Below are 280,221 nucleotides of genomic sequence, written 5' to 3' on the forward strand. Positions count from 1 at the left end.
ATAGTATTCATTACCCTAAATTAACTATGTATTTATGTGAGCCATTCATCTTCAAGTACCTAGCACTATAAATAGGGCTCTCATACCCACACTTCATGTATGCAAAACACATCAAACACAACCCTTAAGCCAAACACATAGCCTATTGTTGTTATCTCTATCTCAATTGTAATTCTTCATATTGAAGTGTTGTTTGTATTCATTTGATATAATATAAACATAAACTACACACCACGGAGGACGTAGCCATCATTGGGTGAACCTCCTTAAATCTTTGTGTCCTTGTTTGTTACTTTGTCAAACTTAATTTTGCTCATTGTTGTTTGTTCTTAACATCGTAAGTATTTGGCGATCGTTTTCAATTGGTATCAGAGCCAAGGTTATTTTGCGGTGTTTTAAGAAATTATTACTTGAAAATCATGACTACAATGAAGCTCGATATTGAGAAGTTTGATAGGAATGTAAACTTTGGCTTATGGCAAGTCAAAATGAGAGCCATTTTGATTCAAAATGATGTGCACAAGGCGATTGATGGTGTAGAGAAGATGCCGGAAGGAATGTCCGCATCGAGATGGGAAGAGATAGACACAAAGGCGTTATCTGCAATCCAATTATGCTTATCCAATGAAGTTCTAAGAGAGGTTGTTAAAGAAACAACAACCAAGAGTATATGGGAGAAATTGGAATCACTCTACATGGCCAAGAGTGTTACCAATAGGCTACTTTTGAAGAGTAGACTCTACGACTTACGCTTGGAGGAAGGTAAACCTTTAAAACCTCACTTGGATGAGTTTTGTTCCATTGTTATGGATTTACAAAACATTGATGTTAAGCTTGATGATGAAGACTTGGCAATTTATCTTTTATGTTCTTTACCCCCTTCTTATAAAAATTTTAGAGAAACTCTACTTTATGGTAGAGATAATTTGAGTAGTGATGATGTGAAGAATGCCTTGACTCAAAGGGATCTCATTGATACACAATTGTCACAAAAGTCACCAAGCAATGCTAGTGACGGTTTGTTTGTAAGAGGGAGGTCACAAGAGAAAGGTTCCACTAGTGGGAGTGGAAACAAGGGTAAAGGAAGGTCCAAGTCCGTAAGGCCAAACAAAAATAAGACTTGTAACTATTGCAAGCTTAAGGGCCACATCAAGAAGGATTGTTGGAAGCTTAAGAGAAAGCTAGAAGAAGAGGCAAGGGAAGGAACTAGCAATGCCAATGCTAGTTATGTGAATGATAGTGATGATGGCGATGTTCTTGTTGCCACTCATGAGTACAAAGGTAATAATGAATGGATTCTTGATTCGGGGTGCACATTCCACATGACTCCCAACAAAACTTTCTTCCATACATTTGAAAGTGTTGATGGGGGAAATGTTACCATGGGAAACAACACCACATGTAAGGTTGTTGGGATTGGGAGCATTAAAATTAAAATGTTTGATGGGATTGTGAGGACCTTAACCGATGTAAGGTATGTCCCGGGCTTGAAAAAGAATCTTTTATCTTTGGGTACTCTTGATAAGATCGGGTGTAGAATCACTTGTGAAGGTGGAGTTATGAAGGTAGCCAAGGGTTCACTAGTGGTGATGAAGGGGAGGTTGAATGGGAGTTTGTATGCTCTTCAAGGTTCAACCATTCTTGGCTCGGCGAATGTATCCACAAGCACAATGTCCGATCGTGACACCAAACTTTGGCACTTGAGGCTTGGTCACATGAGCGAAAGAGGTATGTTTGAACTCTCTAAACAAGGTTTATTTGATGGAAAAAATTTTGGGAACCTTGGTTTTTGTGAACATTGTGTTTATGGGAAACACAAGAGAGTTAGTTTTAAACCCGCCATCCACAACACTAAGGGGATATTAGATTATGTCCATTCCGACTTGTGGGGGCCTTCACGAACGCCCTCCCTTAGTGGTTGTAGCTACATGTTGACCTTTATTGATGATTACTCTAGAAAAGTTTGGTGTTACTTTATAAAACATAAATATGAAGTTTTTGATGTCTTCTTGGAATGGAAGAAGATGATTGAAAAGAAAGCCGGTAGGAGCATCAAGACCTTGAGAACCGACAATGGTCTTGAATTTGTTGATAGCAAGTTTCTCAATTATTGTTCTAATGAAGGTATTGTTAGACATAGAACTTGTGCAGGTCGTCCTCAACAAAATGGTGTTGCGGAGAGGATGAATAAAACGTTATTGGAAAGGGCAAGATGCATGCTAAATCAAGCAAATTTGGGGAAACAATTTTGGGCCGAAGCGGTGGCTACGGCATGTTATTTGATCAACCGTTCACCTCATACCGCCTTGAAGTTCAAGTCGCCACAAGAGGTATGGTACAACACTCCGGTAAACTATTCTAGTCTTAGAATCTTTGGTTGTCCAGCTTATATTCATGTAAATGATGGTAAGTTAGAACCTAGGGCTAGAAAAGGTATCTTTGTGGGGTATGGAGTGGGTGTAAAGGGGTATAGGGTATGGTGTAATGAATCAAAGAAAATTATTGTTTCTAGAGATGTTGTTTTTGATGAAGATAACATGCTTGTATCTAATGTTGAAAAACCTTTTAATAATGATGATAATGAAGCACAAGTGGAGGTTGAATCCTCCAATGTTGATAATGAGAAAAATGATGATGTTCAACAAAGGTCTCCTCCTTTGTCCACAACTAGACAAAGAAGGAAGATCGTGGCTCCAAGGAGGTACATTGAAGAGTGTGATTATGTTGTTTATGCTCTCAACATTGCTAGCGAAGTTGAAGGGTTAAATGAACCAAGTACGTATAAGGAGGCTATGGCCTCAAATGAATCAAGCAAGTGGTTGATTGCTATGAAACAAGAGATGGAATCTCTTGCGAAGAATGGAACTTGGGATATCGTTGTTGCACCAAAGAAAAAGAAGATTGTAGGGTGCAAGTGGATATTCAAGAGGAAGGAGGGTCCTTCTAGTGATATTCCTCCCATATACAAAGCAAGGGTTGTTGCAAAGGGATACTCTCAAATTGAGGGTATTGATTTTCACGAAGTTTTCTCTCCGGTCGTGAAACACTCTTCTATTAGGGCATTGCTTGCTTTGGTGGCGATGGAGGATTTGGAGTTACATCAATTGGATGTAAAGACGGCTTTTCTTCACGGTGAGCTTGAAGAAGAAATCTTTATGAAGCAACTGGAAGGTTTTGAGGTAGCCGGTAAGGAGAATCATGTGTGTAGATTGAAGAGGTCATTGTATGGGTTGAAGCAATCTCCAAGGCAATGGTACAAAAGGTTTGATTCCTTTATGATTTCACATGATTTTGTTAGAAGTTCTTATGATAGCTGTGTTTATCTTAAGAAATTTGAAGATGGTTCTTTACTATATTTGCTCTTATATGTTGATGATATGCTAGTAGCATGTAGCTCTTTGCTTAAGGTGGAGGACTTGAAAGAGTTGCTTTCAAGTGAATTTGATATGAAAGATCTTGGTGAAGCCAAGAAGATTCTTGGGATGGAGATTTTGAGAGATCGGGCTAAGGGTGTCTTATACCTTAGTCAAAGGAAGTACATTGAGAAAGTTGTTCAACGTTTCTCCATGGATGATGCTAAAGGTGTGTCTACTCCTCTTGCTTCTCATTTCAAATTGTCCAAGAATTTGTGTCCACAAACAAAAGAGGAAGAAGAGCAAATGGTAAGAATTCCATACACTAGTGCCGTTGGTAGCGTTATGTATGCTATGGTATGCTCTAGGCCCGACATTGCTTATGCGGTGAGTTTGGTGAGTAGATATATGTCTAATCCGGGTAAGGGACATTGGGAGGCACTAAAATGGCTATTGAGGTATTTGAAAGATACTTCAAATGTTTGTCTCATGTATGGGAAAAATTCAAGTGAGCTAACCGGGTTTTGTGACTCGGATTATGGTGGTGATCTAGATAATAGAAAGTCCACAAGTGGGTTTGTGTTTACTTTGGGTGGTTCGGCGATTAGTTGGCAATCATCTTTGCAAGATGTGGTTGCTCTTTCTACAACCGAAGCGGAGTACATAGCCGTGGCCGAGTCATTCAAGGAAGCAAAATGGCTTAAAGGTCTTGTTGGTGAAATGTGCAACAAAGTGTGTGAGGTAAGTGTGCATTGTGATAGTCAAAGTGCAATTCATTTGGCTAGGAATCAAAACACATTTCATAGAAGGTCCAAGCACATTGATATTAAGTATAACATTATCTGGGATGAAGTTGAGCACAAAAGGGTGTTATTGAAGAAAATTGACACTACGGAAAATCCGGCCGACATGATGACAAAGTCATTACCTACTACCAAGTTTGAGTTATGTGTTGACTTGGTAGGTTTAGCTCCTTGCTTGAGATAATGCCCTCTTGGGCATTTTGAGGTGTGTATGTTTTTGAATATGAAGTGGATTGATGAATGTTGTGACTTGGGTGAACTCAAGTCAAGGTGGAGATTGTTATGAATGGTAGTATACTAATGTGATTATAAATGATAGTATACTAATGTGTGACTTGAGTGCACATTAAAGGGTTGAATTCATGTGTGTGACTCTTGAGTTGTGGAATCCAAAAGGGTGTAATAAGGTGAAGAGTATTCATGGGAATTATTGGTGTTAATGAAGATTAAGGTGAAGAGTCTCATGTGTGTGACTCTTGAGATAATGCCTTTTCAAGTTCTTAGAGTTATTTCATAGTATTCATTACCCTAAATTAACTATGTATTTATGTGAGCCATTCATCTTCAAGTACCTAGCACTATAAATAGGGCTCTCATACCCACACTTCATGTATGCAAAACACATCAAACACAACCCTTAAGCCAAACACATAGCCTATTGTTGTTATCTCTATCTCAATTGTAATTCTTCATATTGAAGTGTTGTTTGTATTCATTTGATATAATATAAACATAAACTACACACCACGGAGGACGTAGCCATCATTGGGTGAACCTCCTTAAATCTTTGTGTCCTTGTTTGTTACTTTGTCAAACTTAATTTTGCTCATTGTTGTTTGTTCTTAACATCGTAAGTATTTGGCGATCGTTTTCAATTGGTATCAGAGCCAAGGTTATTTTGCGGTGTTTTAAGAAATTATTACTTGAAAATCATGACTACAATGAAGCTCGATATTGAGAAGTTTGATAGGAATGTAAACTTTGGCTTATGGCAAGTCAAAATGAGAGCCATTTTGATTCAAAATGATGTGCACAAGGCGATTGATGGTGTAGAGAAGATGCCGGAAGGAATGTCCGCATCGAGATGGGAAGAGATAGACACAAAGGCGTTATCTGCAATCCAATTATGCTTATCCAATGAAGTTCTAAGAGAGGTTGTTAAAGAAACAACAACCAAGAGTATATGGGAGAAATTGGAATCACTCTACATGGCCAAGAGTGTTACCAATAGGCTACTTTTGAAGAGTAGACTCTACGACTTACGCTTGGAGGAAGGTAAACCTTTAAAACCTCACTTGGATGAGTTTTGTTCCATTGTTATGGATTTACAAAACATTGATGTTAAGCTTGATGATGAAGACTTGGCAATTTATCTTTTATGTTCTTTACCCCCTTCTTATAAAAATTTTAGAGAAACTCTACTTTATGGTAGAGATAATTTGAGTAGTGATGATGTGAAGAATGCCTTGACTCAAAGGGATCTCATTGATACACAATTGTCACAAAAGTCACCAAGCAATGCTAGTGACGGTTTGTTTGTAAGAGGGAGGTCACAAGAGAAAGGTTCCACTAGTGGGAGTGGAAACAAGGGTAAAGGAAGGTCCAAGTCCGTAAGGCCAAACAAAAATAAGACTTGTAACTATTGCAAGCTTAAGGGCCACATCAAGAAGGATTGTTGGAAGCTTAAGAGAAAGCTAGAAGAAGAGGCAAGGGAAGGAACTAGCAATGCCAATGCTAGTTATGTGAATGATAGTGATGATGGCGATGTTCTTGTTGCCACTCATGAGTACAAAGGTAATAATGAATGGATTCTTGATTCGGGGTGCACATTCCACATGACTCCCAACAAAACTTTCTTCCATACATTTGAAAGTGTTGATGGGGGAAATGTTACCATGGGAAACAACACCACATGTAAGGTTGTTGGGATTGGGAGCATTAAAATTAAAATGTTTGATGGGATTGTGAGGACCTTAACCGATGTAAGGTATGTCCCGGGCTTGAAAAAGAATCTTTTATCTTTGGGTACTCTTGATAAGATCGGGTGTAGAATCACTTGTGAAGGTGGAGTTATGAAGGTAGCCAAGGGTTCACTAGTGGTGATGAAGGGGAGGTTGAATGGGAGTTTGTATGCTCTTCAAGGTTCAACCATTCTTGGCTCGGCGAATGTATCCACAAGCACAATGTCCGATCGTGACACCAAACTTTGGCACTTGAGGCTTGGTCACATGAGCGAAAGAGGTATGTTTGAACTCTCTAAACAAGGTTTATTTGATGGAAAAAATTTTGGGAACCTTGGTTTTTGTGAACATTGTGTTTATGGGAAACACAAGAGAGTTAGTTTTAAACCCGCCATCCACAACACTAAGGGGATATTAGATTATGTCCATTCCGACTTGTGGGGGCCTTCACGAACGCCCTCCCTTAGTGGTTGTAGCTACATGTTGACCTTTATTGATGATTACTCTAGAAAAGTTTGGTGTTACTTTATAAAACATAAATATGAAGTTTTTGATGTCTTCTTGGAATGGAAGAAGATGATTGAAAAGAAAGCCGGTAGGAGCATCAAGACCTTGAGAACCGACAATGGTCTTGAATTTGTTGATAGCAAGTTTCTCAATTATTGTTCTAATGAAGGTATTGTTAGACATAGAACTTGTGCAGGTCGTCCTCAACAAAATGGTGTTGCGGAGAGGATGAATAAAACGTTATTGGAAAGGGCAAGATGCATGCTAAATCAAGCAAATTTGGGGAAACAATTTTGGGCCGAAGCGGTGGCTACGGCATGTTATTTGATCAACCGTTCACCTCATACCGCCTTGAAGTTCAAGTCGCCACAAGAGGTATGGTACAACACTCCGGTAAACTATTCTAGTCTTAGAATCTTTGGTTGTCCAGCTTATATTCATGTAAATGATGGTAAGTTAGAACCTAGGGCTAGAAAAGGTATCTTTGTGGGGTATGGAGTGGGTGTAAAGGGGTATAGGGTATGGTGTAATGAATCAAAGAAAATTATTGTTTCTAGAGATGTTGTTTTTGATGAAGATAACATGCTTGTATCTAATGTTGAAAAACCTTTTAATAATGATGATAATGAAGCACAAGTGGAGGTTGAATCCTCCAATGTTGATAATGAGAAAAATGATGATGTTCAACAAAGGTCTCCTCCTTTGTCCACAACTAGACAAAGAAGGAAGATCGTGGCTCCAAGGAGGTACATTGAAGAGTGTGATTATGTTGTTTATGCTCTCAACATTGCTAGCGAAGTTGAAGGGTTAAATGAACCAAGTACGTATAAGGAGGCTATGGCCTCAAATGAATCAAGCAAGTGGTTGATTGCTATGAAACAAGAGATGGAATCTCTTGCGAAGAATGGAACTTGGGATATCGTTGTTGCACCAAAGAAAAAGAAGATTGTAGGGTGCAAGTGGATATTCAAGAGGAAGGAGGGTCCTTCTAGTGATATTCCTCCCATATACAAAGCAAGGGTTGTTGCAAAGGGATACTCTCAAATTGAGGGTATTGATTTTCACGAAGTTTTCTCTCCGGTCGTGAAACACTCTTCTATTAGGGCATTGCTTGCTTTGGTGGCGATGGAGGATTTGGAGTTACATCAATTGGATGTAAAGACGGCTTTTCTTCACGGTGAGCTTGAAGAAGAAATCTTTATGAAGCAACTGGAAGGTTTTGAGGTAGCCGGTAAGGAGAATCATGTGTGTAGATTGAAGAGGTCATTGTATGGGTTGAAGCAATCTCCAAGGCAATGGTACAAAAGGTTTGATTCCTTTATGATTTCACATGATTTTGTTAGAAGTTCTTATGATAGCTGTGTTTATCTTAAGAAATTTGAAGATGGTTCTTTACTATATTTGCTCTTATATGTTGATGATATGCTAGTAGCATGTAGCTCTTTGCTTAAGGTGGAGGACTTGAAAGAGTTGCTTTCAAGTGAATTTGATATGAAAGATCTTGGTGAAGCCAAGAAGATTCTTGGGATGGAGATTTTGAGAGATCGGGCTAAGGGTGTCTTATACCTTAGTCAAAGGAAGTACATTGAGAAAGTTGTTCAACGTTTCTCCATGGATGATGCTAAAGGTGTGTCTACTCCTCTTGCTTCTCATTTCAAATTGTCCAAGAATTTGTGTCCACAAACAAAAGAGGAAGAAGAGCAAATGGTAAGAATTCCATACACTAGTGCCGTTGGTAGCGTTATGTATGCTATGGTATGCTCTAGGCCCGACATTGCTTATGCGGTGAGTTTGGTGAGTAGATATATGTCTAATCCGGGTAAGGGACATTGGGAGGCACTAAAATGGCTATTGAGGTATTTGAAAGATACTTCAAATGTTTGTCTCATGTATGGGAAAAATTCAAGTGAGCTAACCGGGTTTTGTGACTCGGATTATGGTGGTGATCTAGATAATAGAAAGTCCACAAGTGGGTTTGTGTTTACTTTGGGTGGTTCGGCGATTAGTTGGCAATCATCTTTGCAAGATGTGGTTGCTCTTTCTACAACCGAAGCGGAGTACATAGCCGTGGCCGAGTCATTCAAGGAAGCAAAATGGCTTAAAGGTCTTGTTGGTGAAATGTGCAACAAAGTGTGTGAGGTAAGTGTGCATTGTGATAGTCAAAGTGCAATTCATTTGGCTAGGAATCAAAACACATTTCATAGAAGGTCCAAGAACATTGATATTAAGTATAACATTATCTGGGATGAAGTTGAGCACAAAAGGGTGTTATTGAAGAAAATTGACACTACGGAAAATCCGGCCGACATGATGACAAAGTCATTACCTACTACCAAGTTTGAGTTATGTGTTGACTTGGTAGGTTTAGCTCCTTGCTTGAGATAATGCCCTCTTGGGCATTTTGAGGTGTGTATGTTTTTGAATATGAAGTGGATTGATGAATGTTGTGACTTGGGTGAACTCAAGTCAAGGTGGAGATTGTTATGAATGGTAGTATACTAATGTGATTATAAATGATAGTATACTAATGTGTGACTTGAGTGCACATTAAAGGGTTGAATTCATGTGTGTGACTCTTGAGTTGTGGAATCCAAAAGGGTGTAATAAGGTGAAGAGTATTCATGGGAATTATTGGTGTTAATGAAGATTAAGGTGAAGAGTCTCATGTGTGTGACTCTTGAGATAATGCCTTTTCAAGTTCTTAGAGTTATTTCATAGTATTCATTACCCTAAATTAACTATGTATTTATGTGAGCCATTCATCTTCAAGTACCTAGCACTATAAATAGGGCTCTCATACCCACACTTCATGTATGCAAAACACATCAAACACAACCCTTAAGCCAAACACATAGCCTATTGTTGTTATCTCTATCTCAATTGTAATTCTTCATATTGAAGTGTTGTTTGTATTCATTTGATATAATATAAACATAAACTACACACCACGGAGGACGTAGCCATCATTGGGTGAACCTCCTTAAATCTTTGTGTCCTTGTTTGTTACTTTGTCAAACTTAATTTTGCTCATTGTTGTTTGTTCTTAACATCGTAAGTATTTGGCGATCGTTTTCAATTGGTATCAGAGCCAAGGTTATTTTGCGGTGTTTTAAGAAATTATTACTTGAAAATCATGACTACAATGAAGCTCGATATTGAGAAGTTTGATAGGAATGTAAACTTTGGCTTATGGCAAGTCAAAATGAGAGCCATTTTGATTCAAAATGATGTGCACAAGGCGATTGATGGTGTAGAGAAGATGCCGGAAGGAATGTCCGCATCGAGATGGGAAGAGATAGACACAAAGGCGTTATCTGCAATCCAATTATGCTTATCCAATGAAGTTCTAAGAGAGGTTGTTAAAGAAACAACAACCAAGAGTATATGGGAGAAATTGGAATCACTCTACATGGCCAAGAGTGTTACCAATAGGCTACTTTTGAAGAGTAGACTCTACGACTTACGCTTGGAGGAAGGTAAACCTTTAAAACCTCACTTGGATGAGTTTTGTTCCATTGTTATGGATTTACAAAACATTGATGTTAAGCTTGATGATGAAGACTTGGCAATTTATCTTTTATGTTCTTTACCCCCTTCTTATAAAAATTTTAGAGAAACTCTACTTTATGGTAGAGATAATTTGAGTAGTGATGATGTGAAGAATGCCTTGACTCAAAGGGATCTCATTGATACACAATTGTCACAAAAGTCACCAAGCAATGCTAGTGACGGTTTGTTTGTAAGAGGGAGGTCACAAGAGAAAGGTTCCACTAGTGGGAGTGGAAACAAGGGTAAAGGAAGGTCCAAGTCCGTAAGGCCAAACAAAAATAAGACTTGTAACTATTGCAAGCTTAAGGGCCACATCAAGAAGGATTGTTGGAAGCTTAAGAGAAAGCTAGAAGAAGAGGCAAGGGAAGGAACTAGCAATGCCAATGCTAGTTATGTGAATGATAGTGATGATGGCGATGTTCTTGTTGCCACTCATGAGTACAAAGGTAATAATGAATGGATTCTTGATTCGGGGTGCACATTCCACATGACTCCCAACAAAACTTTCTTCCATACATTTGAAAGTGTTGATGGGGGAAATGTTACCATGGGAAACAACACCACATGTAAGGTTGTTGGGATTGGGAGCATTAAAATTAAAATGTTTGATGGGATTGTGAGGACCTTAACCGATGTAAGGTATGTCCCGGGCTTGAAAAAGAATCTTTTATCTTTGGGTACTCTTGATAAGATCGGGTGTAGAATCACTTGTGAAGGTGGAGTTATGAAGGTAGCCAAGGGTTCACTAGTGGTGATGAAGGGGAGGTTGAATGGGAGTTTGTATGCTCTTCAAGGTTCAACCATTCTTGGCTCGGCGAATGTATCCACAAGCACAATGTCCGATCGTGACACCAAACTTTGGCACTTGAGGCTTGGTCACATGAGCGAAAGAGGTATGTTTGAACTCTCTAAACAAGGTTTATTTGATGGAAAAAATTTTGGGAACCTTGGTTTTTGTGAACATTGTGTTTATGGGAAACACAAGAGAGTTAGTTTTAAACCCGCCATCCACAACACTAAGGGGATATTAGATTATGTCCATTCCGACTTGTGGGGGCCTTCACGAACGCCCTCCCTTAGTGGTTGTAGCTACATGTTGACCTTTATTGATGATTACTCTAGAAAAGTTTGGTGTTACTTTATAAAACATAAATATGAAGTTTTTGATGTCTTCTTGGAATGGAAGAAGATGATTGAAAAGAAAGCCGGTAGGAGCATCAAGACCTTGAGAACCGACAATGGTCTTGAATTTGTTGATAGCAAGTTTCTCAATTATTGTTCTAATGAAGGTATTGTTAGACATAGAACTTGTGCAGGTCGTCCTCAACAAAATGGTGTTGCGGAGAGGATGAATAAAACGTTATTGGAAAGGGCAAGATGCATGCTAAATCAAGCAAATTTGGGGAAACAATTTTGGGCCGAAGCGGTGGCTACGGCATGTTATTTGATCAACCGTTCACCTCATACCGCCTTGAAGTTCAAGTCGCCACAAGAGGTATGGTACAACACTCCGGTAAACTATTCTAGTCTTAGAATCTTTGGTTGTCCAGCTTATATTCATGTAAATGATGGTAAGTTAGAACCTAGGGCTAGAAAAGGTATCTTTGTGGGGTATGGAGTGGGTGTAAAGGGGTATAGGGTATGGTGTAATGAATCAAAGAAAATTATTGTTTCTAGAGATGTTGTTTTTGATGAAGATAACATGCTTGTATCTAATGTTGAAAAACCTTTTAATAATGATGATAATGAAGCACAAGTGGAGGTTGAATCCTCCAATGTTGATAATGAGAAAAATGATGATGTTCAACAAAGGTCTCCTCCTTTGTCCACAACTAGACAAAGAAGGAAGATCGTGGCTCCAAGGAGGTACATTGAAGAGTGTGATTATGTTGTTTATGCTCTCAACATTGCTAGCGAAGTTGAAGGGTTAAATGAACCAAGTACGTATAAGGAGGCTATGGCCTCAAATGAATCAAGCAAGTGGTTGATTGCTATGAAACAAGAGATGGAATCTCTTGCGAAGAATGGAACTTGGGATATCGTTGTTGCACCAAAGAAAAAGAAGATTGTAGGGTGCAAGTGGATATTCAAGAGGAAGGAGGGTCCTTCTAGTGATATTCCTCCCATATACAAAGCAAGGGTTGTTGCAAAGGGATACTCTCAAATTGAGGGTATTGATTTTCACGAAGTTTTCTCTCCGGTCGTGAAACACTCTTCTATTAGGGCATTGCTTGCTTTGGTGGCGATGGAGGATTTGGAGTTACATCAATTGGATGTAAAGACGGCTTTTCTTCACGGTGAGCTTGAAGAAGAAATCTTTATGAAGCAACTGGAAGGTTTTGAGGTAGCCGGTAAGGAGAATCATGTGTGTAGATTGAAGAGGTCATTGTATGGGTTGAAGCAATCTCCAAGGCAATGGTACAAAAGGTTTGATTCCTTTATGATTTCACATGATTTTGTTAGAAGTTCTTATGATAGCTGTGTTTATCTTAAGAAATTTGAAGATGGTTCTTTACTATATTTGCTCTTATATGTTGATGATATGCTAGTAGCATGTAGCTCTTTGCTTAAGGTGGAGGACTTGAAAGAGTTGCTTTCAAGTGAATTTGATATGAAAGATCTTGGTGAAGCCAAGAAGATTCTTGGGATGGAGATTTTGAGAGATCGGGCTAAGGGTGTCTTATACCTTAGTCAAAGGAAGTACATTGAGAAAGTTGTTCAACGTTTCTCCATGGATGATGCTAAAGGTGTGTCTACTCCTCTTGCTTCTCATTTCAAATTGTCCAAGAATTTGTGTCCACAAACAAAAGAGGAAGAAGAGCAAATGGTAAGAATTCCATACACTAGTGCCGTTGGTAGCGTTATGTATGCTATGGTATGCTCTAGGCCCGACATTGCTTATGCGGTGAGTTTGGTGAGTAGATATATGTCTAATCCGGGTAAGGGACATTGGGAGGCACTAAAATGGCTATTGAGGTATTTGAAAGATACTTCAAATGTTTGTCTCATGTATGGGAAAAATTCAAGTGAGCTAACCGGGTTTTGTGACTCGGATTATGGTGGTGATCTAGATAATAGAAAGTCCACAAGTGGGTTTGTGTTTACTTTGGGTGGTTCGGCGATTAGTTGGCAATCATCTTTGCAAGATGTGGTTGCTCTTTCTACAACCGAAGCGGAGTACATAGCCGTGGCCGAGTCATTCAAGGAAGCAAAATGGCTTAAAGGTCTTGTTGGTGAAATGTGCAACAAAGTGTGTGAGGTAAGTGTGCATTGTGATAGTCAAAGTGCAATTCATTTGGCTAGGAATCAAAACACATTTCATAGAAGGTCCAAGCACATTGATATTAAGTATAACATTATCTGGGATGAAGTTGAGCACAAAAGGGTGTTATTGAAGAAAATTGACACTACGGAAAATCCGGCCGACATGATGACAAAGTCATTACCTACTACCAAGTTTGAGTTATGTGTTGACTTGGTAGGTTTAGCTCCTTGCTTGAGATAATGCCCTCTTGGGCATTTTGAGGTGTGTATGTTTTTGAATATGAAGTGGATTGATGAATGTTGTGACTTGGGTGAACTCAAGTCAAGGTGGAGATTGTTATGAATGGTAGTATACTAATGTGATTATAAATGATAGTATACTAATGTGTGACTTGAGTGCACATTAAAGGGTTGAATTCATGTGTGTGACTCTTGAGTTGTGGAATCCAAAAGGGTGTAATAAGGTGAAGAGTATTCATGGGAATTATTGGTGTTAATGAAGATTAAGGTGAAGAGTCTCATGTGTGTGACTCTTGAGATAATGCCTTTTCAAGTTCTTAGAGTTATTTCATAGTATTCATTACCCTAAATTAACTATGTATTTATGTGAGCCATTCATCTTCAAGTACCTAGCACTATAAATAGGGCTCTCATACCCACACTTCATGTATGCAAAACACATCAAACACAACCCTTAAGCCAAACACATAGCCTATTGTTGTTATCTCTATCTCAATTGTAATTCTTCATATTGAAGTGTTGTTTGTATTCATTTGATATAATATAAACATAAACTACACACCACGGAGGACGTAGCCATCATTGGGTGAACCTCCTTAAATCTTTGTGTCCTTGTTTGTTACTTTGTCAAACTTAATTTTGCTCATTGTTGTTTGTTCTTAACATCGTAAGTATTTGGCGATCGTTTTCAAAGTTAATTAATAGCATTAGGATAACGAAATTACAAGCCTTTATTTTGATAGTACGTAAGTCTTGAAGCTCTTTGCATAACTTTTATAGAAGATAAAAGAATTCTCTAATATACTCTCACTTACCTTTAGATTTTTAAATAAATATTTATGTAGGAAATTGCAGACTAAATATTTTTGAAGGAGTTTTATGAAGATAAGAGTTGAAACTTGTTTATTAAATTATTTATTGGTTGGTGCATATCTCCACATATTTACTAGTGATTACACGCTAGATATAGAAGAGGAGGAAGAGGAATTGGGTGTGATTTAACGGATATTTTTGTTGTTAAAGTATCAATTTTTTTAAAGTTGAAAAAGATTTCGAGAGATTTTTTTTTTCTCTTCTAAACAAATAAGATTTTCTTTTCTTTTACTTCTTTCCCCTTCGCCCCTTTTCCTTGCTTTCATTTTTTTCTTTCTTAAACTACTATCCAAACATAGTATTAATGAAATTCATATAAATGTTCATTGTCCAACAACAATCAACGAGAGATCATAGAGCACAGACGATTTATATTTTACAAAAAGTGTTGGTAACATTAAAAAATAGATTTGTAAACAACAAAACCCGTACAAAAGAAGATTTGACTGCACACAAACCAATGGGATTCTATGCTAAAACCAATTGATAATACTAAGTATATCCTATCAAGCATATATGTCAATCAATCACACTCTAATTCTTCATTGTGAGATCATATATGAGTTATTTTCCCAATACTCTCCTTTACATGTGAGCCCATTTTTATTTGCACGGAAAATGTCATTCTTTTCAAACTCATGCATTGTTATTTTAATGAAAGACCAATATTTTTTTGTTTCATTGGAAATCGTCGGCTCTGATATCATGATAAAATTGTTATCAAAATAGTACACAAGAAGATATGCACAATAGAAGAGTTTAACTACATACAAGCCCAATAAAATTTAATTCTAAAACTAATTGGTAATAGGCAAAATAGCCCATATCAATTTTATATGTTAGTTAACATCAATCTTTAATTCTTTAACGTGAAAGATATATAGGTGATTTTTCTAACACAATAACCAATTTTCAGTTATCACCTAATCCTCTTTTGTTTTTCTCATTATCCTAATAAAAAAACAAAAAACAAAAAGGGAGAGAAAAAGATTTGGGATAGGATATAATCTTTTCCCAAAATATTGTAATTTAGAAAAATAATTTCCACTTTACGTCAAAGGGAAAAATAATTCCCTATCTATCGTCCACTATAGATTTTTTTAAAAAAATATTCAGAGCAAACTGCCATCCTAGATGGTAATTGTACCAAACTGCAATCTGAGATAGCGATTTGCTTAATTCTATAATTTAATAAAAGTAATAAAAATGCTAAAAATGTGAGGCACAGGTTTCAATCCCACAACCTCAAAACTTAACAACTTAAGTGCTAACCACTAAAGCAAAGAAACTTCAATGAAGGAATAATACCTTAGCATTAATTTAAGTTTGTATTTTTAGATGCAGTAAATTTCAAAATTATTACACCAAGCAAAAAGAATTATACTAAAGTAAATCGCCATCTCAGATGGCGGTTTGGTGTTTTCATAACCAACTAAAACCGTCACCTTAAATAGCGATTTAGTAATATTGTAATTTTTTTAAGTACTGTTTTAAATAAAACGCCATGTGAGGTAGCGTTTTATATTAGATGTTACACCAAAATCGTTGTTTTAAGTAGCGGTTTTAGCAAAAAAGAGGCAAAAAAAAATTTTCTTCCAACCAGTCCTAAGTGGACGGTAGATAAAAAATTATTTTTCGGTAAAAAGTGAAAATTATTTTCCTAAAATTACAGTATTTTTGGAAAAGATTCGATAGGATAATTAGAAATGGTGCTAGCAAAGCTTTAAGTTTAGAACCCTCATCTGCGGATCACTCATCACTCGAATGGCTGTTCAATTTTCTGGGGCGTGCTTACCAAATTCCTTGTCAAATCTTTGCTCTCTGCAACAACGCCCTCCTAATGGTCGAAATTTATTAGCAGCTTTTGCCTCTACTCATCTGCAATCCTCAACAACCATTCAAGTCAGTCTTTTCAATTCGAAGCTTTAATTTTTATCTTTAGTTTTTGTTTTATGATGTAAGAACTCAATTTTTGTTGAGACTCAATTTCTTTGTTGCAAAACCTTTAATGGATATTAGCGAAAATTTCTACTGGATTTTTGATTTTTCTGCAATACCCATATGATATGATAGGGAATTTGGGTCTGGTTATGGTGGATTTGGACTTGGAAGTTATTTTCATGGAATTGATGGAAGGAAGTGTATTTTGGATGTGTGATTGTATATCGGCTGATTAACACTAATTAGATTGTAATCGAATTGTCTGCTACCATCTTGCTTTCCATATGCTCCTGGGATGGAGCTAGACATATGCAAGGTGCTCGACCATATAAATCCTCTAAATTAATGGGCTTTAAATATTAGTTTGTATTAGTTTTCATTATTTTATGGTACAGGGTGGGCTGAGGTGAGTGGAGGGGAGGGTTAATGAGAATCGAACGCTGGTTACTCTTCGGAAAAGCGGTACATACTCCAATTAAAATAAGAACCGATCCTCTAGTTTACATTAATTTTACTTAAGTTTAATTGCTTGTTTATAGCCAAAGGATATCAAAAAATTGTACCAATTAATGGTGTCTAAAAAATTATAGTGTCTTTATGCTTCGCCCATGATATGCTCTGTCTTGCTATGGAACATATGGGTGATCAACTTGTGCTGGTATTGGAAATGCTAGTTTTGGGTAAAAATTTATCATGCAGTCTTACATTAGTGTTAATCAGCAAGAGTCTACAAGTGAAAATTTGATTGACTGTTGAACTAATTAAAGAGGTTACAATATGGATTATGGAACAAAGATTGTTTTGGCTTACAGTTAGGGCTTTTCATATGTAGATGTCAGCTACTTGGATAAGGTCCTGTGGTAGTGGTACCCAAGGCGAAGGACTAGATTCCATCTACACCTCGTCCTAGTGTTCTTTGTGGCTCATCATAAAAAAAGAATTGTCTGTTTGGTTGCTTGGGTTAGGTTTTGTGTGTGATGTTTCGATTTGGGCTGTCTCAGTTTTTGTATGTGCCTTATTAGTGTGTCATTTTGGCTTAATTTATTGTCGGGTCAAGGTGGGTTGATTTTGACACAATTGATAGTTCTTCTGACAAGCTTTTATGGTATGGTGTATCTTAGTGGCCTGATTGGCTTAACTTTAGTTTCAAAGGTTACATTGTTATATGGTTCATAATGTTGTCCTTTCATGAGAGATTATTGCCAATAGCGGAGATGTATATGTTAAGATGGACGAGAGAACATATTCTAAAGAATAAAATTATTTCTTCTGATTTTTTTTATTTCAACATGTAGATTGTTGGTGGAAGTGCAACTCGATACAGACATGCAAATGATACAAGCGTACTTGACTCTACAAAGGTCGAGGATAATTGGTTTGATTTGGAAACCGATCTTTATCACTGGACGAAGTCGGTGCGTCCTGTTCAGGTATGTTATAGTTGTCTTACATCTTAATATATTTCATGTCATAGATTGCAGCTTTGGTTGCTTTTATACGATGTTTGTAATTCTTTGGTCCCAATTAAACAGTGGTATCCTGGTCACATAGCCAAAACCGAAAAAGAGCTGAAAGAGCAACTCAAACTGATGGATGTTGTGGTCGAGGTACGAGATGCTAGGATTCCGATGTCAACAAGTCACCCCCAGGTGGATCATCTCTTATGTTATTCCTTGTTTAGCTAGACACGACATCTAAAATTTGAGCTTTCATTTATATGCTCTTTTTGTTTGTGACCAGTGTAACATAATTCGCTAAATAATTCACTTTTTGAATTCGCGTTTCGCTCAAATTACTCTAAAATAGCCTAAAACAGACTATAATTCGCTTTTATTGATTCACGATTCGCAAGGAGATTAGTGAATCGATTAGTGAATCATGTGACAGTGTTTGTGACTAACTTCAGATGGACCTATGGATTGGTAATCGCAAAAGAATTCTAGTTCTGAACAGAGAAGATATGATATCCACTGCAGACCGAAATGCTTGGGCAGCCTATTATGCAAAGCAGGGAATAAGGGTTGTTTTTGCGAATGGCCAACTCGGAATGGTATCGACACGAGCAATTCTTATTCAACTTCGTATATTCTGAAATCTGCTAATGACTAACATGTCACCGGCACGTGCAGGGCAGCATGAAATTGAGTCGTTTGGCAAAATCACTTGCTGTTGATGTGAATATTAAACGGAGGGCCAGGGGGCTCCTTCCTCGTCCTGTAAGTTCTTGAAACTTTCCCGAGTGCTTTGTTTCTCATACAATATTACTGTCAGCCATTTGCCAAGGTTTTCTTAGTCCGAGTCAGTATCACATGATTCGTTAATCACCTCGTGAATCGCGTATCGAAAAATGATTGGTTTTAGGCTAATTCTGAACCATTTTAAGCGAATCGCGAATTCAAAATGCGAACTAACTAGCGAATTATGTTTCATTGGTCCAAGTACAAGGTTTGCTAAGGTTTCCTGAATGCTAAGGGTCTGTTACTTTTTAGGAGGAATTTTTTGGTTGATACTTGATACTTCCAAAAGGATTCTCGAAAATAGCTTAGATAATAGGGACTAAAGAAAGGCTACCACTTATGTTACTCGGACTCTTCATTTTGCTTCACGTACCCGTATCCAATCCTTGATCCTCGGACATTGCTTTGGCACTTAGACACTCCAGTTTAGGCGTAAAATTGAATATTTAGACGTATCTGACACTTGAACACGTACGAGTATCTAACATAAGTACCCGAGTCCAAGTAACATAGGCTACCACCAAGACTGAGTGAAATTAGCACCCACTAACTAGTAAGCTTTTATATAGTTACATGGTGGACTTAGAGAAATTTGCTTTTGCTTGGTGACAGCCTTCGGCTTTGTTTTGTCTGACAAATAATTGTCGGAATATCATTTTTCTCTAATCTTGCAATTTAAAAGTAGTTTGTTATGCTTCTGAGAGTGTTTACATGTATGTTGGATTTGTTCTCATTGTGTATCGTGATTACTAAACATCAAACAGGTTCGGGCTGGAGTTGTGGGGTACCCCAACGTTGGTAAATCATCGTTGATTAATCGCTTATTGAAACGTCGAATGTGTCCGGCAGCTCCTCGACCAGGTGTTACACGGCAACTGAAGTAAGTATTATATAGCATTCCATTTTCTTTATTTTTGGTTTAGACCGGAAAAGAAATTAAAGAGCGTTAAGTGTTTATTATTTATTTCGTTTTTATTTTTATACAATCACCATTTAGAATGTTTCCATTATTTCCCAGAATTGACGATTTTCACCCATGACATCCCACAAAGTCTCTTGAACAATTAGAGCAGCCTTTTAAATTTTGTTTGTATCCTTCTCATTTTCACTCATTTATCTCTGGTAAGGTGGGTTCGGTTCGGAAAGGACCTAGAACTCTTGGACTCTCCTGGTATAATCCCGATGAGAATCAGTGATCAGTCGGCTGCTATAAAGCTTGCGATTTGTGATGATATTGGTGAGAGATCATACGATGTTGCTGATGTAGCGGCAATTCTTGTGCAAATGCTGGCAAGGATACCATCAATAGGTTCGGCAATTTCGTTTGATAATTTTACATTTCAAGAATATTCATCCTTCCTTCCACTTTGTCAGTCTTTCATACTTCATTAGGTATTGTATGTCTGGTTCCCTAATCACTTTGTTACTCAGCCAATTACCGTAATGGTTAGCATCATTTCTAAATTCATCTGTAAGTACAGCATCGGTTACATTTCTAGCATGGGCGGAAATTCTAAGCGGACAGTCAAGGAAGGGAAAAATACTAAACTCGGCTAGTATATAACCTGCCTTTATGAAGGTGTGTTTGGCAAATGACTTTGTTGACTTTCTGGTTGGTCAAACTATCAAAAACGTGTTTGGTAAATATGGCTTTTAAGCCATAATCAAAAAGCTACTATGAGTAGCTTTTTCATTGACTTTTGGCTTTTTGACCAACTTTTCTCTAAATCAACAAAAGATTTTTACCAAACATCTCCAACTTAAGCAGTTGGATTAAGATCTAGCAAATTAGTCGATACTTCCAGTTAGTCAAACCAGCCAACCGCTCTAGCCAACAACCATTTGTCAAACAGAAACTATATTTAGCTCATTTGACACAACAATTTTTGAATTTTCTCATAATTCAAGAATTTGCCGCTTGTTATAGGTACAAAAGCTCTTTACAATCGGTACAGGATTGAGACAGAAGGCCAATCTGGTCAAATGTACGTCCATCACTTATATGATCCAAATCCCTTGTGTATTTTAATTATATAATTCAATATTCGAAATCAATAAATAACAATGTGCACCCGTAAACTGATTTCTCCGTTCTTTTCTGCTTTTTGGCCCTGTTCCTCTGTTTTCAACAATTGCAGATTTGTTCATAAGCTCGCCCTCAAACTATTCGGTGGGGATGTCCACCAGGCGGCATTTCGCATCCTTACGGACTTCAGGAAGGGTAAATTTGGCTGGTTCTCTCTTGAAAGGCCTCCAAGGTAGAACAGCAACAGTGAAACTGATCAGAAAGCAGAAGCGAGCGTCACACGCGTAAAACTTATTGATCCAACTTATAGCACGCAATGCGCATTCAACAGCAGATGGAAGATCGACATACCGATCTGCTGGGCGCCATTCGGCTAAGAAAATCGTGTCATAGGACAGGCTATCGGATGCTTTACCATGATTCAGTTTGTTCGGCATCAGCCTTGCCATGGCTTAGGATTTACGAATGATTTGCTCAACTGTATTAAACATATTGTATGTTACGGTATAGTGGCTGCGTCCTGTATGGTGTGAGAGAATTATTGGAAGAATGTTCTAGAAGTAGATTACTAGTACAAGTCGTCGTCTCTTGAGAGGCCGTCTCTCGGGTCCAGCCCACTAAACTTAATGTCACTTACATCATTTTTAATGTCTACTTATCGTATCCTTAATACCTATTTATAATATTTCAAAAAATATATAATGGGCTGGCTCAATTAGAGATGATTTCTCACAAGAATTTATGTTACTAGTATGTTAAAAGTAGTTATGAGAAAGCTCTGCCCTCTTCTAGTTTCATGTAGTATTGTAGTACTAGTTTAAATTATATGTTCGAGGGTTTTCTCTTTCCTTGTGACAGCGATTTGATTCTCACGAGTCACGACTTGTATGGTAGATTAATTTTATTTTTTCTTATTTGTAGAGATTCTTCAAACGTATCTATGAATATAAAAAATAATGTGAAAATAAAGATAAAAATCACACGAGATTCCGTGGTTCAACTAATGTGACTTACATCACGAGTTAAAGGATATATGTTGTTGTTAGCCTTTTTGGTTGAAGAAGAAATGAGACAAAAGGAAGAAAATAATCCGAAAACATTAGAATGTTAATATACAGTGGATTAAAACTCACCTCTACATATAAGACAATTACGTTCCACAAATCAAGTATAAATCAACAACAAACTGAAAATAAATACAAAAATTGAATTTAAAATACTAATATATTTAAACACTCACCTCTACATATGTATTGAATCAACTTAATGAGATAACTAATTTTATAACAAGCTATGAGCGCGAATTTTCATCTTAAACATTCAAATTAACACAATATATATATATATATATATATATATATATATATATATATATATATATATATATATATATATATATATATATATATATATATATATATATATATATATCCCGTCTCGTATGAGACCGTCTCACTATGAGACGAGCCCATATAATTAGCTCATTTCTTTAATTGATTACTTTAAGATCGTAAGCAATTGTTTTAAGGTTATAAGTTATCAATATAAAACAATAAAAATTTATTATTTTAAAATTATAAGTAATCACTCTAAGACATAAAGTACATTCTGAGCCAACCCAATAGAGATGGTCTCACCATGATACCGTCTCATTTAAGAATTAGGGATTCATTGAGAAGGGGTACACCCTTGATTTCACTAAAATAAAAAAAATCTATGGTCACGATTGAGCAAAACTCATAATTATAAAAGTAACTATGTTACACAGAAAGGTAACTATGAAATAATTTTTAAAATGTTTTTAATTTATAACATAGTATCCTTTTTTGTATATATAGTAATCAAACAAAATCAAATAAAAATTCTTCTCACCCTTCTCATTTTAAAATCCTTCTTATTTGATCATATATATATATATATATATATATATATATATATATATATATATATATATATATATATATATAATACTAAGTTAGCTACGAATTTTTGATCAAATAAAAAAAAAAAAAAAAGCAAGCTACAAATTTAATGCATCCATTGTTTTTCTAGAGCTTTTTAAGAGGAAAAAGGAAAGTCCTTCACATGACAATCACAACGAAAAAAGGGTAGGAAAATAATTGTACAGTCCCCTGTCTTATGGAGAAAGATCTTTACATTTTGGCTTTACATTTGGGTGGAGATGGCGAAAATTAATATAAAGGACTAAGCTAATCACTAACCACCCATCACTACATGTTTTCATTCTAATTATCAAATTGATTATGAGCTAAATATTTCTAATCCTGTTAAAATTGAATTTTAAATTTACATTTTTACGTCATGATAAATTTATTTGTAAAATTAAATTATAGTTAATTTAATTATAAAATTGGATAAATTTCAGATCAAATTTACATTAAACGCTGGCAAATGCTATTACTAAATAGATTTTATTTTTTTGCATCGTGTAAAGCTTAAAATATGTATGCCCTTTTTACTTTCTAAGCATATTCCCTTTTACCCATCTGATTTGGCTTCCCTCATGATGCCTTATCTTTGCTACTAAATCCATAATATTTCTTGACTTGTCTTCTTTTTATTAATCTTAATCTTTGAATACACTAGTCAAAATATTTGTTAGTGAATATTATTAGGCTAAGGTTGACCTGATAAATTTTTAAATAATTTAAATATAATACTTTTAATAAAATTAAATTAACATTTAAAAGATATATGAAAAACTAAAAAAAATGGTCACATTATCTTTGATATTATGTTTTAGGGGCAAAAGTTATCATCCAAATAAAAAAATTAGCATGTATTTGAGCATATAAATTTAACTCTCAGCAGTATATTTTTCAAAATAATCTTTTTGACTATTAATTACATCTTTTTATTGTGAATATGGATGATGTTTAATTTTATATACTGCATTACTGACCCAAAAAATTTTAGTGGACATGAGATCCAAACCAAACACAAATGTCAAATTCTTAATTTTAATTATAAATCCAGTTACATAAATCAAAATACATTATTATTACAAAACGTTGTTAATAAAGTTTATTTTGACAAAAATAAAAGTTTCTAATTACACTTTGGAAAAAACATAATTATTAAAGACTAAGAAAAAAATATTAATGAAAAAATGTAAAAAAAAAAGTTATATAAAAAGTCACTTTAGATATAAAGTGGTTGATATCAAATGATGTAAGCTTAGTTCATGTTGATAAGAATTAAGTTTAGAAAGCTTAAATACTCAAACGTTGAAATGTGTCAGCACTCAGCAGCATAATTCAATTACGATAACTGCTAATGTGGCCACTGTAAAAAGGCTACTATTATTCACATTTAACAACTTTATACATCATTAAAATAAAATCCAAAAAAATTGATTTAATTCTTACTTAACCACTTTTTTTTTCATTAGTCAACTTTGTCATGATCATGATTATCGGTCTAAAATCTCACATAAAAACAAAGTTTAAGAAAAAAGTACCCTTCAAGCAAAAAGCGCGCAAACAATTAAACTCCGTAATCACACTCATACTCTACTCATTTGGTTGTTTTATATTATTTTCTTATTTAGATGTTAGGGTTGTCTAGTTAACAATTGATAGCAGATTAGAGGAGTTAATTTGGACACGCCGACAGAAATATCTTGATGTAAATTAGTTGGTTCATAATAACAAGTTATTCCAATAAATAATTTACCAAACAACTGCATTAGATGATTTATTCACTTAATTATTTATTTGTACCTAGTTAAGCTAAAATTATTCACCAGGCAATTTTGCCAATAGGCGATTTTAAAAACATATAAGATGCTTAATTGTGTAGAGCTTCCAATAATGGAGATTTTTAATTAGCTGCGAAACATTGTTTAGCGGGAAGGGCGCTGCCTCCAAACTTTTTTATCTCTATAATTAATATTTATATAAAAATCATATAATTTTAATTGACAGAGGTAAATTTTTGTGTTGAAATTCCCTACCTTAATTGGAAAATTCATTCAAGATTAAATAACTAAATCTTTTTTTTTCAGAACAATGTAGGTTGAGAAATGAAGAGAATCAGGAGAGTGAACAAATAGACGAGAACATAAACCTTACTTGCGAAAAATAATAATACCAACTTAAATAAAATCTAATACTCACAAAAGAAATTACATATTTAACGAAAATTTTTATATTTACTATAATCTAAATAAATTATTTTTATTTACCGGCCACATATTATCTAGCCAAATCCAATTTTCTATTAATGCTTCAACGTTAATCTAAATATGACATGTAAAGACCAAAGATTTCTAAGGTCAAGCAGGAAAGAACATACGAAAGAGGATGTATGTAGTAGTTGAAGAAGATGAAGATGATGATGAATGATGATATTCTGCAGTAGTTCCCTGGTTCTTGGTGAATTGAAGTCAGGATTGTATGCAGTAGATGAAGCCACAAATCATAATTCTGAAGCTGATTTAGTTGCTGCCACTGGTGTTGCTGCACAAAATTCAGAAGAAAGCAAGCTCTGGCACTTGAGGCTTGGTCACTTGCCATTCAAGAAATTACATCGTATATGTAATATAAATAAGAGTAATAAGAGCACAGATTTCATATGTCAAATATGCCCACAAGCAAGGCAAACAAGGTTACCATTTCCTAAAAGTTTTTCTAAAAGCAAGAAGTCCTTTGAACTTTTACATATAGATGTATGGGGCCCCTACAAGGTCAAGACCCATGACAATTGTAAGATGTTTTTGACTATAGTGGATGATTTTTCTAGACATACATGGATTTTCCTACTCAAGCACAAAAGTGATGTGGTAAGTTTGTTATATCAATTTGTTAATTTCATCAAAACACAGTTTCAAGCTAACATTATGACCATAAGGTCAGACAATGCAAAAGAATTTTGTGAAGGAGATATTCTACAACTTTACACAAAGTATGGTATTGCACATCAGAAAAGTTGTGTTAACACACCACAGCAAAATGGCACTGTGGAAAGAAAACACAGACATTTGTTGGAAACAGCAAGGGAATTATACTTTCAATCCAAAGTTCCTATTCAGTATTGGGGTGAATGTTTGTTGTGTGCCACTCATCTTATCAACAGGATGCCAATGAAGACAATCTCCTTTCAAACTCCTTATGAAAAGCTACATGGAAATAAGCCCTCTATGGAGCATCTCAGAATCTTTGGATGCTTATGTTATTGCTCTACCAACAAATCTCATAGAACCAAATTTGACCAAAGAGCCATCCCATGTGTATTCTTAGGATATCCTGCTCATCAAAAAGCCTATAAGGTACTGACACTTGATACAAACAAGATTCTTATCACTAGAGATATTGTTTTTCATGAAAAACATTTTCCTTTTCATTTTGCTGCCTCACCTCTAAATTCTTCACCTATTTTCCTCCCTGCTCAAACAACAATTGATCCTTCTTCTTTTCCTCCCTTACCTGAACCACTTTCCTACCATACCACAAATTCATCTCCAAACACAGAAATTGACCATTCTACTGTTAAAGAGTCTGACTCTCCACAACCTTCTCAAATCATCTCACCTCAACCTGATCCCTCACAAAACAACCTTCCACCACCAAGACAATCTTCCAGAACACATAACAAGCCCTCCTGGATGCAAGACTATGTATGTGCTACCATGCTTAACAAGCATTGGTGTAATCTTGTTCAATTCTCCTCCATTCCAGCTGATAACAGACGCATTATTGAACAAAATTGCAAAATCATTGAACCAACAAGCTACTCAGAAGCATCTCAAAACCAAAAATGGGTTGCAGCCATGAATCAAGAACTTGAAGCTCTCCAAACCAACCATACCTGGGATGTGGTGTCTTTACCAAAAGGGAATAAAGCAATTGGGTGTAAATGGGTTTATAAAGTGAAGTTGAAAGCAGATGGTTCAGTGGAAAGATTTAAAGCTCGCTTAGTTGCAAAGGGATTCACTCAAAAATATGGCATTGACTACCAAGAAACATTCTCTCCGGTTGTCAAAATGACCACTATACGATGCCTAATTGCCATTGCTGCTAGGAACAAATGGCCCCTGCACCAACTTGACATAAACAATGCCTTTTTACATGGCACTTTGACTGAAGAAGTATATATGAAGATGCCAGAAGGTATTTCCAATCCAGAACATAAGGTATGTAAATTGAACAAATCTCTATATGGTTTAAAGCAAGCAAGCAGAGAATGGTTCATCAGGCTTAAACAAGAGTTACAGCAACAAGGGTTCAAGCAATCAAAGAATGACTATTCCCTGTTTTTAATGAATTCGACTTCAGGCTTAACCATCGTGGCTGTTTATGTAGATGATATTATCATCACAGGTGCTGATCTTCTATCATTTCAAACCTCAAACAGCATCTCCATTCTACATTTAGCATAAAGGATCTTGGTCTTCTTAACTACTTTCTTGGTATTGAGGTTACACATGTGCAGCAAGGTGTAATATTAACACAGAAGAAGTTCACCAAAGAACTCCTTCAAGACTGCAATATGGATGTTTGTAAAACAACTAAAATCCCTTTGCCAACCACAATCAAACTCTTAGCAGATGAAGGTGAACTCTATCACGATCCAATCCAATATAGGTCATTGGTTGGGAAGCTCAATTTTCTCACTCACACCAGACCTGATCTATCTTTTGCTGTCCAGACTCTTAGCCAGTTCATGCAACACCCACGAACCCCTCATGTTCAAGCTCTCCAACATGTACTTAGATACGTCAATGCAACCATTGGCCAGGGCATACTCTTGAATGCTAATACTCAACTTACTTTGCAAGCTTACTCTGACTCTGACTGGGCATCCTGCCCCAATTCCAGAAGATCAGTCACTGGCTATATTCTTCTTCTTGGCAACTCTCCTATCTCCTGGAAATCCAAGAAGCAAAGTACTATTTCCAGGTCCTCTTCTGAGGCAGAGTACAGAGCCATGGCAGCAGCCTCAGCTGAGATCACTTGGGTTGTCAACCTTCTAAGAGAGTTAGGACTTTCCAATCTTCTTCCTGTCCAGCTCAGATGTGACGATCAATCTGCCATTCATATTGGGAGAAATCCGGTTTTTCATGAAAGAACTAAACATGTAGAATTAGATTGTCATTTTACCAGGGAGAAAGTGATGGAAGGTCTCATAGAACTCTCCTATCTTCCTACAACAGAACAACTGGCGGATGTTCTCACCAAACCCCTCTCTGCTGCTCAACACTCCAAACTTGTTCACAAGCTAGGCATGCTTCCTGAACAGCCTCCCTAGCTTGAGGGGGGGTATTGGTATATATGTACTGATACCTTCTTGATGACTCAGCATTTTTTATAGCTCTTTTTATTTCCTTTGATATTTTGTAAGTAGTATATATACATTAGGTATTTTGTTATTCAAAAACAAGAAATAGAAAATAAAAGCAATAAAACTTTTTTCCTAAAAGGGAATTTCTTCAAGAAGCTTCTGTGAAGCCTTATCCATCTTCCTTCTTCTTCGTTTTTCAACTCATTCATTTCATCACAACTTGGATGAATCAATCAAGGATTTTGTTCTGCAACACATGCAAAACAATAATAAATGAGAAAACACACAAAAGAAACATTAGAATAAACAATGTAAAATAGTGGCCAACTATATCATTTTTTATTGTTATTTTCCATTGAATGATATATATTCTTCAATTTTTTTTATTAGTAAAATTTTCTATTTTAATTTGAAAGGTTTTTAAGATAAATTAATAATATATAGAAAATAAAGTTTGATATGAATATAGTAAATATTAGCATAAAAACTCGTGCATATGTGTTTAATTAATTCGTCTATCATTTTTGTTATTGAGTTTTAACTAAAAAACTCAGATTTTAATTTTCTCAAACAACTTAAAATCCACCTATGAGATAATAAAATAAAAAAAATATAAAATTCTCGCCTAATTTTTTGGTCTCATGAAAAAAATAAGTGGAAGGTGCGATCCACGCAAAATATAGACATAATGACGTGGATGATTGTAGAAAGAGATGCCCTTTAAGTTGGTGTCATTGTATATATGGTTATGTTATTCAGAGGGTCTTAATAAAGCAATGTCGGTTACTCAATCTTGCTTTTTTTAAAGCTTGACTTCTTGTAGGTCCCTTTCTGATTTGGTTGACCATTTGGGAATAATGGGATAACAGGGACTAACTGTACTGGTATAATTATAGTTGTTAGTATTTATATTTTGATTACCGATGTAAATTAAAATTATTCGATAAAATAATTGTTAGTATTTGTGAATTATCATCCCATTAAATTAATGTCACTAAAACTCATTAAATTAGAGCTAAAGCAAGAAGGATGTTTTCATATTACAAAACGAGTTAGTATTTGTGAATAAATATTTCATTTAAATCGTAGATTTAATTATACGATTTTATAAATAAATGATATGAGAATTATAAATTTCTAAAATCATTTTCAAATTCTCAATTATAACTACTTATAAAACAATGTTGAAATCGATACAAATTAAATTTATTTTTTTAATTTATCAAATATTAAATTTAAGATAATTTAAATTACCGAATGAAATTATATCATTTTCAAGCATAGCATAAATTTATTAATAAGTACGGTGATATTTATGTAAAGACTATACTTAATATATCTACTTTCTAGAACTTAAATAAAGGGGAAAAACCAATTATAGTAAAAATTAAGGAATTAAGAAAATAAAATTTAAGGAATCAAGGATAAATTTTAAAGGAAAATAATCCAACTTGGATGTAAAAATAGCAAGGCTTTTAATTAAAAGATCAAAATTGGGAGTTGAACCTCATGGTTATACTTAAATCATTTTCCCAAAAAGGAAAGAAAAAGAAAGTGCAACCATTTTACTATACAAAAAAAAAATTATTATTATGACAAAAAAATGAGGAGGAGACAAGACAGTGAGTGGAGGATTTTTTTTTCCCGATTCTTATTTGTCGCCACCCTTTTCATTTTATCGCCACCCCCTTCTAATGAAATTACGAATTTGTCCCTGATCTTTAAAAATTTACAAATTTGCCATTGAGTTAATAACTTTTCATTTTCATTTTTTTTTAATTTTTTTTAATTATTCTTATTTATATTATTATTGTTATTATTATTATTATTATTATTATTATAACGGTTATTATTATTACGGTTATTAATAATAATAATAATAATAATAAAATTAATAATAAAAATAATAATAATAAAAAAAAATTAAAAAAAAAATACCAGTCGCACAAACCAGTCGCACAAAACATGCGACTGACAGTCGCACAAAACAGTCGCACGTTTTGTGCGACTTGTATTTTTTTTTTAATTTTTTTTTTTTTATTATTATTATTAATATTATGGTTGTTATTATTATTATTATTAAATTATTATTTTTGTTTTAATTATTATTGTTATAATTGATGTAAGAAAGAAAGCGTAAAATTTTATTATTAGAGGAAACCCAAAATACAAATATTGGCTAGATTATAGAAATTAGAAGTTTATAAATTACTCCAATATAGAAAACCTTAGCCAAAACAAATTTTTTTGGGATGATGCAAAACTAATGCCCAAGACTCCTTTTATAAGGAGAAGAATAACAAGCCTTTGTTATTCTTCCGATGTGGGATAATGATAAACATTAATCTTCCAATGTGGGATAATGAAAAACATTAATCTTTCAATGTGGGATAATGACAAACATCAATCTTCTATCCCACATTGGAAGATTAATGTTTATCATTATCCCACATCCGAAGAATAACAAAGGCTTGTTATTCTTCTCCTTATAAAAGGAGTCTTGGGCATTAGTTTTGCATCATCCCAAAAAAATCTGTTTTGGCTAAAGTTTTATGTATTGGAGTAATTTATAAACTTTTATTTTCTATAATCTAGCCAATATATGTATTTTGGGTTTCTTCTAGTAATAAAATTTTTCTCTCCTCTGCATGTGGACTTAGTCGACACATTGTCGGTGAACCACGTAAATTCCGTGTGTTTTGTGTTTGTCAATTTTTATGCTTTCTTTTTTACATCAGTTATAACAATAATAATTAAAACAAAAATAATAATTTAATAATAATAATAATAACAACAACAATATTTATAATAATAATAATAATAAAATTAATAATAATAACCGTAATAATAATAATAATAATAATAATAAAATTAATAATAATAAAAAAAAAAAAAATATTAGTCGCACAAAACATGCGACTGTCAGTCGCACGTTTTGTGCGACTGATATTTTTTTTTAAAATTTTTTTTGTTATTATTATTTTTATTATTAATGTTATTATTATTATTATTATTATTATTATTATTATTATTATTATTAATAACCGTAATAATAATAACCGTTATAATAATAATAATAACCGTAATAATAATAATAATAATAATAACCGTAATAATAATAATAATAATAATAATAATAATAATAATAATAATAATAACTATGATAATAATAATAACAATAATAATATAAATAAAAATAATTAAAAAAAATTTAAAAAAATGAAAATGAAAATTTATTAACTCAATGGCAAATTTGTAAATTTTTAAAAATCAGGGGCAAATTTGTAATTTCATTAGGAGGGGGTGGCGATAAAATGAAAAGGGTGGCGACAAATAATAATGCCCTTTTTTTCTTTATCTAAATTCTGAATCTTTCTTAATTCCTTTTCCTTAATTTTATTTTGTTTCCTCTTTTTATAGAAATGGATAAATGTTGTTCAACTTTTTTTTTTAATGAGGATTAGTTTTGTTGATTTTTCATTCTATCTAAAAAGTCTTATAAGTTTTGTTTGATTGAAACTCGAATTTCTAAAATTTAAAAATTAAATTGCTTCATTGGCAAATGAATGAGAAATTAAGAAAAATGTATATTGTGGTATTTTATGGAAAAGTGAGATGAATATTTAAATGAGATAAAATATTAAATATGTGGATGACTAACATATTTTTTTCATTTCAAATTACTTGCAATATTTTATTTTATACATTATTTAAAGACTAATTTGATTCTAAATAGTAAATATCTTTATTTCGCTCGACAAAAAATTATGAAACATATATAATTAAAAACTAGACAAGTGAATAAAATAAGATCTCACGTGACTATATTATTTCTTATGCATAAGTAGAGCTAAAATACATATAAACAAAATTATTGATGAGTAAAGTAACGTAAATATTACAAAAAATTTAAAACGTAAAAAGTATAAATTTAGTGGGTTACTCCACTTATTAATTGGTTTTCGAATGTATCCCTATGACATTTAAATACACATATACAGTCAACTCTATACGTAAATCTTGTTGCGTACAAGCGCTTAAACATTATTGCTCTTGCCAAGCGTCATGTTGGGTATGTTTACTATTTATATTTAGTAAAAGTAAATCCAACATGTAATACACACAAAAGCTTCCCACATCATGCTGAATCCTCACTTAAAGTATCAACTGAACAAACTCTCAACAACCAGGGGTGGATCTAGGTATGGGCATTCCCGGGCATGTGCCCCGGGAATAATTTTTAAAAAAAACCAAATATTTTTACCTTTCGTCTTGAATATTAAGTTAAAGTTGTTTGGTAAATGAGGAAGAAGGTAAATAAAAGCTTTTTAAGAAGTTTTACCTTTTTTTTTAACTTTTAATTACGTTTTAGAAGTAATTTTTTAGCATTGTTTTTAGAAACTTGTATTATCATTGACACATACTCTTTCTACCACACTACTACTTTATGTAATTTTTTTTTACTAGTAATTTTTACTATTCTTTGACTCTTTGTTTCTTTCTTTATTAGATTAAGGTTTTGTTTAACTTTTAATGAAACATGTTTTTTTTTATCTTGATAATGAGCATTATGAAAAAAATTATTTTTTTAAAATTATTTTGCAATGTCCCATTGCTCGTATAGTCGTATCCAATAATAAGACAATATTCACGTATCTTAGAATTTTAAATTTTCGTATCGGATCCTAGAATCCACACCCGTATACGATACCCATATCTGAGTCAAAATAATATAGCATCCACCAGTCGTCAGTCACCGCCGCTGCCACCGGAGACCTGTTGTCTCCTGTTGTGCTATCGTTGCTCGTAACATACTTTATCATTTATATTTTTTTTCCTAAGTTTAATAAATTATCTATGTTTTATCATTAATCTGAAAGGATAATTATTTTATAGGGATATATAATGCAAGATGCTAGTAATAAGGAAACTGAAACATAAAAGACAACCTTATATTATCATCCCTAATGCTCCATGAGGTCTTCGAGTATAAAGGTTAAGAATTCTCAATTTGTGCATTAGCGGGTCTTCTTGCATAAGAATGTAATCTACGTTATTTTCTTTTGGAAATTTGCATAAATAAAAATGAAAAATTTAATTGTTAATTTCACAAACGAAACTCTTCTGGCACTTCATCTATTTATTGGTGCCCCTAAAACTCTAATTCCTGAATCCACCACTGCCAACAACTAGATTTCCACTTTCACTCCTCTCTCATCACTTTCCTTCACATCCATGGAGATAATTACATTTGCATAGCACCAGTCCAAGATACTTGTGTAATAAGGTGGATCAAACACTTATCTCTATATATACGTATATATTTGTATGTTAAAACAACGCGAATAAGGGTAGTTGGTTCTAAGCATGTGCAGGGTGTCTAATTGTATATAACTCCCTAAATTTTTTTTAAAAAAAATAAAACAAATAGAGCCTTAAAGTTTATGGTATAATTTGGCGCCATCCCTAAATCGAAATATCATTCTTTTACGCCATATATTAATGTACATTTCAATACTAATACTCTCTCATATCCACTTCATTTGTCTAGACTCTTAATTTTGCACTATTTAGTATTCACAAATACTCTTAATTAACAAGTTCCAAATATAATTAAATGAAATTTTGTTGAATTTGTATCAATGTGAATTTTATATATTAATATAATTTTTTATAATTTTAGTTATACACAATTACAGATATTAAAGATCAATTTAGTGCATTATCAATCGTGTAAAAACAAATGATTGTACATTTAAAGCAGATAGAAGACAGTAAAACTTTTCTGCTAAAAAACTCCGATCAAAACCTAAACAGACCTAAGTCTAGATTCTTCCGCAAAAGTGCTAAGATCTTTTATTCAATTATAAATAGAGGTACGCGTATTTCGTTTCCTTTCCCCCTCTTCCTTCTTTCTTTTCTTACTTACCACTTGACAACTTTCTCCACTTTCCTCTTCTCATTATTCTTCATATAAAATCTCTTATGAAGTTTATCTCATCATCATGGATTATTATCAACTTTTTTATATTTTCCTTTTCTTACATTTCTTGTTCTATGATAAATCTTTGGGTGATGCAACAATTACATTACTAAATAAGTGTGATTATACAGTTTGGCCCGGATTATTACCCAATGCAGGAAGCCCGGATTTGGGTTCTACTGGTTTCGAACTTTCCTCTGGTGGGGTCAAATCATTTCAAGCTTCACCAGGATGGTCAGGCCGAATATGGGCTAGAACCCGATGTGGGCTTGACCCAACCTCAGGAACTTGGGCATGTTCTACAGCTGATTGTGGGTCGGGTCAGATTGAATGCAACGGGTTAGGGGCTAACCCACCCGCTACCCTTGCTGAGTTTACCATTGGATCAGGTCCAGGTCAGTGGCCAAGGTACATGGGGGCTGGGGAGGTCTCGCCCTTCCGCTCCATATACTTGCTCTATTTAATTTCATCAGCTTGTCGAGACAGTATTACAATAAAACGAATTCATATGAATAATTTATTTCTCTAATTAATTACTTTGAAATCGATAAAATTTGTTATTTTATTTTTAATTTTTGTGGTCCATCTTTTAAAATGTTTTTATCCACTATTTTAAATTTTAATTTAATTTTGGAAAATATTTTGCATAATTTTATGCTTATGAAGTTGGCCAATAAATAAGTCACTTGTCTTCAAGATTCTATTTATTTATTATACCTATTCAATGTAATCATCAAGTTTTTTATAAGAAAAATTAATTTTTATTATATTTATCGCTTTACATATCTTAATATAATAATACTTCACTCACTCTTAAGATTCAATTTTTTATTAATTAGTATATTTATCTTATAGTGAATAAATATAAAAAAATTGAATGCGTGCATATAAATAATAAAAGCTTATTAAATATTACGAAATTTAGGAAAATTTAAATTAAAGAAAGATAAATGAAACTAGAGATTTGTAGTACGAAAATTTCTACAACTTTTGAACGCAAAAATTCTAATTTATGTACGTGGAATTTCAATTATTTAACTAAAAATTATTTTAATAATACTAATAATACGTTTATGTATATTAACCTCTTAATTTAAATTTATGACTTTTTCTAATCGATCTAGGTGATCATGACTACTATGATGTAAGCCTGGTAGACGGGTTCAACATCCCAATGGTGGTAGAAGCCGAAGGCGGGTCTGGGTCGTGTCTGACAACGGGTTGTGCATCGGACTTAAATCAGCATTGCCCGAATGAGTTACGGGTGGGTAAAAATGATGCATGTAAGAGTGCATGTGGTGCATTCGGGACTCCGGAATATTGTTGTAGTGGAGAATACGGATCTCCGAATAGATGTACGCCATCTTTGTATGCACAAATGTTTAAGACATCATGTCCACATGCATATAGCTATGCTTTTGATGATGCAACAAGCACATATACATGTATGGCTGCTGATTACACCATTACATTTTGCCCCTCTTTAACAAGGTTAGTTTATTGCTCTACCTTTAATAAAAGTAAATTTTGTTTCATATAATAAATTCAATTCGATATAAATATAAAATAATATTATTTGTTTTTTAATAGTTATACTTTTTTCATTATACTCTCACTTTAAAAGTTGAGTTATTTGTTAAAATTGCTATTAATATTAATTTGTGTACAAAATTGGGACTGTCTCATCTCAATTAGAGCTATTACAGTCTTTTTTGGACGAGAGGCTGAAATCGAATTTTCATCTAGTTTTTTTTTCTCTTCCTTATAATAAAAAAATTATAGCATATTATAACACCAAAAAACAATTGAGTTGGCTCATCAGACATATATAGTTGTGTGTTTGGCTCACTTTTACTAACGTCTTAAACTCACCACCGTGTAAAAGGGAGAACAAAGGATAACATAAATAAATAAAGATATATTCAGCTTAGTAAACATATGTTATTATATTAGTAAAAATGTAAGTTCATTTGAGCAAAATAGAGATAAAGGAAAAAAAAAAAAGAGATATCTTGTATTTTCAAAACATGTATTCTCTTCAAATAAACCTAAGTGTTTTATTTAATTCTGCATACTTATTAATGGTATAATTTAATTACCAATATCTATAATTATGTATAATTTAAATTAAAAAGTTAATATTAATAATATTTACGTTGAAATAAATTATACAATATTTTACCTAAATATGTTTTAACTTATCAAAAGGAATCGATGAGATCATGCACAATATCTATGTATATTATAACACAATAAAAGTAAATACAAATGATTGATTTATTAATCCTTTGAATCTTTTCATGTGAATTATTTGATATTAAAAAAAGCTTCACAAACAACAGCTAAATCAAAAGAATAAAATACAACGCAAAGTATACAATTGTGTAGAGCAAAATGGAACACAGCTCTAATATAATGTACAATATATTTCTTAAACTTTTATTTTCATACTTTATACAAATTATAATTTAGAATAAATAAATAAAATTGTGCAGTACCGGAACAATATCCATATTTTTATAATCATAATCATAAGAATTTAAATTTTTTATTTTCTAAATTTTATATTTTGTTATATACGGCGTAGTTTTAAGCCATCTTTCGTGCATTACATAATATTATCCTGATGAATTATCTATTCCCAACTTTTCTTTGAAAATCCCTTTAAACTTTTATTTTTGCTTCGTACGTGGGCATACTTTATTCCTTTCATATCGTATTTGAATTTGTCTAATTCTTTTGAACCTTTACAATTTTATTTGTCAAATTACACTTTCAATATAGTCTTATAAAACTTTAAAGCATGTTGGCGATATTGTGCTTTCTTTTATGACAAAGTGTTAATTATCATTATCATTATCGACCAATATTCTGTTCGAAAATATGATTTGTGTGAGAAAAAGTGATGGCCAATTTATACTCGTACTCTTTTTAAAAAGAGGACTGGAGAAATATGGTCAATCTTACCTCTAAAAATCTAGAACCTTGTATAAAGAGGAATATGAGTGACTTCGTTGCCTCAAGAGCAAAGTTACATACAGAGTTAATCTAAGCAAAAATTAAAAGGTTATTCATAGTAGTTTTTTTTTTTTTAGTTTTTAGGTTTTTGGTACGACCAACAAATAATTTTTGCCAAATATCTTTGTAACAGCTAGTTTATTAGCCAATACTATTCGACTCCAGTAAGTCAAACCAGCTACATATAACTTGTTGTGCAACATCGGAAGCAAAGATCGAAAACAATAAAGATTCAAACAAACAATAAAAAAAATCACACCAAGAAATTAACGTGGTTCACTATCAACGTGATAGATACATCCACCGGCACCAAGAAGAAACTTTTCACTATAAATCGAGAGATTACAAGAAGAACACGAGAAACCACAACAATGGCTCTCCAAGTTTTTTCACTCTTAGCTTTCCTCACTTTGTGTTTTGCATTGCATCATATTTTAATTCTAATTACATGGGGCCTTTATATAGTATACCTCATAATAAAAAGAAATTAGGGTTAAGAAAATACAAAAGAAACCGTCAAAGACTAAGAGTAACGGCCAAAAACGTGCCAAGAAACCGTCATTACGCGAGCCGCGAAATGAAGACAGAACGCACTCCGCGCCCCGCGGAGCTTCCTCTGTTCGAGTCACTATATTTCAACATAACTTAAAACAATTATTATTATTATTATTATTATTATTATTATTATTATACTCCCTTCTATGTAAGCTAGTTGTCCCATTTATTTTTGATCATTGTTAATTAACTTTTTACTCTTAATTTGTATTTTATTCATAATCTATATTTTAAAAACATAGTCATCATGTGGGATCTTATTTAATTCGTCTCAATACAAGGATTATTAATAGCTATTTTTTATAATTTTTAATTAAGAACAATTAGAGATATTAAGGGTTAAAACGTTGTCTCGCAAGTATGAAAAACTAAATTGGACTACTAGCTTGAATGGGAGGGAGTATGAAATTGAAGCAGCTAGTTTTACTTAACGCTTTAAAAAAATTATTAAAGAGAAAAAAAATTTATAATTAGAAGAAAAATTGTTACATAACTTAATACTCCCACCTTCCAAGAAAAATTGTTTCTTTTTCTTTTTTGCTTTATCAATTATACACAACCATATCTCTAATTATAATTATTACTATTAACTAAAAATTTTGATATTAATAAAATTTATGTTAAGACAAAACAAACAAATTGTCTATAAGTTTTAACTTAATATGGACTGACTAAATAAAAAAAATTGCTTTTATTTAGTTAACTCTTATGTAAGTGTAACTTTGAGTATTTTGAGTATGGATCCATCTTATGGTGAGAATTTTTTTTTTTTAATTTGATATCAAAATTTAATGATTTGGTATTGTATTTGATTTACTTATTTTATGTTTTCAATCAATAGTCTAACATGAAGATATTTTAAATTTTGCAGCCAGCAAAAATCATCACTTGATTCTCAATTACCTTCGCCAACTGATTCAAACACAGGATCAGGATCTGGATCTGAATCTGGATCTGGATCTGGATTTGGAACCTTTTTTGGAATTGATACATGTCATGAAAAATTTTGCGTAGGAGGTGGTCAATTTTTGTCCAATGCAAGCAAAAAAGTTATTGTTGCCGAGAAACTTGTGATTATCTTCATTGTTGTTTCATCAATTCTTCATTTTGTTGTTGTTTTATGATTTTTTTCCTCGACGAACAATTTTCTTCTACAATCATAGCTACACGATGATACAATAACCCGTTTAAAATCCATCCAAGCATATTCAAAATTCGTTGCAAATAGGAGCGTTATTATAAAATTAATTTCGGTTATTTTATGATCACATTTTTGTTGAGTTCAATCTCAAAAAAGAATGGAGAAAATGTACATAGTTATTTTCTAATTTAGTTATTTGTATTGTAAATAAACAATTATAAAACAGTGAAGCTACGAGCGAGTCTTACTTTTGAACGTTATAATGATATCATCTTCCCGACCACTACAAAAAAAATTGTGTATATCTATGCGTAAAAATCTATTCATTCACACTTATATATGAGATTGACGCATTTAATAACACTTTATAAAGTGTGCTTGTAATAAGATGGATATTCGTGATTGAAATTTTAAGTATATTGCAATATAGGACTCAATTCGTCTTAATATTACTTTTAATATGACTTAGACGAAGAAGTAAAAAAAATTGCTATGGCTTTATAGGTTAAAGATAAAAAGAAAGGTGATTCCTCACAAACATTTTAATGAGAGAATTTTATTGCGAGACTATTTTTTTGTGCTGATTCATATATATTTAGTGTATCAAGTAATTAATTAGAAAAATATATTAATTAATTATATGAATTCGTGTAATGGTGAGACGGTTTCATATAAGATAAGCTAATAAATTTGATGCTAAGATTCACATAGCTAATCATTAGACATTTCAATGAAAAGTACATTAGGAGATGTTAGAATTTAGAAAATGGATTTGCGTAACCCAAATAAAGAGAAAAAGAGGTAACCTATGTCATAATGTCGAAACTCGGTAGAGTTGACACAGAATGGCCTAGTTGATACAATTTTCCAAATTAACTGTTTTGATAACTCGTGATTTGTAACGTCCTTTTAAAAAACGGCACATCACTGTGCGCATATCGCCCGTTTTGGTTGTTTTGAAACGAATATTTGCGCGTTCTGAAACGGATATTTGCACTTATCTCGGTCGATATTCAAGTTTTTGGTGCAAGATTTCACCTCGAAAGTACACACCAAAGAAGGTAATACACAAAACATTCTATATTTATCCACTACTTCGCTATATTTGATGAAACGTGATCAAAGCTCTTACCATTAATACACCAAATAATTGACTTGTTGAAAAAGATGTAATGACATTTATTGGTCGGACATTTCACACACATAACATTTGTAATCGTCCACTGCCGAACGTCTATAAAGTGGTTCAATTCTTCATTCTGTATTTTCCCCATTTTCCATCCAACTGCAGAACAACCTAGAAACATCACCATTGACGTATTTCGCAAGCTTCTACCATGGCTAAAATGTAAGAAATCATATCAACTAATTATTCTTTGCCATTCTTTATGAATTTCAATCTTTCTTTGCAGTTTCTATTCATGTTTTGAGTAGCAATCTCATATTGAATGATGTTTGTGACTTTATAATCAATGACGATTTGATGTTATTAGAGAAAATCTTCCACCAATTCTGGATTCCACTTCCGAGAAACCTACTCAATTCGATGGAAAACCTAGGTATTTTAATTTTCTTTTCTTACCGTTCTCTTATCACTGCTTTACAGATTTGCGAGTTTCTTAAATTTGAAGATTTGCCGTGCAAAAGCTACTTAAATTAATCATGTGTTCAATATTGTGCAGTGTGCACGTTTTAAGCAGATTTGCAGGAATGGAGAATAAATTAATTTTTTGCATTCAATTATGAGATTAATTTATTGCCTAAGCTATTGGTTGTTTCAAATATGGTAGTAAAGAATTAAGCATGTCAAATAGAACTATTAGTTTATGCTAGAAAATACATGAGCGATATGTATACTTCTATTTGTGTTTTCAATGAAGACGTCATATCAATTTCGGATGAAAAATTTTCATGATAAAGTGATAACTAAGTATATTTATATAAGCTATGAAATTTTCATTTCGGAAAAAGGGAAAAACAAATAAGAACGGATTTAATTTATATTATAAGTCCTCCCCTTAATATTCAGATATTTTTCATCTGTTTAATTTAATATATAATTGTAGTTTTAGAGCATAGTGAAAAAAATTTCTGCCATACAAGATCATAATACGGTTTGCAACAGAGGTGGTTCTGAACATGTGCAAGGTATTCAATTGCATAGGACCCTTAAATTTAGATGTCTCAATTATTAGTTTACTTAGTTTACATTACTTTTGCTTTAGTTTAATTATTTATTTTTATACCTCAATTTTTTTTACAAAAAAGATCTTAAAAGTTTTTAGTGTATCTTTGTTCCGCCTGGTATGCAATATCCGCAAAATCATAGTCTAAAGCTATGAACCTGGTTACTCTACTAAACCAGCTAGGTTATCATATTCTCAATTGGTTTATCTATAAGGTATTATATAATTTGACAAAGAAGCAACATGTTGTCATCATTTATATACACTAAAATATTATGATTATGGAAGCTTTTATCATTTTGACGTGAGTTACATGATAGTCTTTTACTTCATTTTTACAGGCTGTACACTGCCTATACATGCCCTTATGCCCAGCGTGTCTGGATTGCTATGAATTACAAGGTTCGTTTATTATCCTCTACTGTGTAATGTTAATATGCTCTGCGTATAATTTGGATAAGCAATGTTCAGTTGCAAAAGCTACTAATTATTATGCACACAACTGACGCAGTGCATCTCTACTCCTTTGATTCCACTTTTTGTTGATTTTTTCTTTTAGGCATTATGTAGAGCACTCTTGTAATATTTGTCTTGTAATTTTTCAGGGGTTGCAGGATGAAATTCAATTAGTCCCCATTAGTTTAAATGACAAGCCTACTTGGTACAAGGATGTTTACCCACCTGCCAAGGCAAGTTGTGTCTGATGTATTGCAAACTTGCTATATACTACTTGCTTTCTATTGTTATTGCACTTCTAAGTTTTTATTTTGATAAAGCTAATGGTTTGAAGGAACTATCATTTGTCTAAAGTGGTGAAGTTTGCTCTGACACCTTTCTCAAATCAATACTTGGGTTTTTTAAGGAGCAAAACTGTTGATTTCTTATTCTAACAAGATATTCGAGCATAGTGAAAAAACAAGGTCGCATCGCATTGAACGTGTTGTAAAGGTTTTAAAAAACCAAATCAATATTTTCATTAGGCGTAAAGAAACTAGCGTTTTGGGCCGTTTCAAGGAATACGATTACATGCATGTATTTTTCTTTGGTATCAGATATTTTACATGTATCTTTATTGGTTGATATAGGTGCCTGCTTTGGAGCACAACAATAAAGTTACAGGAGAGAGCCTCGATTTGCTGAAGTATTTGGATACTCACTTTGAAGGACCAAAGCTTTTTCCTGATGTAAGTTGGCTTCTTTCGATATCTTGGATTGCTAAATTTTAATCTTTTTAAGTGTTTTTCATTCCGCCATAAAAATTCATGCAGGATCCTGCTAAAAATGAATTTGCTGAAGAGATGATGGCTTATGCTGGCACTTTTGGGGGTGCTACTGTCTCTTATCTCAAAGGGGGCTCTGAAGGTGATTTGGGTATGAGTCGAAATCCTCTCCTTTTCTAAGCTTCTTCACATTGCTTGATTTGAGTAAATGAAATGATTTGTTTTGTTTTCCTTGATAGTTGCTGCATTGGATAAAATAGAAGAGGCTCTTTCTAAATTTGATGATGGGCCTTTCTTCCTTGGCCAATTCAGTGCGGTAAGCTAATGACAGTTGACAGTTCTTTATTGGTTGATACTTGAGCATGTATGTTTGCATCTGGTGAATCAATTAAAGATACAAAGATATTACAAAGTTGTCTATCAGGGTTTTGTTGTCTCATGTCTGATTCTGCTTATTTTTGGCTATTCGATTTCACTAGCTTGATATTAATAATCCTAAATGAGCTCAATGTTCCTGATTACTGTTGGAAGTTGTAATGCTATGAAAATTTATCATCGTCTGAAGTATGATCTTTTAATCCAAACTCCTTTAGCAAGATCAGTACTTTAAAAAAAATTGAAAGGGGGGAGCGAAGGATAAGAGAATGAGTGTTCTGAAGCAATGGCGAATCCATGATACTAATATAGGGTGGGTTGAACACTCATCGTGTATGCTAAGTCATTCTTCCATGTTATATGTTACACAATTCAATATAAATAATATTTTAATTAAATAATTGGGGCCATGGCGTCGGCACGCTCGGCCCGGATTATTTCCTATTCTTAAGTATACGCTAAATGGCAGTGTTTTACAAGTTGACGTCGTATTCTACAACCCTTAAGTAAAGTGTAAGAACTAAGAACTAAGAATTACTAATGAGCGCTGGTTGTTATTTCAGGTGGACATTGCCTTTGCTCCTTTTGTAGAGAGGTTCCAGCCACTGTTGCTAGAGTTGAAGAACTATCATATTACATCTGGGAGGCCCAAGTTAGCTACTTGGATTGAGGTATGTTTTTCCTGTGTTTCACAAAAGGCAATGTATCCATTCCTAAAGATTTGTAGTTCTTCTAGTTTCGGTTTATGAGCGACTATTGTAAAATGACTCGTTAAATCATATGCACTTCTCATTCTGTGAAGTTGCAGATGATGTTTTCATAAAATTAACCTCTTTGTTTTCACAAGGTGACGGTTGTATATATCCAATCCTCTAAATTTCGCTTATGTAGAAGTTGCTTAGTAGCATTGCGTTAATGGAATGTTTTTTGTTTGTAATTGGAAAATGTGTTAGTCGAATGAGCTACGAAGTTGAATATGGGTGTACTATTTTGCAGGAACTGAACAAAGTTGATGGGTATATCCAAACCAAATGGGATATTAATGAACTCACTTCATCCTTCAAGAAGCGTGTATTGGTAAGGCCTTAACTTTTGTAAAGCTATTTTTTTATAGGCTGTTTTGTAAGATTATTTCGATGGTGTCAAAAATTTAGAGTGTATTTGGTATGAGCATTTTATGTCTAAGCAAGGGATTATTTTAACTCATTACATTATTTAGTGTAATGGATAATAGATACCTCTAAATTGTTACCACTCATTTCTCGCTTGAAACCAATACCCTTTCCTTGGTTCTCTTTCTTTCACCTCATCCCTTTCCACCTCTCTATACCAAACAATTAATTAATAATATATTAAAACTTAATATTATTCTTATTTCTTTTTACGCATTTTCTTTTCATTCCATTTATTTTGTCATATTGAACCCAGGTTATTTGATTTTTGGTTATTATGGATTATTATATTAAAATGGTTCGTTAATCATATGAACGTTTTAAAGTCATATGAAGTTGGAGATGATGTTTATCACCGAGAGTCAACCGGAAACAACCTCTTTGTTATCACTAATAAGGGTAAGGTTGCACACTTGCATGAATCGAACGCATCTTTGAAACCCCGCCTAGATGGAGTCATTCAATAGCATTGGAATAATAAAATGTTTTCTAAAAAATTTTAACACGATTTATATCATGATAGTTTTTAAGTCATCTTATGATCATTCATTATTTTATACAGGGTCTGTGAACCATGTATGACGAACTTTGAGATGCATCAATAGCTACTTTTTCCATGAAGAAAGGATAGATTAAAGAATCTGCTGTATCACAAGTTTTTATTTGTATTCAACTTATTGGTTATGAAGAAAGGATAGATTAATGACCTTGCTTGGAAAACTTGCTCAAAATGTGATACAACTCTAATTCTTTTTTATGCTCTTAGTTTTATACTTAAAAGAGAAATTCACTAAAAGAGAACTTGTTCTTACATCAATTTTAAAACAATCTAGCAATTTAATCTAAAAAATAGTAGCCCGTAAGCAAATCCTACTCGAAAAACAAAGCTTAAATTAGATTTTTAATCGAAAAACTAATTAATTATTAACTGATGACAACTTAAACCTAATTGATATTCATTTAAAACAAAAAAAAACCTAATTGATACTTGACTTAAACTTCAATTGGCACTGAACAGGCACAACCCGATAACTCGAATAACTATTCTTAAACCAACTTGTGACTAACTGATTTTACTCAAGCATGGCACATGCAACATTCCGAAAATTAATTGAATTGAAATCCAATCAAATCGAACAACACTCATCCAAACCTGATTTGATAAGTCGAATGAACACCTCTATTTTCAACAATTAACAAAAGAACAGTATCAACGTGCTGTCTTTTTTTAAATAAAAAAACAAACTAAAAATTTTCATATTTTTAGATAGTCAACGGATACCCAAAATGCCTAACATATGCCCATGACCCAACTTGATTTAGGCGGGTCAAATAACTAACCCAAAAGTTTACGCTTTCCCTTAAAAGGACCTGTCATTAAGACTTCAGGGATCAATTGAATCAGATTTTTGTAAATAACCCTAAGATGGGTTGTCATATATATTAACTTAAATTCTTTTCATATAAAGCTTCAAACACAGAATTCTCAAAAATACCCAAAAACATTTGAACTAATCCTTATAATAAATCTATGATGGTAAAACAAAATTCTGTTTAATATATGTTCACAAATCTAATGAATTCTTTCTTTTTCCTGAAATTTTAGAAGTGCAAATACCCAGCAAAAAAGCTACTCTCAAGATGGAAGTTAAAGAAACCATGATATGATCATTTAATCAGGTTATTTTTAAGCATCTATAATTCATCCTTCACACCGTCGTCAGCTTCGGTCTTGGATGAAGAATCATCCTTTGTTTCGGTTTCTACCTCTTCTGTATCATCTTCTTCCTCGACTGCAGCATCAGGACTGATGCTGAGGCTCGACTTCACAGAATCATACACACGAGAAGCAAAATCTTTGGGGTCGTCTAGCAGGAAACCACTCTCGAATAGAGCTGTCTGGTACATGAGTCGTGCTGTTTGCTTGACACTATCATCCTGGATAAAAAGATAATGCAATATTACTCACTGACAGGCACAGCCAATAGGAAAAAGGTTTTGAACAAAACTAGACGAAATCCAGTCCTTGTTTTCCTTTTCTGAGGTTTAAATCGAATACAGTCACGACAACTAATTGTACAGTAATGGGCAAGACATGTTAAATCAGATTATATTTCGTCTTTTGCAAGAGAGATTGAGTTTACTACAGCCCACAAATATTCCCCTCATTCATTCATTTCCATCAACTGCCATATTGCTCTTGCAAAATCTAAACTTTTCATATTATTTAACATTTCATCACCTAATGCCATCAAATGGCTCCTACCGTATGGGTTTTGAGGTTCGAATATACACAACCTTAAGTGATAATAAAAAATTGGTTCTGATTAACCCTTGGCAACAATCATATCTATAACTTCACATAAACAAGAAAAACGCAAAATAAAATGAATCATTTTAATATAGTCCCTTATAATAAATTCAAAACCGAAAGAACTATGAATTTTTTGCTCTATCGAAATAAGAAACATTCCTTACGTATTTTCCTATCCGGAATTAAAATGAACAAATAAAAAAAGTGAAAAATAATAGTAACCGCAAGATCATACCTCTGGATCAGTTGCCACCCGCTCACGAAGCTCTTTAATGATCGGGTGTCTAGGATTGATCTCGAGGACCCTCTTACCCTTCATGTATGCCTGCTTATTCGCATCACTGAGTGTTTGTGATTGCATGATTCTCTCCATGTTAGCACTCCACCCAAATTTTGATGTCACAACAACACAAGGGGTGTCTGCCAAACGGTTGCTTATCTTGACATCATCCACCTTGTCGACAGCAAGAGCACCTTTCCACCACTTAGTCAGCTCCTTGAAAGACTCCTTGAGCTCCTTGTCTTTTGAGTCCTTCCCGAGTTTAAGACCTTCCTTGGAAACATTTTGAAACTTCTTGTCTTCATAGTCCATTAGATATTGCATCAGATACTCATCCACGGGATCAGTGAAGAAAATAACCTGCAGCAAAAGACGACTTACAAATTAAAACTGCAAAAATAGAAGCCATAGAAGCAATGAAGCCCCAGCAGACAAAGAACCAAGAAGATGCTTTTAAGATTTATTCGAAAACAAGTTACCTCATAACCTTTCTTGGTAAGCCTTTCAAGGAATGGAGATTTTTCCAACTGTTCCTTGTTGGTTCCTGTTATGTAGAAAATATCCTTTTGCCCAGATTTCATTCTTGAGATGTACTGATCAAGGGAAGTTAATTTGCCACCAGATTTTGTACTGCATAAAGAGAGCGCATTACTGAAACTCGTTCTACAAATAGAGAAAACAACAATAGAGTGTTCTTGAAACCCATTAAAAGAGAACCTTTCTTTTGTTTACTTACGTTTCAACTCTTAGTAGCTTGGCCAGACGGTTCCTGTTGGCAGCATCCTCTATAATTCCAAGTTTAATTGACTTGCCAAACTCATTCCAGAACTTGGCGTACTGACCCTTCTTCTCATCATCCGAAGACTTCTCAACATCTACAATAATGAAGGATCGAGACATAAGATTAAGAGAAGGCTGAAGGATAAATGTTGAGGACAACAGTATCATAGTTGTTGTACAAGCCAAGGCCTATTGATGTATCATAACAAATGACTTCTTATAACTCATTTCAATGATACTAATTAATCTATACCCTTTTTTGTAAAAAACTACCTTATGTAAAATTTTTTGCAAAAAACTATCTTATATAATACATTTCTTTGCAAAAAACGATTTTTACCCTTTGACCGTTTAATTTAACCCTTGACCGTCACGTGACAGTCACGTGATTCTTTAAACCCATCTTCATTTCAGCGTTTTTCATTCACAACCCAAATTGATTGCAGGAAATTGCTTTCTTGAATTGGGTTTTAACTTTAACTAATTTGATACACAACTTTAACTAATTTGACAGAAACTGAATCTCGTTCCTCAATAGTTGGGTTGCATTAACTTGGGAATAAGCTAATTTAGTTTTTTTTTTTTTTTTTTAGAAATAGATCAAATGGAAGGAGCATATGATAATAGTCAATATCAAGAACAAACAAGCATTATTCTTCCTAACAATCCAAAAAAATGATTATTTTTTTTTTTTAATTTTGCATTAAAAACACATAAAAGACGGGAAAAAGTATAAATTACAGCATGTAACATAAAAAAATATACCAAAATTCACAAACTTTAAGAACCCAAATATTAAAATCAATATAAAAATAAAACCTATTAAAAACCAACAAAATTAAATTTTCTCTCTTCTTCTAAACCCATTCTTTCAACCCAGAAAGTAGGACCAACAAATGGGTATTTTAGAGAATCTAGTGGAGAAAGATTCATCTTCTTCCAAACGAACTCGGGCGCTTGAAGAATCGGCTTAATCACCGAAAAATCAGTGCATTGCAGTTGATCGGATGAAGAAACAGTACAATATTGGTTTTTATTGAGGATTAATAAGCCATTAATTTGAGATTTGAAAGTTGAAAGGAACAAAAATAGCAATTTAGAAGTACGTTAAAACCAGGAAAGAAGGAGAGAGAAAGAGGAAGTGAAGGAGTATGTTAAAAACGTGGGTTTAAAGAATCACGTGACTGTCATGTGACGGTAAACGGTTAAATTAAACGGTCAAAGGGTAAAAACCGTTATAAGGTAGTATTTTGCAAAAAAATGTATTATATAAGGTAGTTTTTTTGCAAAAAATTTTACATAAGGTAGTTTTTTACAAAAAAGTATAGTCAGGTAGTTTCTAGTATTTTTGCCTTAATCTAATCTTGGATATTGGGAAATGAAGAATGATGATCCAAACTCACAGATTCCCCCTTGTTGAACCCACTTCATGGTCAATTAAGTTGATAATAGCATTTGAACAAGAATTGAAAAGAAATTATCATATCGATAGTCATGGATTTAAAATAGGTCCAAGAAGACGTACCCTTTTTGTCCTTGCCTTCATTTTCATCAGGATCCTCATCAGCAATCTTGCGAATCATGTCAAGGGCCTTCCTAATTAGTTTCTTCTTGATTGTTTTCAAGCTACTGTGTTGTTGAAGCATTTCTCGAGAGACATTCAGTGGGAGCGTGTCCGAATCAACAAGACCCTGGAAAAAAAAAGACATCAGAGTCATGGCTACGAGATCGACAGAATCAAGTAATAGCTAAATCTCAAGCAAACGCTCATTACCCTCAAGAAGTTGAGATACTTGGGCAAAAGTTCATCAAATTCATCAGAGATGAACACACGCCTAACGTATAACTTGATATTGGCTTTGTTGTTGTTGTAGTAGCTCTCATACAAATCATGAGGAGCTTTCGGAGGAACAAAAAGAACAGCCTTGAACTCAACATCACCTTCAGCAGTAAAGTGGCTCCACGCCATAGGTTTTTCATCACCGAAATCCTATATGATACAAATTTACATATTGTTAAAATGACTGAAACTTACAGAACTGCAGTTTACAAACAAAAATATAACTTACTTTTGCCAATGAATGATAGAATTTTGTGTATTCTTCATCAGTGACCTCCTTTGGGTTACGTAACCATATAGCCTTCACATCATTCAAAAGTTCCCATTCATAAGTTGTTTCTTTAATTGTTTTAGTCTTTGGTTTCTTCTCGGATTCATCTTCTTTCTCTTCCGTTTCTTCCTCAGAAGTGCTTTCCGCTGTATTTGGCAGTCATATAACCACAAAATATTAATCATGCAGCTCCAGAAAAAAAAATACGAAGATTATACCAAAGGATTCGAGACAGTTCACATACTGGTTTCCTCTTCATCGCTAGACTCATCATCATCATCTGCTGGAACCTCTGTTTCGACCTCCTTGGTTGCCCACAGATATATAGGGAAATTGATGAATTCGGAATATCTCTTAACTAAATCCTGAACATCACAACAATCATACAACATAAATTAACAACATTCAATGAAAATCAATTCGAGCTCAAACCGTAATGGCATGAATGAGATAGAAATGAAAATGGAAGTGAAAGTATACATTGATGTGATTCAAGTTACAATGCAAGATAAAATTTATAGACACTACAAGCATTTGAGAGGCTTGTTATTCTATTTTAATGAGTATACAAAATATTTGGTGTCTTCCTCATTTCTCCTTAGACCTTTTTATTATTTATATTAATTTTCCCCTCTCCAAAGAATTTTGGATTAGCCCTGTTGTTGAGGTATTTCCGTTTCACCCTTGAGAGTTATGACAAGAATTCGATTCCCGCCACCTACATAAAAAATTTATTTCCTCTCCCGTCTTCCGGTATGGATTCACTAGCCTACCCAACTCACCCCAAATAAAAAAGAATTCCTCCGCATTAAGATACATTTTCTATTAAAATATATCAACTCATATTAAAATACTTGAGGTATATCTATCGAATATATGACAATATACCAAATATGATGTTCCATCAGTTCCTCCGTATATTATTACTCGTTACATTTTCTATTTTTAGATGTAACCCAAAACTTGGCTATATCGCTTAATTTGGTAAGAAAAAAGGCATCAAAAACTTCCTTTTGCCCCATTACATTTATAAAGTCCCTCTATATCCCACTCCCCTACCACTACACCCCCTCATCAAAACCAAGAGTAAAATTGGAAATTTCCCTACTTTTCTCCACTATTTTATTTTGTGCGTCTCCTCCCCCATGAGGCAAACATTAAGATACAAAATAAATATATGGTTGATAAAACTACCCCAAATGGTACGAACAGTAACCCAAATATTCCTAGGAGTAAACCTTCTATCAAACTTCTCTAGGTAAACTTAAATTTGCTATACCCGGCAGCAATACAGATGGTGATGTAGTAATCATGTGAAAGAAAATGTGTAATACCTTCAATTTGGCCTCCTCTAAGTATTCTCCAGCTTCCTCTCGGAGGTGCAACCTTATCTCAGTACCACGACCTAAAGGTTCATTCCAAGTGTCCTCGGAAATTGCAAACTGCCCATCAGCCTTTGATTCCCAAACATGTCTGGATAACGAAGATTCACATGCATTAGCAGACACTCAAGTTAAGCATTCAAAGAGGACAATACTAAGTAGTAAGCCAAGCTGAAACTCACTGTTTGTCATCGTTGTGTTTGCTGATTACTTCCACATAATCGGCAACAAGATACACAGAGTAAAACCCAACTCCGAACTGACCAATTAAGTTAAGGTCTCCACTTGTTTGCATTTTCTCCACAAAGGCTTTACCAAAGAAAAGCAGGTAAATCAATCAATCTTCAACTACAAAGCATAAATAGTATGAACAATGCAAGATCATATCTTCAATTCCCCTCCATTTTAGAAAGTAAATTATTAGTTATATACCTGAAGTGCCAGATTTTGCAATGGTTCCAAGGTTCTTAATGAGATCCTCCTTGGTCATTCCTATACCTCTATCTCGAATCGAAAGAATTTTCTTCTCTTTATCCAATTTAATCTACAACCATTGTTTAATACTGATCAAATCTAAGCTTTGAATACACAATAGAAAACACCATAAAAAGAAAATATCAATCAGAACTTACCAAAATCTCAAGTTTTGCATTGTCGCCTTCGCCAAGAACCTCCTTATCAGTGAGTGACAAGAACCGAATCTTATCTAAGGCCTATAACATTTAATCATTTAATGACTCGAAATTATGATAAATGGCAATGATCAAGTTCATAAGTAACATTCATGGCACTTACATCTGAGGCATTAGAAATAAGCTCTCTCAAGAAAATGTCTTTGTTACTATAAAGAGAGTTAATGATGATATCCATAAGCCGAGAAACCTCAGCCTGAAACTCGAATTTCTCCGCACTATTACGAAGCGTCTTCTTCGACATGGATTCCGATTCCCTAAATTTCGAACACCCTCGAATTCATCAACAACAAGGAAGAAATCCCACCAAAAAGAAAAATATTTAACACAGAATTAGAGAAAAATTAGGTGTTAATGATTTAAACCTTTTAACAACATCGGAATCAGTCGATAACCCATTAGGAACAGCTCCAAGCTTCTCCTCTACCTTAGGGGGGTTTGCTAATTCATCCGAATCACCTTCAGCATTTGCCTGAATTCTCCTACCTAGATCAACAATCCATTAATCATTTCAAAATCATCCCTTCTAAAACCCAGAAAATTTAATTAAAAACTAAATTATTCAAATTCATAATTTGCAACAATTTAATCAATATCTGTCCCATTAACCAATTTAATAATCATGAATCTATACCCAAGCCTACCTAGAATTGCCATTTGATAAAAGCAACCATTAATAGTAAATTATGTACCATTAGACTTTCATTTGACTAGAACTACTATTTAATTAGCACATATGCAGAAGCTACTGTTAAAAATTGTCCAAAATTAATTAGATTTACCGGAACTAAATATGACTTTCAAAATATTTACATAAATTGAAATCAACCCGGACGAAATATACACCCGTAAACCGGCAGAACACCCCAATGTACACCCCTGAGTAAATGTATTCTAGATTAACCACTAACCTACCCAGATCAAAATACCATGAAATCAGATTCATAAAGTTATGGGCAACATCAGAATCAGCTCAAATCAGACCAAATATCAGGGGAAGATTTTTCCGTTAACGAACCCCTTCACCCTTGAACAAGAATCAAGATCCGCCACTGAAATAATTATACACACATACTCATAAATCACCACACGAATTAACAGATCAAATCAGATATTTATATATCAAGTAACAAACAAATAATGCGCTTTAATGTACTGAATCTAATTAATCACGAAATTCGCATTACAAAAAATGATACATTCGATATGAATCATGAATGATGAATAATGAAAAATACCTTGATCCGGAAGAAGAAAGAGAAGGCACAAGAAAAAAATGGCGGACGTTAGAGTCCATTTCTTCATCGTTATTGTTCCTCTCAAAGCAATGTTCTAGTACCTTCTACACGATAGAATACAGGTTCTCACTCTCTCTTACAAATCTTGTGCGATCGTGAAGCAAATAAATAATAGTGAGAAATGATAATGGAAGAATGGAACTATGAAGAATGGAGGGGAGTAGGGAGGTCACGTGACTTGCGGAGTGTCTGTGTCTCACCGCTTGATGCGGTTTCATTGGTGACATCGTGGACGATCGAACGGTTATTGTTTGTTTTTGTTGACGTGGCGATGTTTTATTGGTTGTTGAATCTAAGTTATACGTGGAGAGATTTTGAGAGTGACTGGTAAGTCAAGTCAATACTTTTTTTATAGAGAGAAATTTAAGAATGTTCCAGAGAAACCACTTGAGAAATCAAAAGAAATAATTTTATTTTTTCTTGAATTTTAGAATTAATTAACTCTATTTATGATTTTAGTGGATTTTATTAAATTTGTCCTCTTATTGTCAAAACTTGCACATTTATTTAATTATTATTTAGAAATTTAAAAGATATATTTAGCTTATCTTTAGGTTTCTTTAAAGCTCTAATGTACTTCCTTCATTCTTTTTTGTTTGTCCATTTTACCCTTTACACACATTTTTTAGTAAATTTTAAGTTTTTGTATCTCTAATTACGTATCATAAAAAATTATATATTAAAAAACTTTACATCATGACAAATCTAACAAAATCTCACATAAATATATTTTATCTTCAATATATACATCAAAAATCTAATTTAAATTTCTTTCTTTTAAAGTGGACAAATAAAAAAGGACGAAAAGAGTATATATTTTTTACTTGTTTTTTATTAATTTTTACCTTATTTGCACTTGGGTTATTTTATGGAGACAAAGAGAGTGTATATGGATTCAAAAACAAAATTATAAGAACCATAATTTTGCTTTAGGGTTTTGATTGACAAAAGATATTGTGGTTTTAATTTGAGAGTAAAACATGAGGAAAGAGATCGATGAGATCGAAGAGAAAACGAAGATAATAAAATTGTTATTATTGAAAGTTGAAAACGATGCTATATTAGAGTTCGAACAATGTGCTTCAAACTCCAATATTGCCAAGATCGAATGTATGAGGTTTTGTGACAAACAAATTAAGCTATCAATGATATCAATGGTTGTAGGAGAAAGTAATGCAATAAAACGACACAAAAATTTAACGAGGTTCACCCAACATAGGCTACGTCCTTCGGTGTGTAGTATCTCTTATATTATCAAAGGAGTTTAAAGAACTCTCAAATATGGAGAATTACAATAGAGAAGAGATATGGGCTAGTGTTTGGCTTGGGGTGTATTTTGTGGATGATTCTTTATGTGTGAATGAGCTCTCTATTTATAGGAGAGATCTCACTAAGTAACATTAAGTACATTAAAACTATGAATAAATGATAATGAAACATCCCCAAGTACTTGAAGAGTCAAAAACAACATCCTAGGAGTATCAGAGACTTCGCTCGACCAAAACAGGGGCTTGCTCGGTCGATCGGTTTGATCGAGCGGACTACAGGAAGTTTCTGGTTGCATTCTGTATGTTCGCTCGACCCATCCTGAGCTCGCTCGGTCGAGCTGCACTTCAGAAGGCTTCTAACAGTATTGCTCGACTTGCATAGTAGAGCATCTTGAATTAAACTTTTTCACTTCTTTATTAAGTCCCATAACTCCCATGAATAACTCATACTTCATTACCTCATTAAATCCATACTCTTAATCACCATCATAAACCACAAATCATCAAGACTCGACTTAATACACCTACATTAACATACTTATTGGATTCCAAACCCAAGAGTCACACATGAATGCACACACCAAATGTGTACTCAAGTCATACCATTCATAACAAGAGCTTGAAGGTTGGAGAAAGAAGTTTAGGAGGTTATAACTCGTGGTTTTATAGTATTGGTCAAAGGTAAGAAGATTCGGTTAATTGTATTAATCAAAGGTAAACAATATGGTTTTATATTGACTATAACTCGTAAATATTATATTTTGCTGCTACAATTAATAAATGACATAAACTTTGTGCACGTAATTTATAAATGATTCTTTGATAAATGCTTGTGTAATGGTTTAATAAATGTATTTTGTGTATGAACGCATGATAAATCTGTGAAATAAGGTAGTATGTTCGCATATTTCTCTGTGTCGTTAAGAGATTGCGACAATTTAATTTTAAGTCATTTCTTTAACTTTGTTGTACTTTCATTTTGAGTAATTGTCCACCACTTATTAAATCTTATCTACGTTTTTTCTCTTACTTTTAATCTTATACACGCAGTTTATTTGTTTCCGTCATTTTTATATAAATGTAAAGGTGAAATATTGTAATCTCTTTTGTACATTATGAGCATTAAATGAGGAATATGGGAGGAGACTAGCACAATCAGAACTCTTAAGTATTTCACACTTCATGTCCCAATTGAGATGGGTATGAATATTTTTGGTGGGAAGTGGGAACTAAAAACCCTCAATTTTGTCTTGGTAACATGCTCATTCTTAAATCTTTAAAGAATAGACTTACCAAGGTGGAAACTATTACTTACCAAGGTGGAAACTATTCAAGAGAATAATGGAAAAAATTAAGAACGGATCCTCGATATCAATCATAGTCATATACGTTTTATAAATACCCATCTTGTCCCATACACATACTTTACTCACCAAATCACCCCCTTATATTCGTTCCAATAATGAAAATAGTAGGAAGTCTATGAGACAATAACAACATAGGAAGAAACGAAGCCATAAAAAATGCGTATCGAGTATGTATGGAATAAATGAACATGAATTCGACATATAAAATCATTAAAAAAGAGGTACGGTGAACATATAACATAAAGACATCTTCATTTTCACTACTCATTAACAATTAGATTAGAATTTTTGTATATACAACTATCTATTAAATTTTGCTCTGTTTGGCATTGTCTAGTCTTACTATTTATTTTATTTGTAGCCTTATAGTGGTAGTTCTCGAAGCGAGACTCTCACTCAACCTTCATTAATAAGAGCATCATATATCAGTCATGATCGTAACTTCTATAAACAAAATACACGGATTCATGATCAACAAAATTTATGGGTATATCATCCCTACCCCGTGACACAAAAGCTACATATAGATAACATAAGCAAAGTTCAAAAGTCACTCTCACGAGTGAACAAAACTCACTATTCTAATTTCAATACGTGGAATACCCTCTTTGGGCCTCTTTCTTGCAAAATCTCAACCCTTTAAAGCAAAGAAATCACCATCCCACCCACCACCCAAGAAAAAAAATTTCTCAAAATAAATAAATAAATAAAACTCATGAAGAATTATTAAACTCAAAATATCTGAATTTCCTTCCTCCACTTTCCTCTCCCCAAGAGCAAGCGAAATTACAAAAATGGCGGTATCAGATGCAGTAATTGGTAATCTAATGACGATATACTTAGCTCTAATTGCAGCGATCAAGGCGTACGGGCTTACCATGGATCAGAGTTTCACTGGATTATTTGTGCTTGCGGTGTCGACTGGGGTGGTTACCCTAATTTTAGTTTCTACTTTGACTTGGGATGTGTTGCGCAAAGCTACACAATCAGTTTGTCGTGTCGATTTACACGGCGGCGGTGAGATATGTCGCGGTGGTATATGTTGGCACGGTGTCGCGGTTAAATCTCCGGTATCTCAAATCTTGTTTCGATACCCTCAGCACCAACCATTACCTCCTCAACTGTAAAATGTATATATTATAATGCTTTTTTTGGATTTCTATACAGTACTACTCTAAATTTTATATTGAGTGATTCAAATTTGCCTGTTAGAAAAAGATTTTCTATTTGAGATTGTCAATTTGGTGTTTGGTTTGGATTTGTACATAGTTTTTGGATTGAGTTGGTCTGATATAAGTTTTTTTTTTTTTTTTTTTTTTTGTTTTTCGGGAATTTCGATTTTAAACGATGTAAATGGAAGAAGATGGATCGTATTTATGTATATTTGATTAATGATTATATTGTTTGTTTTTGTATTCGATAATATTATGTCATGTGTTTGATTAACGTTGACTTAAACTAGCAAGCATCATTAAAGAAGATGAGTATGGGTTAAAGAGGAGTTTCACGGGCCGCGCAGAAACTGCTGCCTCAGTCCGCGGGGGCGCGGTGAGCGTTCTGTCTCAATTTTGCGGCTCTCGTAGTTGTACACGGCTCGCGAAATGACGCTTTCTTTTCACGGGAGGTGTCTTTTGGGACGATTACTTTTTGTTTATTATGTAATAACTTTCTTTTTAATTAGGCATTAGTATATAAACTCCCATTTTAGGATTAATATATGATGATTCGCAAAATTGAGAGAGATCACAAGAAATCCATTAATTTGTAAGTGTAATTGAGATTCATCTTGTAATTCTTTGCGATCATAGTGAAATTATTTAATTTTGGTGCCGGTGGATGTAGCTATCACATTGATAGTAAACCACGTTAAATCTCTCGTGTCAATTTCTTATTTTGCATTGAATTTCTTATTGTTTCATTATTGTTCAACAAATTTGCTTCCGCTGTCGCACAACATCATGTCATATTGTCGGCTAATCAAAGGATGATGAATTCAGGTTGGATTGCTAGACTGAGAGGTTTTTCAATTTTTTAAAAACAAATTCTCGTTTAAGTTAGTTTTTGGTAATAGGGTTGGAAGAAGCGAAAAGGGAGGGGAAAAGAGTGTGAAATGCTTGTGGTAAGGATCTAACATAAGACTCTCCATAACAAAGGTGCAAAGGTAAATCAATGTTTATTTTTGTACGAATTACGGTCACTAAAGTATCAAAATTTACAGTTTTAGACCAAAATACTATATTTTGACAATTTTGGTGGTTAAAATTTTAGGTCAAGTGGTCGGAGTTCTGTAATTTTAGCATGAACTTGTAAACTTTGATATTTTAGTGGAAATTTCAAAACTATAATTTACAAAAATACTAAATTTTAAAACTATAGTTCGCAAATTATTCTAAGATTAAAGCTCTAATACTTAAAAGTCTGATCTAAATACAATAATGGAATAATAATCATAATAAATTGAAGAATAAGTTTTATATACACAAAAAGGCTAAATCCACTAAATTAGATATTGTCAAGAAAACGTTGATTAGGCTCGATTTCCTTTTTCAATCACTTCCATTATGACCCCACCTTGCTATGCTTTGCACTAATTTTGTCGACTTAATAGCTAAGTCTAAAAAGGACTAGGAGAACCGGAGAAATGCTTTGAAAGAGGAAAAAAAAGGCACAAACAAAGGCTGCATAATATTTGCGGTCCAATATTCCAATCCAGATAAAGATGAACTCAGATGATGATAATGATCTTATGATGATGATGATAAAAGATGTTGATGATGATGAAGATTCAAGCCATGAAGACAATAAAGGTGAATAGAGACGACGATGATAAAAATATTTTTTAAATCTGTAATTTGAATTGTGATGATATTTATTTTGTTTGTTTTCGTCTTTTTTGGAGTAAATAGTTCAATATTTATCAAATTAGTCAATATTTTCTATTGATCAATTCAACAATCAGTTTAAGCCAATAACTATTTACCAACAAACTTTATTGTAAAAATATATTATATTTTATGATTTTATACTTGATCAGCACCTTAACAAAGTTGACGAATCTCAAAATGCACCGAACAAACTCAAAATATACCATGCATAACAATAACACCATATTAATTAATATATCAACTCATACATACAACAATCTCTATGGGTATGAGCAAGATATATTGAGTATGATGATGATGATACACACAACAATAAAAAAAAAAAAACAATTACATATACTGACTCAATAACTCGAATAATTATCCAAATAAGCATCCATACTTTTTAATGTTAACTCAAAATGACTAAATACTACACATTTTTTTGTTCACTATTTATTCCTTTCATGTAAAGTTCAATAAGTTAAAAAAATGTATAAAAATATAAGACTCCACAGGACAACAAATGAACAAATGGTATATAACAACATATATATATGAGTACAATATAACATGATGATATTCATGTTCATACAATGGCACAAACTAACACTTAATTTTAAGACTTAATTTATTAATTATGAATTATCAAAATACATTTTCTATCTTAATTTATATTTTATTTCTCAAATTAACATCATTATATATTTTAATTTTACATTGAGGTATTGAAAAAATAAGTTGTTGAAAAATTTTAGTATATCCAGGTAATATTAATGGTCGAGTGATTAAATTAACTGAAACTCTTAATTTTACAATAAACTCATCCTAAAAACGTGTCCGATACCAATTGATTGATTAAATAAAGTTTAGCTAGTCTCTTGAGAGACCGTCTCTCAAATCTCAAGCCCAACTCATTAAAGATGTATGCCTACTTATCAAATTCTTAATATTTACTTATCGTATTTTTAATACCTACTTACATTATCCATAATGCTTACTTACCTCATCTTTAATGCATACTTTTAATATCTTAAATGTTTACTTACATCATTCTTAATGTCTATTTATAATATTTTAAAAATATTTAATAAATCAGCTCAATTAGAGATCATTTCTTAAAAGGACCGTCTTACAAAAATTTATAAATAAAATTATCTAATTAAATTAATCATTCTAATTAGCTATCAGCTATTAACCAGATTGCCAAACCCTCCATTACTTTATCATCTTTATACGAATCATCCACCGAAATCAAAATGAGTCCACAAATTACCAAAACCACCGCAAAACACTAGATTATACCTCAAAAATATAAATTTAAAAAAAGAAAAGAAAAAATTGTGGAGCAAAGTCCAAGACCAAGACCAAGACCAAGACCAAATCCCTTGTACCAATACTTCATTACCAATAACCAATCTCATCTCCCCTATTCTCCCACTTCTTCCCTTCTTTCTCTCTCCTCTGCCCCCAAAATTATCTATGGCCGCCGAGGCCCCTCCACCATCGTTTTCTCCACCGCCACCGCCTTCTTCACCGCCGACGGAAGAAAGTTTATGCCATTGGTGTTACCACTGCGAAAAACGAGTACCTGTTGAAACTCAACCGGGTCAACCCAACGATGTTATCTGTACCGAATGCAAATTCGGTTTTGTTGAATCAATCCCTACATATTCGTCTCCTTCCGCCGCCATTGTTTCTCCTCCTTCGGACGGTATAGGAATATCTGATGAACCTACGCTTGGAAGTCAGTTTCTTGCTGTTTTACGTTTACTTTCGCAGGTTACGCGTGAAGAAGACGCGCCGCCTCCGCCACCGCCTCCTCCGCCACGTTTTCTTAATCCGTCGGATCCTTCACCGTCTGATGAAGATGATTTTCTTCGTATTGAGATTTCTGGTTGGGATGAAGATGAAAGAAATGTTAATTCTAACAGTAACGGAAACAATCGTGAAGAAGAGGTTGATGTTGAAGAAGATGATGAAGATGAGGATGAAGAGGATGATGATGGTGATGTGAGAAGCGTTGAGATCGAAGGAGAATCGGATGATGAGGAAAGAGAAGAAGACGTTCGACGACGGAGAAGAGATGTTCTTCGTCTTCGTCTTCGTGATTTTGCTAATCGAGCTCGAAGTGAAGGACGAAACAGGATCTTAGATTGGGCGGAGATTTTAATGGGATTAGAAGACAATTCAATTGAGTTTCGCTTTGAAATGCCTGAGACTACAGATCGGTATATTGGAAATCCAGGAGATTACGTTGATGCAGCTGAGTATGAAGCGTTGTTACAGAATTTGGCGGATGCGGAAGGGAGGAGAGGAGCACCGCCTGCATCGAAATCAGCTGTTGAGGCCTTGAAATTGGTAGAGATCAAATCAGTGGATGAGAGTTATGTATGTGCAATATGCAAAGATGGAGTTGATGTTGGAGATATGGTCAAGGAGATGCCCTGTGGACATGGCTACCATGGAGATTGCATTGTGCCATGGTTGGAGGCGAGGAATTCATGTCCAGTTTGTCGATTCGAGCTGCCTACTGATGATGTTGATTATGAGGAAGAGAGGAAGAAGAAATTTCCTCCTGCTGGTGGAAGTTCATCAGGAACTTCTGCTTCTAATTCTATTTAAATTAACGAATGGGATTTGGGAAGAAGAGGAAGAGATAAGAGGTGAGCTTAATAATTATTTAGCTCTCTTTATTTAATTGTTTTGACTTTTAAAATTGTAGAATTTCTTGAAGTTGCTATTATTTTTCAGCTTTTGTTTGGGTTATATTGGTGTTTGGATCAAGGTGAAAACCTTTTATGCTTTGATATACAATGTTGTAAATAAGTTATTTTACATTAGTGTTTGTTGATCTTAGTTTCTATGTTATTTGTATGATCAACTAACTGAGTGCTATGCTTGTACTTATCTATAATCAATAAAATATAATTTGCCAAATATATTGTGCTTTGTGGTTCAATTTTGTTTCAGTCCATATAGTGAAATGTTGGTTGACGACGATACTCTAGTTGTTTTGTTCGTCCAATATTATTTAGTTCAGGACTTCAGGTTTGGTGGCTATATTGCCATGCTATTCTGGTTTTCATGCAGTTTGTTGTGCTAGTTTAATTGTTTGTTGATTGATGATGTGTGAGTGATATTTGGAGACCGAAGATAGCCTGATTTGGAGTTGCAAGTTCAATAAGTGGATAAAGGGAACAGCCCTGTCCTTAGTTTTAAAAGCACCTAGGCGCGCCAAAGTCCCGCGCCTGTGCGCCTTGGACGGGCAGCACATAAGGCCTCAGATCGCTTTTTAGTCTTAGTGACATATGGTGATCATTTGATGCAACTACTTAAGACAGTGTCACATGATTCACTAATCTCCCTCGCGAATCACGAATCGAGAAAAGCGAATTATGATCAGTTTTGGACTATTTTTGGACAAATTTAAGCGAATTGCGAATTCCAAAACCGAATTAGTTAGCAAATCATGTCACACTAACCTAAGACTTGTGTTTCCTCTTTTAATTTCTCTTCTCCTATGTTTTAAGTTCTTTTTTTCTCGATTTTTTTAAAAGGATTTTCAGTTTTTTTTTACTAGACTAGATTCTGCGACACTACACACCCAAAGTTAGCGCCTTCGTAAAACGCCCAGTGTCTTTTGGAACTAGGTCTTGTCCTTGTCAAGGTGCGAAAATACGGTTGCGTCACCTTTGTGAAAGGTTTAAGTTAATGAGTGTACAATCGGCCAAAATCACTAAATATCTTTTAAAACATAGTAGTAAACTTCTGAGTCGGTTGTGGAAACATAAAATTATTTTTGAACTGAACTAAGTAGCCCCTATCAGCTTGTATGAGAACTTATCTAAACCGTTCACTGTGTTTCTAAATTTCTATCTACATTGAAGGAAGAAACACCCTAGCTTATGTAAATAATTTTAGTTTGGCATTTCTAATGTATTCGTTGAGGTTGTGCATCTACAAATGTACCTTGTTATTGGGTGGTCCTTCCCATATTGCTCCTACACATGGGTCTTTAAGAGTGAGGGTTTGAGAGAGTGCACTCATGTGCACGGCTATGGTGTGTCAAAACAGCCCTCCTATCACGTTCTCGCAAGAAATGCGAGAACAACTTGTACTGCCAATTAGATGTGTCGCTGTGTTTGGATCTTCACTGTTATCTCTTAAAGTCATGAAATCTCCTTTGGATTTCAAATGCACGATAATAGAAGAAACTATTACCAGTAATGTTTTGGGATGCTCTTAGGTGACTAGAAATTGTTGCCAGTGATCTTTGACTGATTGATGTGCGCTCGAATCCTATATTCACCAAAGAGTATCAAGTCCTTATGGACCTTCACCTCATCCTCCTAAAATTTGATCTGATAGGTAAAGATCCCTTTTTACTTGTTGATAGTTATGTATAGATCGTTTAGCATCTATCATAAGGATTGAAATAGGATGAATTCTAAGAGGGCTTGAAGTTCACTTTTATACCGATCTAATCTTTTGCTCTAAAACTACCATAATGATTCTAAATGCAGATCTTAAAGAAGAAAATAGAAGTAGAAGAAAGAGAAGAAAGTACAAAGGTAGAGAGTTCTCAAGACGGGCTCACTTAAAAGGGGTCGAATTGGGCTGGGAACAAACTAAACTAAAACATGCTCATATGGACCAAGCCCTCTTGGTCCGTTCCAATCCAGCTCGGTCCATTTATAATTTTGTTCTTTGAATTTCCATTGAAATAAATACGTTTTATTGAGTAAAATGTCTTAATAATTTAATTACTTGGTTTTGCCAATTGTAGTCAAGCTATTCACTATTATAAATCTATAGTAATTTATTATTCTTCAACCAAAAAATTATTAATAAAGGCCATTTAAGACCCGTATAGCATCTATTTTAAACTCGTTTTATTGATGTAAATAAAGGGACAGTTTGAAGCCCGACCGTCAAAGTCTGCATATCCGGGCTCCAATGGTCCCCAAGCCCATTGCATATTGCACAACTCCAGTAGAGAGCAACCAGGAAATATTTGGAAACCTACTTAACAAGGAGCTCAATACAGACATTTCGAGCTGTGCCTTAACTCCTTGTGTAATTTTTCACTTCACACATCTAGATGCCTATATTGCTATCTCACTTTGCCTTTAGTGTTATTCTTAAGTCTTATGCATCCCCCAGACTTTTAATATTTAAATTAAACAAAAAAAACTTTAATAATTAAAAATAATATCACCTAAATTACATTACCGCAATGAAGATTGAAGAATGACATCACAAAAATTGAATTAGTCCAATCCTCTTGCTTCAACGTCTGTGTTAGGTCCGCTTAATGGATGGTCTAGCTTGATGCATCATGCTGTCTGCCTGTCTGGTAGTCCTTGTGGTGTTGTATGTGGTATCTAGTAATCAAAAACATTAGTGAGTGTCAGATGAATGAATGTCAAGTGATTCGCTAATCTCCCCGTAAATCATAAAATATAAAAAGTGATTTGTGGTCATTTGGCTATTTTTGGATTATTTTTGAGCAAATCGTGAATTCAAAAAATGAATTCAATTCTGCTACATTGGACACCGGAATTGTTAAGTGTTAAATACTAAGTTCCAGCTGAGTTTGCTATGCATTGTGAATTTGAAGGTCTTAGTAAATAACGGTAATTTGTAAAGTTAATAAATTACCCTTATGTGATAGGATTTGATAGGAGAGAGTTTTATGATTTTAACTTTTTTAGGTTTGTTTATTTTATTATTATTATTTTTGTCTTTTTTAGTAATTTGCAAATTACGGTTATTTAATTTGGAATTAATTGGTGAATTTGTGATGCTACATGCTTGTAGTATTGGCTTTCTCACTTTTTCTTGATTGTATATCTGCATGTTTATCAGTAACATGGCTATTGGTAGGGCATGTGTATCAGTTTCCTGAATACTTGTACTTACCAAGAAAAGATTGACTACCTAGCTGGCTGAAACTACGATTAGCTTTCTGCATAATGATTGGAAGTTTTATTCACTTTCACTCTTTTCAACCATTGTAGAATCATGAATCCTCCCATCCCCACTCATCCTCTTCTCCGATGAATTATAATAGATCGTTTCTAGGTGAGACAACTTCAAACAAAGATGTCATATTATCATAATATGTATTAAATGGACTATTTAACTTATATATAGGGCATATTTTACGGTAAGATTGATCTGCTATTTTTTTTTTGTTTTTCCTCTCTTTAAACAATCTCATCCTAAATCATTTTAAGGTTTTCGTAGATTTCTCGGTGAACACCATGTTTGTGAATTAAGCGAGTACTACGAAAACTACTCTTTCAGTCCCATTGAGATCGCAACAAAGTGAATCTCGTGGATTGAGTAGTGTTTGACTGTTTGGGATTAGTCTCCTCTTGATTTAGATGGTTTTTTCTCTAGTTATCGTACAATTGAATATTAGACTTGGTATCGCAGTTTATCGAAAGCGATTTTGAAGCATTGTCAACTTACGAGGTACTATTAAAGCTACATTTTCCATTTTGAGGTTCCAACGCTGGCTCCCTGGCAAGGTATGTTCTCAGACCCGATTGATATCGAATAAAGCAGCTGTAATCAAACTTGGTTATCGTCTACGCCTCGTGGAATCAATCTTACAGACTTATATGTATCAACACCTTTCTTTTCTTTATACGCTTCCTGTTCTCGGATCCAGAACTTATATAGTTATATGTATCGTCTACGCCTTGTTGATGGTGCCTTGTAGAATCAATGAATGCGTTTGTACCATTCATTTGAGCAAATATTATCGTTGTTCCATCCTTGCGCACCCCTGTTTTACTAAAATCTGTATAAAAATGGCTTGTATTAGTATGTTCTTCCTTACGAGTTACAAGAACAGGATAAGCAAACATAGCTATCTTCTGAATACTTTCAACATCTTATGGAATTAGACTATTTTGATAAAGTTTCAAGATAAGTATGAATTGAAATGCGATAGTTGAACTCTTTGCCTCCGACCAAGCCGAGTCTACGAATCAACCAAAGGACTTGTTCTTCTTAGTAAGGAGGAGTATGCTGATTGCCGCCACGGCCAGATACTTTATTTCAACAAATATTGGAATTCAACAGATATTAGTCCTGTAAGTTACAGCTTATTTGAACAAACATTTCAATCAAAAAACTAACTGAACAAATTTTACTTAATGATGAAGGGTATCGAGTCATCTACTACATATTCAGTTTATTTTTTACAGTTAGGGATATGCGATGCCTATGGTTACTTCCTCTGTCGTTTTAAATGCGACCATTGTATTTTAACCAAAGCCTCTCGAGTGGTTAGTAATTGAAGATATTTTCTTTTATTCTCTTGATTTTTTATAAGGTAGGTATTTGGATAGGTCACCATTGGAGGGATAAGTGTAGAATTTTTCTTTTCTCATGTTCTTTAGGAGTCATAAGGAGGTTGAAGTATAGGGATTTTTGGTATTTATTATTTATATTCTTATTGTGTTGTGTTAGCCAAGCGAAGGGGATAAGAGACGAGTATGTTTAAACCCTTGGCGGACACTAGGAACTAGCGAAGTTTAGAAAAGGGAGGCATAAGAAGTAGCTTAAGATTTGGAGACCGTTATCACAATAAACAAGAGTGGCTGTAATAATGGGAAAATAAAGCTCAAGGAGCAAATTTTGAATCCAGCAAGTCTCAGAAACAACATTGGCCACACCACGATATTCAGCCTCAGCACTGGACTTAGAAACCGTTGGTTGGCGCTTAACAGACTAAGAGATCAAATTATCACCAAGTAAAACACAATAGCCAGAGGTAGATAGACGGGCGTCAGGACAACCACCCCAATCAGCATCGGTGTAGAAAAAATAGAAGAGATGGATGACTTATAAAGCTGTTGTCCATGATCAAGAGTTCCCTTGACATACCGAAGAACACGATGAAGAGCAGTCATATGTGCAACCCGAGGATCATGCATAAAAAGACAGACTTGTTGAACAGCATAAGAAATATCCGGTCGAGTGAAAGTTAGATACTGCAATGCCCCAGCCAAACTACGATATAGAGTAGGATCATCATAAGGAGAACCAGCAGTAGCACAAAGTTTTCAGGAAGTTGTAACAGGAGTAGGAGCAGTTTTGCATTGAGACATACTCGCTTTCTTAAGAATCTTAGTAGCATACTTTTGCTGAGAAAGAAATAGACCTACAGAATTTCGAAAAACAACGATGCCCAAAAAATAAGTGAGAGGACCTAAGTCCTTCATAGCAAATTCAGAACTCAATTGAGTCATAATGGATTGACGAAATGTTTCAGATGAGACAGTAAGAATAATGTCGTCCACATATAATAATAAATATGCAATGTCAGACCCATGGCAGTAAATAAAAAGAGAAGAATAAAAAATGTTATTAACAAAACCAATATTAGTTACAAAATCAGCAAATCGTTGATACCATGCCCTAGGGGCCTGCTTAAGACCATAGAGAGATTTGTGAAGGAGACAAACATAATCGGGATGAGTGGGATCGTGAAAACCCAAAGGCTGATGCATGTATACAGTTTCAGTCAAGTTACCATGAAGAAAAGCATTTTTTACATCCAATTGATGAATAGACCAAGACTTAGCCAAAGCAAGACTCAAAACAATGCGAATGGTAGCAGGTTTGACGACTGGGCTAAAAGTCTCATCACAGTCAATGCCTTCCCTTTGAGACTTACCATCACCAACAAGACGCGCTTAATAGCGCTCAAAAGAACTATCAGACTTAGTTTTGACCCGGAATATCCATAAGAACGAATCACATTAGCATTAGGGGGCCGAGGAACAAGATCCCAAGTATTATTCTCAATCCAAGCATCAAATTCCTCTTGCATGGCCTGCTTCCAGTTCGATTCACGGAGGGCATGGATGGGATTTTTGGGAAGAGGGGAAAAAGAGACAAAGAGGGCATGAAAAGTGTATTTGGGATTGGATTTGAAAATGCCATTTTTACTTCTTGTTGTGATTCCATGTGGAGTGGGAGGTGGGGTGATTTGGGTTGAAGAGGAGGAAATTGGGCCAGGCCCAGAATATGCGGATGGGGAAGAATTTTTGAAAAAGTTGAGCGAAAAAAAAATTGAATTCAATAACCGAAAAACCAAACTATTTCAAAAACTGAGCGTGAAACTCCCAGACCTAAGGTTTGGGGCTGTTCGCAGTTAGTAACTGCGAACAGGTCAAAAAAGATAAAATAGCTGTTCGCAGTTACTAACTGCGAACAGAAGAAAAAAAAATTTTTTTTTTAGGTCAAATAGCTGTTCGCAGTTACTAACTGCTAACAACTATTTTGTCTTTTTGCTTCGCAGTTAGTATACTAACTGCGAACAGCTATTTTGTCTTTTTTGACCTGTTCGCAGTTACTAACTGCGAACAGCCCCAAACCTTAGGTCTGGGAGTTTCACGCTCAGTTTTTGAAATAGTTTGGTTTTTCGGTTATTAAATTTTTATTTTTTTTTTCCGCTCAACTTTTTCAAAAATTCGATGGGGAAGGGGGGTAGTTTGTAGGAGTGGTATATGGGCTGTTTGAAACAAGCCTAGAAGGAGACGGGGGGCTGTTTGTGGGGGGAGTATGTGGGCTGTTTGGAACAAGGAGGGGCTGTTTTGGTTGGGAGTGAATGGGTTAGAATGGACGGCGGGCCCAAACTCATTGGAAATTGGGCTGGACTGATTTTGAATAAGAATGTAGGTATGAGGAGAGTCTAGAAAATCGTAGTCTTGACTAGAGTATGTAGGGGAGTGAGAAAAAGGGAAATTGTTTTCATGAAAAATGACATGACGATAAACAATAATTTTCTGAGCGAGATCATAGCACTTGTAACCCCGATGCGATGAAGGATAGCCCAAAAATACGCACGGAGACGATCTAGATTGTAATTTATGAATTTTTGTGGAGGAAATAAGAGGAAAACATAAACACCAAAAAACTAGAAGATGTGTATATGAAGGTGATTTATTGTAAAGTAAATGAGTTGGGGTAAGGTTACCAAGTAACTTAGAGGGAAGAATATTAAGAAGATATGTAGCGGTATTTAAGGCGTGAGGCCAAAAATATGGGGGAAGAGAAGCATGACACAATAAAGTACGGACCATATTATTGACGGAACAAATTTTTCTTTCGGATTTGCCATTTTGGGAAGATGTATAAGGACAAGAAAAACGAAGATGAATACCCCGATTATTGCAAAAATCGTGAAATAATTTGTTGTCAAATTCACCCCATAATCACATTGAAAAGATTTGATTTTGAGTACGAATTGGGTATGAACAAAAGCATAGAAATTCACAAATATATCATACACTTGAGATTTGCAAAATAAAGGAAAAGTCCACAAAAAATTACTGAATGATCAAGAAAAAGAACATCATACACTGTGGTGGTTGCCGCGGCTTGACCGGCCACCACGGTGGTTGGGGGTATCCCGGGGTTCAAAATTTTTAGAATTTTCAATTGAGAAAGGTTTGGGAGTAGTAAGGAGAACCAAATCATGAGATGAAGAACTATCTTTGTTGTGAGAATGTTTTTCCAATTCTAACATGGATCGAAGAGTGTCAAAGAAAGGAACGGGAGACATGTGTTGAACCAAGGATCGAAAAGTATGGTAGTCGGTAGTCAAACCATGGAGAACTTGAAGAGCCAACTGATTGTCGGAAATAGAAGTGCTAAGATTATTAAGAGAAGTAGCAATATTCTCAAGTTCATTACAATAAGCCTTCACATTTGGGAAATTAGCAAGGGAAATATCATTGAATTGAGACTCGAGGTGAAGAATATGAAAAGTTCTATTGTTTTGAAAATTGTTCTCAATGCGAATCCAAGCATCAAAAGCACTATCATCGGGACGGACAATCGATTTAAGAAGAGAAGGACTAATAGTACCAATCCACGTGCGGACAATATCATCAAGACGTTGCTATACGGAGTCCTCAGAAATCAATGCTTTAGTAGAGTCATCGGAAAGAATATGACTATCCACAAGATTAGCCTGACAATGAAACTTAAAGAGAGTCACCCAAGTATTGAAATTCGTTCCTTCTTCATCAAGTTGAATGGGCACACACATTTTAATGTTAGTGACTAAAGTAGCGGGGTGAATTTTTATAGAGGCCATGAGAAAAGAAAGAATAAGAGAGAGGGTGGCTGCCGGCCAAAAGAAAGAGCAAGGCGGAAGAGAGGGAAGAAAAAACTAGGCTAATGATGCCATACTAAAAAATGATTTCTTACCTTTCATTAATGATTTGAAAGAATAAATACAAGAAGCAATATTGTTATTTAGGAAACTAAATAATCTATATAATAATTACTAATAATAAGAAGATATGCAAGATATGCAAGACATACAAAATATTTATTCTAATAGATTTCTGATATTATGTTAAGAAATCAATTCAACCAGAAATTCAAATTCAATAAATTTAATTTAAAAATATATTACATGCTCTATCACTTACATGTGGACAACATTAACATAAGTTTTACAAAATGATGTTACATTGTAAAACAATTGAAAAAAGACATTATGATTATAAAGAGCTAACCGATGGTGATGACTCGCACAGCGAGATCTCTAATTATAGTCATCCAATGGAAATGATAAAACTCTCTTTAGCTTGTTGAATTTTGGGAAATAAGTAAAATCAATTATTATGTGAAAGTCTGAATTTAGAAGTTTAGTCTGTCGAAAATAGAAATGCTTGCATTATTATTGTGGTTTTTAACTAAATAATAATAATATAATCATTTGCTGATTGTTGCCATTCGGTTAGATTCGTCTTGCTGCTGCTTCGTGGCAGAAACTTTAGCTCCACATGTCGCTATATTTACTACGCCAATTCCCAATCAGGATATGGCAATGGACGAGGCCGTCTCTAGGTATAGAAATATTCATTCGAGTTATTGGGTGATTTTAAATTATGTATCTTTGATTAGGTATTTTTAATCGGTTTAAAACTGAATCCTATTTCATATTGGTTTTTATATAATTGTAAGTCCACTTTTAAAGTCTGATTGAATTGAATTCAATTACAAAGTCAAGTTAATATCAGATCGTCGTGTCTATTTTACATACCATAGCTCGACAATGACTCGACTTTAAGTAATATTTCTTCAATTGTTGCTCCATACTTTAGTTCTCCCTTTAGATGAACATATAAAGGATAACTCGACTTTAAGTAATATAGTACTTATGACACTTGAACATTTTTATTTTATTTAGATGAAAAGGAGGAGTGATTTAAGCTAGAGCGCATGCGAAAAAAATAATGGTCAATAATTTAAATTTAAAATTACTAAAATTGTACAAATTTAAGCCAAAGTTTTTATATAAATACTACCAATTAAAAAATGTCATGCAAAGTTGAACGTTCAAATTGGGAAAATTGATTTTTTTTGTTTTTAAGTAAAAGGTAGACTTTAATATTAATTAGAGTAATCAGCAAAAACAGAGTCCGAAAAGATATACGTCAAACCAAACATTATAACAATCGCTAGCAACTGCCTATTGAGTTAAGACGATGGGCTATACGATTACATTCGCGAATACAAAAAGAAAAGGAAATCGACTCAAGACTACTATCCAAATGCCAGGCCAAGTACGATCTCTGGTTGAACTTCATCGCATGATGAGAAGAACACGATTCCAAACTTGATGGTTCAACTGAAGATTTCCCGATGAAATCGAGCTATGCAATTCGAGAAGTAATGTTCCATGCTATAGTGAAAATTGGTTGAGCCGAATATATGCCTGCTTCCAAAGCAATTTTCGGGAAGCATGAATAAATAAAATGCCTACTTCCTACGCTTATACCTGCATGCAAAGATCAGAAAAAATAAGAACACAATAAATTGCAAAAGCATCCGAATCTCGACAGGGATTAGGATAGACCAAAGGAGTTACAGAAATTGTTGTATTAGACGGTCTCACTGAGAGACGCACCTTATACATAGTTTAAATAGCTCATCTAATACATATTATGTGAATATAAACTCTTTTGAGGCCATCTCACCGAGAGACGGTCTCTTCAGTATAACTCGAGGAGTTAACTTGTTTCAAAGAAATTTATATTTTTTTCATCGAGTTCACCTTCTGCTTGCATTTAGAACTAGATGAGACACGAAGACAAAATCCTCATCGGGATCAAATGGTTCAACCACTTCAATGTGAACGAGAACTTACCCTAGCCACTCGAATTATTCACTGCAACGCCTAATCAATGCGCTTTGGCAAATCCCTATGTTCTATATATAATTTTTTAAATTAAACACAAAGAAAGTCGCAGAATTACACCTAAGCTTGTCTCATTTATTTCACCACTGCAAGTAGCCATAGCGACATCAGTTACACATTAGCGGAAAATCTCAAAAAAAATATTTACACCTGAAATTTCGATGATTCCCATTTATCCTCGTCCGAGTACCAGAAAGCTTCGTTTACATCAGTTAGTTTTCACTTATTTCATTTTTTTAATAAATAGCTTGGCGGGGTATTGTGGGGACTAGGGAGAGGCGAGACGGGCAACGATCATGAACTTGCATCGCAAATGCAATACCAACGCTGAAAATAAGCAACTATTTTTCGCGGGACATTGATAGTACAGTCGTACCTTGATTTGCTCTTAAATGAATTCTTGGACTTTCCATGTTTCTGAACATTCTTTTTCAACCGTCTCTCACTCATGTCAGTCTGGAATAGCTCTCGCATCTCTTCTGTTCTTGATGGAGGTTGTGCTGCCTTCTTTCCCATCTTTTTCGGTTTTTTACCAGCATCTTGTGCTTTTTTCCCGGCCTTGATAGCTTTCGCTCTTCGATAAGCTACATCAACAAGTGGTATTCCGCTTTCGTCTTTTTGACCCTTTCTATTGCCCTGTCATCAAACATATCTTTGATTCAAAATATTTCCAAGATCATCATAGATCATTAGCTAAAACTATCCACGCAAATTCAACAAGGGAAGGTTAAAAGTTATTTATAATTAAATTAAGAATTTTGCGACTAACTCACCTCTTCAGATTCATCGGAATCGTTTCCCTCTTCCAACATCTCCCTCTCTGCTTCGAGCTTTCTGCGTTTCTTCCGAGGTAAGTTTTTCTGTTTACAGGCAAGCAGCAACAAAATGATTCAATAAGGCACTTGTATAACTTTATAGAAAACACCAATTGACGCAATTATGAAAGAGAACAATACCTCACGCTCTCGTTTCCTCTTTTCCTTCAATTTCAGGTCTTCTGCTTGTTTAGCACTGACGACAACATTACCAGAATTTCCATCCTTTTCCAAGGATGCCTGTGGAATGTACACAATTAACGCAGGTCAAGTATCAACTAACTTTTAATCTAAATAGCTTCCAACAATAGCAGATAAAAAAGAAGAAAATACTGTTTAAAACTTAAAACTACACTCAAGCCAGATAATTGCAAAGAAAGGAAATCAGCTTATTTCGTTTATTTTCAGTCAAAAATCATTTCTACGTTAAAATTCAGTATGGCTGGATCATATACCACCAGTGAAATTTCAATGAAACCCACACGGCCACTCCTATTTCCTTGACACTTGTTTAAGTAAGATGACAAAATGCAAGTATCATTCAGAATTTCAGATGTCAAACATTGAATCATTAGTAATCGGATAAATCATCGTAATAGCTCCCATCAGCAAATAAATTAAAAAATTCTCCAAAGATAGTACCTTCATCTTCATCTCGTTTGCTATTAATTTCTTTTGCTTCTCTGTTATGAACCATGTCCTCTTAGGTCGCGAAAAAATTTCATCTTTGTGCTCGATCATATTTTCTGCCTAAAATAAGAAACACACATGCTCATGTCAATAACTTAGAATGTTTGAATCCAGAATACCAAAGAAATATAAACTCATTACAATTATGGCACAAGAATAAGGGAAATCAGAAACAACATGCTTTGAAAGCTATGTGCATAATAGAAATTGTTCTGATGTTTGAAGAATTCATAAAGATGAAAAGATCAAACTTTCACAGTGATATGGAGTATTAATTAAAGACAAACTCCCATTGATAAACTAAAAAACCCAAATTGCATACATCTTCACATCAAAGGGGTGTGACAGAGCAGGACTAGTATCACCATACAGAAAGAAAAAAGGGCATACACAACACCTTTGCTGCTTCCATCTCAGCTTTTCTCAAAAGCATCTCCTCTTTCTCTTCTTGAAGAATAGTAGCAACCTGATCTTCCATCTGCTCAATAGTATGCATCCATTTGTTAATCGTCTGTTCAGCAACAATTCTGTTTTTCAACTGCGAACCAGCTTTTTTAGCAATAGCTTTTAATAGAGAACGATCATTATCAGTGACAAATGTGACAGCCGATCCTTCCCGACCAGCTCTTGCAGTACGGCCTACTCGATGCACATAAGTATTAAGATCACGAGGACATGAAAAATTAATGACTGTTTGAATCCCAGTTATATCAAGTCCCCGAGCAGCAACATCTGTCGCAATTAAAAAATCCACTTCCTGTTTTCTGAAATGTTCAAGAGAATCAAGACGTTGTGCTTGTGTAAGCAAGGAATGAATCTCCGCTGCTTTAAGGCCCACTAATCCAAATAAGATTTTCAACCTATGAGCAGCCAACTTTGTTCCGCTAAAGATAATAACTTTGGATGTGAATGTTTTTGAACATAATGCAAGGAGCACTGCCTCCTGATTCGCCTCACGCATTCTCCGTATTCTCACAACTTCCTCTACTAAACCTTTTGGCCGTACAGCAGATGGATCAGCTTGTAAACGCACTGGTTTATTCAAAGAGAGTTTGACAAGGTCATTAACTTCTTCAGTCATTGTGGCAGAAAACAGCAATGTCTGCCTCATTTTGGAACTCATACGAACAAGTTCTTGGATCTCAGCATTAAAACCAAGCTCCAAAAGTCGATCAGCCTCATCAAGAATCAAAACAGCAAGATCATCTAAATCTACAGACATTGAATTACGTAAATGGTCTATCATACGCCCGGGGGTTGCCACAACAACATCTGGCAACGATCTTAACGCAACCTCTTGCACCTGAGTTCATTCATGATGCCATAATCAGTTTGAGAATGAAAGATATAGTCAAGAAGAAGATCAATACAAACTCTCCCAAAATCTGAAACACCTAAAGCAGTGACAAAATTTTGACGTCCTAAACAGAGGCCTATATGCACATGCAATGGAAGCAGGCTTACACAGTATGCACAGACAGGCAGATTGAGCTAAGACAAATATGATACCCCTAGGCTCTATAAGACTATGGGAAAATTGGTTGGAAGGAAACATTTTTCTAAAATATTGTTTCTTTATTTTCCGTTGTTTGGTTTGACAAGGGAATCATAATGGAAAACTTGGATGGAAAAGAGTTTACCATCACTTTGCAAACATTTTCCTCCACAATTTATAATGAAATCAATTCTCCTCCACCACTTATAAATTCTCTCCCCAACACCTCAAGAGTTTCATCAACCCAAACAAATGAAAATTAAAAACACTTTTCATTTTTCCATTGAAAAATAGATATTTTTCACCAAACCAAACACCACCTAAAACCATAATCAAATCAATCCAACCACAGAGAGTGAACTCAGCACAGAAAAAATGACATGGAAAGCAACTTTGCAATAAAGAATAACAATGAAGTAAAAAAAACCAATAAGACAATGCCATAACCTTAGTTGATAGCCCACCAACAATCAGACAGCATTTTATGTCAGTAAACTGAGCGAGTTTTTCTATCATACTGTGTACCCTGAAAAACACGAGACAGCAAGTGTACTTTTGTGAGAAATACGAAAATATGATACAGTTTTAGACTAAGTTTGGGAACATACACGTAATCATATTGCTCATGGTGATAACACCTAATCAAACCATACCCATAAAGGCGTGCAGCCAAGGTTCCTCGGCTCAAGATGCAAAGCAAGATACGACAATAAAAAACACGACAAGTCCATTATTTGGTACCTTGCAAAATAGCAATGTGGGTCTTTACTAACGAACAAGAGTTGAAACTCTTAGTCAATTATTCCAAGATCTTCCATAATTGAGTACAAATGAACTTTTTAGCCTTTGGCACATCACAAAATATTTTCGGAGGTTCCTTATTTTGGAGACAAAGTCGTTCACTCGTTCTTATAAAATTTTACAATACATTATTCCGGGCGTAATCCATCAAGAAATCAATGGGGCAACCCATAATTTAATCAATTATAAAGCACCAACGACAATAAAAGTTTGAAGCTTGGACTATAAAATACGATTACTCCAAATGGAATATATTCCAAACGGAAAATACTTTGTATTAAATTTGGCGATTTTTCCAAAAATAAAAGATCATGAATGAATGAACAATTGCAAAACCAAGTCCGCACAAATTTTTTTTCTAACTCTTAAGATCATTTACAAACCTCTGCTTCAACGACCCAAGCATAACTTAGTGAAGAGGCAATAAACTGGCTATAGGCTGCCTCTGACTATAACAAAACAATGCTAATGACTCATTTATGCTGAAAACATATGGACAAAGTATAATGCTATTAGAAATACTGACTATGATTTTCAATTCATATCTTTCATAGGAAAGATTTTCAACAAGAATGTATACCAGTAGCCACAAGATACAAATAAGTGCAAATGTCTGCAAACAAACATGAAACACAATTTAGAGAGCCAATAGTGATACTTACTGGACCGCTAACTCCCTTGTTGGAGTAAGAATAAGAACCCTAATTGCTGGTACACGTTTAGGACGGTATAACAACCTCTCCAGCGTTGGTAAGGAGAAAGCTGCAGTCTACAAAAACCAAACGGAAACATATCAAAATCTCATTATTTCCAAATACATCCTAACATTCCTAGAAATAAAACTAAAAATATGCACACAACTGCAGCTCCAACAAAGCCAATTACAAACAAATCTAATCAGCTAACTATAAAGACCATTGACATTGTACCTTTCCTGAACCGGTAATAGCACTCGCACATATATCACGTCCCGCCATTGCTAATGGTATACAGGCAGCCTACAAAACATCCCTACCAATTACAGGTTTTCAAGTTCGTAATTGAAATAAATACCCAAAAATATCCTCAAATAAAAAAAACCTGGATTGCTGTAGGCTTAGAGTACCCTAAAGCTTCACAAGCTCGAATCAACGGCCTCGAAAGATTAAGCTCAAAAAACGATTTGGCATGAAATTCAACACCTTCTACAGATGCAAAGAAAGGCTTTTTACTATCAGCAACATCATTTTCATCATCATCTCCTTCTTCGGCCTTACTATTCTCCTGAAAAACAAATCAACCCATCAACCAACATAGGGGCATGAGCGATTAAAGGGGTGTTTGGTTTGTCAGGAAACATTTTACTTAGAAAACAAAACCCATTTTCCAATAGAAAATGCAAATGATGATAAAATGTCTTCGTTTCATCAACTACTCTTGTGGGAGACCGTCTCTCAAAGAAACGACCTCAAAACAAGAAGTCCACGTTCTTATTTTCTCTTTAATTTGTATTAATTGTATTAATTGGGCTAATTAGCCCACATATCTTATGCGTCTCTCGGAGAAACAGTCTTTCACAACAATTTTTGTTGTTTGATTTGATGGGAAACTGTTGCAATTTGTTTGGTTGTTACTTGTTAGTATCAAAAAGTGATAATGAAAGTGAGTTTAGCATTAACTTTATTAAATTGTGCTATGTCAATTCCCATGGCAACGAAGGTCATATCATCAAACAAGTTTTTCCCATAATTATTCACTCCCACATAATAACATCTTCTCAGGTGGCAATAGCTCCATATTAATTTATCAAAATTAATGAATATAATTTGTTAAGAGATAAAAGTGCTCCAAAAAATGTGTACAAATTGATACATATGTATACATAAAAAACCTTTCCACCCAGATTTTCCATTGCAATTTACTCACCAAACCGAACAAGAAAAACAAGATATACAATATTCCAGGAACAAAAAATTAATCCCCCCTACATTAAAAAAAAACCCTAAATGCCAGAAAAATATAAAAATTGAACTTAATTTTAATTGAATTAAAATTAAAGACAATAAGGAAAATACAAACTTGTGTAGGTTCAGGATCAGAGACTTCAGATTCAGAATCAGAATCAATAGGGTTAGTTAGAGGAACAGCAGTTTTCTGACGAAGCTTCTGGATTTTGTAATCAACGGAAGTGGTATTGCGGCGGGAATGTTCTTCGGCGGCGGCTTCAGAATAAGCGGCGAAATCCCAAGCTGCGACAGTTTTCTGGTCGTCATGGGGTTCTGGGTCGTATTCTTCGTCGCTTGGAGCTTCGAATACGAAATTAGAAACCATTGTTGATTTGCAGCTGCAGCTTCAGAAGAGACAGTGTTGAACGAAATAGAAGAAAACCAAAGGACGGTTTTCTAGCCTCCCAAGGGTTTTACAGAAGAGGGAAAAAAATTAATTTAACCAGGAAAAAATTTCCGTGAATAATGTAATATTTTATTAACCTCCCAAGGGTTTTACAGAAGAGGGAAAAAAATTAATTTAACGTGGAAAAAATTTCCGTCAAAAATGTAATATTTTATTAATTTTTTATAATAATATAATTATTTATTAATCATGAATAATACTCTTTCCTATTAATCATAAGTGTTTCACTTTCTTATTTGGTCAAGTCATCCTAAATGTTTCATTTTTAATTGTGGGTATGTTACCTTTACTAATTTACCCCTACTAAACTTAGCTTTTTAACACCTTTACACTTACTAACCTCACTTTACTTTTATAAAAATTTAAAAACACTATATTTTTCTCTTTTTTAACGTGGTCCCATTTGATCACCTAAAAATGGTAAAAAGTCAAATGGGACACATTGGGTGAATAGGAGGGAGTACCAACTTAGGGAGTATTTTTTTAAAATGATACCAATTTTACTTTATTAATTCACCAATTTTTTTTGTCTTATAATTACCTATAATTTAATTTTTAACATATTAGGAATTTTCTAAGAAAAAAAACCTTTAAGTTGATATTATTTATGATTAATCAAAAATTTATATTATTATAGGAAAATAAATAAAAAATTATATTATTCCTGATAATTTTTTCTTTAATATTCAAGTTTCAACCTAGAAAATTAATGAATCACATATTTGATTGATAAGGATTAATTTTATAATTTTGTGAAAATGTTTATCTTTCTTTTTATAATAAGATAAAAAATTAAATTTTCGTCATGTAGGATTAATTTTCCCTCTAATTTGTAATTGAAAAATTGAGATGTGCGGATTGTGTTTAAAGAAAACAATATATATGCTAACATGTCAGATAATGTTATAACCAATTGTTTGATATATCATGTAAAGTTTTTTATATGAATTATTTATGTTGATTCTTGATGGATCTAGGGTTTTATAGTTTTGATTTTGCAATACAATGAATTATACTAAATTCATTTTTTATATGAAAATCTTAGATGGTATTTGCAATTAATGATAAATCAAAAAATACTCGTTTGTTATCATAAGGGTCAAGTTGCGTGCATTTGGCTCTTTTAAATCATGTCTAAGCTAAAGCACTTAACGAAGTGTTTGATTGTTGGTATTAAGAGGACCAAAATATTGGCGAATACCACATATAATCAAGAAAAGAACGATGGCAATCAAAATAAATTGTAATTTTAATTTTCATAACTGTATTGATTACAATAATTCTCGTAGTAATGATACCTCACCTTCAAACATGTGTTTTTTTTCATTATTTTTAATCATCACTTAATATCGCCTACCTCTACCCAACTCGTAATGAATATAAACAAATTTTATTGAGAAAAAAAGATAAAAAATAGAAAAAAAATGATTATAAACCATACTCTAAAAAACATGATCTTAGACCTTATGAAGTAGTATTCATGGCTGAATCACATTATGTTTTTATTAACACTGATTATTTCAACTAAATGAACCGCTAATAATATCAGAATAATGAAATATTATTGACGAAACCAGAGATTCGATCAAATTACAAAACAAACACTTTACCAAAAACCTTGTGAGCAAATAAAGCATCATGAAAATATGCAATTAATAACAATATAATCACCCACAAGGCCACAATACATAAATTTTATATCCAAACTTAATTATAGGCATCAGTAACCATCAGTATACAAATATTACACAAACTAAAATAAACCAGCCCTTCCTGACTGAACATTATTAACATTACAAATATGTGATCCTTTTAATCTAAATTCTTAATTAAATTAGGCTAGTTGTCGATATAATATGTTTAGGAGGATTAGTAAGCACATGAACAACTTCCCTCATGTTAGGCCTATTAGAGCTCTTATCCTCAACACACAGCATAGCAATCTTAAACATGTTGATCACACTACAAAGCGAGTAACCGTGTAACCTCGAGTCGAGAATGGCCAAGACGGTAGCTGCATCGGATGGCTCGGAGATCTCAGATTCGATCTTTCGTACCCATCTAACTATGTCTACTCCATCACCGAATTCTCCTACTGGTTTTTGACCTGTTATTAGCTCGAGTAGCACTACTCCGAAGCTGTACACATCGCTCTTCTCATCTATTTTTAGTGTATAGGCATATTCTGTTCATAAGCAGGAGAAGGTAATATTAGCTTTAAAGAGTAAAAATTGACAAATATTTTTAAGATTCCCATATTGTTCCATATCAAAATCTTATATCATTTCTCTATGAAAACTATGTATCATTTGAAGTAATGTATAAGGCTACTAATCTTTGGAGCATTGTGTAGTTGAGTATATTGCACATGCTCATAACCTTCAATGGTATCGTGTATAAACAAAAGGTAAAATATCTTATGACAATGCAACACAAGAAAATAAATACTTATTTATCCTATTGAATTTGCTAATATATATATATATATATATATATATATATATATATATATATATATAAGATTATAATCACTTACTTCGACTTGTGAGACCGTTCTTAACCCTAGGCAATGTATTGCTTAGATCCTAGAGCTAGAAAGGGCCTTAATATTTAATAATTTTAGTTAATGAAGTAGACGCTTTAAATAATTGTATTTTATGTTTAGTTCTTATCCATCAAAAAGTGTAGATGACACTCCTAAGCTACATATATACAGTGTATTTCTATTATTTTGCCAAATATCAGTTACAGTTCAAAATTAATTTTCTATAAAGAAAGCCCATAAAATATCAAGAACAACACCGTAAGGACCGGAAAATATCAGAAGATCATAAGTGCAATGAAGAAAGGAGACTTACCAGGAGCTATGTAGCCATAAGAGCCAGCAATAGAGGACATACACTCCGAACCATTAGCATCCCAAAAGAACTTAGCAAGCCCAAAATCAGCAACATGAGCTTCATAATCAGAGTCCAAAAGTATATTATTACTCTTAACATCCCTATGAATAATCTTTGGGTTACAATCATGGTGCATATAACACAACCCTTTTGCTGCCTCTATTGCAATCTTATACCTCATCTCCCATTGCAAATATGCTCCTTTTGGTCCATGAAGTTTCTCCCCTAAGCTTCCATTCGCCATAAACTCGTACACCAACAAGTTTGTATCCTTGTTTGATACGTAACCCAACAATTTTACAATGTATCGATGTCGAATCTTTCCTAAAGTGGCTATCTCGGCTGAGAATCCAAGGTCATTTTTTGATGACCCACGATTCATTAGCCGTTTTATAGCCACATCTGTACCATTAGGGATCATCCCTCGGTACACAATCCCTGCCCCGCCTTTACCAATCACATTCTCCTCTTTAAGACACTCAATTATATCCTCCGCCTTAAATTCAACACGTTGAAAACGCTCGATTTTCCACGCTTTGGAACTCTCTTGACACTTTTTCTTGTGAATGATTGAGGTCACTAATGCTAGGAGGACTAATGTGATTAGTCCAATTGTTAAGATTATCAACTTGGATGAGCTAATTTGATGCTTTGATGGTGTTTTATACACCTGGCAAGGTTGTCTATTACCCAAGCACAAGTTCGGGTTTCCAACATACCACGATGTAATGAAAGCGTCGAAATGGCCACCGGTAGGAACTTTTCCAAACAAGTTATTGTAGGAAAGATCAAGTTGAGTGAGACTACTTATGGAAGCAATATCTTCGGGAATGTAACCAGTAAGAGAATTTCTTGACAAGTTTAGAACCGCAAGATCTTCAAGTTCAGAAATCAACGTAGGAATTTCTCCGCCCAGATTATTCCGGCTGAAATCAACTTGGATTAAGGACTTGCACCGGCCAATTTCCGATGGAATTTTACCTTCAAAATTATTGGCGCTAAGATTCAAATTCTGCAATTGACTTAGCCCAAACAATTCCGCTGGAATTTCACCGGTTAATCGGTTATTGAACAATGATAACGTGCTCAAGCTTCTCAAATTCCCGATGGCCGGCGGAATTTTTCCGGTGAATAAATTGTTCGATAAAACTAGCTCGCTTATTTGTACGCCCGAAATCTCCGCAGGAATTGAGCCGGAGAATAAATTATCATTGAGTTCAACGGTTGTTAATTTCGGCAAGTTCAATATTCCAGCCGGAAATTCACCGGAAAATTGATTTTTTGAAATTCGAAGCCGAGTCAATGACTGACAATCGCCGATTTCTTCCGGAAATTCACCAATCAAAGCATTATCAAACAGAATCAGAAGGTCCAATTTTCCGCCATTACAGAGGCTCTTAGGAACATTTCCGGTGATCCGATTATCAGAAATATCGACTGTAATCAACTTTCCATTTGAACCTAAATTTTGCGGAAGTTCAAGAGTGAAATTGTTGCCCCAAAGTTGTAATTTCTCAAGATTAGGCAAATCTCCAATACCAGAAGGAATTTTTCCATAGAATTTGTTGTGGAATAGACTCAAAAGAGTGAGATTCTTGAGGAGAGAAAAACTCTCAGGTATTTCTCCCGTGAGGAAATTAGTAGACAAATCTAACGACATTAAGCTCCCCATTGATGAAAGCTCAGAAGGTAACTCGCCAGAAAGTTGATTTCTCTGCAAGAACAGAGTATGAGCTTTTTTCAAATTCCCGAATGATTTAGGAATTTCACCGGAGAGATTACAACTCGCCATATCCAAAAGCTGTAACGATGTCAGTGAACCGAATTCCGGTGGAATTCCACCGGTAAATGAGTTGTAATAACCTAAATAAAGCTTAGTTAAATTCTTCAGTTTATTCAAAGTCGCCGGAATTTCGCCAGTAAGTGAATTACCGTTCAAAGCAAGATATTTAAGAGAAGAAATCTCAGAATAACTAGCCGGAATTACTCCGGAGAAAAAATTCCCGCCTAGATGAAGATACGATAACCGCTTCAATTGAGAAATCTCCATTGGAAGAGCTCCACTGAAGTTGTTATTATAGACGTCCAAATATTCCAGCTCCGACATATTGGCGAAAATCTCGCCGGGAAATTGACCGGAGATATTGTTATTTGAGATGTTGAGGTATTTAAGAGAGGTTAGGGATGAGATTTCGACGGGTAACTTTCCGGCAAGACTATTCCAGGTGAGAGTAAGATTTTCTAGCTTGGTAAGTAAGCCAATTTCTGAGGGTATTTTTCCGAAAAGTGGGGTCATGGAAATATTGAGCGAAACGACACGAGAATCAGCGTTACATGAAACGCCAGAGAAGTTACAGTAAGGTTTATCAGAGGTCCAATCATGGAGGCCATGGCCGCCATTAATGGGGTTTAACAAGGAATTTTTTACTTTAAGAAGAATTTCATGGTCATTAGAAGCAATTTCTGCATTAATTTGATAAGAAAGTACAGAAAATAGAAGAAAAAAATTAAGATTAATTATGAAAGTGGCAACAATCTTAAATGACATTGTTGGTTTTAGTTTTTTGTTTTTATTAAAAAAAAATTATTGTAATGTTCAAATTTATGGTGATGGGTTTTTGATTTAGAATTAAGATATGGAAGGATAGATTCCGATGTATGTGAAGATAGAAGGTGAGTGATGGGGTTTAACTTGCTTTTATAAGAATGAAAGGGCTTGAGAATCAAAATTGAATGAATAAAGAAATGCTAGTGAAAGGAGGAGTGCAAAGAGAATACGAGTACTATACGAGAGTATATTAATCACAAAATAAGTTTTAGGAGTATATTACCCAAAAAAGCTATGTCTTAAAGACGGCGATTAACAATAGATTTTTAAATTTTAGTTAACTATAGCATGTGTAAGTTACATGAGCTCCTCTAGTCTATAACAAAAAAAAAAAAATACTGAGTAGTTTTTGACAAAAAATTAATAAAATAATATTTGATAAATTTTTTTAGGTAGTTTGACAATTTTTTCTAATATGTTAATGAAAAAAGAATTCGATAGGAGTCAGAAATAGCAAAGGATTTGAGTAAACTATACTCTCGCTTTTGCTATGATTTTGGAACTTTGAGCGACTTAGATCCTTTGAAGCTTTTAATTTTTCTCTTGTTTTTCTCATACTCTTTGACTACACCGAGCATTGGAATATTAGAGTATCTAATAATATGATGATAATACAAAGAATGAGATTTCTCATTGGTGGTGGATGTATCATGTTCTGACTTTTTCCTTTGCGCAAGAAAGTTTTTTGTTAGTAACTATATAGAATATCTTTTGTTTATTAAAAACTACATAGAAAAAGTAATATTTGTTAAAGACTACCAATGATTTGTTAGGTAAATTAAAGTAATTTAAACATGCTACATCAAATGAAAATTTGGGTTTCTATCGTAAATCGGTACTCTTTAACAAAAAAAAATAACTTCTTCTTGGTGTTGTTTGACAAAAAAATATTTTAGGTTGTTTTTGCCTAAAATTCTATTTTTTTGTAGATAGTTTCATTACAATTTATTATTATTATTATTATTATTATTATTATTATTATTATTTACCAAAGAGTATATAATCAACAAGTTACCATGAGATGATGAGATAAGTCCATATAATTAACTTATTTTTTAATTGATCACTTTAAATTTATAAGTGATCACTCTAAGACAAAAAAAATTATTCACTTTAAAACTATAAATGATCACTTTAAGATTACAAATAATCATTTTAAGACAGTAAGTATACATTGGATCAGCTCAATAAAACTGCCCTTACCCTAAAAGTATTTCATTTGAGAAGTTGTGTATTAATCAATAGCTAATAAAGTATTTTTAATTCTTTTTTCTTTTAAGATTTGATTCTTGCACTTGGATAATAGTGGTGGGTCTTTATTCTCTAATTCTTTACAAGTAGTAGTGTAGTACCAATGTACCATTTGACATTCGGATTTGGACCAATCATCTCATTTTGAATCAAAATAATTCATCTTCATGGCCTAATTTGTTGGATTTGAAGTATGAAGATGCTCCATTTATTAGTTTGAGTATTCCATAACAACCTTGACGAATTTATTTGAATCAAAAGAACCAAAGTCAATTATTCTTGAGTGGTAATGATTTTATTTTCCTAATATTCTCTAACTTGCAAAAGTTAAGTACAATACTAATTAAAGGGTAATTAGCTATTTTGGCTTGATGTTAGTGCTTAAATGAATTATTAGTGATTTTTTTTTATTTTGTTGGTTATGATTTGAATAATATATAATATATTTTTTGTAATTTTTTATTTAATATATGTATAGATATTGAAATTTAAAGTTTTAAAACCGTGCAAAAAGCAAATGTAATCAATAAAATGAACCGGAGTAACTAGTAATATTCATTAGTTTGTAACTTTGTATATATGTGGAGGTTAAACACTTAAGTATTTCCCATTTTATGTTACTTTTAATAAGATTTACTCTCATGCGTATTCATGCCAATCAAATTTGCAATATATTCATATAAAATGTTTGCTTATACTTCTCTGTTTAACAACTATTTTAATTTTAAGATCGTGAAAATACTTCATATAACTTTTGATATAATAAATTAAAAAAAATAGATATAGATTTATGTCATAATTCTAAAGGGACATATGGGTGATAGTGGCTAGATGCTCCTAGCATTTTGCATCAAAATCGATCCAAAAATGAGTGGAAAATCAACTCGTAACATTAAGTGTCTTGTCTCTCAAGGAACTTTCTATATAGTTATTATTTATGGAGGAGAAACATGCTTCATATTATGATTATGCCGTTGGAACCAAAAGATGAATAATTTCAACTTTCAAGCTATGAGGTCGAACTTGTTATCAAGAGGAAATCACATCCCTAAATGTCTACAAAGTAGGGAACCATATTACTACTTGCCTCATGGCCTTTCTCATACAAATATCTTGACCTAATGACGTTACTTTATTTATTTCTTCTATCTTGGTTTCATAATCTTAATTACATCTAATAATATTTTACTTAAAGCTAATTATAATTCAAGCCTTATATTTTTACAAATACACTCTATAAAAATTTTAAAAAATATATATTAAAATTCTACACATTGAGACGAATCTAATATGATATCAAATAAATACCATTTAAATATGCATTACATAAGCCCATAAAGCTCTTATATTGATGTGTGTGTAGTGTAGTGTACAAATATGAAAGAATAGAGGAGCATGATATGGCTATATTAAATAAAAATAGAGAATAATAGAGAATAAGTGTCACGTATATTATCTATCTCTAACACTATAATATGAAATTAATTAAATTTACATTAAGATGAATCAAATAAAATAAAATCTGATTATATTATAATTTATGGAATAAAATAAAATAAAAATTAAAAGTGATCAATACATAATGTTAAAAAAATACAAGACAATAATACCATAATGGTAAATTTAAAGGAGTTATAAATTTAAAATCTAAAAGCTAATAATATCACATATATATGATAGATGCATGAAAATGATAACTATGCATGATAAACTTGTTTCTAAATAGAAGTTACTACTTAATCCAATTGTTTGGATCTTAGATGGACAAAAATGGTATGAGATTTAAAATGAAACCGTCTAACAATTGAAATGAGTACATATGATTTATTTATTTTTTAAAATTTTTTTATGATTATAAGTAATCATTTTGACGTTTATAATAATAATCTGATCATTTTACTTTAAAATAAAAGTAATTATTCAAAGACTGTAAACGATACATTTAATCTCATAAAATCGTGTCATTTGAGACTCGTGCGCAAAAATGGAGATCGATGCGTATCCAACTATCCTTTGCATTAGGTAAATGTCAAAAATGGCAGAAATGGGTGGGGCTTTGGGTCCGGATGCAAAGATTGTTTCTGTTTTATCTATAACAAAACTGTTGTATTCGGCTCTGTCTAAAAGTCATCTCTTTCTTTGTTTTCTTTCTAATAGTACCAATCAAGTTGCTCTACTTCGGGTCTATACTCGCACTAATTAGGCGTTACTCATCAGTTTGTCCTGTTGAAATGTAAATATTTCGTAAATTTATACTTCGTATGAAAGTTTTTAATATAAAAAATCTAATAGGATAAAGGAAATTGTTCATTTTCCCATATAACTCAATTTTAGAGTACTAACTCTGAGAAACAAATGAAATAATCATTAGTGATTTTCTTTTTTGTCTAGCAATAGCATTAAGGACTAGAAAATTCTAATTAATTACTGTAATTTGTAAATCATCATAAAAGACAAATAAAAATACTAATAAAATAAGCAAAACACAAAAGAATAAATTACAATTTTTAAAATGTCCTCTATTAAATTCCTCTACGTGAGTGTGATTTGCCAAATTGACAAATAACGGTTATTAAACCTAAAGTTACTCATTAAGGACACCTCAATGAACAAAGAACTTTCACGCAAAACAAGAGTTTTCGGGTTATCTCTTGTGCGTGCTGAGAATAAATTTTACCCTACATTTATCATGACAGTGGATAATCTTTACTTATACTCCTACATGTGAAAATTATAAAAATACAATACTAAATTCATTTGATATTTGAAAATTATAAATTAAGAGATAAATCTAAAAAAATTTCATAGTCTCACTTTGACAATAAATTTCTTAAGAGAAAGAAATTTAAGACAAAATTAACTAATAAATAGAGTAAGTAAAAATACAAGTTTTGCATGTAATTAAAATATAAGAAAACATTATACTTCTATTACTTTATGAGAGTTGTACTTTTGGTTAATCTTGAAAAGATATAGGTATTATGCACCGTACCCTCCATAATGAAATAAAATAATGAAAATTAAATCTTGTTTCTACAATGGTTTGTTACTTTTCTTTGAAATTGTGATAAAAAAATATTTTGATATATAAAATTGGACATAATATAGACCGCTAATTTAGTATTGTCTTTTAAATTTAAGTCTTATATAGATTTAGTGTAATGTAAATAATGTCTATTACAAATTCACATATCAAATGTCATTTATTAAACTACATTCTTCACTTTAAACTGTACTCACTTAAAATCTCAGATTATCAAACTCATACTTTCTAAATCTAATTTATACTCCCTAAATCTACAATTAGTACATAATATTTTAATGGGCACTAAATTTATAACGGATTGATTTACTAGTTTTTTGATATCAAAAGCATTATATTTTTAATACTAGATTTTGTCTGCTTTTACGGTCCGTTTGGTTGATGGTAATGAAGTAATGGGAATGAAATGTTGTAATGGCAATAGTAACGAAGGAATGGATATATGAGAATTGGTAATGAAGATTCTTTTGTTTGGTGTGCATGACTAAAGAATGGTAATGGAAGATAATATGTCATTGATTGCATTTGGTTGTTAGTAATAAAAAATGGTAATGACTCTTAGTTTCATTATTGTATATTTGTATCTAAAAGCATTATTGTATCTAAATTATTCTATCTAATGATTCTTTTTAATAATAATATTTTTTTGGATAATTACATACATTACAAGTTGTTTGATGGTAATAAAAATGACCCTTTTTGGTAATTTCATTACCTTATTTTATTACCATCCATTACCATTGAAGGCATCCAAACAACTAAATTTTTTATTACTTAATTTTGTTACCATTAACGCCCTCTAATACCATGTACCAAGGGCAGTTAAAGTAATGCTACACCACTCGCCAAACATCGAATAAGACCTTTTGTTGTTCATCTTTAATTGGCATAATCAGGCAATGCTCCATTTTATTTTATATCAGTATTTAATCATTATAGCATCCCATTGTTGTAAATACACCAGGCATAATCGAACAAGGATTATAAAAACTTTATTTCCAATATTATTATATACAATAGAATTGATTCGTATAAAAAGCTTAACCTAACTGTTCGAAATTTAATTCATCATTATTTATTTTATTTCTAACTAATTATAGTAGTGGATGAAATAAAAAAATATTATAGTTCGGTGAATTTTTGGTTAGTCTATTAGTTATGGACTTTTTTTTTCTACTCTCATAACAGAGGTTTAATTTTTACCACCTATAAGAAAAACTAAATCATCTCTTTTTTTGCCTGTAAAATTTATCTAACCACCTTTAAAAAAAGTTTATCTAATCAATCCCAGTTAAAAAATTAAATATTATAGTCCGAATAATACTAATTTACTAGTAAAAGGATCGTCTAAAAACAAGTTTCAACTGTAACTTTTTGTTTTAAAATGAGGAAATTTGCAACTTGAGACTTAATTTGAAAGTTAGGAGAATGTACAAATGTGAACATGAGGTGCGTGAGTGTCTTAATTTATAAGAGTGTCGTTAGATAAATAGTTTCTTTGATTATTGAGTTTAATTACTTAACGAACGGGTAAAAGAGAAAAATAAACCGATGAATTAAAGAAGCAATTATTCCCTAGAAAAACTCTTTTATAAGATCCTTAGAGAATAAAAGAAAATGAAAAATGCAAAACAAAACCAATTATTTGAAATGTAAAATAAAATATGATTATCACAAAATTTAACAAATTTTTTTTTGCAATAGAATTAAGTTTATGGATTTTGATTTGTAGTGAAAGAATTATATCAAAAGAAATGAGTTAATGAGTAATCGAATGTCAAAACGCTAAAAAAATAACAACACGACTTTAAATAAAATATTATAAATCAAATGAAGAGAATTCTAAAAAAAATAAAAATTACGACAGTATAAAAGGGCATACTTTAAAAAGTGATGTTTAATGGTCGATGAATAGAATGACCAATGGAGGAGCATATATTCTGTTTCCCCCACTCCACTCATTGATCACTTAGAGCCGAGATGCACTACGATCGCAGGTGAACGTATCTTGTTCTCCCATAAATCTCACTGGAAGTCATATAGATTATGTAGGAGTAAATCTATATGAAAACATGAGGGCTTTTTTTTTTTTTTTCTTAATATTTATATATGGGGCAAAATCTCTATTCTCAACGACATTAGACTTTTAGAATGACGTTATTATGTTTGTTTAGGCGGAACAAAAATTTTGAAGGCCTTAATTATTGTATATTAAAGCGTTAATTTTCTAATTTTTTGGATGGGTCGGGGAACAGGTCTCTCTTGTCCCTTATAGGTTCAACCTTAGTATATTTGAAAAATTATCTAGAATAATTTAATATGTTCAAGATTTTCTTACAATAATCTCACTTATTGAATAATTTCAATTTTAGAGGGTATAGAGTAAACTTGGATAACCTGATAATCTGCTATAGTATGTAATTCACTAAAAAAGTAAACTAAAAATTAACGTAAAATTAGAGAAAATTTTTTGAAAATTTACATAAAAAATTTTGAATAATAAAAACAAATTATAATTTTTTTCAACATTTTTTTGACATTTTTATCGACATTTTATTTTTATTTATCTTTTTTTAAATAAAACTTGCTATAATAAGTCATTAGGTTACCGAATTTACTCTAAGAAAATACTCTCTAAATTTAGAATTATTTATGATTAATCAATAAATATAATTATTATAAAAAATCATAAAAAAATTAGATTATTCTAGATAATTTTTCCTAGTATACATCCCTGGTAAATTTGACTATTCCTAAACTTCCTCTATCTTACAAATTTGTTTACCTCAATTTAAATTGTAGCCATAACCTATGTTGTTCATTCCTTTTATGGTCTTCTAAACATGTAAAATACGTTTTCACACACTTGTAATTGTAACATAACAATATAACATACTCCTAGAAGTCCAATCTAGTAAGAACCCGGCCTATGATGATAAGGGCATACTATGAGTTAGCAGTTTAGCACTAGTGGTATAGGCAGCCTAGAAGTCATATGTTCTACTTGAGGAGGATTTTTACTACTCTTTAAAGTCATCACTCACAAGCAGCTTTGCAAGATAAACCTGACACAAGTAATCATATTTATATAGAGTACTCCCACAAGATGCTGCTGTACATGTCTAAATTCAAAAGCCTAACACTACGCTATCTCACTAATCAGTCCTCAAACATCAAATTTATGTAGTGGTTCAATATAAACTTTACTTGTGCTATTCATCAATCACTCATATTATATAATTTGTTCTTAACTTATAAGTTATAATATAGTTATGCGAGATCTTATTTAATTTTTTTTATTATAAGTTTTATTAAAATCAATTTTTTATAATTTTTACTCAATCACAATTAGAGATATTTAAGATTGAAAACGTGCATTGGCAAATGTGCCAAAATTAGAGAATAAGAGTGAGTATTATTTTTTTCATCACTTTTATTCTATTTATGTAATCTAGTGATTTCTATAATTTTTAATACATTTGTGTTAATTGTGAATAGTGTAATCTCTTAAAAACGAACAAAGTTACGAAAATTATTACTTTTCACTATTTTTTATGTAGTATTAGTTTTTCCCATACTCTTTTATTTTATACTTTGTACATTTCAATGACTTTGTCCTATTTTTTTATTTATCTATTTCACTCACCTTGTCCTAATTTTTTGTTTTTTAGGTCTTTTTTACAATATTATTCTTATTTTACCCTACATTATAGTAGTCCGCTCTACTTTTTTTGTCCTTTACTAATAATCTAACAAATTATGTACTACTTTATAGTGGTCAATTCCACTTTCTTAAATTTTATACTTAAAATGAAATGGGACAAAGTTATTGAAATGGAGGGATTACTATTTTCTTTTTTGGTAACGGTCTCGTTCTTTTTTTTAATCTCATCCACAAACTTGTATCTCCATCTTAACCACTCAACTCTATCATCTGCATGTTTTTTGTTTTATTTTTCAAACCAATTTGTCTTTCCACTAAATTTCACCAATTTTACAATCAGTTCGTCTCATGTTGAAACAACCTCAAAATAAAAAACTTATAAATTAAAAGTTTCTATTATTAAACTATTTAACTCAAATATAAAACATATTTCACGATAAAACTGTCTTTATTTATTTTGCTAGGTGAAAAATAAAAGGAAGAGTAGAAGTGGAGTGATATTTTTTGCAAAATTGTGTAAACCCATCTGTTTGTGGATTGAAAATATAGGAAGAGCTCAGTTGATGGGTGACTGATGTAAATTCATGAATTTTAGACATCCTGTGAGATTTGAGATCTTTCGCTCAGGCTTCAGGCGTCAGGCTGCAGCCTACTCCTACAGTCCCATTCCCATTAAATTTGTTCTAGTTCCTTCATTTCATTTAATTTGGATTATTTGTCATTTTAATTTGTCCCACTTATAGAGATTAGGTGGAAATAACAACTTTCTCTTTGTATCAAATTAAACGGGATAGAGGAAGTATTTTCTTTCCATCCCAAAAGAATAGTACTTCACTACCTACGAATTTCTAAATGAGTTTTTTTATGGGTGTACTAACTCCGTCCCACTCGAAGTGAATCGTTCTGAAATTTGTATTGTGTTGGATTATCTATATCTTGTGTCAAATCATATCGTGTTAAGTTATAGCGTGAAATAAGAATTATATTTATATTCTTTATTCAGATTAAGATTCGAGTTAAATTTACAGGGCTCATAAAAGTGAAGACCTAAGCATAGTTTGTAAATCGATATGAACAAAAACATAAGTGTATAACTACGAATACAAACTACAATAAAAACACATTAATTTTACAATGAATACGAACTGATATAATACAAAAAAAATGCTAGAAGCTTTAATCTCAAAAGATTAAAGTTGACTACATGAATAATAGAACATGTCCGGTGATCGTCCACGTGAATACAATAATTCTTCTCAATTTATTTCGATTTTCTAGTATCTCAACCATAGTGCAAAAACAAGACCGCATCACCGTATTGCAACCATATTGTAAAAGCTTTTGAGTTACCGCTACATGACCACAAAATTATCCATATTGACTGTGATATTCATTACACGGCCATTACCACTACCGTTATCGAAACCGTATTTTTACACTATGATCTCAACCTATAAACCTTAAATCTCCACATCCTTTTCCACAACCCGAGATAATACTTATTTTGAAAAGCATACTCCAATATCAATTATCAAGCAAAATGTTTTTTACACGTTATTTCACAAATAGCAAACTATTGTTCAAAAGCGTTACCAGGAAAACAAGTCTAAATCATCTGTTCCAATATCCAAAGGGAATAAATTCACATAAGCAAGTGCTTAAATTTCATAGTCCTATGATGAGGTTCTCCATTGCAGTTCAATCTGAATCCGGCCATTTTTCGAGTCAATGAGATTGTAACTTTGGTTGATTCTTTTATTATTGACAACATCTGCAAGATTTATATCAACATATCCCAGTGTTTCCTGTTTAAATTATGTGCAACATGGAAAGAAAACTAGTGTCATTTGATGAATATTTGCATGAGATCATGTATTTAATCATTATAGAGATGGCATGAGGCCTAAGAAGTAACATAGTTCCGACCTTTGGATGAAGTAAACCGATTCTTGATGAGGCACTAATCACTTCTACGTGTAGTCTATCGTCAGTTGGTGGTTCTTCCAACATAAACTCGAACTCTTCTCCCCATCTCGGGTCTCTGTTTTTCTTTATCATCTGAGACAATAGCATATTAACATGAATGATTTTATGAGATTCGAACCATGACCATTTCACGTGGCTTCTAATACCATGTCAAAGAACCAACTCAACTAAAAGCATCTGCTAATAATGGTTGAAGTTCCAAGATATATTTTATACTCTGTCATCCAACATCGACCCCTCCCCTTTCCTTTTTCTTGTTACGCACCAACAGCCAAAATTGGTCACCTAAAGAGTTTCAAGGCTGATACATCTAGATGATACATAATATTAGTATATAGAACAATGTTCTATTTGTCTTGCTACGGTCTGTACTAGGTCGTTTTCTTTTGTAAGTCATTCTCGAGCCGAGGGTCTAACTGATTTGATAAGGGTATGGACTACTGTTATCCAACCATCTCAAACCATGATCAATATGATCAGCGGGATATGTTGGGTATTGATGATGATCTATGTTACTTGGACTCTTCATTTTGCTTCAAGTACTTGTATCCGATCCTTGATGCTCGGACATTGGTATGACACTTAGACCTATATTTTAGGCGTAGAATTAAATATTAGATGTATCTGACGCTTGAACACGTACTTGTACCCAACATCAGTACTCGAGTCCAAATAACATAGATGATGATGGTATAGAACAATATTATACCTCCTCATTCAAGATTTGATTTGGTATGTGCTAAAGGAATCAAAATGCAATTCACTATCAACCCTCTTGCATATATCAATTCAGACATTTTGTTAGAGAATTGCAGATAAACAAACTTTTTGCAGAGAATTGTTTGCAAAAGCATACCTTAGTCTTTCTTTCTTCACCTTTAAAAAGCAGACGAACATAAGGATTTGTGTGGTGCTTTCCTTCCACATCTTGAGCTTCATGGACAATGATCACAAGTAAACCACCGCCTGCAGGTGTGCCTTCAGGAGCCTTCTCAACTGCACCAGACTCTTCAACATCATTGGGCATCTCATCCTCCTTAAATGGTTTGTAAGTAAGTTCTAGAACCAGCTCTCCACGAGACTTTTCGTTTCGAGCATCATCCGGATCCATGGTTTTCAAAAGCTCCAAAGTGATGACTTTCGTTTCATCTGGTGTAAGCTCTTTCAGCGGAACAACGTTTATACCCATCTTTTCATGGGAGCCAATCTAGTTCACAAAGGAAAAAAAAGCTTACGTATTTACATACAACAACAACAATGTCAGAGCCTTAATCCCAAAAGTTAGGGTCGACTACTGAGGGCACTAAGATGATAAATTTATTTTTGCGTTTGTACACAACAAGACCTGCATAAGGGGAGAGTAACTACACACAAATCTGATGAGATTTTATCCTAAAACCAATTGGTATTAGGAGTAGCCCATCAAGTATATATGTTGGTCAACCTCTCTCAAATTCTTCGATGTGAAATCATATATGGGTTATTTTCCTATAGTATTACACATATTTAACCAAAAATATAGCCGTTATAGTAAAAGGGTAAATCAATTTAGATAGCTTATAACAAATTTGCATCTTAAGATGATTCTATATCTCATATAGCCAAAATGATCAGTTCATTGTGGATGACATTTTACCATTTTCCTTTGTTTGGTTTGTGAACATTGGAAACAGTTTTCCAAAGATGGAAAACATTTTCCTTTTGTCAATATTGCCTTTCCTTTTCCATAGTCCATTCTTTCATGCAACAAACTAGATAACTTTGTCACCTGAACTCTTCACTTTATCCCAAGTTACCCATGTAGTACTCTTGACACTCAGATAGAAGTGTTCATTCGGGTCATCGGATCGATTTCGGGTCTATTTTGAACATCTCTATACTCAGACATGGGTATGTATGACACTTAGACGCTTCAATTTTGGTTCAACATGTTGAGTTTTTCTTTTAGAATAGCCAAGTCGAACACTTGGAAATATATGAGTCGAACATAGGTTTAAGGGTTCGCCGTCCAAGTAACATAACCAGGTAATGCAAATTGCAATCTGAGCTACATTTGATGGAAAATATTTTATATGGAAAGTATTTCCCATAGAGAATATTTTCCATCAAATCTAAAAAAGCCTAAATGTTTTAGTCAGTTGTATACCTTTTCCCAGTCAAAGACAAAAACCTCTAGAGTTTGAGTCTCTGGATCTCTTACAGACATAGTGAATTCCTCGTTCCACTCAGGATTCAAGTTCTTGTACTTGACAGTAGTTTTCTTCGAAGGAAGCTTGTCCTCGGTAAGTTTCAGCTTGACATACGGGTCAGATGCTCCAAGAAGATCTTTCTTTTTAAGATTCATTGCTCTCACAACCTTAACATGTAAAATTCCAACTGGTCTCTTCCTAGCTCTGCAAAGTTGGGACAATTTCATGTTCATAAAAGAATTAGTACAAGAAAATTACAATTCCTTAGTCGTTCGAATAGAGAATACTTTAAGAGAACCGATTACTTACTTGCCGGGATCCAGAATAGGTATTTCGAGGGCCTTAGGCCACAAGTACATGTTTGCTACCTGTTCTTTTATAATTTCCTGCATGAATTACATACAGAGATCAATTTAATTGGGCTCGTACATAACAAGACCCGCATAAGAGAAGAGTTGACTGCACACAAACCCGATGAGATTCCATCCTAAAACCAATTGGTATTAGCAGGAGTAGCCCATCAAGTATATATGATAGTCAAACTCTTTCTAATTCTTCGATGTGGGATCACATGTGGATTATTTTCCAACACACGAAAGATGCAAAAAAATTTAGATAGACTAAAACTAGATAATGTTGAAAACCTGAACAAATCTATACAAGCCTGGAATCGCCATAGCATCTGCACCCAATAATTTCAATCCAAAGTCGACATGAGGCTGTCGAATGCAAACATTTTCACATATTATTTGTAAGCCAGTACAAGAAACAACCTTTAAATATAACTAAGATACATAAAAACAAACACATTTGGCCAAGGGAAAACCTCAATGGTTAGACCTTGAGAATTTTTTCGAGGAAGTATCCCTCAAGACATCTCATCATCATACCCAATATAGCCTGCTCACAGAAGCTATGTTAAAGGTCTAGATATTGGAGAGATTGAATGACGGTAGACCATACCCTTATCAAAACAGATAAGAAGGTTGCGGTCAGTGAAACCCTTGGCTTAAGAATGACATTTTATGAGGATTCAAAATATGTCCCTTTCTAAAGATAAAGAGATTATTAAAATCCTAGAATAACTAATGGGTAGAAGTTTTAGAAACTGAATATGACCTACCTTCTCCATAAGGGAAACATATATGTTGGCGAAGCAAGGGAAAGCGGGCACCAGAGGCTTCAATGTAATACGTGGATGAGCAAACACTTGCAAATCGACAACCTGAAGCATATCATTTATATTCAGCATCAAATTTATGCATTATTCAATGCACTTGAACGAGTCTCTTATATAGAAGTAATACTTTTGGTTTAATACTACCTGGACACTGGCTTTTAAACCAAATGCTTTGACAGTAACATGGATGTTAGGATTCCCAGCCCACTTCAATGCTGGTTCCATAATCAACTCTTTCTCTTCAGTCATGTATACCTTCATTCCTGCAGGACAGAAGCAGGGATTTATAAATTTTAGGCAACATACACAAAGATTATCGCTCCATTCGAACACATGTACTAGTCAGTGATCTAAAGATGTTCGATATGTGCAACAAAATGTACGATGGTAAACACTATTCGTCTATTCCTATGTAACCCAACTCCTAATAAGCATGACTATACTCTAAACAATCTCCGACCATTCTTACGTAGTGTAAACGTACGATCTATGGATTGTGTCAATACTAAAACAATCATCACCGACTAAGTTGTATCAAACAGTACTCGGTGAAACCCGACTCAGTTCAAGTGATTCCACATTATGGAAGTAGAAAGCTCACATTTTTTCCCAAAAAGACAATATTTAGTGCCAAAAAACAAGGAGAGGCAAAATTACTTCTTAAGCAAGAATGGCATGCTCTACTCTTTAAATGGTACACCACCAATAATTGTAACACATATCTTCTATGATTTTCATTTCAAGTGTATAACCATCATCTACACACTAGTGACAAAAATTTATTGTTCTACTAAAAACAATTAAACCCGAATCATTTCAAGTTTTTTCCAATCATTAAACTAGAATTTCAGCTTTGTAGAAGCAAATCTTGTTTACGTGAAGTTACAGATGCTATTTGCTACAATGGGTTAATCAGAAACAACCATTTTGTTATCACTAACAAGGGTAAGGTTGCGTACATCCAACCTCCAAAACCCTGATTAGCGGAGCCAATTAATGACCTTGGGGTGATGGAATATTGTTGTTCCATGAAGCAAATCTTCAGCGGAAAACTAATGTTCCACTCGACATAATGTATACTCATGCTTGAAGAGAAGATAAGAAAACCAACCTTGGAATGTAGGAGGCAGGGTACCTAAGCTAAGTGTTTCAAATTCAACAGACTGAACTTTGTACTTCGGAATTTGTTCAGCAATAATGGGTTTCGATATTTCCTTTGCAGTCTTGCAAATTGCCTACGAAAAACGTCAATATGCTTATATCATAAGATTATAAAGCTTATTAACCTGGAAACATTTGCAAATTGTATCAAAAGCAACAGTGTGTACCTTATCTAGGTAGGGCCACATATATTGTATGAACTTATTAAGCCAATCAACCTTCACAAAAACATATAAGAATCTGTTTTAGCAAAAACTATACACTATAGGCTTTGATGAAAATATGAATCGGGATGAATAAAATAATGAAATGAAGACATACACGATCAAAGTCCGGATTTTTCACCCAAAGGGGTATCTCAGGAAGCACCCTCAGCAATGTCTTGCTGTCTAGCTCGACCAAAGGACGAACTTCAGGATCCTGGAATCAAGATAATCCAAAGCTACATAAACATCACCATTCACCAGCACTAAGCACACAAACATCATCTACATTCTACAGTATAGCAAGGTCCTGCGTTTTTGTAGTTCTACAAAATTTTCTATCAAAAGCCAATTGGAAACAATTTTTTATAAATGAAATACTACTTACATCCGACCCATTGTCAAATAATTCGCTAATCTCTTCGTGAATCAGAATTGGAAAAGGCAAATTATGGTTGGTTTTGGGCTACTTTTGGGCAATTTTGAGCGTATTGCAAATTTCAAAAACGAATTAGCCCGGCAATTGTGTTACATTGATCCAATCCAACCCGTTTTAAGTGTGAGCCTAGATTGATTCGTTTTAGTTCATGTAGCAGATCCAATATCTCATAATTAAGGCTTTATCGTTGTTGTGTGCTTGATTGCTTTATCATGTAAAGAGAATTTTTGTATGAGCAAGAAGAACAACACACATAACAATCAAACTCAACACCCATCTAAATAATTAAATGCTAATTATAATCAAAATCAAAACACCTTTTCTTAACATTCCACAGAAAAACCTTTAAGCAGAAATACATTATCTGGAATTTAAAACTTGTCAAATGTCCTAAAATTATGCCTATTTCCCATTTTTCCTATCAGATAGCACATCAGGCATCACTAACAAGAATCAATCAAATAAAAGGCTAATAAATAGATAAAAAAAATACAGGCAAGAAAATATTTGGGAAATTTAGTAGCTAACCTTCACATCAGTAGGCTGGAAGAAGATGAAAAAGTAGTATCCAATCACAATCCCAATACAAGATCCAAATCCAAACCCAAAAATACTCATTATTGTGTTTATAAAACCCATATTCAATCTTCTGCCAAAAACTCTACCCAGAAAAATATTCAATGAAAACTGACCAAATAGAACAAACAGTTATTAGAGAAAAAGAAAGAAATCAGTATAAATTATTACATTATCAACTAAAAAAGATACAAACTTTTTGAGCAAAACCCACCTATAATTTTACTAAAAGCAACGTTTAATTAATTCCCATAATTAGTGAAAATTAAAAAGGTTGAAGGAAGAGGAATGGTTATAGACCAGTATCACAAAATCATATAACTCCCAATAAAAAGGTGTTTAGCATTTACTTAAGATATTATACCATTATAAAAGGCCCACTTATTGGTATAATAATTATTAAGCATTTATACTATTTAACTCAAGAGGGAATGTGAAAATTAATTACCCTCCCTTTCCGTTTCTTCTTTACATTTCACCAAAATTGTGAGAGCCGACTATGAGTCTATGACCACAAACCAATTGAAAGGTTGATGGAAAGTTTTTAGGAGTACATAAAATTTATACTAGATGAGAGCTTTTTTTTCAAAATTCAAAATGCTTAATACGAAAAATTAAAAAGTAAATGTTTAAGTACTCTATTAAATTTTGAATCGACTGCCAAAATTTATTGAATCCGACTCAAAACAGACTCAATCAATCGATTTCACATAATTGATATGAATATAAACTTATAAGAGTAATTGATCGCCTTTTATTTTACTTTGCTCTTGACTTGAGTGTGCTTGTACATGTCAATTTTAATTTTTAAAAGAAATTGTAAAATTTCCGTAAAAGTTCTTGCCACATGTTTGTGTTACCAAAATGTTGCACCTTGAATCCGCCTTTGTTAGATCTAGTTTAAAATTTAATGGTAATTGGTAAATTACAAATTGTTGTGAAAGACGGTCTCTCCGAGAGACGTATTAGATATATGATTAAATAATCCAATTAATACAAATTAAAGAGAAAATAAAAATATAAGCTTTTTGCTTTGAAGTCGTCTCTTTGATAGATGGTGAATACTGGTAAATAAATTTGTACCAAGTACTTCATAACCATTCGTCAGGTGTTCTAATCCCTAGTAGAATTTGTGAGTTTGGAATTTTACATCAAGTTTTTGGAAAGATTGGTTGATTCAAGAAAGGTGTGGACCTTTTGATTTCTTGTTTTCTACAGAGTACAGTCACAGCAATCAAAGAATTTAAGGGGCCTATTTATTATAGTAGTATTGACCCTTCAACTGTTGGATACTTCCTTCGTTCTAATATTGTTGCTACATTTGTATGGACACGGGGATTAAGAAAAGTGATTGACCTACACTATAGCTGATTGTTTACTTCATAGAGTATAGTACTTTATTATTGTTAATTGAAAAAGAAAAAAGAAAAATAAATTGTTAGGTTACTTTATAGAGTATAGTATAGTATTTTATTATAAAATATAGAGTATAGAATATAGAGTAGGATAAAAATAGGGATAGGTAGAACTTTAAATAATTGTTTTATTACTAAAAACAAAAATGTAACAAGTAATATAAAATTACCAAAAATAAAAAATGTAGCAGGTATTATAAAAAAAAGGAAGTATATTATAATTTATAAGTGGGTTGTCCAATTTTTTTGTAGTTTTCCATGCTTGAGTTCTACATATTGTAACATGCCAAATTGGCGTTATATCAGTGGCTTGTCCCCACCTTGTTTCTTTGGGCTCCATTTAGTCATACTCAACTCAACCAGTGTGACAAAAACTTTTAAATCATAAAAAAACAAAATAAATACTACTCCCTTCGTTCTTTTTTGATCTTCCACATTATTAGTTTTAAAAGTTTTTTCACTTTAGAATACTTTTTATTTTTAGAAAGTTTTTATCCCACTTTTACCCCTTAAAACCCCCCCTTTTCTTTTAATGTACGATTTTTCTTTTATTTATAATTATTTCTTTCTCATACTTTCAATACAATCATTACTTCACAGTCACACTATTATTTAATTAAAATAATACCCACCACAACCTCATACTTCCAATACAATCATTACTTCACACTACTATTTAATTAAAATATACTCACTACAACCCAAAGATTCTATCTTCCTTAATATGTGTGAAAAACCAAAGTGGAAGATCAAAAAAGAACGGAGGGAGTAATGAAGTAAATAAAACTAAAAAAGATAAATTAAAATTTTAAAAGTCTCATCCTATTAAATTCTTTTAGATAAGGGTAATTTGTCATACCGTTATTTACTTAGACTACCTTAATTAGACTCACCTTGCATTGTCTTATTTTTTATTTTAGCGTAAAAACTCTTTATTTTTATTTTAGATATGACTATCATTTTTATTCACTATACTTTTTCTTTTATTTTTATTTATCTATTATTTAAATTTATTATATTAATTTTTTACCTCTTTCATTCTTTTTTGTTCTTCTATTTACTTTTTGCACAATTTTTAAAGCAAATTTTAAACATTAGTATCTCAAAATACACATAATAAAAAGTTATAAAAATATATAATAAAAAGTATATATTAAAACGAATTTAAAGAGATCTCACATGAATATATTTTATTTTCTAAATATATTTTAAAAATATTTATTAAATTTCTCTCTTTAGAGTAGAATATTTTAAATGTTAATAAAACAGAAAAAAGTGAAGTAATTTTTAAAACAAAAGTCAATGAAGTAAATGAGTGAAACAGAAAAATAAATAGTCAAACGGGATCAATAGACTATGATATGAATGTCGGCAATAAAACTCAGCTTGCGAAGTCTACACATAGTCCACAGATCGCGCTCATAGTAAAATTCGGCAATATTTTTAAATGATGTGGATTGTTTGAAAGTTACTTGGGTACGTGGTTTTTTTTAAAATTTTTTCATAATTTTGATCATTTTCGCATAATTTAAATCTAAATAAATTATTATATTGTTAAATAGATAGAGGAGATTAATTAACTGGTATTAAGATATCAAAATTTTAGCGTATACAGTCAACAATGATAGCAGTTTTGAATACTATTATATGCATATTGACATAATAAAGTAATCATTAAAAAGTCAAAGTTAATTTGAATAGAAATATAAATTTTGTTTAAATTCGAAAATTTTCAATATTTAAATATTATGTTTATTTCAATTTAAACTTAACATCACGATTAAATCAGATTATAAATACGTAGCAAAAGTCAAAAAATTAATTTATTTTATTTTTCTTGACAATTGCCTGCATTTAGCTTCATCCTTCAAGATAATGCAAAATATTTTTGTTCACGCTTAATCATCTTTTATGAATGTCAGAAACAATCTACTTATCTTCTTTTTTTAAGTTGTTAAATAATTGATTGAATTGTAAAATTTGATTTTACAATATAAAAAATTAAAACTTCAACCAAAAAACTATGATTCGTCATTTGTGACTAGTTGGCGATCAGACAATACACAGTCGCAAATAGCAACCATTTTATGACCAAATGACGACCATCTTTTATTTTTTTTTTATCGAATTAAGTTTTATCTTTTAGTACTATTAGTCGTTGACTGATCGCCAATTGGGCGCAAATAAACGCCACTTTGTGATCAGATGACAAAAATCCTTTATATTTTATTGAATTAAATTTTATCTTTTAGTGTTAGTCGTTAACAGGTCACTAATTGGTTGCAAAGTAGTTGCGGTTTCAAAAAAGAGGATAATTCTCTTAACTTCATTACAAAACAAGATGGACAATTTAAAACAGCTCATGGTGAATTTAGGTACATAATTTGCAACTGATGTAGTCTCACTAAGACTGAATATTTTAAAAATGACACTGATTACTGAAGTAAAACTGGCCAACTACACATCTAGTCCAATAAGTATTGGACTCCAGAAAATGAGCCCAAATTAAGTTAAGTCTAGCCTATCTCAATTCAAACAATATTCTTCTTCTCTCTATATATATATGTCAAACTCAATACAAATCAAATAATAGAAATATTAGCTTGCCATCAAAAAATGATCCCAATAATTGACTAAAATTAATAACAGAAGAAAAGAAAATTGATCCGATCCAAACAAATATGCATGTCCTTTTGAGTAATTCAATAATTGCTACTGGTGATATTTTCTCTTACTACATGTCACTATCAGTAGCAATTTTAATGGGATATAAATAGTATGGTAAATAAAAACGACTGCAATCGACCACACTTTATAACAAAAAAACTTTTTATTACCAAATCCTCCCTTCGGTTCATTTGAATGTTTGGTAGTCAAAATTTAAGAATATGTAATTTGATAAATAGAATTTAAAATTAGAAAAATCTCATAAAGCTCAGAAAATATTAATCACAAATAGTTTTTAAAAATAAAAAAATTATACTTATGATACGGTAAACTGACTAACAAACGTGATATATATAATGAGATAGAGGGAAAATAAAGGTTTCAAAAAAGTTAACAAAATTTGTCTCACTTCTATTGCAAAGGTAAAAGAGAAAGATTATAGTTTCAACCACTAAGTTAGCTTATAATTCTAAAAATATAAGATAATTTATGTTAAAATTTAAAGTCTTAAAAATAAGTAAATAATTTTAATTAAAGCAAAATAATATGGAGTACTAATATTTAACATCATTTATATTAATTTAAGAAATATATGTGTAATCGGGTAGTGTGTATAGTGTCCTGCTCCACTTAATCACTTATGAGCCAATAAAAGAGCATGACACGGAGTAAATTTAATGTGCGTGAATCAAATGGTGACGCAAGTATGTGAATGTCACATGAATGCCAAGATGTTGGGCATAAAGATATCAATATAATAGGTTATTTTCAAAAAAAATTCATAATCAACAACGGTAATTTTGTAAATCATTATAAAAAGACAAAAAAAATAATAATAAAATAAACAAAATCAAAAAAAATAAATTAATTAATCACAAATAACCACATAAGAGTGATTTGTTAATATTACAAATAACCGTTATTTACTAAGACCTTCTCTTATTTTTTTTTACTACGATGGAAAAAGATTATCATTTATACATAAAAAAAAGTCTTAATCAATCACCATGATTTGTAAATCGCTACAAAATGATAAAAAAATAATAACGAAATAAACAATATCAAATAAGATAAATTAAATAACAAAACTCTCACCATATAAAATCCTACCACGTAAAGGTGATTTGTTAAGTTAATAAATAACCGTTATTTACTAAGACCTTCTCTACGTCAAAAGTACAATGTAATTTTATTTGTTTAAATTTAATTAATAAATAGGTTTTCTTATTATATTGAGCTAAAAAAAACTTTTCATGTTATAATTATGTAATATTAAACGTAAATAATAAAAAATGACAAAATATTAATAGTTTAGAACTCAATAATATGATGTTAAACTAAAAAGTTCACCAATAAATTGAGTTGGGTGAATTGGATCCATTCACTCACACTTCAATCAGTAAATTATACGATCGAATCAAAATTTGACAGATTTAGTTAGAACAAAACTTGATTGTTAATAAATGTGCGATTTTGCAACACTTATCACAATCCCAATAATATTCCTTTGGCCATTTCAACATGAAAATTAACATATAAAAATATCAATCCAACGTGAGTTAAAGGCCATGAGTATATTTTGGTATTGCTCACATCAAGAAGTTAACAGTTTTTTTATTACATCAAGAAAAATAACTGTATGAAAATTAAATTTAAAATGTTTATTCAAAAAAATAGTATTTATTTCACTTCAATTGATACAAAATCTAATTTTCAACAGATATAAATTTAAATTCTGAATTTAAAGAGAAAAGGACACTAAATCATGACCATTAGGAAAAAATTAACTTTTTTTCCTCAAAGGAAAATTAATCATAGTTGTTGAAAGACAACTTGTATTCATTTCTTCAAGCCATCTAAAACTATTGAGAGATGAACGCATCTTCCTTTTAAAGTTTAGGATTAGTCTTGGTACAAACACAACAAACCAACACTAGAATTTGTCTACCAAAATGAAAATTTAGACCCGAATCTGTTTGGTGGAGTCCATAACCTGAATAATTTTGATTAAAAACCTTCTAAATATTAAATCATGTTACATAAAATATGAGAATGACAATCGAAATTAATTCTATATATATATATATATGTAAAAATTAGTGTTCAATTCATCCTATACTGAAGAATTTTTCATCCACACAAACTATTAGTTTAAAATTATTATAAAGTAAAGTATCCAATATGAAATCTTAATGTACAACGCAAGTGGGAGAGGGTATCTTGGAAAATTTGATGTCTTTATAATTTGAAGGGTAGTTTTCAGTTTTGCACCGTGGACATTTCCATATAGCCAAAGAATTTAATAATGTTGGAGAAAATAGGGTGCATACTCAATCAATTCAAGGGGCAACTGTCTTAAGAGTGATTAAAGCCCTTGATCACTGACTACGCAATTGAAAAGTAACTATGAAAGGTAAATTAGAATATTAATCACGTGTGTGAAAAGGAATGTGAAAGGTAATTATTCATTTTTCTTTTTCCTATGTTTATTACTTCCTCGAAATGAAGAAATTAGTTTTTTTTCATTTCCCTTGTACAAGCTTCAATTGTATCATCATTGTTTACTCCTCAAATCATCTAACAATTAAAGATTTAATGCTTGAATTCGATTGAAATTATTCGAATACAATGTTCAGATTTTTTTTTAGATTAAGCTTCACTAATAGTGGAAAACAATGATGTTGAAGAAGACAACAATGTTTACCATTTGGAGAAAGGTAATAAAAATAATTGTGGTTATAAATTCATATATTTGGAGATATAACCAAAGATAATTGGTATTATAACTATGAACATTTGACATCACATTAGGTTGACTGAACAAAACTTTTTCTAAAAGGGTTTGGAGTTTTAATTCTGAACATTTGATAGTATAATTATACGTAATTGATATTATAAATTTATAATTATGCATGTTTGCTTGTATGATCATATATAGTCATATGTATAAAAAATGTGTTAAGACCCCAATTTGAACATATAACTCCAACTAAACTATATTATAACCCTAACTAATCAATGTTATAGCCCTTACTAAACTGTGTCATAATCCCAACTAAACAATGTTATAACCCCAACTAAACAATTTTATAACCCCAATTAAACTATGTTATAACCTTAACGAAACAATGTTATACTTCCAACTACATTATGTTATAGCCCCAATTACAAAATATGATATAACCCACGCTAAACAATGTTATACTCCCAACTACATCAACTTATGTCAAATGTTCATAGTTATAAAACCAATTATATTTGGTTATATCCCCAAATATATGAATTTATAACCGCAATTGCTTTCACTACCTTCTCCCAAACAGTACACATTATTGTCTTCTTCAACATCATTGTTTCCACCATTGATGAGGCTTAAAAAAAAACAGAAGATTGTACATTTACAATTACGATCATTTTCAACAAATAAAATCTTAAATTTTCATACCTTTCAAAACAATCAAATTCCCGCATTAAATATTCCATTGTTACATGATTTGAGAAGAAACCCAAAATGGTATACTTGAAGATGAAGAAGAAGAAGAAGAAAAGCAACCCAGAATGATATACTTGAAGAGGAAGAGGAAGAAAATCAATGTCAAGGAAAAAAGAGAGAGAAATTGAAAGAATTATAAATAAAAGTTGTACAGTTATTGAGAGAAAGAAGTTTTAAAAATGGAAGAAAGAGAAAGTAATTAATTGTATTTAATTATTTTTTTTTTAATTTTAAAAATGGGCCGGCCCAAAATGAGATGTCTCTATAAGAGACAGTCTTTAGTAAGAATTGGTGATTAACATAAGGTTGCCCGAATATTTACCTCAGCACGTGTATTGAGTCGGCTCAATTGCTATTTTTATATATGTACTCAATTTAATAACAATAGAAGTTTTAATCAAATGATTGAGAATCATGGTTAAGCCTACTAGTTGAAAGCTTTACTTTAACCTTCGTGACAAAAGTTCAATTCTTACCGCCTATAAAGATAATTTCTCTACATAAAATTTCTCTAGCCTACCTCCGACAAAAAATTTAAAAAATAAAAATAAATAATATTAAGGCAGATCCAAACTAACGGGCAATTAGCCAAATGACATGTTGGCACCATAGCATAATGTGGTATGTTCTTGCCAATCAGTCATTGTTGTTGAAAAGTTAAAATGACGGACAATCATGAGCCAAACTGTATATTGATCACACACCATGTTGTATGGTTTCCAGTTGAGAAACAAAATTTCATCTTGAAAATATATTTTGTGAAACAGTTTTTCTAATACAAACTGAACTGATATTTTCCTTTTAAAAAAATTAAAATGATATATTTTTTTAATTAATGAAAAACTATTAAACTAAAAAATGAGAAAAAATATTGATCATAATTTATTTTTTTAAGCTAGTTATAAGATGTTTCGTAAAATTTAATTATTAGTGTTGGCTATTTATCAGCAAAACGGCAAAAAGAAGACAGCAAAAAAACATTTTGCAAATACCCCTTTTCCCAAATCAAATAGTCTCTATACCAAATAATTAATTTTAATTTTTGAAAAATCTTTATTAGGAATTAAAAAATGGATCTGAGCAATCCAAACCAAGAAGAAGAAAAATAATCCATGTATAAGTTTAAGTTGAATATTAAAACCAATTATTATTAACAATTAATAGGAAAAGTCTATCTTTTGGATACGAAAACAAAGTGACAATTAATTTAACAATTATTTTCCTACACACCAAAAGTCGTCCCTAAATATTACGATGACCTTACACTTTAAAGTCTACTCTCGACCGACTAAATTTGGTCAAGGGATTTAACACAACTTAAAAGTACATTTCTAATTTCAATCACTTAATTTGCTATTTTAGCTTCTAATAATTTTTATAAAAGGTGTTCAATGTCCGCCCACAAGCTGAAACAAAACAATTTTGTGTAAAAGTCTTATATGTATTTATTTGTCATTAGAATTACGTGCACATTTCTATTTTAAAAATAGAATTAATTAAGTGATTTATTTAAGTAAAATTTTGTCCACAAGCTGAAGCAATACAATTTTGCATAAAAGTCTTATACTACTTATTCCATATTAAAGTGTTGATATTTCCATTTAAAGAATATAAATAAATAATTTAAGTAAAAATTAAAAATATTAAAAAAATATATAAATAAATAATATTAAAAAACATAATTTAAGTACTTATAACTTATGTGTTTACTTGCACAAAACATTTTTTGCTCAGTCTAATACATTTGTGGGATCATCTATACGTAGTTATACATTAAAAATTTGATATTATGAAAATATTTGACAAGACGAATGAAATAAATCCCATATGAATACTTCCTCTGGTTTTTCAATAGTTATGTTACACTTTTATTTTTCACGCTATTCAATGCACGATTTTAATTTTTTTTTGATATAGACGATTTTGATCTTAAATATCTTTAATTTCATATTATGAAAATGCACATTAAGACTAATCAAATAAAATCCCACTTAACTATATTTTACATCATATATAGAGAAATATATACCAAATAAGATCAGGTGATGAATGGTAATTGCTACAGAAACTGTAGCAACTAATAAAATCTAGAGGAAATATATTTAATTTTCTAGTACAATGAGCGTAATATTGAAAATACCATAAAATGATGAACAATATAAAATTAAAGTTGATTTGTGTGGAAGTGAAAAAAGGAAGAAAGTATATTTTTTAAATGTAGACTAAGTTTATACAAAACCTATTTCAATTTTGCAATCGGACCTCATATTATCATAGTCGTCCTCTTATCATCGTCATATATCATTATTATCATCAATCTAATAAGTCTCGCCCAAAATATAGTCTGAGGAGAATAAAAAAGAAGACAGATCAATATCCTCATCACGAAAAAGTGGATACAATACTATCATAATAGTGTATGGACCTATTTATATATTTAGGCTTCGTTCTACTTATTTTCTCTTATTAAAATCAAATTCACCATTTTTTAAAAATGGAGATAGAAACAGCTACAAAAATGGACGATAAAGAAAAATGTAAAAACAGTTCAAATAATAAAAATAGCCAGAAGATTAATAAATCGTCTTTGTTTGCATTGTTTTCAGCAGCTGATAAATTAGACTATGCCTTGATGATAATTGGAGGTATAGGTGCATGCATACATGGTGTTGTTCTTCCTTTTTTCTTCGTTCTATTCGGCGGTTTGATCGACTCGCTCGGAAAATATTCTTCAGATCCTCATAAAATGTCTTCCCGTGTAGCACAGGTATATATTTTGAAGTCGTCTCTATATAACATATCCTCATACCTGGGTGATCCTGCCAGTAGTCATGTGCTTGTCTCAAAGATTAAGCCATGTGTGTGTAAGTATGAATTAATTGAGACTGTGAAACTGCGAATGGCTCATCAAATCAGTTATAGTTTGTTTGATGGTACCTGCTACTCGGATAACCGTAGTAATTCTAGAGCTAATACGTGCAATAAACTTCGACTTCTGGAAGGGATGCATTTATTAGATAAAAGGTCAACGCGGGCTCTACTCGTTGCTCTGATACCATGTCAAGGACCAACTCAACCATCAGCTTAAGCTTTTGATTGAGTTGTACCTTAACAGTCTCACCGTGAGACAGACTGATATTTGTTTCTCGATTTATCCTCTGCTTCTTTTTAAAGCTTTCTTTACATTTTTTAACAAAGATAAAATTAATTAGGATGTTCTTTAACAAAGATAAAATTAATTTTAAAAAGTAAATTACTATATATTTTAAACTATTGATTATATATATTAATTAATATCAAATCACACATTAAATATATATTATATTATTTTTATTTTTTGTTTTTTATTCTAAATACTCTTTTAAAAATATTATATATTATATTCTTGTTAATAAATTTCTTGGATTCACATTTGCTTTTATATATATAGGATATAGGAATATAATTTTCTATTCTTTTGAAAATTTTCCCAAAATAATGATATTATATAAATATATAGTTACAAAATTCTCAATATTTTCAATTTTATTGTCATCTAATTAACCTTGGTTAGTTTTTATAGGTATAGCACAATAAAAGTCATTTTTACTTCAAACTTGATCATTTAATTTCAGAAAATGAACTGCAATTTATATGTTATGATATTTTATTCCTTTAGATTATAATTTATACAAGGTAGGTCGGGAAATACAGGTCCTATCAATCTATCATTATTTTTAACCGATAGAATTTAAAAATTACTATAGATACTAAAATTAGTACCGATTAAGTTGGTAGGAGTTTTCCTATATAATAGCACTTATTCGGGTTTGAACATTAGTATGCACACTTATTTTTTTCTATTTTTCAATTTGTTAATTAACAAAAATTTGATCCGACAACAATAAAATTTGATTAGCCTATATGTGAAAATTGAAATCAGAACATTAGTTGTTGAAGTAATAGTTGCTCCAACTTACGTTACAATATGGAGTAATTAAAATTCAAGGCAAGTTCTTTATTGCGCTCTAATTTCTACTTTTACTAAGAAAAAAAAAGTCAAAAAAACCATACCTCTAATATTTTTTCTACTTTGTATCGGATCGTAAAACGATTTTATATTTATTGACAATTTTTTTATTTCTCAAGTTTTTATTGACAAAAATATCATTTGATTAACTATTAGGGGTGTTTGACAAATGAGTGTTGGCCGTTGGTTTTTTTAGTTGGCTTGTTTGACCAGTTTAATGTTGCCTGATTTTGTTGGCTTTTAAGATAGCCGAAAATATCAGCTGTTTATGGAGATATTTGGTAAATTTAAGTATTGGTTGTTTATTAAAAAAAAAGTGAGTCAATAAGCAAAAAGCTAACTGGAGTAACTTTTTTATTTTGGCTTAAAAGTGATTTAACAAACATTTTTTTTTACTATTTGACCAACAAATATACAAAATCCAAAAACTAACCAAAAACCAAGGTAAGAACGAGCATCCAAACACCCCAAGCTAAGTCTTTTCCTACATCTAGCAATTGTCTTTAATATTTGGTTAATTTCTCCTTAAAAAATGCAATTGTTTTTTGTTTGTTGTTGGCAGTATGCTTGGTACCTGGTTTATCTTGGATTGGTATTATTTGCAAGTTCTTGGATAGGTAACCTTTACTCCTTCAATTTCTTGCTGAGTTTGTTTAAATTGGTCATTTGGTTGGAGTTATTATGAAGTTGTTGCTTTCCTATAGTTACCGGTTCTAAACATGTATGACGTGTTCGACCACACTACATTCTATTAAATAAAAGCCTTATATAGTACTTTACATTAGTTTATATACTCCTATTACTTTTCTTTTATAATAGTTTATATATTACTTTTGTTTTAGTTAATAATAACTTATTTTTAGGCCTTAAAATATAAAAAATATTTGTGTTATAATTATTCTCCGTCCTTAGAGATCTTCATCCCTATATCTATACGGACAACAGAATAAGTAACTTATTACCATAGGAAAACTTTTAACTTCTTTATCAAGTCAATCTTTTTACTTGACTCAAATTAAACCTGAAATCCGGCCGTAATGTGAACCATATGACTATATATATAACCAATTTTGTGACATTTCCCTCAGATAAGCTAGATAACTACTAGTCTACTAGCAATAAACCAGTTCTTTTGCTTAGTGCAGGAGTTGCATTTTGGATGCAAACAGGCGAAAGGCAAACTGCTCGCTTACGTTTACAATATCTAGAGGCTATTTTAAAAAAGGATATTAACTTCTTTGATACTGAAGCACAGAACAAAAACTTAGTTTACCATATTTCTAGTGATGCAATACTAGTACAAGACGCCATTGGTGATAAGGTATGTGCTTTCTTTTACCATTTGGGGCGGATTTTGGCCTATGAGTTAGAGGGGTTAAAATTATTAATTTTAAGCCAAAAAAACTAGAGAATTAAGATTTGAACTCTGAAACTTTAGTTTAAAATTAGTAAGCCGCAAGACCCGCAACTAGTAATTATGATAGTTATACAATGTTTTAGGTTTGTATAATAGATTAGGCCCCTTAAGACCTGAATGAAGGTCCACCCCAAAAAAAAATTGAATCAAGGACGAGAAATCAGAGAAAAAAAAAATTGAAAGAATAAAGAAGATCAATAGAATCAACGAAAAAACAATTAACCAAGAAAGATAAAAAAAGATCCAGAAACATCAATAGTGATACCAGAAACAATTAATCAAGACATCAATGGTGATGAAACATTAAGCAAATGAAGGATACCAGATTATAATCATTCATCATAAGAGAAATTTGAGAAGATGCAAGATATACAATAGTAATTGGGTGGCGTCTGATACCATGACAAAGTCGAACTTATTGCATTCATACATTGATTTCAATGGAGGATGATACAGCCATTTTCAGAGAGTAAAATGAAAAGGAGAAGAGCTACAACAGTACATATATAAAAGGAAAGGAGAGTATATATATAAGTGTACCAGGGGTATTTATGTAACAACCTCCGTTTAAAATTATATTATGTACCTTCACTATTATTCACTGGCTGCCGTCAAACTTCCACTCAGGCCCAATAAAAAGATCGGATATACGCAATATTAAAAACATTGTTTATAATTAACTTTTTAATGTATATATTATCTGTAACTACGTGTAAATAGATAAATTTTTTGCACTCTTGCAGATAGGACATACGTTGCGCTATCTTTCTCAATTCATAGGCGGTTTTGTAGTAGGCTTCACTATGGTGTGGAAGCTTTCCCTAGTTACTTTATCTATTGTTCCTTTGATTGCTGTTGCCGCTGGATTTTACACTATAATCCTATCTACATTTTCAAAAAAAGCTGAAGCTACTTATGCTGAATCTGGCAAGGTTGCTGAAGAGGTAGCTTCGTTCTCCTGCATTCATTAAAAAAGCGAATGTTGTTGTCATTGCGACTGATAGATTATATAATCTATTATGGACTTCAATCACCAATTTAAACTTTTAATTGAGCTAGTTTTTTGGTATGATATCAGAGCAAAAATTATTAAAGGGTCACAAGACCAAATCTCAAGTACTCCTCTTTTCAAGTGGCAGAATATTTAAAACCATTTTAAGAAGGACATGTATAGCATTCACACTTCTAAGTTCTAATCCAAATGACTTATATGTGAGGAGGCGTAATATATATATATATATATATATATATATATATATATATATATATATATATATATATATATATATATATATATATATATATATATACATATATATATATATATACATATATATATATATATATACATATATATATATATATACATATATATATATATATATACATATATATACATATATACATATATATATACATATATATATATATATACATATATATATATATATACATATATATATATATATACATATATATATATATATACATATATATATATATATATATATATATATATATATATCATATCCTAGACTTCGCTACCAGCATAAAATTTTTTTGTTAAGTTGGTTCCTTGACAACGGTAACTATCATGATGTTGCAAATGCGATATCGCTCAATATTATGACTCGTTTTGTGAACATTGCGATGTGAATTGTTAGCTTGAAAAAACTACATTTTATCATAGTAATTTAGGTTTCTAGAAAATATTTTTACATTAAAGCTTATATTAGACCTTTGGAAACTTAATACTTGTTATTTTAAATCGCAAATTACTTAATAGGTTTTTCGCAGAATCAAGAATGCCCATACACAGCTCTAATGCCTACATGGCTGAATCTAAGACCCAAAAACATAAATAGTTTAGTGTTAGAATTTTTTTCAAGTTTTCTCTTTTGATTCTCTGTTGTCCAATCTTTGATCGAACAGATTATCTCACAAGTTCGGACAGTATATTCGTTTGTGGGAGAGTGTAGGGCAGTGGAAAGGTACTCAAGATCACTTGAGAAAGGAGAAAAAATAGGGAAAAAAAGTGGAGTAGCAAAAGGTCTTGGAATTGGCTTAACATATGCACTTTTGTTATGTTCTTGGGCTTTACTTCTATGGTATTCCAACATACTTATTAGGCATCATGAAACTAATGGAGGCAAAGCTTTTACTACCATTCTCAATGTTGTCTTCAGCGGATTGTAAGTCATTTTGTTACTCTAATATCATTAATTATTACTATTTAGACAAATTTAAGGGGTCAAATATACGTAAATTTACCCGTATTAGTACTTAGTAATAACAAAATGGTTTTTTTCGATTGATCCTTAGTAGCGAATATCATTTACAACCTCACATAAATATAAAGTACAACATAATAACATCTCAGTCAACATTTCATAACCTAACGTCATTAATTGGTTTCCACGTAGGAGGATCTAAGATGTCGTATATACACATACTTACACTTGTTAGTGAATAGTGATAACATAGAGACATTGTTTCCTATCAACACTTGGTAGCAAACATTATCTTTAACTTAAAAAAAAAAAGTACAACATTTCATTATCTGATGCCATTAACAGGATTCCTCCTACGGGGCTTTATGGGATTCAAAGGTTCCACTTTTAAGTGACAATGTTAAAGATGTTATTTTTAATTGCCCATTTGTTGCATCATTTGTAACTTTAAATAAATAAGAACTACACATAATTTAATAAGTCGATTTAATATAATTATTTATAGCTAAAACCAAAAAATCATAAATTTTTAATCTCATTGAGACAAAGTAGCATAATACTTATTAGGAATAGAATCTTGTAAAAATCAATAAAGTTAGTGAAAACTGAGAGTAGAATTATACATATTAAGTTATTATCACATTTATTAATGACATTTTTGTAAACACAAACAATTTTATTATTTTCAAAAAGCGAACAAACCTGTAACCCCTTAACCCTTATACGTACTCATTTAAAACCTTGTATATGTACCCATTGTCTATGTTTTCACCGACTTAATAATTTTCATTAGATCCAACCGTACCCCATACTTATTAACCATGTAAAAAAATTGATGGAATGTTGGGTTTTGTAGTGGACTAGGTCAAGCTGCTCCAAATCTTGCTGCTATAGCTAAAGGTCAAGCTGCTGTTGGCAATATAATTAGATTGATTAAGAGTGATAATGATTCTTCTAAAAGGTTGGATTCTGGAATAACTTTACGAAACATAAGTGGTGAAATTAAGTTCAATGAAGTCTGCTTTGCTTATCCTTCAAGGTCTAAAATGATCTTCGAAGGTCTAAGTTTCTCAGTTTCTTCTGGAAAGAGTTTTGCTGTTGTGGGCCCTAGTGGCTCAGGAAAAAGCACCATTATTTCCTTGGTTCAACGCTTCTATGTTCCCATTTCAGGTACTAGTCGTTAAGTCAGCTGTTATGAAAATATTTAGTAAACAATAATTGTTAACTGTTGATTGTTTATAAGAGAAAATATTAGTCAAAAACTCAAAAGCCGCTAAGAAAGATTCATAGTAGACTTGAATTTTGACTTAAAAGTTAGTTTTCAACAATCAGACATTTTTTTTTCTGTTTAGCTAATAAAAAAAAGACTAACATTTTTCTGTCAATTAAGATCTACTTGACTATATCTTTTCTTATATATTAGTCACATTATTATTTAAAATAAGCTTAAACGATAAATAATATCAATAATTGTAATGCAGCTAGTATTTCAGAACGGAAGAAGTACAATTTAGCCAACCGAAAACACATTAGTCAAAAACACTAAAGTTAACAAAATCTAGCTAATAAGAAGAGGGCCTTAATTTGACATATAAGTCTTATATAGATTTAGTCCACACTATTTTAGTATAGACCAATCTAAATATAACAAATATTTCTTAATGATTTGTACTTTACTTGTCAATTAAAAAACAAGTTCATACAAGACTTTCTCTAATCTGACTCATTATTAATAGTGATTTATGTATTTATACTTTATCAAGCTCTGAGCACCAATGTTTCAATTACTGCACAGGAAGTATATTGTTGGATGGGCATGATTTACGAAATTTCAGCCTGAAATGGTTGAGACAACAAATGGGATTGGTTAATCAAGAACCAGTCTTATTTGGTGCAACCATAGCCGAGAACATTCTATGTGGCAAAGAAGGTGCAAATATACAACAGCTTGAGGAGGCTGCTAAAGCCGCAAATGCCCATTCTTTCATTCAATCATTACCTAATGGTTATCACACTCAGGTTACAATCTTTCTTTACCTCTTTCATTATGATACCAACTACTCTTGTTTTGTTAGTGTGACGGTCTCAAATCGCAAAATTCATATTTTCATAAGTTGTAGGCTATTTAGCTCATACATGAAATGCGTTTTACAATGAGACACTGAGACTTATATTGTGAAAATAAGGCTGCATTTCTTTGTATTGGTCGCGTTATGGAGGTTTTCAAAACAAATCAATATTTTCACGTTGTAAGGGGGTAAAAAAACCGCATTTTTGGTTGTATCAAGGGATTTCTTATGATTCAACCGATATTTAGGCATTACGATAAGCGCATCACTTTCGTTACTGCATCATCATTCTGTCATTTCGACCGAAACCGTTACAGCATTTTTACACTCTGGTGAGACCTTCACTTACAACGCCTTTGCAAGCTAAGCATCTCATTCAGGCCTGGCCCCTACCATGAGCGTCATTAGCAATAATTTCATGTTTAAGGTCCCAATTTTTGAATATATAATTTAATTGTCACTTTAATAATTATGGAATATACGTTCAAATCTTAAGGGTCGGTCTTTTGTTGTCGCTCAAGAATCAAGGCCCTAACATGTCCAAGATTTGGATAACCCAAATCTCATTGAACATAGTGATTAAAGTAGAATCTCAAAACATTATTTGTAGTATAAGACAATATATATGTAGAGGAAGTCTTAGTAAATAAGAGTGATTTGTGAAATAACAAATTATTCTTATGTGGTCGGATTTGATAGGGTTAGAATTTTGTGATTTTAATTTATATTTATTAGTTTCGTTTATTTTAGTATTATTTTATTTGTCTTTTTATGATTATTTAAAAATCACGGTGATTAATTAGTAATTATTGTATATACATATATGGTAAACATTTCTTTTTGTGATATGTGGTCTTTGTACATTGTGTGACAATCAAGTTCATTAGTAGTTAAAACATTTTCAGGTCGGAGAAGGAGGAACTCAACTTTCCGGGGGCCAAAAACAGCGAATTGCCATCGCAAGGGCGGTCATACGAAATCCAAAAATACTAATCTTAGACGAAGCCACTAGTGCTCTTGATTCGGAATCGGAACACATTGTTCAGAAAGCATTAGAAGTGATCATGTCACAAAGAACAACCATCGTTGTTGCTCATCGATTGTCCACTGTTCGAGATGCTGATCAAATCATAGTCCTCAAAAATGGAACGCTTGTAGAATTGGGAAATCATGCACAATTGATTTCAAAGGGTGGAGAATATGCAGCTCTAGTTGAACTACAGGTGACCTGCCAGTTTTTCGTTATGATCCGAAATTAGCAACAAATCTTGCCGAAAATCATAGGGTGACCCGTAACCTGAAAATAACTCAACCCAAACCTGCATGACTGAGTAAACATACGCGATGTTTTTTTAGGCTTATAATGCTTTTCAGTAGGTTTTGCGAGAGAATTTCTTACCGTGAGACTAATAGCTAATCGGTCTAATTATAATTTTTTACAATAAAGGATCACTAATTGTTCAATTTAAGGTCATAATTGATAGCTTTAAGGTCAAAATTAATTTGTATTAAAAGTTATAACTTATCATTTAATTGATCACTTTAAGGTCTGAGTTGATCACTTTAACGACAAAATTGAAGACTTTAAAAGATCATAATCGATCCATATAAGGATATAAACTTGTAAGTAGAAATTGATCATTTTAATGTCAAAATTAATCAATTTCAGGTCAAAATTGAAATTTTTTATTTTCATTGATCGATTTAATATTTACTTTAAGTTGAAATTAATTACTGTTGCTAAGTAATGACTCAAACTAGCAAAACAAGAAGAAGATGAATTTGGGACAGATTGAACTCCGCGGGGCGCGGAGCTGCTTCTGGTCTCGCTCTGCGGCTTGCGTAATTTTACGCGGGTCGCGCAATTGAAGTTTATTTTCACGGGAATCGTCTTTTGGGACGGTTACCTTGATTTGTGATCGGTTATTTGTGGTTACTTAGGCCCTAAAACCGTCTTTCAAGTCGTTTTATTATAAATACATCTCCTTGTTAGCATAGGGAGGCATGATTCACAAATTGAAAGAGAGATCACAAGAGAGCCATCGTAATTTGTGAGCGTGATTGTAATTCATCTTGTATTCTTTGCGATCATAGTGAAATTGTTTGTTCTCGGTGCCGGTGGACGTAGCTATCACGTTGATAGTGAACCACGTTAATTTCTTGTGTTATTTTCTTGTTGTTTGCATTGAATTTCTTGTTGTTTCATTGCTGTACATCGCCTTTGCTTCCGCTGTCGCACAACAATTACTGCAATGTCAGATTTAATACATTTAAGATCAAAATTGAACTTTTACCAAAACAAAAAAAAATTATATTTTAAAAAATAACAATAAGAAAAAAACCCCATCCGCATACTTCCAGTACCCTGCCTTGTGGAAATTACCGATAGTGTTCTTTACCTTTTCCTTTAATGATAAGAAAATAAATATTTAGAACTTGGTAATTTTATTTGTACAGGTATTAGAAAGCAGGCCTTTTAAAGCATCAATTGGCTTGGAACAAACAACTCAAGAAATCTGGAGCAATTCTAAGCAGTCCAACAATAATGTTAGCCCCTTGAAAGATTCAAGATCATTTTCCAATAGAGAGCAGAAATTAAGTAATAATAATAAGGAAAATCATCCTAAGACTTCCTTGAAAGAATTGATGATGCTGAATGTATCAGAGTTTCCTTATGCAATTCTTGGCTCTATTGGGGCTGCTTTTGTTGGAATACAAGCTCCTTTACTTGCCTTTGGTATAACATATATGTTAACGGCGTTCTATTCGAACGATGAATCGAGGATCAAGTATGATGTTCGATTGATTGCCTTTGCTTTCTTTGGGGTTGCTCTTGTTACTCTTCCCATATGTTTGATGCAACACTACTTCTATACTTTGATGGGAGAACGAATCACCACTCGTGTTCGCTTAAAGATGTTTTCAGGTACTAAATTAAGTGATTAATTTAGTTGCTAGATGTCTAAGTAGCTGTTAGATGTGGCTGTACCTACCGTTAGATGTTTAACTAGCGGTTATAATAGTTGTTATATATAATTGTTGAGGTAAAGGTAGAGGAAGTCATAAAACGCTACTATTGATTATGAACGTTTTAACTGTTAAGAAATTAACTCAACTAAAAGTTTAAGTTAATGGTTGAAGATATGTTATATACTCTAACACGTCCCCTAACAAGAAAGCCCTTTGGGCTAGAAGTATGGATACTGCACAGACCCTCCTCATATCTGGCGCTATATATTCCACTTAAAAAGAGGGGTGGTTGAGATTCGACTCCTTGACCTCTTGTCACGCTTGTTCTGATACCATGTCAAGGAATCAACTCAAACAAAAGCTTAAGCTGATTGTTGAGGCCCTAGAATATGTTATATATTCTAACAGTAACGTTTTGAAAATAACTATATACTTCATTAATTGCTACCTAAACTACTATTTTAACAAACAATAAGCATTTTTTTCCTATGGCAGCTATGCTTTCCAACGAGATTGGATGGTTCGACCAAGAGGAGAACAGCGTAGGCTCACTGACGTCAAAGCTAGCAGCCGATGCGACGCTCGTAAGGACAACTCTTGTGGACCGTCTATCGACAATTGTGCAAAATACATCACTAATAACAGCAGCCTTTATCTTGGCCTTTACTTTAAGCTGGCGTATTGCACTTGTTACTATTGCCATGTTTCCTGTACTAATTGCTGGTTCTTTGGCAGAGGTTAGACATTTATTGTTTTTCTTGTAACACATTTTAGGTCAAGTCTCATTAGCATATAGCCTTATGTTTTGATTTTGTGCAGCAACTTTTCCTTAAGGGTTTTGGAGGGGATTATACAAGTGCTTACTCTAAGGCCAATACTCTGGCTCGAGAAGCAATCTCGAACATTCGAACAGTTGCAGCGTTTGGAGTCGAGCAGCAAATTGCAAAGAAGTTTGCCTCGCACTTAAAACTGCCAAATAAACAAGCTAGTATACAAGGCCACATATCAGGGTTCGGGTATGGCATATTGTTACTTTTAAATTTCAGTTTTTACGCGCTCACACTATGGTACGGTTCCACTCTGATCAAGCATCAGAAGGGTACATTTGGGGATATAATAAAGTCGTTCATGATCTTAATCGCATCAGCCTTTTCAATAGCCGAAGCACTTTCTATGGCTCCTGAGATTGTTAAGGGATCAGATGCACTCAAATCCATATTTTACATCCTAAAAAGGAAAACAGAAATTGACTCTAATGATCCCAAATCAAGAATAGTAACAAATGTTAAAGGAGATATTGAGTTCAGAAATGTGAGCTTTCGGTATCCATCAAGACTTGAAATAGATGTTCTTGAGGATTTAAGTCTCGAGATTCCTGCAGGAAGGAGTCTTGCGATAGTGGGTCAAAGTGGCTCGGGAAAGAGCACATTGATCGCCCTAGTCATGAGATTCTACGATCCATTTTCTGGCTCGGTTTTAATAGATGGAGTCGACATTAGAAGCATGAATTTAAAGTCTCTTAGAAAGAGTTTAGGGCTAGTACAACAAGAGCCAACACTGTTCTCGACCACAATATACGAGAACATTCAGTATGGCAATGAGGGTGCAACCGAAATTGAGATAATGGAGGCAGCCAAAGCAGCAAATGCACACGAATTTATAAGTAGAATGCCGGAAGGGTATCACACTCGAGTAGGGGAAAATGGGTCTCAATTATCAGGGGGACAAAAGCAACGCGTGGCCATTGCTAGGGCTATACTCAAAGATCCATCCATTTTACTCTTAGACGAAGCTACTAGTGCACTCGACACTTCCTCAGAAAAGATCGTTCAAGAAGCTCTCGACAAGCTCATGCATAGTCGGACAACCATTATAGTGGCTCATAGGCTCTCAACTATACGTGATGCAGATAGTATCGCGGTCATGAGCCAAGGGAAAGTTTGTGAGATGGGAACCCATGAAGAGCTTATTAGTACCCAAGGAAGTGTATATGCTCAACTACTTAATTTACAACAGGAGAAAACTCAATTGGTGTCTTAAAATTCTACAACTGTGGGCTGGTTTTGGGCTAATATACAAACACAAAAGTGAAAATTTGAAATACTTAAGCAAAAAAAAAATAAATTAATTAAATAACTAAGTTTCAAAAAAATTCCAAAAGTAAGCGTGAAAATCTCAAACCTGTGGTTTAGAGTTGTTCGCAGTTAGTAATTGTGAACTGATATTTTGTATATATTTTTTTCCTTAATTTTTGAATTGTTATTTGTTGTATTTGCACTAGAGACATTAGAATAACTAATTACAAGTCAATGTATGTTTCAGGCGGCATGATTCATCGCCAAAACTCCGATCATTCATAAGTCAAAGCTTGGAGGCTATGATAAAGTAATTAAACATATATGTACAACAAAATATATACAAATGTTTGAAATATACAACTCAATAAATATATATGACGCTTGTAATCTGGTGTAGCAGGTGCGTCATAAACATCGATCGGTGCACCTTATGCCAACAGCTCCAGTCTACTATCCCAACGAGCGATATGACGCCTGTTGATCTCCATCCAGTTTGCCCCACCCTGATTTTTGCGCGAAATTAGGTGTAGTTGGGGTTCAGTGTCACAAGGCGGTAGAATGCCCTGTACCAACCCATATTGGCGCATTACGCGCTCTAGTAGATGTACTTCGACAATGTCGAAGCATATGAGTGGCACAGAAGCCCTCCACACACCTAAATGAATCCCCGAGTGTTCCTCTCCAAAGAGGGAATTTGGGTGGACTTTGAATGCTCCCACATAGCATCTATACCCTCATCATCCTCAACAGGAAAAGCAAGCAATTCTCCACTCATGTCATATTTAAAGTTTATATTTACGGTACTTCTAGTAGGGTCCAAACCAATCTTAGAACATATAAAACGTTTAAAGTGGTTCAAATCCATGTTCGACTTGCAAGCAAACAACTTACGTCTTCCCCCAACATAATGAACTTTGCCACTACTTTCTCGAATACAACAATTCCAAAAACATACTATAGTCACGCGAAATGATGCCGTTTTCTACATTAATACAAAGAAAATCAACATCAACATCAACTCATGCCCATACAAGTACATTACATTCATTTGATTAGAATTTTTTTTGGTCTAAAAATTATTAAAATCTATAATACAACTAAGTTCATACATATATAATACACATAAAATCCAAATAATAAATCGATTCATAAGTTCATAAATAATATTTCTAATATCAACATCAACATTTCTAATAATATTATCAACATTAAATTCAACTAATTCAACAACATTACTTCAAAAAATATCATAAAGCTATAAAAACAATTAAAAATTACCTTCAATACTTATGGATGATTAACAATAGTCTTGATTTAACAACTAGTAACCTACATTTGAAAAAATAAGCAAATTTGGTTAAAACCCTAAAAAACTACATATACACCAAAAAAACACAAAAAAATTTACCTTTAAGAAAGTTAGAGTATCCCACACTAATTTTGAAGTCCCAAATTAAAAGAGAAATGCAAGAATTAATGGATTGAATTAATGATTTTAGAGGGAGAATGTCGATTGTGAGTAGGGTTTTGAGAAATGGAAAATTTGCGAAAAACAGAAATTGATCTGCATTTTTGTAGAGCAGGTCTGTTCGCAGTTACTAACTGCGAACAGTTGAATAAGACAAATTAGTTGTTCGCAGTTACTAACTGCAAACAGTTATTTTATCTTATTTGTTGTTCGCAATTATTAACTGCAAATAGCTCTAAACCACAGGTTTGAGATTTTCACGCTTATTTTTGAAAATTTTTTAAACTTAGTTTATTTTATTATTTTTTTTTTTACTTATGGATTTCAAATTTTCACACAAAGTGGGTGTAGGCGAGTAGCTAGACCCTGGCCCAAATGCAATGTGAGTATGTTTGACAAGATGAAGTATTTTGTATGAGACCCTCTTATCATGATACGAGCCCATATAATTAGTCTATTTTTTTAATTGATCATGTTAAGATCGTAAGTGATCACTTTGAGATGGTAAATATACATTGGACCGGCCAAATAAAGATAATCTCATCGTGAGACCGTCGCATTTGAAAATTTGTGTATTTTATATTCATATTCAAAAGTCAGCGGGTTAACAAATAAAATTAAATATACTATAATAATTTTTTACAAAAATAAATCTATCAAAAATATATTTTTCTTAAAAGTTTTAATAAGCGTAGATCAAAAAAAGCTACCGAGACTTACATGTGCAAAATATACTTTTTGGGGCAATTAAAATCAATAGAAAATAATTTATCTCCTTTAATTTAACAACAACCTACAAAATACTAACATTTAAGATTTATATTCATATATTTATTTCAATAAAATATTATTTTATTTCTCTTTGTCAAGAAACTAATATTTGATTTTTTATTTTTCATGTATCGATAACCCAACATCACCAATGTTTTCTTTTGTTTCTTTTTAGCCAATAGTCTAAAGTGTACAAACAAAAAGAAAAAAAATGAGAAATTTTTAAATCAAGGGTATATAAACTTAATTACATGAAATTTACATATTTTTGAATTAGGAATTACTTATTGGCATGAGGGGAGGGAAAATTAACTTTTTAAGTCTCTTTGACACAAAATAGCTATGTAGGTAGTTGTTAGTTGTCTAAGTAGTTATAATTATAGTTAGTTGTAGTTTGTACAATTATAGTTGTTGTTTAAGTAGTTTGTACAGTTATAGTTGTTGTCTAAGTAGTTAGTTCTCTAAGGAGTACTTGTTAGATATTTAACCATCTAATTAATTTATAAATTAATATTGTTATGTAAAAATAACGATTATAATGGCTGCTAAAAAATAAATTGTTGAGAAAAATATAAAAAATATCATAAACCACTACTTTTAATTTTGAAACACGATAAGATATAACATTCTAAAAACAACTAACGGAGTCACTAAACGCTAGCAGCAACTTCAACGCCTCTCTTGAGAGATCGTCTTTATAAGAGACGGCTCTCTACGCCCAGGCGCAACATTCAAAAAAAAGAAAAAAAGCCTAAAAACTGACGTGCGCGTTTGACCCTATTTGGAGTTGGTGTTATAACCTATTAAAGTTGGTATTTGGAGTTGGTGTTATAACCTATTAAAGTTGGTATTATAACCTATTTGGAGATACCAACTTTAATAGGTTATAATACCAACTCTAACAGGTTATAATACCAACTTCAATAGGTTGTAACACCAACTCCAAATAGGATTACACAACGTATGTTTTTTGGTAGTTGTTTTTCTAAGTAATAATGGGCCGGCCTATTTGAGACGCATCTCTTATAAAGACGATCTCAAGTAAGAATTTGTACAGCAACTTTACCGTACCCTTAATATTGTTTTAAAGTAGTGTTTTAACATCAAACACTTACCACTTAAACTACTATACCGTAAATATTCATAATTAAATTTAATCAAAATTTCACATTGCATAAAATATTTCAAATGTAATAATATTTTAAGTTTCAGTAACAATATAAAGAAAAAAAACTAAAAAAAGACAACGAGAATCAAACTCAAATTAAAAAAAAAAAAAAAAAAGTACTTCATGCTTTAGTTGTGACAATATTTGATATCAATAACATAACATAAGAAAATGGGAAGAAATAATAATAGTTCCAAGTTCTAGGATATATTTGTAAGAAGATAGGAAAGATATCATTAAAAAAAATCACAAAAGAAAGGAAAGTGACCCATTTATGGCCCGTGACACTGATAAGGTTGTCTTTGTCCTGTAACATACCTGGCACTCCTACTCCTACACCAGTTTTTTGCCTTAACTTGGTCAGCCAACCCCCATTCCCATTCTCTTTCATCTCTTTGTCTCCTCATTTTTTCTTTTTCTCTGTTCAAAACATTCATTTATTCATAAATGCCTTTCAACCCTTTTTAATTTGATTAATTTTTTAGAAATTAATTCACTTAATTGGGTAAATTAGTCTTCTTTTTCTTCTTGTTTTTTTTTTTTTAGGAATTTAGAATTAGTACAATGTGGTTTTGTGTTTGATCAGATACCCATTTTCAAAATTACTCAAATTTGATTTTTGAATTTGGGTTTAAATTTAAATCAAAGTGTTGTGAAAAGATCTAGAGTTGGAAATGAGTGCATCTAGGTTTATCAAATGTGTAACAGTTGGTGATGGTGCTGTGGGTAAAACTTGTATGCTCATTTCATATACCAGTAATACTTTTCCTACGGTGAACTCCAATTCCTCTCACTTTTCATTTTCTTTATATATTGGGTATTCTTACAATTTTTTTCAATTTTATTATGGTAATTGTGCTTTGTATGATCACAATTTCTGCTTTCTGGGTCTTTGTTTGATTATGGTCTTCTGTCTTCTAACCCTCCCTATCATAGCTTTTATAAGCAAGATACAATTAGAATGATGATGATGATGATTGGGTTTTAATGTGGGAAAAAATTTAAGATTTTCTCCTTTGGATAATTGGATCTTGTGTTTGGTTAGGAAATTGATAGAAGCATAAGAAGTTAAATTTTTAATGGGTTTATGAAATTTTAGTTGTTTTGTGTGATAAATTAACATCAATTTGAGTTGAAAGTAGTGGCATTTTGGGAGATTTATGTAGAAATTGAATGTTTTTTCCCATTATTTGGAATTTTTATATATTCTAGTAATTCTACTGTTGAAAACCCATTATTATTTTCAGTTTTGATTATATTTGAGTTGAGAATTTATAAATTCTGTTTGTTAACCTGTTGGGGATTTTCAATGTTATGTTTTGACATTTGGTTTCCAGCAATGTCCATATTTTCCAGGTTTCCATGTTTCAGCATTCATGAAATTTTAGTCTGTTTTTATATGTTAGTCAATTTATTATTGATAAGTGATCAACGAAGGTTCTGAGCATGTTAACATGTTTGCCTGCACACGGCCTCAAAAAATTGGAGACTTTAATATTAAATTGCGTAGTATATGTTAAATGTTTAAAGATACAAAGTTAGAAAAGTATCATAACTTTTTGAAATTGCACAGGCCTCCGAAAAATTTGTCAATTTTTGCACCCTCTCTGTAAGTGATAATGATATTTGTACAGTATATTGTTAGAAAGTCTATTAATATTTCTTGTGAATGGGTTTTCAAGTAGAAGGGATTATTATGTAGTAAATCAACTTTATGGATGCAACAATTTTTCACAATGACACATTTGATTCTTCTCGTGCTGTATCGATAAAATTGTTGTATTCTCTCTTCTTGTTTGATCATGGCTCCCTAGACAATTGTTTCCCGAGTTTCTAACTACGTGTATCAGCAAAGAGGGAGTGATATTGCCACATTTTGATCTTTTAATCACTTCATTGAAACAGGATTATGTACCAACAGTTTTCGATAACTTCAGTGCTAATGTTGTGGTCGATGGGAACACAGTCAACCTAGGGTTATGGGACACTGCAGGTAAGATCACTGTCACATGATTCACTAATCTTCTTGCGAATAGCGAATTAGTATATGTTGACGATCTTTTTGTTTGATCTTTAAGACGGGTATTTTACCATACATATTTCACAGGTCAAGAAGACTATAACAGATTAAGACCTTTGAGTTATCGCGGGGCAGATGTGTTTATTTTAGCGTTTTCATTGATTAGCAAGGCTAGTTACGAAAATGTGGCCAAAAAGGTGAGATCTTTGGTAACTTCATTGTTCCCTCAATTTACTTGTAAGATATTTGTTATTGATGTTATATTATTTGAATTGTTCCATTGATTTTAAATTAGTGGATTCCCGAGCTGAGGCACTATGCACCTGGAGTTCCAATTATTCTCGTTGGAACGAAATTAGGTACGACTTTATGCCATCGTTTTAATCTTTTGAAAGGATCTTTGGACTTCTGATACTTAAAAATTTGACCAGTGTCACATGATTCGCTAATTGCCTTGTGAATCGCGAATCGAAAAAACGATCTATGGTTGGTTTTAGGCTATTTTTGAACCATTTGAGCGAATTGCAAATCTTAAAGGCGAACTAACTAGCGAATTATGTTTCACTGAATTTGACGGACTGCTACGCTTTTCAAGCAAACAAATAACGCGGTTAAAGTAAAATTTGATCTTTAAACTTGCATCTATTCTGGGTCGTAGATGAAAGCTTAATTAGAGAACTAACCATTTGTGATCCCACATCTAAAATTTAGGGAGACTAACCAACATATAATCTAGTGGGCAGCTCTACCTACTACCAATTGGTTTTACGACAAAAATTTTCCATGCTTACACATGGTTAGATTTTCCTAGAATCTGTAAGCCCATAACAAATTTAACGGTCTTGGTGTCAGGTCTCTAAGCTCAACTGCACTTTCGTGCTTTTTCGTGTTGATTGTTTTCCTGGGTTTTCTTGGGGTAGTAACTAGTAACGGGGTAGGGAGCGAGGTGAGGCTCAGTGTTTTTGGTTCCAATACATTGTATGCTTGTGGGAAGTGAGAACTTTTTATAATATTCCGCTTCCTGTGGATATTAAGCAGTGCATACAACCGTAAAATTATATTTAAACATCTTTAAATGTGATTAATTTTACATCTGATTATCGACTTGTGTGTAGATCTTCGGGATGACAAGCAGTATTTCATGGATCGTCCTGGTGTGGTTCCTATTTCAACTCAACAAGTGAGAGCTTGCATAGTTTTCCAAATGCTCCTCTTTTATCTTTTTCCCGTTTCACGATACTAACAAAAACTATATTGAAGGGAGAGGAGCTGAAGAGAGTCATCGGCGCTCCTTACTACATCGAGTGTAGTTCAAAAACTCAACAGGTACATACATAAAGTGGCCCCCCTTCACTTTCCAGTTCTGTATTTAGCTGTTTTAGTTCGGTTCAGAATACCGAGTGCTGAAAGACCCGTAATATTTTCTTTCATGCAGAATGTGAAGGCAGTTTTTGATGCGGCAATTAAGGTTGTGCTCCAGCCGCCAAAAACGAAGAAAAAGAAAAAGAAGGCAAAAGGATGTTATATTTTGTGAATATGCTATGGTCATTAGAAGGAAAATGACCTGCCATTCTTGCCTAGTTTGTTGTGCTCTATCCAAATAGTTTTCATTATAGCATGTGTTTTAAGGTTTTTGTGCTTTAGATGAAACATTTTAGTCCCTTGGTGTATAGCCTTAACTGACACAAATACTCTGCAAAGACTTCCAAGTAATTTGTACTTCTGTCTGCTTTATAAGAAAGTTATTTTCCATAATGTATATTTTAATGTTGGTGATTATTTCCCTTGGTGGATAGCTTGAATTTTCACTTGGAGTCCGTTTTACAGCTTTTAACCAATTTGAATGAGCTCGACTTTCGAGTTTATCTCATCCGGTTTGCGAGTTTTTTGCTCTTTTTATCATACCAATTGCGTTTTGTGTGACCTTGAGTTGAGGGAAAATTTGAAAAAATAAGGTTATTTAACAACTTAATTCTCAAAATAAGCTTCGGAAAAATTTATTTCTCAAAATAAGTTTCCGTACATCCAAGCCTAACCTCGGGTAAAATCGCTGTTACTAACAGCGAAAGAGGAAAAAAAAAATTAAAAGGCCAAAGTCGCTGTTTCTAACAGCGACTTTGGCCTTAATTTTTTTTTATGAACTAAAGTAGCCGTTGTTAATTAGAAAAATAGCCGTTAGGAACTTGAAAATAGCCGTTGTAATGATGCTCTATGTTAGTTTTACTCTCAATTTATAAATGTTAATACTTTTTTTGAAAGTTCACTTACGTTACTATATTATATGTACAAATGTTCAATATATACAAACAGTATTCTAATGCTCATATGATTCGCCTGCATAGTAAGGATACTAGGGTCGAGAGGGCCTGGAGCTACTGGATCCATCTCTGTTGCAATTTAACAATAACTAAGCGTTATGTATTGTAAAAATAATTAAGAAGTACTCAAATTGTTATGTTATTTATTTGTTTGATAATCTCTACGTTTATATACTCAAATACAGTTACTGTTTACCTTGACGTGCAAGTTCTAGTGTTGTGACTGTCACTACCACACCGTCGACAAGCGTTGTGTCTCCGCGATCCTTCGTCCATTTCGTTCGTGATCCTCCTGGACTTAGGTCTTCCTAATCCATGAATGTGATCTGGATCGTGTAGCACCTCAACACCGGTGTATTGAGGCCATGACCTCTTATCAATTAACGACAAGAATATGCATTCATATGTGTTAACATAGCTCTGGGTCGTGTAGCAGTGCCTTCAAGAAGCGTGGAAGAAGAGGATAAGAATCTTCCCATGTACCATAGATGGACAGAAGGGCTTGCTGTTTAGCACACCATGCCCGCTTATAGGTCACTTCGACACCGAATTGGTCTTTCACCATTTGACGCACAACAGAGACCTTAATTGATGGGTCTTGAGCAACACAATTTCTAATAAGATTGTTAATCACAGAAGATGTCAAATGAATGTGCCCAGCTGACACGTTTTCAGTACTTAATACACAACCCCCATGCTTCCCTTTATACGTAATAATCTCCCATGATGGTGAATAGGAGCTCTTCCTAGCCCTAAGCCACCAACCACACCCTCTCTTACACTTCAAGACTACCAGGTTTTGATTTGAAGTCTCAGTTCGGTACTCAACGTTCCTACGAATATGATACAATCTAACAGCGTCCAACAACGCATCCTTGTTATCGAACATCATACCCTTTTGAAACTCTCCTTCATCGGTGTAGGTTGTATCACAATCCCAAAACCTCCAAGAGTTGTCCTCAATGTGTTCATCTAGAGGGGGAACCAGTGCATAGGGTGTAGGAGCAACGTTGTTGGAATGTTTCCTAAGGTCATGTCATTAGCTAGAGCCTGCTCGTCAACACCCACATCGTCCTCAGAAGGAGCTTCAACGAATTCATTACTTTCACTATTAACATTATCCCAAGGCTCATTTGTATCTTCTAAGTTAAAAGTATCATCATTTGATACTTGAAATTGAAGTTGATTGAGTTCATTAGAAGGACATGAGGAAGATGACATAAAAGGATTTTGGGTTTCTTGGGTAGGGAAGGGCGTATGAGAAGGAGCAAAAGAAGTTATATTCATGAATGCATTGGTCTCCACAACATTGATATCTTGATTCCCTAGGGGCACCTCTTCTACATATAACTCTAAAGAAGGACTAGGGGTAGACCTTGAATACTCCCACATTGCATCTATAGCCTCCTCATCCTCAACCGGAAAAGCTAATAAATCTCCACTCAGATTGTACTTAAAACTTATATTAACAGTACTTCTTGTAGTGTCAATGCCAATCTTAGAGCATATAAAATGTTTAAATTCATTCAAATCCATGTATGAGTTGCATGCAAACAGTTTATGTCTTCCCCCAACGTACTTAACATTGTTACTAGTTGATCGAATTGAACCATTCCAAAAGCATACAACAGTCACGTGAAACGAATCCATTTCTACAACAATACATACAAAATCATCATCACCATACATGACATACATTTTAAAATCAAGACCAAATAAAAAAAATTAAATTAAAAACGTACCTCAATAAGTTGTAAATGAACAAGAATTAGTAAATTAGAAGTTTAAAAACCTACATTCATGTGAAAGTTCATTAAAATCAAGTAAACCCTAATTTTTTGAATATAGAAAAAAACACAAAAAATTAGTATCTTACGTCAATGTAGGAAGATGAAATAACTAATTACTGGTACAAACTTGAAATTTGATGAGTTTAGTTGAAGGATTGAAGTTGATTTTAATGGTTCAAGGAGAAAGAGAGCTCGTAAGTGTCGAAATGGCAAAGAGAAGGCGTGAACTGAAATGAGGAAGAAGCAAGCTGGAAAAATAAAAAGGCCAAAGTCGCTGTTAGTAACAACGACTTTGCCCTTTTAATTTTTTTTTTCCCTCTTTCGCTGTTAGTAACAACCATTTTACCAGAGGATAGGCTTGGATGTACGGAAGCTTATTTTGGAAAATAAGTTTTCCCAAAGCTTATTTTGGAAATTAAGTTGTTAAATAACCTTATTTTTTCAAATTTTCGAGTTGAGGTAAGAGTCGAGTTTTGAGTATTTCGACCCGATCTCATTAGTGTCTCAAGTTGAGTTTGAGTTTTCCGAGCTGAATAAATAACTAAAAGAGTTGTCTTAATCAATTAACACTCTTTTATCCAATGGTGTGACCATCTTGCTTATGATGGATATTGGATAATATTTTGCATGTGAATGTCATTGCCTTCCCTCATTATTTGGCGAATCTTTTATGACGTCATTGTATTCATTATTGTTTTTTGCTTCCAACTTAAGTTATTAAGTTATTGGTCATAAACATAATCTTGGCTAAGCAATAAGTTATTGGTCACAAACATAATCTTGGCTTAAGTAATTACTTAAGCCCTGTGAAATATTCACACCTTATTGTGACATGTTGTGTAGAAAAATGTCACTATTAGAGTATCAGCAGTAAGTATTATGGAATGGAGGTACCACTAGAAGCAGTTATGTGCAGTTACAATAGATCTCAAAAAGATACCTCATGTTATAGCCATTGTAATTTAGAGGTGGTTGTTTTCTACGTGCATTGTAGATACTAGATAGTAGTTACAATTCCACCCCGTTGTATAGGGCGTGATTTTTCCATATAACTTGAAGAAAAGTGCTAAGAGTTGTAGAGTGAGTAAACGACTCAGCACATACCAAAAGGTTTTGACATCTTCACCAGTTTTCTGTGCAATCCTTATCATGTAAGAGAAATTTACCATTACGTTTTGTACAGAAGCAAATAAAGAAAAAACAATACTAGGTTTAAAATTGAACAAAAACAAAAAGATGTACATACGAATCGATGAACATAGCCAAGCAAGCAACAACATGTTTGGCAGCCACACTACCCCCCTCGGCCTTTCCCTCTGTCCATACATGTTTCATCTTCCCGAAACCAGGTATCCGGTACCCATCATCTCTATACAACGAAGCTTTTGTACATCACAAAAGAAGCCTGTTATATCTTAACTGGATCATACTTTTCACCCATAACACCGCCTTTCTGTTTTTGAAATTGGATATATCGCAATGTGCTGTTAAAAAAAGCGGAGGTGGCAAGATCTGGAGTTGACGTCTCACTCTGCATTTCAGTTCGTATCAACTCAACGAGACCTTGGATAGCTGAACTTGTAACCTGTGGACTTCCCTTCTCGAAGAAGTACAGATACCTATTCGATCAGAAGAAATCAGAACTCAAAAGTATAAATTATACTTGAAAGCAAAGTACAAAAGGATTCATAAACTACTATGTTTGAAAAAACTGCATGGGTTTATTTCACTTCTAGACACTAACTTGTTTAGAATTTCTACGAACAAGGTCACTGGCCCGCTGCTTCCACGTGTCACATTAGCCATCTGTTGAGCAGCATTTGCGATTCGTAGAGAACGCTTCAGGCATAGCAAAACCCTGTGTTCATTACAGATAAGTCATCTATAAGCATGGGTTCAAGATTTATGCTTGTTAGAACACGAAAATTCGATGGTAATTGCACCTCTCTCCATCCTTGGTACCATCTTGGTCATCTACCCAGAAGAGATGAGAGCATGCATAAACGGCTCTGCATTGGTCAGCTTTCTTCAAAAGTTTCGCAGAGTACTGAACAAACAAAACTGTTCATTAATAGTTCAAGGAAAGAAGTAAATCAGCTTTACACAAATCGGATGATGTATTGAGTCATACCCCGGTTGCCTTATGTGTCAGGGTATCTCTATTTTCCACGCCAAACACATTCATCTTCTGTAGCGTACCAATTATAAGGTGTATAGCAGTAAATTGTGCTTTGGAATCCTAAAATGCCAAAAGTAGACATGAGCGCACATTTTGTACGACATATGGAACTGTTCAAGTACAGACGATAATGAGAATTTACCGCAATTTCTTCTTCATATAGTATAAATGCTTGGGTGAAGAATTCATAGGCTATTGGCTCTAGGTCACAATCACTGGCAGCCTAGAGTATCAAAGATGAATGTCAAATTGCAAGCTGAAGTTTTCTACCGTACCAATTATCATTGCTCATAACTACATATACCTGGCTCGTAACATACCTCAGCACATAGCAAATATAGTCTCAATGCCAGATCAGGAGAAGGAACACATGAAAGAGCATCAACAGCCTGAAATGATACAGATATATATCAGAGCATGAAAATCATGGCAAAATAGATAGTTGTGCAAAATATTTGGCTATTGAAACACGTATAAAAATTATACCCGGAAATGCAGTATCATTTTTTCACACTATGCATACATTTAAAATACAAATTGTTTTTAAGAGTTTCCATGAACAAGTCGATGGCACAGATGATCTTTGGTAAGAAGCAGCGCGGACTAAAGAAGTTTATATCATTTTCCTACTTTTTTCCACAACAAAAATTTCAGATTTCTAATTAGCATTTCTTGTCGCAAATTATGCTTGTTCCAATCCTGCCCATCTGTTCCAATACGATGCCTTCGGTCAAAGAAAACTAAATACAGTAAATGACCCCAACTATTAACAGGATCACCTTTTTCCTCCCATACATAGCCATAATCACTAATGAGAAATACCTGATTCATTAACCGAAAGATCTTTTTAGGAGAAGCAGGTGCTTCTTCTCCATCAGCCTCACCATCTTGTCCTTGTAGCCTCCGGGCCAACTGATGACAATAAAAATCATTATAATTGAGCTTTTAAAGTTGATGCGTTGAGGTCTGTACTTAAGTTTGTTATAAAAACACATAATGGCACCTTGAGAGCAGAAAAAACAAGAGGGGGAACAGTGAAGGGCAACCGTCTATGTCCACCAGTCATGATATGTCTCTGTACAGTACATATAATCTGACACAAAAACAAATAGTGAAATGCCTTTATTATCAAAAAATTGCTTCAATTAATTGAATTCCAAGAAGATAGTTACGCTGAATTACCACAAATTACCCTTTTTCTTCTCTTTGGGAGTGGGAGTTAGCAAGAACTATTACCTTCAGCATCTCATCAGGGTCATCATTATACAGCATGTGTATAAGACGAGCAACAGAATTCTGTTCTTCCTTGAAATCCTCTTCGTCAACCTAGTAAGAGGTTATGCAAGAAAAAAATATATCAGCTACTTGATGCATAGGCATAGCCACACATACCATAATGTGGTCACCTGACCCCACTTGACTGTTCTGACTCCTAAGAATCATGTTCATTTGTTATGTATAATAAGGGAAAAACAAATATGACTATTGCATTGAACCCACTTGACATATAGATCCTGGAAAAACATCTAAAGCCGAAAGCAATATACTGTTCTAGTAAAATTTGTCAAACAATTTGAATGAGTATGAAGGCGGTTATGACTTTTTTGTGTCGGATAACTTGTGGGCTAATATAAATTACTACTATTCTAAAGATTTTAAAAGAAAAAATGGCCAAATTGAATTGCTTAGTCAAACAGTTAATTTAGATAATTCTAAGCTTTATATATACCCTATTATTTATGCAAATGCATGTGCTAAAAAAAGTAAAGTACTTTATCTCAATTTCATTGACAATTATTTAAGTGGTATACAACCATATATTATCAAGTGAAATTTTTTTATACAATATTGGCTTTGTTATTGCCTTGGACTTTGACTTTTTTGAACCCACTTAATAAACTATATAAGGACTGGATTTGCCACTGACTTGATGGAACCATAAGATGAGTACAAAGAAGAAAAGCAAAAACTTTGACCAATAATCCATAGTGCATTTATTGATAACCTTTATTTTGGCTGAAGAGTTTTGCAATGAAGAAAGCAAGGGTGTACACTTTAGCATGATGGTGTGGTTATTTAACATAAGAGGTTTAAAAGCCCTCAAGAACTAGCATTCAGTTGATCTGAAGATGTGTTAGACAAGTATGTAACATCAGACCTGAATAAAACTCAGAAAATATTCAGGGATACTTTACATAACATTGACTAACTCTAAAAGGGAACTAGGCCTAGAACATATATTTACAAGCTTAAAAACTTAAATACTTCACTGGAGATGATGATATCAATCAATTCAGGGCATTTTGTTACTTCATGGTTCTGTCTAGCAAAGGCAACATAATTAATACAGCTCATACAAATTGCTACATCCATTTTTTAAAGTCCATCATTTCTCCCAAGAAGCACACATCTAGAAGAAACGATGTACTAAAAAAATGGCAGAAAAAATAGACAAGATGTATAGATGCAAGGATTAAAAGATCAACAGATGAAGAGTTCATGTCACACAACACTCAAAAATGCAGACGTCATAATCTCAATAATATGGGTTCAGCTACATTGACCCCTAATATTTTTCATGTACTGATGACTGGATGATAAAAATATGTCCATCAAAAATTTCCTATTAAGAAAAAAAAGCAAATAGATAAGTAGGTTGGACAAGAGGGATGGGAGATCAGATCAGGGCCATCAGGCTTTCATTTAGCATGGGTGAATTTTCGGAAAATTTTTGGTGCTTCAGTTAGTTCTTCCATATAGCTCCCAATCATAAACAGAAGCAGAGGAAGTTAGCTCATCAGCCATATTGCAAAATCTCAGACACGGCCATGTTTGTTGTGATGCTCGCGAAACCACATTTGCGGTCAAGCAGAGGAAAGTTAGCTCATCAGCTATAGTGCAAAATCTCAGATACGGCCTACTTTGCAGCCACAGTTACCTTTTTATCATTACAATGTGGCTTGAATGTCGTGATGCGGATGATATTTTGCATTATGTCATGAACAACTTGTGTAATAGAGCAGTTTATATAGCTCAGCATCTCATACCCAATCTCTCTATCTCCAAAGATGTGTTTCATACTTTCATATGTCATGGCTTCAAGGGAAATGGTTGTACTTTGCAGGAAATTAATTTGGGTTGATGACTTGTCAAGTCCAATAACAAAAGGCAATGTAAATCAAGTGCTGGAAATGTGTCAATTTTTTAGCATAGCACTAGACAAGCTCAGAGTTGATATTTGATGTTGCAGCAAAATCGTGATCATCAAACATGCTTAGAGGTACACATTCATAGGTTTTGTACAAAACACGGTAAAGTACATTGTTGGAAATATAAACCATTTCAAAGCTATTGATAGAAAATGATTTTAAGGAAGATTGGCGTGCAGTGATGTAATCACTGCCTAAAAATCAATATTCCAAATGGGGAATGGGGTTCTAAAACTCATGTCACCTCATTAATACACCGTAATTGGGTGTGCAATCACTGGTGTAGGATAGGATAGAAACTTGCACAACTTATGCTCAAGATATCATGAAATATAAGAAAGAGAGTAAGAGACGTAGGAGTATGGGTCATCAAGAGGAGAGTTGCAACCTTGATTTCTCGCAAAATAAGACAGATAAGAAAGCCAAGCGTCATCAAGAAAAAATCTGTCGGAAGCAATATAGATAAAATTTGTCAAGATTGGGATGGTTAGAGTTGATATGATGTTTGTAGATATCAGAATCTACAGTAAATGTTAAGAGCTTATGATAGTTAGTTGATGCTCGAGAGGCCAGAATCTCTCCCAGTGAGCTGAAAGCTCTAGCGAAAAACCCTCAATAATAGCATCTCCTCTCTTTTTACCTCTGACTACTACTATCTTTTAAAAGATAAATATTTGACTGAATGATACTGCTATCCATTTATAACCCCTCTCATAATGCCAGATTGCCCGTCTAACATAGATTACAGCAGTAACTAATATATTGTACTGGACACTCATCGTAGAGTATGAGGAGTGAATGCTCCTACCTCTACCAACCAGCAGAACAGGCAAAAAACTGTGGAGGGGGTTGAAGGAGGAGACGCTCAACTGAACCTGAAAGAGCTACTATCCAGCATATACAAGTCTGATATTGTACCTAGGACCTTTCTACAGAGACGTTGAATTGAATTAATGTAAATTCCTACTTTTTCCAGGGTAAAGAAAGGGGCAGAAAGAGAACTAACCTCATCCACTGCGCCATCACCTATATCTTTGATAAGCCCTTTGATCAACTCAAATAATGCCTCTACCTACAAAAAAACCTCACATCTCTAAGATTAACACCCAAGATAACTCAAAAGATAAATAAGATCAGCACCCAAGATCTAATGTGCATCAATTGGAAGAGCAAAGGATAGTACTTGATCAGCAGTGGAAATGCAAGTGTAGTTCTTTAGAATGTTTTGTATGATAACCATTGCCATAACTTTGTTAGTATCATTGTCAAGGTAGTCCATGATGCGAGGATAATTAGAAAGAGTCAATGCTGTAACTGCATCATTGTACTTGTCCAATGGAGCACTTAGAAGTGCAATAATTTGTTTTGTTGCTCGGCTGTCTTCAAGCTTTGGCTTCCCAGAAAGTTTCCCGACACAAGCACCCTGCAGAAAATTAACCCAGTTTTTACTAAGAAATAACCCAAAAAAAGTCATGCCCTATAAGTCCAAGGTCTTTATGAAGTTTAGTAGCTTAGTTATCAATTAAAAGCTATCTAAGATCATGAAAAATGGTAAAATACTCCATTAAAATAGTCAGATCCTGTATAAACCTCAAGTTTAATCTGCAAGTAGTGAATAGATATCAAAAGGTTAATCTAAAGGCCTATCTGTACAAACGAACAAATTGACGTGGAAAGTCAAATTATCAATGCACATCTCAGTTGAGTAGAAACAATGACCTGTGACAAAAAGTAGAAATATCTATTTATTTTCAGATAAAACATACCAGAACTAGATCCACGTAGTCTAGGCGATCAGGGTGAACACGCAGAGAGAACATAAGAAGTGAAGTGTATAAAGTTATGGCTCCAGCAATTGGCATGTCAATTTGTGCCTCAATAACCTGAAAGTGAAATATATCAAATCAATTGCAAGATATTTGAAATCAAAGAATGTAACAAAAGCATTTATCTTACCCAAAAAATAAAAAAATAAAATAAAGAGGCAAGCAAAAGAAGAAAGAGTGACCCCCCCCACACACACACACACACACATATACATACAAACAAAAAAACCAAGAGGGAACCGAAAGGAAGAATGAATAAAAAAATTAAAAAAAGCTAAATCCATAAAGTACTCTGGCCCTGGAAAATGTAGAATCTGCTACATGTGCACACAAACAGATGCACCAAGAGAAGACGCAACTACTAAATGGGGCAAAAAGTAAACACAAATATCATATGTATGTACCAAAAAATGGTTGTCCTGAAAAAGAGACTAACATCGGCAGGTAAAGATTTAAAGTGTCCCTGACCTATGATACTAAGGCCTACTTAAGTCAGACACTCCAGACTTTGATACTAGTATAAAATGCATCACTTCCCATGCTCAGATCTCATGAACAACGTTCCAGATTCCATCAGGCAAAAATCTATCACACCTAGAATCACAAGTTAAAAATCTAAATAAAGATGGACTATGCCACAAAGTGGAGAGTTTATCTCAAAAATTAAGCAGCTATCATAGATATTAACTTTAAATCCATGTAGTTTGTAGCCATTTATTCCAACTACAACTATCTTTTAGAACTCAATTAATATAGTACAAAGGTACAATTTTTGCAAGTCGCTACATCCTATCTAGATATTCGCAAGTTATACAATTGTTTACGAAAATTTGGTTCACTTTTTGTATAGAGAAACTACAGAACAAGATTCAGGGCAATTAGAGAAACGTGATCATATAATAAGATAAAGATAAGAAGAAAAAAATACTTTTTCAAGAATGTTGAGTATTCTATTACAGTTGGAAAGGTGCTCTTTTTCAAGAATGTTGAGTATTTTATTACAATTGCAAGAAGAAAATATCCCATAGGTTCAATCTGGAAGAGTTTAACAGTACATATTTGGTTCCTTCATTATAAGTTGTCTCAAGCCAACAACTGACGTGAAAGAAAAAAAAAGGAAAATAAACAGATCCAAAATGCAGAGTTAACAACATTACCCCAATGCCAGCAATAGGCAGTGGAAGAATGTAAAATAAGAATAAAGCAAAGGCATATGAAAAGGAGGGTATGAATGAATATTAAGTCTACCTTTCCAATGGCATTGTTCAGTTTAGCAAAAGCTTCCACTTGTAAGAACTCAGGTAATACCTGCATAATACAAAAAGTCAACATACTGATACAGAAAAACCAGTCAGGTAATTCAGTGATCACTTACTTCTGTGCTTGATGCTGCATAGTTTGAAAGCCTCTCCATCAGCTGAGACAGCACTGTTTTGATGTCAACTGTTGGCTAAAAACAAAGCAGTTTGTAAGCATGCACTGAAATGTCATTTAGCTAGAAAGATATACAACAATGGCAATGTAAAAGCCTTAATTCCAACAATATTTGGCTACATGAAACAAAACAAACCAATGTGAGAGATTGTCGGTGACAAAGACTTTACTTTATTCGGCCCTATCTTTGATACTAATCTACAACTAAGAAAGTCAATTCCAATAATCATCCACATGTATTCTCCTCCTCCACTCATTCCTAACTATTGTCATACTCATGCAAATCCAACTCTTCATTTCATTTTTCACTCATTAACCGGCCATCTTCAAACTACCTCACCCATTTCTAATTTCTCAAAGTTCCAACCTTCCACTTATCTATCGGGTACATGTTCTCTCTTTTTTGCACATGACCAAACCATTATAAGGCGTTTTCTCTATTAATTTATTCAACATTTACGATTCTAATGCCCTTTCTTAAATTTAAATTCTACTGATAAGGTACGTCTATCTTACGTATACATCTCAGCTACCTCAATCTTCTTACAAAGATCTCTTTTAAAAGTTCAACATTCTAACCTATTTAGTAGAGTTAATCTAATGTCCGACATTTTAAGTTTTCCTTTAACCACTATGGTACATCCCAATTGCATAATACATTGGTGATAACGTTCTATTTGACCCACCAACAAATCTTATGCTCAAAAGCTCAACATCTTGAACAATATCTTCATTGTGAAATTTGAGTTAAGGTACTTGCAACACTCACTTGGAAGCAACTCTTCATATCCAACTTCACAACACCTTTGCTTCGCTTTGATCCTCCGTGCCACAAAACATTTCATATACATCAGTTTGCATAGAACTGGAGCCTTATCCAAAAGACCATAACCAATTCCCAGCCAAATGTATTGTAATTGTATATTAAAAATCTCCCAGAGATCTGGAGCCACCAACAATTGCGTAAGCATTCAAGCAAAGTTCAATATTTTCCAATTCCCATTGCTTGGTATCACATTTTTTATGTCTTGTGAAATTACCAGCTTAAAATGGAATTTTCTAAAACATCAACATATTCAGACCTTAAACATGTGGTGCAGGCTTAGGTTGCGGTTCTCTCTGGGCTTATTTCAGCATTCTTCTTAGATGATTCCTTTTCTCATTTTTTTCTGGGGTATTATCTACTTGTGTCTGGATCTCTCCATGCGAAAGGCTCTGACTACACTTCCTAGCAGATAGACTTGGATTTTTTTTTTCTTTCTGGTTGGCTAGCAGAAGAAATTTTAATTCTCTGGTGTTGGTTTGTAGTATCTCACAACAAAATTAAGCTAAAGAAACAAAGAGTAATCTATGGTACAGAACACATCACGGATGGGGATACAAAACAATAATTCATTTTAGGAAAATGATGATCCCTACCTGAAGCTGTGGACAAGCAGCCAATAATATGTCAAGCGTTTGCAAGTGATACTCATCTGGAAACACTTGGATTATGCAGTCCATCAAATAATGTTGTGATAGTTCATCTTTACAATTAACAACCTATAAAGATCAGTTACACAGAAAACTTATGAACATAGCCAATGCAACAATGTAAAGAAGGTAAGGAACTACTAAAAGCACCATGACCTAACCTGCTCTAGAATTCTGGGAAGAACGGTATCTCTGTACATATCAAGATCAACACCTTCAATTTGACTTAGTATATGCAGGTTCTTTCCAACCTAATCAATATATCAGGCCAAAAAGCATCTCTTTAAGGGCTCATGTTGAAGTAGTATAATTGAAAGGATAATCACTTCAGAAAAATGAGATTACAAGATCACGAAGCTCATTCCTCTCCTTCTCACGTTTCTCTCTCACGCGAACAGGCCCCTGCAGACCAAAAACCTTGATTGAAGTCCTCAATTCAGGATCATGAAAGAGCATGAATCATTTACAAGCACCAAAACACCTGCATGGCCAAACATCATGTCCTCATGAGACACTTTTACCTCTATGGCATGCAAGTACTGTGGTGCCATGCATGACCTTATACTACAACAGAATGTCATGGATCACAAACCTGGTGTTGCAATCGAACCCAAAGTTTATTCATCTCCGTGAAATTTTGCAGCACAAATTCGACAGCGTCCATAACAGAATCACCAAGCCTGAAACAAAATTAGGAGACAAAACAGTTTTCAGTGTTATAAAAAAAGGGAAATACGACAAATGGTCAGCAGTTTTCATTCTTATTCGTGATTTAGCCAGACGTATCACATAGGCCAAAATTCATCTGGTAACTCTGAAGCCACGGCAACAAGGAAGATGGCCAAAACATGCTTGAGAATTTGGATATGAAAAAAAATCACTATCTATTCAGGTTCTACATCAGAGTTACCATTAGGCGCATAGTTGGCTTGGCATTAAAATTTCAAGAACCAAAACATAAATTCACAAAAGTAAAAATAATACAAAATAAAGAAACAGTAATTCTTATCAAGGAACAGAGCTGATTATATCAGAGCTACAAGTACCTTCTTATATTTCTTTTGAGTTAAATATTTTATCAACAAACTAGGTACTTCCAGAAATATAATCTTATCAGAGCTACCTTCTTAGACATACTTGCACATAAAAATATTTCTGATTCAAGCAGATGAAACAAATGGAACAGACACCCACCCTTCAGACTGGGAACCAATATCAGGAAGCTTGTCTCTAGTGACTTGACAAAGATAGCTTCTTAAGAAAAGGCCACGAATAGGATGTTGAACTGCACGACACATCTCGACAAGGTCTTTCAGAATATCTTTACATGAAGCCTCCTTCGTTTTGATGTACACAGAACCGACAGTACAAAGGAGGTACCTGATCATTCACATCGAATATTTATCATGCTACAGCAGAACAGTATCAAGAAAAATAAAAGATAAAAAAGCAGGTCTTTCATATTGAGTCTGTTGAAAATGATGAGATTTAAAGATCAGGCATCCAGCTCTAAATATTCACTTGCTTCCACAATTTCAAATGCTTAGGTCAATGATCCTATATAGCACTTGTGGACTTCAACCAATGTATGACTTAGGTCAACAACTCACCATTAGTGTGAGTTCAGCGCCAGAACTACACCAAGCTCTCATAAACAACAATGCCATGTTCACCAATCACAACTGAATACAAAGATTCTGAAAAAGTTGCAGTCTTATTTTATGTTTGTGGAGACCACCCAATATCAACGCAACAAAACAAGTCATAAATGAAAACAGAGAGAATTGAACATAAAGCAAAGTTCCGCCAGCAAAGTAACAAAGACTTGTTCATATAGCTCACGGCTATCTCCTTGAAACATAGAATAAAGACAAGGCCGCATCGCATCGCATCGCATCAGCCGCGTTGTAAAGGTTTTCAAAACAAACGAACAGATATTTCCCGTGTTGTAAAGGTGTTAAAAAAGGGCGTTTTGGGCCGCATTAAGGGATATCTTATGGTTTCAACTGATATTTAGACGATATGATAACCGCATCACTCACGTTACCGCAATCGCAACCGTTACCGCTTTTTTACATTGAAATTAAAAACTAAGAACTAAGAAGTCATGATAAAGCACAAACTTACTGTCCAACACACATAATAGAAATACCAAACATCAATAAGCATCATATCATATAAAAGCTTTTCACAGAAACCACTATTCGTTATCAAATTCCAACTAGTCTTAAAATCTAAAATTGCAATAATTAGACACAAACATAAATCTCCTTCAGATAAGAGGTGACCTTCATTCAAAACTACAATTCAAGGACTTACTTTTAAGAAATAGTCATATTTCTTGTAGGAAATGTCAATGATTAGATGGATGAGCATACTTTGACGGATAGAATTCGAAACAACCATATAACAAAGGGTTTGGGAGTCGCAAATACTGAGAAGAAGATGAAAGAGAATCGTTTAAGATGAATTAGACATATGCAACAACAAAATATTGCCGAAGCGGTAAAGAAGATAGAGATTTGAAAACTAGAGATTTGAAATCAAGGTGATGAAGACCCAAGATAACCTGAAAGGAAAAATCGGAAAAGGATATAATTTAGATTTACATGTTGATATGGTAGAAAGTCGAAATGAAGGGAGGAATAGAATTCGTATGGACGACCACCGGAACTTATCTATTGGTTCATGTAGCCCAACCCAATCTTTTTGGGATTAAAATTTTGGCATTGCTCTAGTCGTAGTCATATTACTTGTCTTCACTTAGAAAATTCTCTACAATTGTAAACATTACTTAGCTCACACATCCTTAGAAAAAGAAGGTGAAAGTCAACATAAATTTTGTCCATGATCAACCTAAGCAACCCAAAAAAAAGACATAATTTTGCACATAGAAATAGAGATCTTCTAAAAAATGAGAAAAAATGATAATTTTGAAGTCCTAGACAAAACTTACAGCCTCGGTAACACATTGCCAGCATGTTGAACAAGTTCATAAAGATCCGACACTGAAACACCATGCCTACTCTCATCCTTGAAGAACAATTCAAGCTTCCTTAATTCATCAAAAGCGCGCATATCTTCCAAATCAATAACAAAGATCAATTAAAATCACTAAAATGCATTCAAACAATGGTCGAAAAACTAGAATACTTATATTGAACAGGAATAAAGTTGAAAGACGGATCATTACAGAGCTCAAAATACTTGTGAGGAGATAGATTTGAAGTTCGGAGCTCAGAAAGCATTTGTGCGGAGTATTTAAGAGCTTCTCTGAGATTATCCGAATCCTGTAATTACAAAATTTGCACCAAAAAAATTGAACAGCAAAAAATGCAATTAAATAAAACTGATCTAGGACTAAAACTAAATTGTAATTGCAAATGTGTAGAAGAAATTAAAATTACCACAGCACGGAGCATGTAGAAAGCATTCTGTTGAACGCCGGCGACTCCTTCTGCAAGCCATTTCTCTTCATCTTCAATTCCATTCAAAATCATTTTCTCTCACTACAAAATTTCTCTTGCTTACTGTTTCTCTTATTGTTTCTCTCTCAAGAACTTGCCGGCGACTGAGTATCAAAACGACGAGAGAACAGCTCAGCTCTGGAGAACGATCAAACAGAGTTTTCCCATTATTCTTTTTATTCATTTGAAATGATAATGTGATTTGGGGTTTCAGTTACATGTTGTCACAGCCAGCTAATGCCCACTTTTTTAGATGTACTCTTTTATTTACGAGTAGAATTTATTTTAGTGATATTGATATGTTAATAGACTTTTAACTTTGTTTACTTGTTAGCATTAAAATTGTAGGAGTATACTAAATTACTAATTAGCTTTATAACATAAAGGTAAAATTATATTTTTCAATTACTATCTTAAAATTACCAATTAAAAAAAAATAAGATGTTTATTTACATAGGCTCGTCTCGTGATAAAACAGTCTCATATAAAACTTATTGCATTTTTTCTGTAATTGGCATAAAAAAAATATGTTTTATTAACCTATATTCCTTCTTCACTCATCCCTTTTATTGTGAAGATATTGGATATGTGTTTGCACTAGTGCTCTTTTTACTATATTTAAGCCAAAGTTCATTCAGAGCTAATTTCATTCTTTTTCAAATCATGACAAACAAACACATTAGAATTAATACTAACAAACAATTAAAAATAAAGTTCAATTGACAATAATGTACATTTTCATATTAGTCTTTAAGAAAATTCTTCAAATGTCAAATAAAGAATTTTCATATCTCTTGATTTTCACCATTCACCAGATATAATAGTTCAAACAACTGAAAAATATTGGTTAGTTGCAATTAATGTAATTTAGATAATAGGGAATGTACTTTCAAAGTGTCGTTTCAAATGAGCATCATCTACTTCGATCAAAACTCTACAACTATCAAGTATCAACCCAGTAAAAGTACACGTCATGAAATAAAATGAATATGCTAGAAAAAGTCATAGGCCTCTCCTCATGTACATGTCGCATACAATCTAGGGTTTGTTTCTTTCAACATATAGCATAGAAATTATCCATAGCTTGCCTCTCATCATGACCTCCATTTACTTATTTCAAAGCTAAGCTCCTCCACTAGTACAATGTACACTTCTTCATGTAACATCAGATCTGATCTCCAATAGTTCATTTAAAGTCCTCTCTAAAATCTCATTATTTGCTTTTATATCATCGATTAACGCATACTAGGAGCCATTTTAACAATCGCAAGATTATTTATATGTACATAATTATCGATTTTCTTGATTGCCCAAGTAATACTATTGATAAGTTTGCTAGCACATAGCCTCCAACCACAGTTGCCTTCATCAAATACATCTTGAACATCATTAGATAAAAAAAATGCTTTTGCACCTCACTCTCTTCCTACTTTCAACCACATTTAGGGTAGACGATGGTCTACTAGACCGTTTGAAGACTAATCGCCTCCTAATGGCACTGGTTGTTGGAATTATTTTGGTGGAGTTTGTCTTATTTTTTTATCTACTTTATTATATTTGTTCAATTTCTATTTTTGATAATAATTTATACTTTTTCTAATTCTCATTTATACATTTAAATTATATTTTCATGTCATCCATACATTTCTATCATATTTTTCATAATGTAATTATTTTAAAAAAGATTGTTGATGGTTTAGTGGATCCAAATCGATGATTCAACAACTCTATGAATCACTTCAAAAATCAAGAATTGCATTTGATTAAGTGAGGTTTCAACTCATTGATTGTCTTTGTTTGTACTCTTAACTCATACACCTTTTATTTAAAAGTATCGTTTTATGGAGCTTGAATTGCCAAAAACAATCTTCCATCAAAATAAATAAAAAAATTGACGTTACAATTTAGTTTAAAATCAAGTCCGATGTTCACAATTTATATTTAATTAATTAATGATTATTGTGATAATAATTCAAAATTTGTATACTACTGAATTTAATCTTTATAGATTTTTTGATTATATTCCTAATGCATACGTCTAATAGTGCTTTATATTTCATCCCATTTAACTTTTTTAGTATTTTCTAGTTTAAGTGTTTAATCTATAGTTCTATACCCACACTACAGAGAATAAATTGCTAATCATCAAGGCTCAAATCTCAAGCATGAACCAATAATTCAAAACCCTCAAACAAAAACAAACGGCAAACGCCATAAAAAAAAAAAGCACAAGAATAATCCTGTGTACTAATTTAAATTCCTATGTCCAAAAGAGAATGTGACATTTTCTTTTTTGATTTTTTCTTTATTTTATTACAACTTTTTTAAAATATTAATTCTCATCACCTTATTTTATTGTCATTTATGTATTTTAATTATATTTTAATATAATCCACACAATATAAATAGACTCGTAATCTTAAAATGTGTATAAAATTAAATAATTTGTAAATTACAGACTTAAAGTTTAAAATTTTTGCAAATTACAGTTTTTATTTATTTTTTTTTTTTTCGAATTACAGACATCAAAATATCATTATTTATAACGTTTAGGCCAAATTACAAAATTCGAACCACTCCACTTAAAAATTCTTCCACTAAAATGATTGATATCCTCCGACTAACTATAATTTGAAAAAAAAACATTAAATTTTTAATTCAAGGTATTATTGTAATTTTTTCAGCTATTTAGATTTAGATCTTAGTCCCTAGTTTTCTTTCCCGTGATCAGCATCTCCATTCCTCTCTCTTCCCGTGACCACAACCCCCCCTAAAATCCTTGCTTTAACGAAATTCTTCCTGACAATCTTTGTCTCTTCTGAATCTTCTCCCATACCTTCATCCTACTCATTTCCCATTTCCCATTTCCCCCCACTCAATCAAATTACTCCTATAATTAATTATGATTCAACATTTCCAACCACAAATCCCTAATTTTAAAGCAATCCACCCTATTCCCATTCACATTTCCATTATCTTTCCCTCTTTCATTTAACATCCCTTCCCAATTTGTCATTTTCTTGCTCAAATCCCACCATTATGACAACCACTTTTTACTATTCTAACCAAAATTTTATAAATAACTACCCAATTTTCATATCTTATCCCCAATTTAAACCCCAAATTCACAAAAACAAACTTTTCGTCCTCATTATTTCCATGGCTTCCTCTTTCTTTTTCCTTTATTTTCTCCTCTTTTTTTCTTTATCCTCCATTTCTTCCTCCCATGGAAGAAGCTCCGTTGTTTTTAGCAAACAGCGTTCTATGGCTGCTATTCGACTTGCGTGTAAGGCAACCCGTTTTCCTGATGCGTGTCAGGCTTCGTTAACGAGTCGGGTTTTACACGATTCGAACCCGACTCCGGTTGAAGTTATTGGGTCTGCCCTTAATGTGTCGGCTCAGAATCTTAATAAGGGTCAGGCTATGGTTCAGCAAATTCTGGAATCTTCTGCTCATAATCCCAACCGGTCACGTGCCGCGCAAACGTGTTTAGAGGTTTTGGGTTTTTCCGAGGCACGGACCTCACAGGCAGACGATGCTATGTCACGTGGTAACCTGAGGGATGCACGTGCATGGGCTAGCGCCGCCCTTTGCTACCAATACGACTGTTGGTCAGGTATGATCTAACTTGCATCAATGTATTGTTGTAGTAATGAATCATTTATGGTGAAATTGAAATTTCCCTGTCAAATAACCTACTGGATTAAATTGCACGATTTGTTTTCCTAATTTGATACATTGAAAAATTTGGGATTAACTCGCATTTAGTAATGAATCATTCGATACTTATTGTTTTGCGTCAAAATTTTGAAATTACTGACATTTGTATGCATTCGAAATCGAATTTGAGCATCCTTTTGTTAATGAAGTTGCAAATTTAGTCTCGGAAATTTGAAATTACTGTATGGTACATATTTGAATTTGATCATGCTGCTTTTATTTGATTTTAATCGATGAAGTTGCAAATTTATCGTCGGAAAATTGAAATTGCTGACGTTTTGTAGGTCTAAAATACGTCAATGATTCAGCATTGGTGAATTCAACGATGTCATATTTCGACACAGTCTTAATCACCTCCACTAGTAACGCACTCAGCATGATCCGTGCACTGGACGCATTGGGTCCTGATATGAGTAAATGGGGCCCTCCCCGAACTGAGCGAGACGGATTTTGGGAGCCAATTGTGGGTGCAAATGGGTTTAGATCCGCAAAATTCAGGTCACTGGCGGGTTATTTTGCAGACCCGGATGTAACAGTGTGCAAAGGAGGAGGGTGTACGTACGAGAAGGTGCAGCTTGCGGTTGATGGTGCGCCGGAGAATTTGGGAGGAGGGAAGAAGTATGTGATTAAGATTATGGAAGGGGTTTATGATGAGATAGTTAGGGTGCCATTTAATAAGAAGAATTTGGTGTTTTTGGGTGATGGTATGGGTAAAACTGTCATTACCGGATCTCTAAACACTGGCTTAATGGGGATTACTACTTATAATACTGCTACTGTCGGTGAGTAATTTTATGTTTATTTTTTAGTTTCTCTATGATCTATTATTGTGGTTGTAGTTTTGTTAGAAAGGTGTTATACTGTTATAGAATGCTTGACATTTTGATTTGTTTGCCTATATCTTTCAGTGGTTGTTTTGATGGCGAAGTTACATTTTTACATATTGACTAGGAGCATTGTCTTCTAACATTTTATTTGTCTTAGGAAAAATAAAAGAAATGTACCCTTTCTATGAAGGGTCAATTTCGGGCTTTATGTGTGTTTGACAAAAATAAAGTTACAATTTTACAAGTGATGTTTTACGTTCTACCTGACAATATTGATAAATTAAGGATTTGGCCCCTTTCAAGCTTTGAACCCTAAGCAAATGTCTACCTCGCCGTCAGAAACGGCCCTAACTTGGAGATAGAAATGTAACAATCTAAATCCAATAGAGAGATAAGGGAGTAGTGACTAGTGTATATATCATTATCATTTTCAGTGTATTCCGCTCATAGAAAACTATGGTCAGGGTCTAGCAATCTAAATCTAACAGAGGGATAAGGGAGTAGTGACTAGTGTATACATCATCATCATATCCAGTGTATCCCGCTTATAGAAAACTATAATCAAGATCTGGGAGGGAAGATTGACGACAGCTCATACCCATAGAGGAGAGTGCGGTCAAAGAGTCCCTCGGCTCGATAAAGGTCTTCAAAGAGAGAGAAATCTGCAACTTAGTGACTAGTGTATATGTTTACTAGATATCTCAAATCTAAAATTGATTTAATGAATTGATTTACTTGCTCCATAATAATCCGAAACTATAGAAGTATGAGTTTTCGGCCCCATTAAGAATAGACACACTACCCCAGGTGAGTGAGATACAAAATTTAAAGTAGCTGGGATTACTGTTCTAGGGGTTGTGACTTGTGACTTTGTGAGTACTGAGCTGTAACTTGTACATATAGAAGATGCAAAAGAAGAAAAGAAGGGAAATACCCCTGATTTGTTCTCCTGAGTTTAACTTCACATGCCCTGTCTTCTAAAATATCAAATGTGGGTGACCTAAATAGACTAAGCAATGATCCATGATGTGGACTCATTAATGCTTAATTCTTTCAATGGATTCATATGACCAAATACCCGTTTAAGATTTAAATTGAGAAGATTATGAAGTAGGTTTTAGACTTTAGATTATGCATGGTCCCTACTCCCTAGTCCTGTCTCAGTTAAAACTAGTAGTAGTACCAAACTTACCCAGATAAGTTCTTGGGTTCGATATTCACCTAGCCCTTCCTTCCCTTGTCTACCCTTATTTCGATTGGCCTCAAATTTATAGTTTTTTGGTTTTGAATTAATTTATAATGGATTGTATTAAAATGACTCATTAAATCGTGTGTATGTTTTATTTACGTGAAGATGCGCATGTTGTTGGCCATTATCAAAAAACAACCTCTTTGCTATCTATAAAAGCTAATCAAGGTAAGGTTGCATACATCTGACCCCTGAAGTCTCCCTGGGTAGGAGCCACCTAATGTCATAAGGGTAATGAAATATTAATATTGTAGGAAAAGGTTTATAATGTTAAATTTAACAATATGCTTGGATAACAATTTTGGAGAGAAAATAAAAGAAGGAAAGGGGAAGAGGAAAAGGAAAGGAATGGAAAGAAATAAAAGGAAAGTAACTCTTGTGTGTTTAGGGGGGAATGAAAAGAAAATGAAGGGAAATAAAAGATTTCCTTCCAAATCTCCCCAACTTTGGAGGGATAGAGACCTTAAGAAATATTATTCATCTAAGCCTTCCAAAATCCAAATCCCTTCCCTGCCATTTTTTATCTAAATTAGGATCCTTCATCTCTTCTAATCCCTCTCCTTCCTTTCCCTCCATTCCTTCCATTCAAACACACCCTAAGATTCATCTTGTATTCATATTTTCTTTGCTGTTGAGAATATTTCTAAGCTTCTATTACCCGAGGCAATTTTTTCCCACATTATCAAAATTAGGGCTTTGTAATTGTTGCTTCCCATGGGCCATGGCAACTATAATGTTGTTATGCATATGCCTCATAATGGCAATATGCTTAATCAGTGCTTATATATCAAATCAATTCATTATGTCCAGTGGACTATTCATGAAGTATCAATGATACTGAATATTAGATTCATCTAGTTGCTTGCTGTTAGAAATTTTAGCTCTGACGACCCTTCATTTCATCACCCAATGCCATTAAGTGTCTCTCATCTCAGGTGAACTTTGGGAGGATTGAATGTACGCAATCTTACCCTTGTTAATGATAAAACTAACAAAGAGGTTTTCGATCGACCCTCAGTAGCAATCTTTATTAATGTCGGTCTCTCATGTCAATGGCGGATCTTGAACACTATTTATGGTGTGACTAACTTAATACCAAACAATCAAAACGAATTTGCAGGGGCCAAATTAGAACTCCAAACATAAAAATAATTTTGTGGGCGGATCTTTATTAACGTCAATCTCTCACGTCAATGGCAGATCTTGAACACTATCTCACGCTGATTTGTTTGGTTCGTGAAGCCGTCAGCCAACCTGATATTGTAGAGGTTAAGGCTATGAGCTGGCGTCATTTCTATAATAACATATACATATCAATTGTTTCTGGAACCAACTCTGATCATGATGTCCTGCTATGTTGTGTATTATACTTGATATTCACTGCTTTTGTGCTTGAGAAGCTGCAAAAATCGTTATTATTACTGGAAACTTTTCTTAGAATATGAATGTAATGATTTGATTTTGCTGCAGGGGTTCTTGGTGATGGATTCATGGCCAGTGGCCTTACAATTCAGAACACTGCAGGACCTGATGCCCATCAAGCAGTAGCCTTTCGGTCAGACAGCGACTTCTCCTATATCGAAAATTGCGAGTTCCTTGGTAACCAGGACACCATCTATGTCCACTCCCTCCGGCAGCTCTTCAAGTCATGCCACATTGAAGGAAATGTCGACTTTATTTTTGGCAATGCAGCCGCCATCTTCCAAGACTGCACCATCCTAGTTTGTCCCCGTCAACTCAAACCCGAGAGTGGTGAGACCAATGCCATTGCTGCACACGGGAGAACAGACCCGGCTCAGACCACAGGGTTTGCCTTTCTTGGCTGCCTCATCAATGGAACCGATGAGTACATGAGACTGTACTATAACAAGCCTAGCAAGCACAAGAACTACTTAGGGAGGCCCTGGAAGATGTATTCTCGGACCGTTTACATCAATTGCACAATGGAAGCTCTTATCAACCCTAACGGTTGGCTTCCATGGACCGGCGACTTCGCATTGTCTACTCTGTATTATGGGGAGTTGGGGAATTCCGGTCAAGGCGCTCTTTTGACGAACCGAGTCCCGTGGAGCAGCCGAATTCCTACAGAGCACGTCTCGACTTTTTATGCACAGAACTTTCTACAGGGTGATGAGTGGATCACAACTGCTTCATGAATTTTGTAAACTTCTAAAATGCTAATCAGTATAGTCGAACGTTTGCAGAAAGAATTTACTTGCACTTCTGATCTCACACATTGTTCGAAGGCCGAGATATCACAGTTTTTGATAAGATTAGACCCTTCTGGCTGCGGTATTACTATGCCTGTGTACAGAAATTAGAAAAATGAAATGAAAAGTTGAGCTCATAGACATATAAACCCAACTATATTGATCTTCTGGCATTTTGGGCGACGTATCTGGATTTTTCTGTGTTTAGTATTTTCACCTATCCAATTTAATAGTCTCATTTAGTTTTTTTTTACACTTATCAAGATAATATTTTAACTTTTAATATATTATTTAATTATTATGCTTAATTAAAACATTCAAAGTATATTGATAATCTTTGTATTGAGACAACTCAAACAAGATTATATTATAATTTATGAATTAAAAATATTAAGAGTAATAAATAAATACTAATTCAAAACTAAATGGAATTATTCAGAAGAATGGGAGGGAGTATATTCTTTGATAGTTTAAATTTGCAACATAATATACATTGAGACGAAAGTATTTTAGAAATTGTGTAGCAAATTCAAATTAATGGATAGTATATATTTTCCTTGTAGGAGACTTTTTTAACGGAGAAGCCAAAGCCATTTTCGTAGACCACTCTTACAATCTATTTTGTTAGTTTGGCTTTGTGGATTTTTTGATTATATATTGTTACTTTTTAATATTAATTTATATTTTTTTGGCTTTTAATTTCATTTTTTGGATTAGCTTAAGTACTAAATTTTTTGTTGATTGTATGCTATTGGATTCTTTGATAAGCTAACTGTAAAATGAATGTAATTTGTCTATAACTTGTATGGTTTTGGTTAATTTGGTTTAAAATAACTAGCTAAAGAAAAAAAATTTTACTCCCTTTATTTTCAAGAGATGCAATACTTTTATTTTAGTTATATTTGCTTGGTTACATTTCTACCACTTTTTTAAATTTTCGTCCCAACGTATTCTTTCATTTTCTCTTAATTTTAACCTTATTCATTTAATTTAATTATCCTCATTATTTTTTTAATATGTGTGCAATGTCATGTTGTAATATTTTAAGGATTAAGGAGCATTGCAAAATTGCAAAATATATATGCAGTTTTTATAATGTTTTTTAAAGTGCCAAAAATCTATTATTATGTTGATGAAGCAACATAGCTTATCAACAATTTCAATCTATTTATTTTCTAATACTCTGTTTGTAACATTTAATTTATCTAATTTTTTATTTTAATCAATCATAATATATTTATCTTTTTATTTTTAAAAATGATCTTTCCTCTGTATTTTCTCTTATTATTAAATATTTACTATTATAACCTATTAGATTACTATAATCAATATTTTAATCTTCATACCAAAACAAATAGTACTGATTTGTCATGAAAAGTTGCAAAGCAAAAGAGTGATTTCCGTCAAACATACTTCTCTATGTCATTAAATTAAACATATGGTGTGCTGTGATAGTTGTCCACAAATAAGAGCAACCAGAAAATGCCAAGAAATACAATGATCGCTAAATGATTTACTAATTATCGATATGTAGGAATATATAACATACACAACTATTTTCACACATGCCATATTCAAATCCAAAATCATGGACATTTGAGAAATTAAGTTATTTGTACTTGATTTGGCCAAAAATTCAGTCCAATTTCGTTCATTTTTAAATTGAGTCTAATTTAAAACAGATAAAGTTTGATTATAAATCAGTTGTCATTAAATAATTAAATAAATTATATTTCGTATGATAAAAATTCTCATATTTACAGGTTAAAAACAAAAACTATGTCAAAATTTTAATTGTAATATAGTAATATATGAGGTAATTACATTGAAAACACTTACAAAATAAAAGTACTTTATGCTCGCAAACTTATCTTTGTATTTAATTTAAGAACAAATTTGAACTCGGAGAAATGATTTTAAATTGTAAAAATAAATACTTTTACTCATGTCGTGTCTTTGAGTTTACATTCATTTGTTTGTCCAGCCAACTTCGGTAAATTTTTTATTTTAATAGCTATCTCACGTTACTCATAAAATTTTATTCACATAATTAATCTATTACATATACAAATTTATGTTTTAATTTTAATCACATATTTCTTTCACACCATCATAAAATACGAATTTTTATCGGAGTATTAGACTCCTTTAGAAACTTTGTTCTTACACTTGTATTGAAATGGAATGAAGAGTATTTTATTATTTTTCATTTATCCGAAAACAAAACAACGAATGAATAGGCATTTCTTGTTGCAAAACAAACTACCGAATTATAATTGCGATGAACTGGTACTACATACTTGTGGAAATGGCAACTTTCTTGCAAGGCTGTTCCTCACCCTCATCAAAATAGACATTTGTCTATGATCTATATTTACAAAGAGTTCCATGCCTTTGTCACTTAGAATAGCATTTGTAAAATTATCAATTTACTTAACCCAATACATTATCAATTAAAAAGTATATATAAAAAGTATATATATATATACTCCCTCTGTCTCTTTTAATTTGTAACTCTTTTCATATTATTTATCTCATTAATTTTGCAACCTTTTTTTTATAATGCTCTCACTCCTTTTACTCACATTTACAAATTTATAATCTCACTCTATTCTAATTACTCATTTTTATCATTCACTTTTTTTTTTGTCTTTGTTATTTTGCCAAAAAATCATCAAAAATCAATATTTTTTTTAATATGCCTGCAGCCGATTTTGTATGAGAATATCTCACGATGAGACGATCTTAAAACAAAAGGTGATAAACTAAAATTTTCTACTATAAGATAAAATTTAACTCAAGGCAAATCTCACTGTTACGCATAAAATCCATAAAATGTTGGGAGATGATCCTGCTTTCTTGTGAGCTTTAAAGTTCTGTGTACGTTAGACAAGAACATAGGTACACCGTACATCTTTATTTGAGGCTACTCAAGTTTAAGCAGCTAAGGAGTACGTACTTAATACTTATCACTCATTTGAAACAAGTACATAAAGCAGAATTTTTGTTCGACTACAAGAATCCTGGGAAAGCATACGAAAAAGTGCAGTTGTCAAACAAAGGAGATTCGTATTAATGGTTTGCCCAATAGGACTATCATCATAGTAGTAGTCACCATATGTACAGTTCAAACAAAAACTCAAAAAATGATTCCAAGCCTAAAAAACTCGGATAGTAGTGCACCCACAGTATTACCATCCCCGCCAAATATACAAAACCCTATCACTGTACTTCCATGTGTGCAATTTTGAGTTCCGATTTGAGTTCTAGATCATTCTATGGTCCCTCACAGCTTTTACTCCCCACTTCAGTAGCAGTAGTTCACGGTAGTAAGCATGGCAGGACGATTAGACGATTACAAATATTGGTCATACGAAGCATCGAGATTATCAGCTTAGAACGGCACAGTAAATGGCAAGGCATGGATTCCGACTTCGGCCAGCAATTGTGCCCTCGGCTGTATGACAGAAGCTGAGCACGGAAGATTGTCTGTACTGCTTTGAGTATTATCGACATCAACTCTTGCTCGTTTGCTTGGTCTATCTTCATCCTTCTTACTAAACAGCCAATCTTCATCGTCATAGTCGACATCGCATCCAATCAGTGTTGGAGGAGCCCAATTCACGAACAAGTTCTTACGCATGGCCTCATTTTTCAGCATTCTCTTGTCATGAGATGACAGTTTCACCGATGATTCTCGGGATTTGCCTTTGTCATGAGATGCATTAGTCTTCTCAATCAACTGAGTTGTATCAACAGAAACTGATTGTGAAGGAGCATTATTCTGGATCCCTTGAACAACGGGGATTGCATCCTTCGGTTTGATGGATGACTCCGGTTTTACAACGCTGCCACAATGCCGGGAAACTAGCTGTGAAGTAGTAGCATTTTTTGGGATCTCTTGAACAATGGTGACTACATCCTTTTGCTTAATGGATGATTCTGGTTTTACAACGCTGCCACAGGGCCGGAAAAATGGCTGTGAAGTATTAGCATTTTTTGGGATCCCTCGAACAATGGGGATCGCATCCTTCTGCTTAATGGATGATTCCGGTTTTACAACACTGCCACAAGGCCAGGAAGCTAGCTGTGAAGTAGTAGCATTTTTTGGGCTCCCTTGAACAATGGGGATTGCATTCTTAGGTTTAATGGATGACTCCGGTTTTACAACGCAACGCCGGGATACTAGCTGTGAAGTAGTAGCATTTTTCGGAATCCCTCGAACAAGGGGAATTGCATTCTTTGGTTTAATGGATGACTCCAGCCTTACAACGCTATCACAAGGCCGAACCAGGCTTTGTGATGCGGGGCGATCTTCTCTGATGTGTGAGGTAAAACCCACAGGTTGCTGCTCGTTAATTGCTGGTTTACTAGGTTCATCTTTTACTGGAGGACTCAAAATGCGAATTCGAATTTTTTTCCCTGCAACATCAATGACATTAGCACATAATTCAAGCAAACACAAACATGAAAAACGACTCTACTCATACAAGTAGGATTCTCATTTCTCACCATTGCTTTGTTTGCTACTAGGAGATGAACAATACTTCCTCTTACTACTGTTCCCAGTACTATCAGAAGAGCAAGACTTATTCTGTGAATCAATCGGCCGGCCATGTTCTTCAGTAACACCACTCCTTTCGAACTTTCCATTGGATTCAAGGGGCTTATCTACAAAATCCCGTTTTCCAATTTCATCAGTAGGAAGAGGAGCATTAATTTTACCCTTCTTTTCCTCTTTCCTTTTTTTCTTCTCCCTTTTTTCCTTCTTCCTTTCTTCTTTGTCTTTCTTCTCCTTCCTATCTGCTTTGTCTTTCTTCTTTTCTGAAGATTTAGACTTGACTTTTTTCAAGTCTGAGATGGGCTTCTCGGCTACACAGTCTGAGATCGCCCTTTCTCTTTCTTTTTGGAGCTTTAAAGCACCAAAAACAGTAAATTTAGACCATGTAATGGATAGTAGCAAGCTAATAGAGCAAGCATGACCAGAATGGATAAATTCACAGTGCATCCCAAGTCAAATTAACATCACCAGGGGGACATGCAAGGGTAACAACCACATCATGCCTTTCACATTTATCAAATTCAGTCAGGAAAAACATCATCCCATAGTACAAAATCACTGGGATAAAAATGAGCTTTAAGCGCACAAACTATGTATTAATCAAATAATAACCCACAAAAACTTGCACCAAAAGTTACCCATTTCAGTTCTAAAAACACCATTAGAAACTTTATTTAACAAAACGAATAAAAATGGTGGAAGCCAAATTAAGTCAAGTGAATAAAACAATGGTGAACTTTAAGACACAACGAATTGGCTTCTGAAGACCAAAAAATGGAAAATTTTCCATGCCAGAAGCTCAAACAACAATTGTGCTTAGAACAATGTAAAAAATTTCTGCTCAAAACCATTAACTTTGAAAAAATTAACATATACTTATGTTTGCCAAAAACCCAATATTACACCTTATTAAAAAAAACCCAGTAAAACCCTAATTTAATTTTCTAGACTACAAGAACAGCCATTAAACAAATCTCAAAATTGGGTCCGTGATAATGTGGACTAACACTTCATCCAAACATTTGAAAGATACAAAAAGGCGTCAAATTGATCAAGGGCATCAATTACAAAAGGGCATCATAAAATAAACAATACCATAGAATAAACATTCATTTATAGCTACTATGTTCTTTTGTACCTTTATATAATACATTTACAATTTGAGTTTAGCTAATTGCTTTACATAATTATACAATCTTCAAACAATTAATCACGAGATAGCATAAATCATGAATAAGTCATACGTTGAGCAAATTTACAAAATTTTTTTAATATTTGGATGGGTTTTGGGGCTCAACAAACCTTAATCGATAAGATCAAGGCCTCGTGGCTAGAGCACTTCCCAGCATACCCAGGTGGAGGAAATGGATAACAACGAGACATCTTCCTTCTTGATTTGATTCACTCACGAAAACTAACAATCAATCTAATAAATCTCCACTTTTTTTTTGTTATTTTCCTCTTTTCTCTCTAGTCCGTACTAAAAATCAAATTTTAGAAAACCCAAAAAGTAACCAGAAAATTTGATATAAGGGTTTGAAAGATCTGAAGACCAGATGATTCGATCAAAAATCAAAAGGAACAATCTAATAAAACCTTTATTTTTGTTATTTTCCTCTTTTTCTCTCTAATCCGATCTAAAAATTAAAAATCAAGAAAATCCTAATAGTACCCAGAAAAAATCGAAAGAAGGGTTTGAGATCTGAAGATCTGTTGATTTAATTGAAGATCGGCGGGCTTCGACTCGTAAAAATTTGGAAACCCTAGGTTTCGCCTCCGTAGATATGAAGAGAGAGAGAGAGAGAGAATGGGAAATCGCCTCCTCTTAAGGAATCTTGTGAGAGGAGGAAAATTTGTGAGATCTGAATTGAAAGAGGCAGAGTGAAATCGCCTATGTGTATTTATAGCGAATGTCAAACCGACCTTCCTAGAGATTAGGTTGTTAACGCTTCTTTACTGGGCTTTTTTCATCTTTGGCCTTTGCTTTGCAAATTGCAATTTTTTTTCGAAAGATGCAAATTGCAATTCTTAAGAATGGCTTTGCTTGCGTGAAAGGGTCAAGACCTATGGTTGTAATTAAAGGTGTTCAACAGGCTGGATTATGACAGCGCGAAACGGAGCGGTGCAATTAAAAGTCCATTTAAACTCGACCCACTTTGACTCCTTTATTAAAAGATTCATATAATAGTTTTTAGTATATTTTATGGCCCGTTAGGTCGACTCATATTTGTATATAATAAAATCATATACAAATATAAAAACAGGTTCTCTCTTGAAAGATCGTCTTTTCTAAAGACAGCTCTCAAGAGCCCAGTCTACTTTCCTTCTTTAATAAATATCTTAATTCAAAATAAAAACTGTTGTTTAAAAAACTGCTATTTTTTAAAAAAACTGTAGAAAACTGTAGAAAACTGCTTTCTTTTTAGAAGATGAAAAGGTTTTCTGATTAACTGCATATTCCCAAGCAAAATAAAATATCATTTAATAATAAATCAGATTTTTTTCATTTTTTTAAAAAAAATTAAGGTTCCTCAATAGTGAAAAAAAGTGATGTTGAAGATGACAATTATGGCTAATTTTTATGATTTGGGGTTAAAATAATATATTTGGGGTAACATAATATATTTGGGGTTATAACAGAATATATTTGTGGTTATAACATAATATATTTGAGGTTATAACTCAATATATTTGGAATTAAAACTTAATATATTTGAGGTTTTATAACATAATATATTTGCTTGTATTATTATAGTATCAATTTTGTAGTATTATATCACAAATATATACTATTATAATCCCAAATCTATTACGTTATAACCGCAATTATATATTTTGTTATAACCCCAACTTTATTATGTTATAACTCTAAATATATTATGGTTATAACCTCAAATATATTATGTTATAATTACAAATATATTATATTATAACTCCCAATACATTATGTTATAACAACAATTGCTTTTATTAATTTCCCCTAAACAGTAAACATTATTGTCTTCTTTAACATCACTATTTACACCATTGATGAAGCTTAATTTATAAAAAAAAATCAGAAAATTGTAAATCCAACTAATATTTAACACAATCAACCCAAAAAAAAATGAAAATAAAAACTTTATAAACCAAAATGATGAAGTATAAATACATAACTTTGATGATTTTGCAAATGTTGAAAAAGATAAACAGAGAATAAACAACAATGAAATTTGAGAGAGGAAGATACAGATTGAAAACCACAAATGGAGTTTGAGAGAGGAATATGAGTAGTTTTGTCAGAAAAGAGAAAAAGAAAAACTTAAAATAGAAGTTAAAAAGCATTGTTTAGAAAATTTTGTTATTTAAAAAAAAAAAATTAAATTTGGGCTGGCCCAAACTTGAGACTTCTTTTGTAAAGACGGTCTCAAGTAAGAATTTGTGATATAAAAAAAATGGTAAAAAGTTTTTCGCAACCAATTCCTATAATAATTCAATATGGCCCGGCCCGATCCGACCCTTTACACCAATCGTTGATGGCCGACCCGTTATTGACCAGACTCACTAATAACACGTTAAAATGTGACACAACCCTTGACCCATTGGGTCAATCCGTCCCGTTAAACACCTCTAATTGTAATTTACAAGGAGCTACTCTCTATGAAAACACATTCTTGTACAAAACCTGTACCACCCCGAGATTTTCTGACATCATTAATTAATATTTTAATAACTTTTGGGGATTTAATAATTATTTAAATTAATTTAGAAGTAGTTTTAATAAATTCCTTTCATATACGAATTTAAATATTAACATATATTTATATTAAAAATACAATTACGATTTCTAATATAAAGAGTTCGAGTCAAATATTTTTTTTTTATTAAAATGTGCGAGTACACAAAAGGTGAGTCTCTTAGTTGAGTCTCGCAAGAAAATGAATTTAGATTAAATAAATAAATGAATAAATAAATAAATAATAATAATAATAATAATAAGGCATGAAAACCCAAATGCCCCAAACTAGCCGTCACTCTCTCCTTCTTCCCTCTCCCTCTTCCTCTTCTCCCTGTGACACCATACTCCCTCAAACCTCACGTTTGGAGCCTCCCAACAGCATCACCAGCCTCACTCACGGCAGCCAGCAGCAGGAAGGCTGCTTCTCTCCTCCCTCACGGCAGCCAACAGCAAGAAGGCTGCGTCTCTCTCCCTTACGGCAGCAGCAAGCTGTAGATCTCCCCACCACCAGCAGCTCGGCTACTGTACCGCCAACAGGGGACAGTCCATGCGACTCCTTCTCCCCATTACGCACAGTGAGTCACCACCACCACTAAAACCACCTTACCTCCTTGTTCATCTCCTAGTTTCACTTTTATGAGCCATCTCTTCTCTTTTCTCTAATTAATTTTCTAGTTTTATTTGGAGTTTTATTAAGTGTATTGAGTTTGATGTTGGTTTTGTGTTAAGTTCATTGAATCTTTTTGTGGGTAAGAGTTTGATGGATGAATTGAACATATTTATGACTTAGGGTTTGAAGTGTGATTAAAAATTATGGGTTGTGTTGACTGTGTGTTAGTTTCTTTGAATTTTACTATGAGTATTAATTAAAGGTGTTATCTTTGAAATTAGTAATAGTGTAGGCTTTCATGTGTTACATTATGGTGGTGTATTAGTTTATTGATTCTTGCAATGGAAAATGGTTAAAAGTATTATCTTTGAACATGAAATGAGTAGGATTTGGATTTAGAAATGAAATTACAAATGATGTGTGTTTTACGCTATATTTTGGTGATGATTGATTAAATAACCTTAAAAGTTATTTTAATATTTAGTCGATTGGTTATTGTTGTGATAATTAGTAATGGTGATGATTTTAGTTGTCTATGAAAGTGATTTTGGTTGTTAAATTGAGAATAATAGTTATTAATTGTTGTGAATTACAAGTACTCTCATTAGGTTGTTATTGAAGTCATAATGCATAATGTTAGTAAGCCAAGAGCATAATGTCAACGTATCGTCGATGGTTGCTAAAGTTACTTGCTGTGATGTTTTGATTACAGTTCTTTCTAGCTTTGGAGAATGTAACAAATGATATCGCGATTCGATAACTCTAAGATTTGCCTTATCTTTGAATAAGTGTTATATTAAAATTGTAAGGCTTAGTTGTGATTAGTTATTTTTGGGTAACGCGAACCGATATACTCAAAATTAGTTGATGAAAAGGAAAGATTTATACATGCTTTTACTTTTAAATTGGTGAAAGGACTCATGTTGTGTTGAGTTAATGATTTTGACTTGTATTGAATGAATTGTGTGCGTGCTAGAGTAATCAAAAACTCATGTTGAATGGGTGATAGTGGTTACTTGGGCCTTTTTAGCTGGTATGACAAAGTAGTTAAGGGAACTTATTAGTTCTATTTCTAATTTATATAGGTTCTTAGTTCTATTCCTAATTTATATAGGTTCCCAGTTCATAAGAGGAAAGTAGGACCTTAGTTGGGTTATTTTTGTAACTTTTGGTCATGCAGTGACGCTTGCAGGTACATACACGCAGTAATTAACCCTTATATGCATCTTGCATTGTATATTTATCGATATTGAATTGTTTTAAAACACATGTTGTACACTATTTATGAATTATCGTCGAATGAAATATCGAAGTTATTGATTATATGATTTTCAAGTTTACTGGTAGAGAATGGTACTAGTATGCCAAATGCTGATAATGATTTAGAATGAGAACGATTCTCTTTTTATTGATATTGGTTGTTATTTGTTTGAAAGGGAGCGAGTCCTTTATTAATGATATTGATTATCTTTAGTTTGAATAGTGAATGGTTTCCTTATTGATGAGATTAATTATTGCTAGTTTGAATGGGAATGACTCCCTTATTGATGAGTTTGACTTATGTTAGTTTGAACAGGAATGAGTCCCTTTGTGATGGAGCAAGAAAGTTGTTGGTTGTAATGGGAATGAGTCCCTTATTGATGAGATTCATATCAAATTTGTTTGGTTATTGTGACTCCAATGGATAGGGTACCCCAGTGGGTTTAGTTCCCGAAGGTAGGACCATCTATATATGGTCGTTGTACGGGGGTGTGATCATGCTTTACCATTGGGTGCTGGTATGGCCCGTCACCACCCTTGGTTGAGGTGTTGCCATGTGGGTCTTGTAAACCCCAATATGGTAGCCTCTAGTCACATATATAGATAGATATTTGAAAGTGGTTAAGCTCTTGGTTGAAGTGATACCAAGAAATTATGAAGTCGAAAAGAAGTGAAGAAGATGGAAATGACAGTGAGAAGTAAGAATTGATGTTTAGTGGTTGTAATTAGCACCTAGAGTGTTGTTGAATCAGCCTCATATTATGACACACGCTATTGATACTAATTATGCCTTACTATGATATGATGTTAGTTTCTGACATGTACATGTTTGATTTGTTTTAAATGGCTCTTTCTATGATGGCCCTGTGATGACACGTTTGATATTTCCGTCTTACGTTGAGCAGCAGGGAGATCATAGATAGACTTAAACAGGTTATAGAGTCTCTCGTGCATTGCATATGGGGGATCGAGCGTGCAACTTATGTTTATAATAATGTTTTCATGGTTTTAACCCCAAAGTTTTATGTTTTGCTTGATTGTATATGTTTTGAGAGGCATGCGACCTTCATTTGTATAAGTTTATTTCCGCTGCATAATTTTCTGGTTTGTATGTTTTAGTTTAAAAGTTTTGTCATTTGAAACACAAGCTTTTACATTGGAACCACGATCCACGCTTGACATGAGAAGCTGGCGACGATTTCATTCTGCCGTGATATAGTTTTGATAGGCCGTTGATGCCTTTACTAGATTCTAATAACTTTTATTTTTTTTACAAAGGCGCACAGTTTTAGGGCAGACGCTGCCGAAATTTTCAGTGACATTTTAAAAGTTTATTATTATTTTATCTATTTTATTTTAATGTAATACCCGAATTTCCTCCCGCCCTTTACGGTTTTGGTTTCATACAAGGGGTCGAAAATGTAGGGGTGTTACAAAACCATTTCTAATTGGGTCGGACCATAAAAGAAAATATAGAGTATGTTACTCGGTGGATAATAAGGATATTGTAAGTAGACATTTAAGATATTCTAAGTATCGCACGTTTACTCGGTGGGCATTAGAGATATTGTAAGTAGGCATTTAAGATATTGGAAGTATTACATGCTTACTCAATGGGTATTAAGGATACTGTAAGTAAGCATTTAAGATATTGTAAGTGTAGGCATTAATAATGATGTAAATAGGCATTTGGGTTGATGTAAGTAGGCATAAATGATACTGTAAGTAAACATTTAAGGATATTGTAAATAGGCATTAAGGATATTGTAAGTAGACATTAAGGCTACGATAAGTAGGCATTAAGGATGATGTAAATAGGCGATAAGGATATAATAAGGGGTGTTTGGTATAAAGAGTGGAAAGAAAATGGAAAGATTAGTATTAAAGAAGGGTAACAGTAATGATAAGGATTATTGTAATTAGTTGTTTAGTATAATTAGGTAAGGGAAACACATTGTTTCCCATTATTTTGCTATTTGCCTCTACAGTAATCAAAGTGATGAACAATAATTTACAACAAACAAAGTCAAACCTAAAAAATATAAAACAAAAATAAATTTTAATTTTCCACTACATTACTGGGTCTACTACAACTGAAAACTAGATTTAAAAAATATAAAATATATTATTCTAAATTATTCACATGGGCTGAAATTTGATTTTCATAAGTGCAGGTGATGAACACAAAGTTATGCTAGAAGTGTACCGAAGTTTCTGAATTTCGCAAGATAGAAAGAGGGAAAAAAGGGAATTTGTTACCATTGTTAAATGAGAGGAAACAAAATGAGGTTATTTGTTACCCTTAAGTAACGGATTTGCTTAACCAAATTTGATACCAAACAAAAAATAAGCTTATAAGTTAATTGAATCCTTTACCTACATAGAAAAAACCTTTACCAAACATCCCCTAAGTATGCATTAAGCTTTAATGGGCTAGGTTTGAGAGTCGTTTCCCATGAGACCGGCTGTAATGAAAAAACATTTGGTGAGATGACCTCAAACAAAGAGTGTATTCTTTAAATGTGTATTGGATGGACTATTTAACCCATGTATAAGATGCATTTTTTGGTGAGACGACTTTAAATAAAGAGTTTATATTCTTACAATATATATGAGATGAATTATTTAACCTAAATATAAAGCACGTCTCTCAATGAAACCCCAAGAGTTCTCTTACGTAAGGACGCAAAAATTTGTTTAAATGTTCAAACATATTAATATATAAAAGACCCCAATAATTCATCTAATTATTGCTGTGGGGACTGGAAATGTTGTAATACATGAGAATAACAAAAGCAAGTAAGAAAAATAGACCCAAAAAATGCATTTCAAAGAATAAGTGGTTGTTAACAGAACTATGTAAAAAGCTTACGAAAATTGTAGTATAAAACAGTAGTTAATGTTAAAAATGATGAAATTTCTGATGTTTTGAAGTTTATGAAACACTAAAATTTGAATTTATTGAAATATTTTCAATATTTTTGTAAATTGTGTGCTTATAATTATTTGTTTATTATTTAAAATGTATATTTACTTCACATATTATTAACCCATACTCAACATACCTTAAATTTAAGTAGCCTAAACCTCTACATGACATACTTCTAATCTCTACTGACATATTGTGAACTAAACTTTTAACTTGACATACATGAGATATCCTAAATGTTTACTTGTAGTATCTTAAACTTCTATTTTAGGTATCTTAAATGCCTATTTGAGACATGCGCAATTAATAGAGTAGTAACATAAAGTTTTTAATATTTTAAAATATTTAATTGTAATGGGATGGACCTCAAGATAGGCATCTCTTAGAGAAACAATCTCTCAAAAGACGATTGTAAGTAAAAAAAAATCTCTTTTTAAGTTATCTGTTGCATTTTTTTGATAATTTTTGATTTAATAATGTTAATATTTTTCCAACACTTATTTAAGCGTGAGGAATAACTTTAACCTCACATAACATATAAGCATGGCCAATAATATAATTAAGCGTGGAAGGAAACAATTTTTTTTTGAAGTGATAAGACAATAATAGTTTCACGTTGTTTCTACTAATTTACTAATTGATATGCACCTTGGAAGTATGCTATACTTTGTATTTAAGTTGACGTTTATATTATATATCCCTTCGTTCTCTAATGAAGTTTTCAAAAGAAATGTTCACGACAGTTAAGAAAAATAAAATATTTTAAATAGTGGATATATTATTTAATTGAATAATAAATTTAATTGGAGAAAAGTAAGGACCACAAGTATTAAAAAATATTAAAAGAAAATTAGTAGAAAAAATATGGGACCACAAGCTAAGAAAATATTAGTTTTATAAAGTTAATAATGTGGGGACCATAAGGAATATTAAAATGTTAAATTGAAATTAGTGTAAGATATGTGGAGTACGTAAGTATTATAAAAATATTAAAGTAAGTATGAATAAAATTATTTTTGTCCAAAATTTGTGACATAAATGAAAATATTTTCTATGGGAATAAATAAAACACCCAAAATGATAAATGGGAACTTCTTTAAATAATGGAGGGAGTATAAATTTTATCTTTTAATAAATCTATTATATTTTAATTTACTCTTTTTACATTTTATTTTTTTCGTAAAAGATTTCATTTTTTACAATGCTTTTAATAAATCTGTTAGGTTATGATATGCATTTAGTGTTGCTCTTATTACTTACAAACGGATATTCAACTATAAACTATTTAATTTTATACGTATTAGTGTTAAATGAAATATTTTCACATGCAATTTTTTTAATCAATTAAAAAAATCCTAATATGGAGTATTTGCTTTGGTCCTGAGTGTAGTATGGCATTGTACTCAAGTACTCAACTCAACTACTCCTCTCCTATTACAGTGAGGCTGAGGCACACACACTGATTACAAATTGCCTCAAAAACGACGCAGAAAAGAGAATCAAATTGTCGTCATCGAACCATCCATTTCCTCTGTACCAAATAAAGCCTTCTCCTTTCCCTCATATCTCTACTAACTACTATTTTAGATTTCCCCCCTATTTTTCTTCATTTTCCTTTCCTCTCTCTCTTCATTATTTTTCGTCATTCTTTCTCTCTCTCCTCCTCCAGAGCTCCATCTTCTTTGAGAGAGAAGAAAGAAGAAAGAAGTAAGAAGAAAGAAGAAAGAAGAAAGAAGAAAGAAGGGAAAGGTATTGACTGTGGCGCGGTTCTTCCACGAAGCATTTTGCCGCCATATCTATGGCGATTCATCGGCGCCGCCATTATCAACATAGCAATAATAATCGCCGATTTTTTCCTGCAATTACCGCCGTTGTTGGAGCTTTTTTCCTATGTTTCTTCGTTCTTTCTTTTCTCGCTCCCCATCCTTCTCGTCTACTCCAGCATAATCGCGGTCGCAACTCGATTTCCGCTTCCGTAATTTTCTCTTTCTTGTTTTAATATTTGAATCGCTATGTGTTTTTGATTCGTAATTGTTTCATTTCTCTTTTTTTTATTTGTGTTTAGATTGACGATGCTGTTGCTTCTATTGGAGTTTCCGTCGATTCTGTTCCGGTTAGGGCTTTCTTCTATTGTCGGATTTTTTGTGTAATTTTTTGCAAATTCTGTTGAGGTATTCTTTGATTTTGGATCTGATGATTGTTTTTGTTTTATTTGATATGATTTTCTTGCGATTCAACTGTAGGCAAGTGGAGGAAAATCTAAATATGATATTTGGAGGTGTAGAGATTCTGAATTTTTCTATGGTTGTAGCAATGCCACCAGTAAATTCCTAAGTATGTGTTTCAATCTCTTAATGCTCTAAGTTTTGATATCTGCTGCTTTTTTTGTTAGCCATATGCCGCTTATATGATGTCTTTATTCACTTCTTTACGGAAAAATTCAAAGTTCAATAGATATTGATTTGTACACTGTTGTCAAGACTTGTAAATAGAGAAAATGCTAGATATATCTTCATTTACGTATTTGCGGAAAAATCAAAAGTTTATAGCAGTCATTTTCATGTGTCCTACTGTTTAATTGAAAATTAGTAGTGGAAGTATTTGTTATTAATATTAACTTGCTTCATTTTTTTGTCTTATCATTTTGAAATAAGCTATATGTGTCATTAAATACCTTAATCTTTGAAACCGCACTAAAAATGCTATAGATACCGACAGTGGAAATATAACCACAACCAATTTGGTACTGGTTTACATGTATGATAAGACTTTCCGCTTTCTAGAACCTCAATATCTAGTTGTGGTTTACATAAATGCCTAGCGCCTAGTGAGGTGCAAATCTGCTCTGATGAAAGTCTTGTGATTACTAATCTGAACTATGTGAAATATCTAATAATTGGTCATCTTGCATTTGTTTGAATATGTGCTTTCTTTCTTCTTCTAGAAGCTGAAGTTATCACACGTCGAAATCGGTATTTGATGATTGCAACTAGTGGAGGCTTAAATCAACAACGGACAGGGGTATTTTCAAGTTACTTTGTTCTTTTTGCACTGAGTGGTCTGTGTATGGTATTTATTTTATTTGCCCTGTAATTTACATGTTGTTTGTTTGTCATAAGGTGTATGTACTGCTTGAAGATTAAGTTTACTAATCTCTGCTTAAATAATGGTGTTAGGCTCTTATTCATAACACCAATAACTTTGCTCTTTTTTGAATACCTTGCTTATTTGCACATGAATCTCTTGAATATTGCGCTGGTCTTTACAAAACAATAATTTCTTGGATCGGTTCTTGAGCAATTTGTGAAACATAGCTAGGAGCGTAAAGGTTTGGAGTTAAATTGATTCTGCTATCTTAAGATTTGGCATTTATGAAGTAGGAAGGATGATGATTGATGGGTATTATTTTTTTTCACTTTTCTTCTGTGGTCATTAGGTGTTGGGGATTTTTCAGAATTTGGATATGTAAGTTAAGTCTCGAGTAGGATACAGTAAAATCCGCCTCAAGATGTCTTAGGCACTGTTGTTGGGTTCTTGAATTTTGTGCTCGTTGTACGCATAATGAATGAATCCCTTTTCACTTGGTTGTTTAACATTGGATAGTGCAAATTTGTTAGGAATTTCAAACTATAGACTTCAATGAATCTCTGTGGAGGAAGCTGATGTGTAGAGTTTAGTCCTGCTTCTGGAGTGTATGGATTCTAAACTGCCTTTTGATCTCAGTATAAGTGATTTCCTCCACATAATTACAAGTATTGGAATAGTTTTGTATGTTAAGGGGTTTGTAACTAATCTAAGTTCTGCAATCCTATCTGCTTTGAACTTGCAAGTATGCATCCTTTATCTGTTGTGAACTATTAGTTGTTAGGATGTAGTACCATCTCTTTTTGGAGAAAATTTTAAGTATTTGACTTTGGGCTGGATATGTGAAAATTCTGGCAGATAATTGATGCTGTTGTTGCAGCGCGTATTTTGAATGCAACTCTAGTTGTGCCTAAGTTGGATCAGAGATCTTATTGGAAAGATGCAAGGTTCGTGTTATACGATAATAATATCCTCTGTACAAAATCTTCCTACATGTTTACTCACACGTCTATAAAAAATTCATGCTGATAATAATATACTGTCCTACGTTTGCAGTAATTTTGAGGACATCTTTGATATTGATTGGTTCATATCCTCCCTATCAAATGACATCAATATCTTGAAAGAACTTCCAAATGGTCCAAAAGTCACAACCATGCGTGTTCCAAGAAAATGCAATGAAAGATGCTATGAAAAGCGAGTTTTACCTGTTATATTGAAAAGGCATGTAAGTCTTCTATATATCGTTCATTTTGTTTTATCTGAATGTGGTTTGTTTCTCTAAGCTTTTTAGTGGCATGCTTTTTTCTAAAATGATCTTAACAAGTGAAAAGACATACACACATCTCTCTTTTAGGCATTTTATTTAACATAGCTGTGTATGCTGATAAGAATATTCCATGCCTCTATTTTCATTTGTTTATTTCCTGCTTATATTTATACGAAAATATTACTTTCAGACTGTATGATCAACCAGGATTTTTCAGAACCATTTTCATTCACATGGCTTATTCATTAGAGTCTCTTTGACGTTAATTCTTGTCCATCTTTCATAATGGCACAGGCTGTCCGGCTTACCAAGTTTGACTATAGGCTTGCTAATCGACTGGAAACAGATTTTCAAAAGCTAAGATGTAGAGTTAATTACCATGCATTAAAGTTCACTAGTCCCATACTTGACATGGGCAAATTGCTGGTACAAAGAATGAGGGCCATGGGCAAGCATTTTATTGCTCTCCATCTAAGGTAGAGCTATTATCTCCGGGGTATCTTTTGTTTTTTTGCAGTTGATACTCGTTTTCATGTAATTCAAAATAGAGAGATAACGAAGAGAAAGGGTTAGAATTTTGGCTTAAATCATCTGACCGCACATGCTTTATGAACACATTATCCTTTTAATTTCATGGTGTGTATGCATCTATGTGTGAGGCATAATGAGAGTATGAGATGCTAGCTGCTTAGCATATTTCCCTCAAGCAACCTAGGCTGTATCGACTACATCGATACCTGAGATTTGCGGGGTACATTTGAGGTGGAAATGAGGCTAAAGGGACCTTTGGCCTATACCCCCCTTATTGTTTTTAAGTTCTTTCTCCCTCCTTTTTTTTCTTGCTTGTACATTAAGATCAAATTATTTAAGCGTACCTTTGGCCCAAAGGCCCTAAACCTTTCTTATATCTTTATTTCAAATTCTATCCCTCAAAAGTATATGTCCACTCATCAATCGAAATATTCACATTTCCACTACTATTCATAGCATCTTGAGACCTAAAGGGAAGACAAGGGGAACGGGAAGGGAAGGTGAAGGAATAATGAGAGTCTTCCTTTTTTGTTTTGGAGGGAATAGAAGGAAAATGAAGGAAACTATGATTCTGATTCCATTTTCCGTCTTTTTTTTTTTTTTCAACAAATCCCTTCCTTTCAAATTCCTCTTTTCCAAAATTGGTATCCAAACAATGGAAAATATACCTCTCCAAACCCGTCCCCTTTTTTTCCCTTCAAATCCCATGATCCAAATATAGTGTTAAGTCTCAATCCTTCTTTCTTTTTTGTAGGCCTCAATCTTATCGGTACTTGTTGACTTATCATGCCAACCATCTGGCATAACCCATATAGTTAGTTGAGGTTAGAACTGATGATTGTTTTGAAGTCAGAACATGTCAACTAAAAGTCTAGTACTTTTGAAAGCATAAGTAATCGTGATTTCAATTTACGAGTTTAAGCTTAAGTGCACTCAACTTTTACATTGCATGTTGATTGTCTCCTTGTTATGTGCTTGCTCCTTCGCACTGCGATTTGACACTTCTACACATAAGCTTTCACAATAGGAAAACATGTGTTGCAATCCGGTGGGGCGGAGGGGTGTTCAATACAGATTCGGTGACTCGATATATATCCGACCTCTTAGCCAAACCCGACTTCAAAATGAAAAAATATTTAAAAACCAGTGTGGACATAAGACCTTGAATCGACTTGAAACACATAACCCAAAATTGACTCGATGATCCGAATGTATACCTGTAGGCGGAGGGAGTATGTTTTATTGGTAAACAATTGATTGTGTTTGTGAGAATGTCATGTATTTAGAACTTAGAAGTCTTGAAATCTACTTCCTTGGTCCTTTTGATATTGCTATTGCAGAAGTATTAAGAAAATGATGGAGATATTAAAATGTGGATAGATTAGAAGTGAGAATGAAAGATAAGTGGATAAGAATTATAAAAGTTAGTGGGGCCATTACTCAAAATAGAAATGTTGCAAAATAATAGGAATAACCCAAAAATAGAAATTTTGGCAAATTCATTGGGACAGAGGGAGTATTTTGTGAAAGAATCAATGGATAATGTGATGCATTATCAATTTCTGCTGCAGGTTTGAACCTGATATGCTTGCATTCTCGGGATGCTACTATGGTGGAGGAGACAAAGAAAGAAAAGAATTGGGTGCTATAAGGAAGAGGTGGAAAACATTGCATGTAAGTCTCTTGGGCTTTTATTGCTCGAGTTTTGGTAAAATAAAGACATTTGTTCTGATTTGAACGAGTGGGTGCTTTTTTTTTTACACTTTTATGCAATTGCTTGTCAAAAGACAGTGGACAACTTGCTCGGCTATACTATGTTATGAAATTTTGCAAGGAAACTGATTGGTCTTGATGTTATGCAGGGAAGTAATCCAGACAAGGCAAGGAGGCAAGGGAGATGTCCACTTACTCCGGAGGAAGTGGGGCTGATGTTGAGGGCTTTAGGTTACGGCAAAGATGTTCATATTTATGTTGCATCTGGCGAAGTATATCGAGCAGAAGAAACATTAGCTCCACTGAAGACGCTCTTCCCCAATTTCCATTCCAAGGATACAATTGCAAGTAAACAGGAGCTAGAATCATTCTCAAAGTTTTCTTCTCGCATGGCAGCACTTGACTTTATCGTTTGTGATGAAAGTGACGTCTTTGTTACCAACAACAATGGAAATATGGCAAAGATACTAGCAGGACGAAGGTAATTGTCAGTTGTATAAATCTTGAATTGTTAAAAATGTCCGATGAAGTGTTCAATGAAGCATTCCAACTAATTTCATCTGTTGTTTCAGGAGGTATTCTGGTCATAAACCCACAATCCGCCCCAATGCTAAAAAACTATATAAGCTCTTCATGAACATCGGTAACATGACTTGGGAAGAGTTTTCATTGAAGGCCCGTTCTTACCAGAGAGGGTTCATGGGTTTGCCGCATGAGGTGAGACCAGGTAGAGGTGAGTTTCATGAGAATCCAGCTGCATGTATATGTGAAATCTCTGATGCAAAGGCAATGAGAGATGCCAGTCTTCGGAAGTACGGGATGGGTAAGGATCCAGCCAGGAAAGAATTGGACACTGAGGATCATGATGCTGATGACGATATGGAAGTGACAGATCCAGATACCGATGGTGATGTACTTTTCCATGAGAAACAGCCAGCGAATGAGACTTTGGGCGAGACCATGTTAGATTATGATGGAATTTCGACAGATGAACCAGAGTTAGAAGATATGTTATCGGATTAGACCATTTTGTTTCTTAAAAGGGATTTCATCTTTTGTTTTGGGATAAGCACAGACGGCTGCATGGTTAACTGAAGTTGTTAGGTCTAGCGTTCACAATACCTGTACAAAGTTAAGCTGTTAAGAGTGAGCTCGCAACTAAGTGTTCATCCAAAGAATATGCCCTACAGTCTGCAAGTTCCCAACTACATACGGAATTGCGATATCATTATACCAAACTGGAAAAAGTCTCGCTTTGCTGTTCCCTTTCTGATGGGATACGGCTACATTGTTAGGTAAGTAGCCTCTACTTTTTACAGGTTAGATATTGTCATTTGTAGTTTAACATTTGCCAAACTTTCTTTTTTAGCTATCAGAATAGTTGGTAAATTTTTTTAAATGCTGCACAACCAGGTGGTGAAAGGGCTCGATCTTGATAGTAATGGCACCTGTCTAATTTCCATGTTCCAAGGAAGTTTTTCATGTTAACTCGTAATAAAGTCTAAAATTATTGGTTCTTTAGTTCCATCTTAATATACATTAATATGGTTTATCAAATCATGTTTCACTTTAAAGTTGCAATTGATTTTACTATTTAGGGTCTATCAAAAGACAACTTTTTTGATTTTACTATCTAATCCTCAAATTTTGTCTAATTCAAAGTCTCAACAACATTTTAATGACTTTGTGAACTGAATATTGTTATATGTACTCGTTTTAATTTGAGATGAACAAAGCAGGAAGTAGAAAACTCTGCAGTTTAATTTTTAACCCAGAGATATTTATTGACAAAAGAATTGATAAATCATAGGAGAATCCGCTAGAAACTATTTTAAACGAAGCAAATTAATTTGAGTTTAAATATCAGACTAAACTTGACAGGAAAATCAATCAAAGGAAAATTTGCTTTCCCTTTGTCATGAAGATGGAGGCATGTCTGAACCACCATCAATGGGTGGTGGAGGAGGATTTGGATAAACTCCTGGTGGTCTGTCTCGTGGTTGGATTGAGAGCAGCTGTGTTGAATCTCCTACCACATCTGCCCATCCGTAATGAGGTTCAGCCCTATCACAAGCAATTGAATTCGTTATAATTGAGATCACATAAAACCTCAAAAAAGGCAGGAAAATAATAAGATATTTACATGAAAAGTAGAGAAAAATAAGCGACTACATGGGCAGGAATCTAAACTAATTTTTTTCCCGATAATTTTGCTCTTAAAGATCAATTCAGAATAATCTAGTTGATATCATGATTTGTAAGAGTGTGCTTAACCCTTTCAAACCTTGCTTAGGTGAAAGCGATATATAAGCGCATTGAGTAATGAGATGTTACACTTCTATCCACTTAAGAAAGCATTTAAAATTTGAAATGTGAAAATTAATTTGTAGTTAGCAAAAGTTGGTAAATGAGACAAGAAAGAAAGAGAACTACTGCTTAAAAAAGAGACGATGCAAATTGAGGAGGTCAGACCAAAATAAAAAAAATGAGGCTTGGTCAACTTTATTGGTTTTCAGTTTTCACTGTGTTAACTTTTCATCGTAAGAGACTTTGTTGCCCTTAGAGGAAAAAACTGAAAATGCAAAGTCAAAGGCAGTAGTCTTACTCGTAATAGGTTCCCTCATCCACCACTATATCCCAGCTTTCTCCTGTTGTACTTTTGCCATACTTGTGTACCTTGCTGAGAAAAGGACATTTTGTGATGTTCAATTGATGGTACATATATGCTGATATCCAACTTATAATGGTCTACCGTATGCTAAAGAATAATAGCACAAGTGTATATTCCATACCCGTTTCCAAAGTGTTCTTCACCCCATGTCCTAGACCAACCTGCGCATTTAAAGCAGACAAGGAAATTTAATTGCACAGTCATACAACGCAATGAAACTAAAATGAGTAATTTCACGCCAAAGAAAAAAGATATTTCCTCCTATTTTAATCAAACTACTCCAAAAAATGTTTTTCGCCAAACCAAAACAGTTAAAATATACTTCCTTCGTTCTCTAATGAAGTTCCCACAAGGAATGTTTACGGAAATTAAGAAAAATTAAATATTTACTTAGTGAATGTTATTTAATTGAATAATAAATTTGATGGGAGAAAAGTAGAAACCAAAAGCATTAAAAAAATATTAAAAGAAAGTTAGAGAAAAAATATGAGGATTAAAATTACAACTAATTAAAAATATTTTTATAAATTAAGTGGGAAACATGCGAAGATCATATGAAATATAAAAATATTAAAATAAAATTAGTGGAAAATATATGAGGTCCATAAGTATTATAAAAATATTATAGAGAGGATGAATAAGGTTATTTTTATCCAAAATTAGAAACATAAATATAAATATTCTTTACGAAAACAAATAGAACACCCAAAATGATAAATAAAAACTTTTTTAAGGAATGAAGGTATAAATTAAAATAGAGGTTTAAGGTGGTCATATGCTAATAGGATAGAGTGACAAGGATATATTGCCCATCAAATATCTCATTTTCTTATTTGATATATTTACATCAAATGTTTCATTTGCTTATTAGTAATATTTTTGTGCTACTTATGCCCTTATGAAACTCAACTATTAACAAAATTGCTCTTTAAGTTGTTAATTTTTTTCCTTACTTATTCCTCCCAGATGGTCCCGTGTAGTCCCCGTCCCCTTTTTCTTCATATTGATACATTATCAAATGAGTCATTTGATCAAAATGAGGTAGTATGAAATTCAGCCAAATAAAGCCAAGGAATGTCACATACGTTCACCACTTGGAGATACATGCCAAGTTTCACCTTGGCGAGAACCAATGCCAGTGAAAAATTTCTCCTCCCACTTGTCTCCCCATTTAGTTCCAAGTTCTGTCTCGGCCCACTTATCTGTCCTGCAAACAGAACAAGAATAGTTGCTAAATATTCATTACTCAACAGCCAAAAAACAAGAGCAGGCAACCTAAACATGGAAACATGCCAACCTGTGTCATGCCTTCCTACCCCAATATAGGTGCAACCGTGCAAGGATAATTACTCGAAACAAAGACCTAATAAGAAGAGCACAAACCCCTAAGTTGCGTTCATGATACTTCCAAGATAAGTTGTTCCAGAGTCTTGTCTGCTATTTATCACTACTCAATTGCATCATAGATATAAACACAAAACTCTGCTACATTAAAGCAAGCACTAGATACCGAGGTTCATATCGACCGACCAAGAAGTTAGATAGTGTGCGGCAGAGATTAAGTCGATTTCTGTTCTATATATGTGATTCTAGGTATATGCAACACCCTCTTAACAAATACCTTCAGTTATGAGCATGTTAGCTGCTTAAATGCTTAATTCTTTACAGTTATGAGCATGTTAGCTGCTTGAATGCTTAATTCTTTACAGTTAGCCGACATTGTCTAATGATTTGCAAATCTCCTCCCGATTTGCTATTCCTGAATCGATAAAAGCAATCTATGCTACTTTTGGACCATTTTGAGCAAATCGTGAATGCAAAAGGTGATTTAACTAGCAAATTATGTTACACTGAGCCAGAGAAGACAACATAAATAGAAGAATTTCATAAGAGATTTGTAATAAGTAATAACCATTTTAGAACAGATCCTCTTCCGTCATAGTGCTCTCCCCACTTCTCCCACCACGACTGTTCATTCAGTCTGCCGTATTTGTGTGCCCCTTTCTCAGTCCAGCCTTTAGCATCATATTTCTCCCACCTGAAGGAAATTGACAAAACAAAAGACTTCACTATTGTCACCAACCTGATAGGGCTAGACATCTCTAATACTATTATCTTACCATTTTTCATACCATCCAGCATTTTCAGTGCCTGATTTAGCCTGCTTCTGGGCACTTCTTTCTATCCGTGCTATATTACTGAAAAGGCAGCAATAACTTGATCAGTTCGGCATTTCAAAATGACATCAGAAATGAAAAGATTATTAAGAGGTATGAGAAGCAAACTCCTCTTTAAAGGGCAGAAATCCTCACCTCCACTCATCTTGGTGCAGCATTTCTTGCCATGTTTCCCACCATGAATCTCCCTCAGCATTTCTTCCAGATTTTTCAACACCTTTAATTTGCAAAATTGAGAACCCAAATCAAGGTCTACTGAAGGTTGACAGAATCATAGGACCCAGACACAAGTCAAAAGCATACATGCCTATGAGAACAGTTAACATATAAAGTTCTTCGATCCCAATCGCCAATGGGCTCTCTCACAAGAATTAAGACATAAGTAGAACATGAAATTAAATATTCAAATGTCACATTCCCAAAATAAAGGGAGTAAACACGATTTAGATTAGAACTCAAGCGCTACTGATCAACCATGGAGATGAAAAGTAGAAAGGACAAATTCATCACAAGCCCACAACAGGCAAACAAGTAGGACAAGAGTGGAATAACAAAATTAGCATGGGAAAAAGATACAGTCCACAAAGCAGGTACACAGGCATCACAAGGCCAGATATCATCAATCAAATAACCATTCTATAACCCTATTAAATGTTGGTTGTGGTAAAGATAAACCATTACTATAATAAATATGTGTCTTCTACAGCTCAGAAGATTTTCGTGGTAAAGATACAGTCCACAAAGCAGGTATAGAGGCAGCATACATTTTCGTGGTGTCACATAAAGGATGGCAGTTGACTTGACATGATGTTTTACATTAGTTCCATTAATTATGTCAGTCAATTTTCATCATCCCTTTCAGCCATATAAGTTCTGCACCATCCACATCATCAGATAAAATATGTGTCTTCTGCAGCTCAGAAGATTTCAATTCAACATGCAGTAAGTTAACGCTACTTAAAACCATTACTATAATAAGAAAGGTTGTAGAGCATGAGTATAATACTTATTTACTTCTTTGAAGAAAGATAAACAACTTGCACTCCTAAAACCTAATCACCAAAAGGGGAAGAACAAAAATAAAGATGTTTGTTTTAATAGTACTCCGGTAGTCAACACACCAAAATTATAACTTGCTAGCTTCCGTTCTAAGACTGCTGAGGAAAGATACTTCGAGTGCATGAAATTCAGAAATGAAGTTTAGTCCAATGACACCAGCAAAACCTATGATCCTCATTAAAACTTACAAATGGTTTACTAATCAACATACTCGGACAAAAAGGACATTAGCTGTGCCATTTCTGCAGTTCACTAATCGACATGACTTCGTATTACCAAAATGTGAATATATCTTTAGGGATAGCACCTATTCTGGTTGTATTAACCTACTAAAACCTGCTAGTAACAGGGGGAAGTATGCTTAGCTGTTCTAGTGGTGGTATTTTCTGATCCATATAAGCACAACCCACCAACTCAGCAACAAGTTCAAGTTCAGATTTCAACACAATGCAGCATACTATTTCATGGTACAAAAACGTTAAAGAAAGTTCAACAATGTTTTGACAGGACACTCTTCAGTATTGGATCATTAACAAAGCGATAAAGCTTGTATGAAGGTGAAGTAATTGTTCCATTGTTTATCCAATTTTCCACAGAAGGACAAGTCACATAAAAGCATTTTCTTAATAGTTAAAAATATCAAAAATTGAATAAGTACATCCAATACGTCTGCTCTTTCTTGTACTTTGTTGTAAGCGTGGACAGAAATTCTCTCTCAAGGTACAACAGCCCAATAAGTATTAATGAAATGACCAAAAGCGATACACAGTTTTCGCAAGGGTATAATTGTGTACCTAGTTCCTTATATCCTGTCCAGTCACTTTTTTCCCACCACTGTCAATGAAATTAACAAATTAATTAGAACGATGAAGTAGCAAGTGAACCATTACAACATTCTTTTCAGTATTGAAAACATAAATTGCAAATGAAGTTCCTCATATTATATGCTTTAATTTTATTCATCACCACTCATTTATAATAAACAAAAGTTTTTGATCCTAGATGTAATCACCATACAAAACTTAGTCTGTACCGTTTCCTTCCATTCAGAGGAGCCATCTTCAGATTGCCCACCCATCCTTGTCCACCTACATCTGTAGCCATTCTCACCAAGTTCTTCCCCGCCTTCACGATACCAGGAGCTTCCATCTTCATTGATGCCAGCTTCATTCACATTTTCGTTTAATAAGTTGATGCCCCAATCTTTCTCATTTGCAATACCAGTATCTACGATAGAGAGACAACAAATATGTTCAGCACAATGATGACTCAATTTATCTGGGCCCCCAGTAATTAACCTCCACCCAGTCCACGTAAATTAATTTTAAAACCACAGTGGTTAGCCATCAAAGAAAAAAGGATACATCTCTAGATACCTCTTTTGGGTGGTGTGTCACGAGATTGTGGACCTGAGTTACGTGGAGTACAGCGAGGTTTAGAACGGTAGCGAACTCTGCAATAAAAGCTGAGATGATTAGGAACGAAAACTGAGATTGTGGACCTGAGTTACATGGAGTAAATTCTAAGTAAACGGTGATTTGGTCATGAAAAATAATCAGGGAGAAAAATTAGCAGCAGAAAACTGCACCATTTTTTACAAGAATTGACACTACACTGTTGTTAACAAAAACAATATGATATGTTTCAAATTAAAAGATTCAAGTTTTTATTGCTGATATTATACACAATATAATACATTTTTATTAATTTGTAGCCCATAAAGTTAAGAAACATATTGCTGAAACAGCTGAGACCGCAGCAGCAAAGGCAACAAAAGCGCAACAATCATGCAGGAAAAAATTGACAGCATTTTCTAACAAAACTTTCTCCAAAAAATTCCAGATATTAAGCAAGGCAGCAAGGGGTTAGTTTAATTGTTATGTCTTTTGGTTAAACATTACATTGTATTACCCCCAATGCCCCTAGAATGGCTTCCACCTAAGGGGGTCACAAATGCATGCAGTAATACCCTTTTTATAACAAAGGTCAAAGAGGTAGTAACCCTTGATTTCTAATTGCAAACATTATATGTTGGTTCATATACAAAAGATACACACATGGACTAGTAAGTATGAAACAGTTTACTTCAGTTTGTTGTACTAAACTTTCATTATTAGGTTTGCCCATAGTGCTTTATCCCAATGAGTTTGCCCCAAAGAACTTAGCAATCTCTCGCAAGGAGAGTAGAAATGAGACATTCTCAGATTCTCAATGAGAAGAGGGGGTACACTTTAGATGTTTTGACAATTCACATGGCATCATCCAATGATACAAGTCAAGGGTAAGAATCAACGACACACTAAGTTGACGATCTTTTACTCTAAAAGCATCTATTTCTAGGTTTCCTTGAAGAATGTGCTACGTCACATCGAGTAAATCCTTGAAGCTTCCACCATTTATCAAGACTACCGAGGGTTCTTGTAAGTTGTGGCCAGCGCAAGTTTATAAGAATAAATTACATATTAATTGCATTTCGGCAACATTACATAAGATAAAATTTGTTTTGTTAAGTGATAGCGGAAATTTTCACAGATAAGTCACCAATATTAACCTCATCACACAAGAGAAAGGAACCTCAAGAACAACCCTGACTTGATGGTTGTATATTTTAGAATAAACCATCAAGTTAACTTGTAGTCTGACGATGTTACTCTTCAAACATCAAGTATAATTAATCTCACTTTGATTGCAACATAACTACGATGTCTCCATATTATTATTAACTCCAGAGTCCTTAACCCCTAAATGAAAATTTCTGAAATAGAAGAACAAGCTAACCTTAATCACGCAAAACACCATTTTAACTTTCACCAATCAAACAACTATACTATCAAATCCTCCAACTAAATACTAGTCTTAAGTGCTCACCAGCAACTAAGAAATCTCATTACCAACGACCAGCTCCTGACTGCAGAAACAACGAAATTGAAAACACAGCCATCAGTGGCTTTCTAGCTGGACACCCACACAAGACCAGATTACAGAACTATCCAAGTAAATAGTTAACTACACCGTTCAGATTCCATAATTATCCTAGTAAATAGTTATATACATCACTATGACTCCCTATGTAGAGAGACATCCACACAAGAAGAGATTAAACAAATTGTTGAGTTATATACCACCGGTTCTCCCTTTGTAGTAACTTTAGATAAACATCAACACTAATCACGAATTATCCTGATTTAATACACCGTCATGACCAGTGTTTGGCGGCTAATTTACTTTTTTGATTCGCGATTCCCTCAATATGTAAACGCACAACATCGACCATAATCAAGTTTTTACTATTAGCAATCCGCTAGAAAATCAGCAAATAGGTGACACTATATCAACATTCAACACCCTACCTCCTCTAGTAAGGACCAGCATTATCCGTTTTAATTACGCCACCAAGACCATCCCTCCCTTTGTAATGGCCACAATCATATTCAACAAGTAAATAAAAGTATTTTGCAGTTTCAATTCGAGCATATATGAACTCATTTTTATAAGTCAATTTCCGAAAAATGTTGAAGCTAATACAGCGAAATAAAATGCAAAACAACCGAAAAATTGGAATTGAATTATAATATACAAAGTTGATTTAATATATAACTAATTAGTTGGTCGCGATTCAGATTAAATAGAGCAAATGAGCAAAAAGCTCAGTCACTTTGAGAACATAAAATACAAAAAAGTGAAAAAAGTTCGTAATCCAGCACAGATAAAAAGAAATATAATCAATTAAAGGAACTTTCAATAAAATATAATAAATTCAATCAAAATGGCGAAGGAGAAATTTATAGGAAACTTACGAAGGGGAAGCAAAAGGTGAAGAAGGCAAAGCATGTCTTCGAACTGTACGCGCAATAGTAGAACGCGAACTCTTCTTCCGATCAAACTGCCGCCATTTTTCGTTCTTTTCTCCATGCATAGTATTTCTTGAAACATCTGAGTTCGAGGAAGAACAGCAAATAATTCTACACTTTTTTCCGAACTCGAAGCGTCCGCAATGGACTCGAAGGAATGAAACGTCGTCGTGGAAATCACCACGAAGCTTTATGCTTAAAAATGGTGTCGTAAATCCACCGGCGGAACTTGCCGCCATTATATTATACCGTTTTTTTCTCTATCTCTTCGATAATCTCTCAGCTTGAATGTCAATTTCAATGAATCGATTACAAATCTAAAAAACCGCAATGAAATTTGTTACAATATCATGTAATTGATTGCTTTATTTATGAACAATGTTAATCTCTAGAAACCCTAAGTTTGAGAAATGTAGAAAGAGAAATGGCGAAATTAGTTTTCGAGAGTAAAGATTTGAGCTCGAAGTTAGAGAGAGAAAAAACGAAGGACAGAGAGGTTTTTTCGTTAATGTGAATGTGGGTTTATATAGAAAGGAAAAAGAGCGAAAATGAGGAAAAAATAATTAGAAAAAAAACAGAGAATATAATGAGGTGGAGAGAAGAAGAAAAATGGTCTGCGTTTCGAGACATTTTATCGAGTCACATTTGACGCCGCTCGAAGAGAGAGGTGGTAACTTGCTAGGGCATTCAAGAAATCCGTGGCTGTAAGCCTGTAAATATGTTTCCAAATTAGACCTACTGTTGATGTGTGAGTTTCTTAAAAAAAAAAAATTTTTTTTTTTCAAATCAAAATTATCAAAATAAACTTGACGCTTTTTGAAAGTACTTTCTAAAACAAGTGTAAATTAACATCACATCAACACAAATTTATAAAAGAATAATCGTAATTAATACTTATAGCAATGTTGATATCTCCTAATAGTCTAGTGAAAGATTTCTGTCTTAGGGTTAAGTGACATAAACAGACTCCTAACCAAGATTGGTTCATTACTAAACTCCAGTTGGTGGACCTACATATTTTAGGCTTATACTCAGTTATAAAAAACACATAGCTAGATTTATCTATAAGAGACTAAGCGTAAGTTTCCAATTTCTAGAGTATCATATTAAGAAGAGGACAATAGATAACATCATTAGGCTTTGATATATGTATGATGAGCTATATAGAGAGTTCTTTGAAACTCCTTTGAGCGTATCGTGTATCATGTATCAGCACATTGAACGATTATGTCATGGGGGTGGCAGTTTATTTGTTTAGGAGTAGCAGTCAAATATCAATACCTTTTACATGTCATGGAGTGAGATTACGATTATGTTGCACGATGTTTTAAAATAAAAAAATATTTATTACGATAAAATTACAAGTCGCATAAATTGTGTAATTGGATCAAGTCAAGTTGCACATTTTATACGACTTACAGTTTTAAAAAAATTACAAATTCAGTGATAATCTTGAAATCGTTATTTACCTCAAGATTTTAGGATTGAATTCACCATCCATATTGTTTCAATATTAAAATTTAGTTGATAGAGTTTGTTTTAGAAAGAATGTGAAGAGAAAAGAATTATGAGCAATTTTAGAAATTTAATAAAAAAACGTGGCGATACAATAAAAAAGATAGCGATGAAGATTAATGCTCTATTTTTTTTCTCATCTTTTTTCTATAAAATTATAAAACTATCCATCTAATTAATTTTTTTATTTTATTCTTTGAATACTAATGTACTCTTTATTATTCCCTATTTGTTGAATATATTGTCACGCTTTTCTTATTAGTTGGTCTTTTTTTGCTTTCTTAATGTTATACTTTTCTTAAATACATCTCCACCACATTCTTTAAAATATCTATCAACTATTTTTAATGTGCGAAATTAGAAAGTAGTTTTTTTTTAAGGGTTGTATATAAAAAAGAATATTATATTTAATTTATAGAATTATTTAATATTGCTTTTGCTTTGAAAACACAAACATTTAACTATACTTTATTATTTAATGATTTATTATTTCTTAGGAAGTTAAAATTATTATGTAAAATATAAATTTTTTTTCAATTTAAAATTTAAAATTAAATGCTAAAAAAAATTTATTATTTTATGTAGAGTACTTTTACCTATTTTTATTAATTCTTAATAAAGGGTAGACAAGTACTAGTGAATATTACTTCTATAGTTCTATATTATAAAAATAAAATCGAGTAGGTGGAAATGGAATTGGAAAGAGGTGAGACGAGTCAGCAGAGGAGTATGACAATCTCAGGGGCGACTGATTATTAAACCGTACACGTGAGCATTTGTCGGCGTGACTCCTCCCAGCTGCTTTGGCATTCATACGACTAAAATTGTAAAAGTCTTCCATAAACTTAGTTTATATTATTTTCATATGTACCAATTTAAAAAATATAATTATTTTTAATAATTATACTTATTCATAAACATACTTATTTTAATAATTTTAACATTTTTTAAAATTTACACACACTAAAATAGCGTAGATTAAATTCATACAAGACTTAATTGCTCAGTTTTAGTTAATTGCTGTTTCTCTGATTCTCTCCGTCCACTCTTCCACTCTTCTTTTTATACGTGGCTCCAACTAATCGGTCTTTTGTGGAGGTTATTCTTGTTGCTGCATATGAATACAATACAGGCATCTTCACAGCACATTTTGTTGCAATTTTCAAGAATCAATTAACTAATGACGAGTAAATAAAAATAATAGCCACTTTATTTGTTCTATTAATTTTGCCCTAAGGCAATCAATAAGAAAATTAAGAAAAATAAATAAAGTGATATATTATTAGAGAGTAGAAATAATTGGATGAGATGAAAATATTACTTAAATATGTAAATGAGAATAAAAAAAGTGTACATCACGATAAAATTAAAAAGAATAGAGTAATTAAAAAAAACAAAGTAAATTTAACGAAACCGTGAAAATATACCAAATATCACTAGTACCCTTTTTATGTCACTCTTAGCTAGTGATATACTCCCTTAGTTCCTCTTATCTATGTCCCACAAAGTTTTCAACAGTTATAAAATAATGGTTGTTTTTTAAGAGATAAGGTAAAATGATATATTTTGTGAAAAAGTTTGAGGAAATATATATGAATGAAATGAAAGATTAGAGTTGGTCCTGAGGGTCGATTAAGGGGGTGCCGTTCATGATCACAATCAATGCCTAAATAATAGAAATTTTGTTTGCTAAATGACCTATCCAAAAAATTTAAAGAAATATTGAAGAAGTAGCAATGTCGTACTAGTAAGTGTTGGATAAGTAAGTGACTCCATTTTCTCATTCTTCATGATCATAAATCAACTTTTTACTAGAGAAGAGAAACTTTCAAGATACTAAATGATGGATTTAATGATGTTCTACATTAATTTTGTGTTTTCAATTGATATATACCTCTGTTTAAAAACAAAAGCGATGTGCAAGTATGCGGGAATTATAGAGGTATCAAACTTCTAAGCCACACAATGAAATTTTGGGAAAGAGTGATAGAGAGGAGAATTAGACAGGAAACGGTGATTAGAGAGAACCAATTCGGTTTTATGCTAGAAAGGTCAACCATTGAGGCAATTCATGTTTTGAGGAGACTGATGGAGAAATATAGGGAGTGAGAGAAGGATCTGCATATGGTGTTCATTGACTTGGAGAAAGCGTATGATAGCATACCACGACGTGTCATCTGGGATAGCCTCAAAGCTGGAGGTATTTCTTCAGTGTACATTGAGGCTATACGGGATATGTTTAACAGAGTTTCAACTAACATTCAAACACAGGTAGGGATAACAGAGCCTTTTCCGGTTAAAGTTGGACTATATCAGGGATCGGCTCTAAGCCCTTTCCTTTGTACTGTCATTATGAAAGAGATTTCTAAATCTATTTAGAAGACGATACCGTGGTGCATGCTATTCGTTGACGACATAGTGCTGGTAGCAGAAACTAAAGAAGAGGTTAGTAATAAATTGGATGAGTGGAGGGAAGCTTTATAAGGTAAAGGGTTGCGCATTAGTCGTATGAGGACCGAGTATTTGCGCTGTGACTTTAGTGGGACATCACCGGTAGGAGAAATAGAGGTGTCCATTGATGAAGCAGTTGTTAAAAGTACGACCAAGTACAAGTATTTGGGATCGATCATTCAAAGGGATTGGGGAGATTGACGGAGATGTAAATCATTGTATACAAGCGAGTCGGCTCAAGTGGAGAGCAGGCACCGCAGTGCTATGTGATAGAAAATTCCTAATCAAGTTAAAAGGAAAATTTTACCGAGTGGCAATCAGGCCTGCTCTACTATATGGGAGCGAATGTTGGCCTATAAAGAAGATTTTTGAACATAAGATGAAAGTTACAAAAATGCGTATGTTGAGGTGGATGTCTGGGCACACATTGATGAATCGAATTAGAAACCAAGAGTTTAGAGACAAACTAGAGGTAGCCCCTATTTCTGGAAAAATGCACAAAAATAGATTGAGGTGGTTTGGACATGTGCAGAGAAAGATTTTTGCCACCCCTGTGATGAGGGTAGAGCATTATAGTAGAGGGTAAGAGGAGTCAAGAAAGACCTAGGAGAACTTTGGATGAGCAAATAAAAGTTGACTTGCATGAGTTAAACCTCTCTGAGGGCCTGACTAGGGATAGGGGTAGTTGGAGACGCTATATCCATGTTTTAAACTACTTATTGTCCTCTTAAATTACCTTTTGGTGTTCTTGCCATCTTGCTTCTCTCGTTTCTTTTATTATTAGTTTTTTTTTCTTTTATTTTGTAGTTGGTTCTAGTTATTTATTTTATTTATATGCATTTAATTTATCTTTCCCGTGTAGCTACGTCTCTTCATCATTCTCAAGTCGGAGGACTCCTTTGGCTGCTCTCTTTTATGGGTATGAGTTGTCGCCGTCCTTTCCTCCCCGGACCCTATCCATAGTTCTTCTATGAGTGGGATACACTGGGTAGGATGATGGTGATGCTAATGATTTTAGAAATTTTATAAGAGGGTCCTATATATTTTTATTTGACTTGGATCCATAAAAGGTTAGGACCAACACTTAGAAAAAATAACTAAACAATTTTGATAACAATTTTAGAGAGAAAAAGAAATGAAAGAAGGGGAAGGAAAGAGAAATAGAATGTAAACTTTCAATGTTTATTTAGAAGGAAGGGAAGGAAATGAAAGGACAATATGCGTTTTTCTTCTACTCTTTTCACCTTTATAAAGATTGCAACCTTAGCAAATTTTATACATGTATTTTTTCTTTTAAATTCCCCTCCTTCCTTTTAAATATTCAACCATGGATCTTTCATCTCTTCAAATCCCTTCCTTTTATTTTTCTTCATATAATTCTATTCAAACACAATATAAATGTCTAGATAAGAATTAAAGATATAGTGTGAATCATTATAAAAAAAAATAGTAACTTTAGTGGGACGGATTAAAAATGAAAAATGTTGCAAATGAACCCAATTGAACAAACAAATAAAAGTAACAAATAGATATTTGTGGGCTATACCGAAGTGGGTCACGTGGTGTGATGTGTTGGGTCGTGTTTTCCATTTTCAAACAATGGCTTGCGATCCAAACGCAAAGTCATTTATTTTTGAAAAATTTATCCAGAATAATTTAACTTTTTATTGATTTTTTTTACAATAATCTCAATTTTTGATTAAATATAAATAAACCCAATTATAAGGGGTGCTTGCAAAGAATGCACCAAGGTAATCCCTTACTTATACAACAAGTCATTTTGCCTAAAAAATAGAAAAATAAATACAAAACTAAATTATAAAAAAATTTAAAAATTGAAAATAATTAAAAAGAGAGATTAAACTAAGTTTATTTTTTTATTTTAACTTTTAATTTTAAATACTTTTGATTTTTATTTTATTTTATTTTTTTTAGCAAAATAACATGCAAAAAAGATCACCATTTGGGCAACAATGTTTGTAGGTAAGGGACCCTAAAATTAGAATTATTAATGCCTAATCAAAAGGATTAATGTAGAAAATTTTTTTAAAAATTCAATTATTATAGCCTATATGTAATTTTTCCTTCATTTTTTATGAATCGAAACTCGTATTCGAATCTGAATTCAGAATTTGACACTTTGACGCGACTTCAATAGAATTTTAAACCCATAACCTTGAAAATTTAGTTTATTGGTTTTATAATTATTTTATCGTATTGCACATAAAAGGTAATTACGTGTCAGTTCCTGATGCATTTGATGACATGGCAAATGGATATGCTATATTTGAAAAAGTAGTATCTGACGTGTTAAACAAAAGCTAGAAGAAACAGACATGGTGAAAAATGATGCCACGTGTCAGGGGTAGAATAAATAAAAGATTCAGGAAATATAAACATGTGTTGTTGAACGAGGAAACCAATTGTTGATTCTTCCACTTTAGGAGTATATTTCAAGTTTTGGATAAGATTTACTTCTATTATGACTCACCATCTGTTTTTCTGTTTCTTCTTCATTATCATAAATCTTTTTCTTTGATGGCAACAACTTCATGTACATTTTTGTATGACCTCTCTATTAAGTTGAGATGTTCACATCTATATGAACACAAGGCCAACTTTTGATGTGTGATTGTTAAGATTTTAAACAATTTTCTTTAGATCTTGCATCTATCGGGAGTTTTTGTATTTTTATAGGTAGGTTAAGTAATCCATACTGATAAAAAGAATATAAATTAACCTTTTTTATGTAGGTGGTAATGATCGAATTCTCTATCATAAAAGTCAATATATTATATTAATCCATGATTCTCAATTCAATGTCAATCTATTATATTAATCCATGATTCTCAATTCAATAAAAATATTAAGCAGGAACGCCAATTGATTTTAAACTATAACCTTGATTTGTGGGTCTAAATTCGTCTGCACGATAATAAACCCATGATTTTTTTTATCATTGTTAACAATCATTCTTTGTTTCTTTAATAATAAAACAATTAATAAACTAGTTTATTTAATAAAAATTTATAGAAATAAACGTCTAAAATAAACAATTAATAAAAATTGCCAGTCTTAATATGTTTAATTAATTTAACTTTAGATAGTCAAACAATTTAAGTTTATACAAGTTTACATTAATAACTAACATAAATCTAAATATTTGGAAACTGATTGGGTAGGAATGGGAGGCCTGCACAAGTGAGTTCTGCAAAAGTAAGCAGCGTCTCAACTCGGCTAGCCTATTCCCCTTCCAAAAATTAATTGCGCACCATATTTTTGGTTAGACGCTGCGGTCAGTTCTCACTGCCCGCTTTGTTTTCCTTACTCATTAGTTTAAGGCAGTGAATTTATAATGTCAAACTTTTACTTATACCCCACAAAGTATTCTGCCATCAGCTTTTCTTTCGATGTGGGATTCCTTTTTATTTTTCTTCCAATTTTTTTTCACTTCCACTGGCTCCAGTTTATTATTATTCCTTTCAAGTTCCAACTCACCTTCTTTTATGGCTTCATCATATTCTTTCCCTAGAAGTCTGACGCTGCCTAGCTGATGGTACGCCATCATTTTTTGTGTATAATCCTTTGCAGCTTGCACCAAACGTTCCAAGAATAGCACAGTTGTATCCCATCTAGCGTCAAGGCTCATGTAAACTGTTCCTCATTAGCTTTTAGCCAAGCAGTCCGAAGACTTCTACATCAACTTAGCATTTAGGTAACTATGTCTAATTGGGTCGACCCATTATATATTTTTTAAAATATTATAAGTAGTCATTAAAAATAATGTAAGTAGATATTTAAGATATTAAAAGTGGGCACTAAGGATACGGTAATGTAAGTAGGCATTAAGAATACAACAAGTAAGTATTAATTTTAAATGAATTAGGCTTGAAACACTTCTTTGAAAAAGGACGGTCTCTCAAGAGACTATTTGTTGTTGAATATTAATCCTGGGCATTTGGTGCCGTCATGTCGAGATTGAGAAGTGTGTCGAGGTCCGCAAGCAGGTTGGGTTGGATGATCGGCTATTCATACTACGGTTCCCCAAACATCTATATTTGTGCTGAGGCTTTCTCTTCATTAATCTCTAATGTTGTTCTTAGGGATGATATTCATGGTGTTCATGTTTGTAGGCGCTCTTAGAATCTAATATCATAAGTACGTATGAAATAGTTCAGGTCAAGAGTTAATCTAAGCAAAATTGAAATGTCTTTTAACAAAGGTACTCCTCGAGCGACGAAGGTTGCTCTTGTTGGGTAAATGGGTGAATGAGGTGGATAGGCATGCTAAATACCTTGGGTTGCCAACTATTATTGAGAAGTCAAAAAAGGTTATCTCTTCATGTATCAAAGATCATATTTTGGGGAACATATTTGGTTGAAAGGGGAGACTTCTTCTTGGGTAGGCAAAGAGATTCTCATTAACTCCAGGCTATTCAAATGTATATGATGAGTATTTTTCGTATCCAAGACAGTATTCTTGATGAGAAACGGAAAATGCACTAGCACAATGGTAGAACATCCATCATACTTAAGCAAGCATAGTAGTTCTACTTTTATGTTGTCTTATCTTGCTGCTTAAAGAAAACCTTTGCTGTCAAGAGTCAATAAAAAAAACCTTTTATTATTATATGGATTAGATCAGAAACAGTAGATTCGTTAATTTCACCCAAGTGAGAGCCACTTAAACAGATTGTTGTAATGTGTTGTGCCCCTCATACATTTTGTATGTCAACTTCCATCACAGCGCTAAATTAGAAATACACGGACTTAAATTATATCTAAATCATGGTATGGCTTGATTAAATAGAAAATGGTAAAGTAATGTTTGTTAAATGTATTTTTATTTTATTTTTTTGGATATTGGTGTCCTATGATATCTCAACGAACAATTTGAAGCTCAAATAATTCCACATTCTCAAAATATTGTGATAAAATTACTATTTTTTCTCGCAATATTTTTTATTTAAGCTCGAATTTTATAAAGTTATATTAAAGCTAAGAGAAACTAAGACTTATGATTTATCTAATCTCCGACATAGATGAATAACTAAATGTCTATTGATATGGAAGGAGATTACTTCTCGAGTTTCCTCAACTAATTATGCTTTTATGTGTGCATACGAAAACAGGTGAACGGCTGAACCACACTAGCTCAGCCGCACCACCCAGGGTGGTGGCCACATGAAAGCAAGCATTTACAGCCAGGGGCTGGAGCACACCAATACAAGCGAACACCATCATTAAGACAGTTGAGGGTCGTCTGCACCCTTCTCCTTGGTGGGGGGCTTCAAAATCTATTTTCGGAACCTCACTTGATGAAGCTGATTTCTTTGAATATTCTCAATCAGAATATAAGGAATCAATTCGAAGTTACTGCATGAATCATTCAATACGTTAAGAACCATTATAAAGATAACAAACTAATAGTCGATCAGTAAGGTCAATTACAAAAAGCCATCTCAAACATATAGCCACTTAAACAAGCTCAATACAATACAACTACATAAATTGAAGTATTCAGTTCAGCCAAAAATGCACAATGGCGGCCGTCTGCCAGTTTGACGTCAGGATTAAATATCGTACATTTTCCAAAGGCGAGGGAAGCACAAAAATGTTGCCTAAATCCAGAAAATGGAAATCTTTTATCGGATTAAGAATTAAGACACTGTCATCAACTCGTCTTGAAGGATTACGGAAAGGATTGATGATAAACGATTGTCAACTTATTGAGCACATGGACTCTATATAAGAAGCTTCACAAATCAAATCCTTTTAGTAAAACGCATCATCTCAGTTTGATTTTTCTCAGCACATGAGCAGCACATAGAAAACATTTTAAAAAACGCCTGGAGACGAGGAATAGATGCAGATGGCAAGGAACTTCCTGCAAACAAAACACCACAATACATAACAAGAATTTTTTTTTTCGGGGTGTAAAACGGGCAAGAGGGATAGGGGGAATTGATCTTTGTAGGGTGAAAGAATCAAACCCCTATCACAAGGGTGCAATGGAAAACCTTCAACCGCTAGGCAAACCCAGATTTTCATAACAAGACAATTTCGACAACTGTTTTTACAATGTTTATGAGAAACTGGTTGCTCAATTTGCTAATCGAGGCTGAAAACCTCTTTAACCGCTACATCAATTAAGAGACCAAAACATTATAAAGAACATATGACAGACTTACAAGTTATAATGAAACACAGGTCTTCACTTTCTGGAAAGATGAGGTTTTATTGATTCTACGACCACCTGTTTGATGACAAAGACAAGATTTCAAAATCAAATTCATACTACACAACTAACTCCGTCAGCATGCAGATTGCAGCTGAAGGCTAAAGTTCCCAAAGAATGAAGCTTCAATATTGGGGAAGGGAGGGGTGGGAAATAGAAACGCAAACTATACACGGATTCTCTAAAGCAATTTTCCTTTCAAAACCTCTTTCCTAACTATTATGCTTGAAAATGAGTGTGCTTACCCTCCCATCGTAAGACAATGACGCAAAAATCCAAGGTTCCCTTGAACTCCAAGCAAGGCCTGAAACATGATTCAAGGTGAAAAGTCATTTTACGAAACGAACAAATAAGCAACAAGAGTGGCTGACATAGCTACCATAAACACTGTCTTCATAATCACTGTATGAGTGCAATAAAGGCTCTGCGCGATTAGTTGTGGACTCCACCAAACTGAAAGAAAATTCAACTGAAGTAAATAAACAAGTTCACGAGTACAATAAAGTGGCTACAAAACCATATCATTAAGAATAAAATCTTTCAGACCTTGTGTCCTCACTATGCGTCGGAGCTGACCACAAGCTCACAGATGAATCGGTTCCAGCACTCTGCAAAAGTGGTAGCTTGTCAACATTGTTATAGCTGTAGTTCTATCTTTGTACTCGGCAAATAATAATTTGCAGAGATAGAAAAGATTATAAGAAAAATCCTCTTAACTTGCGATAAGTAGGTTAGAGACTAAAGCTCACATTTCTGCCTACGGGATGTAAACTACTCATCACAAGTACTAATGCATATATGTAATCGAGCATGATATTTTGTGATAAAAAAATGTGTAAATTCACATATGTAGAGAGGGAAAAGAGAGACAACCAAGATTAAACCGTTGTACTCAGGGTTACACCTGACTGTCCATGTCCTGTCAATGACAGCAAATAAAGCAGCATTAAAAAAGGTAAACTTTTCAGAAAAAGTTCTCCAGAAAAAAAATTATATATATATATATATATATACACACACCAAGCAATGATCGTGTAGAGAATCCATGAGAAAAAGGAAACTGACAAAATCATAGTGTAAAAACAAGGCCGCATCGCATCGCGTTGTATAGGTATTCAAAAACAACAAACTGATATTTCTCACATTGTAACGGTGTAAAAAAATCCCGTTTTGGGCCACATCAAGGGATATTATAGGGTTTTGACCGATATTTAGGCATTACGATAACCGCATCACTATTTCGTTACCGCAATTGCGACCGTTATCGCATATTTACTCTATGACAAGGAGTAGCAATTCAGCATAATTTTTATTTGTCCACAACTTATTTTTTCTAGCAAAACTATGGTAACAATCAAATAGATTCACGTTCAATAATGTGTAATTTATATACTTTTATTTTGCAGTACGCAATCTGAGGGAAAATAATGGTTAGCAGTAAGCTAGTGTTTCATATATGGTCCAGCATTAGTACATGGCGAAAAGTTCATAAACTCAGAAGTGCGGGCAACTTCGAACTAATCCTCAGATAACTCAGAATTCATCTAATGTTCTACAAGCAAAGAAATCATTGCTGGAAAATGCAAGGAAAATTTTAGCTGACATTAATTCAGAACAGTCATAACTTTAGAAAAAAATACAAGGTACTGACAGAATAACGAGGTGCCACTTCCCAAACAGAACCCACTTTACAGTCACATTGTGGAAATACGAAGCACGAGCTATTTGAAAAACATAAGTTGAAACAAAGGCAGTAACACTATTTCAGTGCACTTCTAAGTTTTACCAGTGATCATGGCCAGGAAGCTCGGTGATGGGAGCCTTCAACATCCTAAGATCCCAAATGCGTATTCCAGACTCATCCTCTGCAGTTACCTATGAGGACAAAGAACACATTAACATATGTTCTCGGCGTTTAGATCGACAACGGAAACAAGTGAAGAAACCAAGAAATTGATTTTAATTTGTCTTGAGATTCAATTATCTGAAAGGGTGAATATTATGCTGTCTAAACTCTAAATACCCCTTGTACTGTCAACTTCAAGGCTTAAACAAAATAAATCCAGTCTTACTGTCTAAACCTTAAATGCAAGTTTTCTCTGTGAGAAGAGATGAGCTCATGAAAATTGGCAAAACTGGCAAGAAGTTTTTCATTTAACACCATTCTTAAAAATTAAAAATGTAATACAACAAACAATTTATACTTGGTAAAAGTCCATGAGGAAATATAAGATCTATGAACATCATTTGCTAGGAAAGCTTAGCAAATTCCTTACCAGGATATGTGTTGTTTTGACATCATAATCAAGGTTGCGGGCATGTACTTGCTCAATTGAGTTGGTCATCCTGTAGAAATTAAAAGTGTTTAGACCAATAGGTGGCAAAGAAAACACATCATACAGGAACAAATGTTCAGGTAGCAGGCAAACTTCAGAAAAAAAACCAGTTATGGCAGGTGTTCAAAAAGAAAGGATATTACTATAGCACATAAAATCACTAGTAAAAGGCACCTTTATGTCCATCGAGAAGAGACTAATAAGATTAAGTCCTTACGCTAATGTAACACCTAAGTGACCAAGGCTAACAACCAGGGTCTAAGGCCTCTTAAATTTATATAATGTCAGTCAAATTACATAAAAATAGCATAACTTGGATGCAACAAATAATCAAAGAAATGTGCCGCAAGTACTATACAGCATACTAAGAACATTCTAAAGCAAAAGGAAGATTTGTATACATGCTTTCGCAGAGTAAACAAGAGGAATAAAGGCAGTTAAATAATACATTCCAGAATTTTTTTTTACATAATTTAAAACAGAATGACTTTATTCATAACACCCTTGATATCAAAATATCTCTCGTATCTTTGACGACAAGATTATCTCCCCCATTGACAATCTTTAGAAAGAAATTATTATATCCAGAAAAGAGATGAAAATGTAAAGAGGTTCAAAGCTCCATATTCAAACACACAAGTGCCATGCTCAAATGAGATACTTAGGCAATAATTATTGCTTTTGAATATTATTTTTGAATTCAGGATACGACAGCTTTGGTGCTCTTAATCATCAGGATCTACTATTACTATCACAATTTCTCCTAGGCTTGGTCAATCCCTTTATTATGCTACAAAGAATTTCTAATGTGGATCTTAAGCTCTTAGATTAATCAAATAATTCAGCAACCTGTGTTCTTGCCCCTACCTCAAGAGTTTACAGCAATGTTAGCTTCCACAAACAAGTGTTCTTCTGTAATGTCAAACTATCATTCTGAACTTCCCTACACCTTTTTAAGGTCTTGAATGACAATTCTTAGAGACACGGTGAGCATTGCACAACTCTCTGTTAGGGAAGTTTTCAATATAACCAATTCTCAAAGGAATTGGGCACTGAGCAGTGAACACTACAAATGACATTTGCTTGATTCGTTAATGTATTGATCACCATGCCTTTCAATAAGCCAACAGGCATGCAAGCACACAAATACATACCCCTTACAAAAGAGGTTGGACTTTGGAGTGTAAATACAAATGTAAGAGTGCGTACAAATATATAATTGAAAGATAATGGCAGTAAGGTGAAATGAAGTAGCCTATAGGGCATACTATGGGACATAAAGTATAACTGTTACAAGAAGCATGATAAAAAGATACGCAATTAGCATTGAAATAAAATTTGATACAGAAAGTCTACAACAAAAGCATAGGATCGCTTCAATATCGCTAAAGAATCATTGGGTCAGTGTGACAGTTAATTATAGATTGTTAGTTTTCTTAAAAAGAATCCAACCTCTCTAACCCATGATGATTCATCAATTATTTCTGTATTTTACAGTTAATTCAGATAGTCATTCATTATTTTCATCTTCTCCATTATTTGTTCAAGTAGCCATGGCTGTTCATAACATATCATAGAGCATCTCAAACAATTTCCAAGTTCATTAACTCCAATAAGAAATTCGACCCAAGGATTTTAGCTGATAAATTGGTTTTTTTTATGGATCTAACTGATCAAGACCGATTTTTACTACACTTTTGCTAACTCCAACTCCAATTTGCCGATTGTCTTTCTTCTTTGTAGTTTTACCTATTGAAGCTGAACTAACTGATTCAAAGTGATTTTTACAAATTACAATATATTTTTACTAAATTAAACTTATTTCACCTAAAGATCATTGTTTTGAGGTGAAGAAAATTGGGCAAGCCATGTCAAGATGATCCTATCCACAAATTGGGAATACTTTTACCAATTAGTGAAGGTTTCAACATAATCTTCATCAGTGTTTGAAAGGCTGTGCAGAGGCCTTATGTACAATGCCTGGACAAGACAATGGCTCATAAATGTGCAGCCGGTGCCTCTTTCCCACTTCTGCAGCCTGTTTGTCTCACAAAATCTTATAATTAAGCTTATTGTCTCACTTTGATGAGGCGAGCAACTCACACATAAGGTCTTGGACCCAATGCAGCTTAGTGAAACTTTTCATATGTTGACTAAGCTTGTGAAAAGAATATCTTCAATTACTATACTATTAATTAATCCAGGTGGAAGTTGGAACTAGCTGTATTTCAATCACCAACTGTAGTGCAATCAAATTAATATGAAAGGATAATCCAAACAAAAACCACCAGGATTAGTCCATCAGCTACTTTAAAGGCAATACCAATTAACATAGCCACAAACCATAAATTTATAGCTACATCATACTACCAGAGGACCACAAAGCTTTCTCTTTTTTAAAACAAAAAAAGGGTAAAATTCACATAAACAAAAGTCGTGATCTGTTAAAGGTCACGAAGAGGTTTAGGGTTATACTATCTATCATAAGAGAGAAGCACATTGCTGCCAGGTATAACACAAGCTTGTCAAGCACAAATTTTGATGTTTCTCATCTCAAGTAACATCTCTCGCCCCTCTTTCAGAGGCAAGTAGGAAAAGATATGTTAAATAAAGTGTAAATTTAAGGAGAAATTTTCCTTTCCACGGGGAAAATAGTAATTATCACTCCATGTGAGATCATCCCACACCACAAACATCATAAAGTAGACTATCCTTGAAATAGAGTCAACACACTGAGACATTCTTTACTCTTACTTCCGGTAAAAAAGAAAAGGAAAAACAGAGATCTCCATTAATTTTATGAAGAAAAAGATAAAAAGGTCAATCTTTTAGAAAAAACGGACATTTATTCACTAGGAATTAACATAAAAACCATGAGTTTGACTTTCGTAGCTATAATCTTATACTTCTATATAACAACAATGCTAGAGCTTTATACTTCTATACTAGAATGGAAAAATTGAGGTTGAGCACTCTAAATGGATAATGATCTCACTATGGAAAAGAAGCTAGGCACACTATGTCCAAACATTACGGAGTATTCTAGAAAATGGAAAATGATACTACCTCAGTCCAAGTTTAGTAAGATCATACAATAATGGCAACAATTATAACCGATACAGTACAACAGATGCACATGACCGAAAACTATTAATGAAGATAAGAGCAATTACATTTTATGCAAGAGTTCAGAAAGCGAAAAGATAGATCAATAATGAGAGCATACTTCATTGTTCGTAGGTCCCAAAGCTGGATTGCTGATTCACTTGTCAATGCAACAGCATTTACATCATGAGGATCCCAGGCACCACCACTTAAGTAATGTAACATGCCAGCTGATTCCTGTGAATGTACCTAAAAATGTAGAAGCATCTGAATAAGAATAAGAAGATATATATTAAAAAAAGATGTCCATCTGCAAATGTTAGGACATGTTCAAGAAATGATTGAGACTAAATAAATTAATAATTTTTAGCAAAATTGACTCTGCAAAGATTTTACACCAATAATGCCATTGAAAATAGAGAAAAGGGCCTGAAAGCAGGAAGTGAGGCAAAACTGGAACAAAGACAAAATGTTGTCTCAGAATAATAAAGGTTTATAGACACATAAGCACGGATACACACACATATCATAGAGATTTGCCAGATAAAGCTGTTGCAGTTCTCTAAATTTAACAATTTCTCCTGTTCTGCCCATTCCTTGGGACCTTGATTACTTTGGGAATTACTCTTTCATCATTCAATAGAGGAGTGTAGAACTAAGAAGCATCAATTCAGAAGTCGAGAGCCTTTTATTAACCAGCTATCCTGTTGAAATTGTTTTCTAAAAAATATTTGCAGAAAAATTGTGAAAGGCTTTTTATGAATGATCATAGACACCAAAAAGAAACCTTAATATGAGAGACGGAAAAGAGTGGCTTTGTTGGTCATCATACTTGGTAATCAGTATCTTGTGGCAGAAGAGTCCTTAATTATCTTTTACTTGTTTGTCCCCAAGTTCTTTGGCTTTGCCACATATAATTACCATTGCTATGGGATGAGCTGGTTCGAACCAATCATGCTCTATAAATTACAAAAGTTATTGTAGCCTAGAAAAGACAGATGGAAATATGTTGGGCTGCCTAAGTGTTGAGATGGTTACATTGACCATTTGGTGGGGTACTTGGCAAGGTGGTAACTGGATTTTTTGGAGTGGGGTACATTGGCAATCAAGGTATACGAAAACTTTATGGTTTTTTATAATTGGAGTCAAGTATTAGCTTTTGAGAGTCATGTGGATTTAGGAGATCCAGAGTTTTGAATATATCCTACCTCTACAATAGTATTGTTTCGCACAACTTCGCCATATGTACCCACTACACATATATTCTTTGTACTTTTGTGTTGTCGAGCTCAAGCAATATAGCAGTAAGCGTTCCAACTATATAAATAACCACACAATAAAAATATATTTGAAGCCAAATTACACTGCAATAATCTTAATACCTGTGCTGTCTTCTTTGAAGAATCTAAACTCCACAAGAACAGGTTCTGTTCGTCAATACTAATTATCTTATCATGTCTTCCTGTAGGCCACCAAAGAACACTGCAGCACAAACATCATGAAAACTAAGAAAGAAATACAAGTAAACAAAGACTCTGGATTTGACATGGAACAAGTGTGCAGCCCATTCGAGCAAAAAAATTTTATGAATTAGCATATTGCTAAAAAGGCCACATTGCAAAAGTGCAAGTTTCATATATAAAATCAAGGTCAACATCAAACAAAGAAATTAATTACAGGAAAGTGTAATAAAAAGTTTTGATCCAGATAGAGGAGCAGCACAACAAACAAGGAGCCCTATACTCCCAGTCCCATCTCACTTTGTGTTCAAAAGAAACAAGCTAATTGTCAAACCTATTATTTGAACCGCGAGAGTGTACTCAAAAACTGAGTAGGACCTAGCCAATGCTTCCTATATAATTTTGTATCAATAAGCTATGTGAACCATTTGTCCTTAGGTGAACAGTAACTTATCCGTCAACCTGAGACATTCCAAATCATAATCACAAGGCTTCATAAGCTAGAGAGTAAATCCCATCATTTCAAAACATTTAGGTATGACAAGAGCAGCTTTGATGTAATATTCCTGTTTCTTTTTATTTATCCAAATCTTTAGCTTATGAAACCCAGGAAGTTGATACTATATACAAGCCCGTGTGGTGTTTAGAGTGTGAAAGAGTGGTTGTTAAAAAATTATAATAGGGTGAATACTGAATGAAAATAAAGTGGACAGACAAAAGATGTAATAGCAGGAAAATGTTGGGATAAAAGTGTGCCAAAAGATGAAGCTAGTATATGAAAGAAATGGATCAAATGGAAAAGTGGAAAAATAAAAAAAAATGAACCCAGTATCAGTAAAAGTCATAAGTTTACACCTCTTATTTCAACTTTGTTTCCTGCAATCCAATACTAACGTTTTAGCTTCCATACAACACTGCTGTTTGATAAATGGAGAATCATGAAGCTACACAATGGGAGTGACTACATAGCTAAAACTCAAATGGAATTGCCTATCTTGCAAAACATGGGAACACAAAACAAATTTCTTCACATTAAGATACCATGAAACAGATTCTTAATCATTAAACTAAATATAGTAGTAAAGTTAACAAAATGAGCATGAAATAAACATAGACAGCTCACCATCCAATTTTAGCACTATGAGAATCAAGAGCAGCTATCCTTTCCAGTTGAGGCGAATTTAACTGTCCATACAATTCAGGAATTTGCCATATGGCTGCTCCATATGATTGACCTTTACAGAAATGGAGAAATTAATGAGCAACATATACCATTTTTGATAAGAAAAAACTTTGCTAACTATGAATTAACAAAACAGTGCAGGCAATTAACAGTACAATTGACAGATTTTTTTGATAAAGAAAATAGTACAATTGACAGATTTACAAGGTTGGAGCAGTCTAATGATGCTAGGTTTTTGTCATAGAAATCTTCCAAATACAGGCTATGTCATCACTAGATTGCATATTAACGGAATCTAAGATGCATTTTACTCCCGAACCTAGCACAAGTGTAGAGGACGTCTCAACATCAATGAAGTTGAAAATTTATCATTCGTTCCTAAGGGCAATCCAGGAGAAGCAAGGGGTAGTATGCTAGTGAAAAAGGACATAACACGGTGGGATGAGGAAGTAGGAAGATAGGATAGCTAAGATACATATATTAAGATGTCTAGTTACCAACTTACCATCACTTCAGACTACTATTAAAAATCATATTTCAAAATACCAATGCAATGTGAACAAAGACGTCTAGTTACCATCGAAATAGACGGTTGAGAAAATGCGCTGATCATAGGGACAAGAAGCAATGTCCCATATCTCATTTGGGTGAGAGAACAACCCTTCACATACCAACTCAATGCCACCATTTGAAAGACGTATCAAATGCACCTGAATGAAATATACACAATAAGCTTGAAAAACAAAAATGGCTGATAATCAATCGCACCAAAACCATTAATTAAACATAAAAAAAATAAATGAGTGTTTAACTAATAGAACAAAAGTTCATAATAAAATCCAATCAAACAAAAATTAAGCCTCATTTTAGAGTTCACGCATTTAAGCAACAATTGACACTTTATCCGAACAAAGCCACCAGTAGCTAAAAGCCTAAAAGCTTAAACAGAATTCATACCCAAATGCATCCAAAAACTGAGTCCACCTTCAGAAATCGTACAATAACCAATTCTAAAGAGTAAAGACAACAACCATCATAGTGCAACAATGTGATTTCGGTTGTAGTTGAGATAAACTTTTGTGGTAAATGTGGATAGTTTTGCGATTGTCGTAGCCAATATTTTGGTCGTGGTAAGCTTATAAAACTTTACAATACAGTCGTAATTACAATGATGTTGTGGACTATATCTTGCATTATGGCAAAAAGCCAGCAGCATCTCCATCCTATGCGGTGTTTTAGGGATCAGATTATGCAACCTTACCATTGTAATAACAAATATAGGTTGTTTCTTACAAATCCTTATCAAATTCAAAACATAATAGGTTACAAAAAATTATCAAAACAAAATGCTCGTCAACTAAATGCAAATAAAGAAATCATAATCAAATTCAGGACAAAGTGAGCTTGACTTCAGACTTAATATCATTTCATAACTCAAAAGTAAGATAAAGATTACCAAAATAAATGTGTAATAATAAACTAAAACGATGAAAGGAATTCAAAATAAAATGCACCTTGTACAACATTAAGCAAACATGCGCAATCAACTACAACAACAAAAAATGGTCACAATAAAATGCCCATAATCCGCAATTGATCCTAATTTCAAAAGAAATTCATACTATTTCAGAATGTTCAAACATAATCATAGAATAATTGACCTCGTTTTCTTCTTTGAGACTGAGAGTACCAGCGATGAAGCTGGTGTGATCTGTATCCGCCTTAACATCCGCAATGCATCTTGCCTTTGAAAAACAATTAATCAGACAAACGAATGAGCGTAAAATCGAGGTTTCGTGTATACGAATTAAATTAAATTGAACTGAAATTAGGTTTAGGTATGGGATTAAGGGTAAACGCTTGCCTGATATTTTAAACCGTAACCAATGCCGGTTGATCCACCCTGCATTTTTTGATTCCAATCGAAACTGCCAATTTTGCAGGGAAGCTCAATATAATGATACTCTGCACTTGAGCTCGGTGAATGGTGATCTATGAAAGTAGAATAATCATACTAAGGGTGTGTTTGGTAGATGGATTGAAGGATGGAAATGGAATTAAAAATCCTTGGATGGAAATGGAGTTAAAAATCCTTAAATATAACTATTTCATGTTTGGTCACGGGAATAAGATTAAATTAATATTGGAAACAAAAATTTCTAATCAATAAGTGATTTTTGTAAATTATTACAAAAAAAATAATAAAATAATAATAAAGTAAATCAAATTAAAAAAGATAAATTAAAATAAAAAATTCTCATCCTATCAAATCTTACAATATAGAATGATTTGTAATCTCACAAATAAATATTATTTACTAATACCTTCTCAATCTTGGTTAATTCTCAAAGACTTTATTACTAAGGGGTTGGTATTAGATTGATGGGAATGGAAAAAAAAGTAAAATACATTTATACCCTTGTAATTGTAAAATTTATAAACCAAATAAGAGATATTATAATTTTTAATTTATTTTTAAAAGGATAAATAGATAATTTTTATTTTATTCTCAATCTCATTTCCACTACCAAACAAGAGATATTACAATTTTTAAATTATTTCTATCAACATACCAAACAAGGGATTGGGTTATATTTTAACAATTCCCAAATATTAATTTCTAATTCCAATTTCACCTTTTTTATCCTTAAATTTTCATTTCTACATGCCAAGCACTCACTAAAAGTATTCTACTATTTTCGAACTATAGGTACTCCCTTTGTTCTTTAAGTTTGTTTCACCTTTCAAATCAAATATATGATAAAATATTATGCAATATTCAAATTTAATTCAACCAAAAATAAAAATTTTAATTTTCTATGAAAAAATATTTTTTTTAATTAATATATAAATATTTCAGTTAATATGATTATTTATATGTTTTGAACGTAATATGTACCTAAAAGACATAAAATTCACCTAACTCTAGATCAATGTCCTTAACATATGTTTGAACATTTGCAAGGTTACGTAAATTTTCATTTAAGAAGATTAGAGTCAAAGTCAAATTCAAAGTTAGTCATTAATTCAATATTTCGCACAAGACACAGTGTGAAAAGAAGAGAGTAGCAAGCATATCATAAATCTTACATTTTGTTTTCTCCAGAAGGAGTCAAAGTCAAAGTAAAAAGTCCTAAAATAAGTTATTTGTTTAATTAAATTAATTAAATGATAACTTTTACATACTTTTAATTGTAAAATTAATACTTTAAATATAATACTCGTTTTATATACATGTCTCATCTCTCATTCAAAAATTATTGATAGCTTTCAAAAGTCTCACATTTCAATTACTTTTGATTTTTAGAATATTCCAACTTATAACTATATTCATTTCTAAATGACTGTACCTGTTGGTTGTTGCAAGCGTAACCAGTTATGGTAAACATGCCTACGTATCAAGCTGTAATTCATTCATATGATTTTTATAAAAAAAATAATAATAAAATAACTCAAATTTATTTATTTATAAATAATTAGATTAAATTTTTTAAAGTCACCCCCTTCCCAAACATGGCCTACCACCCGTCCCCTAGCTGGCCACCAACCTCTAACTTTTCTTTCTCTCTGCCCTTTCTTTGTCAACCAAAATTTCAAGTTTGTATGATTGTATCAATAAAATCCAATTTTCATTTTTGCTTTATCTAGTCGATCTATTTATAAATACTTCTTACATAATAATTATTGCATTATATATTGTTTAAACATATATTTATATATTGCGAAAAAATAGTTAAGTAAGATCTTGTTTAAATTGTTTATCGCATACTTTTAAAATATTAACTTTTTAGAATTATGTCTAATTAGTACTCTTATATAATTAATCAAAATAACAAATTAAATTGAGTAACAAGTCAAATTCAATAAGTATAATAGAAAGAAGAAAGTATTACTAATATAGAATTTCATACAATGTATGAAGTTGTTGGTATAGAGAGGATATATACAAATATATTTTTCAAATAATGATGCAAGTATATATGAAGTACTATATTTATAAAATTTAAATATTGACAAATTTTATTTTTCAACATTTTTAACATATTGTATGATGATTATATAGACTTGTCAATTATATTTATACCATTTTTTATCAGGCAGCAAAATAAGTAACATGATCAAACACTATTAACATAGTAACAATTCATTAATCATATGAATATGAGGTTTACTAAATAGGTCAAGTAAAATATTAAGCAAATTGTTCAAAATTCGATTAAGATTAAGATTATTATTATTATTATTATTATTATTATTATTATTATTATTATTATTATTATTATTATTATCATTATTATTATTATTATTATTATTATTATTATTATTATTATTTATGTTTTTGGGGATATTATTATTATTATTACTATTATTATTGTTGTTGTTTTCTATTATAAAATCTAAGTTTTATTAATATAATGACAATAACAACCACAATTAATGAATATACTTATGAATACCTAATAATTATACTTAAAAATTAGCACATACTCAATATTCAAATGCACTACACTATATTTCATTTAATCAATTGAATACAATATGTATGTTACATATAATTATGTATATGAAATATATTGTACTATATTTATCGATTACACCCCTTCTTCTTCTTATGTATTATATATACACATGGCAATTTAAGAATAATATATCAATCGGTTAAATTTTATGTGTAATCATAAATTTTTATATTTTTATTTTTCTTATATTTATAAATTGTTTGCATAAAATATGAACAGTAAATAAATGTCATTCATATAAACATATATTAAAAAATCATCTGTTTAAGGAAAATGTATAAATACTTCTTGATCTTCTTTAATTCTTAATTATGTATTAGTAATTATGTAATAAATTCTTTTAAATATTTAATATAATTTAGTTTCAAAATGTACCAATACTTGCAATAATTAGCTTAATTTTTTTAGTAAATAACTAGCTTAACTTATCGTACAAATGCACATATTATCTTAATTCAATTATTACTATTGCCTATTAGATTCTTATATATAAACCAAATTGATTTTATATTTGAATATAACTTATGATTGAGATTTGGGAATATTGTTATACTTCATATTATCAAGAATATATATATATGCTGCTTAATATTAATGAAAATAAATTCTTGTTGATTTAGTGGAATATTTTGTGTTACCACTTTTAAGATTTTTTGCGGAAAGAATAAATATAATTTAATCACATGTCATTAGATTAATTAAAGACTTAAATACATAATAATAATAATAATAATAATAATAATAATAATAATAATAATAATAATAATAATAATTAATAAATATATTAACCATCAAGAACTCCTCATGATGATCATATTGTTCTGCTTTCTTTCACATCCTCTCTAAACCCAATTATCTTGGGCGGGATTTATTGGGATGATATGACAAGGCAAAGCAAAAATTAATAAATTCTTTAAAGACCATATGCAATTTAAAAAATTATGATATTTTTCTAATAACTTATCTTTAGATACTTAGCATAAATTGCGTATGTATTTTAATATTAAGGCATCTAATTTTTTTAGGCTATGTGTGGTCAAACATGTTGAACATGTTTAAAACCACCCCTTTGATATATAAATGAGTTAATGACAATTATAACAGTTTTTTTAAATACATGCACATAAATAATCGATAATTAATAATAATAATAATAATAATAATAATAATAATAATAATTATTATTATTATTATTATTATTATTATTATTATTATTATTATTATAACAAATCTAACTTAATCTCACCAAAAACAAATACTTATTTTGTTTTATTATATTTGCTATATGCTACCCTTTATTTTTTATGCAATTTAATTTTTATTTTATTTATTTATATATTAAATCATACATACATAGTTAAAATTATAATAGTTAATATCATAAAAACATAAATTAGAAATGATGTGGTATTGTAAAATATATTACACTTTATTATATTTTTCCTATATTAACCATTTTAATTTATAAAATAATCTTTAAAGAAATGATGTGGTATTGTAAAATATACGACGGCTGTTATAATAAATTGAAAAAGTACATCTCATTTTTTTTCAAAGCATACAAGCACAATAACGCCCAGCGGCCAGCACGTTCATTTCCATTTTCCAAATTCCAATCTGTAACCCCGCACAAAACCATCACCCTAATCAAATCAAACCACTTACCAGTTCACCATCTTCTCGATTACCGTCCTCTGTTCCATCTTCTCCACCTACCCAAAATCAAAATCATCAAATTCATCGTATTGAATTAATGGGTCTATTGTTATTCCTTTAAAATAATTTACTTATTTAAGCACAAATTCCCAGAATCTTACCCTTTTTTCTATCAAAAAAAACCTTGATGAACAGTTAAAACCCATGAAAGGAGGAGGAGGAATTAATGCTAATAACAAGAGTCATTATATTAATATTAATGGAGGTGGAAGAAATTCTGGAAAATGTTTCCATTTTCCAAAGTGGGTAATTGATCTCGATTGGCGTATACTTCTCTTACTATTTTCTTCTTTTTCTCTCCTTATTCTTTACTTTTCTTCTTCTTATGGTGGAAGCTTTGAGTTCTTCAATTTTAGCTCTCAAACTCGAAATGGAAATGGGAATCAACCTGCTGAGTTAACTCGGAAGGACGATTCATTTATTTCTCAAACTCAAATGCAAAATCGAAATCAATCAGCTGAGTTAACTCGGAAGTACAATTCATTTAACTCTAAAACTCAAAATCAGAATCAATCAGCTGAGTTAACTCGGAAGGACGAGTCATTTAGCTCTCAAACTCAAATTCGAAATCGAACTCAATCAGCTGAATTAACTCGGAAGGACGAGTTGAATCGTTCGAGGATTGCAGTGTGCTTAGTTGGTGGTGCTAGGAGATTTGAACTCACTGGGCCTTCTATCATCGACCGAGTTTTAAACGAGTTTCCTAACTCGGACTTGTTCTTGAATAGTCCGCTTGATTCGAATTCTTACAAGCTCTCTTTATTGACGTTTGCTCCTCGTGTCAACTCGATCCGAATTTTCAAACCCACTCCGATTCCTGAGTCCGAGTCACAAATTCGTGTTCTGACTGCTGCTAATTCTCCCAATGGCATTCAGGTAATTCATTCGATATTTGTTTCTTTATGTTTCTTTTGTGCTATGTTTCTTTAATTATGCTGAATTTATTTTTTCTTCGATTCCGTAAGCATAATTGAATTCTGAATCAATCAAATTTCACATAGCTTAAAAAAAGTAATTTCTAGAATTGTTTAGGTCAATGATTAATTAATTAATTTATTTTTATTATTATTATTATTATAGAAGTAAATTTCTAGAGCCGCCAATTTTGAAACTGAAGTAGGAATTAGACGGTTTTTTCCCTACGCTTAGAACAATATTGATTATGATGCGAATAATAGGACTTAAGAGAATCATTATTTAAATTGTAATGAAAAATCTATTACTTAATCTAATGGTTAGAATTGCTTTACCGAGGAAAATATAAAAAATTTTAAGATTTTTTTTTATTCTAAAATATGTGTCAAAATCTTAATATGTATAATAGAGAAAAGTAATGAATGACATACGAATAATACCGACCAAATTATTTGTGTTTCTTTAGCGAGTCAATTTAGGATTGCTTGTTGATTTAGGTGTTTTAGATTTGAAAAAAAACTTTGAAATTTAGTATTTTTGCGAATTATAATTTTAATGTTTTTGAATTACAACCAATAATGTATCAAAGTTTATGGGATACAACATTTAGGCCAAATCACGTGATTTTGACAATTTTAGATTAAGTAGTCGAAATTTTATAATTTATCCAGAATGCCGCACACCTTGATATTTAGTAGTTGTAGATTGTAATTCATAAAAGTTGTCTTATAATCTACAAATTATTCTTGAAAAAATTGATTGGATAAATAATCAATATTTAAAAGCAAAGGTTAAGCCATTAACGGCCCGTTTGGTACATGGTACTAGAGGGCGGTAATGGTAATAAAATTAAATAATAAAAAATTTGGTTGTTTGGATGTCTTCAATGGTAATGGATGGTAATAAAATAAGGTAATGAAATTACCAAAAATGGCCATTTTTATTACCATCAAACAACCTGGTATTAGGCTGTAATGGTAATGAAGTATTACTGTGGTAATAAAATAAGGTAATATTGTTTCAAGCTGAAGAAAAAAAATAATGAAGAAAAAAAGGTAATGTATGTAATTATCCAAAAAATATTATTATTTTAAAAAAATCATTAGATAGAATAATTTATATACAATAATGCTTTTAGATACAAATATATAATAATGAAACTAAGAGTCATTACCATTTTTTATTACTAACAATCAAATGCAATCAATGGAATATTATCTTCCATTATCATTCTTTAGTCATGCACACCAAACAAAAGAATCTTCATTACCAATTCTCATATCCATTCCTTCATTATTATTGCCATTATAACATTTCATTCCCATTACTTCATTACCATCAACCAAACGGGCCGTAAGAGCTTTAAACTATTTAACGATGTTGGTCGGTTGAGTTATTTGACCGATTTATTTTATTGATGTGAGTGTATAAGCTAATTTTAATGAAAATTAAAATGTTTGGTAAAATTTAATATTTGATCTTATTTATTTATTTTTATAAAAAATGGATCAAGTAGGCAAAAACTATTGCAAAAACTAGAGTACTTAAAGTTAGCATTTTAAGTGACATAATTGCAAAATGGATGTTGAAGTGTGAGATTATGAGAAATAGCAAAATAGGAAAAGTTGATAAGTGAGAATGAAAGATGATGAGTTATAGAGAAAAAATGACTTAATAAAAGAGAATATGAGAAAGAATTGATTCCATTGGCCATTGCTGATAGAATAAAAGTAGCCATTTAATGTACAAGCCATTATAAAAAATATAGCAAAGGTAAAAGGATTAAGGAAATAAAAGTTGCAAAATGGGAGGGACCTTTTTTTGATATAGAGTAGTGAAAAGAAATCAATTAATTAAGTGTATGAAAAAATAGAGTAGATAAGATAAGAATAGTGGATGAGTCTATGAATTAGTGAGTTTTTTTTGTCTATTTTAAAAGCGTAAACTATGCAATAAAATAAATATGATAATTCAAAATAATAAGTATAACAAACATTCACTATTCATTAATTTTAATACTTGTCTATGATGACCTGAATAAATTATTCCCCTATTGATGGTAGTAAGTCTCATGAAATTCCCCTTGATGTAGTTGTGTTGGACCACTTCCTTATTATAATCCAAAGTTCTTACTTACCCATGACTAATTGTGTTGGTTGAGTTAAATTAATGTTGTTTTTCCACTAATCCCAAGATGATCACATGAGTAATCTTACAAAATGATAGGGACTAAGCATAAGGTTTAAAATAGTGAAAATATTGAGTTTCTTTGGTGGCTTTGATCTTTTGTGTAAATAAAAAAAATATAGAACCACCCTATGAATCATGTAGTTTAGAAAAGGGAATTATGGTTATTCTAGTGGTTAAAAATTATCACTTTTACTTTTGTAATAGATGTTTAATTTTCACCGTTTACAGAAATAATTAATTTTTTCCACCTTCTTACTTGTCAGGATTCTCTAATTTATCTTCGAATGATATAAAATAGTTAAATAAATTTAGTTAAATACTTAAATGGTTTTGAAATGTATATTTAATTTGAAGATGGAGGTCAATACACCATTTGCACTTGCTTAGATGCAAAAAGTTCTGCTTTATGGTGTTAAGGAAATCTTTCTAATTGTATCTATATGTGTAGGGCATACGATTAATAACTATAAAAATAGAGCTTTTAATTTAAAAAGATAGAGTACCTTTGAGAAGAAAGGAATTGGTTGGCTATGCTCCCAGAATGTGTTTGGGATAGTTTGAAAGGAGGTTGGAAAAGTTGCAAATCTATTCTTTTCCTTCTTTTTAAGGGAAAAAAAATACCAACGTTTAAACTTCTTAGTTTTGAGAAAGAATATGAAGATATTAGAGCAGAAGTGCTCTGAAAGTCAATGGATGGCTTAAATCCATCTTTGTCCATTTTTTCATGAGGCACTTTTAGTTTATCTTAAAAAAATAAGTATGTGTAAAAATCTGTTTAGATAAGTAAAAATCAATATCAATCAATAAAAATCAGTTGAAATTAGTAAAAATTAGAAAAAATTTAGTAAAAACCAGTTACAATCAGTAAAAATCACTTTTATCGGTAGAACTTAATTATATTTTATAACTAAAAATCATTTACAATATGCAAAAATCACTTTTTCTAAAAGTTAGTTTAATAAGTTCTAATCAATACAAATTAATTTAACGTAGTAAAAATCAATTGAATTAGTTAAAATCAGGTGAGAGCTTACGTGAGACCTGAAGAAAAATGTCTTTATTCGGTAACGATGCAAATGAAATGATTTGATTCCCCAACCTTCCCGAAGTCTCATTTTCTCTAAAGAAACAAGAAGCTCCTTATTTTCACCTTAGTCTCAGGTTTCATTTTCAAAATCCCTTCAAACAAACCACCCAAATGACGGTTTGACATACAAAAAAGTCAAAACCCATAAACCACTTTAAAAGATAGTAAAAGCGATTTTACTCTGTTTTATCAATTTGCTATACATGAATTTAATCTTCTTTAGAAGTATGAGCTAAGTTGAACCTCAAATAATCCCATAAGCCTATTTAAGACGCATCACAAAACTTTTATTATAAACAAAGTTTGGGTTGGACAATCATGTTAGCTTTATATCAAAACATCCAACTTTGTCCCACTTCAAAGAATAATCAAATTGATGAGTCATTACAGCTTGATCTTCGTAGAAGTTGGATCTAAGATATCATCATACTTTCTTCGTTACATAATAATTACATGATTAAATTAATCAAAGATTTATAATCAATAACGTGGTAAATCACCACATAAAGACAAAAAAATGATAATAAAATTAAAAAAAATTAAAATAATAAAACTCTCCCCCTAGCAAATCCTACCACATAAGGGTGATTTATTAACTTTACAAATAACTGTTATTTACAAAGACAAATTACAGAATTGCGACTATTTTAATAGTCGAATACCATAAATTGGCCCCTATTTTAATAAGATCTCCGATAAAAAATACTCCTAGGTGCAAAGGAAAACGATAAAGAATAGGAAGTTGCAGGTTAAAGAAATATATAGTGCATCACTTTGACGGAGAATCTGCCCGTAGAATTTTATGATAGGACTGGATAGTGGATATTTGGGGACCAACTTGAAATTGTTCTTATCATCTTATCAAACTAAGCCACTAAAGCTCTATTGCTCCTTTGAATTTCAGGCATATTACTTTTAAATGTTTTGATATCAAAAACTTGTACAAGAAGAATGTTAAGATTTTCCATTTGTTTGAAGTTTAAACAACTTAACAAGAAAATGTCTATTATAGAGATAAAATTGTCTATTATTTTGACAAAAACTATCCTAGAGAGATCATAATTCATATATACTAGTGTAGAAACTCGGGCAATGCACAAAGTTTTAAATGTTTACGTATATAAAAATATAATTTTTAAATAATGATGTAAGCATATATATTATCTTAATCAAATTCAATTTTTAACATTCATATGTAATGTTCGATATAATAATATTTGATGTATATATAAAAACTATAAAATATTATTCTTATTAAAATTTGTAATCAATTTCATGTTCCAAAAATAAACGTATTATTTCTAATATATGGTCCAATCAAAGATTTCAACATATAATGCCATGTTAATTGAATTAGCCTGTTAAAAAATGATATTTAGCAAAGCTCTTAAGAGCTTTCATTTGTCACTTTAGAGTTCTTTTAGTATATGTTATGATGATATTACTCAATTATTTTATACTATCATTAGATTATACTTTGTTACTTTTCACCAATTACTCTTTATTTATATTTTATCCTTAATATTTAAATTAAAAATAGTCAAAGAAGAATCTTATTTGTTTCGTTTTAATGTAAATTTTATTAATAGATATATTTAAAATTGAAATAGTGTATCTACAAATGTACAAAATCAAATATAACATTTGGTCATAATAGTAGGGTGTATAATATATTCTGGGGTCTTATATTATCTTAACTGATGGTTGACTTGGATCCCATACCTAATATATGTGTACTTTCTCTGTCCTATTGAATTTGCGGTATCTTTCGTTTTAGTCCGTCTCACTTAATTTGCATCATTTTTATTTTTGGATAATGGCTCGCCACTTTTTTTAATCTCATTCATATATTTTTACTCTCTTTTAATTCCATTCACACCACTCATTCTCTCTCTTTATTTATTACTTTTATCCTTTTCTTGAAAAATATTAATTTTTTCTTTGATTCAATCTATAAGGGACAAAGTAGTATACTCTAATGTTTTTTATGTTTAGAACACTCAATTGAAAAATTTAGTTTTATTACCCTTTAGAAATTACTCCCCAAATTCATTATTAATGTATCATTTGCTTTTTGGATATTATTCATTTCTTGCTTTTAATTTTTATTTTATTATTAATATAAGTTAAACATAGTCAAGTGGGATCTTGTTTAATTCATCTCAATGCAAGGATTATTTATATCAACTTTTCATAATTTTTAGTTAAGCACGATAGAGATATTAAGGATTGAATAAGTGTATTGGATAAACTGCATAAAGCAAATGGGACATTAGCAGTGAATTGGATGGAGTATTTATTTGTTTTTTTTGATAGGAAACACTTCAAAACTAAGTTAACGAGAAGTTGGATATATTCCAACTTTTTTTTTTGAATAATACCTGATGCATTAGTAAAAAGTCATACAACATGTACATCAGAAATAAAAATTAACAAGTACATAACAATTTTAATCAAAGATAATTCAAAATTAACAAAACTATAATTGTTGTATATTAGATCTGACAATTCTGAATATCTTTTTCCACATCGCTGTTTGACACGGCCTTCTACGAGGGGGTTTTTCGATCTGTTGTAGTCTTGAGATAGAATTGAATTTGATATAGTTGATGGTAATTGCAATTTTGTTATTTGTGCTATTATCGCATTAATATCTACCTACAAATCAATTACAAACCAAACTTCATAACTTCAAACTCTCACGAAGAGAGAGATTAAAACCCAATATATGGGTAGAATCAACCCAATAAATGGTTAGAACACTTATCCTCTAAATTAAGACAAATATTTATTCTAATCATATTCAAAAAGTTTAAAACGGACAAATTTGAATATATTCCAACTTTGGTTCAACAAAAATATCTACAAATCAAAATTTGTTGGGATCGGGACCACGAAATAAAGAATGTTATGTCGTACACAACTACACATTACAGTATTACACAACTTTGCGTGTAGTTGATTTAATAATTTTTGTAGGTAAGACTTTTTTTTTTTTTTTTTAAATTTTTTAAAACCTAATTGAAAATTGAGAGACTTATAAGTATGTAAAAATAGGATGACTATTATTTTCTTTATATTAACACCCAAACTATAACTTGTGAATGTGTCAAATTTTATATAAGCAATACTAAATAATTAACTAAATGTCTTTTATTCAATTCCGAAAAATGTTGTCACATATCAAAATTCTTACTAACTTAAAGCACATATATTAGCATTTATAGATACATAATTTTGTACATAATTTAAATATTTTCCGTTGACAATATTGATAGTCCTTGAATCCGCCCTTATTGCATTGCACTTTCTCGGCCCTTACCCCACCCTAAATACGACCCTTGTAAATCATGAATCCTCTCTTCTCTTACAGGGACTATTGCAATATTTCAACTTGGTGGAAGGATGCCTAACAATGATTGAAGACTATCAAAAGAAGAAGGAATTCACATATGATTGGATAGTCCGAACCCGAGTGGATGGCTATTGGTCCGCTCCGTTAAACTCGTATAGCTTCATCCCGGGTCAATACGTGGTACCACCTGGGTCTACTTATGGTGGTCTTAATGATCGACTAGGCATCGGGGACTACAACACCTCCATTGTAGCCCTTTCTCGTCTTTCCCTCATCCCTACTCTAGACGCCCTAAACTACACCGAGCTTAACTCAGAGACCGCTTTCAAAGCCCAACTTCTTTCCCACAATGTATCTTTCCTTACGCCCGCCCAACCCTTTTGCATCGTATCAGATCGTAAGTACTCATACCCACCATCTCGATTTGGGGTGCCCGTCGCAACCCTATCAAGCCATGGGCCTTTAAGTGGAGCCAAATGTAGGCCTTGTAAGCCTGTTTGTGTTGGGCCTTGTGTGGCAGAAATTATGCTTGGGCTAAGCCCAAAATGGAGTTGGACACCTTGGAGAAATGGGACCCTTGAACTTTGTGATGCCCATGATGAGTGGGAAACGGGCTGGGAAAAGATTTTTGATAAATCTGTTGGAAAAAAGCTGGCCCAATTCAGGAAAAGAGTAGTGGGCCTGAATGTGGAACAATGTGTAAAAGATTTCAAGCTGATGAAAGGGAGAGCATTTAAATGGGATACTCCACCTTTGGAAGAAATTTGTAAAATTGGATTAAAGCCCAAACAATTATAGAATAATTCATTGTATATAGAAAAAATTGTTTTTTGGAGGGTTTGAAGAAGGGGTAAAAAAAGTTTTCAAGGATTATAATACATGTATTCTTTTAAGTTGGATTATTATAGATCTAATTTAGTAAAAAGTTATGTTGGAATGTTGTAATGGCATTGTATAGACATTGATAATTTCTGATTATTACATAGATTAAACAAATTTTATATTGAAATTATATTTTATGACATTCTTGACTTGTACTTGTAATCTATTGATTATAATTATTCTGTATTATAAATTTTTTTATCTTATTACTATTATAAGACTTTCTAGAGCTATGTTTTGGAATCGATAATTTCATTGAAATTCAACATTAAGTTAAATTCAGTTATTTTTATAAGAGGCTATTTTTTAAAGAGACAACTATTTTTATTTTCTCTTTAATTTGCCCACATAAAACACATATTTTTATTTTTTCTTTAATTTACCCTTGCCCACAGCACATATTTTTATATTCTCTTTAATTTACCCACATACACCATCAAACCTAACATAAATGACTATTAGCCGACTTGAAAACGATTTTGCTAGTTAATAGTTATCTATTGTTGTAAGATTAATTTGACAAATGAGTGTTAGTCTATTAGACTGACTTTAGCAACTGATTTACTAGTTGTTAAATTGACTATTTTAACTATGTAACAACTATTATCAAGATATTATAATAAAAATTAAATATAAATATATTTACTTTAAATATGTAACTATTATCAAGATATTATGATAAAAGTTAAATATAAATATATTTACTAGTTGTTAAATCGACTATTTAAATATGTAATTATTATCAAGATATTATGATAAAAGTTAAATATAAATATATTTACTAGTTGTTAAATCGACTATTTAACTATGTAACGACTATTATCAAGATATTATGATAAAATTGAATATAAATATCGATTAATTAACAACTCATTCTTCTAATTCCACCCAAGAGACCAAAACCTAGACATACAAAATCTAAAAAATAAACCTGAACAACTAAAGGCTCAATAACTAAAGGAAAAAGAGTACTATACACGACATAAGTAGAAGTAATGTTTAAAAAATATACACAAAATTACAATGAATTTACAAGAGATATATATAGATATATAATCATGACCTAGAAAATTCACTGTATATAAGATTGGCCAGTTATATCAATGTCACGGTCGCCACTGGAAGGAGGCTGACGCTTGGGCCGTAAGTGGGCCTCAGGGGGCCCATCAGCACTCTGAGTTAGGCTCGCCGGCGGATGAGATGGTCTAGCATCAACCTCCTCATCCTGAGCGTACATACCACCTCCATACGCATTCTCCGTCGCCGGCTTCATTTCTGAAATATTAGGAGCTTGATGTTTCTCATGTGTATAAGGATTCCGCTCTTCCTTCTGTTGCTGCTCTTCTTTCTCTCTTTTATCTCTTTCGTCCTTTTCCTTATCACGTTTTCTTTCTTTCTCCATGTTTATCTGAGTCTGTTCGATTTCTTTACTCTTCTGCTATTCTAATGGCGCTGAAATAGTGAGTACTGAGTATTAATGAGTTGTTTAGAAAGGAGTATACCATATTTTTATGAGTGGTTATGTAAATTATGACTCCTGACTCCTGACTCCTGAGAGCGACACGTTATACGTTATGAGGTGAGATGGCATTATGTTTGCGCATCTAAGTGTTGGCTAATTTGGGAGCTCGTGTCAATCAGTGGCAAATTTTCCCTAGGAGTTGGGACATATTCCCTCATATTCATATTCATGATATTAGTTCCATTTACTTATAAGTTAGCTATTCATTTATCACTTTTAATATATATTTTATTCTTAATTTATGAGTTAAAACTTAGTTAAATGATATCTTGTTTGATTCGTCTCAATACAATGATTATTAGTATTAAATTTTTATAATTTTTAATTAAGCATAATTAGAGATATTAAAGGTATAAATATTGCCAACGAAAATGTGAAAAAAATATGTGACTAATAGGTTAATAGGAGCTATGCATAATAATAATTGTTAAGAGTATAAAGTATATTTTAGAATCTCAAGTATCAATTTAAGTTTTGGTTGAATTTTTACTATATTATATACTCCAATATGCATTTTGATGTAAAGAATTAACTAACTATGCCTAAACTGATGGGTGAGATCAAGGGCGAAGCCACACCAAGGCGGGTGGAGGTCCGATCCCCCTTGCCGAAAATGTAATTTTTTTGTAATTTTCGCTTTGGCCTCCTTTACTAATATATTATATAATTTAAAGAGTGCATAATTTAAAGAGTGCATATATTATATAATTAATTGTAACAAAAGTTAATAGATTAAACCCAAATTTGAACTACATTTTTTACTAGATTAATTAAATTTAATTAATACTATAATATCATTACTATCTATCTTTCATAATTTCATATTCATCCTTTTGTGCCTATAATTTTGCTATCTTAATTTAAATAGTGTTTTTTAAAAAAAATTTAGAAGGCAAATATATAGAGTCAAAAACACGTGGATTTTTTAAAATGGGTAATTATAGGAAATCTTGAACTATATTTGTTAAATATAATTTTTGCTATATATGATTCAATTTTATTTCAATCTATATAATTTTTAAATTTTCATAATTTAACTAGTTTATATATAATAAATAATGTGCTAGTATATCGATAATTTAGCTCCCTTAACTCAAAATCTTGGCTTCGCCCCTGGATGAGATATATATTAAGATATCTTTTATAGTGTAACAATGATATCGTACACTAAATTTATATATTTTAATTAATTTTAAATTATAAGTTGAATTAAATTAGTACTCCACAAAGAAATTTGACATTGAAAAGATTTTGATTTTCTTCTTTCTCCTCTTTTTCCCTCCATCCCTTAACTTTAAAAAAAAAAAAACCTTTTATTATCTTATCATTGTTGAAGTTTTGGAAAAAAAAATGTTTCTATAATAAATTGCAAATAAATCTACCAGCAATATAATTGCTACATCAATAGTCAAATAAGGCACATTTATATTATTATCAATGTTAAAAGATACAAGTTTGATTAAAAAAACTAGGACAATAATTTTTTTTACAAAGTTGCAGTCGAATTTCAAATTGTAACGGAGTTCGAGCCTGATTCAAGTCGGATTGTTATATTTTTATGAGATTGAATACCTATTTGACACCGGATTGGGTTGGACTATGGTCGAATTTAGACTTGGTTGCCATCCCTTGTATAAGTATATGTTTTGGATCATAATCGGATTCAAATAGTATGCAAACTTTTTAGTTTTGTGATTACACGATAGGTTGGGTGAAGAGGAGAACTAAGTGAGAATCGAACGCATGATCTTATTCAGAAAAGTCATACTCCCTTCAATTCAAAGTAATTATTTACTTATTTGGTTTTTCGATACTATTTATCTGTTACTTTTAATTTATATTTTATTATTAATTTATATGTTAAAACATAATCAAGTAAAATCTTATTTAATTTGTATTAATGTAAGTTTTATTAATATAATATTTTATAATTTTTTTTATTAAATACAATATTGAGATATTTAGAAACAAATTAATATACTGAATTTGGTGTAAAAACAGAAAAAATACAAAATTCGATTCTGAATCGAAAACAAACTCTAATTGCTTAAGAACAAAAGAATGTGAGTGGACAAGTGAAGGCACACGTAGACACATTCAAGCAAAAACTTCATCTCATGGACTATATGGAATTCCAAACCATGTTTTACATTACAACCCCACTTGTGATCTAAGAATCCAGCCCCAAGCCTCCAACACTCATGTCACAAATTAATCCACGCACTAAATTCATTGTCAAATTTAATTAAATTCAATTCAAAATTCCCAATAAATATCTACACATTGATTTTTCGTTTTTGTGTTCCACCAAAGCATCAGCACCTTTCAGCCATAAGTTTCTTATTACTTCATATTTCTATCCCTCTCCTCTGAAACACCCCCCAAAAAACTCAAGGCATCAACCATGGCAAATCCTTTGCTTTCTTCAAGCTTTCTTAGCAATGGCATCCAAATATATCCACCAACTCCCAAAACTACAAAACCCACTTTTGTTTTTTCACATAAGAAGAAGCTTTTAATCAAACAATCTCTTCCCAATTCAAAAAACCCTAATTTCCCTTCAAAATCAACTTTAACAGCTTTAATTTTATCAACAACTATTGCTTCACAACAAGCGTTAGCACTTGATAATTTACCTCCTCCACAACCTCCTCAAGTAATTGAAGCTCAACCCAATGCAAATAGTCTTTCAAATTCATCACCCTTTTCACAAAATTTGGTTTTAAATGCTCCAAAACCTTCAAATTCTGACCTTCCAGAAGGTTCTCAATGGAGGTACAGTGAATTCTTGAATGCAGTCAAAAAGGGTAAGGTTGAAAGAGTTAGATTCAGTAAAGATGGAGGTGTTTTACAATTAACTGCTATTGATGGTAAAAGAGCTACTGTAGTTGTTCCTAATGATCCTGATCTTATTGATATTTTAGCTATGAATGGTGTAGATATTTCTGTTTCTGAAGGGGAGGGTGGAAATGGGTTGTTTAGTATTATTGGGAATTTGTTGTTTCCTGTTTTAGCTTTTGCAGGGTTGTTTTTCTTGTTCCGCCGGGCACAAGGTGGGCCCGGAGGCCCTGGTGGGCTTGGTGGGCCGATGGATTTTGGCCGATCCAAGTCCAAATTCCAGGAAGTACCTGAAACTGGTGTGACATTTTCTGACGTTGCTGGTGCTGATCAAGCTAAGTTAGAATTACAGGAAGTAGTGGATTTTTTGAAGAACCCTGATAAGTACACTGCATTAGGGGCAAAAATTCCAAAAGGGTGTCTTCTTGTGGGCCCCCCTGGGACAGGGAAGACGCTGTTAGCGAGGGCGGTAGCTGGGGAGGCAGGAGTGCCGTTCTTTTCGTGTGCGGCGTCTGAGTTTGTAGAGTTGTTTGTTGGGGTAGGAGCTTCTAGAGTGAGAGATTTGTTTGAGAAGGCTAAGAGTAAGGCACCATGCATTGTGTTTATTGATGAGATTGATGCTGTGGGTAGGCAAAGAGGGGCAGGACTTGGGGGTGGGAATGATGAGAGGGAACAGACTATTAATCAGTTGTTGACTGAGATGGATGGGTTTTCGGGGAATTCGGGGGTGATTGTTTTGGCTGCGACGAATAGGCCGGATGTTCTTGATTCGGCTTTGTTGAGGCCGGGAAGGTTCGATCGTCAGGTGACTGTTGATCGGCCTGATGTTGCTGGGAGAGTTAAGATTCTTCAGGTATGGAAGACTATTCATGAGACTCTTGTTCAGTTGCATACTTTTTTTGCTATTCTAATATGCTTATAGTTGAATTAGTGCTTTTTAGTGCATGTCTAGGTCATTAAATGTTATTTTGATGTAGTGAATGTTGGTAATTGTTTTTGTTAGGCCGTGACAATTCGTCACATGACACTCCATGGGCCCACTTGTGTGGATACACTCACGGGGCACCAGTAGGCTCGGGCCTACAAACCCACGAGTAATGAGCATTGAGTTGCATACGACACAGGATGAGTTTCACTTTTTCCCGAAACCATACGTTATTAGGACCAAGCATTACTCACCAAGCATTATAGTGGAATTAGTGCTTGTTAGTGCACGCCTAGGTCATTAAATATTTTGATGTAGTACATGTTATTTGTTTTTAGGGACATGAAATGGAGAGTATTGTTCTTCATCATCAGCTTTTTGGCTTATAGTTATAGATGGGAACATGGGATTGCATAATAGTTAGCTTTGATGGTCTTGTTAGAAGTTGAGCGTATGCAGAGGCTCAAGCTATGTTATTCGGACTCTTCATTTCACTCCACGTATCCGTGTTCGATCCTTGATGCGCGGACATGGTTTGACACTTAGACATTTCATTTTAGGCATAAAATTGAATATTTAGACATATCCGACTCTTGGACACGTACTAGTATTCGACATCGGTGCCCGGGTCCCAGTAACATAGATGCAAGTTAAGTATTTGAAGGTAGTACAAACCCAATATAGACATCCACTGTATATAAATTCAAAGAGTTATACTAGAACCTCAAGTATTAGTTGGATAAGAAAATACAAACTTTCAAAATGTATAAACTCGCAAATAAGATATTAGAATAGTGGATAAAAGGAAACTTCTAAAAAGTGTGTAGTGTAATGTTGAAAGTAAGCTTAAAGCTTATGTGAAGGTTTGTTTTGTAAGTTGTAGGTAGCTCCCTCATCAAATGGTAGTTATACTTATTTATTGAAACTAAATGGCGCTGGAATAGAATTGCTAGAATAATCTAATTGTTCCATTGCATCCTTGGAACTTCTACATTTATCGAAGCCAAAAGCTTATATCCTCGTCAAATGAGCTCCATCATATAGAAGTTGGGCCACACCTATCTAAGGTCATAAGATGGAGTACATGAATTCATTTTTTTGGATATGAAATGGATTGCATAATTTTTTTCTTTTATTCATGGTGGGTTGTAATGTGAACTTACGAGTACATGATTTGATTGTTGTAAAATGAATTTATCTATTTCAATCATATGCGCTTCTTATTATTGTGTAGTTGCAATCAAGGGTCAATTGGAAATAAATATTTTTTTTGTTACAAAGGTAATGTTGTATACATCCAACCCCCAAACCCTAAATAAGCGTGAGTCACTTACTTTCGGGGCGATGCCATGATGGCATGCTGATGTTGTTGCTCAAGTTACCTACCCCTATTTCTTCATGTCATTCTTTATCTGGCCCGCTTCAAACAAGATGAGAAAAAGGGGAAACCTATTGATTATAGGTTTCATATTTTCATATTTTTTCGATATGAAATGTAGGAAAGTAATTTTAAATGGATGTGATGCTTTCCTAATGTACTTTTTGAGTGATTTTTTTCATGCCATTTCTCAAAATAATTCTCTTGAAGAAAAGACGGAGTTCTAAATGTAAAAAATACTCGTTTTTATAGGTAGGAACTTGGAGCCCATTATAAAATGGATGTGTTTTGTGACTTCTTTTATACCTGTTAATGTTATAGGTTCACTCCCGTGGCAAGGCACTAGCAAAGGACGTCGACTTTGAAAAGATTGCAAGGAGAACCCCTGGTTTTACCGGAGCAGACTTGCAGAATCTGATGAACGAAGCTGCTATACTTGCAGCTAGGAGAGAACTTAAGGAAATCAGCAAAGACGAGATATCTGATGCTTTAGAGAGAATAATTGCTGGCCCAGAGAAGAAGAATGCAGTTGTTTCTGAAGAGAAGAAGCGATTGGTAGCTTATCACGGTGGGTCAAAATGAGCAATTCTACCTCAATCGTTTTTTCGTAAAATTAGACCGGTCAATTTTTGTTCCGGTACAAATACCCCGAAAATATTGTTCCGATCTGAATACCCTTCCGATACCAATTCGATTAACCAACATGACCCTTTTTACTACAATTTGGTGAATTTATGGGTTTTATGTAAATTTTTCAAGTTACAACCTAGAAATATTAATTTATTTGTCAATTATATTATTAAAGTTAATATTCCCGAAATACGACTTGAAAGGCTCTCTTTGGCCTGATAAAAAATTAAAATTTTAATTTTAAGCAAAAAATTACATTATTTTTTTCGTTTTTATAGCAATAAGAAAAATCCATGACTCGTTGGGTTAAATCCGACACACCCAAAACCGACCCGACCGACCGATTCGACATATCAACCTAGTATGCTAGTCCTCGGTTTTAACTGTTTTACATCGTTCTTTTTTCGCAGAGGCTGGCCATGCCCTAGTGGGTGCTCTTATGCCTGAATATGATCCTGTTGCTAAAATTTCAATCATTCCTCGTGGCCAAGCTGGTGGTCTTACATTCTTTGCTCCCAGTGAAGAGAGATTGGAATCAGGCCTTTACAGCAGAAGCTACCTTGAAAACCAGATGGCTGTTGCTCTTGGTGGCAGGTGTGCAGTGATTTTTTGTTATTGTCGCTGTATAACTCAATTTATAAACTATCTATTGCGACCCTGATTTTGTGCCCCTTTCTTCGATGGGGTCAAAGATTTTAGTTTATTAGTTTCGGATTATAATGGCCTATTAAAATGACTTATCAAATCATGCGCATTTCTAGTTAATTGAAATAGTATCACTAACAAGGCAACTGCCACATGATTCGTAATTCACTAATCTCCTCGGGAAGTGCGAATCGAGAAAAGCAAATGATAGGCGGTTTTGGGCTAATTTTTGGTCACTTTGAGTGACCACGAATTCAAAAAGAATTAAGTAGCGAATCATGTTATACCCAAGGTTGCGTATATCTGACCCCTAAACTCTACGTATGTGGAATGGTGGGAGTCATTTTATGGCGTTGAGAAAATGGAATGTTTGCTGTATAGCGGCCCTGGTTTGTAAGTAGAAATCACTGATTTTTATATATTTTAGTTCATGTAGCCAATTCCATATGGTTCGGATTAAGACTTAGTCATTATTATATAATGACCTTGAAAATCGCCATGTTTGTGCAGGGTTGCCGAAGAGGTGATATTTGGTGAAGACAATGTTACAACAGGAGCATCAAATGACTTTATGCAAGTTTCACGAGTGGCAAGGCAGATGGTCGAGAGATTTGGATTCAGCAAGAAAATCGGACAAGTTGCTATCGGTGGAGGTGGTGGAAACCCGTTCTTAGGGCAGCAGGTAGGCACATTATTAAAATTTTAACAGTAGTGGTTGTTTGATTGCACAAAGGAAGTTTCCCTTTCGAAGAAGTTGTATGTAGACACAAAACCCGGCTTCAAAATAAATTTTAAATAATGTAAAATTAATGTAGACACAAGACCCGATTTTGAACCGACCCGATAACCCGAATGAACACCTCTCTACACTCAAAGCAATAAACATCTTTTGTCAATCGAACATGTTGATCGAAACCAAGTACGACTCGACTCGATCCGAATAACCTGCATATTTGAAAAATTAACTCTACTCGAGGTATCATGATCGAAATTAGCTTGAAAACCCGAATGCACACCTCTACAAACATGTCCCTGATCTCTCACCAATTGAATTCTCGTTTGTTGCTGTAATTAACAATTTTTTGCGTTTGTTGTATAGATGTCGAGTCAAAAAGATTACTCGATGGCAACGGCTGATGTGGTTGATGCTGAAGTACGAGAATTGGTTGATACAGCGTACAAAAGAGCGAAGCAGATCCTCACGACCCACATCGACATCCTCCACAAACTTGCTCAGCTACTCATGGAGAAGGAGACAGTTGACGGTGAAGAGTTTATGAGTCTATTCATCGATGGAAAGGCTGAATTATATATATCTTGAAGCTTGAAGCTATTAATACCCGAATTCGATTAGAAAATACATATTTCATATTTGAAAATATGAGATGATTTTCATTGTACAAAATTGAATGTTCTGGCTTTTGCTATACGTTTAGCTTTTTCCATACTGTAGATTGAATATATGGAGTATATAAGCACCCAGAAGTTCAAAGGGTTGAAGCTATCACAAAATCCCTTCAGAGCAAAGATGAAAGCAGTCTAAATTTATTTTAGTAAAATTAGGGAATAATTTCATCTGTTGGGTTGAATTTATGACCTAATTTTATGTTCTAATCATTTAGTCTCGTTGACTTTTGGTACGGAGACTAGAAATTGAGTATATTGAAGACCAAAAATAGATATAGGATCAAAGTACTGAGTTATATTAAAAGTAGATACTGAGTAAATTTTTTATGATAAATTAAAATAAAAAAACAAGGCAAATTGAGTGGTATAGAGAATATAATTTAACTAGACTGAATTTTAATTATTATAAACAATTGGTTATATTTAAATTTTAAAAAACTAAAATTTTTCCATTTTGCTGTTTTATCCTCTTTCATGACAATGTACTTTCTTTGGCTACTAATAATTGTTACACTTTTATTTTTCACGCTACTCAATGAACGATTTTAATTCTTAATATTGTAAATTAGTTTTATATGATCAAAATCGCGCATTGAATAGCAAATTATACATTATACGTAAAAAAAATATATAAAATAAAATTAATTAATAAATAATTATTAATTGATGAATAGTTATTGCTACACTGACTGTGGCAACTATTAAAAAACACAGATAGTATATCCTTTAGGCTTAAACTACAACGGCACCTATCATACATGAGACAGCTCATATAAGAGGGTGAGGGTCACACACAACTCATAAAAAACATGCAAAATTTGAAGCAAAGATGGGATAATGGACCATCATGTAATATGTATTTTTTATATATTTATACTTTATATAGCTTCTCAAAACAATTTATTAATTATTAGATTTAGAATCACTATGAGACAACAATATCTTTGAATCATTAAACAAACTTGCAACTGCCTGCCTTATTATTGATAAACAAAAACATTATTGGCTATTGTTGATTTATCTTATCTTGTCGTTCCCCATTGTGATTTATTAGCATCTAATATATAATTTGCCTTATTTTTTATTTTAGCCTGTATAATTAATTTATCTTATTTTTATATTTGAATATGACATCAATATTTATATTCCATCTCTTATTTTTAAATATTTCAATACTTTAACTCATTCACTTTTGAAATTCGTTTTAAAAGTAAATGGGCAAAATGACTGAGACAAACAAGTAAACATTAAATATTTAAAGGAACACTTGTTTTGTTACATGAAATAATGTTGTAAAATTATTGAAGTCACATCAATTAAAAATTGAATATGCTTGAATATTCTGTAGACTTTTGTAAAATTTTATTAGTAAAACAACCATAAATAATACATACTTCACTATTCTTCTTTCTATAATTGTTATAAGTTCTCTTTAAATGAGAGAATTTTATAATGAAAGTTTTGTAGCAATCAAAAAAAAAAAAAGTAAAATTAATATATTTTGAAATTTATTTTAATTCATTCCGTCTTAGAAATATCAATGCGAGTTACATATGTATAAAAATGTGATGAAAATTATTTTGATAAGATATGAAATTAATCTTTTATTTATGGATTTATGCATTACAATTACTATAAACACTAATAAAGGAATCAAACTAAAATCTTAAATTATTCTTAACATTTTACAAGCATTTGTTTCTCATTTTTCCTCCTACATGGATTTTAAATTTTATTGAAAAGATCATAAATGTATAGTATCTCATATAAAATAAATGATCAATTAGTAATGAAATTCTTTCTTTTCAACATCAAAAGGATCGATTGATTTGCTTGTCAATAAGAAAAAACCAACAAGTATATGCAGAAAGAGACCTTCTCAATCCAAACTATCGTCTTATATTAGAACATATGTTGAAATATAGGATGGATTTGTAGGTGATAATCGAATTTAAGATTTTATTCGGAAGTAATGATATTTGCTTTAACTGAGACAAAACTGAAATTAAGAATAATCGATGAATAGAATCCAAAAATCAAATGGAATAATTGCTATGAATTGAAGGGAGTATAATTCTTGATTTCTTAAAGGTATACTATGATAATTATTCTTCAAATATGTGTATAACATTTTTATGGAGTCTTTGGCAAACGGCTAATAACCGGTAGCAAATAGCTGAATATAGAGGCTGATTTAACTAGCTGATATATTAACTGATTTAACCAGTTGGTTTTGAACACACTATTGAGCAGCTTATTCAAAAACAACTTATTTATAATAATAAGCTGTTATGAATAAGTTATTTCAACCAACTAATTTACCAAACATTATCATTGGATGATTTGACCATCCAACTCTCTATTTGTATCAAAACAAACCAAATTTTCAATAAATTAGTTTGCCGAACACTCCATATTTATAAACAATGACTTTACAAAAACAAAAGTTCAAAAAATAATTTAGATTTTTCTATTTTCTTTGCAATTCTTTGTTTTAAACTACTATTATTAACTAAACTCTCCATTAGATTCAAAGACACCTATGCATGAGTTAGGATGTTAAGGAGAGAAACTCTTGTACTAATCAAACTCCTAAACACTCTTTCACTCCCTTTTTCCAATTCTCCAATACAATTATCTAACTCTTGCATTGCCTTTAATACTCCCATTCTCATTACTTCTTCCTCATTCTTCTTTTTCTCTCCTTTACAATTATTCTTTTTTAACTCTACTAAACTCTCCACTCTTCCAATGACCTTTTGGAACTCCTCTATCATCGCTTGATCATCCTTTCTTACCTTTTTTCCCAGCCCAAAACTGGCCCATATGGGCCTTCTACATAGCCCGAAAGAGCCCGTGATGGCCCGTAGGACCGTCTCGGAAACCGACATTGTTGCCCTGTACACGTCCCTGATGACGTACCCTAGCTCGTCATCTGAGTCGGAATTTAAGACATTATTAGTAGTTCCATTCGACGAGGGCACGGGAATGGTGGAGATAAGCTTGCCAATATCACTGGCAATCTTTTTTTGAGCCTTTAAGTATAAGGTCAACTTTAAGTCGTCCTTCCTACGAAGGGCGACTTGGGCCGAAGTAACTTCCTCCTTAAGGCCCAACATGGAAGCCCGAAAAATTCCAAAGACGTCCACGAAGCGGAGAAAGTCTTCTAGAAGCTTCTCAACGACGTTGGTTTTCGAGGAGAATGAATCTTGAGTCATAGGAAGCTGTAGTACATCGTCAAGAGAATCTAAAACACCCTTTAAACGAGTAAGCCCGTCCACAACTCTTGAGCATGGCCCGGATTGGGCCCATTCCCAGGCCTGAAGCCCGACTAACTCTTCCTGGAGCTGCGGAATCAAAGGGTGCAATCGGTAACAAGGAAGCGAGACAGATCGTACATGGTAAGACTTCGAAGCGGATCCACCGGGCCGCATTTGCGGGCTAAGTGGGTTCGGGAAGGAAACCGTACGGCGGTATCGGCCCATGATTTTAATTAATAAATTAAGAGGGATTATTAATTTTTTTTTTTTAGAAAAATTTAGTGATGAAGAAGAGATATGGGAATGAAAAGAAAGAGGAAGGATGGGTTTTATATAGGGTGGTTAAGAAAAGTAGGCGCCCAGGAGTGGGTAAAGTACAGGCTGGGACGGCATGTGGATTCATGATTTTCTGCATTTTGTGATTTAGCAATTACTAATCATATATTTGTTTTGTTTTTTTAAAATTAATTGTGGTTTACGATTTTGATTTGAGCTTAATGAAGAAATCAAATTAAATCAACTCATACATTCCAAGAGATCATTGTGTTCTAATTTTGTAATTTAATAATATGATAAAAGAATGAAAATTAATCATCTTTTTTTTTTATTATTTTTTGAAGTGAATCATCTTATTATTACTTAATGTGTCGATTGATAAATAATTGGTCCAAATGAAAAGAAGTGTTTTAACGATTAGACAGCTTTGGTCGAAGTCGAAGAATTAAGGATGGAGATCTCTTGAGAAAACAACGGTTTAATTAAGATGTTTAATGGATAAAATGATATCAAATAATCGATGAATTACTAGGTTTGATACTAAACACACACAATATGTGACAAAAATATATTATAAGGCTATAACTAGACCGGCTTATTTTTTTGGTTTATTTATTTCTTTTGTATATACAAAAAGTTAATATTATGATATTATGTGATTAGACGATTCAAAAAAAGTTCACTTGATTATATTTTTCCTTACGCATTAGCCGCAATATATAAAATAAATTTAAACGATAAATAGTGTTAATAATTGTAATCAGGGAAGGTTTTGAGCATATTCGACATGTTCGATTGCACAGGGCTCTAAAAACTTGGGAGTCTCAATAGTAAATTACATAGTGTATATAAGGTATTCAGCCTAATTGTCCCATTTAGTTTTTCACACTTACCGAGGCAACATTTTAACCCTTAATATCTCAAATTATTCTTAATTAAAAATAATAAAAAGTTGATATTTATAATCCTTGTATTGAGACGAATCAAACAAGATCCCATATGACTATGTTTTAACTTATAGATTAAGAGTAACATACAAATTAAAAGTAATAAGTGAATAGTGCCCAAAAATAAATGGGACAATAAGGCAAGGAGGGAGTATCATAATTTTTCAAATTGCACCGGATCTTTAAATAATTCATCAATTTTTGCTTTGTTTATTACTCTATATTTCAGAACGGATGAAGTAATATATACACTCTATCAGTACAAAAGAACTAATTAAACCAAAATTTTAAATTGATGGTTATATTCTTATAATATGTTATTTCTATCACACCATTTACGCGTGGATGAGATTCGAATATGTGTGCTTCTGTTACGTTGGCTTCTGCACTGTTCAATATATAAATAATTAAAATAACACATTAAATTGCGTAAAAAGTAAAAATATAGCAAGTAAATAGTGTAACCTCTATAAGTTTTGATCAGTTTGAATCAATTTAAATATAGAATTATATAGTTAAAATTGGATTAAAATCCTATATTTTGCGATTAGTTATACATAGCTAAAAATTGTGGTTGAACCAAACTAGAGTTTAGTAAACCATTTTATTTGTAATATGGGTTGTACAATCAAATGTACTTCAAGTAAATAGATTAACCATATATTACTCCTCTGTTATAAAGAAATAACCTCAATTAAATAACTAAATATAGTGATAACAATATGGAGTATATTTTATGAGCAAATTGAAGAAATAGATGGAAATGATGGAAGTATAAATAAATATAAATCAAATGTCTGAATCAGAATTAAGAAAAATATATAAATTTTAATTGAAAATAAAAATAAAATAAATTAGAAATAATAGTGTTATTATGAAGAAGGCTATAATTCGTTCTTTGAGATAGAGCACATAATGTTGAAGTAGCTGTACACATAATGTTGTTGTGGGCTTGTTGGAGTAGCTGTAGATGAAGGCAAGTATGACAGAATGGTGTATGGAAAAAACTGTCTAATCTGATTCAGTAAAGATGATATTTTTCTAGTTCGGTTTTTTGCCATTTTTGGGTTTTGGGTTGGTTTAAAATTAGGTTTTATGTCAGCATTAATTTTTATATTATTTTAAATTTATTTTGAAGTCGGGTTCGATTCCAAGGTTAGATAAATATCAGGTCATCTGACTTGTTTTGAACATCTCGTAATACTATTCCTTTTCAATTTTATTTCGGTAATTTCGACTCATTTACAACAACATAAAAAATAACATAGTCATATAAAATCTTATCTTAATCTTTTTATAACCTAGTTTTTTAATAATATGAAATTTTCATAATTTTTCTTTTACTTAAAATAAAGATATTTAAAATATGCTCTTATGCAAGGTTTTTTTCTTTTGGGGGTAAAATTGACCGCATTCCTCCAATCCTCTCTTTAAGAAGAAGACAATAAGTAAGAAATGTATGTTATCTTCTCTCATCCTGATCCTGTTTACCGACAGAATATTAAATTGATGATGATAAAGGATATTCAAAATATACATAAAATTACATATAAAAAGAAATGATAATTGAGGAAATAGGACTAGTAGGAGTACTGTCACATGAACGGTGGCTTTTGTCTTGTATACTGTCGATTTGCAAAGTTAACCTAATTTTTGTTAAGTTAATGCCATTTAGTTTGCCTAATTTTTTTTGTCAATGTTTAATATATTTTTTTTTATTTTTATTCATATATTTAGCTTATATTTTTATCTAATAATTAATTGATTTTACTGGGCACAGATCGATTCGTGCCTTGCTTTTTAAGTAGTAGTCGGTTATATCAAATTATGTTTATATTACAGATGGATAAAGAAGTAGAAGATACTCTCAATTGATGTCTAATCCCCAAAATGGTGAATAAGGCTGAAAAAGTTTGGACTCTTTTGTAAGTCTTTCTGTAAGTGGGCTATTGACTCTTGGGCTAAGACCCAATGTGAATGCACTATCAAAAAATACTCCTAATTCCAAGGGGTCTCAAGTCTCAACAATACCCTTGACAGGAATCGACATGAATCTTCACTTCACTTCCATGCTTTACTTTCTTGTGCTTCAAATCTTGTTTGAATTGAAGGAAATGAAAAAAAAAAAAAGAAAAGATTTAGAGAAATGAAAACTTACTTATTTGAATAGCAAAAAGGGAGGAGAAGGAGTTTGAAGGGAAGGGATTTAAAAGGATAAAGTCCCTTAATTTTATTAACATTAGAAGCTTTTTATACGCAGAAAAATTTAAATCTGAAAGGAAAATGAAAATTTTTCTCTTTCTACTTCCTTTCTAAACTAGCGTGGAAATATTTTCCCTCTCTTTTTCTTCCCTTTCTTTTTTTTTCTCCAATTTTACTGTCCAAACACAATGTTAGAATTTTAAATAACATCATTTCAGTGCACCATATACTGATATACCATAAATAAGGCTACAAGCCTACAACAGCAGCAATTGCATTCTTCCTTTTGTCACATTTCCTAATACTATAATACTATTATCCCTTTTTTGTAATAGCTCACATTTATAAAAAAATAATCACAAAAAATAACTATTCAAGAAAAAGGATGATATATATATATAAGGACGGTATTAAAAATTTTATAGTATTGGTTAAATTAGTACTCAAGTTAATACTTTTATAAATAAGAGTTTAAGAGTTTAAAATTACACTTAATCTACTTATTTTTGTAACTGAATTATAGAAATCAAACTAAATTAGAAAATTTATTTATTCAATTTCTGATCCTAAGTTTCGCCGCTATGTATAATCAATTGGATGAATCAAAAGAGGATCTACATAACAAAAAACTTTTTCCTTGCACCCTTTCGGCAATGGCAATAGGAATTAGGGATCACAAAAGTGATCTTTCAGTAATGTATTAGCTTTGAGTGTTGTACCATCGTTGTCCGGCTTGTTGTCCTTGTCCCTTTTAGATACTCTACTGTAAATGACAACCAATATTTTATTCAATAAAATAATAGAATTATTATCTTTTGCGAATTGGAAGTTGTAACTGTGGATAGTTATGTTCTTTAGGTTCCAGATGTTTTTGAATCACAAACAATCTCATCAAGATTCCCATGGTTTGAGCAAGTCTTGTGTGAGATCAGCCCATATAATTAATACTATTTATTTCTCTAATTGATCATTTTAAGGTTACAAGTGATCACCTTAATACTATAAAAAATAATCATTTTAAGGTTCCAGAATGATTACTTTAAGACGTATGAAGTTGGTTATTGGTAATAAAATACAAGATTGTAAAAACTAGAAGACCTTAGTACTAGGTTGTAAGTTGTAACTGGTAAAAAATTTCATCTTCACAGGTTAGAGAATTATAATAACAGCGGTGTTACGTATTGCAATAACACTACCTATGTTAAAGGAATAATGCGGTTGTTAAACCGCCAAGTAATAACTATAACTTAGTCTATAAAACATTCTAAGTTTGTTTAACATAGATTTTTTTACATCTTTTTAAATAGATAAATACCAACTTACTAATTTTTAAATTAATAACCCAAGTATAAAGTCTTGTTTTTCACTATGATTCATACAATAGTGGCTTGCAGATCAACAACACTATGATTCAGATATAAGTACAACTCTTAACAAAAAAGAAATTCTATCAAGAAATTGTGTCCCTTGGATAATTGTAGTAGTTTATGATAGTACCATGTATACATATACTCTTGTGAAGTGGCATTCCTAGCTATTATCATGGCTGTTAAGGAATCAATTTAACAAAAAACTTAAACAGATGCTCAAGATTACGATATGTTATACATATAACATATTATATGCTCCTCATACGAGAATTCTTTGGATTAGAAATATAAATGCAGCATATAACTTTATCATATTTGGTGATTGGCGTAAAATATTCCACTTTAAATGAGGATAAGTGAGATTTGAACTTGAGACCTATTGTCACGTGATTTTAAATATTATGTCAAAAAATCAACTCAACTAAAAATCAGGGTCGTTCCTGACCATAGACAAGATAGACATTTGCCTAGTCCCAGAGTTAAAAAGGGTCCTAAAATTAGAAAATGCTAGTTAATGGAAGTAGACAGTTAAAAATTTGCAATTTGTGAATAGTTCTTTTAACATTTAAGAATTATATGGCACATCTACATTTTTAATGCTAATTATAATATATAGGGTACGTCTTTGTTATTTTTCCAAACACTCATTTAGTTCAGAATCGACCCTTTGTAGGGAGGGTCCGTTTTTTTCAGTTTGTCTAGGGCCCACACAATATCAGAAACGACACTGCCAAAAATTTAGGTTGATTATTAAGGTCCAAAATATATTTTATACTCTAATATTGCTAAATTTATACATGATGCTACACTTGGTAATAACACAAGAGTCGATCGATCAATTGGTCAAGTAGTAGTATGAGATGTATAAATTAGTTAAATTAGTTCCAGGTAACATCGGATAGAAGCTCAAAGAAAATTGAAGTTTCAGTTGGGATTTACAAAACACACATGCTATCTGAATATTTTCCATTGTTTTATTCTAAATCATTAATTAACCCTTATGTGTGGGCATCTAGGCATTGTATGCACGTGATGGGGCTCTTTTGGGAACCCCGTGGAAACGCGGTTGCCTTAGCTAATGGCAAAAGGATACTCTAGACTCAAGTTACTTGAATTCAAAAATTCATATTATGTCAATTATGTGTTTAAGTATCAAAGTGAGTTAATTTGCAAATTAATTAATTAATTATATATATATATATATATATATATATATATATATATATATATATATATATATATATAATGTCATTAAAGTTTCAAACATATAATTATGTTATAATAAAAAATTCGACTAGAAAGTAAGGACTCGGATTTTATATTAACTTTCCATCTTCTCGGATTTATAGTTTTGATTCAGTCAATTTAGCTTGAACTCCATTTTTACTAAAAATTTGCTTTAGAATAGCTTTGACATTGTTATTATTTACTTTGTGATAGTGTTCTAGCGTGTTGTCCTGAAACTTATTCAACTAAAAAACTTAGATTGATGGTTGAAGTTTTAAAATATTTTATATACTCTATCAAGCTTCCTCACGCAAAAGTCTTTTGGATTAGAATTGTAAATGTAACACAAGTCGTCCTCATATTTTGGATATAAATTATTTACTTGATATGAGTTGTGAATAAGATCTAAACTTATGATAATCTTTTAGCATGTTGACGTCTAATATCATGTTAAGTGACCAACTCAATTCATATTTTCTTACTGCTTCTACGGTATTGTTAACTTCTTAGTTAACATTTTCAATTTTGTTTGTGCATGAGTATGTTTATGTGTAGTTCTCTATTCTAAAAATCATCATAAAATTGAGTACAATTTGTGTACATTGTTGTATTTGAATTGCAGTTAAGAAAACATGTACCCCTTTGTCATTCCAACTAACTTAAGAAATCGTTTAAATCTAATCGGATAAATTATTCAAACATAAATTTTTAGTATGAGACACACATCTTGTATGGATTAAATAGCCCAACTAATACAAATCGAAAGAATATAAGCTCTCTAATCTGATATCGTTTCACAAAGAGACAGTCTCCCACAAGCGAAAAAGTTATAAGTATTAGTTGGAGTGCCATTTTGAAAGTAAATCAAGGCTGTCAAGACTCGTTTTGTGCCCTAACACCCATCAAAATCTTAATGATTTCTAATGCAAACCACATGATCATAACGTAATGACAGAACTCACGGGGGAATCAGATATTCAAATGCTTGTGTGCGTGTTTTTCTAATACTTCGTGCTGTCTTCAATGCTGCGCGTGCTCGGAAAAAATTTAATTTCCCAATTGTTCTAGATGAGGAAACATAGACCGAAACTACAAGCTTGCACGAAGTATTTTATAAGCCGAGTTGAAAAGTTTTTAAAACTATCTAATCGATCAGTAATAAAAGTTGGGTGAAAATTAAAGGGGATAAACATTTATTTTAAACTTAAATTTTGCTTGAAAATAAGAGCACTAAGATTTAGAGTATTGGCCTTTTAGTTTAATTATATATATTAATATTAATTAATTTTACCATCAAGTAAACAGCTATTAGGGTGTGTTTGGATGGAAAGAAATGGAGGAAAAGGAAGAGGAGGGATTTGGAGGAATGACAAATTTCTTGTTTGGATAGCAAAATGAGAAGGAAGGAAATTAAAAGGATTTGACGGATTTTTTTTAAGGCTCTAATCTCTTCAAAGTTGAAAAGATTTGAAGAGAAAGCTCTCATCTCCCTTTCATTCACTCCTACACAAACAAGAGTTATTTCCCTTTCATTTCTCTTCTTTTCCTTTCCCTTCCCCTCCTCCCTCTTCCATTCCTTTATTTTCTCTCCAAAAATGTTACCCAAATATAGTATTATACTCTCTCCCTTCAAATACCAAATTCTCATTTGCCTTTTGGGTATTATTTATCGATTAATTTTGATTTAAATATTACTCTCTCCCTTCAAAAACCGATATTTAAAATATTGCACTACAATGACTATTACTCAACCGTAACCATAGGGGAAGAATTTGGCCGAAATTGCCTATACCATGTCCTAGGTCGTCAATAAACCCAATTAATATTAAATTATGAGACATATAACACAGAAAAATCCCAGTAATTTGAATAGATGTTGAGACGAGTGTTAATTCATTTGGCTCACCCTAAAATAGTACCATAAATTCTCCCCCAACAACTAAAATCATATATTTACACTATGATTAGCTCCACTGAAAATGATCTATTAATTTATATAGTCAACTCTAATTTTTTGAGATTAAGATTTTAACATTAGATCTAAAAATTCCTCGGTATTCATCTTTTCAAGCCTTTATATAAGAATTTTACCTCTCCTGAGCCCCTTCCTCAAACATATAAATATATATATGTTGTCTTAGCTTAGGTTAATAGAGCAAAACATCCTCTTACTCTAAGTCAAAAAAATAAATAAATAAATAAATTCTTCCACTCAAAAATGAATAGTCTAAAATCCACTTTTCACACTCCTTCAATAAGTTTGCCCTCCACTAGACCCACCAAAACTATAGTAACCATTGAGGATCACTTGCATAGGCTAAAATCCTCACTAATAGAACCTTCTTCAACTTCATCATCCATTTACCAAAACTTGTGTAATACAAAACATATGTATGAACACTTAAACAATTACATTCATTTGCCATACAACCAACAAACCCTTTCAAAACATTCCATTAAGGGAAATCTTGAACATATATGTTCTAGAAGGTTCTCTTGTATTGTTAGAGATTTCTAGTTTAGTTCTAGAAGCATTGTCACAAATGAAAGAATCCATTCTCGAACTCGAATCAGCTCTTCGTAGGGGAAACAATAATAAAGGAATTGAGACTATATGATATCAAGAAAGAAAATCGACAAAAATTAATCTAAGGGATTTTATGAATATAAAGAAAGCTGAAAAGTTTAATGTTCTGAATGATAATGAAAATAATACGTTAAGGATGTTAATGGAGGTTGAATCAATTAGTATGGTGATATTAAGGTATATGATCTCATATTTGATGGGAAAAAGGACACGTGTCATGCAAGTGGTTGGTCATTGGTTGCAAAATTAATCAAATATAAAGATGTTAACAAAGGAATACAAGATTTTAGTGATATAGAGGGTTTAGACTGTGTTCTTTGTGTTCTATTTAACAAAAAATCATGTGGTGATATGAAGGTTTTATTGAATCAATTAGAGACACTAGAATTGGCTATTGATGAGCTTTATGAGGGAATGGATTGTGTCTCTAGATGCATTATAAAAACAAGAGAACTTAGTAATGATAAAGTCATGATGCAACAATCATCAGCTTAAATTTTTGATCATATGTAATTCGAAATATATTATATACTATATTGATAATTGCTTGTAACTTTGGCAAAATTGATTGTGTAGTAGAGGATAAAATTTTTTGTAGTATTCTCATATGCATTTGTAGAAATAATAACAAAATTTTTGAGACAATTTTTTTCTTGCTTATGATTTTTTTGACTTGTGTTTGGTTGGCTTGTATAGCTTTGAAGTATGATTGTCTACATGTTCCAAATGGCTCAAACTTTTTTTTTTTTGGTAACCAACTATATATGTAATATGGTATATTGTATATGTTATTTCCTGTTTTATTTTCATTTCCATATCTTTTATTATCTAATTAGAAGACCCTACCTCGTAGACACCCTGTTAAATGTGTATGCAATGGTGGATTTACAAAGGGATATGCAAGGAATGGGGTGTTATCACCTCATCAAAATTTAAAAATACTTAAGTTTTTTATTGGAAAAAATTGTGGACATGGGATGGGGTGCTATCTAACAAAAAAAAATGTAAAATATGGTTTTAATCACGATGCGATCATTATATTCTAAATATCAAATGAGACCACAAAATATCCATTAATGCTTGATGAGATTAATAGAACACAATTTTACACTTGTACAATGCAGTTATACCGGTATATTAGGTTTATAAATATTGAGATACATTATGCTTGTGTCTAAGAAAGAGACACCTTTACATCTATGTTTATCCAACTTGGCTCTATTATTATATATGTTTTACATTACATAAATAACTCATTATTAATAGTGTGTTTTTGAAGAGCGGATGACACTATTTTATTCGAAAAGCTCACTTTTCTTGTGATATCAGTCTTTGCTATTTTATTGTCTTTTATCTTTTCTTTACTTACTCCCGCGAATTTGTTAAAAATAATTTTAAAACACTCTCACATACAAATGTAAAAAGTTCGCAAATTGTATTGGACAAATGAGTAATCATCAAATAACTAAATATACTACTTCCTCCGTCCCATAAAACTGTCTTCTTGGAAGTATAGGAAAATCAAGAAAAGTGGTTATAATGATATTTTTGTAAAAAAATAGAAAAATATGTGAATGAGATGAAGAGATATGTTGAATCTGCGGGTCGGATGAGATTAAATAAAAAGTACGAGTTATGACTAACAACAGAAATGAGACGAATTAAAAAAAAAATTAGATTAATTTCGTGACAAAAAGAAGTAATTATTAGTTGTGCTACAACTGGAACGCTAAACTAATTGCTGTTATAAAAATGAGCAGCTTCATACATAACTACATATCTGAGTTGAACTGGCTAATGTGACCTGTAGATAAGATGCAGAATGGTATATCCTGTACACCATAAAAGATGCACAAACAAGTATATATTTTATAGGAAAATATATTTACGGTCCTTAGGATTGTACATAAAAATTAACAAATTCTTTTTATTATTAATAATTTTAAATTTTTAAGAGAATTTAATCTAGAAATTGAAAAACAATTAATATTTTATATAATAATTTTAACTTTCTAAGAAATAATAAATGATAAAATAATAAAGTATAATTAAATGCTTATGTTTCCAAAGTACAAATAATACTCTCTCCTTTTTAACGTTCTTTCCATTTGAAATATTTCACTTTAAGGGAAGAGAAATTTGATTAATGTTTTTAACACATATTTACAAGATAAAATATATTTATGAGAGATCTCGTTAGATTCGTTTTAATGTATATTTTTTATTATGTATTTTTTATAATTTTTTATTTTGTGTATTTAGAGATATTAAGATTTAAAATTTAATTTAAAAACTGTGCAAAAAATAAACGCAAAGTAAAAAAAACAAAAAAAATATTAAATAATATAAATTAAATATAAGATTCTTTCTTATATATAGCCGTAACGGCTATATATATATATCATTTCCCTGTTTTATATGAGAAGGTATTATATCAGCCTATCAGGTTTTGGTTTTCCCTATGGAATCTACTGATCTATATTGGCTGGCCACTCATGTGCCATACTTACAAAGCTTTACACGCTTTAATATTACAAGTGTCCATAAATTTTGTCGTAGTGGGTAGAAGATTTAATACTACACTCATGGCCCTTGGTAACTATGAAGGCTAGTGAGTAGCGACTTTTCGAATTAGTGTCTTGATAAGATATGTTGACTTAGGTGGCTTATTTCTGTGAAGTGATAGAAAATGTTTAGAATTAAAATTCATATTTGGTTAATGGTACTAATTAGAGTAAGAGTTTATTTGGCAAAATGCTTTTTAATTGGTTTGACATGCTAGAATTGATGGTTGATTTGTTAATTATTAATGTTTTTGTTTAAGTTAGTTGTTATAAAAATGTTTGTTAAAAATTAATTGTTATTTATTGGTTGTTTATCAAATAAAAAAATAGTTCAAAAAGCCAAAAAGTCAAAAAACGATGAAAATATTACTCATAATAAAAAGTTTTTTAATTTTAGCTAAAGTTATTTACCAAACACTTTTTAGATTATTTGAACAACCAAAAGCAAATACAAAAGTTAACCAAATTTATCATTTGTAAAACGCACTCAACTTCTTTGTAAAAAACTAAGGATTTGTACGTTCAACCCTTTTAAATTTTACCTAGATATAAGCCACTTAATATCATTTGGTGATGAAAATAGGAAATATTAAGCATATTAGGATTGTTTTTACTTCATTTCAATTATTCACTTTCACATCAAAATATGTAGTTTTTTTGTTGGTCGTTTTTACAATCACATGTTAGTGTATATAACATATTTTGCGTCTTAATAATCAGTTTAAACTTTTGGTTTAGTTGATTTCTTAATATGATATCAGCGTCAATATACAAAGAGATCAGGAGTTCAAATCTTAACCACCATTCTAATTCAAGTGAAATATTTTTTACACTAAATAAGTAACTATGAAGAGGGTTTGTATTGCATCTACACTAATTTCTTAATATTATATTGTTTTTCAAGCATTAAGAATGAAAAAATAACCATTCCCCAAACAAAAAACAAATGATCACAACAGGATTAATTTTTTGTATGGAAAATACAAGTAAACAACAAGTTTAACACATGAATTAAACATCTTATAAGATGAAGTATATATAATATAGACCAAAGGTTGTCCAGATTCTTTCTGTTACCCGACTACAAACAAGATCTGCAAATAAGTTAAAAATCAAATGCCTGTTTTCTTTGTCTGTTGTTATCTAATATCTTATTCATAAACATCCCATTTTTATAATGTTCAAGTGTTATAGATGAGTAAAAAAAGAAAATACAGGATCCACGTGAATCCTCCGCGTGGATGAGGCCTTCTTGTGTTATACTTTCGAGCTCGATAATATATTTTCGTATTTATCTTTTTAGTACATCTCATTTATAACAATAATAATAATGTAGAGTTTTACTCGAAAAACTAAAGTCGACTATATAAACCAATATATCAATTTCAATAATCATCCATATGAATTTTTCTTCTTCGTTCATTATGATTTCCTACCTTCTCAATTTGTAAGCATAGATCCTATTATTTTCCACTCTTATCCTTTCGGTCTTTCTCGCCCTCTATTTAAGTTTTCCGAGCTCCAACTCTCTATCTTTACAAATGTTCAAACCATTTGAAACAATTTTCTTTCATTTTTTCCTAACTATTTGCAACTCCTAAACCCCTTTCTTATATCTTTGTTTTGAATTTTACCCCTCAAGATTTGCTCACTTATCAGCTAAAACATTTGCATTTCCTCCCATCTTTGTGCTATGATCTTTTCTAAAAGTCCATATAGTACGTATCTTAGTTTGGATTTTTATAAAAACATATTTTTCAATTTCTTTTATTTTCATCCACACGTTTCAACTCTCTTTTAATATCATCCACACAATTCAAATGGTCCTATCATTAATCTTTGAACAACTTGTTCGATCGGAATGCCATCTACGCGTGATCTACGTTACATATGAGTAATAGACCTCATGTGGGAATTCAAATAGTTGTCTCTCCTGTGTTTGGTATTCTCCTTAATGCCACTCGTGCACATCAATTTTTGATGGTGTCAATGAGGAATCAAAGGCGGCATTCAAGGGATCCCTCTATGTTCTCCAAACAGAACCTTGTTATATATAAGTTGCACCAATGTTTTTCTAAACCAAGCATCAAATATTCACATCTTCTCCAAACCTTCAAAACTTTACTTTTTAGTTTGTTCATTGACTTCTAAAGAAATGGCAACTCCAAAAACTTCATTGCACACCCGTTCGATCAGTTTGCCATCGACATCTCACCCACTCGATGCAACCACTGAAAATCACTTTTGCAGGCTAAGGGTTGCACAAGCAGAGCCCTCGTCTTCATCAACCTTAACCCGAAACTTATCCAATATGAAAGATTTGCACGAGCAAATGAACGATTTCATTCTTTTGCCACACAACCTACAAATCCTTTCAAACGAAATCATTAGGACACAGGTCGATGAGGTTCTAGATGGATCTGTTACCTTACTTGACATCTCTAGCACCACACTTGATGCGCTATCCCAAACAAAAGAATCCATTTTAGACCTTAAATCAGCTTTCCGTAGAGGAAGCTACAATGAAGGCATTAATACATTTGCAATGTCAAGAAAGAAAATCATTAAAGATCTTTCAAAGTTTCTCGTCAAAATTAAGAAAGTTGAACAAAATTATTCACCAAAAGTCGAAACTAATGGCTCAATCATAAGTCTTCTAAAAGAGGCCGAAACAATTAGTATAGCAACATTGAAATCACTTGTATTATTTCTGATGGGATCGAAAGAAACTAAAGTTCGCGGTTGGTCTTTGGTTAACAAGCTTATGAAGTCTAAAAGATTGGAAAATACTACTGAAGTGGAGTGTTTAAATCAAGCTATCTTGGACAATGTTGATTCAAAGGTTGTTATGAAGCATTTAGAAACATTAGAAATGGTTGTTCTTGAGCTTGAGAAAGAGTTGGAATTTGTTTCAAGATGCTTTGTAAAAACTAGAGTTTCACTCCTAAATATACTAAACCATTAATAGATGTAACTAGGAAATTATACCAATTTTGTAAAGATGAGAATTTTTTCTAAAAACATTATGAAAATTATATGATTTTCTCATGGTAATATGCTCCTTCATATACTTGAAATCTTGAATGGTAGAATCATGCTTGACAACATTCATTTCCTTATCATAGCATATGTATACATTTTAATAAACGGAAGCGGTAAAAATACGAGGAACTCTTGTGAGAGACCGTATCTTAGTGAGACGACCTCAAAACAAGAAGTTTTAAACAAATAAAATGATAAGTGTCATAGAAATTATCTCTGCTACTTCAGTTCCAAAATGCTTCTTAATCTTCGTAAAGACCATATTGTCTCTATCATCAGTAATCAAATTGAAGACAACACCTGCAATACAACAATATCATCTGTATGCATGAAACACAAGTTGATGCAAGCTAGAACAATTTTATATCAAACATTCACCCAAAAGTTCCACAACATGAAGGAAGTGATAGACTGGAAACTCGTAAAAAACAATGGAAAATATGAGAAGCACCCGGTCTTTCATATACAAGCATCACCCTATTTCAACTATTCAATCGTTGGAAAAAGAATCAAAATGGAGGTAATCCTTACTAGCCTTAAGACCCTCCGAAGAACCAAATCATTGGAAGCATACGGATGAAGTTGGAAAATGATAAGCGCCATTGACAAGCCAGATCCCTTTAAACAATCGATTTAACATCATATTGCCAAAATAATAAACTCAAAGGTACATGACTTAGATGCTTACAAACAGAAGCAGGGGCGGACCTATTGGGGTTGCCTAAAAAAACAAATTTGAAGCTTGCTTCCACCTGGTTTCGAACCCACAGCCGCATGGTAAAAACGTTTAGCACTTGTGACCATTAAGCCAATAGAAGATTGCTCGAAATAGTAATTAATTATAAGTATAATCTTCAATTGTAATTACATACATTAAATCCCTTTGGACTTTCCAGTTTCCTCATTCATAAATGCAATGTGAATTGACATTTCCTGTTTCCCACTCCTCCTTTCCCCCTGTTTACAAATTCCCAGCCATTCACGACTTCAACCAAATTTCCAATCGGCGTTCAACGGCGGATGGTACTGAGGGCCTACCCCCGACCTCAAAAACCCCCCACGACATACAAGTTCCAACAAAGATGTTACCTCGGCTAGCATGTGATCAACTTCATCATAAACAAGGTTCTTCATGTAGATTAGAGACAACTTCTTTATGGAAATTAATAGTACCAGGGGTTCCAATAATCACATGTGATGTAAATATGTAATAGGACCCCGCTTGCTGATTGAAATATGAGACGGATTTTGCAAGGCTTCTGAACCTGGTCTTTCAGCAGTGATCCCAGTATACTTCCCCATCTTCTTCGGGACTTCCAAGTTCTGTCATCCAATTGTCACATCATTTTAAGCAAAATAAAAAGATTTTATAAGGTCTGTCCACACAAGCTTCCCCTTCTCTGATCTCTATGTTAAACTCAAAGCACTGAGCAGTGTATTTGGCACTACCGCACTAGTGCGATATAAAAGATTTGACTAGTAAGATTACTTATATAGACTAAGTTTTGATCAATGTATTAAAAAATACACAAGTAAGAACCAATTTGATGGATAGATCTTCGGTATAAATAGGTGCAAACTAAATTAATGAAATAACTGAAAAGTCTATTAACCAATTTAGCTAGTTCCCTTAATATAGTACATCTTACATCTAACATAATTGCAAGCAGAAATTAATAAGTCTATTAACTTGTATTTTCTTTTCCCATTAACTTAACACATTACGATCATTAAAGAGCCATCAGGTAAAGTAATGCTATTTTTAAGATGTGAAGGAAAGGGTTGGTAAGAATCAAAAAGATCCAGGTTGTATGTCATGTGATTGGTAGCACCACTGTCAGTTATCCAAATAGCATTATCAGTTGAAAGTAAACATTGCTCACCAGCTAAGAAGCAGGCGGTGTTTGAATCTTCAGCAAAAATTGGAGATGCTTTTTCCTTTTGTTGATTGATCAAATGGAGCAGTATATTATATTGTTCAGTGGTGAAAGAATTTGAACCAGCTGCAGTAGGTTGTAGCTCTTTTTGATCAGGATTTTCCAATTCAGCCAAAGCAGCTACTTTGTTATTTCTCCAATTGGACTTAGCAGCAGAGGTGGAAGGAAAGCCATGTAATCTATAGCATCTATCTTTAGTGTGGCCGATCTTCTTGCAATAGTCACAAAAATAAGATGATTTTCTTTGAGAAGAGGACTTGTCACTAGAATGAGGAGGTCTGTAAGGAGTTATGCCAGAGTTACTTCAATTGTCAGAGGGTCTCCCCTTGTTAGCAAACATGGCATGAGACTCCTCTGGAACATTATCAGAGATAGCTTTGTGTTCTTCTTCCTGTGCCAGTAGCCTGTAAGCATGAGATATTGGAGGCTGTGGATATTGCATAAGGAGATTAGCCCTGACATGTGTGAAATTAGGATTGAGCTTCATTAGAAAAGAAATAGTTCTTTGTTCTTCTTGAAGTTTCATGACTTTTTGAGTGATTCTACAGGTGCAATTTGTACAAGTGCAAACTGACAATGGTTGAGTAGCATCCTGTGTATCCCAAAGAATTTCCATCTTAGTGTAGAACGAAGAAATGCTATCTGTTCCTTGTTGTATATCGGCAAGTTACTGTAGAGTTGAATAAATTTGTGTACCAGAAGTCTGTCCAAATCTTTCTTGAAGATTAGACCATATTGCAGAAGCGGAATCGAAATGCAGAACACTTCTGGCAATTATTGGATCTAATACCTTCATGAACCAAGTGATGAGAGTGCTATTGACTCTTTCCCAAGCAGGAAAGACAGAAGAAGAATCAGCAGGTTTAGAAATGTTGCCATTGATGAATCCTAGTTTGTTCTTGGCTGATAAAGCTATCATTACAGATCTCTTCCAATCAATGAAATTGTTTCCGGTAAAAGGAGTGGAAACGAGTATAAAACTTGCATCGCTAGGATGTAAATAATATGGAGAGGTTGGATTAGTAATAGGATCGATGTTTTGTTGAGTTTCAGAAGAAGAAGACATTATCAATTGAAGCAGAAAAAAGAAAGAAAATCAAATAACAAAAAAAAAAATTGATATAGAGATTGCGAATAGCAGTTTCATATATCAAAGAAACAAAGATCAAAGAGTTAAGAACTCACGGATGTATGAAATGACTGAAGAAGGCGACTCAAGCGTGAATGAAGAAGAAGATCAATCTATCAGCGGGTGAAGATTTAGGGTGAAAAGGGAGATTTAGGGTTTCAGAAAAAAAAAAAGGAAAGCAATCAAGAACAGTGAAGAAAGAGGCGAAAGCAAGAAAAGGATCGTAGTGTTAGGCTGATACCATGTTAAAGTATACCTCAAAGTTTCGATAATGGCGATCAAATCTTAATGCAACAGAAAATGAAGAAGATGATTTAGGTAAAAACATAAAGAAAACAGAGAAAGGAAAAATTGCATATTATTATTTTTTTTAATAATCGATGATTATGAATTACATTTCAAATTACATATATATGTATATGTCAGAATCTAAAAGAGAGCATCCATCTTGTAATAGAATATAGTTTGTTACAAAATAAGAGTAGCTGAGCTGGCGACTTGCTTATGTTGGACTAATATCCTCAACATCAACATACAATTTAAACCATCCATTTCAACCATTAATTTCACTCAAACAATTGGACAAGCATCCCAATAACAATTGGAATAAGATAATCTTGATTCTTCCATCATGTAAATACACACGCCTTCGTTAAAATAAAAATCTGGCCAAAAAAAAGCCGAAAATATCAGTGAAAATTAAACATTGCCACAAACCTAAACAACTAATTCTCTACTCTCTAGTTGGGCAAATACAGAGAGCTTGAGGAACTTGATGATTACAATCAACACAAGTGCATGACTCAACATCCCCCAAACAACGCACATCGTCTTTCCTGACCCATTGTGAGCTTGAGCAATCAAATTCGTGTATGATGGTGTCACAATCATCACCAGAGTAATAACTAGATAGTGCCCGTATGATGCACGACTATATTAAATTTACCGACAAATTTTTATCATTTAAACAATTAAAATTTTAAGAAATAAAATTTTCATTATAGTTATATCTCATTTCACTCTGAATAATTGTATACATTATATACATTGTTTGATTTGTATCATACTTTGCATTATACGCGTAGATGATTGCGAAAATTTAGGTATAGATATAACATAAATATCTATGTAAAATTATTTTATAAAAGTTCAAAAATAATTTGTTTTATCATAAAAAATATAAGTGACTTCCACAAAGGTTGTCACAACCTAAATCATATATAGACTTATGCATTGCATTTATGTAACACCCCGAGATTTTAATGACATAATTATTTAATATTTTAATAACTTTTGGAGATTTTATAATTATATTAAATAATATTTTTAAATTAGTTTTAAAAAAATTTCTTTCATATACGAATTTAAATGTTAACGTGTGTGTATACATATATATATATATATATATATATATATATATATATATATATATATATATATATATATATATATATATATATATATATATATATATATATATATATATTAAAAATATAGATTTGCGATTATTAAAATAAAGAAGTTCGAATTAAAATTATTATTTATTAAATTTGTGAGCATATAAAGATAAGAATCTAGATAAATAAATAAATAAATAAAATAAAAAGAGGTGTTAGGATTTTAAGTAGTAACACTCAACCTCATGAAAAAATCACGCATCACCATGTCCCTCCTTCCCTCTCTCTCTTCTTCCTTTCCCCTTGTTGTGCCGCTAGCAGCTGGCCCCAACTAGCCGCCCACGAGCAACCACCAGAACCACCAGGCTGTGTCTCCCTTCTCCCACGAGCAGCAAGCAACAGCCAGACACCAACAGTAGGTTGTGTCTCCCTTCTCCCCTTCAGCAGCAGCTAAGCTGCACTCAAACAACCACCAGCAGGCTGGCACGACTGGTTGTGCAGCCTTCACCGCCACGCACACGCACCACCACCACATCATTCACTTGTCTTCCACCCTGTTGATGATCAACGCTGAGGCTCAAGTTATCAAGCCCAAGATCAAGAGAATTCTAGAAAAATAAAGAATGAAAATATTTTGGAATAATAATCTAGAGAATGAGAAAATATCTCAACTCTAGAATGTGCTATAAAAATATCTAAGTATAAATATCTTAAATCTAGAATTTTCTTAGAAAATATCTTATACCTAGATAGCTTCATTGGAGTAGTATAAATAGGTGGTCATGGCATGAGTGTAGGTACTAAGTAAGAGAGCAAGTAAGGGTTCCAAGTAGTGTCTTCTTCTAAAGTGTTGTAGTGATAGGTTAGAGGGTAGAAAATTATAAGTTGTAGAGGTGTAGGAGTTGTAAAAATATTTGAAAGTATAATAAAATTTAGTTCATATATAGTGCCTTTACTCAACAATCTGGTATCAGAGCCGGATCGGGGATATGAGCATACTTTTGTCATTGTGCGCCTGGTGGCCGATACCGCCCCTTGACCGAGGTGTTACCATGCGGGCCTTGCAAACCCTAATATGGTAGTCTCTTCACTAGATTATTACCCTAGTGTGTTAGTTTTCCCGAAGGTAGGACCCGAGAGGATTAGTTGGAGGGGGTATGAGCTCATACTTTGCCATGGACGTCGGGTTGCCGGTAACGCCCATGGTCGTGTCACTATGCCGTGAAGTGGAGAACAGATCCACTGATAGAATGTTACTGATTGATAGAAAGTTATTTCATTGATCGAAAGTTATCTAATGATAGAAGATTCATTCTTTGGTAGAAAGCTTACACATTGATAGAATGTTTACTCATTGATAGAAAATTTATTCAATGATAGAGTAGTTTATGCTAGTGAGAAGTGCGCCTAAGTTAAGTTACCTCAAGGGAGTTACCAATCCCAAAGATAGACTATGATCACACTTATTTTAAGATAGACAAGCTCTATAGGGTCATGCGTTAGGTAGTCTGTTAATGCCTTGGTTGAGTTGACACTATGCGTGTTTTACAAGAGTTTATGTTTTGAGAAGAGGACTGTGATGATCTACATTCTACCCAAGAACACATGGTTCGGGTTGGAAAGGACGTAATGAGATTAAGAAGTATAAGTGGAAACGATTACTATATGTGCTCTGTGTCTTATGAAATCATCTTATGTTGTATAACATAATGGTATCTAGTAGTTGGCCTTATTATATTTGATGCTAGTTACTGACATATACGTGTTTGTGTTTATGTTTGATTGTTTGATGACTTTCTATGATTGTCCTTCTATGACACATTGGCCTTTGGTCTGATGTCGAGCAACAGGAGGATCATAGACAGGCGTAGTAGGTATTGGAGCTTCTCTTGCATTGCATTGCATTGGGGGAGAGTGATGAGGGCGAAGCATAACCTGTGTCATACCGTTATCTTTTGATTTTGTAGTTCTTATTTATCTTTTGTAAACTTTGGTTGTATACGTTTTGTTATGAGGCTTCGTATCCTCCTTTGTATATTTGTATTTCCGCTGCGTAGTTTATATCTTTGTATAGTTTTAAAGAGTTAAGTCATTTTAAAACGCAAGCGTTGACACTGGAACCACGTTCCATGCTTGTGTTGATTTGAGAAGCCGACGATGAATCATTCCGCCGTGGTGTGAGATTTTGAAGGCAATGATGCCTTAGATTAGTTTAATATTTTATTGTGTTAATTGCTCAACCACATGTTCGATAGTTAGCAGAAATGTTGCCGAAATTTCCACTCACCTCTTTAAAGCTAATGTTTAACGTTTATTTAAATTATTTTCCCTTTTGTTCTTATGTAACACCCGAATTTCTCCCGTCCTTCACGATTTTGGTTTCGTTTAAGGGGTTGGAAATTCAGGGGTGTTATAATTTAAGTAACCAATTTCAATAGTATAAATAAAAAAAATCCTCAGAAAAGTATATAATCTTTTAACCAACTTTACATATCTAATACACTTAAATAATACTCATTAAATAAATAACATTATATGGTTTTCTAATACATCAAATGATGTGACCTAAAAAGTATAAAATCAATTAATATGGATAATATTATAGTCATAGTTAGAAAAAAATAAAGTCAAAGATATAAATATTAGTCATAAAAACAATGACATCACCATTGAGTTTCGAAGAAAATTTTTTTGTTGAGATTGTGACACGTAAACAATATTAAATAGTAATAATGTCAGCGTGTTTTGCTTTAACAATAGGCATTTTACTTTTGAATGTTAAGGTTGATACTTTAAATATAAAAACACTCCTCTTTTAAAATTGGGGCTTCTTACATAAGATCTTTTTCACTATGAGATGTCTCATACAAAGGTTTGATCGACAAACCTATTTTATTGGAACAAGTTAAATGCATACTATCGCACAAAATTAGGAGCAACTTTTGTATGAGCGGTGTGATAGGTGTAACGTAACAAATTTTCAAGGTTAATTTTAACATTGAAAATAACGTGTTAATTAAACACTAAACAATTATAAAATAGTATTTTAAGTAAAAAAATGAATATTTTACTTAATCTAACTGAAAATGATTCAGAACTTTATTTTCCACTTTTAACACATAGCTCTATATAGTTAAAATATATATTATGTGCTTCATCTAATTATTTTTACTTACAATTGAGCAGTATCCACTATTCATCTACCAATATTGTCTTGTATCCACACTCCAAGTTTATAAGAAAATCATAATTATTTGAAAATTTTTATTCAATTTATTTTATCCACTTTTCATGGAACAGAATTTAGAAACTTCCACTTATTATTACTCATGACTATATCATCATTATTATCATCATTTTATTATCTTAATGCTATTAGATGGCTCCTATCAAGTACCAACTACCTAAATCGAGTATTGGGGGTTGAATGTATGCAATTTTACCCTTATTTATAATAAAAAAATTGTTTTTCATTGATCATTGATAGCTAACATTATCAGCAACTTTACATATATAAAACTACGTATGATTTGATGAACCATTTTAATATAGTTTCTTGGCCCCATCAAAATAAGAAGCATTATGAACTAATGAGTTAGACATTAAAAACTATTGCAAAGAAAATACTTATTAAAGTACACCTCAATATTGCAAAGAAAATAGTTATTTATTATAATATTGTAATTTTATAATAGGGTCAACTAAAAAAAAACAATGTCATTACAAAATGAAACCATAAACACCATTTTATGCAATTAACAATGAGTAACTAATAAATAAATTTTCTTTTAGAATAAATTTGGTTATATGCGCCAAAAGTACCCAACATTACCAAACATGAAATATATGGCTTTATCACTTATACAGACACTCTATCTAAACATCCAAAATCATGTAGTTTCATGTGAACTTTCTTTTGCTAATTACTTATTTAATTTAAGTACACCTCCTCCAATCTCTATTGTCGATCTTGACTTATGATCATTTTTGTCCTTTCAGAAATGACAAATATATATTCAATTTACAGTTGTACTATACATCAAACCTGCTTTTATTTCTTTAATTAAATGTAAGTGTAAAAGAAAAATAGAAAACTATTTTTTCATCATGCAAAAAATTATCATTAACAAATAACATTTTATTATCTTAATGTTGCTAGGTGACTTCCTATTTGAAATTTAAGGGTTAAATATATGCAATTTATCTTTATCAGTGATAAACAAAGAGTATATGTCTGATTAACTGTTTGTAGCAAAATCATGTATAAATTCACATAAATATTAAATATATGATATTTTAATAAAGAATTTAAAAGTTATGAATTATGATCTAATAACCAATTTTATTTTCTTCTGTGTAAAAATGTTTTTATTTGATACATTATCTTCTTTTTTTCTTCTGCTTTGAAAAATTAAGATTTTGAAGCTAAACTATGACTTTGAATTTGATTCTCAAGAGGAATTAGAGACAACATTTTTCAAAAAAGAATTCGAGTTTGTTTTTAATTTTTCTCCTTCCCCCAATCTATAATCCAAAAAAATTTAATCAAATTATGTTGCTTATTAATATTAATAAATTAAAAAAACAAAGATGAAGCAATTATAGTTTTGAGTTCATTATATTTGTGCACGTGAAAACTCATTATTAAACCAACCTTGTCAACAACATAAACAGCAAACAATAGGAATTAGAATCTGAACAAAATCCACCATCTAAATTGTTAATTAATTTTATCTTATTAATCTTTTTTTTTTTGAAGGCTATATATCTTAAAATCCCAAAAAATTAGTCCTCATTATTCAACCATACGTACGGAAGGTTCTTACAAACAATTTTTTCTTAATTAGCTGTCCCAAACCCTAAGCCATTTCATGAAACTTCAACCTCATCTTCCTTGCTTAACAATTATATAAACACTACTTGACCACTATTTCATTCATCACCCCTTCATCATTTGCTACAACCTAAATTTAGCTACCAAACTCGGGTCAGTTTGGGTATTTAGCTAACCTTACAAAAACGAATGAGTAAATTGAATTTTGATAAAGTTGGGTTTTAACCTAACTTAATTATTTAGGAAAAACGAGTCTGATTTCGATTTTGAGTTGGATTTTTAACCAACTCGATAATTTAGAGAAAGAAAGTGTTCACTGAATCAGATTTTAATCGAGTTGAATTTTAGCCGATTTTGCTGCTTAGAGTAAAGAGTCGATTAATCGAGTTGGATTTTTATTTGCTAGTTTGAATTTTTGTTTTAAGAAAACGAGTCGGATCGATTGGTTATAATTAATTAGGAAAAAATGTTGGCAACTCTTCCAAATTTCATTGAATTAAAAGACCTCCACAAAAGAGCAAATGACCTTCTCCAAACACCTCAAATCCAACAAACCATAAACCAACAACAACAAGAAACGACGTCGTCAGCTCTAGAAATTTCCGAAGCGTCATTAGAATTGCTAGATCTTTGTGGAACAACACGAGAAATCCATGTTTTGATCAAAGAACATCTACAAGAACTCCAACACACATTACGCCGGGCCAAAGTAGACGGGTCGGATTTCGAAACCCAAATGTCAGCCCATGGGCTTTACAGGAAGAAACTCAACAAAGAGTTAGGTAAATGTTTAAGAACAATAAAAGCGTCAAAAAACAAGTATTTTACGTCGGATCTTTCGCTAATAGATCAAAGTCTAATCGTAGTAGTTCACGTTTTGAGAGAAATTAGAGGTGCAAACGTGTCAATAATGGAGTTTTTATTGACACTTTTGTCTTTACCTACAACTGTAAGTATTGTTCATAGCCAAAGATCGAGTTCATTTGCGTCGAAATTTAGAAGAGTAAACTGTCAAAGATTGTTGGAAAGATGTGATTCAATGGAGGTTCGAATGGCGAATCAAAGATTGGAGGAAGTTGAGAAAGCTATGGAAAATGTTGAGGTTGAATTAGGGTGTATTATTAGACGTTTGATTGATACTAGAGTTTTACTCTTGAATATTGTTAGTAATTAGGGATGGTTAATGTAATTCGTGTACGCTTAAAAATAGTGATGTTTTCTATAAGTAAGTATTACTTTTTAAATAAAATTGAAAGATTAATTTTAATCTAATTTTTTTTTAGATTATTGTGTAATTAAAAAAATATTTTGTACACTTCTATATGAATTGTTAGTATCTCGATTATTTCTATTTTTTTCATTTTAAGACTATCAATATCAATTCTTACTACTTGTATCATCAATATTACAAGTATTTTTTTGTTACTTGATTTTTTTGGTTTCCTAACTCTTAAGTCAATTAAAGCACATAATTAGACCCCAGAAATCAATAATTAGATTTTTAAATAAATTGACTAAGCTAAAATCTTTGTCTAAAATAAAAAAAAATCCTAAATTAAAAATGCGATAATGAAATTAAACATTCAAAGCACATATAGGATTATCGAGGTTCATTAATGTGAAGTTGTAAACTACATCTTTCTTAGCCTAAATGTTTATTAGTTGATGTGAACTTAACTATACATCTGGAGATGTTTAAAACAGACCCGATGATCGATATTTACCTGATCTTGTAACAGTACTTAACTTAACTCGACTTCAAAATGAATTTAAAATTATGTGCAAATCTATGTGGATACAAGAATCGATTTTATACGGACTAAAATTACATGACCCGAAATCAAACCGATGACCCAAACGAACCTTTCTACTTGCATCACGTCTCAGGTCACCCTTTTGTATACGAGCCATTGACCAAAAACCGGTCCAAAATACGTAAATGGGCATGCAATAAAAACTCGAGTAAACGCAAGCACAAACGTCACGAACGGCCCAAACAATCACGGCACCATTCATCTGTTTATTTATTTTTATATTTAAATAGATCGACAAGCCCGTAATTCATGTTCGTCTTCCCTGATTTAGGGTTTTGTGATTTTCGTCATCTGGTTTTCCCTTCCGATTCGCCGTCATGGGAAGAAGTAAGTTTTCTCTTGTCATTCAAATCTCATACTTTCTTGCTTAAGATTTGTATGATGTAATGTTTTAATTTTGTCTTAGATTTCTATGAATATTTATGTTATCTGTGTTCGCTTCTAATTGAACTAATCACGCTGCCGAAGTTGCTAATTAATTGAAATGATGTACTTGTTGCTACTGAAGAAAGAGAAATGTGATGTTTTAATTGAATGTGTATTAATTTAGGACTAGAAAGAAAGGTTTAAGGATTTTATCGATATTTTCGATTTCTCGTCAGATTTTTTCGGTGATTTGGTTGCTAATTTACTGAAACAATATATCTGTTTATACTGGACGGTATGAAATGTGATTAATTTGTTAAATCTGGATTACTTAGGACTGACAAGTGACAAGAAATGTAATAGGATTTTTGTCGATATTTTTCGATTTTTATCTGTTTTTTGTTGGTATTTTGTCTGTCAATTTACTGAAATTATATTATAGTTTATACTGAGATGTGATTGATGTGGTTAAATTAGGACCGGCAAGATGTTACCGTCAGATTAAGAACAAGCCATACCCAAAATCAAGGTATTGTCGTGGTGTACCTGATCCTAAGATTAGGATTTATGATGTTGGAATGAAGAAGAAAGGAGTAGATGAATTTCCTTTTTGTGTGCACCTTGTGAGTTGGGAAAAGGAAAATGTGTCGAGTGAAGCTCTGGAAGCTGCACGTATTGCTTGCAACAAGTACATGGCTAAGTTTGCTGGGAAAGATGCTTTCCATCTAAGGGTTAGGGTGCACCCATTCCATGTGCTTCGTATCAACAAGATGCTTTCATGTGCTGGGGCTGATAGGCTCCAGACTGGTATGAGGGGTGCTTTCGGTAAACCTCAGGGAACGTGTGCTCGTGTTGCCATCGGGCAAGTCCTTCTCTCTGTTAGGTGCAAGGACAGTAACAGCCATCATGCTCAGGAGGCTCTTCGTCGTGCTAAGTTCAAGTTCCCTGGACGTCAAAAGATTATTGTCAGCAGGAAGTGGTATGTTTATTTCCTGCTTTTGATAGAATTTAGGTTTTTTTGATGTGTAACTACAAGCATAATTGACATGTGTAGGTGCGAAATCATTCTTTGTGCTAGACTTGGAGTTTCTTGTACTATGAGTCATGTTACAGTGCCTTTTAGATTTATTGTGAGCTTTGACTTGCCTTTTGGTTCACCTTAGTTACCGGCTTAGCAATACACAACATATTTTTATAAATTGATTTTGTCAAATGGATCCTACCTACACTTGTGGGTTTAGATGTCTGTTGCATGGCTATGTAAAAACAAAATGGTTGACCCTTGATAGCAAATAGGTTTAACTTAACATAAATAAGTTATGGTGTATACATGATCTAACATTCCACTTGCCAATGATATGTTGAATTCCTTAATATAGAAGCTGTAACTGGTTGAATGTACTAATGTAATCACTCTGTTTTTCCATGAGGGCTGTTTTGGCTCAAGTGTGTCTGCAAATTGACATGTTTAGGTGTTGAATATTCAGTTATAGAGTTATGTTCATTTTGTGAGTCATTGTTATACTGCATTTGAGGCTTAGTAATCAGCTGCCTCTTGGCTGCTTTTAGTTTCTTTTACCGTTGTACGCACGCAATCTAACATTGATGTGTTAAAGATGTTCCATTAGAAGGAAAATGGTCAAACACAGTAATGCTATCGAGTATTCACTTAATTTTTTCAGTGAGAACTTGTTGTCTTGAATCTGGATCAGTTCTTGTGTAAAGCCTTGAAAAATTTTTGGGTTTTTTTTGCTGTTGGTATACTAGTTTTACCAATAATGTTTTTTGTTTTCTGATTGCGAAACAGGGGATTCACCAAATACAACCGTGCGGATTATCTCAAGTACAAATCTGAGGGCAGGATTTTACCTGATGGAGTTAATGCAAAGGTTTGTATTTACTTTTTCTCTATTGTTATTTGATGTTTCATCTGTATTCGATCGGCAGTATTTTCCTGTTAGGAGATTTGAAAGGTTATGTTACTTTATGTTTGAGCGAGACAAGAATCTGACCTTGGTTGTTGCATATGTATATACCTTGTCCTTTTCTTGTTTTAAATTAAGGATGGTGTGATCCATGGTCTCGTGGCATTGGCTTCTCTTGTTCTTTTATTCTTAATTTCTAATGATGATAAAGGTTCGAGCATTACATTTTTGATGTATCTTCTCTTCCTGCTTTACATCTAGCTGCATAAAAAGCTTCTGCGCAGTTGAATTCATTTGCTGTACCATGCTGTGTAGTTTGTAAGTTAGCTAGGTTAATTCAGCTGTTGGAACTTGTAAATCTCATGAACCCTGCTTGGAAGTATTTTATGCATTTGGATGCTTAAATATCATCAATTTTTCAAATACTTGATAGTGTTCTTATTGTTTGGTTATATAGCAGCCTAAATGTACGACTTCAAGTTGTTGCTCTAGGTACTTTGAAGAAGAAATTTCTGTTGGTGTTTAGAAATTACGTGCCCTAGATTTTGTTCTTTTAAACGTCTAATATTGTTTCTTATTTATGGTTAGATACATGTATTGCTATCGAAATGCTAAATTTTAGAGTCGTCAAGTGATTAGTTTTGAAGCTGATGTTTCCCGTTGTCTTACTTTGCAGCTCCTTGGTTGCCATGGACCTCTATCTAATCGTCAACCTGGTAGAGCATTTTTAACATCTGCAACTGCTTCTGCATGAGTGAGGAGACGAGCTTTGATACTTATTTAGCTTTGTACTGTGATCGATCCAAACCTAAACCCTTTGTGGTTGTAGTTTCGAGTTCATGTCATTTGTGGAGACTATCACTGTCACTTTGTCTTGTTTCGTACATGTTCCACCTTTGAATCTCGCTTTGCATTTTGTATTTGTTTTTTGTTTGCACGTCTCGTTACCCGCAGGTCGGTCTACTCTTCCAAAAATTGACCAACATTAGTTAAATTCTTGAAAGCTGGATGTCGTAAAATGGAGTAAGATTCGAAGTAGGAAATGGAATTCCCCTAGGCTATAATTGTGTTAATCCTGAGTTGTTGCGTCATAAAGTGCCGCCATCCTTACATGTGATGTAAGGGTTCCAAACTTCCAATACTATAATACCTGCATGGAGCCTTTATTTGTTGGAAAGTGTAGAACACAATGGGATTCTAATTTGATATCTATTTAGTTTTACAATTGGATTATTATATTCGATTTGTATGATTTTTAATTTCAAATTGTTCTAAACATACATTTCTAAATTAAAAAAAAATTGAATTTGAAATGTCTATGTATTGATCCAAACTTGACATGATTTAATATATATTCTTTGATAGAGATGAAAAACATTTACGACACTAATGGATTTGAAATACAAAATTAGAATTGATTTCGGTAGGATTTGAATCTTACTCTTTTTGGTTTCAGAGTATTTTTAATTTTTGTATATTAAGAATTTACAATGAGGCGGTTAATAATAAAAAATAGATTTGAATGCACGTCCAAATAATAAATAGGATTGCTAATATTTAATGTATATTTAAATTTGCTAAACCATTGAAACCGATCAAATCAGAAACATGTATCAAAACAGAGGAGTAACTTTATAAAACAAACTCTCTTTGTTCAGTTATTTGTATAAGGATAAAATTTGAGTAATTTAAGAAAATAGATAAAAGTTGGTAAAAATTGTGACTTATGAGAAAGTGAGAAATGCGTAGATGTCATGAAAATTTAATCTATAAAGAAAAATTAAACAAAAAAATAACCAAACCAGCAGGACAAAAGACATAATCCCTCGGATTCTTTTAAGTTGTATCATTTAGTTTTTTGGCCCATTCATCGGTTATTTTTAATTTGTATTTTATTCTTAATTTAGCCATTAAAATATTGTCAAGTTACAAGTGAGATCTTGTTTGATTCGTCTCAATGTAAATTTTATTAATATTAATTTTTAATTTTTAATTATGTACAATTAGCGATATTTAAAATTGAATTAGTATTTTGGATAATGTGCCAAAAATAAATGGGACAACTTATGTTATATACGAGTTAGAATCCTTTATTACTTAAAATATAATAAAGGATTTATTACTCAATCTAATGATTAAAATTGCTTAATAGAGGAAAATAGAAAAAATTTTAAGATATTATTTTTTATTCTAAAATAAGTATTAAAATTTTAAAATGGATAATTAAGAAAAGTAAAAGAAAAGATCATAATGGCTTATATACTCCCTTCATAAATGATGCTGAAAGCCATCCGGACAGGTGAGTGGCGCCTATTGCTGACATCGCACTAGTTCCTGAATTTATTGCTTTTAAGACTAAATTCTACAATAAGCAATTTGGCACATGTTGCTCCACAGTCCACATTTAGTACGCCTTTTCGGATTTTCTTTGCAATAATATTCCCACATTTGGTAGACACAAGTATAATACTCCCTCCTATTCAGCTGAACTGTCCCATTTGACTTTTTACACTTGTCGAGGCAACATTTTAACTCTTAATATCTCAAATTATGCTTAATTAAAAATTATAAAAAGTTGATATTAATAATCCTTGTATTGAGACAAATCAAACAAGATCCCATATGACTATGTTTTAACTTATAGATTAAGAGTAAAATACAAATTAAGAGTGATAAGTGAATAGTGCCAAAAAAAAAATGGGACAATTCAGCTGAATAGGAAGTAGTACAACTATACGTGTATGAGTTTTACTTTTACCCATTAGAGAAACGTTACCATTAACAGCAAATATATTAGAACAGTCAAAATATAATACCAACTTATCTTATTCTTACTTTGCCTAAAGAAATTAATAATACTCCTTCACTTTCCTTATGAATTTAGAAACATGCCAATTAAAATAAGTACTACTTTTTGTTTTTATTTGAAAGACTTTGATATTGACAATTACAAAGTTTTGTTATAATCTTTTTAAAAAGTATACTATATAAGATTTTGTTATATTCATCTTAATATTATTTGTATTTGTCTTCACTCTTTTCTAGTTTTCTTTGACCAAGTCATTCTTTTTTTTAAATCTTAACTGATTGAGCATTTAGAAGTCATTGATCTTTGTTGTTACTTTAATGTATACTAAGTCCACACAAATGAAATGTGACAAGACTTTCTCACAATATGGACAATACTAAATACACTTATCTATTCAAATATACCATTAAAATTTTTATCCAAATTTTTCAATAGACAATTTTTACTAAATCAACTAAGACAAAATTTAATTCACATTCTTTATTATTTTATCGGGAAATTTGCAAAAAAACACCTTTTAAAACCCCTTTTTTGCAAAGAAACACCTTTTATAATTTTTTTTTGTAAAAAAACACCTTTTAAGAGACTTTTTTTTAAAAAAGACACCTTAAATCAGTTTCCGGTGACTTTTGTCAACTTTCCGGCGTTGACTATGCAAGTCAACGCCGGAAAGTTGACAAAAGTCACCGAAAACTGATTTAAGGTGTTTTTTTTTAAAAAAAGTCTTTTAAAAGGTGTTTTTTTACAAAAAAAAAATTATAAAAGGTGTTTCTTTACAAAAAAGGGTTTAAAAAGGTGTTTCTTTGCAAATTTCCCTTATTATTATTATTATTAATTTTTTTAAAATTTTTTTTATTTTTTTTTATATAATAATAAAAATAAATTTTTTTAAAAAAATAATATTAATAATAAAAATAAAAATAAAAATAAAAACAAAAATTTTAAAAAAAGTTTAAAAAAATTTAAAAAATTTAATAATAATAAAAAAATAAAAAGTATAAAAAAATATAAAATAACAATAATAATAATTAAAAAAAATAATAATAATAATAAAATAAAAAATAAAAATTAAATTAAAAAATATTTTTTTTTAAAAAAAATAAGAATAATAATATTTATTATTATTATTATTATTATTAATTTTTTAAAATTTTTTTTAACTTTTTTTAAAATTTTTGTTTTAATTTTTATTTTTATTTTTATTATTAATATTATTTTTTTAAAAAAAAATTTATTTTTATTATTATATAAAAAAAAAATAAAAAAAAAATTAAAAAAAATTAATAATAATAATAATTAGGGAAATTTGCAAAGAAACACCTTTTAAAACCCTTTTTTCTAAAGAAAAATCTTTTATAATTTTTTTTGTAAAAAAACACCTTTTAAGAGACTTTTTTTTAAAAAAAACACCTTAAATCAGTTTCCGGTGACTTTGGTCAACTTTCCGGCGTTGACTGGCATAGTCAACGCTGGAAAGTTGACAAAAGTCACCGGAAACTTATTTAAGGTGTTTTTTTTAAAAAAAGTTTCTTAAAAGGTGTTTTTTTACAAAAAAAAAAATTATAAAAGGTGTTTCTTTACAAAAAAAGTGATTTTAAAAGGTGTTTCTTTGCAAATTTCCCTTATTTTATCTATTATTCACATGACATTACTTATATTAATTCAATTATTTAAATAGGAGTACAAGATCCAAGACTTCCAACATCATCATTCAATTCTCTTTCTCCACCATCTTTTGGCTTTTACTTTTTCATCACCTTCTTCAAATCATTCATCACTCTCTTTACTTTCTGTCTTTCTCCCTCCTTTAAGATCGCAAACCTCCATACTTATTCCAAAACCCATTTCTCCCAATCCTATTACCATGGCAAATCTTACCAATAATCCCTCCATAAACCCAAAAAATGGCTTCAACCCACAAACCTCCATTTTCCAGAGTAAACGCCCACCAATTTCCCTCCCACCAAACACGTCCTTAGACATCACTACTTTCATTTCTTCCCGTCCTCACCTTAATACTACAGCTTTTATTGACGCTTCTACAAACCGTCAACTTTCTTACTCGGATCTCTGGTCAACTGTTGACTCGCTCTCATTTTCTCTCTCCTCCACTTGGCATATCCGTAAAGGCCACGTCATCCTCATTCTCTCTCCTAACTCCATCCTCTTCCCTATCGTTTGTCTTTCCGTTATGTCAATCGGAGCATTAATCACAACTGCTAACCCATTAAATACGACCCGGGAAATATCCAAACAAGTTTCGGATTCTAACCCGGTTCTTGTTTTTACGACACTTGAACTTGCCCATAAACTATCCGGATCCGGGTCTAATGTTAAAGTTGTGTTGATGGGTGAGGGTCAAATGACGGAAGGAAAAGTGAACGTTGTAACGACGTTAGAAGAAATGGTTAAAGATGGAGAAGAAAGGAAAGAGAAGGAAGGTGGGATGGTGAAGGAAAGAGTGAGTCAAAACGACGCCGCAGCGTTGTTGTATTCTTCTGGAACTACGGGAGTTAGTAAAGGGGTTATTTCTTCTCATCGGAATATGATTGCAATGGTTCAGATTATTATCGGACGGTTTGGATTGGATGATGGTGGGGTCCACAGACATACCTTTATTTGTACGGTTCCGATGTTTCATATTTATGGTCTTGTTGCCTTTGCTACAGGTATATTTTACCATTTGTTGGTTAATTAACACGTTTTAATAATTGATAATTTATATATATTTGTATGTTCATTGTCTGCTCCTTATACAAGTTTAATATATACTATAAATTATTATTACTACCTCCTTAATATAACCTATTAATTATTATTACTATTATTCAATCTATTTCTATTTAATATTCTCATAAAAAATGTTCACAAGAACTTAAAAAATAGAACCTAGTATTAAACAATAAATAATAGGAAAATTTATCCAGAATAATCCAACCTATTCACGATTTTTCTACAATAATCCCAACTATCGATTAACCATGAATAATCCGAACTTAGGAGGGTCTTTGCCTTGGGTACACCCGGGTGACCTGCTACCTATTGTAGCAAGTCATTTTGAATATAAAAAAAAAGATAAATATTTTAAAAAATGAAAAATTTACCCAGAATAATCCAACCTATTTACGATTTTCCTACAATAATCCCAACTATTGACTAAATGCCAGAAAATTACCTGTTGCACCGGTAAAAACAAGAGCAACAACAGCACAGGTTAAGTGAGTCAATAGTTGGGATTATTCATGGTTAATCGATAGTTGGGATTATTGTAGGAAAATCGCCATGAATAGGTTGGATTATTCTGGATAAATTTTCCTAAATAATATTATTTTATTTAATAAAAAGTTAATGAAAAAGAGTAAAGACCATAAATATTAAAAATTAAATTAAATAAAATTTGTAGAAAAAATATAAAAACTTCAAATATTAAAATAAATTATGTGGGAAACATATAGCCCATAGGAAACATGAAATGTTATAATGAAAGCAAATGCAACAATAGAATAAATAGATTAATTATAGAAATCAGTAAATCAGACAAATGTTTGACGTAGTTTATTAACAATGAAGTCCTTCGTTAGATCAACAGTCTTGACCCATATTAGATAATGGACACTTGGACACCTTATTATTTTCTTTTAGAGCACAAAATATGAAAATTTTGGTGTCAATCAGCGGAGTTTAACATTTGGATACGTATCTGTATCAAAGACACAAAAAATTGGACAAATGAATATATAATCTGTACATGTGACTAGCAAAAGGTGGAACAAAAATACAAATTAATTTTGAAAATTCTATTTTTTAGGTATTTTTTTTTCATAATGTTGGGGCCTAAAAATAATTAATTAGACTAAGTTCAAGGTAGCGTAAATTAACTTCAATTAATATTTGAGGATTAATCTCAGAGTCGGGGACTTTTTGGCCTCATTCTCCTTTATGGATATGGATTGTCGCCTTATTTCCCTCTCCAGACCCTTATTATAGCTTTCTATGAGCGAAATGCATTAGGTACGATGATAATGTTGATGACTAAGTTCAAAACCAACGTCGACTAAAATTTGAGGCCACTCAATTTATAAGTCCCTATGCAATTGGACACTTTGCACATGCATGGAATCACCCTTGATTTGATGTAATGTCTTGTGTCTTGATCACAGGATTACTAGCAGCTGGAGCAACAATTGTTGTCTTACCAAAATTCGAAATGAATGATTTGTTCCTAGCAATATCAAAGTACAAGATCAGTTACTTCCCTCTTGTTCCACCAATATTGGTGGCAATGGTGAACAATGCTGATCAAATCAAGAAGAATTTTAATTTGAGTTCATTGAGTCATGTTTTGTCTGGAGGAGCACCATTGGGAAAGGAATTGATAGAGGGATTTATTGAGAAGTTTCCAAATGTTGTGATCATGCAAGGGTATGGACTAACCGAATCCACTGCTATCGGTGCATCCACCGACTCCTTGGAGGAGAGTCGGAGGTATGGGACAGCGGGGTTGTTATCTCCGAGCATTGAGGCAAGGATAGTTGATCCCGATAGTGGAAAAGTGTTGGGGGTTAATCAGACCGGTGAGCTTTGGCTTCGCGGTCCTACTATTATGAAAGGTAGTTTATTAATGGCTTTTCACTGCTTTTGTTTTAGTGTCACAAAATTTGTTAATTTTCTCGTGAGTCGCATATGAATGTTACTTATATATGATATATGATGAGAGTTAAATGAATATTAGAAGTTTTGATATGTTTTCACTTAAGTTTTTGGAAATGAAGAAAGCATACACATTAACCTCAAGGACACTTTCAGAGTTAAGCTTTGGACCTAGGGTGATAGGATTGTGATGGACCATATCAAAATGACTCATTTAATCATTTGCGCTTCTTATTTAGGTAAAGCAAATTGTTGTGAGAGAGGGTCTCTGAGAGATGCATTAAATATAGGCTAAATAGCCCAATTAATACAAATTAAAAAGAAAATAAGAATGTGAGCTTTTTGTTTAAACGGAACAATCTATTTGTTAACACTAAAAAAAGGTGCATATATACATCCGACGCCTTCAAATCCTACGTAGGTGGGAACTACTTGGACAACGAAATGTTGTTGCTGTTGACCGGGTATTCGAAATGATTGAATAATTAATCTTCCCTCCCTTGTTTTCCCTTCCCATCCCCTGTTTTCCCTTCCCATCCCCTCCTCTTTCTTGTTGGAAATACTTAACATGTGAGAGAGATTTCACGTTATTAAAATAGTGAGTTGTGAACTTGCATATAATATTTGGTTGTAAATGCTCCTAAAACTCTATAGTTTTGGGTAAAAGTAAACCTCATTAAGTGTGTATGCAAGTCAACATTACCCGTGGTTTTGTAGGCTCGAGCCCAGTGGTGCTCCGTAGTTGTGTCCACATGAGTGAGCCCACAAAGTAATTTATGTGACGAATTATTACGGCCTAATAGTTCTATCCTAAATTGTTATCCAAACATACTCTTAAGGTTCCACACTCAAACACAGGCACAATTTTCCTGTGATCCTATATAACTTGGCCTAATATTTAATTGCACTGTTTCAGGTTACTTTAACAATCAAGAAGCAACTGCTAACACTCTCACTTCAGATGGCTGGCTTAAGACAGGAGATGTGTGTTACATTGATGAAGATGGATTCTTGTTTGTTGTTGATAGACTAAAGGAGTTGATCAAGTATAAAGGATACCAGGTAATACCTGTTCCAAATTTTCCATTCCATGCTAATTTCACTTTTCCTTTTTTCTTTCTGCGTTATAGATGTAAATTTTCTTTGGCTGCCTACCCAATTTCTTTTACGCCATGTTGGGTTATCGATATTAATTGGTGATATAATGTTAATTTGATGAAAATATGCTATGTTTTCTCATGGTAATGAAGCTCTTATCCTCAAACGTGTTTGTTTCTTCACGTTTTTTCATTATCAACCAAAATTTAAGCTGATAATTGAGGCTTTAAGATATGTTATTTATACTCTAACACCCTGGTGGTTGAGATTCGAAACCATGACCTTTTGTCACGCTGGCTTCCAATACCCCAACTCAATCAAAAGTACTTAGATGGTTAAGGCCAAAAAATATGTTATATATACTCTAATATAGAAGTATGCAATGTTAAATATACTGTATCTTGCAATCATACAATGTGGATGACCTTTGAAACTGATATATTAGTTTAAGTAGCCAATACCAATGTTTTGGGATTAAGGCTCTGTTGGCTGTCATTGTTGTCGCAATCATACTATATATATGAATTGCACATTGTATTTCGATTTGTAGGTTGCGCCTGCGGAATTAGAGGCGTTGCTGCTCACTCACCCAGAAATAGCCGATGCTGCTGTTATTCCGTAAGTTCAACTTGAAAACATACCGTCCAGGCGTCTATAATGTTGCTTGTTTAGTGTTGTGTTATGCTATGCTTCTGCTTTGGATGTGCCTTATATTGTAGAGTATGTTGTTTTACACAACAGGTTCCCAGATAAAAACGTTGGTCAGTTTCCGATGGCATATGTGGTAAGGAAAGCTGGTAGTTCCTTATCAGAGAATGAAATCATGGACTTTGTTGGGAAACAGGTGAGTTCAAAGTAGAGAACATGTAACAATAATGATACAATCTTCTCATATTTCTGTTTCAGTCACCAAATTATTTGAGTCGGGGTCGATATTGATCATAGGTGAGGTAGATATTTGTCTAGGGCCCGGACTTTGAAAGGAGCTTAATACCTTAATTCATCTATGTTGTCACGTAGGATGTAAAATACTGTTTGTAAAATTGTAACTTTACCTTTATCGAACATCCATTAAAGACCGAAATCGACCGTCTATTGGAAGGATCTATTTCTTTTATTTTGCCTAGGGCCCATAAAATGTCATAAATGACACTAATTGAGTCATATATGATCAACTTTAGACGTGAGAAGCGACTCTAGTCTCAGTTGAAGGATGCACCACTTTCCAGGAGAATCGAATCTCGATGTCTCCTTCTTCTAGCCCTCTCGTTGTTTTTAGCCTACCTTGTATCTAAAAACTAGCCAAATACATTTAGAGAAGCGAAAATCGATCGAAAATGTTTACAAGATGGGATATAAAATGAGTCATGCTCTCTTTAACCTATGCTTTTTATGTAAAGTGTCCTAATAGATGTGTATTTTTGGGCTTATTCAGGTTGCTCCTTACAAAAGAATCAGGAGAGTGGCATTTATCGAGTTTGTACCGAAGAATGCGTCAGGAAAGATTTTGCGAAAAGATCTAATCAAATTTGCTACAACTAGTTCGAAACTATAGCCGGTTACAATTTGATTGTATTGAACTTATATATTCATGAAATTTTGAGGGTGTTCAACCTTTGTAACCTAAGGTTGTTCATACATGTATATTCATCCTCTTCAAAAGAATCATTTCCTTCACACCAACTAAAATATGGCATAATGCATGGATGCTAATAACCTTCGTTTGATCATGTATTTATGTGATTGGTAAGATGAATTGTCCTATTTCTATCACTCATGTTGGAATTGAACTCCAAATGGCTAAATTGTCGGTGACTTTATGACTAAATTAAGTTATTTTCTCATAAAAGATTAAAAAAAAAATTGAATCACTATTAAATTCGACATTTTTCTTTTAAAAAAAAAGTGATGCGACTATTTCACTAACTAATGAAATCTTTGCAAAAAATAATTTACTTTTATAATAAAATTGCATGACTACAAAAATACAAAACTAGTAAACTAAATAATTTTTTTCTCGGCTATTAATTGACACTCATATTATAGATGAAGAAAATGGAAAAGTTGAGTTTAAAATTATTTAGAAACTTCCTTCTTTTTTTTTTCTAACTTCCGCTTGTACAGAGCTAGAAAACATCCTAGGTCCACTCATACATTTGACATCACACAAACAAAATCAAAAGAAGTGAGTAATATGTAATTCGTTGACAAATTTTTTATGATTTGGTGTTATGTATTGTCAATAGATTATACCTATAAATCAGGGCATACTAGAAGCCTCTTACAAATATCACGGTCACTACACGTCCAGGTTTCCTGCTCGTTATCTTTCACTGCCTCAGCTCATATCAGGTGTACGAGATGCCAGTTTTCATTGTGAATGAGGATGTGGAAATCCGATAAACAAGCAGCAAGGAGAAATCGTGACTTCGTTGGTAGAGATAAGATATTTGATCTTCTTTTATGGCATTTCCATACCATTCCTGCCGAAATAAGTGGCAGATCAATCACAAGGAATTGCACTGCCTCTTACCTCAACTCTAGGCGAGGATGTAAAGGAAAACTTTCGGTATTCTCCTTGAGATTGAAAAGACGAAGATCCACTTTTTCACGCCAAAATCGGATTGTTTCAGGTGTAGCAATGCCAGTGTTCACTGTGTATGAGAATCTGGAAATCTCATAAACAAGCAGCAAGGAGAAATCGCGCCCTCAGTCGTGGGTAGAGATCAGATATTTGGTCTTCTTACAATGATAAACAGTCTCCATGGCCTTTCCAGTACCAATCTTGCCAAAATAAGTGGCTAGTCGATCACAAGGTATTGCAGTGCCTCTTACCTCAACTGTAGGCGAGGATGTAAAGATAAAATTTCAGTACTCTCCTTGAGATTGGAGACGTGTATTGTGGTTAAAAAGACGACGGTCCACTTCTTCGAAACAGAACAGGTCCAAGTACAAACTGTCATCAATTGGCAGATAATCGCAGTTTGTGAATTTCAACACCATGATATTCCAACTACTAACCCGTGTAGCTTGTGAAATGTACTGGATGGACTATGGCAGATGAGTAAAGAATCGCATCAGTACCGCCTTTCCCCATGAGTGCAAAGTCTATGAGCCGAGTCAGTAAGCCACCCACCAAGCGTACTCAGTACTAACTTTGCACAATATGAGCAGTGCTAGTCTATGGGACACTGCAAACATCCTTCTAGGTTGAATAAAGAGATCACTGAGAGATAATATTTCAAATTTCAGATCTAAGACTGTCCCAGATATATCCCATTTAATTTGCATCTAATTTCTATTTTTGGTTGTCCCACTTTGCACCTTTTCCTACTTTTGTGAAGGTCTCCACAATTTTCTTTTAATCTCACCCACAAATTCATTCTTTCTTTTGATCTCCTAAACTCATTTATTGACCCCCCTGATATACCAACAATAAATTAATATTTAAACCTCTTCGAAAGAGGTGCTAATGAAATGGGACGGAGGGAGTATATAAGTGATCAACTAACCATCTAGTTCACACAAAAAACACCATTATCTCTAGCTGCTCTGACCATTAAGTGAACGCAGATGCTGACATAGAACATAATTACATAAGAGCGCAAAATTAGAGTATGAAATCACATTGTTGGGATTAAGACTTAGGCAATGTTGTTAGCGCAAAATTGAAGTGTGAAAACTGTAAATTAATCTCACATTTTTACAGATATGGTTGCCTAAAGGACATTACATTGATAATGGCAGAAGCATCCTTCGTTTCTTCTTACGTGCCAAACGTACTTTCTTTGATACTTTCATGCAAAGAAGTAACAACAATGTGACGCTTAACAAAACAAAAGCAAGTCGCACATGCCTGAAATATAGAGACACTGCTGAGAAAACCAGGAACGCAAGAATAACGAGCTCCCAAATTACAAAGACCACGATATCCACCCTGCCAAAGAAAACATAAGTCATATAGTCACTTCACTCAAAGAGTGTATGAGGAGAAGAAAGTACTTAAAGTGAGAAGAGTGTAAAGCCCAAAACACTGAACAATTACATTCCATCCCACTGTGAATATGGCCTTTCAATACAAGGGATTTTTCCAAAACCTAAATATGTCATGAGCAAAAGAATTATAAGAAAAATGGAGCAGAATTACACAGTACCCTGTCTTGAGTCTTTTTTTTGCCTTTCCAAATCCGCTTCAAAATCAAATTCCCACCAATTGTTTATTAGGTCTAGATGCATAGTTAAGGGTTGTAAAATGAAGTGTTGAAGGGATGGGAATTCAATATAAAGCATAGCAGGAGGAAAAGTGTTGACCAGAGGAAGGGAGTCATTAATTTATTTATTTTACAACAAAGATATGGGAATAAGTGTAAATAATTTAATCTTCTTTCTTTATCAATTTCAAACTCGCAGAACAGCATTGGACCTCTCTAGTTCAGTTCTTCCAGAAAAGAACACACCTATCCTTGATAACTGAATTGTTCAACTCAAGTCACGATACCATAATGTATTCCGAGGCATTCAACAGAAAAAATTTGAGATGGGCAGCTAGATTAAGATTAAAAAAATTTAGTAATAAGTGGCATGATTCATAACCATAGAAGAGATTGTAGAGGTAAATGAGCAACTAATACAACAAAGCAGAAATTTGAGAAGACTCAACTTTCATCATCATAAAGAAAAAGATTAAACCCCTAGCCAATGAAACAAACACTTATGCACACTCTCTTAATAAACTGGAAGGTATTGCTCGATATCACAATTCACAAACCCCATGCCCACAGAATCTTGTTTGTAGAAACTTAAACAGAATCCTCAGCCTCCCTAGGATCCAAACAACAATTATCTAATGTTACGGCTCTCTAGACTCATATGAATATAGCCTTTATTGGATTGAGATCCTTAACAGTAACAAATGCACTAATTAAATAACTTAGAGCCCGTAAGTAAGCTACAATTAGTTTAAGAGACCTTTCTAATACTTGTTTCTTCCATCAAACAACATAATGAGAAGTACAGCCTAAAATATTTAAGATGTAGCCAATAGACATAGAATACTTAAAACTGAGCCTAGTAAATCCCAAAAATTGCATCTGTCAAAACATTCAGTCGAATCGAATTTGGGTCCATTGGTCAAGGGTTTTTTAATATTTTTCTTATCAGCTAAAAAATATTTCTAAGATAGTAGGTCCTAACTCGAATCAGAGTTCTTATTATAATAGACAAAATACCTTTCCAAGTCTCATTTGTGGTATATTAGCCTTAATAGTAGGTCCTAACTCGAAAATAATAACTTGGAACTGTAAAAAAAAAGTCCAAACGAGTAGGATCAAGTCCGCTAAGGGTCAGAAAAATTGTAACAGGTCTTCCGCAAGTATGCTGTAGGACATAACTTGTACTAGTAGTTTTGAACATTCCTAAAGACCAAAAGTACTCCTCTTTTATTTGAATTTTCCCCCTTATCATCACTAGGGGCTACATAGATTTGTTTCAAACCACTAATTGCCTCAGACCAGTAGGTAATTTAACGATTTGGTGAGGTATTTTGGTTACTGTTGTGAGCTATAGTTTGCAATTTAGTCTAATAATCAAATTTTACATCGGATCAAGTCACAAACTATATTGTGGAATATTGACCTACTACGGCAAACTGTGCATTGTTAGAAAGTTGAAAACCACAAACTGCACTAAACACAACATTTTAGTCCAATTTAAGGGCTAATACAGTTTGGTGCAGTTCAAAAATTTTCTAAACTGTAATTTGCAATTTTATCTCTTCAACCAAATCCTCAAGCCATATAAATTCTAATATGACCTAGCCAAACCTCATCATTCCAATTACAATGTCCATAATCATTCAAATCTATACAACCAAATACCAAAATTCTTCAATTTCACTATCCCTTTACAAGTTGTTGGTATCACCAAAAAATAAAAATCCTCAAGACATATCAATTATAAACCTTAATATAACCTAGCCAAACTACACATGTCAATTACAATGTCAAGACTTAATTGAGTCTAAATATCAAAATCCTCCGATTTCACTATACTCATATCTTTAGAAGTTGTTAATATCATCAAACACTAAAACCTCCATCATCGAAAACAACCACAACATCAAACCAATTTCTCAGTTAAAAACTCATAATACATCAGGAACAGCAAAATATTAATAGCAATTAAGCGATCAGATCAGAAAACCTAATACATACAAAAGAAAAAAAGAAAAGAAAAGTAAAACATACATAGAAGTGAAATTGGAATTGGACGAGAAAAAAGAAGTAGAAGCCCAATCATTCTTAGATCGAATCTGGTACTCTCTCAACTGCTCCGCCAAATTATGCCGCGTAATCATATCAATCTCTTCCTTTGAAACTTGATTCCTTATTTGATTCCTTCTCACTTGATCTTTCCTCCTCAAAGATTGTTCGAAGAAGAAAACGAGTGAGAAATGATGGAAACTAGTGAATTCAAGGTGACATTAATGGAGGAATTTCAACTTGAATCATTGGAGAAGAAGAAAAACTGAAGAAAAAACCCAAACTGAAATGTAAAGAAAGTGTGAAAATACAGTCAACGATTTCAGCTTTGACTCTCATGTTAAATGGGCCGGTTGCTTTAGTCTGTACTCTGTTTAAGTATGCAGCAAATGTTGAATGCAACTAGAGGTGTTCAATCGACTGATCGGGTCGGTTTTGGACGGGTGTCATTCGGTTTAGTTATATTTCGGATGCATGTTATGACGGGTCACACTCAGATCGGATCGGTTAGTCACGGTTCGATTGAATATCAATTATTCAAGCTATCGGTTTGCATCAGTTCAGTGTCAGTTGAAGTTCGTGTCGAGTTTCAATCGGTCTCGGGTTGTCATCGATTAACAATTGGTTCGGTTTTACCGAGTACTGATCGGGTTCGGATACTTTTCAAGTAGATTTTGGCTACGAATTACTAATTGCTATCGATCGAGTCAGTATCAAATTAAGTTGTTAGTTATTTTTTAATTGATGATAAGGTTCGCTTTACTTAAAGCAAAATAGTTAAAATGCAAATCAATTAGTGATTATTATTACATTGTTTCTTTTACTTGTTTAAGTGGAAATTAAAATTATAAAGTTTTATCAATTTTCATCTAAGTAGTTAAATAAATATTGACCATTAATTATTAACTCTAAATATGTGAAACCATGTATTTATAAAATTTATTTTATTAAAATATTTATCACTTTATTAGAATAACTAATTAGATGATTGAATATGATTCGATCATACTTCTATGTTAAAAATTGGTTCAGGTTTACAGCAGTTCGGTCATTGTTTCGGGTTAAGTCGGTTTTTGCTGGATCAAGTTCGATTTCGAGCATGATTCAGGTCGGATATGACTCGGATCGGTCATTATTAGGTTTGGGTAATCTTGGTTAACAGTTATGTGTCGGTTACAGCTCGGGTTTAGTTTTTCCATTTTCGGTTGTCCACCGGTTCGGGTATAACTTCGAGTCGGGTAATGTCGGTTCGATAAACCTAAAAAGAAACACATTTTCGGTCGGTTTACTTTTGGTTTCAGGTCGGGTCACTTTTGAACAGCTCTAAATGCTACGGCCTCCCACATGCAACCAGCTCAGTCCAATTATAATTTTATTAAATTTTTTCTTTTTAAATCTATCAATTCGAAGCCTTAAAACACTCGTTCAAAGACTTAAAATGCCCATTTTAAGGCTTAAAACTCTTACTCCAAGCCTTAACATTCCTTCTCCAAAGGCTTCACCATAGTTTTTAAGCCTTAGAATGGACATTTTAAGCTTACTTCAACAGTGAAAATGCTAATTTTAAAGCTTAAAATCCCTAATCCATGGCTTATAGTCCGTACTTTAAGGCTTGAAATGTCATATATTATATTTTAGTAAGCAAGTTTAGTATTAGAGTGCTTTATACTAATGTTTCTTTTTTCTCTTTGATTAAACATTATACGTCGTAGAATATGAGTTTTAAGTTTTGGAATTATCATTTTAAGACTTGGAATAGACCTTGTATTATTTGAGTAAGCAAGTTTAGTATTGGAGCTTGATTGTCTTGTTAAGGCTTAGAATTGGCCATTCAAGGCTTGAATTTGGAACTTTATGGTTTGTAGTAGATATTAAATGCATGTGTAACACCCCTGAATTTCCGACCCCTTAACGAAACCAAAACCGTAAAGGACGGGAGGAAATTCGGGTGTTACATAAAAGAAAAGGAAAAGAATTTAGATAAACGTTAAATATTAACTTTAAAAAGGCGAGTAGAAATTTCAGCAGCATCTCTTCTAAAAAAAAATCGAACGTGTGGTAGAGCAATTAGCATAATAAAAACATTAAACTAATCTAAGGCATCATTGCCTTTAAAATCTCATACCACGGCGGAATGATTCGTCGCCGGCTTCTCAAATCAACATGCAAAGCATGGATCGTGGTTCCAGTGTCGACGTTTGCGTTTTAAAAGGACTTAACTCCTTAAAACCATACAGAGTTATAAACTACGCAGCGGAAATACAAATATACAAGGGAGGACACAAGGCCTTATAACAAAACATATACAACTAAAGTTTACAAAAGATAACAAGAGCTACAAAGTCGAAAGATAGCGGTAAGACACAGGTTATGCTTCGCCCTCATCACTCTCCCCCAATGCAATGCAATGCAAAAGAAGCTCTAATACCTGCTACGCCTGTCTATGATCCTCCTGCTGCTCGACATCAGACCAAAGGCCAATGTGTCATAGCTGGACAATCATAGAAAGGCATCAACAATCAAACATAAACACAAATACGTACACGTCAGTAAGTAGCATCAAATGTAATAAGGCCAACTACTAGATAACATCATATTATAAAACAACATAAGATGATTTCATAAGACGCAAGCACAGATAGTAACCGTTTATCGGCCACTTATACTTCTTAATTTCATTACGTACTTTCCAACCTGAACCACGTGTTCTTGGGTAGAATGCGGGTCCTCACGCTCCTCTTTTCAAACATAAACTCTTGCAAAACACGTATAGTATCAACTCGACCAAGGCATTAACAGAATACCTAACACATGACCTTATAGAGCTTGTCCATCTTAAGGTAAGTGTGATCATAGTCTGTAATACCCTTGAGGTAACTTAACTTAGGCACACTTTTTCACTAGCATAAACTATTCTATCAATAAGTAGATTTTCTATCAATGAGTAAACGTTCTATCAATGTGTAAGCTTTCTACCAAAGAAAGAACCTTTGATCATTAAATAACTTCTGATCAATGAATAAACTTTCTATCACTGGATCTTTTCTCTACTTCGTGGCATAGTAACACGACTAAGGGCGTTATCGACCACCCGGCGCCCATGGCAAAGTATGAGCTCATGCCCTCTCCAGCTGACCCTCTCGGGTCCTACCTTCGGGAAAAACTAACACACTGGGGTACTAAACCAGTGAAGAGGCCACCATATTGGGGTTTGCAAGGCCCGCATGGTAACACCTCGGTCAAGGGGCGGTATCGGCCACCCGGCGCCAAGTGACCCAAGTATGCTCATACCCCCTTACGGTGGTCCCGTCGGACCTCACCTAGGGGACTACTAAATCAACCGAACATAATCCCGTTGAGTCACGCCAGCTAATCATAATCTAGTACTTTATCAAATGGGAGTAGCTCCCACTTGCGACTATTAATGAGGGCCCTGAGATAGCAGCACGCCAAAACCCACTGAGCCATTCAACAAAATATGAAATTCACCTATAAAGGAGTCATGCTAACTCCAATTAAGGCATAATTCAATTCTTAAATAAATAAGGGGATGGTCCCCACCTCCTACTAACACTCTCATTCTCTATAGCTATTCTAAGCGCAAGGATTTCATAATCAATAGCTCTTCATATAAAGTGTACTCACTAGTATCTCATAGTTTCAATGCAATGTATATTATCACAATAAACAATAATATCTTAAAGAAAATTGCATATAAGGGTTAGTTATTGCGTATACGTACCTGTAAGCGTCACTGCACGATCAAAATCACCCGACTAAGACTCTACTTTCCTCTTACGAAATGGGCACTAAGATGAAACAAGAGAAGGGTAAAGAAGGGAGGAGTTGGCATGGTGGTATTGGGCTGCTGCTGCCGGGAAAACCACCACAAAGGTGGTTGCCGCTGCTTGGAGATTCACGCTGCTGCAGGGGGGAGGAAGAGAACAAAGCAGCCACTGCTGCTGGGTGCCGTGAGGGAGGAAGGCGGGGCTGTTGCTACGGTGGCTGCTCACCGGTGGAGGAAAAATATGTGGCTGGTGGTGGTGATGTGCTGCAGTGGAGGGATAAGAGAAAGGAAGAGGAGAGGAGAGGAGAGGGAAAGGGGAGGCGTGTTTTGTGTGAGGGAAGGAGTACTCAAAACCGTAACCCATCCTTTTATACTATTTATACTTATTTATTTATTTATTTACCTAGGTTAATCTTCTTGCGAGGCCCAACTAAGAAACTCACCTTCGTGTGCTCACAGATTTTAATAAAATAATTATTTTGATTCGAACCTCGTTATTTAGAAATCGTAATTGAATTTTTAATATAAATATATGTTAATATTTAAATTCGTATATGAAAGGAATTTATTAAAACTACTTCAAAATTAATTTAATATAATTATAATATACCCAAAAGTTATTAAAATATTAATTAATGACGTCAAAAAATCTCGGGGTGTTACAGCATGTTTTGGAATAGGCTTTTTAAATCTTAAATTGATTTTTTAAGCCTTTAAATTGTCATTTTAAGGCTTGAAATTAACCATCTAAGGTTTGAAAATTCACATTTTAAGGGCTGAAGTAAATTGAGTAACTTTTACAATTGCATTAATTTTTATAGTTGTGCAATTTTTGCATCAAATCTTTAATTAGCTAACTTATAGTACTTGAAAATATTGAGTACAAAATTTTAAATACAATCAACACTAAACTTGAGAACAAGACAACAATTTTCTAGATTATTTACCAATAAACTTGAGATTGAAATTTCATTGGAGATGACGACGACAGTTTGATGGAGACTATGATGATGGAGGTGCTAGAGTTGGTGGCGTGATTGGGTCATGGAGAAGAGGACATCACAAACTCAAGGTGGTTGCAAATCTTTTGGTGAAGATAACTTAAGTGATATGAGTGAGGAAAGTTGTCTTTTAATTTTGTATTTTATAATAATGGGTTGCCAAGCCCATACTAATACAGTCGTCGCATACAAGTTTTAGTCTCTGATACATGGACACGCCATTTGACTGACGTGTCCCATGTCGGACACGGACATGCGATGGACACGCGAAAATCCGTGTCCGACACGCCAAATGAAGTGTCCAATATTTTAATATTTTTCCGGACACGCGGACACGACTAGGACACGCAAGGGACACGGCAAGGGTGAAGGACACGTTTTTTAAAAAAAAAATTAAATTTTAAACAAAAGACACTCACTGTTTTCCTCTCTGTTTCCTCACTCAGTCACTCACTGTTTTCAATACTTTGGGTGTTTGCTTTGCTTTGAAACCTATTTTATAAAATCGAAATCTGGGTTTTGATTTGTTTGCTTTGATCTCTGATAAACACATCTTCTTAAATCAAGATCTAGGTTTTACTTTGGGTTTTTGATTTGATTGAAACTCATTTCTGAAATCAAGAAAACAAAGGAGTTTTGGGTAAGTGGTGTGCTTGTGCCATTGAGTTCAAGAAAAACAAAACAAAGGAAGTACGATTTTGAGCACAGGTTTCACGAAAATCAAAAAAATTGATGGAGTTTTGGGTAAGTGGAGTAGAAAATGAATACGTTGGAGTAGAAAATGGATGATGTGTGATGATCAAACGTAAATTTACCTATTTATTTGGTTTTCTTTGATTTGGTTTGTATGACTTATTTTAAATACTCATGTTGTATATTTCGTACTTATTTGCATTTTATGTGATTTTTATGTTTTTAAAGTGTTTATTTACAAATATCAAATGAAAGATAGTAAAATTATCTTTAATTTGATATATTTATTATATTACCATTTTCGTGTCCCCGTGTCCGCCATTTTTAAGTTGGCGTTTTCCCGTACCCGTGTCGTGTCCGTGTCCGTTTTAGTGCAACCTAGGTTTTAGTCTTAAAAGTATGTTGTTTTGTGAATTAGCAAGTCTCTTATGACACCGCCTCACATATGCGATTAGCCCAACCCACAATAAAAAAAGTTACAAAAAGTTTTATTTTTTTAAAAAATAAATTGACAACTTCTTTATTAAGACCACCGTGAGACGACTTAATAAAAAAAACAGCTTTTATGTAAACTGCCATGTAAATTTAATTTTGGGCTGCTTGTATGGGTCCGTCTCACGATGAGAGTCTCATATAAGACTTGTTGAAATAAATTTTGGAGTTGTCATGTATAAGTGTGGAATAAGTATTTTAGACTTTAGAATAAATATTTTAAATTATGCATGTTGAAAAAATGTTAAGGCTTGGAGTAGAGACTTTAGCCTGTGTCTAGAGATTTTATGATTTAGAATGGACATTTTAATAATTAAAGTACTTAGTTTAAAAAAATTAAGCTTTTCTAAAAAGAAGGTTGAGGATTTTAAACCTTAAAATGGATATTTTTAAATTTTAAAATAAGTGTTTTAAGGTTTAAAGTTGCTAACTGCTAAGTAAACAATTATGTGCTGAATGAGAGGTCGCACGAGTACTACGATATCATTGGTGAATTATGATTCACACATTCTTAAATGACACAATTATGATGAATCATTTCTATTGGACTGACTTATATGCACTTAATGTGTTAAAGTGACAATCTTCAATTTTAAAGTGTTCAATTAGAAAAATGAACTGATTATAGCCTGTCTCATAGTGAAACAGTCTCATACAATATAAGTCGATTAGGATAATACATGGGGCGTTTGGCAAAAATAGCTTATTGGACAATTTTAGGTTATTTGATAAAATTAGAGGATTTGGTGGTCAAACCAACAAATGCTAACGTTTTGAAAATTAGCAGGTTGAAACAACTTATTGTTATGAATAAGTTATTTTTGAACAAGCTGCTCATAACAGCGGGTTCAGAATAACCTGGTCAAATTAGTCAGTCAAATCAGCTACAACAATCAATTATCAGCTATTTGCCAAACACCCCAGAAACTCATTACAAGAGTAAGGTTCAACTTGGAACACTAGAAATAGTAATTAATCGGGCCTTCCGCTTTTTTAAAACAGTAGGCCCATATTGTGTGGTTGTGTGAAAATTTGAAATAAATAAGATAAATTATCAACAAAATGAACGAAATAAGATAAGTTTCAACTTATTTCCAAAAGTAAGCGTGCAATTCCCAAACCTGTAGTTTGGGGTTGTTTGCAGTTAGTAACTGCGAACAGGTCAAAAAAAACAAACAAGTTGTTCTCAGTTACTAATTGCGAACAGCTTTGACTTTTTTTGACCTAACTGTGAACAGCTACTTCACTTTTTTTTTTTACTTGTGCGTATTTGTGGAGTATGTTGTTCGCAGTTACTAACTGCGAACAACTCAAAAAAATGTTAAAGTTGTTCCCAGTTACTAACTGGGAACTACTAGTTTGTTTTAGTCTGCGAACAGCCCCAAACAACAGGTTTGGAATTTGCACGCTTACTTTTAGAAATAAATTGAAACTTATCTTATTTCGTTCATTTTGTTGTTAATTTGTCTTAATCATTTCAAATTTTCTAGTTGTGTTGCATACTTAGCCCATTGCCTGAGTAACCAAACAAACAAATTTATGTATGATATAGTCTTACCGTAAAACGTCTTCTTTATATGAGTTGAATAACCCAATTAACACAATTATTAATTTATAAACTATTTTTTTTGAAGTCGGCTCACTAAAAGACAATTTCTCACAATATCAGCTCCTTTTAATTTAAGCTAAATAAATAGTCTAATTAAATTAATTAAAATATTCATCTTTGTACTTAAAATAATTATTTTTTTTACTTTATCTAATGCGTTAGTTAGATATTAAAACTAACATTCTAAATATTAAACACTCTTCCATGGACTTATTGTATACACATATACCACCAGACGGTCCAATACAAAAATTGCTCTTATGTTGTAATATCTCTAAAATTCTATCAAACACAATATCCTGATTTAAAATATTAAAAATACCATATACATTTTTTTGGTTATATATATATATATATATATATATATATATATATATATATATATATATATATATATATATATATATATTATATATATATATATATATATATATATATATATATATATATATATATTTATATATATATATATATATATATATATAAACTCAAACCTAGGTATAAAAAGACCTTACTTTGAAAAAAAAAATTATTTTTTGAAAAAAAATTATTAAAAAAAAAATATAAAGTTATTATCTTCACTAATCGACAAATTTTGATGTTCAAGAATCAAAAGTTGGGAAAAGTGGAGAAAGTGGATTAGGAAAAACCATCAGATTATTAAATATATGTATAATATGGATATGGATCGTAGATTAAAACCAAACCGACCATTTAATTCATATCTAAAAAAAGTCTAAATAGATATAATTCGTCCAAAGAGAAAAACAATACTTCACTTCTATACTCAAATAACATATTTAATATTATAAATCAGGTTCGAGTTAGTAGTTAACTCATAGTCACCAATAATTTTTCTTATAATATCCTTTTGTACAGTTCAACTTGCTTTATTTTTTAATTTAAAATACATTTCTAAGTAATGAAATGTATCGATCATTTTGTTGCATTTTATTTTACGTTAACTATACAACCTTTCTTCGTTCTTCTTTCATTTACGTGTTTTTTATTTCTCTAAATAGTATGCATGTAATTAAAAATTTTGTTATACAATTATAGTATCCAAATAAGCTCTAATATTTATTTCCTAGATATTGCTCTAATAATTTTTAAATACTAAAATTAGCGTAATATAGCAAAGCAACCGAGACATATAAAGCACAATTTTTCTTTTTTGTTGTTGTTATGAATGCTTTATGAGAACAATAAAAGAATGAAGGATGGTATTATTGACGTCAATAATAAGAACTTCCTTATATTTTGTATCTCTTTAAATTTATTAAATTCGAATGCTTTAATTTACATTATGTAATAAAATTTAATCAAACAAAATTTATTTATTTTATTTTATTGTTTTTTTAATTTGATACATTATGCAATAATTGAGTTTTTTTGAGATAGCCCACCATATATTCTATATTTCCATTATCGTAATTTTTTCAATTTTTGTTTACATATATGTCATTAAACTATTTTAATTGTCGACATTTCTAATTGATCATGAACATATTAAAAAATTATAAAAGTTGATTAATAAAATTAGCATTGATACGAATCAAATAAGCAGGCCATGTTCTAAGCCCATTCTAAATAATTGATCACCTAGACCCCCAAAAATAAGAGGCTTTGAACTAATATAAGGTCAATAATATCAATTAACATCACTTAAATTTTGAGAAAAAAAAAATAATAATACAAGTTATGTTGGTAAAATAATGGATTAACCCAAAAGTCACTAGTTCAAAAGATTTCAATTTGCCCATAATCCCTTATTCCCTCAACTTTTCCATTTCTGATTTCCTCACTTTCCCATTATAATACATTTTGTGTTGATTTTTTTTTTTTAAGTGAAAAGTTTTTTATTTTTGGATATTTTTACATAACATCACAAAAATAAATTGAACATCCAAAATCTTTGCTCCGCCACTGCAAATAAGATCCCACCTGATCATGATATAACTTGATTCTTTAAGAATGAAACAGAAAATCAAATCCAAAACATTTTCAGAAATAATAGTTGTTCTCCAACTAAGACAACATATATTCTCCCAAGTAATTCAGACACTCTCCCTCTATCCGTATGATATTATCATATTTTTCTTTTTTTTTCCATTTATTTTACTTTGTTACAATTTTCATTCATAGAATATTTCTACCACTTTTATTTATTTTCTTCTACATTATTTAATTTTTATTTATTATCATGTACAAAATTCAGATGACTTCACCATTTTTAAATTTTTGTTCAATATATAATTATATAATTTATTAGGGACCAAAGAAGTATAAGAACATCAATAATGATGATCTCTTTTTGGGTCATATGACCAAACAAGGAAAAAAATAATAAAAATGGTGATCTTTTATTAGGTGGGTTGGAAAATAGATCACCAAAGAAGGTCTTCACGTGACCCGTTCAAGTGAACGATTACTCAATTCTTTTTCAAAATAATTGTCGCGTGTTGTGTTTTTATTGGTCCATGAAAACCAGCAGCTCCCCCTGCATTCCCTGACACGCCAAACCCACATGGCTGCTTTTGGTTGGTTGTCAAAAAATAGTCGTTTGATGTAATTAACGACTATTTTCGGAGTTAATTATTTTTTTTAAAAAAAAAAATTATACCAACGGTCATATTTTTTTGAGATCTATAAAATGAGACCCATATTGATACTTTTTGACCTAATTTTATATTTACATATTTTCTTCTTATTTTCCTACTTTTTTTGTTAAAAAATACCAAAATAATCATTTCAATAATCCCAAAAGAAAGATGTTGAAGATCGATATCAACCGATACTTGGCAAATAAGGATGATGTTGAAGATCGATATCAACCGATACTTGGCAAATAAGGATGATGTTGAAGATCGACAAACACATTTATCCTTAAAAGATGACTTGGTTGAAAATATCTGGCAAAAGTTTGGAGGGAACCGCAATTAATGTATCATTTAAAATTTTAGTTTTTTAATTTGTGTATTTATTTTATGTATGCGCATTGTAATCTTTATTTGAAGTTAACAAATTTTCCTTAATTAT

The 280,221-nt window shown here is 32.7% G+C and overlaps 28 protein-coding genes and 1 non-coding gene across 36 annotated transcripts; 15 read left to right on the forward strand and 14 right to left on the reverse strand.

Annotated features, from left to right (window-relative positions):
* The first annotated feature begins 16,259 nt into the window (after nucleotides 1-16,259).
* LOC130810997 (DAR GTPase 3, chloroplastic) lies at nucleotides 16,260-21,551 on the forward strand. Its single transcript, XM_057677123.1, has 9 exons — nucleotides 16,260-16,452; nucleotides 17,787-17,921; nucleotides 18,024-18,140; nucleotides 18,398-18,541; nucleotides 18,621-18,707; nucleotides 19,493-19,608; nucleotides 19,856-20,037; nucleotides 20,656-20,713; nucleotides 20,867-21,551. The coding sequence occupies exons 1-9, from the start codon at nucleotides 16,315-16,317 to the stop codon at nucleotides 20,988-20,990; spliced, it is 1,101 nt and encodes a 366-aa protein (XP_057533106.1). The 5' UTR covers nucleotides 16,260-16,314; the 3' UTR covers nucleotides 20,991-21,551.
* A 12,403-nt stretch (nucleotides 21,552-33,954) lies between these two features.
* Nucleotides 33,955-39,082, forward strand: LOC130810417 (thaumatin-like protein 1). Its single transcript, XM_057676469.1, has 3 exons — nucleotides 33,955-34,434; nucleotides 35,164-35,530; nucleotides 38,484-39,082. The coding sequence occupies exons 1-3, from the start codon at nucleotides 34,062-34,064 to the stop codon at nucleotides 38,734-38,736; spliced, it is 993 nt and encodes a 330-aa protein (XP_057532452.1). The 5' UTR covers nucleotides 33,955-34,061; the 3' UTR covers nucleotides 38,737-39,082.
* Nucleotides 39,083-39,805: 723 nt separating this feature from the next.
* On the forward strand, nucleotides 39,806-44,502 carry LOC130810197 (protein IN2-1 homolog B-like). Its single transcript, XM_057676172.1, has 10 exons — nucleotides 39,806-40,101; nucleotides 40,247-40,312; nucleotides 41,281-41,341; nucleotides 41,545-41,628; nucleotides 42,025-42,123; nucleotides 42,208-42,310; nucleotides 42,399-42,475; nucleotides 43,098-43,205; nucleotides 43,531-43,611; nucleotides 44,269-44,502. Exons 1-10 carry the CDS (start codon nucleotides 40,091-40,093, stop codon nucleotides 44,275-44,277), a joined length of 699 nt encoding a protein of 232 aa, XP_057532155.1. The 5' UTR covers nucleotides 39,806-40,090; the 3' UTR covers nucleotides 44,278-44,502.
* Nucleotides 44,503-45,172: 670 nt separating this feature from the next.
* LOC130810196 (endoplasmin homolog) lies at nucleotides 45,173-52,752 on the reverse strand. Its single transcript, XM_057676171.1, has 15 exons — nucleotides 52,504-52,752; nucleotides 51,631-51,751; nucleotides 51,369-51,522; nucleotides 51,206-51,286; nucleotides 51,006-51,117; nucleotides 50,756-50,882; nucleotides 50,526-50,664; nucleotides 49,436-49,556; nucleotides 49,150-49,337; nucleotides 48,855-49,070; nucleotides 48,606-48,771; nucleotides 47,037-47,175; nucleotides 46,780-46,930; nucleotides 46,256-46,660; nucleotides 45,173-45,644 (listed from the first exon to the last, which is right to left on the reverse strand). The coding sequence occupies exons 1-15, from the start codon at nucleotides 52,568-52,570 to the stop codon at nucleotides 45,402-45,404; spliced, it is 2,430 nt and encodes an 809-aa protein (XP_057532154.1). The 5' UTR covers nucleotides 52,571-52,752; the 3' UTR covers nucleotides 45,173-45,401.
* Nucleotides 52,753-55,776: 3,024 nt separating this feature from the next.
* LOC130811283 (uncharacterized) lies at nucleotides 55,777-57,069 on the forward strand. Its single transcript, XM_057677516.1, has one exon. The coding sequence runs from the start codon at nucleotides 55,993-55,995 to the stop codon at nucleotides 56,323-56,325; it is 333 nt and encodes a 110-aa protein (XP_057533499.1). The 5' UTR covers nucleotides 55,777-55,992; the 3' UTR covers nucleotides 56,326-57,069.
* A 2,237-nt stretch (nucleotides 57,070-59,306) lies between these two features.
* On the forward strand, nucleotides 59,307-64,973 carry LOC130810540 (E3 ubiquitin-protein ligase CIP8). 2 transcript variants are annotated; one of them, XM_057676644.1, is made up of 2 exons: nucleotides 59,307-60,728; nucleotides 64,507-64,973. In XM_057676644.1, the coding sequence occupies exon 1, from the start codon at nucleotides 59,545-59,547 to the stop codon at nucleotides 60,685-60,687; it is 1,143 nt and encodes a 380-aa protein (XP_057532627.1). In that variant the 5' UTR covers nucleotides 59,307-59,544; the 3' UTR covers nucleotides 60,688-60,728; nucleotides 64,507-64,973. The 2 variants fall into 2 exon arrangements, with proteins under 2 accessions (XP_057532627.1, XP_057532626.1); XM_057676643.1 differs by lacking the exon at nucleotides 64,507-64,973 and adding an exon at nucleotides 62,589-62,831.
* A 3,470-nt stretch (nucleotides 64,974-68,443) lies between these two features.
* Nucleotides 68,444-69,142, reverse strand: LOC130810960 (uncharacterized). Its single transcript, XM_057677079.1, has 2 exons — nucleotides 69,092-69,142; nucleotides 68,444-68,992 (listed from the first exon to the last, which is right to left on the reverse strand). Exons 1-2 carry the CDS (start codon nucleotides 69,140-69,142, stop codon nucleotides 68,444-68,446), a joined length of 600 nt encoding a protein of 199 aa, XP_057533062.1.
* A 1,280-nt stretch (nucleotides 69,143-70,422) lies between these two features.
* Nucleotides 70,423-77,550, reverse strand: LOC130810521 (DEAD-box ATP-dependent RNA helicase 28). Its single transcript, XM_057676619.1, has 11 exons — nucleotides 77,165-77,550; nucleotides 76,187-76,369; nucleotides 76,036-76,104; nucleotides 75,769-75,875; nucleotides 74,753-74,831; nucleotides 73,208-74,113; nucleotides 72,763-72,870; nucleotides 72,262-72,360; nucleotides 72,079-72,165; nucleotides 71,682-71,941; nucleotides 70,423-70,885 (listed from the first exon to the last, which is right to left on the reverse strand). Exons 1-11 carry the CDS (start codon nucleotides 77,414-77,416, stop codon nucleotides 70,867-70,869), a joined length of 2,169 nt encoding a protein of 722 aa, XP_057532602.1. The 5' UTR covers nucleotides 77,417-77,550; the 3' UTR covers nucleotides 70,423-70,866.
* Nucleotides 77,551-79,164: 1,614 nt separating this feature from the next.
* LOC130809825 (receptor protein kinase CLAVATA1) lies at nucleotides 79,165-83,159 on the reverse strand. Its single transcript, XM_057675655.1, has 2 exons — nucleotides 80,356-83,159; nucleotides 79,165-79,682 (listed from the first exon to the last, which is right to left on the reverse strand). Exons 1-2 carry the CDS (start codon nucleotides 82,943-82,945, stop codon nucleotides 79,327-79,329), a joined length of 2,946 nt encoding a protein of 981 aa, XP_057531638.1. The 5' UTR covers nucleotides 82,946-83,159; the 3' UTR covers nucleotides 79,165-79,326.
* Nucleotides 83,160-92,465: 9,306 nt separating this feature from the next.
* On the reverse strand, nucleotides 92,466-99,399 carry LOC130809826 (synaptotagmin-1-like). Of its 2 annotated transcripts, none has more exons than XM_057675657.1 (13): nucleotides 99,146-99,399; nucleotides 98,650-98,808; nucleotides 97,801-97,899; nucleotides 97,647-97,697; nucleotides 97,430-97,553; nucleotides 96,463-96,581; nucleotides 96,262-96,363; nucleotides 95,783-95,857; nucleotides 95,448-95,524; nucleotides 95,096-95,342; nucleotides 93,806-94,156; nucleotides 92,890-93,021; nucleotides 92,466-92,768 (listed from the first exon to the last, which is right to left on the reverse strand). In XM_057675657.1, the coding sequence occupies exons 2-13, from the start codon at nucleotides 98,758-98,760 to the stop codon at nucleotides 92,637-92,639; spliced, it is 1,620 nt and encodes a 539-aa protein (XP_057531640.1). In that variant the 5' UTR covers nucleotides 98,761-98,808; nucleotides 99,146-99,399; the 3' UTR covers nucleotides 92,466-92,636. The 2 variants fall into 2 exon arrangements, with proteins under 2 accessions (XP_057531640.1, XP_057531639.1); XM_057675656.1 differs by having other exon boundaries at nucleotides 98,912-99,399.
* A 9,367-nt stretch (nucleotides 99,400-108,766) lies between these two features.
* LOC130810961 (ABC transporter B family member 13-like) lies at nucleotides 108,767-121,248 on the forward strand. Its single transcript, XM_057677080.1, has 11 exons — nucleotides 108,767-109,039; nucleotides 110,844-110,898; nucleotides 111,427-111,602; nucleotides 112,442-112,642; nucleotides 113,631-113,890; nucleotides 114,786-115,099; nucleotides 115,725-115,948; nucleotides 116,904-117,221; nucleotides 118,456-118,924; nucleotides 119,464-119,705; nucleotides 119,788-121,248. Exons 1-11 carry the CDS (start codon nucleotides 108,767-108,769, stop codon nucleotides 121,006-121,008), a joined length of 3,753 nt encoding a protein of 1,250 aa, XP_057533063.1. The 3' UTR covers nucleotides 121,009-121,248.
* Nucleotides 121,249-124,719: 3,471 nt separating this feature from the next.
* Nucleotides 124,720-128,228, forward strand: LOC130810903 (rac-like GTP-binding protein 5). The gene is made up of 7 exons (XM_057677027.1): nucleotides 124,720-125,226; nucleotides 126,359-126,446; nucleotides 126,561-126,670; nucleotides 126,769-126,832; nucleotides 127,589-127,653; nucleotides 127,734-127,799; nucleotides 127,909-128,228. Exons 1-7 carry the CDS (start codon nucleotides 125,128-125,130, stop codon nucleotides 128,005-128,007), a joined length of 591 nt encoding a protein of 196 aa, XP_057533010.1. The 5' UTR covers nucleotides 124,720-125,127; the 3' UTR covers nucleotides 128,008-128,228.
* A 3,497-nt stretch (nucleotides 128,229-131,725) lies between these two features.
* Nucleotides 131,726-144,441, reverse strand: LOC130809917 (vacuolar protein sorting-associated protein 35B). Of its 2 annotated transcripts, XM_057675775.1 has the most exons (22): nucleotides 144,110-144,441; nucleotides 143,896-143,992; nucleotides 143,659-143,782; nucleotides 141,897-142,082; nucleotides 141,295-141,382; nucleotides 141,048-141,104; nucleotides 140,864-140,953; nucleotides 140,649-140,771; nucleotides 139,171-139,245; nucleotides 139,044-139,103; nucleotides 137,736-137,852; nucleotides 137,153-137,392; nucleotides 136,976-137,041; nucleotides 133,997-134,086; nucleotides 133,764-133,853; nucleotides 133,583-133,672; nucleotides 133,081-133,149; nucleotides 132,903-132,983; nucleotides 132,713-132,820; nucleotides 132,525-132,628; nucleotides 132,326-132,439; nucleotides 131,726-132,200 (listed from the first exon to the last, which is right to left on the reverse strand). In XM_057675775.1, exons 1-22 carry the CDS (start codon nucleotides 144,200-144,202, stop codon nucleotides 131,990-131,992), a joined length of 2,373 nt encoding a protein of 790 aa, XP_057531758.1. In that variant the 5' UTR covers nucleotides 144,203-144,441; the 3' UTR covers nucleotides 131,726-131,989. The 2 variants fall into 2 exon arrangements, with proteins under 2 accessions (XP_057531758.1, XP_057531759.1); XM_057675776.1 differs by lacking the exons at nucleotides 143,659-143,782; nucleotides 143,896-143,992; nucleotides 144,110-144,441 and having other exon boundaries at nucleotides 141,048-141,183; nucleotides 141,897-141,924.
* A 2,445-nt stretch (nucleotides 144,442-146,886) lies between these two features.
* Nucleotides 146,887-152,430, forward strand: LOC130810461 (probable pectinesterase/pectinesterase inhibitor 51). Its single transcript, XM_057676533.1, has 3 exons — nucleotides 146,887-147,785; nucleotides 148,174-148,671; nucleotides 151,436-152,430. The coding sequence occupies exons 1-3, from the start codon at nucleotides 147,209-147,211 to the stop codon at nucleotides 152,119-152,121; spliced, it is 1,761 nt and encodes a 586-aa protein (XP_057532516.1). The 5' UTR covers nucleotides 146,887-147,208; the 3' UTR covers nucleotides 152,122-152,430.
* Nucleotides 152,431-155,008: 2,578 nt separating this feature from the next.
* Nucleotides 155,009-158,772, reverse strand: LOC130810539 (uncharacterized). Of its 2 annotated transcripts, XM_057676642.1 has the most exons (3): nucleotides 158,039-158,772; nucleotides 156,688-157,087; nucleotides 155,012-156,597 (listed from the first exon to the last, which is right to left on the reverse strand). In XM_057676642.1, the coding sequence occupies exons 1-3, from the start codon at nucleotides 158,117-158,119 to the stop codon at nucleotides 155,570-155,572; spliced, it is 1,509 nt and encodes a 502-aa protein (XP_057532625.1). In that variant the 5' UTR covers nucleotides 158,120-158,772; the 3' UTR covers nucleotides 155,012-155,569. The 2 variants fall into 2 exon arrangements, with proteins under 2 accessions (XP_057532624.1, XP_057532625.1); XM_057676641.1 differs by having other exon boundaries at nucleotides 155,009-156,597; nucleotides 156,688-158,772.
* Nucleotides 158,773-166,753: 7,981 nt separating this feature from the next.
* Nucleotides 166,754-174,250, forward strand: LOC130809818 (O-fucosyltransferase 16). Of its 4 annotated transcripts, none has more exons than XR_009040935.1 (11): nucleotides 166,757-167,228; nucleotides 167,319-167,366; nucleotides 167,497-167,587; nucleotides 168,198-168,274; nucleotides 169,196-169,284; nucleotides 169,394-169,565; nucleotides 169,902-170,083; nucleotides 171,710-171,812; nucleotides 172,001-172,332; nucleotides 172,424-173,146; nucleotides 173,733-174,250. XR_009040935.1 is itself a non-coding variant. In XM_057675643.1 (10 exons), exons 1-10 carry the CDS (start codon nucleotides 167,052-167,054, stop codon nucleotides 172,872-172,874), a joined length of 1,722 nt encoding a protein of 573 aa, XP_057531626.1. In that variant the 5' UTR covers nucleotides 166,757-167,051; the 3' UTR covers nucleotides 172,875-173,408. The 4 variants fall into 4 exon arrangements, 2 of the variants coding, with proteins under 2 accessions (XP_057531627.1, XP_057531626.1); XR_009040934.1 differs by lacking the exon at nucleotides 173,733-174,250 and adding an exon at nucleotides 173,265-173,408; XM_057675643.1 differs by lacking the exon at nucleotides 173,733-174,250 and having other exon boundaries at nucleotides 172,424-173,408.
* LOC130809819 (protein EARLY STARVATION 1, chloroplastic) lies at nucleotides 173,607-182,350 on the reverse strand. Its single transcript, XM_057675645.1, has 11 exons — nucleotides 181,556-182,350; nucleotides 179,135-179,211; nucleotides 178,792-178,985; nucleotides 178,553-178,592; nucleotides 176,835-176,916; nucleotides 176,643-176,720; nucleotides 176,435-176,560; nucleotides 175,608-175,729; nucleotides 174,644-174,683; nucleotides 174,457-174,531; nucleotides 173,607-173,915 (listed from the first exon to the last, which is right to left on the reverse strand). Exons 1-11 carry the CDS (start codon nucleotides 181,846-181,848, stop codon nucleotides 173,768-173,770), a joined length of 1,275 nt encoding a protein of 424 aa, XP_057531628.1. The 5' UTR covers nucleotides 181,849-182,350; the 3' UTR covers nucleotides 173,607-173,767.
* A 6,409-nt stretch (nucleotides 182,351-188,759) lies between these two features.
* On the reverse strand, nucleotides 188,760-188,920 carry LOC130811933 (U12 minor spliceosomal RNA). The gene has a single exon (XR_009041546.1). It is a non-coding gene; the product is annotated as a U12 minor spliceosomal RNA (small nuclear RNA).
* Nucleotides 188,921-190,437: 1,517 nt separating this feature from the next.
* On the reverse strand, nucleotides 190,438-201,978 carry LOC130810585 (WD repeat-containing protein DWA2-like). Its single transcript, XM_057676698.1, has 14 exons — nucleotides 201,761-201,978; nucleotides 201,558-201,641; nucleotides 200,474-200,606; nucleotides 199,837-199,948; nucleotides 198,636-198,735; nucleotides 197,375-197,502; nucleotides 194,089-194,158; nucleotides 193,599-193,687; nucleotides 192,686-192,731; nucleotides 192,359-192,420; nucleotides 192,192-192,265; nucleotides 192,058-192,116; nucleotides 191,766-191,830; nucleotides 190,438-191,461 (listed from the first exon to the last, which is right to left on the reverse strand). The coding sequence occupies exons 1-13, from the start codon at nucleotides 201,803-201,805 to the stop codon at nucleotides 191,789-191,791; spliced, it is 1,044 nt and encodes a 347-aa protein (XP_057532681.1). The 5' UTR covers nucleotides 201,806-201,978; the 3' UTR covers nucleotides 190,438-191,461; nucleotides 191,766-191,788.
* Nucleotides 201,979-205,906: 3,928 nt separating this feature from the next.
* Nucleotides 205,907-214,688, forward strand: LOC130810343 (uncharacterized). Its single transcript, XM_057676362.1, has 2 exons — nucleotides 205,907-207,008; nucleotides 213,698-214,688. Exons 1-2 carry the CDS (start codon nucleotides 206,277-206,279, stop codon nucleotides 214,475-214,477), a joined length of 1,512 nt encoding a protein of 503 aa, XP_057532345.1. The 5' UTR covers nucleotides 205,907-206,276; the 3' UTR covers nucleotides 214,478-214,688.
* An 834-nt stretch (nucleotides 214,689-215,522) lies between these two features.
* Nucleotides 215,523-216,026, reverse strand: LOC130810989 (ATP-dependent RNA helicase DBP3). Its single transcript, XM_057677109.1, has one exon. It carries the CDS (start codon nucleotides 215,961-215,963, stop codon nucleotides 215,634-215,636), a length of 330 nt encoding a protein of 109 aa, XP_057533092.1. The 5' UTR covers nucleotides 215,964-216,026; the 3' UTR covers nucleotides 215,523-215,633.
* Nucleotides 216,027-218,179: 2,153 nt separating this feature from the next.
* On the forward strand, nucleotides 218,180-224,011 carry LOC130810306 (ATP-dependent zinc metalloprotease FTSH, chloroplastic). Its single transcript, XM_057676310.1, has 5 exons — nucleotides 218,180-219,774; nucleotides 221,546-221,792; nucleotides 222,265-222,448; nucleotides 223,010-223,181; nucleotides 223,599-224,011. Exons 1-5 carry the CDS (start codon nucleotides 218,488-218,490, stop codon nucleotides 223,818-223,820), a joined length of 2,112 nt encoding a protein of 703 aa, XP_057532293.1. The 5' UTR covers nucleotides 218,180-218,487; the 3' UTR covers nucleotides 223,821-224,011.
* A 1,897-nt stretch (nucleotides 224,012-225,908) lies between these two features.
* On the reverse strand, nucleotides 225,909-227,484 carry LOC130810487 (uncharacterized). Its single transcript, XM_057676565.1, has one exon. It carries the CDS (start codon nucleotides 227,389-227,391, stop codon nucleotides 226,447-226,449), a length of 945 nt encoding a protein of 314 aa, XP_057532548.1. The 5' UTR covers nucleotides 227,392-227,484; the 3' UTR covers nucleotides 225,909-226,446.
* A 13,010-nt stretch (nucleotides 227,485-240,494) lies between these two features.
* On the forward strand, nucleotides 240,495-241,304 carry LOC130810962 (uncharacterized). The gene has a single exon (XM_057677081.1). The coding sequence runs from the start codon at nucleotides 240,495-240,497 to the stop codon at nucleotides 241,302-241,304; it is 810 nt and encodes a 269-aa protein (XP_057533064.1).
* Nucleotides 241,305-243,985: 2,681 nt separating this feature from the next.
* Nucleotides 243,986-244,384, reverse strand: LOC130810963 (uncharacterized). The gene has a single exon (XM_057677082.1). It carries the CDS (start codon nucleotides 244,382-244,384, stop codon nucleotides 243,986-243,988), a length of 399 nt encoding a protein of 132 aa, XP_057533065.1.
* Nucleotides 244,385-251,144: 6,760 nt separating this feature from the next.
* Nucleotides 251,145-251,852, forward strand: LOC130810965 (uncharacterized). The gene has a single exon (XM_057677083.1). The coding sequence runs from the start codon at nucleotides 251,145-251,147 to the stop codon at nucleotides 251,850-251,852; it is 708 nt and encodes a 235-aa protein (XP_057533066.1).
* Nucleotides 251,853-252,660: 808 nt separating this feature from the next.
* Nucleotides 252,661-255,703, forward strand: LOC130810566 (60S ribosomal protein L10). Its single transcript, XM_057676672.1, has 4 exons — nucleotides 252,661-252,819; nucleotides 253,336-253,837; nucleotides 254,666-254,747; nucleotides 255,460-255,703. Exons 1-4 carry the CDS (start codon nucleotides 252,810-252,812, stop codon nucleotides 255,535-255,537), a joined length of 672 nt encoding a protein of 223 aa, XP_057532655.1. The 5' UTR covers nucleotides 252,661-252,809; the 3' UTR covers nucleotides 255,538-255,703.
* A 3,570-nt stretch (nucleotides 255,704-259,273) lies between these two features.
* On the forward strand, nucleotides 259,274-265,110 carry LOC130809820 (peroxisomal OPC-8:0-CoA ligase 1). The gene is made up of 6 exons (XM_057675646.1): nucleotides 259,274-260,261; nucleotides 261,753-262,202; nucleotides 263,159-263,304; nucleotides 263,891-263,958; nucleotides 264,082-264,184; nucleotides 264,776-265,110. Exons 1-6 carry the CDS (start codon nucleotides 259,457-259,459, stop codon nucleotides 264,893-264,895), a joined length of 1,692 nt encoding a protein of 563 aa, XP_057531629.1. The 5' UTR covers nucleotides 259,274-259,456; the 3' UTR covers nucleotides 264,896-265,110.
* Nucleotides 265,111-265,203: 93 nt separating this feature from the next.
* LOC130809821 (uncharacterized) lies at nucleotides 265,204-269,942 on the reverse strand. The gene is made up of 2 exons (XM_057675647.1): nucleotides 269,586-269,942; nucleotides 265,204-267,277 (listed from the first exon to the last, which is right to left on the reverse strand). Exons 1-2 carry the CDS (start codon nucleotides 269,693-269,695, stop codon nucleotides 267,070-267,072), a joined length of 318 nt encoding a protein of 105 aa, XP_057531630.1. The 5' UTR covers nucleotides 269,696-269,942; the 3' UTR covers nucleotides 265,204-267,069.
* Between the last annotated feature and the right edge of the window lie 10,279 nt (nucleotides 269,943-280,221).

The sequence above is a fragment of the Amaranthus tricolor genome, chromosome 4 (genome assembly GCF_026212465.1).
Source record: "Amaranthus tricolor cultivar Red isolate AtriRed21 chromosome 4, ASM2621246v1, whole genome shotgun sequence".
NCBI lineage: Eukaryota > Viridiplantae > Streptophyta > Magnoliopsida > Caryophyllales > Amaranthaceae > Amaranthus > Amaranthus tricolor.

Coding starts and splice junctions, on each gene's coding strand:
- LOC130810997 (XM_057677123.1), top strand. CDS start 16,315: ATGGCTGTTCAATTTTCTGGGGCGTGCTTACCAAATTCCTTGTCAAAT. Junction 18,542..18,620: donor CGAATGGCCAACTCGGAATG/GTATCGACACGA, acceptor CGGCACGTGCAG/GGCAGCATGAAATTGAGTCG. Junction 18,708..19,492: donor GGGGGCTCCTTCCTCGTCCT/GTAAGTTCTTGA, acceptor AACATCAAACAG/GTTCGGGCTGGAGTTGTGGG.
- LOC130810417 (XM_057676469.1), top strand. CDS start 34,062: ATGGATTATTATCAACTTTTTTATATTTTCCTTTTCTTACATTTCTTG. Junction 34,435..35,163: donor TACCATTGGATCAGGTCCAG/GTCAGTGGCCAA, acceptor TAATCGATCTAG/GTGATCATGACTACTATGAT. Junction 35,531..38,483: donor TTTTGCCCCTCTTTAACAAG/GTTAGTTTATTG, acceptor TAAATTTTGCAG/CCAGCAAAAATCATCACTTG.
- LOC130810197 (XM_057676172.1), top strand. Junction 41,629..42,024: donor ATGTTTACCCACCTGCCAAG/GCAAGTTGTGTC, acceptor TGGTTGATATAG/GTGCCTGCTTTGGAGCACAA. Junction 42,476..43,097: donor TCCTTGGCCAATTCAGTGCG/GTAAGCTAATGA, acceptor TTGTTATTTCAG/GTGGACATTGCCTTTGCTCC.
- LOC130810196 (XM_057676171.1), bottom strand. CDS start 52,570: ATGAAGAAATGGACTCTAACGTCCGCCATTTTTTTCTTGTGCCTTCTC. Junction 49,557..50,525: donor TAGAGGAGGCCAAATTGAAG/GTATTACACATT, acceptor TGTGATGTTCAG/GATTTAGTTAAGAGATATTC. Junction 48,772..48,854: donor AGTATCTCAACTTCTTGAGG/GTAATGAGCGTT, acceptor TTTTTTTTCCAG/GGTCTTGTTGATTCGGACAC.
- LOC130811283 (XM_057677516.1), top strand. CDS start 55,993: ATGGCGGTATCAGATGCAGTAATTGGTAATCTAATGACGATATACTTA.
- LOC130810540 (XM_057676644.1), top strand. CDS start 59,545: ATGGCCGCCGAGGCCCCTCCACCATCGTTTTCTCCACCGCCACCGCCT.
- LOC130810960 (XM_057677079.1), bottom strand. CDS start 69,142: ATGTGTGTGCCCATTCAACTTGATGAAGAAGGAACGAATTTCAATACT. Junction 68,993..69,091: donor GAACGAATTTCAATACTTGG/GTGACTCTCTTT, acceptor GACTCCGTATAG/CAACGTCTTGATGATATTGT.
- LOC130810521 (XM_057676619.1), bottom strand. CDS start 77,416: ATGGTTTCTAATTTCGTATTCGAAGCTCCAAGCGACGAAGAATACGAC. Junction 72,361..72,762: donor CAAACGAGATGAAGATGAAG/GTACTATCTTTG, acceptor TACATTCCACAG/GCATCCTTGGAAAAGGATGG. Junction 71,942..72,078: donor ATTCCGATGAATCTGAAGAG/GTGAGTTAGTCG, acceptor GTTTGATGACAG/GGCAATAGAAAGGGTCAAAA.
- LOC130809825 (XM_057675655.1), bottom strand. CDS start 82,945: ATGTCATTTAAGATTGTTGCCACTTTCATAATTAATCTTAATTTTTTT. Junction 79,683..80,355: donor TTATGGCTACATAGCTCCTG/GTAAGTCTCCTT, acceptor GCTTATGAACAG/AATATGCCTATACACTAAAA.
- LOC130809826 (XM_057675657.1), bottom strand. CDS start 98,760: ATGGGTTTTATAAACACAATAATGAGTATTTTTGGGTTTGGATTTGGA. Junction 97,900..98,649: donor TCCAGCCTACTGATGTGAAG/GTTAGCTACTAA, acceptor TCTTGATTCCAG/GATCCTGAAGTTCGTCCTTT. Junction 95,343..95,447: donor CCTATTCTGGATCCCGGCAA/GTAAGTAATCGG, acceptor CCAACTTTGCAG/AGCTAGGAAGAGACCAGTTG.
- LOC130810961 (XM_057677080.1), top strand. CDS start 108,767: ATGGAGATAGAAACAGCTACAAAAATGGACGATAAAGAAAAATGTAAA. Junction 110,899..111,426: donor ATTTGCAAGTTCTTGGATAG/GTAACCTTTACT, acceptor TGCTTAGTGCAG/GAGTTGCATTTTGGATGCAA. Junction 119,706..119,787: donor TTGCTGGTTCTTTGGCAGAG/GTTAGACATTTA, acceptor GATTTTGTGCAG/CAACTTTTCCTTAAGGGTTT.
- LOC130810903 (XM_057677027.1), top strand. CDS start 125,128: ATGAGTGCATCTAGGTTTATCAAATGTGTAACAGTTGGTGATGGTGCT. Junction 126,447..126,560: donor AGGGTTATGGGACACTGCAG/GTAAGATCACTG, acceptor CATATTTCACAG/GTCAAGAAGACTATAACAGA. Junction 127,654..127,733: donor TTCCTATTTCAACTCAACAA/GTGAGAGCTTGC, acceptor ACTATATTGAAG/GGAGAGGAGCTGAAGAGAGT.
- LOC130809917 (XM_057675775.1), bottom strand. CDS start 144,202: ATGATTTTGAATGGAATTGAAGATGAAGAGAAATGGCTTGCAGAAGGA. Junction 139,246..140,648: donor CTGCTTGTCCACAGCTTCAG/GTAGGGATCATC, acceptor CTTTGTTTTTAG/CCAACAGTTGACATCAAAAC. Junction 137,042..137,152: donor GCATTTCCACTGCTGATCAA/GTACTATCCTTT, acceptor GTTTTTTTGTAG/GTAGAGGCATTATTTGAGTT.
- LOC130810461 (XM_057676533.1), top strand. CDS start 147,209: ATGACAACCACTTTTTACTATTCTAACCAAAATTTTATAAATAACTAC. Junction 147,786..148,173: donor CCAATACGACTGTTGGTCAG/GTATGATCTAAC, acceptor GACGTTTTGTAG/GTCTAAAATACGTCAATGAT. Junction 148,672..151,435: donor TTATAATACTGCTACTGTCG/GTGAGTAATTTT, acceptor ATTTTGCTGCAG/GGGTTCTTGGTGATGGATTC.
- LOC130810539 (XM_057676641.1), bottom strand. CDS start 157,183: ATGCACTGTGAATTTATCCATTCTGGTCATGCTTGCTCTATTAGCTTG. Junction 156,598..156,687: donor TAGTAGCAAACAAAGCAATG/GTGAGAAATGAG, acceptor TTGATGTTGCAG/GGAAAAAAATTCGAATTCGC.
- LOC130809818 (XM_057675643.1), top strand. CDS start 167,052: ATGGCGATTCATCGGCGCCGCCATTATCAACATAGCAATAATAATCGC. Junction 169,285..169,393: donor TCTTATTGGAAAGATGCAAG/GTTCGTGTTATA, acceptor CTACGTTTGCAG/TAATTTTGAGGACATCTTTG. Junction 170,084..171,709: donor TTTATTGCTCTCCATCTAAG/GTAGAGCTATTA, acceptor TTTCTGCTGCAG/GTTTGAACCTGATATGCTTG.
- LOC130809819 (XM_057675645.1), bottom strand. CDS start 181,848: ATGGCGGCAAGTTCCGCCGGTGGATTTACGACACCATTTTTAAGCATA. Junction 176,721..176,834: donor CTGCACCAAGATGAGTGGAG/GTGAGGATTTCT, acceptor CTGCCTTTTCAG/TAATATAGCACGGATAGAAA. Junction 174,684..175,607: donor TGTATCTCCAAGTGGTGAAC/GTATGTGACATT, acceptor TTAAATGCGCAG/GTTGGTCTAGGACATGGGGT.
- LOC130810585 (XM_057676698.1), bottom strand. CDS start 201,805: ATGCAGGGTGGATCAACCGGCATTGGTTACGGTTTAAAATATCAG. Junction 194,159..197,374: donor TGGGACCTACGAACAATGAA/GTATGCTCTCAT, acceptor TAATTTCTACAG/GATGACCAACTCAATTGAGC. Junction 193,688..194,088: donor TCAAAACAACACATATCCTG/GTAAGGAATTTG, acceptor TTGTCCTCATAG/GTAACTGCAGAGGATGAGTC.
- LOC130810343 (XM_057676362.1), top strand. CDS start 206,277: ATGAAAGGAGGAGGAGGAATTAATGCTAATAACAAGAGTCATTATATT. Junction 207,009..213,697: donor ATTCTCCCAATGGCATTCAG/GTAATTCATTCG, acceptor CTTCTCTTACAG/GGACTATTGCAATATTTCAA.
- LOC130810989 (XM_057677109.1), bottom strand. CDS start 215,963: ATGGAGAAAGAAAGAAAACGTGATAAGGAAAAGGACGAAAGAGATAAA.
- LOC130810306 (XM_057676310.1), top strand. CDS start 218,488: ATGGCAAATCCTTTGCTTTCTTCAAGCTTTCTTAGCAATGGCATCCAA. Junction 219,775..221,545: donor GGAGAGTTAAGATTCTTCAG/GTATGGAAGACT, acceptor TTAATGTTATAG/GTTCACTCCCGTGGCAAGGC. Junction 222,449..223,009: donor GCTGTTGCTCTTGGTGGCAG/GTGTGCAGTGAT, acceptor ATGTTTGTGCAG/GGTTGCCGAAGAGGTGATAT.
- LOC130810487 (XM_057676565.1), bottom strand. CDS start 227,391: ATGGGCCGATACCGCCGTACGGTTTCCTTCCCGAACCCACTTAGCCCG.
- LOC130810962 (XM_057677081.1), top strand. CDS start 240,495: ATGGCAACTCCAAAAACTTCATTGCACACCCGTTCGATCAGTTTGCCA.
- LOC130810963 (XM_057677082.1), bottom strand. CDS start 244,384: ATGTCTTCTTCTTCTGAAACTCAACAAAACATCGATCCTATTACTAAT.
- LOC130810965 (XM_057677083.1), top strand. CDS start 251,145: ATGTTGGCAACTCTTCCAAATTTCATTGAATTAAAAGACCTCCACAAA.
- LOC130810566 (XM_057676672.1), top strand. Junction 253,838..254,665: donor ATTATTGTCAGCAGGAAGTG/GTATGTTTATTT, acceptor ATTGCGAAACAG/GGGATTCACCAAATACAACC. Junction 254,748..255,459: donor CTGATGGAGTTAATGCAAAG/GTTTGTATTTAC, acceptor CTTACTTTGCAG/CTCCTTGGTTGCCATGGACC.
- LOC130809820 (XM_057675646.1), top strand. CDS start 259,457: ATGGCAAATCTTACCAATAATCCCTCCATAAACCCAAAAAATGGCTTC. Junction 262,203..263,158: donor CGGTCCTACTATTATGAAAG/GTAGTTTATTAA, acceptor GCACTGTTTCAG/GTTACTTTAACAATCAAGAA. Junction 264,185..264,775: donor TGGACTTTGTTGGGAAACAG/GTGAGTTCAAAG, acceptor GGGCTTATTCAG/GTTGCTCCTTACAAAAGAAT.
- LOC130809821 (XM_057675647.1), bottom strand. CDS start 269,695: ATGATTACGCGGCATAATTTGGCGGAGCAGTTGAGAGAGTACCAGATT. Junction 267,278..269,585: donor AATTCCAATTTCACTTCTAT/GTATGTTTTACT, acceptor TTTCTTTGGCAG/GGTGGATATCGTGGTCTTTG.